Here is a 288358-nt window from a genome sequence, read left to right on the forward strand (position 1 = left end):
ACCCGGGGACAGGAAGTGTGTAATTTTCAGGATTACCAGATAAGATAAACTGAAAAAAAAAAGGAAAAGGAAAAAAAACGAATGCAGCTACCACACCAAGGACTAGTAAGCTGCAATATATTACATTTCTTGGTTTCAGGTTAGATATACTTTAACAAGTCAGGGTAACAGAATTTTTTTGCTAACACAAATTCTGTTTTTACCACAATGAAGAACCTTACAATGATTGTCCATTCTTGTCACAACCATGAATTTTTCAGAATTCAATAACCTAAAGCAGACTGATCAGCTCACAAAATGTCATGATTTTTCTTTTTTCATTCACATGGTTTCCACTAGCACAAAGGCTCACGTACAAAAAAATACAGATGTAACAGGCACCTACCATTATAAGAGTCAAAAAAAATTATTAAAAGTGAATACTGAGATAATGACAGATGGTTTACATATACTTCAAACAAGAAATATTTCAAATACAAAAGCATTGCCATATATCTACAAATAGATATAAAAAAAGTAACTGTACAAACATAGTGGTTCATATACAAATGGTTACACAATTAAGTTTTGATGCTGAGTAAAAGCATTCATGTCACCATACACATTCCTTATTAAAAACGCACCTAAAAGAAACAATGTTCCCCTTTATTAGAGGGCTCTGTGTTTCAAGTCTGTCCAGCAGAAAGGAGGTATCCAGATGTCAACACCACATCTGTGTCCGTAATAATACTTGTAGAAGGATAACGTGGCAAGGACTGGGAATCCCATAGCTTGGCAGCTTCTTGGTAGTGTTTGTACTTCCCATACAAAAAAAAGAATACAAAGTTTTCATAAATTATATTTCACTAAAAACGCATTCATTCAAAATCCACAGGCTTTCTCCACAAAGCTAGTGTTCACACTTCATAGTACCCAGATGTCAGTATATTCCAAAAGTCAGAGGATAGCTGGTCTGAGCAGCATCTAGACTGCATTCATTCCAATACATTCCATAAGTGCAGTTGTTTGGTGAAAGTGGTGGTTGTAAATACACACTGAGTTCAGCTTGTTTTGGGCCTTAAAATCCATTCTGCATGAGGGTTTACATGATATACATCCAGCATATAGGTATCTGGGTCCAAGCAATGTTCTCCTGCAGTCACAAATAACAAGTGATATAATCAGCAAAAGACAAAATCTAATTTACTTAATGTTTTTTATACCAATCTTGATGCATAACATTCTAAAGTCTAATAAATATAAACAAATCTTAATATGAAATTTGGATAGAACAGGAATTGGTTAGATAGTCAGATGTTATAGATGAATTCAGGGCAGACTTAAAAGACACAAATAAATGTAGCTCTGTAATCATTAAAGTGGTTCTAAAGCCTGAATATTTTTTATGGTAATGCATTCACTACAATAAGTTAAAAAAATGTATCAGTGTTGGTATGGCCCTCTCACCCCCTTTTATACTTACCTGAGTCCTGTCTCAAACCAGCACTGTGGCCATTTACAGAGGCTCTCTCCTCTCTCTCTGCTCACAGAGGCAGTAGCCATTGGCTCCTGCTGCTGTCAATCAAGTCCTGTAAGCAGAGAACAGGGGGCAGGGCTGAGCAGCAATGTATGTGACAATAGAAGCATACAGCCCAGGTCAGGATCGAGCCTGATTGTCTGCCCCCATAGCAAGTGGTTTGTATGGGGGCAAACAAAAAAAGAGGAGGGGCCAAGAGTTTCCGGCGGGGGACCCAGTAGAGAAGGTTCTGCGCTGCTCTGTGTAAAACTACTGAAGAAAATCCACTGAAGAGTTATTATTACTGTCACCAATGCCTAGTTGATTGTTTAAAACTTTAAAGGAATATAGGATGAATGCACTTTAGAGTGTGGAAACAGGAACCTAAGCCTGTAGAAATGCCCTTGGAGTTACCAGGACAGGAAATTAGGGTAAATCTCTCTAATAGATGCCACAAGGTCCTAGCTCACAACTTAAACTAGAGCACTCTCAGTGAAAAATGTGATAACTGAGTTCAGTCCTCGAGATGCTAATTGTTATTATGGTTATGTCAAATCTTTATTCTATAGTTATAGAGCAAATAGAAGCACTAATTGCAAATATGAACCAAGAAAAAGTGATGGGAAATCCTTGCCTCATTGACTTCAATGTCTAATGGTGGAACAGTACATGTTGGCAATATATGTGCAGATACTTGTTGACATCAAAGCGTCAAAGTGTACTAACATTATTTAATAAAACATTTTCCATCCTAACAAGTATGCTACATATGCCCCATTATCAATCTGTTCTGAATAATAACTATTTGTGTTGCACCACAACAACCAATCATTCATCTTTCAGGGTTCAACTAACATTTTCCTTTGCAGGTTAGGTTTTAGTTTTTTTTTTTTAGATGTGGTGCGGTGACATAAACAGATCCTCACACTATTAAGTAGCCATAATGGCAGGAAATCTAATGCTATGTTAGTTCTTGCTAAATAACTGTAATGTTAAGAGATGAGGTCTGTATATACACATTACTGTTTCGTAAGTCAAATTAACTTTAAGGCCCCTTTCAGACTGGGGCGGGAGCTGCGGTGGCGGTATAACGCCGCTAAAAATAGCGGCGCTATACCGCCGGGATTGCCGTGGAAATCAGCCGCTAGCGGTGCGGTATTAACCCCCGCTAGCGGCCGATAAAGGGTTAATACCGCCCGCAATGCGCCTATATAGAGGCGCATTGCGGGCGGTATTGCCGCGGTTCCCATTGTTTTCAATGGGAAGGAGCGGTGAAGGAGCGGTATACACGCCGCTCCTCTCACCGCTCCAAAGATGCTGCTGACAGGAGATTTTTTTGTCTCCCGCCAGCGCATCGCCTCAGTGTGAAAGCCCTTCGGCTTTCACATTGAGGTAGCTGGGCAGGAGTTTTTCAGGCGGGATAGCAGCGCTATTTTTAGCGCTTTACCGCCTGAAAAACTCCTCAATGTGAAAGGGGCCTTAGCCACAAATATACCTAAATAAGACAGCTATTTGATATAAAACAACAACTAATAAATCGAAAAATTAGTATGCAGATCATCTGTGCCTGGACACAAATAAAATGTATGATATGTCCCAGGGAAAACTAACTATAAAAATACTTATGCATACTTTTCTGTCAAACTTGAACATTTAGGATAAAAATAACACGCAGCAGCTTAGAGACACAACTGCACTGCCTGGGGCATTTGTGTTTTATTCTGGCATTGCTTCAGTAATCCAAGTCACTTCAATGTGTAATATTCTCAGGGAGATTTCTGCCAACACCTAATGCCAACCTTGTGTCTGTAGCCCAGGGATTCCTAATGCCATCTATCAAAGTGTATTTTGTATATATATATATATATATATATATATATATATACAAATATTCTATGCAGAATAAATATGTATTCGGGGAGTACGAGGTAAAAGTATACAGTACCTTCCAGAGGCCTAGTGAGGGCCTACAGGGGGGGTCAGTGGAATATTTAATTTAATTTCCAATTAAAATTAGTTGGGTGGCAATGTGTCTGGATAACATTAGTAGCTTGCTTAATTATGTTTACTGCCTGTAGTATTTAATAAAGTGAGGTAACAATGGGGGTTACTAATCCTGATTTTTTACAGACTCATACGTTTTAATACTTCCTGAGCTGCTGACTAGAACTATGCAGGTGATGCTGGTAACAGTCTTGGTGACCTGGTTGCTTTGTGTCTACTATGGACTCTGATATACTTTTATCACTTATTGTTTGGTGAGTATACTTCCTTTTGTCTACTATTAAAGATATCACTTGGGTAATGCGCACGGCTGGTCTCTCTCTTCTTTGTTTATCACTTGATATATGCTTGTTTTCTGTCTGTTACTTATAAAGTATGGAGGCCAGAATGAGCCATGCAAGCAGTGTTTTCAGGTGATTAGCAATGACAGCTTTTGTGTTTTTCTCCTTACAGGCACAGGAGGTACAAAAACTGCAGAACACATAGCAATAAGCTGTAATATCAACTAGTCATTTAAAGAATAATTCATCATCTGAGTGCTGCAGATGTGCTGGCTCCTGGAAAATCACAGCTCAATTTGCTTTGCTTGAAAAAGGTCCAATATTCTGGACACTGCTATTATTAAACAGAAACAGGAAAGGGGCATCAGTAGGAAAAATATTTCAAAAGAATGGGACATGAGGATACTTGACGTTGATTGCTATATAATATTTATAGTGTTAAACCCTTAAATAACAACTTAAGGTGACATTTTATTTTTAGTTAGGTATTTATAAGATTTTCACTCATGTGTGTGCCTATTTGTCTTGTTTACTGTTATCATTGTAAGTAAAAGTAAAATAAAATTCCAAATTTTGGGTTGTCCCCAGAAAAGTAATAGAGGGGACATTTTCCAATTGGGACACTAGTTCTGGTGACCTGAGGGTCCCCAAGGAATTTCCCTAATTTGCAGGGATTTTCTCTCACTTTCTGTTTATCCTGTGGGACAGGAAATGAAGATAAACTTCCCCAATGGGACACAGATGGCAAAAAGAATAAAATCAAAAAAAAATAAAATACTGACAGGGGTTATAACCTTTTCTTACTCAATCAAAAAAGAAAAAAAAATCATTTTTTGCCTATAATTCTACTTTAAACCACATGTTTCTTTTTTTATGTGTAAAATGTTTTAAATAAAATCTATTGCTGGAAAATACACAATTAAAATGATATTTTCTTGAGCCTGGCTTAGAGTCTTAAACAGACCCATATATCTGAAGGTTACAGACTCCACCTCTAAAGGTAGGTGCTTGTTCTGTTCATCTAATTCAGAAATAGTTCAGCCAATCAAAAACACTTGCACTGGTTTCATATTTGTTAGGTGGCATTTAATTTATATTCGTTGGTCAAATATATATAGCAAATATCAATTTCTAAATATAAAATATTATTTAATGGGTTATCATTATCACTCAATCTTAGCTTCATATTAAAAATCTTTCCCTAGTGTGAATAAGGTTTAGGAGGGCCGTATTTTCAATACGAAGCCAAGATAAAGAACACAGGTACACAACCTCAAACTAGCAGAAGGAAAGTTCAAAATTGATCTTAGAAAAGTATTATTTTACCAAAAGACTAGTTGATGTTTGTAATGGACTTCATAAAAAAGCACTGTTGATGTGGTAAATGTACACATACTATGGTTACTCTACTGAAGAAGTTAGGACCTAGGCACTGCTAGGTGGGAAGGGAGTCATTCTCAGTGCAATGCTAAATTTGAGTGTCTTTCCTTACCTGATGCATCCTCAGTGTCTGGTCTTCACCAGTCACTGCATAAGTGGTAGTACTTTATTTTTAACAGATACGGACACCTTAGCATAGCATTTTAACCAGGCACGTAGATATACATTAAAAACATTTTTACAGAGAGACCCTTATTTCGAACTAACAACTTATTGATCAGTCTAGATGGTACAATGATACAAGGTATTAAACAACACAAATACTTTCGCTGCAGTACTGTTAAAAGGAAATATTGGACTTACAGATACACCATTGTTCTTTTAAGCAGGGTTTGTACTTACATCGCTAATAAAAAAAAATCATATATTTAATCTTACAATTTTAGAAAAGCATAGAAGCTTACCTATGTTTCCCCCAATTTCATATAAACTTTGGATTTGCGATTTTTCGGATGTTCCATGACTGGAAATGCAAGAAGATAAAAATACATAAATAAATGTATCACCCTGATGGAGAGAAGTCTTTGTTGCTTTCTTGCACACTAAATAAGTAAAAGCAGCTTATTGTCTAAAATGTCTTGTACCCAGCTGCTGCTCTGTCTTCTTTAAGCTGTATTCTCCAGTGGGCACTACTAATTAGTTCCAGCGTTCTAACCACATGTTCTGCTGCAAAATTGTTTGGTTACTTCTTATTACTATCAAGAATTTGCCCTTCAACAAAGAGCCTTTCGTAATTTAACAAAATGGGAAATGCAGATGTTAATGACAATATTGTGGTAGGAAATGAAGGCAAATAAGCGAAAAATACTTCAATGTGGCAGCAGCGGCTATATTTTTGTGTGATTCAGATCACAGAAGCATGTTGTGTGATTGATAGGCTTTCATACAGTCAGCCAGAGAAGAGGTTTGACCTTTGATACAGCAGCACAGCAGAAAGGCAGAATATCATTCAGTAAGAAATGATACTCATCTAGCTTCTGTCAACATTTTTGTTTTAGTAGACTAAAATACTATTATTCCTGTGCACTACACAGTTTTAATAGAACAATTACAATACATTCATACTGTTTAAATTAATTTGGATATAACATTAAAAATTAAAGATGTTGACAACAGATCTAGCTTTTGTTGCAGATGAAAATGCACACAGACTATCTGGCATGATGAGCAATAAAGAAAGGTACAGTAACCCATAACAGCTATTCCTTATTAACATGGCTGCTTTAAACCAATGCAAGGTGACATCTGAGTGGTTTCTAAGGCAAGGTGCACTGTAGAATCATCATGAATCTTTGGCGTTCTCATCAGGATTCACATCAGCAAGTAAAGAGTTATATCTATTACCTGGGTCACAGAAAAATTCAATCCACAAGTGATATTCCAGTTCTGGGAAGAATACATAAGATTGTTTTATCCACCCACTACTTATATTTAAAACACTTTTATAGGAAGATCTTTTTACCTGAGATACTATTTTGACATCTGAAATGGCCACTATGGAAGAAAAAAACTCACGCTCTCTCCTAAATCTGGATCAGGAGAAATTAGACTCCTTAAAGTGGTTGTATTGCCCACTTGGTCATTTTTACCTACAGGTAAGCCTATAATAAGGCTTATCTGTAGGTAAAATTAATATCTCCTAAACCTGCACGATTTAGGAGATATTCACCCCTCATGCAGCTGCTAACGTCATTCACGCTGAAGGAACGGCGGCTCGTGGTGCAACTTTCCAGAACAAAGTACTCACATGCGCATGCACAGGAGTGATATCATTGCGGCTCCCGCCACTCACAGCGCCGCAGCCCACGAACCCGGAAGAAATGATGAGTGAACATGTCAGCCCCCTCAGTTGTGATCAGGCGAGCTGTGGGAGTTTTGTTCTAAGGTAAGTATATCATATTGGGCTAGTGTGCGGAGGTTTAAGGGAGCAAGGTATATTAAGTAACTTAAGAAAGAACCAAAGTCTTTACCAAGTAACTACAGTCCTGTAGTTTTAAAGTATAACTACATTGGCGAAAATAATTATTTGATCCCCTGCAGATTGTGTAAGGTTGCCCACTTACAAAGAAATTAAGGGTCTATAATTGTTATCATAGATGTAATTTAAATGATAGAGACAGAATATCATCCAAAAAGCCAGAAAAAACTCATGATACAAATGTTATAAATTAAGTTGCAGTTCAGTGAATAAAATAATTATTTGATCCCCTAACAACCAACAATAATTCTGGATCCCACAGACCGGCTACAGTGTGTACTCATGTGGTACACAGGTTAGTCCTGTCAATTTAAGAAGGTGCTCCTAACGACAACTCGTTATGTGTATATAAGACACCTGTCCTCTGAATCTCTTTCTTCCATTTAAACCTCACCATCATGGGGAAGACCACAGAGCTGTTAAAGGGCATCAGGAACAAGATTGTAGACCTGCACAAGGCTGGAATGGGCTACAAGACCATGAGCAAGAAGTTTGGTGAGAAGAAGACAAGTTTTGGAGTGCTTTTTCGCAAATGGAAGGAATGCAAAATAAGGTAAGGTTAAGGATGATCATGAGAAAAGTGAGGGATTGGCCCAGAACTACAGGAGAGGAGCTTGTAAATGATCATAAGGCAGTTGGGACCACAGTTACCAAACAAACCATTGGTAACACAATACTTTGCCATGGATTGAAATCCTGCAGTGATCGCAAGGTCCCCCTCCTCAAGAAGGCACAAGTAAAAGCCCATCTGATGTTTGCCAGTGAACATCTAAATAATTCACATAAGGATCAGGAGAAAGTGCTGTGGTCAGATGAGACTCGCTGTGTTTGGAGGAAGAAAAATGCTGACTATGAGTCTAATGCCGCGTACACACCATCACTTTATGTGATGAAAAAAAATGAAGTTTTTAAAAATGTCACTTTAAATGACTGTGTGTGGGGGAAAACGTTGTTTTATGTCTTGTGAAAAACGACAAAAAAAAATTGAAGCATGCTTCAATTTTATGTGTCGTTTTTCAAAACGTCGTTTTTTACTTCACAGAAATTGACCGTGTGTAGCAAAAAACGATGTTTAAAACAACGTTTTTACACCCGCGCATGCCCAGAAGCTAGTTATGAAGCGAGCTTCAATGGAAAAATGTGGTGAACGTAACCTCGCTTTGCTAGAGCATTGTGAGAAAAACGATGGTGTGTAGGCAACTTCGTCTTTGAAAATTGAAGTTTCAAAAATGTTGTTTTTTACTTTACAGAAAATTTCGTTTTTTTTCATCACATAAAGTGATGGTGTGTACGCGGCATAAGAAAACATTCCTACAGTCAAGCACGGAGGTAAACATTATTTGGGGCTGTTTTACTAAAGGTGAAGGCCGACATTGCCACATTGAGGGGCCAATCTAAAATGAAAAAAAAAAAACCAATATGTATACTTATATACTTAGAAAGTGTGATAATTTTAAAAAGACCACATAGAAGGATTTTTTTTATAAAACAATATTATAAATGATAGCCAGCATGGATTCGTAAAAGCCGAAGTTGTCAAAAACATTTTTTAATGGGGCTGCAAGAAAAACTTAGACAAAGGTATATCTGTGGATCTAGTGGCTCTAGTGTACTTGGACTTTACTGGAGCATTTGACGTAGTTCCCCACATACAGCTAAGGTAAGGGTTAAAATTGTCTACCGGCTTAGGAAATTCAGTGAATTGATAGAAAATTGGCATAAAGACTATATTCAGACATTAGTAATACATTTGCATACCCTGAATGGTGTAGGGTTATTAGTGGTGTACCCTAATGTTCAGACCCTCACATTATTTATAAATTATATAGAGTTTGGAATAAAAAGTAGCATTTTTGTGTTTGCAGCTATGTAGTGGAATAAAGTCCCTACAAGATGCATTTAACAAGCAGACCTGAATGCATTGTTTGACTGGGCAACTATGTGGCAAATTATTGTAAGTGTTGATAAATGAAAAAGTATGCCTTTGGGGGATAAAATATTCATGCAACATTAAGACCTCATATGCAGGTCAGTTTTGGGTACCAGTTCAAATAAAGGATGTTAGGGAACTGGATAGAGAACAGAGAACAGCAACTAAACTGATAAAGGGCACAGAGGACCTCAGCTATGAAGAAAGATTAATTAAAATTAGTTTATTCTCATTCAAAGGTTGATCCCCATGTTTAAATACATAAATAACCCATATGTTGTTCAATTTAAGGTCATTTAAAAGTAGTGGGCCCTCCTTGCGTCTGAAGATAAAGGGGGTTAACCTCTGCATATGGTAAGGCTTCTTCTCGGGTCGAACTGTGAAAATATGGAATAGGCTAACCCTGCCTGAATTCATATTTTTTTTTTATGGGTAGAACTTGATGGACTTGTGTATTTTTTCAACCTGAATAACAGTGAAACTATGTAACTATATAACTTCAGCGGGCTAAACCACGATATACAGTATAAGAAGTTGGAGCTTGCATAGCTGGCCAATGTATGCTTTTTGCTGATATAGAATTGTTGGATAGGCTTATAATTTGAAAGCAAAACGGTAAAACTATCGCTTGGTATTGTGTCACTCGTCACTTGTAAGTGATAGTATAGATATAAAAAACATTGTATAAACCACATACTACAGTATATAAAATTGCTTCAACAAAACTTCTACATTTCAAATAGTTCTCTAATAAATGGAATGGAAAACAAGAAATGATCATCTCTTTACACCTGTTTTCACACTGAAAGCGTGCCAGGATGTCTTTGGCTTTTGTCCGACTGTTCAGCTGAATTGCCATGGAAACCTTTGAGTGCAGTGGAGCGTAAACTCTTATCACTCCTTCAGGTACATCACAGTGCTGAAATATAAAAGCAAACTAGAGCTATAATAACCATGACACAGACAGCCTTTGTTTTCATGGGCTTATCGATGATGATAGACAAAACACAAATTGACCTCAACTGGAGAGCTTTCTAAAAGCCTAAAAATAGTCACCTTCACTTAAAAGTATACCAGGATTCACAACATCTCCTAAAAGTGTTGATGTATATTTAGTTTTGGCTACAAGGATCCTACATTTGAAACTACTGTTCCTTTAACCATGGCAGGAAATAGACCCTGGTAAGCAGCATATTTATAAATAAATCAGTGTCTGCTTTACAAATGTGCATTGTGTTGGGAGGTAAAAAAACAATCCTCTCCTCCAATCATGGAGTCCTCTTTGCAGTGTGCAGCAAAGAGAACTCTGCAAGACACTGCAGGCTTCACATTACAGTCTGAATTGTATGAACAGGATGTAAAAAACATGCCAGGGTGTGGAACAAAAATGCAGTATCGGCTCTTCAGATGCACAGTATGGGCACTATTAATATGGGCACTATTAATACTATTCCATGTATTAAAAATTAACACCAGCCAAAAATTGTACTTTTGTACTTACCATAAAATCATTTGTGAGACCAGTGTGAGACACAGCTTGATTATAATTAAGCATTATAGGCTTATACTAACAGCTACAGGAGAAAAGGACAAAAGACATATAGAAATTGAAGGCCAACCCCGAAAAATTACAATACTAGCTTTAGATCCCACACTTGGAGTGACTGCTATAAAGGCAGAGCAACAGGTGCAATCCCTTAAAGTGCATATTAGTGAATTAGCAAGAGACTGTCGAGAAAGTACAGAAAGGGCAGATTCCTGACACTGATCCTTCCACTTCTACCTGCTCGCTGTGAACCTCCTGTTCATGCCTTCTTTACCTGCCCCCCCAATGTCTTGTTTCTTTTTTGTTTAAAAATAACAAACATGTTATACTTACCTGCTCTGTGCAGTGGTCTTGCCCCGTTTTTGAGTCTGTTCTCCTCTGTGTAGCTCCATGTATCTGATCACTCTTGCTCTGCAGGATACCAGCACATGGTATCCTAAGACGTGCATAACAGAAGAAAATCATCCTTCATAAGGAGAGGGATGAGTGCTCAAGGAATAAGTATAAAATACTTTTCCTGTGCCAATTTTTGCCTTACATGCATTGCAAAAATGTCAGGAGCAGAGGATTCATTTGTTGTTGCAGGGTGATTGCCCTTCTGTTTGGAGATTGTCCTTTTGTTTGGAGACAAACATGTTACTTAGATGCTAAAGGAGTAATTAAGCTCCTTTTAAGAAGGGGCTACCTAACCCCTAGAAATACTCATGGACCCAGAGCCGTGATTCTCATGCTTTCTCTAATGCAGCATACACAACATGGAACTCACTGCCTTCCATTGTCTGAAAAGCTTCCTCTGGATGTACTTATAAACAGACTCAAGAAACATATATTCACTAGGGCTTATAGCAGCACCTTCTCAGCAAACACCCCGGCACCAATTTCATATGCACTTTAGTCCCTAGAGAAAAAAGGGCCATAGAAAAATTATTATTATTATTATTATTATTATTATTATTAATAATAATAATAATAATAATAATAATAATAATAAAAAAAGGAAAACATTGACTTGTTGGCTACCTGGAGAGATGTCCAGTATTTTCCATATCTAACATAAATTGAACAATACCTGTTGAAAATTGTCTAATTCAAGTGAAAAATCCAGCAGAGAGGAAGGAGACATCCATTCCCCTGAGGGCATTAAGTGTAACTGGGTGGGTTAGAGGGGGGTTATAGCTTCTAGATAGCTGGCCTTCAGTTTCTATGGCCTAGTGTCCATTTCTCCTATAGTCAGCAGTACAGCCCTATGCTGCTTAATTATCTTCAAGCTGTATCCCTCAATTGATGATATAGAAATTGATAGAGACATTCTTTTTTTTTTTGTGATGGGAAAATTTTAGCTCCTTTATCAGAATTTAATTACTGTACTATCTGTGTAAGATTACCCACACTGCCTTAGAGACAGCATGAGAAATTAATGAAAAACTCCTTAAGACGGGGACATCCAACAGATGAGAATAGTTGTCCCCATTTAGATACTTCCAATCGCCTTCTCTTCTGATATCAGTAATTACCCCTTTACTTTCAGGACTTGCCTCTGAGACAGGAAATAAGGGTGAATTCCTCAAGAGGGACATAGACAACATTATAATGATTTAATCCTTTTCCATTCTATTTAAACCTATAGAAAATGTTTGGCTGAATTGCCACTTCAAATGGATTCATTGGAAATACATAAACACATACTGTATCAAAACATAATGTTGCAGTATAAATCATATAATATAACATATCTCCCTGCCCACCTAGGACCATGAAAAGTTTTTTAAGGGTCTCAGGACTTATTGATGGGCTTGCATATGCACATATTTCAGGGACAGAAGCTCTATAACTCATAAAACATAGTCAAGAAGGATCAGAAAAAATACCTCTCTCCTTTCAGGTCTTTCACGCTCCATGGTCTTCCTCCTTAGAAGCTTCCTTACACTCTTATCAAAAATAAGCTGCTTTTTGTTATTGTTCAGAGCCGCTTCATTCATTTTACGCACTTGTGAAATCAGAAAGGATGGTACCTGCATTGAAACAGCTTATTCTGTTATAATGGGTATTTTCCAACATTATTCTACAGATTTTTGATTTTTACCAACATTGCCTTTAGCCTTGTTTTATCTGAAAATGGTAGTTGACAGTCTTGGCCTATGACCACTAGCGGCACCTCACTTTTATAATGTGATTGCAAAGCTAAACCTGTTTTGCATTACCAATGTTTTGAACTTCATGAGCCCAAGTTTCAGCAGGCTTTGTTCTGCTCTTCATGTTTAATTGTTGCCAGAATACTCAAAGATGTGTGATGAATGTTAACTACCATTATTCGAAGTCTATACATTTTTTTGAAAGGGGTCTTTTTGTACTGACTGAAACTGTATATTCAGTGATAGACACCTTACTGATATAGAGGACATAACACATACATTCAAGAATATGATAGAAAACCACAGCTTCAAGATTGCTACTATGTTTTTAAGATATTTTTCTTTAGAGGTATTACCATTTGCTGACCTAGAACTTTTTGTTTAAAAGTTGAATCAGTATTTTTGCTAGAAAATTACTTATAACCCCAAACATTGTGTGTGTGTGTGTATATATATATATATATTATATATATATATATATATATATATATATATATATATATATATATGTATATAGAGTACAGACCAAAAGTTTGGACACACCTTCTCATTTAAAGAGTTTTCTTTATTTTCATGACTATGAAAATTGTACATTCACACTGAAGGCATCAAAACTATGAATTAACACATGTGGAATTATACATAACAAAAAAGTGTGAAACAACTGAAAATATATTTCATATTCTAGGTTCTTCAAAGTAGCCACCTTTTGCAGCATCTCTAGAACTGTTAAGAGGAGACTGTGTGAATCAGGCCTTCATGGTAGAATATCTGCTAGGAAACCACTGCTAATGAAAGGCAACAAGCAGAAGAGACTTGTTTGGGCTAAAGAACACAAGGAATGGACATTAGACCAGTGGAAATCTGTGCTTTGGTCTGATGAGTCCAAACTTGAGATCTTTGGTTCCAACCCCTGTGTCTTTGTGCGACGCAGAAAAGGTGAACGGATAGACTCTACATGCCTGGTTCCCACCGTGAAGCATGGAGAAGGAGGTGTGATGGTGTGGGGGTGCTTTGCTGGTGACACTGTTGTGGATTTATTCAAAATTGAAGGCATACTGAACCAGCATGGCTACAACAGCATCTTGCAGTGGCATGCTATTCCATCCGGTTTGCGTTTAGTTGGACCATCATTTATTTTTCAACAGGACAATGACCCCAAACACACCTCCAGGCTAAGTAAGGGCTATTTGACCAAGAAGAAGAGTGATGGTGTGCTACCTCTTGAAGCTCATCAAGAGAATGCCAAGAGTGTGCAAAGCAGTAATCAAAGCAAAAGGTGGCTACTTTAAAGAACCTAGAATATGAAATATATTTTCAGTTGTTTCACACTTTTTTGTTATGTGTTAATTCATAGTTTTGAAGCCTTCAGTGTGAATCTACAAATCTACAATTTTCATAGTCATTAAAATAAAGAAAACTCTTTGAATGAGAAGGTGTGTCCAAACTTTTGGTCTGTACTGTATATTAGCAGAGACCCTAGAGCATGGGTCTTCAAACTACGGCCCTCCAGTTGTTCAGGAACTACAATTCCCATCATGCTTAGTCATGTCTGTGAATTTCAGTGTGTTACAATGCCTCATGGGATGTGTAGTTCTACAACAGCTGGAGGGCTGTAGTTTGAGGATCCCTGCCCTAGAGAATAAAATGGCGATCATTGCAGAATTTTATGTCACACAGTATTTGCGCAGCAGTGACACAAATGCAATATTTTTGGAAAAAATACACTTCAATTCATTAAAAAGCAACAAAACACATTATTTATCCCAATCTTTTTATATAATGTAAAAGATGATGTTATGCCGAGTAAATAGATACCTAACATGTCATGCTTTAATATTGCGCAGGCTCGTGGCAACAAACTACGGTACTTAAAAATCTTCATAGGCGACTAACGTTTATGGCAATACTTCACATGTGGTTTGAACACCGTTTACATATGCTTGCACGATTTACGTATGCGCTCACTTCTGTGCAAATGCACTGAGGGATGGGGTGCTTTACATTTTTTTTCTTATTTTTTTTTTACTTTTTATTTTTTATTTCTACACTGTCCCTTTATTTATTTATTTATTTATTGATCACTTGTATTCCTATTACAAGGAATGTAAGAATCCCTTGTAATAGAAATAAGGGTGACATGTCCTCTTTATTGGGAGAACTAGGGTAAAAAAGACCTCAAATTTCTCATTTACCTTTAAAAGCAAAAGATAAAAATAAAAGTTTTTGAACTTTTGCTTTGAAAATATATATATATTTACTATGGCCCAGGAACCAGAGTGATGTCAGATGTCACTCCAGTCCTCCAAGGGCATAGAGACGAGTGATGGCAATCTTGGCCTCACTCCTCTCCATACCCAGCTACTGCCAGAACTGGATCATTCCCAGGCTTCATCAATGGGTCAGATAAGCCCGGGAACGACCGGGTGCCCCCTCCTCCTGCTTATAACATTTTTCTTGTGGCAAATCCCTCCAAGGGACCACTTTTATCCAAAAGAAAATCGGCCATAGTAACAAAAAAAAAAACAATTACCGGAGTTATGTCAACTAGTTGCTGCCATAACCCCAGTATGTAATGTTAAACAAATTATGTATTGTTACTATGTGCCGGTCGCAAGTGGTTTGCATTAGAAAACACTATGGAAAAGTAGAGATCTCGCGCCAACTGAATGTATAAACTTAATTGGCCGTGTAAGGCAACCAAATAAATAAATAAAATGGTGAATAATATTACATAAATAACTATGTATTAAGCTGCTCCCCAAAAATCAGTAAACTGAAATTAGTGAATGGTGAGTGGAGGGGGCGCTCAGATTAACTAGTGGTGATGATAAATCGTAATAGATTAAACAATTAATTGAATAAACTATAAAAGTGAATAAATAACAAAACCAACAATAAATATATACAATCTCCAGAAGTACCACTCAATCAGGTGGATTTATACAAAGTGAAGATGCAAAAAGTCTGTAAATAAATAGTGGGTGACTGAATGAATAAATAATAAATAAAGTGCTTGTGCTTCTAATGTCTTCAAACTTCACTGTAAAAGAAAGTTTCCACCTTCACCAGCTTCATAAACACCCGAATTGTGCTCAAAGGTTGGCACCTTACCAGATGGTGTTGACTTGTTTAGTTAAAAAGAGGTCAATGATAGCTTTGTGTCACAATGGACTATACATGCAGCTTGGTTCCTCTGGTTCAGCAGACACACTGTGGAACATGTTCTTCCTCCTTCCAGTCATGTGATAGAGAAGAGAGAATGGGCAGAAGCACTTTATTTATTCTTTATTCATTCAGTCACCCACTATTTATTTACAGACTTTTTGCATCTTCACTTTGTATAAATCCACCTGATTGGGTGGTACTTCTGGAGATTGTATATATTTATTGTTGGTTTTGTTATTTATTTGCTTTTATAGTTTATTAAATTAATTGTTTAATCTATTACGATTTATCATCACCACTAGTTAATCTGAGCGCCCCCTCCACTCACCATTAGAAAACACTAGCCATATAGGAAAACTAATATTTGTAAAGTATGTTATTATTCTGCATTTTTCCTTCACATATTACGAAACATAATGTTGGAGCAAATCTAATGTAAGCTACCACCTATTCTTAAAGCCTAAGTTTACCTAAAAAGAAATCCATAATAAGCACAAGGGGCATTACTTACCATCACTGTGATGTGTTCCTTATGCTTGTGTCTTTCAGTTCAGTAGTAATCTTTCTCCTCCAATGGCACCCCCACCCCTGCCGCTGTAATCTTCCACTTTGGTGGGGGTTAATAGCTGTCAGGCCCCGTACACACGACCGAGGAACTCGACGTGCCAAACACTTCGAGTTCCTCCTCGAGTTCAGTGTGGAAGCCGCCGAGGAACTCGGCGGGCCGACTTTTGCCATTGAACAACGAGGAAATAGAGAACATGTTCTCTATTTCCTCGCCGAGGTCCTCGTCGGCTTCCTCGGCCGAAAGTGTACACACGGCCGGGTTTCTCGGCAGAATTCAGCTCTGAACCGAGTTTCTGTCTGAATTCTGCCGAGAAACTCGGTCGTGTGTACGGGGCCTCAGAGTCTTTTATCAAGAGTGCCCGACTATGCTTGCCCTTTCCACCCCACTCCTCCATTCATAGAAGCTGTGCAACAGCTTCTATATATGAAACAGGAACTATGAATAGAGGGGGTGGACTGTCCAATTACATGCCAGTATCACAACACCAATGCTACATCTTGTCACATATTTCTTTCACCTGACAAAAAAAAAAGTAAAAATGTTTTCTCACCGTCCATAAAATATCCTGGTACCTAATTAAAAGACGAACAATGTGTGCAGTAGAGGCAGCTGACTTCATTTCTTCCTTGTTGGCGCCTTTCCCTTTGTAAACAAATAGGTTTGGAGCAAGAATCATAGATACATTCCATAGGCTCATTTTATTCTTTTCTTCATTTGATACAACCTTTTTCAAGAAATGCAGCAGAGCCTACCAAAACAAAGACAAAATACACTAAAAACATGCAAGACAGTATTTCAGGGATGGTAACTGAGGTGCTGATAGGGTCATAAATTGTATACTCTTAAGATTGTGAATAAAACAAAACATATTTTGCCACTATGCTCCAGAAGATGTCGCTATCAGTGTGTTTAAAGGAAATCTGGCCATACAGTGTTACAATTTTGTTTAGAATTTTCAGAAAATTCATTTGATGCTCTAAACAAGGGGTCTCCAAACTGCGCCCCTGTGGCCCTTTGATAGCCTTTATCTGGCCCTTGGGGCACTATTCTTCCCACTGACACTAACAAGGGGGCACTATTTCTTCCACTGACACTAACAAGGGGGCACTATTTCTTCCACTGACACCAACAAGAGGGCACTATTCTTCCCACTGACACCAACAAGAGGGCACTATTCTTCCCACTGACACCAACAAGAGGGCACTATTTCTTCCACTGACACCAACAAGAGGGCACTATTTCTTCCACTGATACCAATGATGGGATACTATTCCTCCTACTAATAGGGGCACTACTCCTCCTTCTACTGACCACAAACCTTTAAGGCCATATTTATTCTCGCTGATGCTGGGCCCAGGACATTTTCTGCCCCCACTGGCCACAATCCGGCCCTCCTAAAGTCTATAGGACAATAAACTGGCCCTTGGTTTGAAAAGTTTGGGGACCCCTGCTCTAAACATTAGTGAGGTCAAATCTACAACAGTGACAAGAAAAATCGAAGTAACAAGATGGAATTTTTTTTTTTAATGCACACATTTTAAACTGTGAATGTCGTTTTTATTTAGGAAAATCCAATTGTTTCAAAATCGAATGTTAAAAGTAAAAGAAGTTTTGAAGTACTTTCGAACGGCACTCATCAAGTCAATGAATGCACTTTGTAATGTTTGTATGAACTCTAGTTTGAAAATCTACTAGTGTATGTCCAGCTTAAGATAAAAGGGATTATTGCTCCTTACATTTGAGCTAAAAAAAAATATATGGGAATACAGAACTATGATGGTCTTGTAACAGACTGTGCATCACACAGACAGGAAAAGTGCCTGCTGCAAGTTCCTTCACAAAATTTCAGAAGCACGCACTGGGGAGTGACAAAGTCAGTCTAGATGCTTGATGATCTTGGCTTTGGTAATATCTCAGATATCAACCAATGCTATTTAAAGTGATTGTAAACCCTCACCTTGTAAAACAAACAATTCGGTTTTTAAATAGAAATGAAAGGCAAAACATTTTTGTATAGATATAAAAAAACACTATAAATACCTCCCCCCCCCTTTTTTTTATAAGTGATACCCCTATTTTCAGCTGCATAAGAGCTAGGAGAGGAAAAACAGCATGCTGAGCTTCGCAGTAAAAGGCTATACGAGGTGTAGGGGTGTCAGGACAAGTCTGATCATTGGAGGAGAGCCGGCTGAGTTCCCAGCATAGCTAGAGAACTGGCCACAGTGTGTTCTCCTGCCTAATGTGGTCAGTTTTTAATAGGAAAGCAGAGGGACTAGAAGGAATACAAGGGATTGCACACAAAAAAAGAAGTACAAAGGAAACCGGATGCTTCTTAATACAAGTACATGGTACAACAGGCACTTATCAAGAATATGAAATGCTGGGTAACAAACAGTTTTCTATACCAATATTTATTTGCTGGATATATACTGGTGCTTTGTACAATGCAAATCTGCCAGTACTCACTGCATACAGATCAAGTGAATGATGGTGGTGTAAAAGATAAAGAAGAGTCAATGTTACCTTGCCAGTATCTGAAGTTGTAAAGATAAAGCAGTAGGTTTTTGAGATATAACACACACACTTTTGTATTAAAACAAGCTTTCCAAACTAACCGCCATCAGCAACGGAGAAGGAATAAAATACAATGCGTAATAGGTTAGGATCAATTACTCACTCTTACATTCAAGAACTTCTGAAAATGCCAACAAACATACCCTGAAGAAATAATGGGAACTACTTTCTCTTCTATACATAATATTCGTCACATTACCATCATCACCCTAATTAAGCCAATAACTATGAAAGGGAATAATATTTCATATGAAAGCCTTTATTAGGCTAAAAGGCATCTGTATGCAGTGCCTGCTCTGTTTGCAGAACGTCCCTGATTTTGTTTGAAAGCTGCCAAGTAAAAATGTTGGTTTTTCTTTATGTCAGGAAAACAATACATATATTTAAAATAAGCTTGTCAAATAATTGCAAGGGAAGTCACATTTTACTCTTGAAAGAAAATGCATCCAAATATCTAGTGATTCTGTCTCTAATTTCATTTACCTTGGCAGTATCTCTGTTGGCATCTGGCAGGAGCATGATTAATAGATGAAGAGCTTGTAGCTGCAATTTGATCTTGGAGATTTCTAAAGAAATGAAAATAACTCAAATAAGAATTCTTATATGAAAGCTGGCAATATGATTAGTTGCAGAGAGAAGGCTTGCTTTGTTCTCACGAGAATTTGTTTTTATAAAATATTGCAAGTTGAAAGATTACCCAGCCATAACTCTGTCTTGTGCATCACTCAATATTATAAATTACCCATTATCCCTAAAATGGTATAGGCAGGATACACAAAATTATTATTTCATCGATCTATAAAGGTTTTTACTGTATCCCTGGTGTAACAGAATCGGAGATCACAGTATCGGAGAAAACATCAAAACTATTTTCGCAAAATGCAGCTGTCCTTATATTTAAGTCAACCTAAGAAGTGGTTCCGTTTGCTACATCTCTAGGTACCCAAAAGGAATTTGGTCTCTAAATAATGCATAGATGGTGTTCTTGTAAAAACTGGTTCATAAGCTCTTAAACATATCTTTGGATCTCAACAACGTGGCACATTTTGTAGGTGACCTTTTAGGCCCCGTACACACGACCAGTTTCCTCGGCAGAATTCAGCTTCCGACCGAGTTTCTGGCAGAATTCTGCCGAGAAACCCGGCCGTGTGTACACTTTCGGCCGAGGAAGCCGACGAGGAGCTCGGCGAGGAAATAGAGAACATGTTCTCTATTTCCTCGTTGTTCTATGGGAGCTCTCGGCCCGCCGAGCTCCTCGGCGGCTTCAGTGCTGAACTGGCCGAGGAACTCGATGTGTTTGGCACGTCGAGTTCCTCGGCCGTGTGTACGAGGCCTTAGAGAGACCTCTGCCTTAGGCCCCGTACACACGGTCGGACAAAACCGATGAGAATGGTCCGACGGACCGTTTTCATCGGTTCACCTCTGAAGTGGCCGTACGGCCTGATGTGTGTACACACCATCAGTTCAAAGTCCGATCGGGTGAGAACGCGGTGACGTAAAACACACGGCGTGCTGAATAAAACGAAGTTCAATGCTTCAAAGCATGCGTCGACTTGATTCTGAGCATGCGCGGGTTTTGAACCGATGCTTTTCTGTACTAACCATCGGTTTGGTCCGATGGGGCAGCGGTCCATCGGTTCGGTTTTGAAGCATGTTTAGAAATTTTGGACCGAAGGAAACCAGACCGATAGCCTATACATACGGTCGGTTTGGTCCGATGAAGATGAACTTCGGTTCATTCTCATCGGACCAAACCGACCGTGTGTACGGGGCCTTAGGTACCACCAAGAACTCATAGAAATCTTATACCTGACCATAGATTTAAAAACATCTGATCTAGGTTACACATTAATACTTAAAGAGACACTAAAGGTTCCTGTTTAAAAAAAAAAAAATAACTAACATGTTATACTTGCCTCCACTTGCACACAGTGATCCCGATCCTGGTCTTCTGGGGTCCCTCGGCGGCTGTCTCTGGTCCTCCCTGCAAGAACTAACCCCCTTCATGGGAGCTTCATTGGATGTGATTGACTGCAGCGCGAGCCAATGGCTGGGCTGCTATCAATCCATCCAATCTAGCTAATCAACGGCCAGACTAAGTGGAGGAAGAGGACATCGGGGGCAAGCGCAGCAGGTGAACGGGCTCAGGTAAGTAAAACGGGGGGGGCTGGGGGGCCGTCATTGCCAGGTTTGCATGTTCCTGTTCAGACCTGGCCAACTATAACAAAATGGGTTGATTTACTAAAATGGGAGTGCGCAAAATTTGGTGCAGCTTTGCATAGAAACCAATGAGCTTTTTTTTTTGTCAAAGCTTAATCGAACAAGCTGAAGTTAAAAGATAATTAGCTACCATGCCCAGCTATACCAGATTTTGCACTTGCCAGTTTTAGTAAATCAACCCTTATGATAAATAAAAGTAAAAACATACAGGTTCTGTTTTTTTCCCCCCAAAGTGTTTGTTAGATAAATGAAGCTAAACAATTTGTGGAGTCAATAGAATCATGTGCAGTGGAATTAAACAATAGCAACTTCTTCTGCCTAGGATCAAATGATTGAAGCAAACTTCACTTCGCTGAATTCAGTTGAGCTACGGACTGATGATTTTTAAAATTTACATTTTAGTTATGACACATGACAAGTTTAGAGTATAAAAAAGCGTTTTATGAATCTCCTCAATAAAGGGGCCCTTGGTTATAAATAATTGCCCACGGTAAAGTATATCTAAGGTCAATAAAATTGCATATAAACTTTCCCATATTAACATAATCCCAAAGGTATTTTTTTTATATTTTTAAATCTGCTTTCAATAAAACCACACCTGGTGATCCTACCATAACGGTCCTTGTTTCAGCTACTTTCTCTTATGGGGTGACAACTGTCATCCAATTTTTGCTCCTGTTTTTCTGCCCTGCCACGTGTGTTCCTGAAGCTGTTCATGCCAATCATATGCTAACTTCAACTTGCTTAATTAAGTTTTGATAAAAACAAAAAAAAAAACAGAAGGTTTCTATACAAGATTTTGCAGTCTCCCATTTTAGAAAATCCACCCCTTACAATCGGAAAGCTGCTGATGCTGGAGAATGTAGACAGTACGTGACTGAAAGAGGCTGGAAGGGATCAGCATTGACATGCAAAAAAAGATAGAAAAAAGTAAAAACTGCATTTTAAGGGGGAAAAAAAGGGAAATTTTTGTTATAGGCAGGTTTTAGATCTACTTTAGGGTAAGGTAATGCTAGAACAACCATGTTGTTTTCCAGAAATTACAGAAAAAAAAAACTTCAAAAAATCTTTCAATTTGAATTACCATTTATTTTACAAACACAAGAATCCAAGTTGCAATGATGTTGAGTTGACTGCATATAACTATTTTTTTATGGTTTACTATAACGTGCTACATGACTGAAAAGCAAGGGCTGTTGATAAAATAACTACACAGATTGTTAACACTGTAGATATACAATATGCTCTGCTCGCTCTTTTTGTTTAATTACATTCATTAATTTGAGATGGGGCTGTTTATTTTTAAAAGGAAATAATGTGTTTGAGCTAAAAGTCTTTTATCAAATGCAGTTGATCAAAACATTGTATATGTAACCTACATATTTTGTAAAACATATTTTAATGCTTTCTAGTAGCCCCCTGGCAGTGTTCTGCAAAGAATGGTATTTATTCTCGACTCCATACTGTCAGGAAAACACAGTGCATTACTGCCTGTAATGAATTTACAAAGGTCACAATAGCTGACAAATTGCAAGTCTTTTGTTTAAATCTAGCAGGAGACTTACTCAGACTTACTATAAAAGATGTGTTTGAAATGTGTTTTTCTTTTGCATGTTATTATTTTGTACCCCTAATACATTGCTTTAACCTCAATCATGCACTTACTTTCTACTAAGGCAATGAAAGCAGGGATATATTCCATTGTAAACAAAGGAGTCGGCAAATCTCTTATAAACATCTTAAGCAGACCAGCTGCATCATTGCTTCGAACCTTTTTCCAGTCAAAATTGTTATCATAAAACTTTGTCTCAAGCTCTTGACGCAGGCTCTGCACAGAAGAGAACACAATTTATGATCCAAAGTCAAAATGTAAATGAATACATGTTAATTAAAAATTTTCTTTTCACAAAAAGGGTTTCCTCAAACCCACTACCTACTAATTTCAGGTTGATATTTAAAATTGAGCTCCAGGCAAACAACTAAATCGCTAAATACACATTGGGAGAGATTTACTAAAACTAGAGAGTGCACTAGAGGGTGAAGCTCTACATAGAAACCAGCTTCCAGGTTTTATTGTCAAAGCTTAAACAAGCTGAAGTTAGAAGCAGATTGGCTACCATACAGAGCTTTACCAGATTTTGCACACTCCAGTTTTAGTAAATCAACCTTATTGTATGCCTATAGATAGCTGTATTTACCAACGGACCTGTTTGCATGTTAAGGTTACTCCTCCATGCCCGACTTGTATGCATTTGTCACTGGAGTGGCTCCAGCTGTTATTGAAACCATTTACTGCATCACTTAATGGGGGTTATTGTTTCCTTCTAGGTCATGATTGGTCCCTTTACTTTTATTCCAGCAATCTCCACACTAGAAACCATATTGGAATGTCCATATTTCTGGCTTTTTTTGATGGCTGCCTACACTCACGAGTTGTGTATATGGGGATACCTATACCCCACTGCAGCCTCCAAGTGGGTGGTCCTTGCCCCTTCCCCCCCCCCACACTACATACAATAATCCCTGGCCGAACAGGTAAGTCACATGGATCATATGTAATTTTATTAAATAATAGGTGCTATATGGACATATACCGTATTTCTCACACCATAATACGCACTTCACCCCCTGCCCCAAAAAAATAAGGAAAAATGTCCCTGCGTCTTATGGAGTGTATACTGAGCAGGCTCCACCCCCCTTCGCCGCTGCTGTGTCAGAATGCCGACACTCGGCTTCTCTGTGGAGGAGAGAGAACAGGATGTGAGGCAGATCCTTGCAGGGGCATACCAAGGGGGAGCAGGGGAGGCGGTCAGCCCCAGGTGCCAAAACATGGAGGTGTCAGTGGCGTTGCTATAGTGGTGCGCTCCACACCCAGGTCCGTTGACACCCGCTAGATGTGACACCATCCCGCAAGCGACAAGAGCCCTGGCTGGCTTTTTTTTCCAGCCGGAAGCACCCCCGGCGCCGTGGTCTGGTCCAGTATCACTTACTGCCTCTTTCCACTGGCTGCTGTTGTTGCAAACTATGTCTTCAGTCCTCCTTTCTAGCTGCTGGCCAGGTGTATCTGATGCTAAGAGCCAGCCAGAGGGGGTTGTGCATTGTAATGTCAGTGTCCTCCACTGCCTGAGGTGAGCTGGTGATAAGGGGGTGGGAGGTGTGGGCTGGCATGGTATCCACTGCCCATCACCTGAGCTGTTGTGATATGAGAGGCTGAAGGGGTGTTTGTGTTTGCCCTGCCACCCTGAGCTGATCTTGGCTCAGTGTAGCTGAGCTGATTTGGTAGGGGGGGCTGGTATTGCTGTGTGTCCACCACCCACCTATAGTAGTAATATAATATTTGGTTCAGAATATTTTTTTTCTTGTTTTCCTCCTCTAAAATCTGGGTGCTTCTTAGGGCAAGGTGTGTCTTATGGAGTGAAAAATACGGTATGGACTAACACAAATTGCTATACAACAAAACCCTTTTCCTTTGTAGTGACTAATTAGCCCTAACATATCCACCGCCTATTCAGTCCCCCATGTCTGCCACAGCGAAAGTTTGGTGACACTGCTAATTAGCTATGATCTCCTATGGGTCTCCACTGGTAAGCGATAGTACGTATTTCGCTTCCCCAATTAATTTCCTTTTTTTCCGTTTATATACATGCATTAATAATTGGTGCTTAACATGTAAACGTTATCATCTTATCTGTAGACCTTATTTTTGTGTTTCTCCTGAGGAAGCGGTGTATAGCCACGAAACATGTAGAGGATGCACTGAGGAAATTTGAAACTCCTACATTCCACCATGAAGTGTATTTGAGTATCAGTAAAATACCCAATATGTAAAAAAAATTATAGTTGCAATTTTTTGTATCTGAAAACTTTATTGTATTTTAACAATATGTTCCAATAAAACTCTTCATGTTTTACCTTATGTTCAATCTGTTCAGGTTACTGAGATTTTTCCCCCATTCCCCTTTCCCACTTTTGAGACCCCTCTGGGGAAATTTCTCCATGCATTTAATTATTAATCATTGTCACTCGGATGATGTTACCCTTTATCTCCAGTTTATGTTTACTTACTGAATTTTAGGCCTTCTAGATATATATCTATATACAGATAGATACATATTATAGTTTATATATAAACTGTTTTACTTGTCAAAGGATCATTTTTTTTTTAAGATATTGACACCTTAAAAACATAAGTCATAGGCAGACTACACTGTAGTTAAAGCAAAACTCCAGCCTCCAAAAAACATGAAGGTTGGATGATAAGATGAAAATGAAAAGAACATTAAAATTATGCCCTCTGTTTAGTAAACAAGAAGCCAATCAGTAAGCGGTAATGCCAAACTAAGAATTAGCGAAGTGATCATTCTTCCTAAAAATGTTCATTATTTTACAAAGAATGTATTAAGGCTTTTTCAAAAATGTCAATACAAAGCATAGTGCAGAAACACAAGAATATTTGACTGAAATTGGAAATAACATACTGCAATCATCAAAAGCAGCAACCAACAAGGCTTGAAAGTAGTAGATCATAGGTCAGTGTGCAGCAGGTAGGACAATATGCAGTAACTACACTCATTGTGAATGGACGGGGACAGGACCCCAACCGACAGGAAGAAGGGAAAGAATAAAGAAATGTGAGGGGGGTTCAGCAGTGTCCAGGCTTAGGCAAAAGAGTAGAGACATTGAGAGTCCCATTAAACACAGAGTGGAGTGTGGTTCAAATTCAGGTCCGCATTAAAAGCTATCCATGGGTCCCATACTCTCAAGAACAAGTGAGTGTCATTAAAGGGTCACTAAAGGAAAAACATTTTTTTGCTGAAATGACTGTTTACAGGGTATAGAGACATACAAGTTAACTGATTCCTTTTAAAAATGATTACAAATAGATAAAAATCAATCCTATAATGTGCCTGCAGGTTAGTTTCACTTTTTAAACTGGTTTCATGTTCCTGTGAACTAGAGAGACACACAGAACAAAAACAAACAAATCCAGTGTTTTGTTTTTAAAATGAATCTGATTGGTTCTGTTAAGTTTTAGACACACAGTAATGACAGCTTAGACCACCGTGAAAAGCTCCCAGTACTGTGGTTATAAGGAGCCAGACAACCAGGAAGTGTGGAGATCACAGCAGAATTACAGCAACTTTAAAGCAAAAACGAACAATAAGGACATGAAACCAGTACTGCAGTAAGGTAAAGGAAGCTATTTAGCTAAAAAACAAATTCCTTTAGTGATCCTTTAAGTATGGAAGCTGAAATGTATTTTAAAGGTGTATGTAGCTGTTTGCATAGGGTTCTGCTCTAAAAAATACATAGATATGCATTAGTATACCTATCTATTTAAACAAATATGTGACTTATAATAAGTGAAAATATTGCCGAAGATAAAGATTTACTAAAACTGGAGCAAACAGAATCTGGTGCAGCTGTGCATAGTAACCAATCAGTGTCTAACTTCAGCTTGTTCAATTAAGCTTTGACAATAAAACCTGGAAGCTGATTGGTTACTATGCAGAACTACACCAGATTTTGCACCCTCCAGGTTTAGTAAATTCTCCCCAAAATGTAGTTTGGTCGCAGTTATGGAGGACAGCACTGTGGTTTATATCTTATACCAAGAGCTTACATTACATACTCAGAACAGGGCCTCTTTAATTGTAACCATATGTTTCAAAGAGCCAAGTTTTTTGGAATCGTTGTTACTTCCAACTGAGCCAAACATATTTTTCTTTTAAATCTGGATGTGTTTAAAATGTATGCAGTTTCAGTCTAATTTATCCTTGTGACAGATTTCATCATCATTCATGAATGTCGCAATGTGAATGCAAGCCAGAAAGATTTTAAACAATCCCACACGTGCAGCACATCAATCCAACATCTGAATGTTTTAGAAAAAATAGTCATATCATATGTATTAAACCAATTCTGTGAATGAAAGAACCATGAATGTGAAGAGACTTTTGCCTTCTGAAGATAAAATTGTAAATTAGGTTACAAAAAGTAAAAGTGTGACATCAACTTTTGACTTCTAACCTCTATACACAGCAAAACTGTAAAATTAGAATCTTTAGCAAATAAGCTGCACAAATAATATTATGAAAATAAAGTCAATGTTTCTGTACATTCAAGTTAAAAGAGAAGTAATAGATTTTCTCCCTCCTTGCTCATTGGATAGCTTGACCTGTGGGGGGGCACCTAGCGGCCATCTCAAGCTCTCAGCGGCTCGTTGAGAGGCTGAGCTGGGTGTCAGTCCAGGCACATGGCAGATTCAGACACCGTGGTCGGGATGAGGCAGGCAGTGCCTGGACTGACATTGGTGATCTCAGCAGAGAGCGAAACAAAATTGCACTCCTGTTCACCTTTAACAACGTTATGTAGACATCTAAGTTATGTACACCTCAAAGTTATGTACACATCTGGGCTGATTTTAAAGAAAGGGAACAAAAGTGGAGCTGTTGCTACTAATAACATCCACATTCCTTGTTAAACTTTAAGAATTAAGCATGACTGGTTGGTCCACTTTTGCTACAGTTTCCATACATATACCTTATGTGAGAAATAGAAAGATTATACTCACTCCTTTAAATCTTATGGGGTTGATTTACTAAAACTGGGAGAGTGCAAAATCTGGTGCAGCATTGTAGCCAATCAGCTTCTAACGTCAGCTTGTTCAACTAAGCTATGATACAAAAAAAATGGAAACCAGATTTTGCACTCTCCCGTTAAATCAACCCCTCTGTTCAGTGGTGAATCATCCATGGGTGCAGGGTGTTCACTGCACATGGGTCTGAGGGGGGTATATATATATATATACATACACTGTATACACTAAAGTAATATGACCAAGCCTAGCCCAGTGCAATTTGTAATCCTCCAACCTGGTATGAGTGTATTAAATATTTTCTTGTAAAATTAATATTTTATATATAAGGTTATAATAATAAAACATAATTTTAACAACATGTAAATGTAAAAAAAAAAAAGTTTTAACCCAAACCATTAAAGATTCCCTTTTGTACTTTTATTTCCATATTTTAAGAGAAGAACTACCTTAACTCGAGAGACTGAACCTGGCACCCGCAATATTCCTTCTGTGTCTAATCCAGTTTCCTCCAGTCTCTGCAATAACTACCGAAAACAAATGTGTATATAAATATATACAGTAACACAACCAAAAAGATAACTTTATTGCAAAACAAAAAGAATGCCGCACATGTTAAAATATGCATTTTTTTTTGCTGGAAATAACCTTAAACTCCTAAAGAATTATATATTTTCAGAAAGTAGAGGCCCCGTAGAATAAAATGGTTACAGTTGTAATTTTATTATGTTGCATGTTATTTGAGCAATTGTTTATAAAAACACATATTATCAGAAAAAAATTGAATGTATTTTAGTGCAAACACAATAGGTAAAATATAAAAGATGAGGCTGCATTGAGTAGATATCAAACATGTTAAAGCGGAGGTTCACTCTATATATCAACATGACCTTATTTAGACGTGCTCCATATTTACTAATTCCTTCCGCTATCCGCAATTTTTTAAATTAGTTCTGTACCTTGATTCTGATGTTAATAGCAGCCACTTCCTGCTATCCCTCCCACGGGAGTGGGCATGTCTCCCTTCTCCACAGCGTCCCAGTGTTTCATGGGACAGCATCGCAGTGTCTCCTGGGAGCAGTGTGCCGCTTCCCTCGACACGATTCCTAACACAGCCTGAAGTGGCTACCATCACAAGGGGGCGTGTACTTTTCAGTACACCGGCTGTTGTGATAGCAACCGTGTAGTGTTGACGGCACTGCTCACTGTCAACACTGCCCATGCGTGGGATAGAGCGGTGAATGATGGGACTACAGCATTCACCGTATCCCGGAAGTATTTGTTTGTGGGCTTCACAGTGCCCACAAGCAAGATGGAACCACACAGGACACATTTTTATAAATTATTATTTTTGGCCGAATGTCCATGCGGATGGCTAGAAAAATCAGACACGTGAGTACAATCTTAACTTTATTAACAGCGGTAGATGCACATAAAAAAAAAGCTATTTCCCACGGAACCCCCACTTTAAAGGGGTTGTAAAGGTTCATTTTTTTATTTTCTAAATAGGTTCCTTTAAGCTCGTGCATTGTTGGTTCACTTATCTTTTCCTTTGATTTCCCTTCTAAATGTTTTTGTTCTTTGTTTTCTTTGTCTGAATTTCTCACATCCTGTTCCTCCTCAGTGAGCTGTTCTGGCTGACTACCCCAGCCAGAACAGCTCGTATGATGGGGGCAAGCTTACTGAGGAGAAACAGGAAGTGAGAAATTCAGACAAAGAAAAAAACATTTAGAAGGGAAATTGAAGGAAAAGGTAAGTGAACCAACAATGCACTAGCTTAAAGGAACCTATTTAGAAAATAAAAAACTAACCTCTACAACCCCTTTAAGCCTTACAATTGCATGCGCTTTATAAAATTATGAAAAACGATGGTACCCAAAATTTTCATTAGGCAATGTTTTAAAAGTCTTTACAGGTTATCAGTTTAGAGTTAACCATGATTGTGATATGACTTCCTGTTAGAGGGTGGCAACATTCATTTTACATAGTCCCACTGTATGTAGGAACATAGCTACCTTCTCTTACTTGCTCCCGAGATGAACTAGGCACTATAGACTATGGTGGCATATAAGGATGGCATAGAGCAGTTCACATTACTGCAACTAACGTCACAGCTTGTTCCAAACAAAAGGCTGTGAGAAGGAAAGAAGAGGTTTGGGAGGTAGAATAACACAGTAAGAAATTATTTAATGAGAAACAGATTACAGGGCCATTAAATTATGAATGTATCTTTCTGGAGAATAAGGATATTGTTTAGTGTTATTCGGCTCAATACTATACCCAAGCTCGGAGTATAAAAGCAATCAATTGGAGTAAAAAGTAGATTTTCCACTATAGCTTCGTTTAAAATTTGAAAGTATGCTGTAAGATATTTTTTATCTTTTAAGTATTAAACATGGGTTTTTGAATTACGATGTGCATGCAAAATACTAAAAAAATGTTTTTGGAATTGGCTCTAAAAATACTAAAATTAGGTATTTTTGTATACTTACTTTTTGAACAAACAGGGGGACTTTAGTACCAGGCATTTTCTTTTGATCATTTTCCAATAAAGTAGTTAAAGGAACCCCAAAAAGACCATTTTCTATGGGAACAAGCAGAGCTCAATCAGTATAATGCAACCTCTACCTTAGTACAACAAACATCTCATCTAAAGTAAATATCATACCTCTTCCTTTGACTCTCATAACTCGATTTCTTTTTAATTCAATCCCCAAAGCATCAAAAAAAGCTGTTAATTCAATAAGTGAGAGATACCGAATTTTCTTCATGTCTTCAAGAGACAAATCTTCTATTTCAGTTAGTCCAAACCTGCTTTTCCAAACAATGAATTTCTGAAGCACAATAAAAAAGTAATTATTATAACTTAAAAGTGATTCACACACACATGCACATGGACACACACACACAGATGTATTTTGTCTAATATACAAATCTACATTACATACTTATGTGCAGAGATTCAATTATTTCAGCAATCTATTGTATGAGATGTGTGAGATTATGTGAGATGTCTCCAGATAGTAGCTTTGTAATGAACACAATACAGTACTAAAAAACACTGGGGAAAATTTACTAAGATTGGAGAGTGCAATATCTGGTGCAGCTGTGCATGGTAGACAATCAACTTCTAACTTCAGCTTGTTTAATTAAAAGACATGGAAAGCTGATTGATTTGTATGCAAAGCTGCACCAGATTTTGTGGTCTCCAGTTTTAGTAAATCAACCCCACTCTTTCTAGTTAGCGTCAGGGAAGGCTAGAACCAAAGTCTTCTTTTTATTGCAATCTGTGCTCTCAGCTGAGTGATACTCAAAATTTACAACAAAAGTAATGAGGTAGCAGTAGGGTCTTAACACTATGCTCTCTCTTTTCTTTTTACTGCTCAGTGGAGAGCTAAAAACAAACTGAGCTGCTGAAATGAAACTTAAAATAGTTTCTAGTATAAACTTTGAGGATCAATTACTCCATGGTGCCCACAGCTACAGAGGACAGTGAGGCTTTTTTTTTTTTTAAATATCTTTATTCTGAGTTTGTAGATGACATAAACGCCAGAAACATAGAGATATGGTGTATGCTCATCAAATAATGACAGATACAGTGTTAATCTAGTTGGCCAAAATCTTAGCGCATGACAGGAACAACAAACAGAGGTATTGATTTAAAGCTTAATAGCAAAAGTGTGCCTGCTGGCTAAACAGGCTGAATACAAGACTTATCATTGCAGTAGTGGTGAGCACATTGGCTGGTATCGATGCAGTGGCAAGGACTGCAGAGGTGGGTATTTGTGGCAAGTGAAATGGGGGAATAAACAAGTTAGTGTGAAGGTGTGATGCAGGGGGAAGGGGTGGGGGGAGTCAGCTGCAGTGGTGAGAAGAGCAGGGGTGGTGTTGTTGTGAGGGCATAGGAAGGTGAGAAGGGAGGTTGGTGGTATGAGCTGCCAGGCTTTAGATTCCAGTGCCAGAGCTTCAGCAGAACCTGGGTGGTAAGAGGATAGAGTGTGCTCTTGGGATGAGAATGTAACACAAACTCTTCTGCCAAATGGACTGCTCAGGATGTGCTTCCTGCTGAGTATGGCTCTTGTGAATTGTGCTGGTCTAAATTAAAATGTTGATGCTACTACACATTTGTGGTAGTGTCTTTGAGATGAGCAAAAATTATGTTGATCCTGATGCTTGCGTAGTAGCAACAAAATGTTAAAAGACCTACACAACCTCTAAAGCAGACCAGGTATTTAGTAACCATGCCCCTGATTCCCTGTAATCTGCAACGGTCTCTAAAGACACTGGCTATCATTTACCAGCACGGGGAGTCTCTAGTCACAAATAACTTATTTGTGGCTTATACATGTCACATGATCACCTGAAGGCCATTGGAGGACAGCAGCACTGTCACTGAACCAGGTTCAGGTCCCTCTGTCCATTGCCACATACTGTTCTTGTGCATTGGGGTACCTTTCTAAATGAATGGCCGCACACCTCACAGAGTTGCCATGTGTTACCATACATTGAGGTAATGTGGACTAAAACACATTACCACAGCACATAGGTCTGAAAGGATAGTACAGGCTATACTTTCAAATAAGTTAATTCTAATGATTCTCCTCCTCCATACCAACTAAACCCACTTAAAGGGGTTGTAAAGGTAAAAAATGTTTCCCTAAATAGCTTCCTTTACCTTAGTGCAGTCCTCCTTCACTTATCTCATCCTTCGATTTTGCTTTTAAATGTCCTTATTTCTTCTGAAAAATCCTCACTTCCTGTTCCTCTGTCTGTAACTAAACACAGAAATGCAACACTTTCTCCCTGGTGTGGAGAAAGCCTCTTGAGGGGGAGAGGGCGAGCAGGAGTGTCAGGACGCCCACTAACACACAGCTCCTTTCTCTATCTGCAAAGTAGATAGCATCCTGACCCTCCTGCTCGACCCCTCCCCCCTCAAGAGGCTTTCTCCACACCAGGGAGAAAGCCTTGCATTACTGTGTGGAGTTACAGACAGAAGAACAGGAAGTGAGGATTTCTCAGAAGAAATCAGGACATTTAAAAGCAAAATCGAAGGATGAGGTAAGTGAAGGAGGACTGCACTAAGGTAAAGGAAGCTATTTAGGAAAAAAAATTGTACCTTTACAACCCCTTTAACAACTGTTTAAGAGGAGATTTCACTCACTTCCATTTGAGATGACAGGACCAGAATTAAATGTATACTTAAAGACAATCTTTTTATTTTGGTTTTATATAGAGCAGTGAGGGATTAGAACACCTGTTGGATTTTTGTAGCTGTCTGTGCCCCTATTAGGGAGATTTACCCTCTCAAATTGTTCTGTTTCACCAAGGGTGAAAAGTAAAAGAAAATCCCAACTTTTGGGTCCAGACCAAGAAGAGAGGGTACATTTTCCAATTAGGACCCTAGTTCTGGTAACCCTGGTGACAGCCAGCGATTCCCTCAATTTGGAGGGATTTACTCTCACTTCCTATTTTGGATATGGCACAGGAAGTAAAGGGAAATCTCTCCAATGAAACATAGATGGTTAAAAGAGTGGTTTAAACTCTCCCCTATTCAAAATGTAAAAAAAAAATTCTAATCACTTGTAACAAACACTTAAAACCCATCTACAGTAGGTGTTTGTGATATTGTGCTTTTAGCACGACAGCGTCGCGCTGATTCTCGGCGACAGGGTGCCGAGATCTCGCCGGCATCTCACACTCACTGGAATAGTGACAGCACATCCCAGCAAGCGCGTCATAGAAGCGACGGGAGATCCGACTTGGATTCCCGCCAATTCTACACGTGTGCGGCGTGTTATGAATCCTGAGGGGGAAGTCCCCGCCGGATTTTAAATAAAAATCCGGCATGGGTCCCCCCCTCAGGAGCATACCGGACCCTTAGGTCTGTTATGGGTTGTAAGGAGAGCCCCCCTACGCCGAAAAAAACGGCGTAGGGGGTCCCCCTACAATCCATACCAGACCCGTATCCAAAGCACGCTACCCGGCCAGCCAGGAAGGGAGTGGGGACGAGCGAGCGCCCCCCCCCCTCCTGAGCCGTACCAGGCTGCATGCCCTCAACATGGGGGGGTTGGGTGCTCTGGGGCAGGGGGGCGCACTGCGGCCCCCCCACCTCAGAGCACCCTGTCCCCATGTTGATGAGGACAGGGCCCCTTCCCGACAACCCTGGCCGTTGGTTGTCGGGGTATGCGGGCGGGAGGCTTATCGGAATCTGGGAGCCCCCTTTAATAAGGGGGCCCCCAGATACCGGCCTCCCCACCCTAAGTGAATGAGTATGGGGTACATCGTACCCCTACCCATTCACCTGCAAGAAAAGTGGTAAAAACACAAATAAACCACACAGTGTATTAAAATATTTTATTTTTCTGCTCCGGAGGCCGCCCCCTGTCTTCTTTATTAGCTCTTTTACCAGGGGGGGCTTCTTCTTTGACGTCTTCGGGTGGGTGGGGGCCGCCGTCTGGTTCTCTTCCACCGCCGGGGGGGGTGGCTTTTAAAAAAGCCCCCACCCCCCCGGCGGGTTAACTCCGGCGTCTTCGGCGGGGCTCTTCTTCTTCCGCTATCCCGACGGGTCTTCTCCGCTATCCTGGGGGTCTCGCCGCTCTCCGTTGTTGACTCGTCGCACCCCGGTTCTTCGTCTCGCAGTCCGGTCCCTTCTTCCGTGCTGTACGTCTTCTTCTGTGCTGTGAGTTCTTCTTCCGCGCTGTGACGTCATGTTCTTCACTTCTCTTCTTCTCCCCATGTTGACTCGCCGGTCCTCCTCGCTGAAATGACGGATGCGCGCCTTGCATCGGACCTATATAGGCCTCACAATCCCATCATGCTCTGGTACCTACCCATGTGATACCTACCCACGTGGGTAGGTATCACATGGGTAGGTACAGAGCATGATGGGACTGCGAGGCCTATATAGGTCCGATGCAAGGCGCGCATCCGTCATTTCAGCGAGGAGGACCGGCGAGTCAACATGGGGAGAAGAAGAGAAGTGAAGAACATGACGTCACAGCGCGGAAGAAGAACTCACAGCACAGAAGAAGACGTACAGCACGGAAGAAGGGACCGGACTGCGAGACGAAGAACCGGGGTGCGACGAGTCAACAACGGAGAGCGGCGAAGACAGAAGGAGAACCCCGGAGAGTTGAGAAGACCCGTCGGGATAGCGGAAGAAGAAGAGCCCCGCCGAAGACGCCGGAGGAAACCCGCCGGGGGGGTGGGGGCTTTTTTAAAAGCCATCCCCCCCCGGCGGTGGAAGAGAACCAGACGGCGGCCCCCACCCACCCGAAGACGTCAAAGAAGAAGCCCCCCCTGGTAAAAGAGCTAATAAAGAAGACAGGGGGCGGCCTCCGGAGCAGAAAAATAAAATATTTTAATACACTGTGTGGTTTATTTGTGTTTTTACCACTTTTCTTGCAGGTGAATGGGTAGGGGTACGATGTACCCCATACTCATTCACTTAGGGTGGGGGGCCGGTATCTGGGGGCCCCCTTATTAAAGGGGGCTCCCAGATTCCGATAAGCCTCCCGCCCGCATACCCCGACAACCAACGGCCAGGGTTGTCGGGAAGGGGCCCTGTCCTCATCAACATGGGGACAGGGTGCTCTGAGGTGGGGGGGCCGCAGTGCGCCCCCCTGCCCCAGAGCACCCAACCCCCCCATGTTGAGGGCATGCAGCCTGGTACGGCTCAGGAGGGGGGGGGGCGCTCGCTCGTCCCCACTCCCTTCCTGGCTGGCCGGGTAGCGTGCTTTGGATACGGGTCTGGTATGGATTGTAGGGGGACCCCCTACGCCGTTTTTTTCGGCGTAGGGGGGGGCTCTCCTTACAACCCATAACAGACCTAAGGGCCCGGTATGCTCCTGAGGGGGGGGACCCATGCCGGATTTTTATTTAAAATCCGGCGGGGACTTCCCCCTCAGGATTCATAACAAACGCCGCACACGTGTAGAATTGGCGGGAATCCAAGTCGGATCTCCCGTCGCTTCTATGACGGCTCTGTCTCCATCGCGGCAAGCCAGCTCGGCGCTGGCTCCCGCGATGGGGCTCGTAGGTGCTCAATCTCGCTGAGAAAGAGAGCGAGATTGACACAAAATCGGCTTCACCTACTGTAATTATCACAATACTCACAAAACTGGGAAACTGCTAATTGCAGTAGATTCTCTGACATCATACAAATTACTGGTTCTGTGCAGTCATGTCTGTCACAGTGAAGCTGAATAAGAATATTATATTTGTAGAAAGATTGGGGTTGATTTACTAAAACTGGAGAGTGAAAAATCTGGTGCAGCTCTACATAGAAACCAATCAGATTCCAGTTTTTTTGTCAACATTTAATTGAACAAGCTGAAGTTAAAAGCTGATTAGCTACCGCAGAGCTGCATGAGATTTTGCATTCTCTAGTTTTAGTAGATTACACCAATATGTGGCTGGGGACAGGGGCCTCTTCCATCAGAGGCTTTTCATTCAGGAAGTATTGTGATGACTGGATCCCTTTAACCAGTACACTATTTGTAAATCACACACTATTTAGTCATTCTAGTATTAGAACTTACAGGTAAAATACAATCATCCTTTTTTATTCTTTGTTTCTTCTGCTTTTCCTTTTCTTTATCATCAATAACAATGGTCTCAGAAAAGGATACTTCAAAAGACAGCTCTTCTGCTACCGACGGACTGACTTTCTCTAATGCACAGTTGTTAGCTGAAACAAGATAAAGTACACTGCTTTTTTTCATATAAGAACAAAAGTCCATCTCAATTATTTGTGAAACATAAAGTTGTGCTAGTGGTGGTTATCAAAAAAAGCAAGAAAAAAAAAGACAAAATCAGAAAGAAGGCCTACAAACATTTGTTTTTTTATTTAAGAATACTTTAATATGATACCTCATACCTCAACGTGTCTAAGGGCCCGTGTTGATGTTTTTTTGGTTGTATCAAGCAGGCTTGCATTTCCATACATGAATATGGTCTAAGTGAAAAACCTGCTTCAAACAAGTGTAATGCAGGCCAGAAGGATGTCGACTGCTGGTCAAATGCACCAGCCAGTAAAGCGTCACAAACTGATTTTAAGCTGATGCCAACAAGACAGCCAACCAAGGGAGGACTGGGGACCTTTGGCCTGCTCAGTAATGGAGAGAGTTTTCTGTGGACCATAGAAGGTGTACCATGTAAAGTGTGGGACGTGTTTCTAAAGGACAAGGTATATTGTGACACACCCTTTTACATCTCCCAGCATTAGTTTCCTTTGTAGCTCTCTGCATTCGGTCTATAGGCATATCAGAGTTGGAAAGTTGGCTCTGAAAGACTGCCCTCTGCTGGACATAGCAATCGCAGGTCTGAGGAAGTGCAGGTAGCTATACACTGTCCACCATGTGTCACTGACTGTACTCCCCACTCTGATGTCTGAATAGTGAAATATCTCCACTCAGTAAGACCATACCAAGAGTACTGGATCAGGGGGCAACCCCCCCCCCCCAAGTCCAGCCCTCCCTCTGAAGCGTATGGTTCTCCAGGGTAAAAAAAGTAGGTTGCCTGTATATGCTGTTAAGTTCATAGTGTACAGTATTCAGTTTCAGCTATTCAGAAACTGCAATCACACTGGAGGAATATAAAGAGATCTGCAAATACATCCATCCATACATCCATAAAAAATAAAAACAAGGCTACAGAAAAATAGAAGTTTTTACATCATGAATATAATTTCCTGATCGAGTGCATCCATAGGTAGGAATCAGTAATGCTAGACTACTCTTATAAAAATTGTAATTATTACATTTTTAACAAACCATCAAAGTTAGTATTTTAAGAAAGAATAATGAGTTTGTCTTCAGACATGTTTATGCTGAGCTAGGTTCATAATCATGATTGTGGTTAAATATTACATTATGTAATAAAGGAAGAATACTGCTTATGTGTAAAAACATAGAAATAAATAATGTCAATCACCACCATTACAGTGAATATTGTTCAGTGGCATCACAAAATTGAGATATAATCACAATAAACAACATGTACAAAAAAAATGATGCACTAAATAAAAATCTCATATTGGGTTAATAAATCCAACCGTAGAAAACACAAATCCGTGAAAAGTAGTTGAATAAAAAAAAAAAAAAACTCCACCTCATGCGTGCACCATCACCACAGGCAATCTTACCAGAGAGCCTGGACCCTTTATTATGAAGGGTCAAACCGACTTGATGTATCAATCTTTGCAGGGGTCATCAGCTGGAGATGTGTCCTCAGATCAAACAGGGCATAAGCTGGATATTCAAACCAAGATCCATCCACCCCACGATCAGATTGATCATAAAATGAAAGAGACGCTAGATAGTGTAAAATCCCAAAAGGTTTGTTTAATATAAAGTATTACACTTATATTAGTACAGCTAAAACCAGCGTTGTATACAATATAGATGGCAACCTTAAGATATCCAGGCACTGTGCAAACAAACGCAAATGCAGGAAACAGCTCCTACCCTGATCGGTTTCATCATTCCGGAAGAGGTCCTTTTGTGATGAAACCGGTCCGGTTGGGAGCTGTTTCCTGCTATCGTGTTTGTTTGCACAGTGCCTGGATATCTTAAGGTTGCTTATATTGCACACAACGCTGGTTTTACCTGTACTAATGTAAGTGCAATTCTTTATATTAAACAAACCTTTTGGGATTTTACACTATCTGGTGTCTTTTATTTTATAATTAATCTGATCGTGGGGTGGATGGAGCTTGGTTTGAATATCGTGCTTGTGCCCTGTTTGATCTGAGGACACATCTCCAGCTGATGACCCCTGCAAATATTGTCACATCAAGCCTGCTTGACCCTTCATAATAAAGGGTCCAAGCTCTCTGGTAAGAGTCTATATTGCCTGTGGTGACGGTGCACACACAAGGTGGAGCTTCTTTTGGGTTCAACTACTTATCACAGATTTGTGTTTCCTGCAGCTGGATTTAATAACCCAATATACGATTTTTGTTTAGTGCATAATTTTTTTTCTACATTACACAGTTTATGTTTTTAAAATATTTGGTCAAGCACTGTGAAGGTATTGATCATACAAACATAAAGTCAATATTCCCCTGTTATAACAGGGGACACTTTGGCATCCTAGGCTATCAGTAAACCTAAATGTCTATTTTACAACTTTACAAGCTAACACATATTTGCAAGTTTGTTTTGGCCATAGTTTTGCTAACCTTTTGTTCCCCTTTAATAAAAGGACCCTGTGACCGGGTATTTAAATGGGACACTGCCAACAAGGCTGAGATTTCTCCTTCAGTAAATCATCCCATAAGCCTTTCTTCGCTAACAAAGTGCAATAAATAATGATGCACATTAATCTATAGGAACTGGTCAAATAATGACTTTGATCTGCTCAGTGCAGTCAGCCTATAACCGTGACTGGCTGTCACATCTCACTGGCTGCCCACTTGCATTGCAATTTGTCTCATTACATAAAGGTCATAGTTTGGAAATAATAGTGTAATTAAATAAAATCCATAATTTAAGAATATTCGTGTGAGCTGATATTAAATACAACATTTAAAACAGGCTTGTCATCAATCTCTAGTAATTCATTACACATTTTTGATTAGTGTCCTTCAGGAGGAACTTACAGGATAAGAACTGTTTTGTGTATTGATTTATTGTGACTGCTGCCTTACAACTCTTTAATATGCAGACAAATGTCAAAACTATCGTTATTAAAAGACTGAGCACTGCAGAAATCCTTGTAAATGGAATATCACTCTTTCAAACGGTAAAATCCAGATCTTGATCATAATATTTAATATTATAATTATCTGAATAGTAAAGTGTACTATAATTTAATAATATGTGCATAATAAACTTTCTAACAAATGTTCCTGCATTTGCCTTAGTCTTGATCCAACTTTGTATTAAAGGAACTTTTTTGTAAGGTAGCTTTACATTTTACTATCCATTAGAAAAGTGTAATATTTACATGATACAGTTTACTAGGATTTAAAATCTGACTTACATGTAACTGGTTTCCAAATAGGTTTCTTTACAGGTATTTGGACCCCGTTTGATGGAAGAGGAGATACTGGTAAAGGTTCAAATGTTGGCTAAAAGAAAGAAAAAGAGGACAATTAAATATGGGTGATTTGAGGACACCAGCTAAGGAATAAATTAATAAATAAATAATATGTCAATGTACTGTGTAAACCAACAATAACATTACACACTAATTTGTACCAAGGCAATTTTATCCAACCACTATAAAATGCACCCGATTGTAAAACCTCTCAAGTCAATATGGTGAATCTCTGTGTGCTGGCAACATGTCAAATGGCAGACAGAGGTCTGCTCCACATCTATTGTCAGCCTAAGAGATGCATTCAGAATGTATTGAACTGAATGATCTTTTCTCTGGTTGGGAACTCATAGCTAGATTTTGACACAGTGTATCAAGGAATTCTTGATAGCCAGCTTGCTCAAAAACATGCGTAGGGGCATATCATTGCTTGCAGCTATGTGGGTAGAGTTGTGGCTAGATCAGGAATGCATATCTTCATGCAAAGGCTTCAGCGTGAAGAGATTGTAAAGTCAGAAGGCTTTTTTTATCTTAAGATAAAAAGCCTTCTGTGTGCAGCAGCCCCCCTCGGCCCCCTAATACTTACCTGAGCCCCCTCTCGATCCAACGATGTTGCATGAGACATTCAGCTGGCCAGCACTCCCCTTCTCGTTGGCTGAGACAGCAGAGCCATTGGCCCCTGCTGCTGTCATTTAAAATTAGTCAGCCAATGAGGAGAGAAAGGGGATGGGGTGAGGTGCGGCTCCATGTCTGAATTGACACAGGGAGCTGTGGCTCGGCTTGGGTGCCCCCATAAGAAGCTTCTTGATGTGGGGGCACTCAACAGGAGGGAGGGTGAGGAGCACCGAAGAGCGACCCAAGAAGGATCTGGGCTGCTCTGTGCAAATCCACTGCACAGAGTAGGTAAGTATAACATGTTTGTTATTTTTACCAAAAAAAAAAGAGATTTTACAATCATTAAAAAAAAAACGCTGCTCCTAGAGACTATTTGATTTTTTTTATGCCTCCAGAAGCACTTAATGTTATCCTATGTGTCCATGCACACTCTATAGTCTAGGGGTGTTTTTTAAGCTCAGCGTTTAGGAGCAGAAAAAAAACCCTTCTAGTTTGCATTTTTTAAAGCGAAAATGCTGAACGCCCCTAAACACTGCTAACACTGGTACCCAGCCTTTTTTTTCCTCAAGAAAAAAAGGAACTGCCCCAAAAAAAATGGTGAGTCACATTACAAAAATTCCTGAATGTACAGGAAGTGCCTAGAGACCCTGTTCATTCATTTGTGTGTGTGTGAGGTAAAGACACATGGTGCAGTGATATCAAAGAAGGAGGCGAGTTAGTTTCAGCTAGTTACATTTCGAAAAATAGATTGTTAAATAAGGGTGTTCTGTGTGTGTGTTCACTATAGGTTACTTGGAGAAAAGTCCTTTGAATCTCTTGAACAGTTAACCAGAAAGTGAACCCTATGAAGGTGCTCCCTCACTAATTAATTTTGTTTGAACTGCCATCAACATGGCAAAGAATCTAGTACTCGCTGCCCTCCTGACATAGGAAAAGCAACCAGTGCACTACTTTCTTTATCGTACATCACGGGACACAGAGAAGCATAGTAATTACTATGTGGGTTATAGAGAGTACCTTCAGGTGTGGACACTGGCACGCCCTTAAGGCAAGAAGTTCCCTCCCCTATATAACCCCTCCCATACCGGGAGTACCTCAGTTTTTTGCCAGTGTCTAAGGTGTTGGTCACGAGTGAACATGTGCTCCAAGGAGCTCCACTGGAGGGATCCATATTGGATGTAAAAAGCCTCCATAAAATCCGGATCCGTCCAAAGTGCTTCTGAGCCAAAGTGGACGGTACCCGGGCCCCGGTTAAGAAGAACGGGGTTTGGCCTGTAATGCTTCTCTTTGAGAGCTGGATCCTGGTTATTCAGTACTTTGGTCAATTTCCTAATACCAAAAGTCTACTGACAGGGTGCGATATGGGTCCAGGGGTGTGGTGTTCCTGTCCATGGACCCCGGTCCCTGAAGGTCTATAGACGCTGCTCTCCGTGATGGGTGAAGATTGGACTGTCTGTTTATGCAGAGTCCTGCAGCGTTGGATCAGGTAAGTGAAGGTGCTTCAGGACTTGGTCCTAGGAGTAACCTTCCTTTATTTGAGCCATTATGTTTGCCTAAAGCTATCTGTCTGTGCTTCTCCTATATGGTCCTGTGTGTTGTGGGGAGGAGGGGTATCTCTAGTCAGGTAGTTAGCCCCTCCTGTGCAGGTTAAAAGCAGAAAAAGTTGTCCAAAATGTTTGGCTTCACTTGGCTTACCTGGTCCTCACATGGAGCTGCGGTGTTCCATCCTCATGCATGAGCGCGTAGCGTCATGCGCGCGCGACATTGTTGTGTCTTAGGCGCACACGCGCGCGCAAATGAACTTTTTTGTACGCTGCTTCGGTGCGCACGAATGTGCTCGGCGTGATACGTGAGATGCGTGTGACGACATGTGCGCGCGTGCGGCTACGTGTGCGCGCGTAGCCTCGTGGTACACGCCTAACAGCGCAGGGGGTCTATCTCAGCTGTTCTCTATGAGACTTGAGATTACAGGACAGAGCAGGTCAGGTGATTACACCTAGTCCTTATATGCTCCAGTCCACCTAACTGGTTCTGGCTGACGGTGGACACAGAGATCTTGTGCACATACTTTCAGTATTTGGTACTGGTGGTGGACAGTGACATCTGCTTAAGGCGCATAGTGGGCTCTGCACCTTGCCAACCATCAAATAGCAGCGTCAGTGCTGGTCTATAGGTTCGCAAGTAGTTGCAACTATTGTGAGTACCTCAGCTTTATCATGGCTAAAGGCTCAGGGACTAGAAGCAAAAAAAGCAAAGGGATCGCCATCTGGCTCAGAGGATCTCGGGAATGCTCCTGCGGCTGCTCCTGATAAATTGGAGGAGGCCCAGGGTGAACCATCAGGGCTGTCAGATGCCTGTTCTGCCCTTGTCCCACCTGCTCCAGTTTTTGTGACACAGGAGGCTCTGGCCTCAGCTATGGGGGGTCTGGAGCAGAGATTAGCGACCTTGATTGCATCCTCTCTCTCAAGGGAAAAACGCACAAGGTCCCCCTCTCCCTCTGAGGAGTCCCTCGATTTAGGGCATGCATCCTCAGAAGAGGTTGATTTACCCTCTGGAGATCTGGCAGAAGGTCAGTTGGAAGTAGTGGACTCTGAGGATTCCACTTTGGGAGAACCCTTTTCGGCGTCACAATCCGAAAAATTGTTGGTCCAGTCCCTCACTGAGATGGTCCGTTCGGCCTTCAAGTTGCCACTTTCAGAGCCAGCTTCAAGTGCAGTCTCATCTTTAGGCTCCTTAAAAGCCCCTTAAGCTAATTATTCCTTCCCGGTTCACCCCCTGCTGGAAGGACTTATCTACAAGGATTGGAACATCCAGATAGATATTTTCTTCCTCCTAAGAAGTTTTCGGTTTTATACCCCATGGAGGAACAATTCACTAAAAAATGGGGCATCCCCAAGGTTGACGCAGCTGTGTCCTGCGTAAACAAATCTTTGACCTGTCCAGTAGACAACGTTCTGGTATTCAAAGATCCGACAGACAAGAGATTAGAGACATTATTAAAAACCTCTTTTGCTTCGGCTAGAGGAATAACCCAGCCTGCAATTGCGGCTATTGGGATTTGCCAGGCCTTGAAGGACCAGTTTAAGGGGGTCTTAAAGGAATTGCCGGCACAACAGGCCCAGAATTTGGCTGAGTTTCCCAGAGCATTATGTTTTGCCATAGATGCTATCAAGGACTCCATTCAGCAGTCCTCACGTCTCACTCTCTCGCTAGTTCATATGCGCAGATTACTCTGGCTGAAGAACTGGTCTGCTAAAGCCCCGTGTAAAAAATTACTGGCGGGGTTTCCCTTTCATGGAGAGCGTTTGTTTGGGGAAGATCTGGATGCTTATATTCAGAAAATTTCCAGTGGCAAAAATACACTGTTGCCAGTTAAGAAAGGGTTTAGGGGTCCCCCCTCCTTTAAGAGATCCTCCTCTCCTATCCCTAGTACTTCCGGTACCAGGCAGTTCCGACGGCCTCCTGGACGATTCAATGCAGGTGGGAAGCCACAGGGCCAGCCTCAGGCTTCCAAAAAGCCTTGGAACCGTAAGCCACAGGCCAAGCCAGCATCTAAGTCAGCATTATGAAGGTTCTCCCCCACTCAGCCGGGTGGGGGGAAGGCTTCAGCTGTTTGCGAAGGCTTGGCTAGACAGGATCCAAGACAGGTGGGTCCTCTCTATGGTCTCCGGGGGCTACAAGCTGGAGTTGAGCGAATTTCCTCCACCGCGCTTCTTAACCTCGAACGTCCCAAAGGACCTCGGCAAAAGAAGGTCCTTAGCATTGGCCTTAGATCATCTGTTATCCCAAGGGGTAATCAGAGAACTGCCAGTGGAAGAACAAGGTTTGGGGTTTTATTCCAATCTCTTCACCGTCCCCAAACCAAACGGGGATGTAAGACCCATCCTGGACCTCAAGGCCTTAAACAAGTTCCTAAAGGTCCAATCATTCCGGATGGAATCGATCAGGTCAGTGGTCGCCTCCCTGCAAGGAGGGGAACTACTAGCGTCCATCGATATAAAGGACGCATACTTGCACGTTCCTATCTTTCTCGACCATCAGAAGCTGCTTCGCTTCGCGGTAAATCAGCGCCACTTCCAATTCGTGGCCTTACCTTTTGGTCTGGCCACCGCTCCTCGTGTTTTCACGAAAGTATTGGCTCCACTGTTAGCCTATCTAAGGTCTCAAGGCATATCCATAGTAGCCTATCTAGATGACCTATTGGTGGTAGACCGGTCAGTGGCCGATCTAAACTCAGCGGTACACAGAACCGTAAAATTTCTGGAATCCATGGGTTGGGTTCTCAACCTGGAAAAGTCAGCCTTAATGCCTGTGCAAAGGCTCGAATATTTGGGTCTACTCATAGACACAAAGCTAAAAAGGGTCTTCCTGCCCCAAAGGAAGTTTGAGGCTTTAAGAGAACTAGTTCAACTAGTCAAAGCAAAGCGTCAGCCTCCCATTCGCCTCTGTATGAGGTTACTGGGAAAGATGGTAGTCTCGTTCGAGGCCGTTCCATTTGCGCAGTTCCACTCAAGGGAGCTTTAACATGCCATTCTGTCCGCTTGGAACAAAAAGGTTCAAGCCTTGGATCTCCCTATGTCTCTCTCCCGGTCAGTCCGGCAGAGCCTTTGTTGGTGGCTGGTTCCCCGGAACCTGCTAAAGGGGAAGTCCTTTGTTCCCGTGACATGGCAGGTTGTGACCACGGACGCCAGTCTGCTAGGCTGGGGTGCAGTCCTGGGAGGTTTGTCTCTCCAGGGGAAATGGTCAGCCTCCGTGAGGTCTCTACCCATAAATCTGCTGGAAATTCGAGCAGTCTATCTAGCCCTGTCACCTTGGTCAGACAGGTTGAAGGGTCTTCCGGTCAGGGTTCAATCAGACAATGTCACTGCCGTGGCATACATAAATCACCAAGGGGGCACAAGAAGTCGTGCAGCCCAAAGAGAGGTGAATCGAATCCTGACCTGGGCAGAGAAATATGTCCCATGCATATCTGCAGTGTTCATTCCAGGAATAGACAATTGGCGAGCAGACTACCTAAGCTGCCAACAGGTGCTTCCGGGGGAATGGACTCTTCACCCCGACATCTTACAGAGCATTTGTAGGAGGTGGGGAACACCAGATGTCGATCTCTTTGCATCGAGGTTCAATGCAAGGGTGGGCAACTTTCTGTCCCGGACAAGGGATCCACTTGCTTACGGCACGGATGCACTGGTATTCCCATGGGACCAGTTCTCCCTAATGTATGCGTTTCCTCCGCTGCAATTATTACCCCGCCTTCTTCGCAGGGTAAAGTCGGAAGGAAGACCAGTGATTCTGGTGGCTCCAGCGTGGCCCAGAAGGGCCTGGTTCGCGGACATTGTAAGGATGTCCGTGGGGCAACCGTGGTCCCTTCCGCTTCGGCCGGACCTATTGTCCCAGGGGCCAATATTCCATCCTTCCTTACCGTCTCTCAATTTGACGGTTTGGCTATTGAGTCCCATATCTTAAAGAAAAGGGGTCTCTCTAATGCGGTGGCATCTACTTTGATTAATGCCAGAAAACCGGCATCCAGACTTATCTATTACCGAGTTTGGAAATCTTATGTGGCCTGGTGCGAGACCAGGGGTTGGCATCCCCGGAGGTATCTCATTGGCAGAATTCTGGAGTTTCTGCAGTTAGGGGCAGACATGAAGTTGGCCCTAAGCACTGTTAAGGGCCAGATCTCGGCCTTATCGATTTTTTTCCAAAGGCCACTAGCTACACATTCCCTGATCAAAACCTTTTTGCAAGGTGTGATCCGGCTTAGTCCACCAGTCAAGATTCCCTTGTGTCCATGGGATCTGAATCTGGTCCTTTCTGTCTTACAGAAACAACCATTTGAGCCCTTTGCTCATATTCCTTCGGTCCTTCTTACCGTGAAGGTGATATTTTTGGTATCCATAACCTCCGCTAGGAGGGTTTCGGAGTTGGCGGCCTTGTCTTGTAAGGAAGGCCCCACCCGGCTTTCCTACCTAAAGTTGTTTCAAAATTTCATTTGAATCAGGATCTTGTTCTCCCGTCTTTTTTCTCAGAACCTAGTTCTGCAAGGGAGAAGTCTTTGCATACGCTAGACGTATTAAGAGCAGTTAAGATCTATCTTAAGGCTACTGCTCAGGTCCGGAAAACTGATACATTGTTTATCCTGCCAGAAGGTCCCAGATGTGGGCAGGCAGCGTCAAAGTCCACTATCTCCAAATGGATTCGGCAGGTCATTACTCAAGCCTATGGCTTGAGGGGAAAGGTTCCCCCGTTTAAGGTTAAAGCACATTCCACTAGAGCGGTGGGTACTTCCTGGGCAGTGCATCATCAAGCCTCCATGGCTCAAGTCTGCAAGGCCGCGACATGGTCGTCTGTCCATACTTTCACTAAATTTTATCAATTGGACATAAGAAAGAATGAGGAGAGCGCCTTTGGGCGCAGTGTGCTGCAGGCTGCAGTCTGATTCCTCATGTCTGATGGCGCCCGGCTTATTTCTTGGGATCTCCCTCCCCTCATAGCATTGCTTTAGGACGTCCCACGTAGTAATTACTATGCTTCTCTGTGTCCTGTGATGTACGATAAAGAAAATAGGATTTTTATAACAGCTTACCTGTAAAATCCTTTTCTTGAAGTACATCACGGGACACAGAGCACCCGCCCCTCTTTTTTGGGGTATTTGGGACACTTATTGCTTGCTACAAAACTGAGGTACTCCCGGTATGGGAGGGGTTATATAGGGGAGGGAACTTCTTGCCTTAAGGGCGTGCCAGTGTCCACACCTGAAGGTACTCTCTATAACCCACATAGTAATTACTATGCTTCTCTGTGTCCCGTGATGTACTTCAAGAAAAGGATTTTACAGGTAAGCTGTTATAAAAATCCTATTATTTTTTTAAACAATGGATTATTAAAAACACGGACCCTCCCTACTCTGTTTCTGTAAAAATACTAGATCAGCACTATGGACAGTACTACAGTTATCTATTTTTACTAACATAAAGGCACAATTTGCTTACAATAAAATATGTTTGCATAAAGGTTACTTGTTTTTACATATATGTGCATGTAAAAAAAAATCTTTAAAAAATAACAAATTATGCACAACCTTGTTAAGCTTAGGATTTATGTGTAAGCTTTATGCAAGAATGATACACATTGTCAATTGTAAATTTCCTAGAATGTGTGACCTTGCTATAGAATATTAATATCTGTCTTTTTATCAATATTAAAGTGTATGAGTTGCTAAAATCTTTTAGGTAATGAATAAAAACCCTACCAGTTAATTTTTTATTGAGATTTCCCTACACTTCCTCTCGTGGAGACCCAACAGGAAAAGAAAGGGAATCTCTGCAAAGTAAGACAAATTCCCCCTGTAGACAGTTTTCACCAGAACAGAGGTCCTCATCCTGATATTTCTGGCGACAGCTGTAAATTGTATAATTTTCTGTTACTTTCTATTTTGGTGAAAATGGTCATCAGGGCAAATACCCTGGGGACAATACCCAATGGGGGACAAAGACAACAAAAGAAACTGACAGTTTCTAGCCCTTCCCCGATCCAAAAGTAGAAGAAAATGGTTTTGGTTGTAAAATTACTTTAACTCTATTGGTTGATTCTAGGCACTGGAAGTTAGAGGTCATCTGAGGTCAGACATTTGTTGCTCTGCCAACTGCCTGACCTCATGTTGTCCTCAGTTTGCATAACAGTATCATGTAACTGAGCCCTGTGATTAAGAGGGTTCTGTGTCTAAGGCTTGTATAGTTACTAAGAAACTGAAGGACCTCTTTTCTTACCACTGACTCCAAACTTCATGAGTCATGAAAAGGCATACTGCCTAATAGGGAGTAATTAAAATATTTAATAGGTGAAAATGTTTTGATTCCTTTATAAGCCCAAACATGATAGGCTCTCTCAGTATACTGTAATGCTTTCCTGTCATTTTACCACATAGGTGAACACATTTTGGTGTTATTGGGGTAAGATCCACCTCAATGCTTAGCGAAGAAGATAAGAATATCTTCTGATGCAATGTTGGTGCAACGTCAATTAGCTCTCACCAAAGGCATCTTGAGTGTGGCCTTTCCTACATCAAACATTAAATAGAAAACTGCAGGCCATTTTTAAAATACCAACCAGTCCCTAACAGTCAAGTGTTTCTATGGGCTAAAGTAGCCTTTGAGCAGAAGCCAAAATTCTGACAGTATGTTGATCTATCTTGAATACTGGCACATAGGCCAGCTTAGGATAAAAATGTAGTGATCTTAAAACAGTAATCTCTGGGGAAAATGAGTGAAAGAATTCCTGCACTAAACCATGTTTTTTAGTGAGTAGCAGCAAAAGGTACATCTAATGCCCCATACACACAATCAGAATTTCCGGCGGGAAAAAGCCAGATGGACTTTTGCCATCGGATTTTCCGATCGTGTGTAGCCCCATCAAAGTTTTTTCATCGAAAATTCCGATGGAATTCCGTAGGAATTCCGATGTGATTTGGCCGGGCAAAAGCCTGATCGTGTGTATGCGCCATAAGGTTATATTTAAGTACTGTACTGCAGGATTGTGGACATGACGTTAGTACCTGTGCTGTTTAAAATGTGTTACATTCAGGTATTATAAACCTAAAGGATAGGTTTACATTTTTATGTTTGCAAAAGTGAAAGGTCATTGGTCAGTGTGCCCATGCTGACCAATAAGAATCTCTTCTTTCTTCTGAGCAGGCTCATAACAAAATCTCACTGGTCAGAGTGGTCGTGTGACCATGTTGACCAATGACCATGTGGCACTGTGAGCATTATGATGCTCAAAGGATTCAGGGCTGCTAATGCAGGATACAATGTGTAGATTTTCTTCTCTAAAAGTAAACTTACAGGACATGGGATACCAGAAGGGTACAGCTGTTTTGGGTTGGTGTACATGAATTGTAGCCATTCAAAATTTTAAATCACCATTTAGGTCTGTACTGTTCAATTATAAATGACAATTATATTTAAGTGTATGTGTAGTGAAAACTTTTTTTGCTTTAGATAGATTAGGGAAGGGTTAACACCCATGTCAGATTTTTAATACTGTCCCCACTGGAGCCATTCACTTTTGTCCTGGTGACTGTTTCCACTGGGACATAAAGGGAGGAATAATCCAAAATTCAAAAATAAATTAATTTTGTCCAGTGGGACTTGGATGACAAAAAAAAAAAGTGTTTCAGCCATCCCTTCCTCTATTCAGTAAAATATCCCAAAATGTTCCACAAATGTTATCAGGAAATGCTAAGTGGTATTATGATTTGCATGTGTAGGATGTTATTGACTTTCTTTCAGCTGTGAAAATAAATTCAAACATTGGCCCTCCTCACATTTCTAAAAAAGCTTGCTTTTCTTTCAAGCACACTGCTGGAGGAAGAAACATTTTACGCTTGTGCCTCATTCATTGAACTTCCTCTGCTTTATCAAGGTTTCCTGTTACATTCACAAATATTTTTTCTTATCGAATTCCTAACCTTTGCTAATGAGGCTGAGTGCCCTTTCTTACAAACTATCACTCCATACACTTGGCATAAAGGAGACTTTTCCTGCCTATAGTGTTTCCATATTCTAGATGTATATATTACAGTATGTTTTAATAGGAGGAAGCTTCAATATTTACCCTTAAAATTTCCACACTGTTTCCTGTTATAAAAAACAATTTTTAAAATGTGTCGCCTTGCTTCTGATATGAGAATAAAATTTGGGATTGTAGGAAACATCCACAGGAGATTCCAGCCATAAATTGCATTCTGGAATCACTGTTATTTGACACAGTGGATGGGATGAAGATGAAGAGGGAGCAATGAGTTTCTTTTACCTAAAGCTGGAAGAATTATTTTGTCAAATTAGTTTTTATGCCCTCATTCAGACAGATACAGTTATAGTGCCTTGAATAAGTATTCCTACCCCTTGAAATTGTCCACATTTTGTCATGGTTCAACAAAATTTTTTAATTTATTTTATTGCCATTTTATGTGAGAGACCAACACAAAGTAACACATAATTGTGAAGTGGAAGGAAAATGATAAATGCTGTTCGAATTGTTTTACAAATAAATATGTGAAAAGTGTGGCGTGCATTTGTATTCACCCCCCCCCCCCAAGCCAATACTTTGTAGAACCACCTTTCACTGCAATTACAGCTGCAAGTCTTTTTGGGGATATCTCTACCAGCTTTGCACATCTAGAGGGTGACATGTTTGCCCATTCTTCTTTGCAAAATAGCTCAAGCTCTGTCAAATTGAATGATGATCGTCTATGAATAGCAATTTTTAAGTCTTGCCACAGATTCTCAATTGGATTTAGGTCTGGACACTGACTGGGCCATTTTAACACATGAATATGCTTTGATCTAAACCATTCCATTGTAGCTCTGGCTGTATGTTTAGGGTAATTTTCCTGCTGGAAATTGAACCTCTGACCCAGTCTCAAGTTTTTTGAAGACTCTAACAGGTTTCTTCTAAGATTGCCCTGTATTTGGCTCCATCCATCTTCCCATCAACTCTGACTACTTTCCCTGTCCCTGCTGAAGAAAAGCATCCCCACAACATGATGCTGCCACCACCATGTTTCACAGTGAGGATGGTGTGTTCAGGGTGAAGTGCAGTGTTAGGCCTCGTACACACGATAGGTTAACCAGAGGACAATGGTCTGAAGGACCGTTGTCATAGGTTAACCTATGAAGCTGACTGATGGTCCGTCGTGCCTACACACCATCAGTTAAAAAAACGATCGTGTCAGAACGTGGTGACATAAAACACAACGACGTGCTGAAAAAAACGAAGTTCAATGCTTCCAAGCATGCGTCGACTTGATTCTGAGCATGCGTGGATTTTTAACCGATGGTTGTGCGTACTAACGATCGGTTTTGACCTATCGGTTACCAATCCATCGGTTAAATTTTAAAGCAAGTTGTCTTTTTTTAACCAAAGGTTAAATAACCTATGGGGCCCACACACGATCGGTTTTGACCGATGAAAAAGGTCCTTCAGACCGTTGTCCTCTGGTTAACCTATCGTGTGTATGAGGCCTTAGTTTTCAGTCACACATAGCGCTTTGCTTTTAGGCCAAAAAGTTCAATTTTGGTCTCATCTGACCAGAGCACCTTCTTCCACATGTTTGCTGTGTCCCCCACATGGCTTCTAGCAAACTGCAAACTGCACTTTTTTTTGTCTTTCTATCAACAAAGGCTTTTTTCTTTCCACTCTTCCATAAAGGCCAGATTGGTGAAGTGCATGACTAGTAGTTTTCCTGTGGACAGATTCTCCCACCTGAGCTGTGGATCTCTGCAGCTCCTCCAGAGTTGCCATGGGCCTCTTGGCTGCCTCTCTGATTAATGCTCTCCTTGCCTGGCCTGTCAGTTTAGGTGGACGGCCATCTCTTGGTAGGTTTACAGTTATGCCATACTCTTTCCATTTCTGGATAATGGGTTAAACAGTGCTCTGTGAGATGTTTGGGATATTTTTTTATAACCTAACCCTGCTTTAAACTTCTGCACAACTTTATCCCTAAGCTGTCTGGTGTGTTCCTTGGCCATCATGATGCTGTTTGTTCACTAAGGTTCTCTAACAAACCTCTGAGGGCTTTACAGAACAGCTGTATTTATTTAACTAAGATTTCACACAGGTGGACTCTATTTAATAATTAGGTGACTTCTGAAAGCAATTGGTTCCACTAGATTTTAGTTATGGGTATCAGAGTAAAGGGGGCTAAATGTAAATGCATGCCACGCTTTTCACATATTTATTTGTAAAAAAAATTGAAAACCATTTATTATTTTCTTTCCACTTCACAATTATGTGCCACTTTGTGTTGGTCTATCACATAAAATCCCAATAAAATACACTTGTTTTTGGTTGTAACATGACAAAATTTGGAAAATGTCAAGGGGTATGAATACTTTTTCAAGGCACTGTAGGTCCATATATCCCACCTAACCTCCTGCCCCCTACTACGATCACCATCTGACTCTATCCTACACTCTTTAACTCATATCTTCAAGCTCTTACTCTCTACTGGCATCTTCCCCAACCCTCTAAAACATGCGCTAGTCACTCCCATACCAAAAAAGGCCTCACTAGACCCCACAAATCTTAACAACCTAAGATTAGGGATGGGCTATCTGTTTAAGTTGAACATGAGTTCGACTCGAACATTGCCTGTTTGCCGAACAGCAAACAATTTGGGGTGTTCATGGCAAATTCGAAAAGCAGCAGAACACCCTTCAAAAGTCTATGGGAGAAATCAGTGCTTAGTGCTAAGTGCTAATTTTAAAGGATAATATGCAAGTTATTGTCATAAAAAGCATTTGGGGACCTGGGTCCTGCCCCAGGGGACATGTATAAAGGCAAAAAAAGGGTTTAAAAACTGCAGTTTTTTCGGGAGCATGGATTTTAATAATGCTTAAAGTAAAACAACTAAAGTTAATGGACTGGAAATATATCCAGTGAAATATTCCTTTAAATTTTGTACCTGAAGGGTGTCTATAGTATGCCTGTAATATAGCGCATGTTTCCCGGACTTAGAAAAGTCCCTGCACAAAATACATTTCTAAAGGAAAAAAAGTCATTTAAAACTACTGGCGTCTATAATGAATTATTGGGTCCCGGGAATACAGATAAAAGTCGTTGAAAAAAACAGCATGGGTTCCCCCTTAGTCCATTACCAGGCCCTTTGGGTCTGGTATGAATATTAAGGGGAACCCCAAACCAAAAAAAAAAAAAAAACATGTGGGACCCCCCCAAATTCCATATCAGGCCCTTCAGGTCTGGAATGGATATTAACCACTTCCATACAGAGCATTTTCACCCCCTTCCTGCCTAGACCAATTTTTAGTTTTTAGCGCTGTCGCACTTTGAATGACAATTGCGCGGTCGTGCGACGTGGATTCCCAAACAAAATTTACGCCCTTTTTTTCCCACAAATAGAGCTTTCTTTTGGTGGCATTTGATCACCTCTGCGGTTTTTATTTTTTGCACTATAAACAAAAGAAGAGCGACAATTTTGAAAAAAAACACAATATCTTTTACTTTTTGATTTAATAAATATCATAATTAAAAAAAAAATAAAAAAAAATTCCTCAGTTTAGACCGATACGTATTCTTCTACATATTTTTGGTAAAAAAAAAAATCGCAATAAGCGTGTTTGATCGGTTTGTGCAAAACTTCTAGCCTCTACAAAATAGGAAATAGAATTATGGTATTTTTATTTATTTACATTTTTTTACTAGTATTTTTATGGTGACTGTGACATTGCGGCGGACATATCGGACACTTTTGACACATTTTTGGGACCATTCACATTTATACAGCAATTAGTGCTATAAAACTGCACTGATTACTGTGTAAATGTGACTGGCAGGGAAGGGGTTAACACTAAGGGGCAAGGAAGGGGTTAATATGTTCCCTAAAGTGTGTTCTAACTGTAGGGGGAGGGGGACTCACAAGGGGAGGAGAACGATGTGTGTTCCTCTGTACTGGGAACACACATCGGTCTCCTCACCGCTGACAGGACATGGATCTGTGTGTCCCGAGCAATGCGCACAGGGTCCCGAGCAATGCGGCGGGGCGCGCGCACCCTCTACCCACCCGTGAATACAAGGACGTCATATGACATCCACTCTGAAGGAGGGAGGGTTCCCGCCGGCGTCATTTTACAATGACTTGGTAGGTAAAGTGTAAAGGGGAACCCTGCACCAAAATAAAAAAAATGGCGCGGGGCTCCCCCCAAAAATCCATACCAGACCCTTATCCGAGCACGCAACCTGGCAGGCCGCAGGAAAAGAGGGGGGACACCAGGCCACATGCCCTCAACATGGGGAGGATGTCCCCATGTTGATAGGGACAAGGGCCCCATCCCCAAAACCCTTGCCCGATGGTTGTGGGGGTCTGCGGGTGGGGGACTTATCGGAATCTGAAAGTCCCCTTTAACAAAGGGGACCCCCAGATGCTGCCCCCCTATGTGAATTGGTAATGGAGTACATTGTACCCCTACCATTTCACAAAAAAGTGACAAAATGTAAAAAACACAGGAGACAGTTTGGGATAAGTCCTTTATTAAAAAATAAAAATATAAAAAATAAAAAAAAAGGTTCCAACGATGTAATCCACTCTCAAGCGATACGGAGAAGAACAAAAAAAACAATGTTACGAACGTTACAGCCTCATAGGAGGCGCCCGGCCGAATTGGCTCGCTTGGTGTGACAGCTGTTTTATAGCTGAGGGCGGGGCCCCCCATCACATGCGAGGGTGACCCCATCCCCTCTCTGATGCAAGGAGAAAGCCTGGTGTTACCCACTGATGTGTACGATTGACCCCACCCCCTCCGACGCGTCACGGGAAAGCCGTATTTTATTGCTTTGCCCATTTTTATTTTATCCAGCTGTGCAACTTATAATATCCAAGTGAATGATATAACGCCAACATGTCAGAAAAAATAAAAACAAATTCAAAAACAGAATCACTGAGCTGGAAAAAGAATCACCCAGTATTTTGTTGAATCCCGTTTTGCTTTAATTACAGCCTTTAGTCTGTTGAGATATGTCTCTACTAACTTTGTACATCTAGGCCCGGATTCACGTAGCTCTTACGCCGACGTATGTGTAGATACGCCGCGTAAGTGCACAGATGCGCCGTCGTATCTATGCGCCGGATTTTTAATACAAGATACGCCTGAATGTTGGCTTCATCCAACCGACGTAAGTTTCCTACGCCGTCTGAGCCTGGGCGCATATTTACGCTGGCCGCAAGGGGCGCTTCCATTGATTTACGCGTTGAATATGCAAATAACCGAGATACGCCGATTCACGAACATACTTGCGCGTGTCGCAGTAGTATACGCTGTTTACGTAAGGCGTACGTTCGGCGTAAAGTTATTCCACCTATAGGAGGCGCATCCCATGCAAAGGTATGGACGACGGAACAGTCATCGGATTTTACATCGTTTACATTAGTCGTACATTAATGGGGCTGGGCGTAGGTTACGTTCACATCGTAGGCACTGAGCCGTCGTATCTTAGGGAGTAAATTTGACGTGATTCTGAGCATGCGCGCGCATGCGCCATTCGTTCGGCCCATCATTTGCAGGGGGTCAAGCTTCATTTAAATGGATCACGCCCACTTCCTTCCTGCTTTACTGTAGGAATGGTGTTATTTGAATGGTGAGCTGTATTGGATTTCCGCCAGACATATCATTTGGTGTTGAGGCCAAATAATACAATTTTAGTATCATCAGACCATAACACCTGTTTCCATGTGGCCTCAGAGTCTTCAAGGTGCGTTTTGGTAAAGCTCAGTCTGGCGACTGCATGTGGCCTTTCTTGAGAAGTGGATTTTTTTCTTGCAGCCTTCCCATACAAGCCACAATTGTGGAGAATTTGTGATATTGTTGTCACACATACACAATGGCAATGTCAAAAATTCCTACAACTGCTCCAAAGCTGCTGTAGGTCTCTTGGTAGCCTCTCTGACCAGTTTCCTCCTGGCTCTTTCATCCAGTTTGGAGCGACATCCTGATCCAGAGAGAGTCTATGGTGTACAAAATACCTTCAACTTCTTAATAACAGACTTCACTGTGCCTCTAAACATTGATAAATCCTTTGAATTTTTTTTTATTTTGTTTTTAATATGTCTTTATTGAAACAATGACAGTTCAGTATCACGTATCAACATTTGGTAGAAGTGTTATAGATAAACTGTGAAAGGGATAGAAGGCCCAGAAGAGCCTGAAAAGAGGTAGGGGGAGGGGGTAAGAGTAAGGAAGTAAGAGAGGGTTAATGGAATTGGTACGGCTATTTGTTTGTTTGGGTGATTATGATTACAAGAAGTATGCGTGAATAGTATTACAGATGATAGAGGCAGTAGACGTAGTGTAACCTATAAGTGGAAAGAGGGTACAATTTGGGAGGGTCATAGCTGAACTCTTAGGCCTAGACATGAGTACTGGCAAACATTATGGGCTTGGTTATTTGGTATAATGTGAACAAATTGGGAATAAGTGGATTACAGTTTTATGGAACAGTTGGGATTTTGGAGCCAAAGGTTCCATTGTCGAGTAAATTTTGTTTGCAGGAGGTGAGTTCTAGAAAAGGCATATTCATAAGAAGCTGCATAATTGGGGGGTGTTGGAAGCCTCCATTTACGGGCAATGGTTAAGCGTGCTGCAATGAAAATGTTTTAAATTGTTTATTTTGGGTCAAGTGGTAGATGAAGTCCTGTGATGTTGATAATTAGTGAGACTATGAGAATATCTTGGACCAAAAGTTCTGAAAGGTGGGACAGTGGCACCAAATGTGAAATGTGAGGCATAGTACCTAACTCGCCATCTTGTCTCCAACATAGCGGAGAGTGGTTTGGATCGATCTTTGCCAGTTTGGAGGGAGTTGTGTAAAAGTTTCAGGGAGGATTTCCAGTGAGAGATGCAGCGTGAATATTTCAAGGTAGTAGAGGATGCAGCTTGCCAATGTGCTGATGTAGTCGAGAAGGAGAATATATGTTCCCAAGTACATAGTGTTGAACTTTTGACATTTTTTGGATCGAACCCCTGACTATCCACAACTTGATCTTTTGACAGTGCCTTGACACCCATAGTTGATTGTTTGCTTCAGTTGTACTTTCAGGGACTGAAAAACTCCAGGAAAGCAATTTTTAGGCTCAGCTAATCAAAATGATCACAGCTGACTACAGAAAGTCAAATGGCTTTTTTTCCATTGGTGTGCTCCATAATATAAATTATATAAAAAATACAATATTGAGAGTGGAAGCCCTCTAGACTGCCACAGCAGGTGTGCAGATTGGCAGAATCAAGGGCAGATACATCACAAATACAGTTCCAATAAAAAATTTAAAAAAATGTCAGGTGCTTTAATTCTTCAGCATCTATCAAAAACTGATATATCAATTGAAAAAAATGATCTTTTTATAAAATGCATAAAAAAAGACAGCAATTACCAATGTTATTCTCTGCAAGAACTGCAGAAGCTAACTTATAATACTAGAGGGTTTGAAAGCTGCCATACTCCAATGAAATATTAGTGCATGCAGCTTACTGGAGGAGATGGTGAGAACAGGCAGCCACACTATATCTAACTGAAAGAGAGAATGTTGAGAATTATGAGAAAGTCAAACCTAATTTATCTGCCCTTTTCATAACGTAAAGTTAACATACAAGATACATTTATTTGTTACTGAACCATTATTTATACTCACTGTTGATTCGTTAATTCCAAAGATATCCCGCACATCCCTCACTGAATGCTTGTTCTTTATTCTCATAGTCTGAGTGTAAGTGTTGTATCTTTTTCGTACAGCAGCTGCTTGAGTCCGGGTCAGTGTGGACAACAAAGCCTGCCCATCATGTTCCTGAGTGCCAGAGATAAGAGTAGAAAGGCCAGCTTCTTGTAACCATTCTGCTTCTAACTCTCCTTCTGCAAAACACCATTATATTATAATTTACCGGAAAGCATGTACAGAAATGGTTTGTGTCTGGGAGACAAGAACTACAGTAATATATATGAAAAAAAAAGATGGCTAAAAAATGTCAGTTTACTCAATATGCATGTGAACACAACCACATAATTGTTATAGCTAACTGCGTATGCAAAGAGAGAGTAGTATTCTAAGGGCAAAATGTCAATCTTCTAGTCACTTACCATTCACAGGCTTCACATCCATTACCAGGCTGTCATCAAGCACATCTTCACTGTTCTCTTTGATATTTTTAAGTTCACACCAGAAATCTTCCATTGATGAGTTATCCATGGACGTCTCAGAGATGGAACGGTTGAATACCGGACTATGCAAAGATTCATTCGAAAGCATCCTGTTGATTCTCTTAGAATTACTTTTTCTAAAAGATAAAAGAACATGAAAACATTGTCATTTGTATTAATTGACTGATTTGTTTTAAAAATCACAAAAAGGTACAACATAAGGTTCTGTGACTAAATCCTCCCCCAACCGAATCTTAGGCAAAACAAAGCCAGAATTGTTATACATTTATTACTGATGGCAAAAAAAATAAAAAAAATAATGTACAGTTTTCCAGGCCAAGAAACAATTCATAAAGCAGATACAAAAGTATCTTAAATGTGTAGCGGGGTCATCGTGTCAGAGACTGTTGATAGGCCTGAATCCCCACCGGAGCGCTAGCCACACCTTAAATATGTTAAGATGTCTTTGGGAGTTATGCATTGTGGGACCAGAAGTACCGGGAGATATGGACTCCATTGACTTCCAGTAGAAACAGACTACACTTCCCACAATGCCCTGCCTTATTGGAACATGTGATTCCTCTGCACAGACTTATGGGGGAGGTTACTTAAGGACAGGGAGGGGCTGATCTTGCTCTCTCTTGGGACCTTCATCTTCTCCTCTGCGGAGCTGGGTAGAGGGACACAGCCAAGCTGCTGGGCCTGAACCCACCAGGAGACCAACCATCCGGAGGGAAGCAAGACAAAGAGTGCTTGGCCTGTGTTCCAAGGGATCGGAGAAGATCGCCAGTTGACGATTGGAGAACCGAGTGCTACAGAATATTGACTGAACGACGTGCCAGTTTTAATTTCCGTTGGAGAAGGAATCAGGTGGTTCGGGGCCTATTCGGGTGAGAGAGCACATGCTCAACTTTCAATCCTCCCTAATATAATATACCTTATTGTCGCCCCGCAAGCCAGAGACACGTGTTTGATCTCTGACTGAACTATAGAGGCCATCCAAGTTGAGAGCTGTTCCGTAGGATTTGACTGATGCTGACGAGCAATCAGTCCATCAACATTGTTATTCATCGTACCCTGTTGACTGAGTTTATTTAATCTTTTACCCCCTTTGGATTACAATCTAAACGTGCACCAACGGCCGCAACGTAGACTTTGTTTTAAAGATTCTTGATAAATGTTTAACCCAGGCCTGGCATGAAGTTCCTTGCTTTAAGCTGTTTTGCAGGATTGCCCGTTAGAGGGAGCTCGCGAGCATAGACTGCCTTATTAACTTAAGTTGGATAGCAATACACCTTTAGTTTTAAATTCCTTTATTTACTTGCTGACTTTCGTAAGGGCCCTTCCAGAGTCATTGTGTGTTAATGCATATTTGTCATTAAGCTGTTATTCAAACCCATTTTTCTTTTCTTAACATAAACAAAGTCAAGTCATTCGTTGGTTTGAATATACTAATTGTGTGATGTGTTTTTCATATAGCAATCACCCACAGGAGCAGGTAACATTATTATTGTATTGCCATTATATGTTATATGCCCTGTTATTGTGACCTCAACCAAGTAGGGGTCACAATACATTTGCAAGACATCCGGTGTGCCAAGGGAGGGTTCGAGCTAGTTAAAAAGGGGGGCTAATCAATTAAAGAGAGTAGATCCCAAATCTAATCAGCGGCTCCTTCGGGGGTAGCGCTACATATAAAATGTAGATGTTAATATATATACTGCCTACGTGGCTTTAGAGCAGTGGTTCTCAACCTTCTAGTGCCGTGACCCCTTGATAAAGTTTTCCAAGTTGTGGGGACCCCTAACAGTAAAATTATTTTCATAGCGTGGGTTGTCAGCACCCACTCAAGGCAAGACAAGTAATTTGCACTCCTAACCCACGGACATTTAGCGCTCCCTGGGTCCTTTTAATGGCAACTATAATCGCAGGTAGTATCACTCACTGTGTCTCCGGCTTCACTGTGTTTACAACTTTGTGGTGTCTCGTAGCAGTGACACCTATGCCAAAATCAGGAGATAGGGTCTCCTCTATCCCCTCCCACTTAACATTTCTCACCAGTCAGCTGACCTCTAGCCTTTGTCCCCCAGCCATACCGTGAACTGAAAGGGCACCTGCGAAGAGGCTGAGTGGGTGGCCACGTGCTCCAGGGATAGCCCTGCTGGGTGGCTACAAAAAGGCTGGGAGAGTGATGCAGGCTTCAGAAACAGCCCAGGATTCGGTGACCCCTGGAAAATCATAATTTGACCCCGAGGGGGTCCCGACCCCCAGGTTGCGAACCACTGCTTTAGAGATACCCTGTGTGTTGGTGCTGGTGAGTATCAGTGCCCATAGGATGTTTTCCCCCTGGTGATCACAGCAGTTGGGTATCAACGAATGTATTTATCATTTTGTGGTGATTTTTGATTGTGGTTGTGAGGCCTTCCGCCATTGTGGCAGTTGCCTGGTAGTCCGCCTCTAATTCTGCAGCTCTATTGTATTACCTTGTTTTTTAATATGAAGATGTTTGATATGTATATTTTCTTTTAGAAAAAATATTTCTCGGAATTTCACTCTTTAGGAAGCGGTTCATGTAGTGTCTACAACTGGATGAAGAGGAATACTCAATTCCCCATAGCGAGTTGATACATCTATGCCTTTTCCAGTACATATCAGAGAAATTTGATTGTTTCAAGAGTGTCACATGTTATGGGATACACTGTACCCTTTGTATGTTATATGTCTGCACTCGTGGGTAATCATTTGATATAGAATTTCTGTTTTTTAATAAGGTATAGTTTCAGCATTGTAAGTCTATACCGTACAACGAAAGTACAGTTGCCTCCATTTTTCTAGTTGTTCCTATATGTATAGATCAACTTAAAATCATGTAGGACTAGCTGTAATTAAAATTGATTGATGAATCGTGTGCATGAATCATTCCTAGATTTTTTTCACCTCTTGCATGTACATCCCTCAAATTCAAACTGCACTATACACATTCAATTTACTCTGCTCAGATTGAATCTTGAAAATGTAGAGTGAAGTGAAGCTATTGGTTAACTGCTTGTGACGTGACAACATAATTCAATTCAATTCACATTTTTAAAAGCAACTAGTGTAAATGTGTTGATACGGAATATGCTAATAGGAAGATTGAGCTGAATGAGCAGAGGGATGACCTAAATATATAATAATGATAATTATTACTTATATACATACACCTCCAGCTGTCTTTTATTCCCATCCCTAATGAATTTTAACACTAACTGGCTGCCGCAGATAATAATGTTTAGCTGGCCTGGTAAACCTTTAGAAGATTACCTCATTAGTACAACATATCCCAGTTTATATTTGTTAATATTGTTAAATATTTACCTTTTAGTTTAGACTGCAGACCAAGTAAGAAACAATACATCAGTTATAATAAAACTGTTTATCATTTCGTATATACAAATCCCCAGTGAATGCCTTTAGTGCAATTCAATTAAATTGGAACACTTATAATAGGATGATGCATTGCCCTGCTTTTTATTTTTCTGCACACAGCAATGGGATGTTAATGCCACATCTATTAATATTATTTATCACTATAGCTGTTCTTTGTTTTATGTGTTTCTAAAATGCAGAGGATGCAGAAAGAAAAACACAAGACAAAGCGTCTATTATTTCTAAAATATAATATGCACAAAAAGTAGACGACGAAGGTAACTTTTGCTTGAAAATAAAATTAGGCAAATTATGTTTGTATTTTTGCTGAACATATATTTTAAATCATTGTTGCTGTAGTTTTATGTGACTTTGAAATTTTATATGCAGGCTCTTATGTTTTATTTTTTATTTTTTATGGGAAACACAGAGATTTGCAAATTCGCTACTAAAAAAAGCTCAGTATTTTCACATGGGCTTTCCGATCAGGTCCACCTGTCAGTTTTTCAGGATGTTTCATCCACTCTATGGAGCGACGGATGTCAGCGGTGACATGATCTGATCCGATCCTGACTGTGAAATCCAGACGGATGGAGATCGTATTTTCTATTCATCTGGCGGATCGGATGAAAACTGACAGGCAGTCCCTTTTGATGTGATCTCCCCATAGAGGAGAGCGAGGCTCTGACACGTCCATCTCAACACAGTGAGCAGAGACAGACCTGTCATCCGCCTACTCAGCAGGGATCAGCAGATCAATCCCCCACTAAACAAAACGGAGTCCATCAGGCGGACTGCCCGTGTGTAAGAGCACTTCCTTCTTACCGTATTTATCGGCGTATAACACGCACAGGCGTATAACACGCACCCTAACTTTAAGAGGGAAGTTTCAGGGAAAACACTTTTCAAAGCCCCCTGCGTATAACACGCAGGCACAGTTTACCCTCTATTTTCAGGGTAAAAAAGTGAGCGTTATACGCCAATAAATACAGTAATTACTGATGAGATAGAGTATCAGCTGCATAGAGAGAGTACATGGCCTTCAGGTGGTCAGCAAACCTACAGATCTATATTTTCAGAAGAAGCTATAAAGAACAAATACTCAGTGTGTAGGAAGCAGGAAGCAGAATTACACACACAGAGGGACACAGGATTAGGATAGTATAAAAATGTAGATGTTATTCCAGCAGCAGGAGGGGAGGGGGTGGGCACTGTCACTAGCTGACATGCAGGGATTGGAGGGGAAGGAGAACAGAGGAGGACAGCAGAGCAGAGAGCAGGACTGCAGATGACAGAGGCATGTAAACTGACCACAGTTTACATGCCATGCTATACTGTGGTCAATTTAAGGGGGGGTTTACGTTTGTCACTTCCTATTTCCTGTTTCTTTCACACGCAGCAGTTTCACTTAATTCAAGTTGACATTATTAATGGATACTGGGAGATCTTTCATCTTTGGTGACACACACCCCCATCCCGGCCATGTCTGCCCCCCGTTTGTGCTCTGTTGGGTTGTTATTTTCCTCTGCCTCCTCAGCTCCCGAGCCGGACGCTCAATATTGCCACCTCTGGGTATTCAGCATTTGGTAGCCTGATCCAGCCTCTGATGTACTACACATGCATTTACCCCTGATGAAGCAGGCATGGTCTTGCAAAATGTGTTGGCATGCTTTTCATGCCTGTGTACTTTGCAATTTACATTTTATACCATGATACGTGTAATGGCATTATTTACTGTATGTATCATTTCCATGGCTTGGCTATAATTCATGCTGTTTATGTTTGCATGACAATTTTAATACATTGCGAGACTGCATTTACTCTGTCAATTGTTGGCTAACCGCATTCACCCCATTTAAAGTCCTGGGGCGATTTCCTGTATTTAGTTTATGGGGTGGGCATAGCCAGGCAGGATCAGCCAAGTATTTCAGGTGATAGAAAGGGCCAAATTACACAGCACAAGCACTGTGCTGTATAACATGCTTTAAAGGAACAGGATCCTTTTTTTTAGGGTAACAAATGCATTAAATATTATAGTCAGAATCTAACATTTTGATACATTAGCACACATTAATAGATAGATTTACAGTATTTATATCATGCTGTTCACATTCACATGTATTCTCTAAAAATCTTATAATAACATTTCATTTCTTTTGGGGGCTTGTGTAAACTGAAAATGATTTGCAAAATAAACTTCAGTCACACATAAACAATGGCATATTAGAACATGTTCAGAAAAAAAACATGTATTATAAAGTATACCGCAATGGGGGAGATTTACTTAGACTGGAGAACACAGAATCTGGTGCACAATTTAAGCTCGATTCACATTGGTGCGATGCAGGAAACCCTGCAAATCCACTGCAGGTTCCTGCATCGCACCTGACTTGCAAGCAGTTCATACTGCCTTACGCAAACTGCTGAGATTGTCAATACAAAATTAAAGTGGAGTTCCACCCATAAATATAACATTACATCAGTAGTTTAAAAAAAATGTCATTAGTCCTTTACAAATTTTTTTTTTTTTTTTAGATGCCTTCAAAGTGTTGTTGCTAGGCAGAATAGTTAATCTTCCCACTTCCTGCACCTAGGTGCTTAATGCTTCCTAACCTACACCGCACAGACTCCTGGGAATGTAGTGGGTGTAACTTTCCAGGAGTCTGTGCACTCCCCAGTCTCAAAGAATCATGTGACTTGGACAGCACAGGTGCTGAAACCTGATCTGACACTGCTTGTGCAGCACTGAGCATGTGCGAGATTTGCAAGGCTGAAATCCAGGAAGTCATACAGTCTGGCTTCATGATGCCCACACTTAAGATGGCCCCAGTCAATTTCTATTTTATAAAGTGTCTAAATGCTGTAACAACCTAACAAAATGGACCTTAGTTTACAGACTAACTTTACTAGAATACATTAAGCTTGTGTATTACAGGGGTATTTATATTTAAAAAGTGAAATTGTGGCCGGAACTCCGCTTTAATGACACCCCCTGATCAATTTGCATATAGCAGCAGGAACTGTCAATTCGGACAGCAATCAGATGGCATGGGTGTGAATACCCCTGCAAGAGTAATTTCTTACTCACTAGTCAGCAATTCTAAAGAAAAGTCAACCAGCATTCTTAGAAGAAGTGGTCAGTAATGGCAGATTCCAAATCTGTTGAGTAAAGGTTATAGATGGAGAAGCTAGGGCAAAAAAACAGATCAGTGAAGGATGCTCATTGCAATAGATTTTCACACTGGTATTATAATAGTGGGCAAGATTGTTAAAGAAAAACAGTAATGAAAAAAACATGATGGCCACCATTTTTTAACTCTTCTGAAAATGCTAGTTGTTTGCCTGGCTGTCATGTTAACCCTCTTGCTTCATTGCATTGGGTCACTGACCTTTCAGGTTTTCTCTGTATACTGTAAAAAAATTGGTCAGCATGACAACCTGTAATTGTCATGACAGATTTCCTTTAAATATACCATACCCCAATCTTCCTCTACTAAGACTCCATTCACACAGGGGCAACACGACTTCCAGCACGACTTTGGGAGGCAACTTGGACATGACTTGAGTATTAATCACAGCGCGACATGAGGCAACTTACAAGGCAACTTCAAGTTGCCTCCAGGACAGTACAAGGCAACATCAAGTTGCCTCCAGGACAGGAGGCTTTCCAGTGGCCAATCAAACAACAATCAGCTCTGTGGGAGGGAGGGGTTTGCCTGAGAAATGTACGTTCTCTTCCTGTATTGTTGCTTCTGTTAAGACAGTGATCTGAGGCATGGGTGTAGGAACCCTTACAAATCTGGGGGGGACAGCTTTTTTACTCGCCAGGTATATTCTTATTCAGTAAACTGGGAGTTGTTTGCGAATTTGCCTTTCATAAATAACCCCGAATGTGTTTTGTAGAGCATAGAGGGTTCTAAACGGCCATCGGGAGGAGATCGCTGTCACTTGTAAATACAGCAGCGCATCTGTATTTACAAGTGACAGTAGAGAGGATTTTTCACCCCCCCTGTTACCTCCGCGCTTAGGGTGACCACATTTCCAAACTGCCATTCAGGGACACCACTCCCCCCCCCCCCTTCTTGAGGGACCTGTTTCGTGGAACAAACTTTTTTCAATGACCGAGGGGGTGGAGGCAACTGGCGGTTGGGTGGTTGCGTGCGAGGTGGAATGTAGTCTCTGGAGTTGATGGGGAATTTGGCAGCGGGTGATTTGTTGGGTTAATGGCTGGTGTAAGCACTTTATTCATCCTGACACCATGCTTGATATGGTGTCAGGATGATCAAATCACATTATTTCTGTTACTACATTGTAATATATAATGAAATAGTTGAACTCACCATAATGCAGAATCAGTGGGAACCCTGAGCTTGTCACCAGATGCAGAGTGTCCAATTTGTCCACTGCAACATCGCAGTCCCGCTATACGTCGCTATTTGCCACCATTATGAGTAGAAGAAAAATAAATAAAAATTCCATAAAATGTTTCATGTAGACGCTATAACCATATAGGCGCAAACCAATCAATATACGCTTATTGGGATTTTTTTTACCAAGAATATGTAGCAGAATACGTATTGGCGATTTTTTTATTGGATGTTTTATAGCAGGAAAAAAATATATATATATATATATATATATATATATATATATATATATATATATATATATATATATATATATATATATATATATATATATACACACACACACACACACACACACACACACACACATTTTTAAAATTGTTGGTCTTTTTTTGTTTATAGCGCAAAAAATTAAAACCGCAGAGATGATCAAATACCACCAAAAGAAAGCTCTATTTGTGGGGGGGGGGAAAAGACACCAATTTTGTTTGGTTACAGTGTCGCATGACTGTGCAATTGTCAGTTAAAATAACGCAGTGACGTTTTGCAAAAAATGGCCTAGTCATTAAGGAGGGGTAAATCTTTCGGAGAGCAAGTGGATAATAAGGACTGTTTCTTTAATGGACTGTCTATAACATGGAACCCATCCATACATTAGGGACTATGCTTATCGATCAGGGATTAGAACTATGATAGTTACTTGGTAGAGGGACAGAAGACAATAAAAGAACAGAGGGGTAGGTTTCTAAAACAAGGACTGTCCCTATTAATCAGGGATAATGCCATACACAGTAGTGGGTGAAGGAGGGGGACTGGTCTCTAGGTCAGGGGCTGCCTCTCTGTGTACAGTGACATGCTGTGATTGGGTGAGCAGTCTCTTTGCACACAGCCAGTTTTGTGTCTCAGTGTAGCACACATAGGCAGTAGACATGTACAAACACACTGACAGCTGTACATTCCCCCCCCCCCTCCCTCCTGAGCACTCGTTCATGCTCCCCTCACAGTGATTTATGATTCTTCTAGCACGGCCACCGCGGAGCATTCCAAGCTGGCAGGTTAGGGAGGGGGGAGATAAAGAAAGTAACTGACAAGGAGGCACAGGCTCATCCATCAAACAGACAGGTCCACACCAAGAACTCCTAAAACTCCTTGGTGTGGGCAGAGGCTGGCAGGTCCCCCCCCCCCCCACTACAATAACACTCACTGTGCAGTGTGATCAGGAACATCGCTGGTGTCTGCTGCTCGTGCTGTGAAGGGTCAGTCAGACTCAGGTGCCCAGTGGAGACGGAAGTGAAGCAGCATAGACTCCTGTGTGGGATGCCGTGAGTGGGGCCCCCACTGACAGCCCAGATGCACTTGCCAGACGATGGATGAGGACATGCAGCATGGTGGAGAGCACTTGGCGCGGAGGAGGAGGAAGTTAACTCCTCCTCCGCTTTGAGTGCTGAGCAGGGAGTCGCATCATGACGTCACTGGTTGCTACACGCCGGGCGGCTGTAGCAACCAATATCCAGTAGAATATCAGGTAGAGGCGGAGGTGGGGTGAGTTTCACTGTATTGTCCCGGGATTAATATGGAAGTCGGAATCCGGCCCTGAACCTGGGGGGGATTTTACCATACCTGTCCCCGCCGCATTATTTCCTGGGGGGGATGTGTCCCCCCCATCCCCCCCGGTTCCTACGCCCATGATCTGAGGTGACTTCCATTGAAATCAATGGGTACAAGTTACCTACAAGTCACCTAGAAACTGGATTGAAGTAGTACAGGAACCTTTTTTGAAGTCGGAGCGACTGCAGTAGTGTGCATTAAGATGGCTCCATTCACTTACATTGATTTTCTCATGCAGCGTGACTTGAGGCGACTAGGGGCGAATTGGGGCGACTCAAAGATCAAAAGTCCCCGTGTAAATGGGCTCTAAAACATTTTGGTGAAAGTTTTTCCGTAAACAAATCACAGCAATTAATTTATAGAACGTATACAGATGACATTTTTCTAACATGATTTATTTTGTAAGCCACACAAGTAATTATAAAACAAGAACATTACTGCATTAACTTAAACATGCTCTAGGCCATTGTATCAGGCATAACCCATGCCTAGATAATGAAATCTGCATAGAGAAACAAGCTCTGCCTCTCATTTCCTTATCCACTTACTTATTTCCCTGCATAATCAAGCAGGAATGCAACCTCCAGAGCTTTTAAATACTAGGTAGAGCTGTTTAAAACATCTGCTTCCCATTAGACTTGTGTCAGCATAGTGCAGAGTGCTAGTGGAACGCAAAAAAATTTGAAAACGTTGCTGTTTTGTAAAAATGTATGCAGGCACAGGGGCATCTCAGTGATGGATAAAGCAACATAGGTGTCCAATTTTGGAATTCCTTTCACGTGATCATTTAATAAAGAAATATAAAGACACAAAGCAGTCGCTTGCTGCCTAAACTGAAACATGATGTGCTGATGCTTGCCATTTTATTGAATGTGCCATCAGCTCTGTTTATTATACAGAACATTTAAAAAGCTTACACGGCTCCTTAAAAGTTTATAATACTTTCTAACGTAAATGGTTTAGATAATTTCTAAGCCGGAATGAAAAATTATTTACCAAGCTGTTTGCATTATCAAGGTCTAAAATGAAGGTCACAAACAATAAATTACAATCTGGTTTATGAAAAGCGCTTTTTACAATATTAATGGATAACACTACTTGGAAAAGTTTCAGAGAATTAACAGAAAAGAAGGCAATTTAAATAGAATGAAATATATTGGGGAGCGATATCTTCAAACACATGGCTGACTAATTGTCCAAAAACTATAAACAATGGGCTGTTAACTTTATGACCATAATCTTTTTTTAAAACCTTTGCCAAGAATAGAAACATCTGCGGAGAAATGTACTAAGCAGCCATGTTACATCAATGGCATATATCTAATTTACTCATTATTTAACACAAATATGTAGACAGGTTAAGAAAAGCTCCATTACAAAGTTTAACATCCCTTTAAAGCCAACATTTTATACCTTTCAAGCTAATTTGATTTGAATTTGTTTCAGGCCAACGCCACAATCTTATGAATACTAGAGTATCACTATATTATCACATGGAATATTCTTTCTTTAATTGCTATGGTCAGGACTAAGAAAAGAAACACCTTTATATTTTTTAGTCAGGTAAATAGGAAATATTGCATATGAATACGCTGTAGACCTCTGTCCAGCCAGCAGGTGGAGCTCTGGGTTAATTTTCTCATGTTGTTTGCCTCGACTGCCTCAAGCTGAGATGTAGTCGGACAAGTGAACAAGTCACAGGAATGATTGATCTCTTGTATGATAACTGTTAGGCCTCTTTCACATGGCAGGTTACATGCAGCTGACTACGTCCAGGCTTGGACATCCATTCATTACCGCAGCTTACCGCTTGGCTACATGCAAACAGCAGTGGCTGCTATCAGACTGCCAAATAAGCTGAGTTATTTGCATGCCCTGGTCGTTTCAATGACTAGAATCCGGTGGCTGTATGTAACTGGCTGTGTGAATGTGGCCTCATGCCGCGTACACACCATCACTTTATGTGATGAAAAAAAACGACGTTTTAAATCATGAAATAAAACAACGTTTTTGAAACTTCATTTTAAAAAACGACATTGCCTACACACGATCGTTTTTTCAAAATGCTCTAGCAAAGCGCGGTTACGTTCAGCACTCTTTTCCATTGAAGCTAGCTTCATAACTTGCTTCTGAGCATGCGCGGGTTTAAAAACGTTGTTTTAAACATCGTTTTGCCCACACACTATCATTTTATTTGACACAAAAAACGACACTTTGAAAAACGACACAAAAAATTGAAGACAAAAAACAACGTTTTCCTCCACACACGGTCATTTTATTTGACGTTTTTCAAAACGTCATTTTTTTTCATCACATAAAGTGATGGTGTGTACGCGGCAGTAGAGTTTTCAGCAAAGAAAGGGTAACAAGAAACATTAACTGCTGTAATCTCCCTTGGAATTAATTGATTTTCTGCAGTAATTTGCCATAAAATGTAATCTGATCCTCATGTAAATCACAGCAATAGACAAACATAATGTGATTTCTTCAAGTCTTTAGCTGTTACTCATGGGTTCTTCTTCACATCATTGAGGATTCTGTGTTGTGTCTTGTGAGCCATCTTGGTTAGAAGCCCACTTTAAGGAAGAGTAGCCACTAAACTGTCTCCATTTATAGACTATGGGGCAGATTCAGATAGATCAGCGGATCTTTAGATCCGCGTAATCTATCTTATTTACGATCCGCCAGCGCAAGTTTTTGAGGAAAGTGCTGTATTCATAAAGCACTTGCCTCGAAAGTTGCGCCGGCGGATCGTAAATCCCCCGGCGGAATTCAAATTCCGCGGCTAGGGGGAGTGTAGTATTTAAATCAGGCGCGTGTAAGTCACTTACACCTGGCGGATCTTAGGGAGATCTATGCGTAACTGATGCTATGAATCAGTCGCATAGATCCGACTGTCGGATCTCAGAGATACGACGGCGTATCAGGAGATACGCCGTCGTATCTCTATCTGAATCTGCCCCAATGTGTCTGTTAACTAATGGTTGCCTAAACACTTTGATATTGCCTTGTATGTCTTTCCAGCCGTGTGAAAATCAATTACTCTTAATCAAATGTCTTCAGAGAGCTCCTGTTTGCGAGACATGATTCACATCAGCTGATGCTTTTTATGAGCAGCTACCTTAAAATATTTGAGTGTCTTTTCTCTGTCAAAGTAGCTCTAAACTACACCTCCAAACTAATTTCAATAAATGGACTCCAAGCGCATACTACTGCCTCCAATTAGCTTTCATTGAAGTAATTAATCTATAGGTGCACTTACTTTTTCCTCCATCACTGTGAATGTTTAAAGTGTTTGCAAAGGCTGAAGGTTTTTTAACTTCATGCATTCTATGTAGCAGCTCCCCTAATACTTACCTGAGCCTGATTGTCCTCCAGCAATTTGCATGACAGCATCAGCTCTCTTGGGGACTCCCCCTCCTCGTTGGCTAAGACAGCAGCAGGAGACATTGCCTCCTGCTGCTGTCAATCACAGCCAGTGAGCCAATGAAAAGATAGAGGGGATGGAGCTGAACCACGGCTCTGTGAATGACTAAACACACAGAGCCATAGCTCGGGAGCAAGCCTGCTTGGGTGCCCCCAATGCAAGCTGCTTGATCTGGGGGCACTCGGCAAGAGAGAGAGGCCAGGAGTGCCAGCGGGGGACCCAAGAAGAGAAGGATTAGTCCTGCTCTGTGGAAAACCTATGCACAGAGTAGGCAAGTACCGTATTTGCCGGTGTATAAGACGACTGGGCGTATAAGACCACCCCCTAATTTTCCAGGAAAAAATTTGGTTTTGGGATATACTCGCCGTATAAGACGACCCCCTTCCTTCTAGTCTTTCTGGAAGCTGAGGGGTAGCCGGAACAACCGCTGACAGAAACAACCACTGAAATAAACAGGCTTTTTTCAAATCTCACTGTGCCATTACATTACATGCCTCACTGTGCCATTACATTACATGCCCCACTGTGCCATTACATTACATGCCCCCACTGTGCCATTACATTACATGCCCCCACTGTGCCATCACATTACATGCCCCCTACTGTGCCATCACTTGCCCTTACAGTGCCATCACTTGCCCCCACAGAGCCATCACTTTCCCCCACAGTGCCATCACTTGCCCCCACTGTGCCATCACTTGCCCCCACTTCCCCCCCCCCCCCCCACTGTGCCATCACTCACGTTTTGCAGCTTCTGGCTTCCAGGCCGGCGACAGCCTCTCGTCCGAGGATGAGAAGGCATCTGTGATAGGCGAAACACAGAACAGAGGCACTGCTGGGAAGATTTGTGTTCTGCCTATCACAGGACAGTCTGAGAAGAAGGCGCGGCTTTCAAATCATGGACGCCCGCAGCAGCACGGAGACTGTCACCGGCGTATAAGACGACCCCCGACTTTGGATGCATTTTTTTGCATCCAAAAAGTCGTCTTATACGCCGGAAAATACGGTATGATATGTTTGTTTTTTTTTTTTTATATTTTGACTTTATTATCACTTTAATGGGTGTGTTTAATAAAGTCACACAACATTTGAATTGTTTGTGTGTTATCAGCTTAAGCACATTGTGTTTGTCCATTGATGTGACTCAGATAAGGATCAGATAACATTTTATGGCAAATTACTGCAGAAAACCAGGTAATTCCAAGGGGTTCCCATACTTTTTCTTGCCTACAGTATATAGTATAGTATTTGAGTAAAATTTTAGTTTAAAATATATGTATATACTATATACATATATTTTAAACTAAAATTTTACTCAAATAGCACTAAAGAGATAATGAATGCCATGTACACATTTTAATTATACATTATCATAACCCAATAATGCAATATGAACAGTATAATGTATATATGCTTAAAATTCCTTTATTTTATTTTATAGATCCTCCCCTCTTATGGATCCAGTTAGAATCCCAAAACTGTCAGGCCTTGTACACACAGTCGAGTTTCTCGGAAAAAAACAACAAGAAGCTTGCTGTTTTTTTTTTTTTTGCCGAGAAAACCAGTCGTGTGTACACTTTTCGCCGAAAAACCCGTCGAGGAACTCGTCGAGAAAATAGAGAGCATGTTCTCTATTTCCTCGTTGGGCAATGGGAAATTGGCTTGCCGAGATCCTCGGCGGCTTCACAAGGAACTCGACGAGCAAAACGATGTGTTTTGCCCGTCGGGTTTCTCGGACGTGTGTACGAGGCCTCAGAAATCATCTTTCCGTGAGTGAATTCAAACTGCTTGGTTGCTGCGCGTCATTCCATTTTTCAAATCACTGTCATTTACAAAGTCTTGCTGAATCAGCAAGATTACTGAGCGAGAGAAGTCACAATTCTAATTTTAAGCTGTCTCACTATAACGTGTCATCCCCAAGAGGGACAACAGTGGGTGGTCTTGGGCTCAAAGTGTCTGTAGATTGATATTTCATTCATGACACCGGGACCTCTTTATGCATTCTATTTCCCTTGTCGGTGCTCAAGACAAATAAAGAACATACAGAAAGCGTTGTTCAATATCCCCCTTATGGAAAAATTGAAAAAGACTGAAAACTCTCAGATCCTTCAAAACCACGAAACGCTTAGAAAGCAGAAACAGTTCTAAAAATATTTTGTCTGACCAACTCAGGATCACCAAATTTGAAAGAAATATATTTGATGTTGTCTTATTTAGCTGCTGTAATTTGGAAATACTTGTGTACATGACTTCAAGGTAAATTCCATCCACATTTTTCTTTACTTTTAGGTGGAGGAAATCAAGGTTTGATCTACTTTGTGTCCCTGCTGCTACCCATGACCCCTCTTCCTTTTCTGAGACAATCGGGGTCTTGCTGTAAATTGTTCTTACTGGTTCCTCTCTCTCTGCTGTACATTCTCCATATATTGTCATAGAACAACCATTGACTGACCAGAGACAACATTGTGCAGCTGTCAACCTTCTTCAAAGCTATCAGTTACATTTTCAAAATCGACATGCCCTGACTTGCAGCCTTTCCTGGACGTAAACTGCTTGTGTCTCATCTCCCTTCAGACACTGCTGGTTGTGGCCCCAAAACTATTGTCCCATGCTCCCCAACCCCCTTATATGACACTACTGTCCACCACTACTCACCTCTTTATCCAATGCTGCAGTCCCCTACTCATCAACCCTTTATCCAATGCTGTGGTTTCCCACTTTCTTTTCATTCTCTCATCCAACGATTCTGTATCCTGCTTCTCACCCCCTGTCCCACCCTGTGGTCACCTGCTCATAATATTCTATCCCATATTGCAGTCCCCTACTTCCACTTCACATCCCCCAGGCATTGTACCTCACCCTCCTGGTAACAGGGCCTCCCTTCTATAGCACCCCACCATCTATAACTCACCCCACATTGCTGTCCCTCATTCTTCACTTTCCATATAATGCTGCTGTCCTGTCCATTTTGGAACAGGCCCTTCTTTTCAAGTCGTTATCAATTATGTTCAGGACTTCATGAAAGGTGACAGTTGTTTACAAAGCTCAATGACTCATCAAGTGACACCTGTCAAATTTGGAATTTAATCATTTGAAACGTTAGTCAGACAAATTGTGCCTCAAAGCAAGCACATCTGTTGTGTTGTCTCTTTAGGAAAACCATAGTTCTCTAGGAATCCATGGCCAAGTATTTAAAGCTGAACTGCGGTGTAAAATAAAAAAGTAATTGCCTAGCAGTTAGTAAAACAAAATAGGAACCCTCTGGCAAAATAACCACAGTCCTACCCCCCACAACCACCACCACCACCACCACCAATACCACTGAACTGGCAGACTCAACAATCTAACACAAATTCAACAATGTTCCTCTTCCAGGGCTGAATGATGCCCAACATCATTCAGCCAAATTCCTGTGAGCTCAGGGTATCAAGGACCACTACTGAGGGCGTGCCATCATGACACCCTAGCTAGGCTCACAGGAGAATGCAGCAGAGAACTGGACTCTGCTGAAGAAAAAAAGGAGGAGGTGGACACATGATCAATGGGAAATAGAAGATATTACATATGTACATTTTACACTATACATCACATTTACCTTACCGACATTTTTTAAATTGTATTTTGAAGCCAAATAGAGCCTCAAGCTCTAATCATGTTCTTATAAAAAAGAAAAAACTCTTAGAAATCAATGCGTCTAGCACCCCGCGAGATAAGGGGCCCGGGCGCATAAAGATTAGGGGGGGGTGGCGCCCCTGCGCCTCTTATGGAGCAGCTGCCACTGCTCATAAAAATTAGTATCTGCAATTACACAATCTGTCTACAGAAGGCTAAAATCTTATTGGCTAAAAAAATATAGTAAGCATATTTTACATGTTCTAATTGCTCCAATTAAATTACAATAAGAGGCCAGGCAACACTGCCTAAATGTCATACATTTTTCATTGAGGAATTATTGTACTGTACCAAGCCACTGTGCCACTAAAATGCTATCATATAATAACCTTGTTGTCTAGAAACACACAATTGTGTTTTGAAATGTGGGCAATATATTCTTTCCTAAGATAATTGTAGGCTGAATGTGTGTTCCACCACTGGGCATAATGATGTCACTTTCACTGGACCAGAGCCTTGCAATGACACCTCAGTCACATTCCTAACTGCTTCCTGAGTCCAACTACCAGGGCTGCCAATAAGGCACTGTCATCCACTATTTGCCTGAATAAGAGATGCCTCTCTTCTTAGACATAGGATATCGAGTATATAGAGAATGATGATCTCGCCCCCAGATCTTGTCTTTTGATGAGTTGGGAACATGATCTTAACCTACCCCTTTCAGAAGCTTTAAAAAGCAAGGTTATAGAATATGTGCACTCCATCTCAATGGATATGAGGATAAAAATGAATTATAAATTGTTAACCAAACAGTATTATGTTCCATCAATATTACATAAGATCAACCCAGATGTATCACCCTTCTGTTGGAGGGAATGTGGGAGTGAAGGAACGCATGCTGCCCATATATTGTGGCATTGCTCTTTCGATTCAGTCATATTGGAAAAAGTATTGCACTTAATTAAGAAGATTAGTAATTTTAAAGTGAGGCCGGACCCCTGGTAATATTTGTTCCATTCTATAGGTCAGGGGTGTCCAAACTTTTTTCAAAGAGGGCCAGATTTGATGAAGTGAACATGCTCGAGGGCCGACCATTTTGCCCGACATTCTTTGAACCATTAAAATTCGGTCTAAGTGTGTTCGTTCGAGCACTAATACACGGCCCAACAAGAATTCTCATGCTTTCATGGCTGTGTGTGGTGAAGAGATGAGCTCAGGCGTATTATTTGGATATACCATATTTATTGGCGTATAACACGCCCCTTCACTTTAAGAGGGAAGTTTCAGGAAAAAAAACTTAACATTTTTAATAAAGAACTGTGAAGCAAAATAAGGGTCGTGCCCATCTGCAGACCCCCAATTGCCAGAAATGCAGCACCCACGATTGCCAGGAATACAGCACCCACCATTGCCAGGAATACAGCACCCACCATTGCCAGGAATACAGCACCCACCATTGCCAGTAATACAGCACCCACCATTGCCGGGAATACAGCACCCACCAATGCCAGGAATACAGCACCCACCATTGCCGGGAACACAGCACCCACCATTGCCATCAGTGTCCATCTGCAGCCAGCCATGCCCAGGTGTCCATCTGCAGCCAGCCATGCCCAAGTGTCCATCTGCAGCCATGCCCAAGTGTCCATCTGCAGCCTGTCCCAAGTGTCCATCTTCAGCCTGTCCCAAGTGTCCCGCCCCTTGGCCCGGCTTCTATGATGGACACAACACACGTCCAATGGCGGGACAGGGCGGGACTACGAGCGGAGCCGAGTACACAGTACACTCGGCTCGGGCTATTACGGCGGCGCTCGTTCACCTGACAGGCAGCGGGGATCGGCCGATAAATACGGTATATATATATTTCAAAACTGGGAGATATATATGTGTAGATAACCAGGTGGGCCATTCAAAACCGGGCCGCGATTGGCCCGCGGGCCGGACTTTGGACATGCCTGCTATAGGTGATGTTATGTACTGGAACGTACCTTGTAGCCAGAGCCTAGTGTGCAGGAGGAGGCCTCTCTTACAGCCCCGGCTCTGGAGCTGCTGGAGTGGGGACAGCAAGCTCGGGAGCGCGGCGAGGTAGGAGTGCCTGGTGATGACAGCAGTCTGGCACTGTTGGTGGTCCTTCAGGACGGTAGGTGCAGGAGACAGCGCCTCTGGAGCCGGCACAGGTACTGGATAGAGACAGCAGGAACTGGTGAAGCAAGCCGGGTTAGGTGCGGAACAATAGCTGATATCAGGGTCAACGAGCCAGGTCAAGCAGGTAATCAGGTGGTTAATCGTGTAAGAGTAAGCGTGGTCAGATTTCGGGTGCAGGGTCTGGTAACGGTGGGCAGGAGAGCAGAGCAGAGTCAGAGCAAGCCAGGGGTCAGATTGGAGAGGTTCGGATGGCCAGACAGAGCCGGGTCGGTTTAGGTAACAGGTTCAACAGGTCACAGGTTTTCAGGTACAACGATGCAGATCAGACAGCAAAGTGTCACTGCAGCTGCTGGCTTTTTAAAGGCAGAGTGGCGCCAATCGTGCGTTAATGAGCACGTGCGCGTTTCCGCCACGCGTGCAATCGCCGTGCACGTGCGCGTGTATTTGGCACATATGCGCGCGCATTTGGTGTGCGCCTGCACACATTTGGTGCACAGATGCAAGCATTTGCCACGCGCCTGCGCACAGGCATAGATGATTGCTGCTGGTTCTGGCCATTAATATGTGTGAGCATGCGTGCACGCCGGAGCCTTTTGGCAGGTCCCTGACAGGTGATATATATTTTTTTCATACCTGTTGAATGCAGCAAAAATATTAATCTCAAGTTACTGGAAATAAAAAATAAGAAAAAACACTGACAATAAAAGAGTGGTTTAGGGAAGTGGATAATACTAGACTAATGAAAGAATTAATACATCTCCAAAATGACTCATGGATTTCACAAAATATGGAGAAGTTGGCTTGAATTTAAACAATCCTCAGTTTATGTAAGTTGTATGGGTAATATGAATGCTCTCCAGAAGGTGGGAGTGGAACAAACAGAGGAAATCTCATAAATATGGCATAGGGAAGATGAAAAATCGGTAGGGCGAGCCTTGCCCGAAAGAGAGATGCCTATACACTCATGATCCATCCAACTTAGTCTAGTCTAGTTAAAAGTTTTACAGCACAGCCTTAAAGTCAGCTTATTGGATGTTTGGACACCTGGACATTTCCGAGATAGCTTTAGCAATCCACTGATGATTGACACCTAAAACCAAGGCCTGAAACCGGCTTCACATTACAAGTGTGGGCTCAGAATGAAGACAAAGCTATTCAGCCTGAGAATCATTCAGTATCAGACAGCAATTTCTGTTCAAACGTGACATACGTGTTTGTTTACTTAGAGTAATTAAGAGCAATTTACAGAAAACAAGTAAACATTTGAGGAATGTTAATTATTTTTTCAAGATTATCAAGATTAGTAACTGTACAACATAAAAGGATGTAATTGGACAGAGGTATTTAATATAAGCAAGTATATTGCTGGAATAGCCTATTTATACCTAGCATTCCCACACTGCAAACTTGTGAAAGTCTTTAAGGCTACGTTCACGTCTATGCGGGGTGTGGGATTGCGTGTAAATTGCGCACTGTCTTGCACCCACCGCAAAAACACAACACTGTTAGCCACTTGCCGACTGTATAACTTACATAACTGGGTAGGCACCCTTTGAAAACCCCTTCCCAGCCACTGTAATTAGTATAGTGACAGTGTATATTTTTAGTACTGATCACTGTATTGGTGTCACTGGTCACTCGCTGATCACCGCCATTACTATTAAAATAAAATTATATATATATATATATATATATATATATATATATCGCATTGTTTGTAGATGTTATAACGTTTGCGCAAACCAATCAATATACACTTATGGGGATTTTTTTTTTACCAAAAATATGTAGCAGAATACATATTGGCCTAAATTTATGAAGAGTTTTTTTTTTTACGTCACGTCAAATGACGTCACGAGCATGCGCAGTACGGCCGGCGCGGGAGCGCGCCTAATTTAAATGGGAATCGCCCCCAGTTGAAGAGGAATGCCTTGCGCCGGCCGGATTTAAGTTACACCGCTCAAAATTTCTAGGTAAGTGCTTTGTGGATCGGGCACTTAGTTAGAGATTTTGCGGCGGTGTAACTTAAATGGCAAAAGTTACGTTGCGCCGGGTTTTTGAGTATTAGGCCCAAAGTTCTTTTTAGAGCATTCAGAGATTCAGCTTAATGGTTTTTAAATCTATTTTTAATGAAAGAAAATAAAATATTTACGGAAAAAAATATTACAAAATACACAAAAAGCAACAGTACAGGGGGCTCTAAATAAAAGGAACCTAGCACCTGATTACACTTCTTCTCTGTCATCACACACTATTCCGGGACAGAGCCACCTAGCAGCAGACTAGCTAAATACACCTGCTTACAAGCCAGGAGGGCCCCACTACTATTTTTTATATTTATTTTCTACATCTCCTCACATACCTCTAGGCTGTGTTTGGGATACAAGAAGATGAAATACACATCTTCACTGTAAACTAGGGTCAAGTGAGAAAAAAGACAGACAAAGTAAAAATGGCAGTGGAATCCTACTTGCTGTTCTGTTTGTTTTTCGTGTGTGCTGAAAAAAGAAAGGTCACATACAGGGGAAAGAAAACAGTTAAATGTAAACTATTTTCTTTTTTAAGTTAGCTTGGTAAAACTTTTATAGTTATAAATGCATTTTCGCTATATCAGAAATAAAATAAAAAAATCACTAACTATACAAACGTACCCAAAAGAAGTGATTTGCACCTTTTCAGAGCATGTAAACTATAAACCAGGTAACCAGTTTAGTAGGAGGTGGACGCAAACACCCAAGGGTACCTGCTATATAGGTATCAGTGTTAGTTTGTGTGATATAATATTATGATAGGTTTACTTTAAGAGTGAAAAGTGATCTGTATATAATAGTCTGACCTTGAAGTGGAAAGGTACATCGACTAACCAGATCTACTGCTCTTTTTTTTTTCTTCAAAGTAATATGAATACTAACCATCAAGGTTTGTTTATTGCAAACACAACCACACCTCTCATCTTCCGTGAATGTGGATTTAACACAGACACCACCATAATTCTAATTACAGTATTTAATTATGTATCACAAGGTTTTGCAACCCGCCAGCCTCGCCACATATAATAATTTAAAGCATTCACGGAAGAACAGTGAAAGCATTGAAATTACTGGTGTAGTTATACAATTTCCACAGGCTACAGGATAGAAATCTGGAGTGAGTACAGGTGTAATAGATATCATGTAAAATTCCGAATGTATCTGAATTTTCAGCTTTAATCATTGTTCACTTATATTTGATGAATGCAGGAAATGAAGATTTAAAACTACAATGAGATATTTATTTTAATAAGAAGTTTGGTGGTGAGTGATTAGGTAACTCAGGTATGTGCAAATATAGTGTGATTATATGCGGTTGCAGTCTTTGAAGTCAGTTTAACATTGGCTGCAAAATGACACATACATAGACCAGCTACAGGATAAATGTTTAGATTTGAATAGAATTGAGATGGGTTAGTATTTTTTTTTTACATTTCTCTCTCTGGCTAGACACTTTATTTGTGTTACTTTCCTTGTCCACAATGTAATAGCATGGGCAATGACAGGTTCTCTTTATTAAGAGATCTGTGGTCTATTATACCCAAGATCTCTCCTCTGCCCTGAAAGCATCTGATCAAACTGTGATTGGTTTGATCAGATGCTTTACAAGCAGGTGTTCTGCCGAGCTGGTTCCTCCTATCGATATGGTTCCCTCAGGAGTGCGAGGGCGCAATCCGAGCCGACGAAAAATTCAGAGCGGGAACAGCTGTTCGTCAGCTGTAGACACGCTCGCTCCCGATGCCTGATTATACACTCTATAGTACACGCCGCTCTACACAGCAAGGGCCAGAAAGGGGCGGATGTGATATTGACTAGTGCTTTTTTGATTGGTGGTTATCCACGCCGCTCTTTACAGCAAGGGGCGGATGTGATATTGAGCAGTCCTTTTTTGGGGGATGGTTTTCTCAATAAAAGAGATGTCTCATATCTGCCCCTTGCTGTATAGAGCGGCGTGGATAACCAATCAAAAAAGCACTGCTCAATATCACATCCGCCCCTTGCTGTGTTGAGCGGCGTGTACTATAGTGCGCTGTGTATAAGCAGGCATCAGGCATCGGGAACAAGCTCGTCTAAGCTGACAATCAGCTGTTGAGGCTTCGAGATTTTCCATGGCCTCCTACTGCGCATGCCCCATTCCTGGCCGCGCCTGCGCAGTCAAAGCAGGTACCTATCCGATGGAGGATTCAGCTCGACAAGACACCGGTAACGGCTTCTAAACATCAAACTGAAAGCGGAAATGACAAAATCCTTGTCGCTTTGGTTTTCTTACATCACAGTGGAAAATGGGTATGGATGTGCCTTTATCCTCTCTTAGTGCACCAGGAATTTAAGTGGCAGCAATACCAGGCTCCCACAATCATACTATAAAGCCTGAAAAAGGCAGTGTCGGTAAGGGTGGTGGCCCATTCTGCACCCTGTAGAAATGATCAAGTAGCTGTATAACTACTCAGATCACTTCTACATGAAAGCCTGTCGCTGGCTGAAAATGTTGATGCCGGGATGATGTCTGCAGTGCAGGCATCAGCCTGGTATAACCATTTCAACCAGAGGACGTAAGGGGTTGAAGTGGTTAATGAGGGTCCACTGATGTTGTTGGGGACTCTGATGTAAAGAGGGGACCTCTAAAATGGTAGTGGGCCTCTGATGTGATGAAGGTCCTTTGAGGAAATTGGGGGGCTTCTGATGTAAAGTTAAAGCGGAGTTCCAGGTAAAATGAGAACTCAGTCTCAAACAATTGAACACCCCACCCCCTTCCCTTGTTTTTGGATATATTTTTTTTCTTTTTGGTACCTTTTGGCATGTCGTCATGATTTCATGGTCATGGCATGATTTTCGTCCCATGTCGCAGCGGCGTCACTTCCACGGCCCTCCTCCTTCCCCTCGTTGTCTTCTGGGACCTGTGTGTGTCCCAAAAGATGACGGGATCATTCAGAAAGTGCAACACGACTCACGCATGAACAGTAGGAAACCAGCAGTGAAGCCTGAAGGCTTCACTACCAGTTTTCCTTACTTGTATTGCTAGTGCCTGCACCCGAATGGACCGATCAATTTGGGGTGTCGACATGACGGGATCCCTGGACAGGTTAATGTCCTAATATTAAAAGTCAGCAGCTACAGTATTTGTAGCTGCTGAATTGTAATTTATTTTTTCCCCAGGCTGGAATGCTGCTTCAATTTCACCAAGGCAGTTGTGTGCATCATTCCAGGCTTAGCTTTCCCATTCATAAGTAGTATTTCATTTTTTAGGCTGGAGTGCCTTGAGATTTTGCATACTTTTAGAGGGCACACAACTGAAAAAAGGGTTGAGAAACACTGAGGTAGACTAGTTTCATCAATATGAAAGAGTACATCTGTGACTAGGACTGAGATTGGTATCATCCTAATGTACCTCTGAAGAGCTGGATGTTATCCAGGAAATAAATCAGGAATTTGGGATTTGATACCTTCTATACATTCTGTTCTGATATATTGTAGTGATAAGGATTTGATATGGATTGCATTACCCACATAAATATGTATTATAGAAGATATGGTATCTTCATTACAAAACAAAATAACATTTAAATTGTTACTTTTTTTTAAATAAAACATACATTTTAACTTGCATTTATGTTGTACCCTAAGACACTGTAGAAGTCCAAATTATAAAATTATTTAAAATATAGAAAAAGTATTAGGCTTCTGATACTAGAAAACTTCACACATTAGTTTGATAACAGCAATTATTGCCTGATACTGCTGAAAATCATTGGAATAATGCAATAACCACCTCATGACAACATGAAACGCAGGCTTGTTGACAGATATTATATACGGCACTACCTGCCTGGAGCTTGCATGTTCTCCCTGTGCCTCTGTGGGTTTCCTCCGGGGACTCCGCTTTCCTCCCACACTCCAAAGACGTGTTGGTAGGCTAATTGGCTCCTGTCTAAATTGACACTAGTATGTGTATGTATGAATGTGAGTTAGGGGCCTTAGATTGTAAGCTCCTTGAGGGCAGGGACTAATGTCAATGTACAATATATCTGTAAATTGACAGCTCTAAATAAGTACTGTACCTGTAATAAATAAATAACTATTGTATTGTTATTAGTGAACTTTCAGGAATGCATAGAAACTGCAGTAAACTATTTCTCATTGACTACTGGGTTGCTGAAATGTATAGGCCAAAATGATAAGCACTGTATGGGTTAAAAAAAAAAATCTAAGTGTGCCAAGCTTCAGTTTGACTGTAGTCTCATATATGTAAGCGTTCCAAAGCATGAAAAACACATGTGAATGATTGTTGATGCATATTTTTATTTGTGTTGTCTATACTGAAGTAACCTTGGAAACAATGCATGCAAGCAGTTGTCACCTGTCACCGATCTAGGAAATGTATCTTCTGCTGACAAAATTAAGAGATTATCTTGGCACCGACAGCATGCAAATATGTGGCCCTTCGGCGGCAGGGCCTTGGCGCAGAGCCGATGCATATTTGTATGCAATATTGCAAAAACAGCTTGCACCGTGAGAGCGCGCCCTGCACGCTCCCAGCACAGTTACCAGTGGCTAACTGAAAGCTCCTAATTGCGGCTTGCGAACGGGAGCTTTCATGTGATCACCGTCACAACCAATCATGGTGGCCACATGACCATAAACCCCACACCGCCTCCCAGCATCGAAATTTCGACACACTGCATATTTCTGCACCGTAGCTCTTCTGAAGTCTCCATCTGTTTGTGTTGTGGTGTAAAGAGGTGAAGCAAAAGTCACTTGACATTTCAATAAAGTTTAAAAAAAAAGAGGTAAACAGTTCCATGCATTGTAAAAATGTAAAGCACTGCCAAAGGCAAATAAATACCAGCCCACAGGGGATAACAGCTAGTTTTTCTGTGCAGACTAAATGTGATTGAGCCCTAAAGTGAAAACTTAAAATTTAAATAATCCAGAGACATAGGCAGCTACGTTTAAAAGAAAGTCTCAGTTTTTCCTTTAAAGGTTAGCCCCACCCCTTCCCGCCCCCTGAGCCTCTCTTCTGGTCAAGAGACTGCCCATCTCATCAAAAGACCAACAGGGAAAATCTAGAGCAGCCTTTCTCAACCTTTTTAACACAGAGGAACATTTGAAATAAAACGTTCTGGTCTCTGGTCACCCCTGCTAGCATTGCCTATATCTACAACTCATGATACATTAGTGGGAAGAATGTTCCTTACACTTGTGGTCATTGGGAAGAATTACCCCCTTATGGATAGATAAAAACATCAATGGTGTCAATGGGAGCTTATCTGAGAGTGAGAACTTGCTCATTACTCAAGAAACCCCTAGCAGCCTCTGGAGGAATAAGGAAAGAAATTGGCTGCACACCCACGTTCTTGAAGTCCATTTATTGAATGTTCCGTACAAACAATTACACACACCATGGTTGCGGTAGCCGGAACAGAGGTGGACTTGTTTCACACATCTACACTGTGAGTAAGCACAGTGTAGCTGTGCAAAACTAGTCTACCTCTGTTCCAGCTACTGCAACCATGGTGTGTGTCGTTGTTTGTATGGAACATTCAATAAATGGACTTCAAGAACAGTGGTGTGCAGCCAATTTCTTTCCTTATTCAGTCTTCTACGGCAGGTGAGCCAGGGCTTGCACCCATGTGAGGAGTTTCACACTATTCATTGTGCCTAGAGTTTCTCACCTGGAGCAGCAATTTTACTTTGCTGTGAACCTCTGGAGGAACCCTGGTTGAAAAACCCTGCTCTAGAGCAGTGGTCTCCAAACTGTGGTCCATGTTACGGATGTAGCCTTTTGCTTGCCTTTAACTGGCCCTTTGGGTACTATGCCATTCACTGACCCTTATGATGGGGCACATTCCTCCCACAGAAACACACCAATGATGGGGCAGCATTCTTCCCATAGATACCAACGATAGGGCACCATTCTTACCTTCAATACCAACAATGGGGCCCCATTTCTTCCACTGATAACAACAATAGGGCACTATTCCTTCTACTTAAAGGGGTTGTAAAGGTTTCCTTTTTTTTAAATAACAAACATATCATACTTACCTCCACAGTGCATTTTGTTTTGCACAGAGTGGCCTGATCCTCGTCTTCTGGGGTCCCTCGGCGGCTGTCTCAGCTCCTCCCCGCATCAGCTAACCCCCCTGGATCCTGTATTCTGCGTCCATAGCCGCCAACTACAGGACTCGGCCCCGTCCAACCACCCTCTCGTCATTGGAGTTGATTGACAGCAGCACGAGCCAATGGCTGCGCTGCTATCAATCTATCCAATGAAGAGCTGAGAACAGCCAAGAAGCCCGGCCGAGAAGCCAGCGCATTCACGACGCGGGAGTTTTGAGGGCTTGGGTAAGTAAACAGGGGGCTGGGGGGCTTATAAGCATTGGATGTTTTTTCACCTTGATGCATAGGATGCATTAAGGTGAAAAAACGTGAAGCTTTACAACCCCTTTAAAGCAATGATGGGGCACCGTTTACTCTCAGGCCCCGTACACACGACCGAGTTTCTCGGCAGAGAAACCCGGCCGTGTGTACACTTTCGGCCGAGGAAGCCGACGAGTTCCTCGTCAAGCCAAATAGAGAACATGTTCTCTATTTCCTCATTGTTCAATGAGAAAAGTTGGCTCGCGGAGATCCTTGGCCGCTTTTACACAGAACTCGACGAGCAAAACGATGAGTTTTGCCCGTCGAGTTCCTCGGACGTGTGTACGGGGCCTCACTGACACCAGGGTGTTTTCTAATCCCACTGGCCCATCTAGAGCCTCAAGGTAAGCAAACTGGCCCTTTGTTCAGGAAGTTTGGAGACTCCTGCTATAGAGAATAGTGAGGGTAAGGTCAAGTTATACTTTCCACTGGTAAGGTCCTAAAAAGAATCTAAAAAATGGTGTAGCTTTTCTTGAAGCCATGTTGTTTTAGGTTTTGATTGCAACAGAGCTCATCCGATTTGGCAGTATATGCCTTTTATAAAGCTAACAACCTAAAAAAACACTGTACAACACCAGATTAAGCTATACATAAAATGCACACTCTAGAAAGAAAAAGAGGAATCTTTGAAATGCAAGTTTTATAAATGAGAAGTTTTCAAACCTGACAGGTATTGATGAGTGAATGGTAAAAATGCCAACAATCAGGAAGAGCAGTATAAATAAACACACAAGTGACACTTGGGTCATGTGCTAAGAATAGACTTGTCAGACAACAAGCTGCTTATGAATACATATATATTGCTAACAATGAAAACAAAAGAGTTCTTTATCACGCAACAAAGTATGTATTGAGAAGTTGCAGATAGCATGGGAGCGCTGCACACGGGACAAAAAAAACTTTTTTTTTTTTCACTGTTGTTTTAGTTATCTAAACAAATACACACAACATTGGCTTGTTGCTGTTTTCTGCAGATAGATTGACAGACCCCAGATGTTTGCTAATAGGTATCCCTCGTTCCCATCTCAAAAAGTTGGGAGGTATGTGTTTACATTGTTGCAACCAAGTTAGGGATATGTTGTTTTATTTGACAGGACAGTTCAAACCCCAACACATTTAAGTTTAGGTTTCCGTTCACACCATGTGAAGAGACAGTTATTTACTAAAATGGCAGAGTGCAACAGCTCTGCATAGAAACAAATCAGCTTTCAGGTTTTATTGTCAAAGTTTAATTGAACAAGTTGAAGCTAGAATCTGATTGGCTACTATGCACAGCTGCACCAGATTCTAAATGCACCAGTTTTAGTAAATCTCCCCCATAGCTTTCTGCACCTGTCTCTGGAAGGACACAAAGAAAACCATTGTTCTCTATGTTTACACCACAACTCTGGTATAATGTGCATATTTTTCTCCATAGAAATATGCAACATGTATACAGTTTCCTGCAAAGAAAAAAAAACCTCACAACATCAACATTGTGGTGTGAACAGCGCACATAGAAAACAATGCTTTTCTTTACGCCCTCACAGAACCTTTATATAGCATATTCCTGGCAAAAAAACAACAACTCATATGACACCAGCATTATGGTCTGAACAGGACACCAAGAAAACGGTTGTTTTTTTTTGTGACCTTGTCGAGAGCTATGTTAGAAAAACGAACATCTACACACGTAGTGTGAACAAGCCCAAAATATTTTATGAAAGTCAAATCATTTTTTTCCATTCATTTTTATGCACATATGGTGTGAACGAGGCCTTAGACACAGATGTTGGGTGTTGGCACATGAGTGTTAGCTTTTTTTTTGCATGATTTATTCAGGAGATCTCTCGCAGGGTCTAATAGAGCTATAGGGGATGATTTGCTTAGCTTAGTGAATGTGGAGAAAAAAATCACCTTTTCAAAGAACTACAAGGGAAATAATCTCATCCGTTACCGATACATATTTATATATTGTGATATTTTTATCAGTACCAATTGACCCAATGAAGGTGTAATTTGTCTAGATATCAACTAGAAATCGCAACCATCCTCTGTTTGATAAACATAAACACTGGACATTTACCAGACCAAACTAGCTCAGTGTAAGTTAAGCTGGCCATAGATGGTTTGACTATCGGCCGGTTCAGCAGGGACCAGCCAAGATTTGAACCATGTATGGGCAGGCTGATCAAACAGCCTATCTGATTGTACATGCGATTATTGCTATTATAGCCCCTAGCAGTAGTGGGGTAGATTCAGCTAGGGGCGTGCACTGATACGGCGGCGCAGCATACCGTTTTTACGATATGCCTCCGTAAATTACTGGAGCTATGCTTCATTCACGAAGCATTTGCTCCGTAATTTGCGGCGGCGTTTCGTAAAAGGGGCCGGCGTAAGCGCGCGTAATTTAAATGATCCCGTAGGGGGCGTGGATCATTTAAATTAGGCGCGTTCCCGCGCCGAACGCACTGCGCATGCTCCGTCGGGAAAATTTCCCGACGTGCATTGCGGTAAATGACGTCGCAAGGACGCCATTGGCTTCGACGTGAACGTAAATGGCATCCAGCGCCATTCACGAACGAGTTACGCAAACGACGCAAATTTTGAAAATCGCGACGCGGGAACGACGTCCATACTTACCATTGGCTGCACCTCCTAATAGCAGGAGCAGCCTTACGGCGAAAACGACGTACGCAAACGACGTAAAAAACGAGCACCGGCCATGCGTACGTTTGTGAATTGGCATTAGTATGCAATTTGCATACTCTACGCTGACAACTACGGGTGTGCCACCTAGCGGCCAGCGTCAGAATGCACCCTAAGATACGACGGCATAAGAGCCTTATGCCAGTGGTATCTTAGGCTACAGTCGGCGTATCGAGCTTTCTGAATACAAAAAGTAGATACGCCGGCGCTACTATGGATAAGCAGGCGTAATTGCTTGCTGAATCTACCCCAGTGTTCTCCCGGTGGTGACAGCTGTCCACACCCCCCACTCACAGAGGGAGAACAATATACATGGTTCATAACTCGGCTGGTGCAGCAGGTACCGGCCAAGATTCAAACTGTTAATGGACAGGCTGAAGATACCAAGTTGATCAATCGAGCAACTTGGGTACAACCAGCCTGACGGATTTTCTTGTGATTATCGCTAGCAGCTACTATAACCACTAGTGATAATCACTGTCTCCTCCCGACGGGAGGCGGCTCCCCCTGTGGCGGGAAGAGACAATTGCTCAGCAGGAGGGATTCCCCTGTCAGCTCTATCTGTGTTGATGGGGGAACATGTGATTACAGAAAATAAATTTGCACCGTGTATGGTCTGCTTAAAGCGGAGGTTCACCCTCAGAGAGGACATTTTCCCCTTAGATTAATGCTCGTTTTGTCTAGGGGAATCGGCTAATTGTTTTAAAATATGATCCGTACTTACCGTTTACGAGATGCATCCTCTCCGTCGCTTCCGGGTATGGGCTGCGGGAATGGGCGTTCCTTCTTGATTGACAGTCTTCCGAGAGGCTTCCAACGGTCGCATCCATCGCGTCACAATTTTCTGAAAGAAGCCGAACGTCGGTGCGCAGGCGCAGTATAGAGCCGCACCGACGTTCGGCTTCTTTCGGCTACGAGTGACGCGATGGATGCGACCGTCGGAAGCCTCTCGGAAGACTGTCAATCAAGAAGGAACGCCCGCTCCCGAAGACTCATACCCGGAAGCGACGGAAGAAGATGCATCTCGAAAACGGGTAAGTACAGCTCATATTTTTAAACAAATAGCCGATTCCCCTAGACAAAACGAGCAGGAATCTAAGGGGAAAAGGGCAAACATTAAATAAATGGGTGAACTCCCGCTTTAACTGTGTTAATAGGGGAATCAAGGGATTTTCTTTCCTGCCACCGTCTTTAGGCTGGATTCACACCTATGCATTTTTAGTGCTTTTTGCATTTTGCAGATCTGCACTACAGAACGTGTTCCATAGGAAACCATGGTAAATGGACTGTAGTGCAAATCTGCAAAATGCAAAAAGCACTAAAAATGCATAGGTGTGAGTCCAGCCTCATGCCCTGTACACACGATTGGTTCATCTGATGAAAACGGACCGATAGACCGTTTTCATCGGACGAACCGATCGTGTGTACAGGGCATTAGTCAGTTTTTTTCAATATGATTGATCAATACACTCTTTGAGTGTTTTTTTCAGAAAAAAAATTTGATCTTATCAGCTGGTTTGCTGACACAATAGATTGATATCAACAGTAAATTGATAAAGGATCTACGAATATATATGTAATACTAGGAGAATAGGGATAAGCAAGGTTGTGAAAATTTAAATAAAACATTACTTTCAGGCTAAGAATACAATATTTATACAGAGATGTTTACTTTTTGACAATGCAAAGTAGCTTCTCTTTTTTTTCTTTTATTTATTGTCTCTGCACCATGACTTTTATTTGTACATCTCCTTATGGCCTAGTTCAAACAGGCATACTACACTGTATACCCGTGAGAAGGCCGTGCTTGCCCACATATGGTCACACCACCCCTGAGCAGGGCCCTCTTGTATTGTGTTGTAAGTGTTCTTTCTTCCTTTATTTTGTAAACAGCTGTGCTAACTGTTGGTGCTACATAAATCCTGTATTATAATAATAATAATTTTAACAATTAAAAAAAACACATCCTTAACACATTAAAGGTACATATAATATTTAGATATTTGTTAAAACACATGGGGCCAGATTCACGTAGAATCGTGGCGGCGTAACGTATCGTAGATACGTTATACCGCCGCAAGTTTTCATCGCAAGTGCCTGATTCACAAAGCACTTGCGATGAAAACTACGCCCGCGGCCTCCGGCGCAAGGCGGGCCAATTCAAATGGGCGTGTGCCATTTAAATTAGGCGCGCTCCTGCGCCGGACCAACTATTGCGCATGCTCCGTTTCCTAACTCCCGCCGTGCTTTGCGCGCTGTGACGTCATTTTTTCGAACGGCGACGCGCGTAGCGTACTTCCGTATTCCCGGACGTGTTACGCAAACGACTTTAAATTTTAAATTTCGACGCGGAAACGACGGCCATACTTTAGACAGCAATACGTTTGCTGACTAAAGTTAGGGCACCCAAAACGACGACTAACTTTGCAACGGGAAACTAGACTAGCGGCGACGTAGCGAACGCGAAAATCCGTCGGGGATCCGCCGTAACTCCTAATTTGCATACCCGACGCTGGTTTACGACGCAAACTCCCCCCAGCGGCGGCCGCGGTACTGCATCCTAAGATCCGACAGTGTAAAACTATTACACCTGTCGGATCTTAGGGATATCTATGCGTAACTGATTCTATGAATCAGTCGCATAGATATAAACAGGGATACGACGATGTATCAGGAGAAACGCCGTCGTATCCCTTTTGTGAATCTGGCCCATGGTTTGGGGACAGGGTCTCTTTAAGTAATCACATGTACAAACTGAAATAGGAGTTCTATTGTTATGAACACTGTTTCCTAGTCCCATTACTACTGCTGTTTTCATCTCACTAAAAAATAAAACAGAAAATCCACCAAAGATTCCACTGAAATCATCAATACCCAGTGAAAGAGGAAGAAATGTTAGGTAGCATGCTTCAAAATTAAGGAAGTGCGAACTATGTACAATACTAAACATAGCATTTTCTTTATAAAAGAAAGGAATTTTCCATAGCTAATTATAAAATGACTTTTAATTAAAATTCTGCCCCAAAAACAATGAGAGCATGCATCTGTTCACCAGTCAGGAGACATACAGTAGTATTAAAGCAGGGCTAAACCCATCAATTTACCTGTTTACCAAAACATACATAGGCATGCTGTGAATGATAACTGTCACAGTTGCTTGAGCTCTCAACTGTCAAGCCAACAAATGGCTGGTGTCATAACTGATCACATGTGCGGCACCATGTCAACTGCAGATAAAACAAAACCTAAGACGACAGCTTCCTTGGCTGTAAAGGATCAATTTTGAGTTAACCACTTGTCTACCGTGCTATAGCCGAATGACGGGTACAGTGCGGCCAGCCAGTTATGGGAGGCCGTAATATGACGTCCTCCCGTGATCGTTCGCACCCATCGCATGCCCGCTCTGTGATTGCTGCATCACTAGGACACAGTTGATCACCGGGTAAATGGCCAATCATAGCGGCCTTTACAACGTGATCAGCTGTGTCCAATCACAGCTGATCACAATGTAAACACAAGCTGATTTCTGTTTATCCTCTCCTCATGCTGACACGAGGAGAGGAGAGTGCAAAAGGGACATCTGCACTGAAAATCAGGACACGGATTATCAGTGTCCTGATTATCAGTGCAGTCCCACTAGTGACCACCTGTTCTTCCAATCAGTACCCACCAGTGCTGCCAATCAGTGCCCACCAGTGCTGCCAATCTGTGCTCACCAGTGCTGCCAATCTGTGCTCACCAGTGCTGCCAATCTGTGCTCACCAGTGCTGCCAATCTGTGCTCACCAGTGCTGCCAATCAGTGCCCAGCAGTGTTTACTCAGTGTGACATACCTATCAAGCCTGCCTATCAGTGCTGCCTACCAGTGCCCATCAGTGCCATCTATCAGCTCCCATGAGTGCCAACTATCAGTGCTGCCCATTAGTGCTCTTCAGCACCGCCCATTAGTGCCACCTATCAGTGAAGCCACATCAGTGCCTTCTCATCAGTTACTCCTCATAAGTGCCCATCAGTGCAGCCTCATCAGTGCACATCAGTAAAGGAGAAACATTATCTGTACAACAAACTATGAAAAACGTTTGTTTTTAATTGGCCACGCAATTGTCATTCCAAGTGTGACAGTGCTAAAAGGTGAAGATTGGCTTGGGTAGCAAAGAGGTAAACGTGCCCAGTAGGCAAGTGGTTAAAGAAAACTGATACAAAGAGATTATGATCTCTTCTTTTGAAAATGTAAGTAGCCTGGCCATTATTCACTTTTACCGGCTTTATCTATTTCTGAGTTGCTGATTTGGAACAAGTATGTAGATTAGATTATAACTTCTATCCGACCCTGCATGTAATATGTATTATAGGTCAGTGACTCAGATTGTATTTAAAGCCAAACACTGTGCCCCCCCCCCCATAGGATCCTATCTCCCACTTGAGCCCTCACCAGCAGTAGGCTATATATATATATATATATATATATATATATATATATATATATATATATATATATATTATGTGATGACATGTGCACTGCACCAACACACTACAGGACATCATTAAACCCAGGCAAGCTGAGGACATCTTGTGACAAAGAAGACATTCTGCATGGGGGGCAGTTCTGCATTACATAGTTAGGCTGGGTTCACACTACGGTTTTCCCGTCCATCAGCCGCATACGATTTATATGAAAAACCATATGCGGCTGAAACGGACGGGAACGTATGGAACCGCACATATGTACGTTTTCCATTGACATTAATGTTAAAGGAAAACGTATGCGGTTGCCATACTGTTTTAAAAACGACCGCAAAACCGTGGTTGAACACGGTTTTGCGTACGTTTAAAAAACGTTTTGCCAGCAAATCGTACGCACCCGGATGCATCTGAGTGCATACGATTTGCAATGCATTGTCTATCTATACGTTTTCCCGTCTGTGCCCGTACGTTTTCAATACTGAAATCGTATGCGGCTGACGGACGGGAAAACCGTAGTGTGAACCCAGCCTTAATCTGGTTAAAAAAAGTCCATCCAGTTCAACCAACATAGAAAAAAAAACACACACACACACACACACAAATAGAAAACCTCTTTATATATAATCCTATACTCACAGTTGATCCAGAGGAAGGCAAAAAAGAAAAAACAATAAGAGCCAGTTCACACCAGACGCAGTTCCGATCAGTTCCGTGTGCTTTTTTTCTGCACAAAATGCATGCACAGTGTTTTCCATGTATTCCAATGGCTCTAGTTGGCTTTAGTTCACACCATGCAGTCAGTTTCCGGTCAGTTTCTGCATCGGAAACTGACTGCATGGTGTGAACTAGAGCCAATAAGAGCCATTGGAATACATGGAAAACACTGTGCATGCATTTTTAATGCAGAAAAAATGCACACAAAAAACTGTACGGAACTACATCTGGTGTGAACTGGCCCTTAAAAATGACCCCTTTTTCTCCAGTTGGTGGAATTTTTTTTTCCAGTTGCTAGAATTTTAGCTTAGGCTATGTGGACATTTAAAAAATAAGTCAAACATAGCACGGAGTTGGGTCTTAGGCCAGAAACACAAAAGCAACTGGCAATTCTCATAAGAAGGTCAGTAATAACTGCCACCACCAGTTAATCAGTAACTGTGCAAATGCATTACATAATGTCATTCTAAATTCAAAGTTTGCTGTTCTGTATAATTATCTACATTATCCAGACAAAGCACATTGTCAGAAGCTCCAGTGTTCTGCTATGAATCTTGAAAATCTAAACAGAAGTTTCCAAAACTGCCAATTTTCCACTGTTGCTTGTCTCACATACCTAACTTTAATGTAAATATTAGGTGGGCATTCATTTAGATTGTGCTGTGTTGCAGTGCGTGACCACACTCCTCGATGTATGGTATCTTGCATGTGCACTGCATTAGAACATTTCTTTTGAATACGCTGCCAACCCACCACGACACAGGTTTGTGCAGACCTGTAGTATTTTTTCATGAAGTGTGCTACAACACAAAGATGGTACACAAATCTGTATGGTAGTATAATGCTGAAATTTACATTCACCTTCAAAATTAATGGCACTATAGTCAGTTTCTTGCCTTACTGTATGTCGTGTTGACACTTGGTAAGATGTGAACTTCTGCAATCCATAGGTCTAACTACAGACTTAGCCCCCATTCACATCTAGGCGTTTTAACGCCTGTAGTGCTACGCCGCTGCCGCCAGAGGGATGAAAACACATGTCCCTCTATGGAGATGGTTCACATCTCCACGCCGAATGCCGGACGCCTGAAAAAAGGTCCCGGACCTTTTTTTCAGGCGGCTTTCGGCATTCGGCTAGGAGATGGGAACCATCTCCATAGAGGGGGTCAATCTGGGGCACATCTAGGCGAACAATACCGGCGTTTTGTCGCCGCAAATCGCGGTACAAAACGCCGCTATTTGTACCGCGATTTGCGGCGACAAAACGCAGCGAATTTGTCTGCCTAGGTGTGAATGGAGCCTTAAATAGTAACTCCACTTTTGTTGAGAATAAAAAAACATTACCCTCTGAGTAATCTATGTACACTAATGAGGCAAGCTGCAGGGTCTGTATTCCTTTAAATGTGATTTCCCTTTGAGAGTATCTCACCAAAAATGACATTTGTATTGTAGGGGATGCCCAAAATATGATTTGTATCTTAGCGCAGACTTCTGGGAAAATCAGTAAGCCAATCACAAAAGCAGAAAATGACAAATCTGGGGGGGAGGGGTGGTTGTTCTGAACACGTTCAGCGTACAGAACTCCTCCAGGTTGCCATAGTGCATTGCATTTTACAGAAGATTACAGCACTGCAGATTTAAAAGGAAAGGCCATTTTTAATAACATCCAATTACCATATGACTTGTGTCGCGATTGTATACGCTATATAGTTTTTTTTTTTATCTGATAATTTTTTAATAAGTACCACCAAAAGAAAGCTCTATTTGTGTGAAAAAAAGACAAAAATTTTTTTTTGGTACAGTGTTGTATGACCGCGCAATTATCATTCATAGTGCAACAGCGCTCAAAGCTGAAAATTGGCCTGGGCAGAAAGGGGTTAAAAGTGCCCAGTAGGCAAGTGGTTAAACAAGCTTCTTTACATCATAGTACTTAAAGCGGAGGTTCACACAAAAAGTGAACCTCCGCTTTTTGGATCCCCCCCTCCGGTGTCACATTTTGCACCTTTTAGGGGGAAGGGGGGTGTAGATACCTGTCTGAGACAGTTATTTGCACCACTTCCAGGTTCCTGACTCCCGTGGGAGTCCAGGCTCGTTACATCACCCGCCCCCCCCCCCTGTTCCCAGGAGAGAGCGGAGACCAGTGACAGCGCGCCCTGATCCTCGCGCATGCGCAGTAGGGAATCGGCAGTGAAGCTGCGAGGCTTCACTGCCTGATTCCCTCATCGAAGATGGCGACGGAAGCAGCCGAGGACTGAGAGATTGCTCAGCCTTGTCTGCTGAAGTCGCGGGCGTGCTGGACAGGTAAGTGTCCATTTTTTTAAAGTCAGCAGCTGCAGTATTTGTAGCTGCTGGCTTTAAAAAAAAAAAAAAAATGGGTGGACCTCCGCTTTAATAAGCTTACAATATTTTTGAAGATTCCATGAAATACTGCATAAAATTAGTACTGTATGGGGCAAAAAAAAATAATCTATATGTCAAATTACTAATCCATGAAAAAATATGATCAAATGACTGTAAATTAAAATGTATGACTATTTAAAAACAATTTAAACGAAAGTTAAAAAGTAAAAAATTGTAAGCTGGCAAGCACTTTATTGTAGAAGAGATATGCTGTGTCTCTTCTGCAATAAAACAAATGTACCTGCTTGTTTGCAAACTTCTTTAGAATGTACACTGACCTGTGAATAAGGAGATGAAGGAACTCCAAAGCACATGTACAGGAGTTACATCACCCAATCAAGGCAGCCGAATACCCCACACCCAGAGGAAGCTGGAGAGAAGATGTTGGTGTCAGCATGGGAGTTAAGACTATGGAAACTTTCCCTCTATATTTTCTTTTACATTGCACACCCCTAAATAGATCTAGGCCAACCTCTCCCCCCAAACCACTATACTTATGGCCCGATCCAAAAATCGTACAAAAAATACCGGATTCAAAGCGATCGTACGATAATCAGATCGTTAGTACAGAGCTTTTGAGAGCCGATCACGACAGTTCATCCAATATTTTCCAATCGGACAAGCACGGAAATTTGGTTCGTACAATGCCAGATCGTACAATTTTTGTTTAATCAGTACAGTTGTCGTCTGAAAATACAATACAAATACACTACAACACACGACAACACTTCAGATTTTTTATTCTGTCCTACGAGAATTTTCGTAACTTTAGGAAGCTCTTCATGTTCGATATATGACTAGCATGCAAAAAAGAACAGAAAATCTGTCCGATTTTCAGAATGTGTGTACAGGGCATTACCTGGCTCCTTCCAACACCCACAACACTGTTTACATCCCTCCCATCTACTTTTTTTTAACTGACATCTGTGCCTGTGCATTTAAGCCCCATAGGCTTACATTGATTGGGCTAGTAGACAGGAGTTGATTTGCCTACCAGCCCTATAGAAGTCGAAAAGGGCCAAGTGGATGGAGTGGTGTAAAAAATTCTGTGGGCCTCGGAGCGAGATCTAGGTAATTATTCTGATTTGGTGGAGAGAGGGTGGGCTAGACCTGCTGTACATAGGGAGGATGGGGCAAAAGCATAAAAAAACCTTGGGGGAAACTTGCCCTACCCCTAAAGGACAATTTAAAGTTTAAAGCATAGCTATCCTTTGATTGTAATGTCAACAGGAATCTCATTTACCTAATGAAAAGCATAACGAAGAAATATGCAAAATAATTGATATTATATAAGGTAACATAATAATAATAATAATAATAATAATAATAATAATAATGTACCTAACAAAGACTGTTCTAAAAACATACAAAGTATTTCTTTTTAATTTTATAATAATTTAACAAAATATATATTATTCGATCCCTAAGCTGTTTGCAGAGTTTTCATTGCTTGTCTGAGGCTACAGATTACAGCAGTCCTTGTGTGATAATGTAAAGGCAGCAAAGGACAAAGTATAACAAATGGAAAATGATTTTCTGAAGTACGTACCTTCACATGTTCAACTGTTCCCAAAACATTCAACTCAATAATGGGAAATAGGGAGCTTGAAGTTTCTATAAATAAGTCCTTTTAATGGTGTCCTTTTAGCTTCCTGATGATAAAATAGTCGAGATAGAATTATCAGCGGAGAAATCCAGAGGAACTGATAGAGGGAGTGGAAGGTCCACAGATGGGGGACTCCCAAGCACACCAAAACAATGAGAAGCTGAACTACACACTACGTAAAACAATACACAACGTGCTCTGTTACTATTTACGGAGTTCAAGGCGCAGAACAAATGTTTGTAGTGTTTTCCTGTTTGTAGCTGAGCTAAGCCTTTCATCTGTTTAGTAACAAGCCGGATTAAAGCCTAATTAAGAGCCCATTTTTTCGGAATCAGAAAGAGACATCCATGTTCGGTCCCAGAAAGTGGAACAAAGGGATTCGATACAAAGTAAGCTGTACCCTAGCCTGAACTTGCTGAGTTTTGGAGAAAACAATCAGCAATGCCGTACTGACAGCACACAGAGAAAGAATGAACTCCGTATAGCAGGTTCTTTTTTTTTTTTTTTTTTTGCTTCAGGGGAGTTTACATGGAAAACATCCAGCACAAAAGTAATTTACAAAATTACTTCGCTCCAAAGTAAACTAACCTATTTAATGTTCTAAATCTCAACCAATACAAATGCCATGTGGGCTGAACCTGAAATGCATCATGATCACATGATTGTGTGCACTAGCTGTGATATAATTACAATGCTCAGAAATAATACATTGGATTAAATATAGCATGGCATTTATAACAGCTAAAACTCATCGATGAAACTGTTACATAACACATTAAAATAACAGCACAAGTGGTGCCTAGTTATAGGCTACCTGTAGTAAAGATTCACAACAATAACCTATGTGTCCTTTGTAGTAAGTAACATCTAGCAGAATTTTTCTGAAACTTTTTTTTAACTTGGAGGAACCTTTGAGAAAGGAATTCAAGTCTCGGAGAATCCCTAAAATAATTTTCTGATATAGAGCTCACGGTATATTAGTATAATGTAACCAGTGAGTTGTAAATTTAATGGGGTTGTAAACCTTCCTGTTTTTTCACCTTTATGCATCCTATGGATAGATTGCGCAACCATTGGCTCCCGCTGCTGTCAATCAAATCCAATGAAGTGGGTGCGGGGGGGCGGGGCTGAGTCGAGCATTCGTGTCTATGGACGCAAATGCTGGACTCGGGAGCATGCCCGCAAGGTAACCCCCTTGGGAAAGTGCTTCCCAGAGGGGGTTATCTGATACGGGGAGGAGTCAAGACAGCCATCGAGCCTTAATGCGTCCTATGCATTAAGGTGAAAAAACATCTGATAATTACAGGTAAGTATGATATGTTTGTTATTTTTTTCAAAAAAATGTCAAACCTTTACAATCACTTTAATACAAATGAAGCAATAAACTACTACAACATACGTCCTTAATGTAAAGCCTGAAATTGCCTGGAATTGCTTCAAGACTCATTTGCTTGTGGTACCAAGTGACAACACAAAATTTGCAGCGGTGCCCAGAAACAACACTAAAGAAACAACACTAACTTTGCAGTGGTGCCCAGTGACAACACTAAATTTGCAGTGGTGCCCAGTAACAACACTAAATTTGCTTGTGGTACCAAGTAACAACACTAAATTTGTAGCAGTGCCCAGAAACAACACTAAATTTAATGTGGTACCCAGTGACAACACTAAATTTGCTTGTAAATTTGCTTTCAAGTAATAACACTAGATTTGCAGTGGTGCCCAGAAATAACACTACATTTGCAGTGGTATACAGTGAAAACACTAAATTTGCTGTGGTACCCAATGACAACCCAACATTTGCAGTATTGTCCATAAACTTTAAATTTGTGGCAGTGCCCAGTGACAACCCACATTTTTCAGGGTATCCCAGAAACAACAGTAAATCTGCAGTGGTGCCACTGCCAACACTGAATTTGTTTTGATGCTTACCAGACAATGTCCCATAGATGCAGCTCAACTGTGAATCATACACTTGGACTAATTTCATCTTATCAATAAAGATTTATGTGCCCCATCCAAGGACTCTTCCCAGAGTCTCATACTGCTATGGGGGGGAAGCACATGGGGGGGGGGGTTTGGGGGGGGGCTATGCTGAGACAGAAAGCACAGGGTCCTTCCATGCCAGGACAGGAAACACAGGCCTGTCCTCCCGATGCTAACCTCTACTGAGGCTCCAAAGCCAAAAGCAGCCCAGGGCTTTCAGCACTGTCGCCTTCTTGTCAGTCACCAGCCAATCTCTGCTCCACAAACTCCCCTACCAGCATTTGACAACATCACCAGACAGAATTGGTATCCCATCCTAAGCTAACATTCACCATTATACATTTTGTCTAGTTCCCTTTTCACACAAGGCAACTGACAGTAACTAATATGGAAGCAGCCAAATACTGCCTATATCTATCAGTGGCCCTGCTTTAGGTGGATATAAATTTGCTGGAAAGGTGGCATGCAGTGGAACACTTGGGGCACATAATGCTAAGCTCTAGGGTTCCATGGAATTCCGATTGAGAAACCCTGTTTTAGCAGTATTTTAATATTTTGACCAGTAGTGACCAGCTGGATGTCAATAAGCTGGATTTACCACTAGAAAGCAAAAAGGTGGCTCTTCCCTAGAAAGTTATGGATTATACAATTTTGTTTTCTTCTATCACCACAAAAATTAAAGCAACATTATTATTTTTTTTAAATGAAAGCAACATTATTATTTTTTTTAAATGAAAGCAACATTATATAAGTTAGTTTGCTCAATGTCACAATATGGTAAGCTGGGTTACAGTGCAGGTATTAAAAAAGGAATGATTTGTGAAAGAAGTAAAAGCTTAAGGTTGTTTATTTTTTTCATTCAACCCAGTGGGCTTGAAGTAGGAGTCGCTGTACTAACAATATACAGTGACCACCCTGCTGAGCTACTGTGTTTCGACAGGGTGACCCCCCACTGGCAAAACACACCAATCAGCACTCTGAGAGCGCTGATTGGATGCCAATCGACAGACCTTTTTCGATCATGCCCCTTTGACAGAAGTTGGATGTTCGGACGGTTTCTGTTGGACCGGCTGCCGTACACACGGGTCGAATGTTGGCCGGTTTCTATTGAATAGGCCTATGCTGCTCTATATTCTCCCTGTGTGTACTTCCCTTTACTTGGTCATGAACAACTGTTTACCTACAGGCTCCTGTAACGGGCATTCAGCCCTGTACCCAATGTTATACAGGTGCTCAACAATATGCAGAAATATGCAGTATTATCCTTTTGCATGTTTTTTTTTTGTGGTGGAAGGTAAGTATGTTTATGATTACTGTATCCCGACATTCATTCAGTGGAAGTACATTGAGAGTGTCTAAGCCAGCTGTGACTCACATGCAGCTGTGTTGGTGCTGACCAATTAGAATTGCTCTGGTCAGTCCCGGAGATGCTGCACAGAGAAGAGGGAAAAAAGAGAGGGGATTTCAAATGGACAGCTGAACCAGCTGTGTGGGCACTGACAGTTCAGCATCCCCAGAGGTAAGTACAGCGTTGAATTTGGGGGGGGGGCTAGAGATTGTGTGTTAACTTACCTCATTATTTTTTCTGAAAAGATGAATTAATGCCCCATACACAGGATCGGAATTTCCGACCGTGTGTATGCCCCATCGGAGTAATTCCATCGGAGTTTACATAGAGAACCTGTTCTCTTGTCCTCCGATGGAATTCCAACGGAATTCCGATGTCAATTTAGTCGGACAAAGGTCCGATCCTGTGTACGGGGCATAACACTTCAAGAATACATACTTAAATAGTATTTTTAACACCAGAGTTTAATGTCATTTTTAATTAATAATTGGCAAAATCTCTGGCTCTAGCTTTCTGCGGCCCTCTCAGCACTGCTTCCCCGAATTTCTGGTCAGGGTGTGCACTTAGTTAACAAGGGACAACACAAGCTACTCACATTCAGATTGAGAATACTTTAGTAATCCTGAGGGATAATTATTAACTGCAGCTGTCCATCAATTAATTTTGAGGAGGCAAGGCAAGAGCATTTGAGTGACTTCCTGTCCTACACTGTGTGTTTATGTTGATGCACACAGCGTAGCATATTTGGTTCAAGTCTGGGCTGAGAGCTTGTAAGCAAGGGTGGCTCCATAGGACTCTGCATGACAAAGTAGCCACCTTGAAATTGAAAAAAACAGTGCTGGCACTGATGGGACCAGCTGAAGCAGGAGTAAAAATAACTTTTATTGATCAAGGAGCAGCTTGTAGTGTAAGTCTTCACCTTAGCAGTGAAATTGATAAAAAGTAAAGCTTTAATACCAGTGTAAAGTTTCCTGTACAGGCATTCAGCAACTTCCAAAACCATCCTGTTAAGACTTATGCCTAGTACACACGATCGGTTTTCCCGTCGTCCTGTGGCCGGAAAAACTGTCCGTGTTTATCCTCCTTAGTAGTTTTCCCATCAGGAAAACTGCGTTTTAAAAAATGAGAACATGTTCTCTTTTTTCTCGCCGCGAATCGCATCGTTTTTTCCCCCCCGCAGTTTTCCTATGGCAAACACTGCAAGGGAGCCTAAACACGGCCGTTTTTCCCGACCAAAGCTCTCCTGGTAGTTTTCCTGTCGGGAAAACCGGCCGTGTGTACAGGGGAAAAGGGACCGAGCCGGTTCTCGGTTTTCCCCTTGGTTTTCCCAGCGGTCTGAGAGGCCAAGCCAGCTGCCGGTCCTAATATCTGTGTGAATCCCAACTGTAAAGTCGGCATTTTTCCCGAGCCAGGACCAGCTGAGTGACGCCAGCCAAGTGGGCTTTAGCCCCCTGTCAACTGAAAACAGGATCAAAGAAGTGCAGAATGAACTACACTCATACTTCTTCTTTAAGTATATTATGGCTTTTTACTTTTTTATTTACACCATAATAAAAAGACCACACTGACTATATTGTTCTATTAAGGTTACACTTACTTATTTTGGATATTTATGAAGACATGTGATTACAGTATACACTGCTACATGGTTTTCATTAAAATAAGATCAAAAAGCTTAGAGAAATAACACTAAACAATGACGGTCTTGTTAAATATATTTTTAGTAAATATAACACTAACAGTTTAACTATCAGTTTGTTGTAAAATACAAATTTGATTGCTTAGCTGCTGTAGCCGGCCCTAAAAACTATTTTATTGTAAAAGATTTTTAGCTCACAGATCATCCAATCTGAAGTTCACCGAGCAAGCTGATTGTTTAGTAGACAAGGTGCTTGCATATATGGAGCCTGCCCTCAATCTCAATGTGTATGGACAGAAAATGTTTTGCGCAGCAGATAGCTCTTCCTGTGTAAATATCGGTAGCGGAGTCAGAAACTAGAATGAGAAAATCTGCCTGCCTCCAAATACCCCAACACACTATTCTCAACGCACATGCTCCTGTAGAAATTGCTCTGTATATAAGTGAGTGCAGTCACCACCAGATAGAGCTGTAAATAGAGCAACAAAATGTCACCAGAACACCATGGATCTCCAGAGTGGGTCCAAAGCTTTATTCAGCGATCACATTGTTACAGCAAATAGCAAAGTTTCCGTGCTTTGCAGCATTCCTTCATCAGGCATGGTCCTGTGAGGCTCCGAAGCTTTGCCTTTTTCTGTAACAATGTAATCGCTGAATAAAGCTTTGAACCCAACTCTAGAGATCCATTGTGTGCTGGTGACATTTTCTTGCTCTGCCTGCAAATACAGTACATACAGTATACATATGTAAGACTGAAATCCAGGTATAGATTTTATTGCGTAGTTATACGGGTGCAGCTTGGACCAATGTAAGTACATACTGTATATGCCATACCCATGGGAGCACTATGGAATCAGAGAATCATTGTAGTAATCAGCACTGCTGTAGTGATCACTGCCCCCTTCCAGGTCCTGTGCCGAGCAGGCTGTTTTGCAATGTAGTGAATATAGGAGGTCGCTCGCTTGGCACGGGCACCATTCACAGAGTGCCTTGCATTTTCCTCGATAAATGCAAGCTGTTATTTGGTTGGAGAGACAGGGTGGTAACCTCATGATGTCCATCTTGTCCAATCAGAGCACGCTTTGCACTAATTGAGAAAAATGAAAAGCGTTCTGTGAATGGCACAAATATTGGGTAAGTGATCTCCCATTGTTACTATGCAGCAGGGCAACCGCTTGGCATGGGACCCAGAAGACCACTACTACAGTGATTCTCTGCTTTCACAGGGGTCCCACAAGTATGGTATATGCATACTTACATGGTCCAAGTTGAATCCATGTAACATGTAACAGATGTATTTATAGTATAAATATGGCTGTTCTGTGAAGCCCTCAGAGGTTTGTTACAGAACCTTAGTGAACAAACAGCATCATGGAGGCCAAGGAACACACCAGACAGTTCAGGATAAAGTGGTGGAGAAGTTTAAAGCAGGGTTGGGTTATAAAAAAAATCCCAAGCTTTGAACATCTCATGGAGTACTGTTCAATTCATCATTCGAAAATGGAAAGAGTATGGCACAACTGCAAACCTACCAAGATATGGCCATCCACCTAAACTGACAGGCCGGGCAAGGAGAGCACTCATCAGAGAAGCAGCCAAGAGGCCCATGGTAACTCTGGAGGAGCTGAAGAGATCCACAGCTCAGGTGGGAAAATCTGTGCACAGGACAACTATTAGTCGCGCACTCCACAAATCTGGTCTTTATGGAAGAGTGGAATAAATACCTTTTTTCATCAGCAGTATATAGCAGTCTTGTGACTTCTATCAGTGTCTGGTCCAGCACTGGTTGAAGCTTGTAGGAGGAGTTTTCAGTCTCCTCTGACTGTCCTATGAGGCTGTATGACTCTTGACCCTCTGTCTGGACAGTGCTGATTGACCATGTGCTGATCACAGGCACCCTCCCAAGAAAATAAAAACTCTCTAGAAATATATACCAAACTGAGCATGTGCAGAGTGCCCCCAAGGCTCTGTTCTATCAGGAGATGGATTGGTGAATGTGGAAGAAAGGGAGGATAAGAGAAGACCACATTAAACAGTCTTTTTACACAATGCACATGATAAACCTCTTAGGTTCTACAGTGAGTATAACAAGCCTGCTTTACTCCATATACAGTCTGATTTTACTGTTAACACTTTAATACCTAAGGGAGGCTTTTTACAGATAAGCAGCAAACTCTGATTAAGGCCCCTTTCACACTATAGCAACTTCAAAGCCTCACGATTTTGCCACGATTTCACGGCCGTGATTTTGAAGCGATGTTAGGGAATGCCTGTGTAACTCGCATCAAAGTCAGACCAAAGTACAGTAATGTAGGGACTACTTTGAAGTCGGGACGACTTGAAGTCGTACTAATATCAATGGTTGTCATTGGAAATCATGGGGAGCAACTTGCCATGCAAATTTGCAGTCCCAAGTTGCAGGGAAAGTCGTACAAGTGTGAATGGGGCCTAAGGCTCCATTCATACTTGTACGACTCAAAAGTGCAACTGTGGAAAGGTGTAACTTGGATACAACTTTGACCAGTGATAATGGACAACTGTTGCACAACTGTTGTATGGTATAACATTCAGGTACGACTTTCATGCAACTTTTGAGGGTTAACATTGAAGTCTATGGCCCTTAAGTTGCATGAAAGCTGGACCAAAGTAGTACATGAACTACTAATCACTGCAAATTTAGTTCGCACATATATGAATGGTTATCATTGGAAAACATGGGGAATGACTTGTCATACAACTTTGATGTTCAAAGTTGTATGACAAGTCACACAAGTATGAATGGAGTAGGAGATTGGCCTGATCAGAACAGCACGACTACCTCTAGGTGAATGCAGGCCAATAGAAAACGTTAGCACAAAAGTTTATATGCATACAGCATAAAATACCGTCAATACACAAGGCCATAGATTTTATTGATCTGAATGCCTTGTTTTCTGATCTTTATAGATCCGTGTGTATAGGTCCATAGAAAACAATATGCATGCACTCAGATCTGTAAAAGCACAATGCTGCAATGTTTGTACCAAGCCTGTATGGAAGAGGTTATGTTGTCTCTTGTAAAAGACTTCAGATACATATAACATGAAAAAGACATCATCAGATAAGAATTTTTTTTTTCCAAGGTGAATGTAAGTGAAATAAGTCCCTAGGGCTCATCCAGAATATACTGGAGGGATAGGAATTTCCAGTTGTTCTGGGAGTGTACAGTACTCATCCAGGAAAAGCCAGAGTCAGTACGAGGGCAGAGAGAAGTCAGGGCTGGCCTGCTCAGCCTAGAAAACCTGTGACCCTTACAAGGACAAGTACACTGAAATAGGGATCAATTACTGGAGAGGTTTCTATTCAGAAAACACACCATCCCGTATTTATAATTGTAAAGAAGCCACATTACATGCTATAAGACACTTTACATTCTTCAGTAGCAGGATATCATATGAACTTACAGCTGGTATTTTTAGCACACAACTTAATACACTGTTCTACATTTCATATTTTTTAACAAGAAATGTTAGTCTATTCTGGAGACACACAACTGACGTAATTTTTATGTAAATGAAAATAATTGCTCCAAAAAAAAAAGAAATTTGAGGCCCGGAGTAAAGGAGAGAAAACATGGACGGAGGGCTGGCATAACAGGGGTTAAAGGAGTTTGAGTCTATGAGGAGTTTCAGCCTAGTATAATAGGAAATACAAGTTTTAGGGTCTTACTTGATTGGTGTCCAGGCCAGGAACGGGTGGAGCTGTGGTCAAGCTAGGGGTCTCAGGAGGTCTTCAGTCGGAGGGAAGCTGCGTTGGGGAAAATTTCTTGCCCTTCCTCCCCTTTATTGTTTCTGGATTTTGGTGCTGCCCCCCCCCCTCTTTTTAAGGACGTTTTCTTGTTTTTGATGTGGTTCTTTGTCATGGCAGTAAGCGGGGTACAAGGTCCTGGTAAGTTAGTATGGGGCAAACATATACTTGGTAAGGACGAGGTACAGCACCCAGTAGTAGGTATGTTGGTATCTGACACTGGTTGTCTCTGAGTCGGTGATGTGGTGGCTGAAGACCTAATTAAGTTGGATGCAGGTACTTTCTTTCTTGATGCCTGGACCTTGAGGCTCCAGTTAAACTGGGTTTAACATGGTATTTCTCTGTTATGTATACAGTTTGTTAATAAAAGGCTGCTATGGCCATTTAGCTTCAGCTTGTGGTCGTATGTGATTATTTAGAAGGGGTAAATGGAGTCATGGTCAGAGCAGAATGAAGACAAATCATCTTTAATAGACTAGTCAAGACAGATCCTATTGTAGAATACTTGGCTTATTGGCATGTTAAAGTAGTAAAATGGGGTCCATTCTAGTGATATTAAAAAATAACAAGCTGGGAAAAATGTATTGATACATTTATACAAGGCAACTAGGTCACTTATTGATCTACTGAGACCTTTCCAGGAGACAGAAAGATGACCAATTTAACTAGCAAGCCTATTATACAGGGGTTATACAGGGGTTGGACAAAAATATGAAAAAAAAAAATGGAAAAAAAAAATGGAAAAAAATATATGGAAACACCAAGTAAAAGAACAAACTTGTTACCAATATGGTATTGGACCGCCTTTGGCATCTAAGATGGCCTGAATTCTCTTAGGAATTGACAAATATTATTCTGGGTCACAATCCTCCGCAATTTCCTGTTGTCTCTTTCGGTCAGTTGACCGTGCTTATACTTATTAGATGATGTTTTTCCAGAAACTCGTCATCTTCGTCATAACATTAGATATACTGTACCGCACGACACCGCAAATAAATTTGCAACTTCAATCACAAAGGCACCAGCTAAGCAGGCACCAACAATTTGCCCTCTTTGAAGCTTAGTAAGCTCTGACATGACTCTGTATTACTATCAGTGCATGCAGTGAATGAAGAAAGTGAGGCTTATCACCTGTAAGCTAGGTGTCTCATCAAATAGAGGAAGCAAAAGAATGTGAGGAAAAGGGGGGAATAGCCTGTTTTAATGTCCCCCCTTTCCCTCATAGGATGGTGGCAGTAGGAGTTTCAAGCCCTCCATTGATTGATTTCAATCGGTGATTTTGTAATAGGTCAAAAAAGGTCAGCTGATTGGGAATGTTCTATGGGGTCCTCTAGAATAGATCATTTAGGTCACCTGACTCCCCCAGGACATTCTAGAAATTCACAGAACCCATATTTAAGCAGGGGGCTGAGGGGGAGTCTTTGTCAGTCGCCAGAGTGATATTTAACCACTAGTCATCCGCTCACCGTCAAAAGACGGCGGGAGGAAGACTCTGTTATCCTGGGTGAACATCATATGACGTTGCGCCTTTAAACACCACTATGGGGCGCGCGCGTGCCCGGCGCGTCACCGAGGACCCGATGCGCGTGCCCGGCCCCCCCGCGATTGCTCAGGAACTGAGCAGGAAAGTGGATCTGTGTGTGTAAACACACAGATCCACGTCCTGTCAGGGAGAGGGGACCGATGGTGTGTCCCTTGTATATAGGGACAGCCATAGGTCACCTCCCCCAGTCACTCCCCTCCCCCCACAGTAAGAATCACTAATTAGGGAATACATTAACCCCTCCTCGCCCCCTAGTGTTAACGCCTTCCCTGACAGTCACATTTATACAGTAATTAATGCATTTTTATAGCAGGGATCGCTGTATAAATGTGACTGGTCCCAAAAATGTGTCAAAAGTGTCCGATGTGCCCGCCCCAATATCGCAGTCACGATTAAAATCTCAGATCGCCGCCATTACTAGTAAAAAAAATAATAATAAAAATGCTATCAATCTATCCCCTATTTTGTAGACGCTATAACTTTTGCGCAAACCAATCAATAAACGCTTATTGCGATTTTTTTTGCCAAAAATATGTAGAAGAATACGTATGGGCCTAAACTGAGGAAAAAATTTGTTTAAAAAAAAAATGGATATTTATTTTTGCTAAAAATAAAAAATATTGTGTTTTATTTCAAACTTGTCCCTCTTCTTTTGTTTATAGCGCAAGAAATAAAAACCGCAGAGGTGATCAAATAACACCAAAAGAAAGCTCTATTCGTGGGGAAAAAATTATAACAATTTAATTTGGGTTCAGTGTTGCATGACCGCAGAATTGTCATTCAAATTGTGACAGCGCTAAAAGCTGAAAATTGGTCTGGGCAGGAAGGGGGTAAAAGTGCCCTGTAGGCAAGTGGTTAAAGAGTGTCCACTGATTTTGTTTACAGTTTTAAAGTCCCCTGTTACATCACTTCTGCTTTCAATGCAAAACATGACGTCACTTTCATACATGCAAATTATGTAGTAGTAGGGGAAATAGTAGTAGTAGGGGAAATCTTCCAATGGGGACACTACTTCTGGTGACCTGGGGGTCCCCATGGTATTCCCATAATTTTCAGGGATTTCCTCTCACTTCCTGTTTGGCTATGGAACAGGAAGTGAAGGGAAATCAAATCTCCCCAATGAGACATGGATGGTGAAAAAGAAATGCCCATAGTTCTACTACTTTAGGGTAAAAAATGCTCGCTTCCCTGTCCTGCGAGTGACCCAGAAGGCACAGCCTGTATATTAGAGGGAGTTATATTTTTATAAAATTGGTGGTGAATGATGTTTTCACTCTCCTACAAATATAGTTGTGATCTCTCAACCTCTCTCAATCTCTCAACCTCCAGAGGAACCCTTTCAGGTCTTGGAGAACCCCTGCTAAAGCCAGTTTAGTTGGTGTCAGAGGGAAACATGGTCCTACAATTTATGGCAGTGGTGGTCAGAATACTGCCCCTACAGACAGCTAAAAAGATCGTTGGTGTCATGCAACTGGCTCTGTCAAGTGGTGTTGGGCCCAAACTACACAGGCACCACCAGATGGGAGGTTAATCAGCCACAGCTCAATGAACCCCTAGCACACTCTGAAGAAAAACCTGGCTGAGAATGGCTAGATTAATATATAAAGGCTTGACATTCACTTAGAATGTATTGATTCTGTATGGCCTAATCCGAAAAGATAACTGAGCAATTTTTTTTTTATATGGAAATTTACAGTAAAATCACTTACAATCCAGTTATGAATGTGATTTAGTGGATACTATTTATTGCATGAACAGCTTACATTTAACATCCTACACTCATCTAGAATTACAGTCTGGCTCCACATTCTATTGGTGATGACTTCACAATGTCTGGGAAATAAATCTGTAAGTGACATTTAAAACTTGTACAATGTTTAAAATCCCCTGAAGTATAGCCCTGTGTATGTAAACATAGACATACTCTAAAACTGGAAAGGATAGTAAGGCAGCAACTAGAAAAAAAAAACAACTGAGCAAATGCAGATACAAAATACATGCAGAATGCCAGTCTTAAAGTGGAGCTTTCAGCCTCCCTCCCAAATATTAAAGGTTGGCACCTCCAGACAACTGTAGCTGCTGACTTTTACTATAAGCTTTACAGCTGCTTACAATTGTGCATGCACAAGCTGAGCTGTGCTTTGTGATTGGTCCCACAGTCTCCTGGGACCTGTGATGTGTCCTAAAAGGCTGCAGGGGAAGGAGGGGAGGCTGGAGTTCCACTCAGATTGCAGGAGTAAAACATGCTCCAGGGTTTGTGGAAAGTGGGAGGTAAAAAATGCCCCAGGTTGGTGGCCAATGGGATTTAAAAAAGGATTTAGCATCTGTGATCAGTGTCAGAAAAAGACACTCTATAATTGGTGTCAGTGGAAAGAACAATGCCTTATTATTGGTGTCAGTGAGAGGAATAGTGCCCCCTTATTAATGTTAGTGGGAGAAAAATTTGCCCTCTCATTGGTATCAGTGAGAGGAATAGTGCCCTCTCATTGGTGTCAATAGGAAGAATGGTACCCCCTCATTGGTGTCAGTGGGTGGAATTGTGCTCCATCATGGTGTCAAAAAGGAGGAATAGTATCCCATTATTGGTACCAGTTAGTGAAATCTGCCCCATTATTGGTGTCAAGTGGGAGGAATGGTGCCATATCATAGGTGTCAATTGGGAGGAATAGTGCCCCAAGGCCCAGTTATATGGGCTGCACAAAGCTTGCAGGCTGCAGTTTGAAGACTACTGCTGTACAAGAACAAGGCATGATTTTGCAGGGCAGTAAAGGAGGAAGCAGCAGCAACTGACTCCTACCCTAGTACACATAGCTATCTTATACCCTTTGCTGAACAAAATATAATTAACTTCTTGAGACCCAGGCCTTTGTAAAAAGACGGCCACAAGGTGGCTCTACAGGTACAGGAGGCCGTCTTCTTGGATCCTCCGGCCACTGGTACCCGCAATCGGGTCTTTTTTTGTTTATAGTGCAAAAAATAAAAAACGCAGAGGTAATCAAATACCACCAAAAGAAAGCTCTATTTGTGGGAAAAAAGGACGTCAATTTTGTTTGGTAGCCACATCGCACAGCAATTTTCATTAAAAGCGTGACAGTGCCGAAAGCTGAAATTTCGCCTGGGCAGGAAGGGGGTATATGTGCCCAGTAAGCAAGTGGTTAAAAAACATAGATGGCTTCTGATGACATCATTTGTTATGACGAAACATGTCAAGCTAGGATGCATGGTGTGTTTGGATCAAGCTTCAGATGGTATACAGCAAGCCTAGCTGATTTCTTGGAGAGTTTGTGAGAACTTTATGCAATGTACCAAGTTTCTGCAGCAAGCTGTTTTTTTATCCACTCGCTGTATTGAAAACTGTATTAGCCTTTTAAAGTTTTAATAAAGAGTCGTACTGGTTTACGCTATGAGGAGCCCTTTATCCATTTCTCTTTGAATATCACGTGGCTGTCCCTTTGGACTACGGATAGCAGCAGGGAGCTGGTGGTCAGAGTTTGTGTGTGGAGCCTGTGATCGTTAAAACCATATCGCGGTCTGGATCTCGTCTACTGTGGGAGAGTGAGAGTCTCCTCTAGGTTGTTCCCCGGGACTGCAGACCACAAGCTAGTGACAAGAGTCAGTTCCTGCAACTTCTGGTCATCAAGATCGCACAGTGCTTTTGACTTCCCTTACTGTAAGGTAACGAGGGTCAACTCCATTCACTGAGTAGGGTCCTTTTCCTTGTTTTATGAATGGGTTGAGAGCACAATCAACAAATACTCACTACTGTGTGACATCTCCACAAAGAACATGTTTTATTTTTGAATGAAGAGGTAATATCACTAATAAGAAATATACCAATAATACCACTGGACACTATTCGCACTTCATTTTCCACACATTTACTTATTTATTTTTAAGGTCACTGTCAGACTATTATAAAAGAAATGCTGTGGACTATTATTTCTTTTTATTGCTAGTGCTGCTTGTCTAAGGATTATTTACCTGTTATACCACCCTTTTATAAAAGAACCTTCTCCTAACATTTAGCATTATCTGCCTCCCTGATCTGCCAATGGAACCCTTATGAAACTCCCATCCAAATACTGTCTTTCTGAACGTCAACATTTACATTACCAGCACTTGTACCTAGAAACTGGTTGCTTGGGCACTGAACTCTGCTCTTTGGGAAGCAGGGTGGATTATACTCCTGTGCCCCATGCCTAGATGTACTGGACTAGATGGGGATCTGGTGGCAAATAGGTCTGGCATAGGTGCATGATCAAAGTTTGATGTCTACAATGTATGTGCTACATTAGTACATAATTGTTCTCAGGCCCCGTACACACGACCGGTTTTCTCGGCAGAATTCTCACCAGAAACTCGATGGGAGACGTATTCTGCCGAGAAAACCGGTCGTGTGTACACTTTTCGCCGAGTAAACCAACGAGCATATCGTCGGGCCAAAAAGAGAACATGTTTCCTCGTTAGTCAATGGGAAAAGTTGGCTCGCCGAGATCCTCGGCGGCTTCACAAGGAACTCGACGAGCAAAACGATGTGTTTTGCCCGTCGAGTTTCTCGGACGTGTGTACGAGGCCTAAAGGTAGAATACATTTTATCCAAGACTATAATAGCATAGGAAAGGGTCAACTACAGCTATAAGTGTCTAAGACTAGAAATGAGTTAGAGGGACTCACAACAATGGCTTTCAGCCAAATAAAACATCATCCTAGAAAGCAGGAAAATAGGTACTGGAAAAGTCCAACAACTCAGCACTGCAGTGTAACATGAGAAAACCAGGGGGAATCAATGTCCAGCACAGCAAACATTGAAGAATTACTTCACATTCCATATTTATTTTGTTAATGTGAATTTCACATAAACATCATGGAGTAATTTAGAGAGGGATTAAAACTGAAGCCCTTAGGAGGTGCATTCACCACCTGATACTCATTGGAAATGTGATGAAACTGATAATTACAAGCAATAATTAGGTTGATTAGGGCAGGGCTGAAAGAAAATCATGGCACCCTGAATGATGACATCCTAGTATAGAAGCTCCCTCCTTAGTCACCATCCATAAATGTTATTGCAAATGGAAGAATCTGAATATTCTACAGGCTGATCTCTGCTTAAAGTGGTAGTAAGACGCAACAAAAAAGTAAAAGAAAAAGCCCCCCCCCAGGTAGTTTTAGTCATAATCTGCTAGTATGCTTTACACACTAGCACATTTTGAGAAAACAAAACCCTCCATTGTCTTACTTCTAGACTTGCGGGTTTTGGCCCTATGAATGGCTGAGCTACGATGACGTCACTCACAAGCATGCGCGGGGCACGGAGCTCTGAAGGAATAGCACGGGTATACCGTTCCTTCATAGCGCATGCACCGGTGACGTAACCAGCTGCTACTAAAGTAAATATCTCCTAAATGGTGATTTCATGTACCTATAGGCAAACCTTTATAGGCATACCTATAGGTGAAAAAAAAAACATAGTGGCCTTACTACCACTTTAACCTCCCTGGCAGTATGATTCTTTCTGGTTTTAGGTGCTGAAAGTGGTACAATTATTTTGCATGGAAATTTGGCGTTTTACATTGTAGGCCTGTAATTCTTAACTCACTTAAATCTGACCAAACAAGAGTCTAGTAGACATCCCGGGTATGATAAAGTTTGAAGCACAAAATCATAAATTATAATATTATAAATAATTATAACAAATAATAATTTAATTATAATAAAAAATTATTCAATAATGTAATCAAATCAAAAACAATGAAATTTGCTCAGTAGAATTGTCGCTGTCATTACTTTTATTGTTTGATGACGAATTTCCCCACAAATCACTATCACTCAATTCTGCAAGTGATTCTAATTTATTATCGCTGTTTTCTAGCTGGTCTAAAACCACTTTTGACATACAGGGACACTTTTGGTTGCTATGGACAATCTCCAGTTTCCAGGCAGAAAGAACAGTTTTTATTATATAAAAGTGCATGCAGGACACTGGGCAGACCACCAGGGACAAGGGGGGTGTGTATTTATTTTATACAGTACTGTAATCTGTAAGATTACAGTATACTGTATATGTACTCTGTACTTACTTTTTTGAATTTGGCGCCGATCTCCGCCCCCCGTGCGTCGTAACATCGCAGTGAACGGAACATCGGCGGCACACAGGCACTGTGTGAATCGAGCAAGGCGGTAGCTCGGTCACACACCTGGGAGACATCACAGGATCCAGGGACAAGGTAAGTAACTCTGCCTGCCTGGATACTGTGGGGCGATCCTGAGTCTGGCTCGGGGATACCGCTAATGGTACAGGATTTCCACCCCGAGCCAAACTAGGGAATACCGCCAGGGGGGTTAACCCCTTAACTACGCCTCCCATCCCTTTAAAGGGTTTCAGATGACGGGAGGCAGGGTGGGGTTTATGATCATGTGATGTCACAGTGGTCACATGATTGGAAAGCTCCTGATAGTAAGTAGCGTTTGGGAGCTTTCTGTTAGCTGCTTGTAACTGTTTCAGGAGCACACAGGGCGAACACTCTGGGCACAGCTGTTTTTGCAATATTACATGAAAATCTGTGGCCGCTCTGCGCCAAGGGCCATCTGCAGAGAGGCCACATAGTTGCATGCTGTCTGCGCCAAGAGGTTAAAGCCTAACTTCATGTTTTATTGAAGTTTAAATAGTTTGTTGGCCAAGCTAGTTCAAAGAAACTATTTACTTCACTAACAGATGCAGCAGCTCACTGTGACATCATCCGCCCACCTCTCCGCCTCACCCTTATTCATAGAATACAAAGTTCCCTGTTAATGGCTGAGCAGTGCTCATTCCGACTAGATTTTTTTCCGGGATGGGGACGGAAAGTCTCCATGCCACTGCTGGAACACAGTGCTGTATACTACATGTAGCTGAGGCTACAAACTATTATACAGTGCGCAAAGCTGCTGCATCTGTTAGAGAAGTAAATAGTTTGTTTGGACTAGTTAAATTAACTATTTAAACTTCACTAAAACCTGGAGTTAGGTTATAATATGCAGAATTATAAAATGTTGTGCTCTCCACCAATTAAAGGTACGATAAGACTTGGTATATACAGTATAGCTACTTCTTAGATGTGGTGGCTGCATTTGTTTTCTTTTTTTCAAGCAAGCACAATTGATTCTAACAGAAATCCAGTGTCCTTTGTCACTTTGGGGGAGATTTACTAAAACTGGTGCACACAGAATTTGATGCAACTGTGCATAGTAACAAATCAGCTTCCAGGTTTTATTGTCAAAGCTTAATTGAACAAGCTGAAGTTAGAAGCTGATTGGTTACTATGTACAGCTGCATCAGATTCTGTACGCACCAGTTTTAGTAAATCTCCCCCTCTTGTGTGAGTTGAACTAAAAGCCGTATTAAACAAAAACCAAAACATATAATATATAGCAGCTTATCAACCATTAGATGTAGTGGCTGTACTAGTTTTTTTAGGCTTTCCGCCTGTGTTTACCATACAATTTCAAGAGGTTGTCAGATGAAAGTGTGAACTATGTAAAAAGCAAGATGTAAATACTGTTAATTGGTGCTGCCCACTTTGCACTAGACACAGCCCCAAAGGAACCGTATGGTGTTTATAATGCAATGGAAGTGGTATTAAATTTTAATCTTATTTTCAATTTTAATTTTAATCTGTCAGCAGTTCTTGAATAAACTGCTGACAGGCAGGGTTTTTATAAGAGTAGAGACCCTAGTGGTCTCTTTACGTCACCCACTCCTTACAGAATTTTTTCCACTTACTGTGTTGAGATGACGTGACTCCTGTGTGTATGCACGGGAGTCACGTCATTGCAGCCGAGCCCTTGAAGTGGCTGAAGAGAGGGAAGTCTAAGGAAGACTGGGGTGAAGATGGAAGGACCCAGAACCAGTGGGAGTGGGGTCAACACAGATCCTTTTAACAGGTATAGTAAGTCTGCCATGAAGTGCTAGCATGCGGTGCATACTAGCACATTATGTTATAACACTGCAAGGGGCCCTAGTGGTCTCTTCTGTCATAAATGCCTCCCCATGCCTGCCAAAAGTATCATGATCTGAGCCCAGCTCAAACCACATTTACGACACCCACTGTGTGAATGCGTGGGAGTGACATCATCGTGACCCAGCCATTCAAGTGGATGAAGAGAGGGAACTTTGAAGGAAGACCAGGGCAAAGATAGAAGCACCCAGAACCAGTGGAAGAAGTGACAAGTGACAAGTCGCTGGAGGGATATTTTTGACAGGTATGTCTGCCATTATATTATAACACTGCAAGGGGCCCATTTTTGAAAAATTGGCAGACTACCACTACTTTAGGGGAAAATACATTATAAAGACAATTACATTCTCCATCATCCTTTCTAGAGTGGTACAGAGTCATGTCTTAATTTTTTTTATATATGGTGTTTTTTGTTAGCTATTAAGTTACAAAATATTTTACTTTTGCTTTATGGCTTCATTTCCATGGACGTTTTTACAGCCACTTTTTTTAGCCTTTTTTTACAGCTTAAAAACGCCTGTCCATGTTTATTTTTTTTTTTATTTTTTTGAGCTGGAGCTCAAAAACGCTGCGGTAGCGTTTTTCTGCATTTTTGAGCGTTTAACGTCTGGCGTTTTTACAGCTCTAATGCTGGAGCTTCAGAACGCACTGGTCCTGGGTTTTTTTTGCAGCTTAAAAACGGCTCAGCCATCTACAGCTCAAAAACGTCATGGTGGGCATGAGGCCATAGACTAACATGGAGAGCCGTTTTTAAGCTGCAGAAAACACTCAGAAAAGTGGCTGTAAAAACGTCCAAAAACGTCCATGGAAATGAAGCCTTAGTTTTGAATAGAATGAAGAAGAGTTGGAACTTTTCAGTTTTTACCTATCTCAGTAAGGGAGATTTCTCCTCACTCAGACCAGACCAGCAAATAAGGGAACATCGGCCAACTTCCTGTATATTTGATCGGTGTTGCAGAAAATATGAATTTAGGAAAGTCACCCCAGTGGGAACAAATTCATAAAAATATGTTTTATAGTGTAGTAGAGAAGACTCAGAACTAGTAATTTATTGCTGCCCCCGTCATTTCCTGTAGGATGTCAGACACAGTAGGAGGTTAGAAGAAATGTCCTCAAAAAGGACACAGACAACATGGCAGTGAATCTAACCCATCATTACTCTAACGTTTTGATGGGATTGTGCTTTACCTGGAGGTCTTTATTAATTCAACCATCATATATCAAATATCATACCTCTGCAAGCATTGAATATCCGAGCTTCCTTTTTCCTTTGTTCGTAATTTATAGTTATTTATACTGCAGCAAAGGCTCCATCAATATGTAACACCTCGAACCAAAGTGTTCCAAGATTTCTCTTATAACTATTATTTCTACTATACATCCACTGCACTAAATCTTCCTTGCCCATTTCTTTTAGACTGCACTGAGAACACATTATTAACTCCAGGAAAACTTTATTTCAAGGTCATATTGGGACAAGACACGATAGGTAATTCTTTCAACGGGAACAGAGAAAGCAACTGAAGAGAAAGAGAAAAGTTAAACCTCTTTGAGGTTTCTATTGCTGCCTACGTCTTCCTGTCCCATTGACACCAGTTGCCCTCATGCGTCTTGGTGTCACAAGAACACAAAGTGAGATGAATCCCCCCCAATGGAGACACAGACACTGAAAATCTTCTTAAAGAAGTTCTTCTACATATCCTGTCCTCTATCCCTTTCCAGTGAAATTTGGTCAGTTAAAAAGAAAACTCATGTGAGTGGCCCCTCTTTCCCCATATTAACAGTAAAATCCTTGTTTAGTGCCTTACTGAAGAGGCTTCAGGGGACCGGTCGCACAGCATGCAGGAAGCCTGGCAGAGCAAGTAATATTACATTGTATCAGTGGCGTATCGTGGGTTGTCAGCACTCGGGGCAAGGCAAGTAATTTGCGCCCCTCCCCCCCCCCCCAACCTGCAAACTTTTAGCACTCCCCAAGTCCCTTCAAATACAATAGTACTGACGTACATGATTCCACTACACTAACCTACTTGATTTCAGCACTGACTAACCTGATTTCTTTACTGACCATTACACACTACACTGACCACTATACTGTCCACTACACTGAGAACTACACTGACCACTATACTGTCCACTATACTACACTGACCACTATATTGTCCACTACACTACACTGACCACTATACTGTCCACTACACTGAGAACTACACTGTCCACTACACTACACTGACCACTATATTGTCCACTACACTACACTGACCACTATACTGTCCACTACACTACACTGACCACTATACTATCCACTACACTATACTGACCACTATACTGACCACTACACTGACCACTACACTACACTAACCACTATACTGACCACTACACTGCGAACTACACTGACCACTATACTATCCACTACACTAACTACTACACTGACCACTATACTACACTGTCCACTACACTACACTGACCACTATACTATCCACTACACTAACCACTAGACTGATCACTATACTACACTAACCACTACACTACACTGACCACTACACGACACTGACCACTACAATACACTAACCACTACAATACACTAACCACTACACTGACCACTATACTACACTACAGTACACTGACCACTACACTAACCACTACACTACACTGACCACCACACTACACTAACCACTACACTACACTGACCACTACACTACACTGACCACTATACTATACTGACTACTAAACTACACTAACCTCTAGACTACACTGACCACTACACTGTCCTGCCTACAGTCTTCCTATACTGACAGGGACATGACACTACATATACGGTGCCTCCCCCCAGTCCATGTCCACCCATTCCTCACCTTCTTGTCCTGCTGCATCGGTCCGGACGGAGGAGGAGAAGACAGCGGCCCCGGCGGCTCACACTTTGCAGAGCTCCGGCCGCCATGTTCGGGGTTGCTGGGGAGGAGGAGTGCGGAGACAGCGGTCCTGGGCAGGCGGCTCACACTGTGCAGTCCGGCCGCCATGTTCTGTGCTGGGGAGGAGGAGGAGTGTGGAGACAGCGGTCCCGGCGCCTCACACTGTGCAGAGCTCTGGTGGCCAGCCACCATGTTCGGTGCTGGGGACTGGGAGGAGAAAGAGAAGACAGCGGCCCCGGCAGCTCTCAGTTTGCAACACTCCGGCCGCCATGTTCATTGTTTCCCGCTGCACTGTGATTAGGCGTAATGGGGGTCACGCAATCACGGACAGGCCAGCCCCACGCCACACATGACCCCCATACGCCCAATCACAGGGCGCTGGATACTGAAAATGGCGACCGGAGCTCTGGGGACACAGGAGATTAAAATTAAAGAGGTGGCAGCCAGTAGTGTCACTACTGGCACAAAAATTTGAATATTACATAAGAACAAAAAATAATAATAATACAGAAATGTTGGCTTACTGAAAAGTATGCCCATGTACACTGTAGTATGCACTCAGTACTTGATTGGCCAGTAAACCCGCCTGACCTAAACCCCATAGAGAGTGCAGACGAGATGAAGGCCACTATCAAAGAAACCTGGTCTTCCATAACATGTCAGCATGCCACAGGCTGATCGCCTCCATGTCACACGGCATTAATGCAGTAATTCATGCAAAAGGACCAAGTATTGACTCCATACTATACTGTACATGGACATACTTTTCAATAAGCCAACATTTCTGTATTAAAAATATTTTTTTTCACTGGTTTTATGTAATATTCTAATATTCTGAGATATTGAATTCTGGGTTTTCACCAGCTGTAAGTTATAATCATTACAATTAAAAGAAAGAAAAGCTTGAAATATATCACTCTGTGTGCAACACATCGATATAACATATATGAGTTTCACTTTTTGAATTGAATTACTGAAATAAATTAACTTTTTGATGATACTCAAATTTTATGAGATGCACCTGTATTTCCACAGTGGCTGCTATACAAGTGTGGAACTACCCACTAAACGAAGAACATCACACACATTTAAAAATGCCTTTGAGTGCTCCTGGACTTCCCTACATGCATTTGCTGCAGCAGGGCGGCCTCACTGCGCATATCACGTACCTGTACGTGATTTTCGCTCTTCCTGGTCTGGTGCGCGTACATTCGCAACCAGTGACCAGCTCCCGATGTGATTGGACATAGCGGGAGTGAATCAGCAGGCCAAATGTCTGCCGGGACCCACCGATCTTGTGATTCTGCTAAGTAGGATCTCTGTTTTCTTTACCGTACATGCACCCCCCCCGCCACGCCACGCCACACACACAGTTAGAAAGCTGTCCCAGGGAACATATTTAACCCATTGATTGCTCCCTTGATGTTAACACCTTGCTTTCCAGTGTCATTAGTACAGTTACAGTACATATTATTTAGCACTGATCACTGTATTGGTGTAACTGGTCCCCAAAAAAGTGTCAAATGTGTCACTTAGCCTCCGATTTGTCCGCCGCAATGTCACAGTCCTGCTATAAGTTACTGATCGCCAACATTACTAGTAAAATAAATAAAAATGACATAAAATATCCCCTAGTTTGTAGATGCTATAAGTTTTGCCCAAACCAATCAATGAACCCTTATTGGGATTTTGTTTACCAAAAACGTGTAGCAGAATACATATTGTCCTAAATTAAAGAAGAAATTCAATTTTTTTTTTATTGGATATGTTTTATAGCAGAAAGTAATAAATATGGGTTTTATTTAAGGGACTGTGTATCCTATAACTACTTATTTTTGTTAATAGGTGTCCCTCGTTCCCATCTCAAAAAGTTGGGAGGTATGTGATGGTGTAAACAGGGGCGGACTGACCATTGGGGCTCTCGGGCACTGCCCGAGGGCCCCATGCCACTAGGGGGCCCCCATCAGGGTTGCCAGGCTCAATAAAACCAGGGACAGTATGTTCAAATCTGTGTTTTTTTTACACCTGTCCCTGATATGTCTGAAACCGACATGCTTTTGATGTGAAAATCCTGAAATTTTAGCTGCCCTGCCTCTGCACTGCCTCCTGGCGTGGTGGCCATCTGTAAGCCCGGGGGCCCCATAATCTTCTATTGCCCGGGGGCCCCATGATTGTCAGTCCGCCCCTGGGTGTGAATGGGCCCTGTTGGAGCACTGAAAAGGGGGTGAGAAACCAATCTGAGGCAATCATAGCCCTTTTGCTTTGCACAGTTCTGGTTAACATAACACTGAACATGATTACAGGAGGGCAGAGCACAGGGATGACATCATACTTATTTTTCTTCATTGTCAAAGCACAGACTGAGGGAGGAGAGATGACTGAGAAAGCAGGACTGCAAGTCTGTTTTAAATTACAAGAGATTATTTAATTTTCAAATTCTCTAGAAGTAAACCCTTCTCTGGAAGTAGACCCTTTTTTGATCTTGTACCTACAGATCAGCTTATAATAAGTCTTACCTATAGGTACAGTGAAAATCTCCTAAACCTGCACGGCTTAGGAGATTTTCATACTGCATACAGTGACGTCACTGGTGCATGCACTCTAAAGGCATGTCTTACTTGTGCTGCCTCTTTAGAGCTCCGTGGGCCCAATTTGGAAATTTTCACTTAGGGGTGTACTCACTTTTGTTATTAGCGGTTTAGAAATTAATGGCTGTGTGTTGAGTTATTTTGAGGGGACAGCAAATTTACACTGTTATACAAGCGGTACACTCACTACTTTACATTGTAGCAACATGTAATTTCTTCAGTGTTGTCACATGAAAAGACATAATAAAATATTTACAAAAATGTGAGGAGTGTACTTACTTTTGTGAGATACTGTATGTTGTTTAGCTTTTAGGTCACATGGGGGTTGTTGTTTGTCTGTATGGCCCCGTACACACGACCAGTTTCCTCGGCAGAATTCAGCTTCCGACCGAGTTTCTGGCTGAATTCTGCCGAGAAACCCGGCCGTGTGTACACTTTCGGCCGAGGAAGCCGACGAGGAGCTCGGCGAGGAAATAGAGAACATGTTCTCTATTTCCTCGTTGTTCTATGGGAGCTCTCGCCCCGCCGAGCTCCTCGGCGGCTTCAGTGCTGAACTGGCCGAGGAACTCGATGTGTTTGGCACGTCGAGTTCCTCGGCCGTGTGTACGAGGCCTAAGAGCTAGCAGCATGACACCAATGATATTTTAGCCAGCATTCTGATCACCAATGTAAGGAGGGCACTCTTCCTACCAACTACCAATGCAATTGGCACATTTTTCCTACTGAACTCCAATGTAAGGAGAGCATTCTTCCCACTGCCCACCAATGTAAGGGAGCATTCTTCCTACTGCCCACCAATGTAAGGGGGGGGGGCATTCTTCCTACTGACCACCAAGGTAATTCTTCCTACTGTCCACTAATGTAAGTGGGGGAGTCTTCCTATTGACCAATGACCACTCTTCCTACTGATCCTACTGATCCTACGTATCTTGGGTGCATATTTACGCTGGCCGCAAGGGGCGCTTTCGTAGATTTACGCGTCGAATATGCAAATGACCTAGATACGCCGATTCACAAACGTACTTGCGCCCGTCGTATTAAGCTACGCCGTTTACGTAAGGCTTATGTCCGGCGTAAGTTTACCCCTCATAAAGCAGGGGTAAGTCATGTTAAGGTATGGACGTCGGAACAGCTGTCGATTATACGTTGTTTACGTAAGTCGTACGTGAATGGGGCTGGGGTTAGGTTACGTTCACGTTACAGGCATTGAGCCGGCGTATGTTAGGGAGTAAATTCGACGTGATACTGAGCATGCGTGCGCATGCGCCGTTCGTTCGGCGCTTCATTTACATGGGGTCACGATTCATTTAAATACATCACGCCCACCTTCCACCTACTTTGAATTAGGCGGGTTTACGCTGGCCTATTTACGTTACACCGGCGCAACGTTGTCGGCGAGTGCTTTGTGAATAGTGATCTTCCCTCTCTATGTTACGTCGGCGTAGCGCATATCAGATGCGCTACGCCGCACTAAAGATACGCCAATGTATCTGAATCTGGCCCTGTGTGTCTACTGAATTTATAGTTCCATCTCTTCCTACACAGAAAGTGGGCTGCAAATAATGTTACGTGCAGGAATGTTATGATGGCTATTACTTGTAAGTGCCAGTGTGCCACCATCTCGGTTCAAGGTAGGGTCCTGAAACATTAGCAGCACCGGTATAGGAAGGTACATTTGCATTCTCATACTTGCCACACTTCAATTGCTTGCAAAGACATTTTTGAATCCTTGCAAACCTAATGCCGCGTACACACGATCATTTTTTGGCATTAAAAAAACATCATTTAAAATGATCGTGTGAGGGCTTCTCATAAGTTCTGAAAAACGACAGTTTATTTTTTTCGAACATGCTGCATTTTTTAACGACATTTCAAACAATGTCGTTTTTCGGGTTGTAAAAAATGATCGTGTGTGGGCTAAGACAACGTTAAAAACCCGCGCATGCTCAGAAGCAAGTTATGAGACGGGAGCGCTCGTTCTGGTAAAACTACCGTTCATAATGGAGTAAGCACATTCATCACGCTGTAACAGACAGAAAAGCGCAAATCGTCATTTACTAACACGGAATCAGCTAAAGCAGCCCCAAGGGTGGCTTCCCCTTTATAGTGCCGTCATACGCGTTGTACGTTACCGCGCTTTGCTAGAGCATTTTTAAAAAAAAGCTGGTGTGTGGGCAATGTCGTTTTAATGATGAAGTTGGAAAAACTTTTTCATGCCGAAAAATGATCGCGTGTAAGCGGCATTACACTTCCTACTCAGGTTTGTAATTTTTTATCTGACATATGTATTCCTCATTTGGCTTTTTTTTTTAAACGTGGAAACCTGAGTTGTAAGGTTTAAGTTTCTATTGTTTTACTTGAATGAATCATTCCCTTGTCATTACATTGTTTTACACAATTTACACAATTCTGTCCAATCCTTGCTTGTTGAAGGCTCAGGTCATGCAGGATATTGGATTGTCCTTTAGGGCCACAACATATAGACAATCCCATTAATGCTGTTAAGTATATGCCTCTATGGAGCAGTAATCAGCATTGTAACATTTACCGTTCATGGTGAGAGAACAAAAGTATAAAGCACACATTACCCTGAGGATAGTAAATGCTTCCTCAATCAATATTGTCTAACTGGATGTAAATAATTTAGTATTTTGTATAATAAACTGTACTGTATTGGTACATTGCAACAGGAAGAGGAACGAGGAAAGCAGTGCCCAGAACTCCTCCTTAGGTTATTTGTAAAGCAGCATGCAGATGCTTCCTTATCAAAGGCTTCCTTGTTTTTCTCCAGCCTTAGAATTAAACTATTGTGCTGGAAACAAGCTTGTGTATTTACCGCAACAGTTTAATGTACCTGACTTTCCAAAGTCTAATATCCAAAATATCACATGGTCCCTGGTTAAAGCGTACTGAGCAGAATAGAAATAATTATCCAATAAAACAGAAAACTATTAGGCTGCATTCACACCTGAGCGTAGCGTTTTGCGGCGTTTTTTACCGTGATTTGCGGCGACAAAACGCAGCGTTTTTTACCACGATAAAACGCTGCGTTTTTTACCGCGATTTTTTACAGGTCTAGGGTCACCAATGTAAAACGCCCAAATTCGAGCGACAAAAAAGGGTCCAGAACTTGTTTGGGCTTCAGGCTTTCGGCGTTTTGTAGTGGAGATGTGAACCATCTCCATAGAGAATAATGTATTTTTTCCCCTCTAGCGTTTTGGGGCGTCGCGCTTCAGGCGACAAAACGCTCAGGTGTGAATGCAGCCTTAGGTCCTGACAGCTAACTGTTGCAGCTGAAATCATAGATGGTTGTGAATAGTTGTGGCTGGAGAGCTGATTGACAGGAGTTGTAGCTGTCTGTGACTGTTTATATGTATCCACACATCCAACTGTTACCTGCAGCTAGGGACAGATGGCCAGCCCTGGACACAATCTGGCCGCGTACTGTCATATGGTACAGGTCTCCTGGTTGCAGCTGTCCACCCATAATATCAACCCCCATATAATGAAGGTTGTAAATTTGATGGACCTCTTTTGCATGTTGTATATCTGTTATTCATAGTTAAATGATATGTAAAGCCAATATTTATGTTTATTAGAACGTGTAATGTTTCCTCAATAGGGTGACCACATTTCCAAACTACCATTCAGGGACACCCTCCCTTCCCAAAAATCAGTTTGTGCTGTAACGAATCACAGCACAGTGATTGGACACAAGAGGCGGGATTTATGATTTCACAAGCAGGGGGCAGGATTGTGCTCCTCCAGGCAAATCAGTGATGTGGCGGCCTTTTTTGGGGGCATCAGATTGGCATAGGGGTGGCTGTGTCAGTTTCATTCCAGGACACTGTATTGTCCTGGAATGAATGTGCCCGGGACACACCTGCAAAATTTGGCACTGTCCCGGGCAATCCGGGACACGTGGTCACCCTATTCCTCATTGGAGAGCTTCACCTTTCCTATGTGTCATGGTGACTATAGTCTCTGGTACAGAAAGTGATGGGGAATCCAGCATTTTTGAGTTGTCATGTGGACAGAAGGGACATTGTCTAATGTGAAACCTGTTCTCATGACAGCTGTCTAAGAAAGGATATCACGTCACTGGAGAGATCTGCATCTCTGGGACAGAAAGTGAAGGGAAATCTCCCCAATGGGACATGTATTGTAATTAGGGTTGTCCCGATACCGAAACTAGTATCGGTATCGGGACCGATACAGAGCATTTGCGCGAGTACTTGTACTCGCGCAAATGCTCCCGATGCCTTATCTGATACCTGGGAGAGAGAGGCAGCGTGTAATGCCTGTGTCCCTGTATAATGCTCAGACGGCAGCCATCCAGTGTATAAAAGCCGTCCTCTTCGTCCTCGTCTGTGATAGGGGAACACTCCCAGCAAGTGAGTCAGTGTTCTGCCTATCACGGACACCCTCTCAACCTCATCCCATGGACGAGGATGAGAGGATGTCCATGATAGGTGGAGCACTAACTCATTGCTTGGAAACTGAGTTCCCCTATCACAGACGAGGACGAGGAGGAGGAGGCGCGGCTTTTGTACACTGGATGGCCGCCGTCTGAGCATTATACAGGGACACAGGCATTAAACGCTGCCTCTCTCTCCCAGGTATCAGATCAGGCAATTGCCTTATTCATGTAGTGAATCTGTAACTCACAGTCCATGTTCTCTCACACACCAAGTATAATTCTGTTTTTTGAATAATTACATATTAGTAGAGCACAACTGCTTGTATTAAGTATGCTAACAACAAGTGCACTTCAGAACAGTACTGCAAAGTGCCATTTTCACATCCTTTATTGTAATTTAAACCACATTCTACAGTTATGGAAGATGATGTCTGTCAGTGCCATTTGTCAGTGTCAGCCATCATGCGTCACTGTCACATGACATTAAAAAAAGTATTGGTATTCGGTATCGGCGAGTACTTGAAAAAAAGTATCGGTACTTGTACTCGGTCTTAAAAAAGTGGTATCAGGACATCCCTAATTGTAATAGTACCCTACTATCTCCAAAACAGGTTTTCAGCTTTATATCCACTTTAAACTTGTGTGTGAAATTCTGTTTCAGAATATACATTATCCCATTCGACACGTATTTGACTTTGATTACAATCGAAATTCCATTTGTTCTGATTTTAAAGCGGTGATATCACATGAGCCGGTCTAGGGGGGCGGGACCATGTTACAGTGTCACCGCCAAACACAGACCCAGGCAGTCAGCTCCGTAATGATACACAGACAGGAGCAGGAGAGAAAAGACGGGGAGCACTGCAGCGCAGCCCCGCAGCTGAAACTGGCCACAGGACAGGCGCCTACCGGGAAATCTCCCGATATCCCGGTAGGCCAGTCCGGCCCTGAGTGCAAGAAAAATGCTTGTAGGACTCTCACAGAAACAGAACCTGCAGGCTTTTAAATATTCCCTTCATAATGGTGATTTTCTACTGAAGGACAATCTAACAGGTTACAAAGGGCATATAATGTTCACTATTCCGCTCAGCTCATATAAACACTTCAGGTCTATTAAAATATCTCCTCAAGCAACATGCAGCACAAACAGCCAGAAAAAAAAGTCTGAAGCACAAGCATGGCGTTTGATGTCATAGCTTTGAGCAGGTGTACTGTAGAGCTCACTTGACCAACCATGTCCATAAAGACCTATGTTCTGGCAATATGTGGAAAATATTCATACGGCTAGGATAGAAAGTATTTGTTTTGCCAGGATCAAATGAGGTGAACCCATCCCAAATGAGCAAACAGCCTGCAGTCAAATATCATTATTAAGAGTATAACTGAGCAAATAAAACAACCTGCGAGTTTGGGTACTATGTTTAAGAAAAAGCTGAAAAATAATCCTGTATGTAAATTAGTGGGACCTCTCATTGTATTTACAGGAAAAAAAAAAAAAACAGGACTAGATATTGCAGTAGAAATTCTACATAATATAAAGTCCAAAACATTTTTTTACATTAGAGTGACACTAAACAATATCCTTATTCTGCAAAAAAAAAAAAATCCACGTTTCTTAACCACTTTTCAGCTTCCGGTGCTGTTGCACTTTGAATGATATTTGCCCAGTCATGCAACACTGTACCCAAACAACATTTTTATCATTTTCTTGAGACACATAAAGATTTCTTTTGGTGGTATTTAATCACCACTGGGTTCTTTTTTGCTAAACAAAGAAAAATATACCAACATTTTTGAAAAAAAAAGTTTTCCTTAGTTTCTGTTATAACATTTTATAAATGCCATATTTATCGGCATATAACACGCACAGGCATATAACACGCACCTTCATTTTAAGAGGGAAATTTCAGGATTTTTTTTTTTTTAAATAAAGAACTTTGAAGAAAATTAAGGGTCAGTGCCCATCAGTGGAGCCTTATCAATGCCCATCTGCAGCCTCAAAATTGCCCATCAATGCAGCTTGATCAATGCCCATTGGCAGCCTCACAATTTCCCATCAATGTAGCTTGATCAATGCCCATCTGCAGCTTCAAAATTGCCTATCAATGCAGCTTGATCAATGCCCATTGGCAGCTTCACAATTTCCCATCAATGCAGCTTGATCAATGCCCATCTGCAGATTGACAATTTCCCATCATTGCAGCTTGATCAATGCCCATCTGCAGCTTCACATCAATGCAGCTTAATTATTGTCCATCTGCAACCTCCCCATTGACATGAATGCAGCCTGATCAATGGCCTTCTCAGAGAGGGGAAGCGGGATGAGCGTTGTCAGATTATATACAGTGAGAATCTCCTGTTTACTCGGCGGCCTCTTTAATACAAGACCGGATTATATGATAGACAGAACACTGGACCAATGCCGGCGCAGGATACAGGACCGCTGGGTAAACAGGAGATTCTCGCTGTATGTAATCTGATGGCGCTTGTCCCGCTCCCCCCTTCCCATTCTCTCCGAGGCAGCCCAAATTGCAGTATCGGCGTTTAACACGCACACGCAATTTGCAACCGATTTGCAGAGTGAAAAAGTGAGTGTTATACGCCAATAAATACAGTAATTGTTATCCTTACTTCTTAGCCATAAACATCAGACCTTCACTGAAATCTTCATAATGACCGGTGGTTATGTAGCTGAGTTCTTCTGCTGAGGAACTTCCAATCCTGCTACAGAGCTGTAAAACTACAATGAATACATAGGAAATCCTGGTGATGTAATAAGTAATAACTAATCTAGAAAGTGTATGGGGGGGGGGGGGAATGAATGACACAGAGAAAGTGCTCAATTCAACACTTGGAGCCAAAGCAAATGCCAGGTACTTCTGAGTACGGAGACGCAGTTACAGTATATAGGCTGAAAGAAGACACAAGTCTTTGAAAGTTTAAACAAAAGAGACTCCCTCCATATAACAGTTCTGTGAGTGCATGAGTTGGTGAGTCCATAGCCCATTGTAAGCCACAACCCCTCTCAATAGGATCTGGCTTGGCAACTTTTACAACATACAACTCCAGCAACTTGTAACTCACATTGAATTTTTCCTTTCCCACTTCCTTTTCGGATTACCGTATTTATCTGCCTATAGCGCGCACCGGCGTATAGCGCGCACCCCTAATCTAGACGTGAAATTCCTGGATTTTTTTTTATTATTACTTACAGTTTTGGTGTCTTGCCCGGCGTCCATTGGCGGCCTTGTCCGGTCCGGCGTCCGTCTGCGGCCTTCGTGGTGTCCTCCCCGTTTCTCCTGCGCTGTCTCTGAGCCGATCCCAGCTTCCTGCGCTGTGTTTGAACGCCGCCGACGACATATACCAAGCGCAGTACACTCGGGCACGCTCAGGCCTTGCTCAGCTCCTGTCGTCTCTTCTCGCATAACCGCGAGGGGAGCCGAGCCTGGCCGAGTGTACCCGAGTGTACTGCGCTTGGTATATGTTGGCGGCGGATTCAAACACAGCGTGGGAAGCGAGTATCGGCGTACCCACGATTTTGCCCTGATTTTGCGGGCAAAAAAGTGTGCGGTATACGCCGATAAATACGCTATGTTGCAGCTGGTGTTCTACCAGCGAAACTGGACAGGCACTTTCTTCACCCTACAAACTCTGATGGCTTCCCCCCTTCCACCTACGAAGATATGGAGTGGTAAGTATTTGCATACCACCATTCCTTCCTAGCAATAGACTTTGATTTGTGCCCAACACATTTCGTAAGTATACCTTTTTCTATTAGCTCTGCCCAACATGTCATGTCGGTGCGCCCTCCCTTTTTTTCTTTTTTTTCTTTTTCTCTAGCTTTATGAACACCCTTTGTTCTGAGGAGGGCTGCAAGATTATATACTTTGCCGTGAGACTACACTACATCACCCGGGTTTAGAGATACACCAGAGTGCAGGAGAATTTTGTTTCATTGATCAACATGTCATGACGTCATACTGATGAAACATGTTGGGTGGAGCCGCAGTGATGCAGGAAAGTGTGACTATAAGGGCTGTCTGTATCTGATCCATCCCTGAGCGTATTTTTGTGGGAAAGCCATCCTGGGCTTGGAGCAGTGTATCATGCTTTCATCTATTTAATGCAAATTCATATTTTATCTGCTTTTCAATAAGTAAACACTATGAAATATTATTTTCTTCGAGCCTCTCTTACACAGAGTGCAGCAGAGGTGATATGTTTATTTTCAGGATGATTAACCCATGTGGCACTGGGTGTTATTTGGAAGTGGTGAGAGAGAACCTTCATTATCTTTGGGAGAAGAAGGAGTTTGCCTGGATATCTATCTGTTCATACTTGTTTTGATTTTTCATAATGGAGGTCAAAGGTGAGAGCACACCCTGAGCATATTGCCCGTGGAGGTGTCACCTAAACTGAGTTGTTTCACTAATAGTACAGCATATTTTCCGATTTTCAAATCTTGTGAACTTTATCACAGATACACTATTTTTATTGTTTTATTTGGACTTTATCACTGACATCATCAATTGTATATGCTTACATAGTTAATATTGCACTTGTTAATCACAGGCTATTCACCTCTTTTGTGTGGATTTTATCACAGATTGTTTTTTGGATACTATTTATGATACATTGTAATATTGTTGTTATCGCACTTGTTACCCACAGATTTTGGTTTAATTTTCAGTTACTGTACACTGCATATACAGTATATGTGCTTTTCATGTTTATGTAAAAAATGTTATACAGTGGCGGCTGCATTCGTTTTCTTTTATTTTCACCTGGTGAACTTACTGGTCACGTTTGGTTTTTTTTCAACTTCCTTTAACTCACCAAACTGTCCAGCTAAAGTGCCAATTAGGTGGTTGGGACAAAATATTTACCACTGACAGGGGTTCTTACATTGGTCATTTTTTATATATTTATGTAAAACCTTTACTCCAAAAGGAACAAAAATTGTTCACTGTAACTGCCTAAACCGTGTTAGCTGGAGTTTGACTTTAATTTGTTAGTCGAGTCCATCTAAATCTGATAGCGGATCTAAAACTATCCTCTCCCCAAATTGATAATGCTGCTGTCCAAGGGTGTCTCTATTGCTCCTCCAACCAGAAAGGAGACACCTTAAAGTGGTTGTAAACCCACTCTTGCAACTTGCACCTACAGGTAAGCCTAGATTAAAGGGGTTGTAAGGGTAAAAAAAAAAAATCCCCGGGGCGCATGCGCGGCGCGAACGGAGATGGACGCCTGTTAGACCAGCTCCTGGCGCGTCGGAACTAATCCTTCCATTCGGGGGCTATAATCTTTCTGCTGATCCTCCAAACTACTACCCTCCGACCCCGGTGACCACGGTGCATGTCGGCGGCGAAGAAAAAGAACAAGGGAGCGGCCCAATCCTCTCTTACCCATTACCTTCTTCGTACGCGGGAGCAGTGCAACATGTCTCAAAATGGCGCTGCGGCCCCGGCCCTACCTCCTGAGCTGAGTTCCTCTTCACATCCCACCAACTGTGAGTACCCGACAACACTCTCCAAGGCTGATCTGGACGCAAGCCTTGAGGCCATGTACACCCGACTGGCCTCGAAGTTCCAGTCGGAACTGAACAAGACCTCTCACACCCTTTCTCAGGAGATCTCCTCCCTGGGCTCCCGTACGGACCTGCTTGAGACGAAGCATGACGAGCTTGCCTTAGCATACAGCGACCTAAGCAGGGAACATGAAAGCCTAGCCGCGGCATTTAATCAACTACAATCACAAGTCGAGGACCTCGACAATCGGAACCGCCGCCATAATTTGCGTCTGAGGGGGATCCCTGAGACGGTTGTGGAATTGATCCCGGCGGTCATCAGACTCTTTAAATCCCTACTCCCTGACAGGGAAGCCGCGGCCTTTACTTGCGACAGGATCCATAGGGCCCTAAGACCTAAACCCCCTGATGACAAGCCTCCCAGGGACATAATCCTATGCCTTAAAGACTTTCTTGTGAAAGAAGAAATTCTTAGAGCTGCCAGAAATACTCAGAGGATCACCCTGGATGAATTCACAGTGCATATCTTCCCTGATCTGTCCCCCGCCACTCTGGACAGACGACGGGGGATGAAAGAAGTCACGGCGATCCTGCAAGATGCCCGGATTCGCTACCGTTGGGGGTTCCCATTTAAATTGTCAATCCCCCACAATGGTACTACGTATGTTGCCACCACGGTATTTGAGGGGAAAGAGATCCTTGTCAAGCTGGGCCTGCTGGATGCTGAAGAAATTCGCCGTCCTCCCTTAACACCTCGCCCTTCTCAGATCTGGCAGACGCCACCTTCAGGACGAGACAGGCGGAGGATTCGGTACGGTCAAGGCTCTCCTAGGAACTGATTACCCATTGCTCCGGGCTGCGACTCTGACCCTCCCGGCTTTGCTTTTGGAACCCCTCTCGGTCCCTGAACTCTATGCCCTTCGCTTTACATTTGCTAATATGGGCTCCCCGGTAATAGTGTTTTACTGTGTTCTGTTATTCTTCTCAACGCATGATACCCTGAATCGGGAATTATTTTCTTCATATTGTTCCGCTTCATAGCGCCAAAGCATGTTTCCCCCCCCCCCTCCGGCGATCCCAGTGATTGCATACAGATCTGTGGTTGCAGCTTCCTGTTTTTTGGACTGCTAGCTACGATTACCTGGAGGTGAGACGTGTATGTCTCAGGATTTCGTTTTTCTTTTGTCAGGAGTTATTCTTGTCCTGATCCATTTTTTGATGACTCTGCTCTCTTTTTTCCAATTTTTCCTTTCTTTATATTCTTTTTGTGCATTTTTGTCTCCACAGCAGAATAGCCTCTGGTTGCCATTCATTTTATATTATTATGCTTTTTTTATTTTTTATTTATGTCAATGTCATTGTCAGTGGAATTTGCTTTTAAGCCAACATCTTGGTGATCCTACATTGATCACCACGATCCTTGGCTTTATCTTTGAACCCCTAATGCAACATACTGTGCTTAGCCTTGAAATCTTGATGCGAGTAGATTGGATTGAATGGGATGGGGTGCCTGCTTGGAGGGGCTCTAGTTTGCAGCTTCCGGGTCTGGTTGTCCCCCAGACCTTTCTGGGTGCCTTCTCTTTTTATTTATTTTATTTGTTATATTTTTTAAACATTAATTCCTATGGCGATTAAATGTGTATCGCATAATGTTAAGGGATTTAATTCCCCTCTGAAACGCAAGAAAGCGTTCTCCCAATACAAACAACTTGGAGCGAAAATTCTTTTATTGCAGGAGACCCACTTCTCGCAGGCATCTCATCCAAAGTTTTTTAATAGGTATTTCTCCCAGGCTTATTATACTCTTCACACTACCAAATGCAGGGGTGCGGCTATATTTTTACACTCCTCTCTCCATTTTGATGTGCAACATGCGTATAGAGATAAGGACAGTAGATTTGTTATTATTAAAGGCCTTCTCCACAATAGGGAATGTACAATTGCTAGTGTTTATGCCCCTAATGAGGCCCATGCCTCCTTTTTTTCTTTATTTTTTGCAGTCCTGGAAAAATTCTTGTCCCCCCATATGATTGTTGGTGGGGACTTTAACTTAGTCTCTACTCCCTCCCTGGATAGGAGCCATGTCTCCCCACTTTCTAAGGCCTTTCCCAAAACTCTTTCCCGCAAACTGACCGATTTGCAACTTATTGACACCTGGCGTGCCCTTAACATAGGGGCTAGGGAATATACATTCTTTTCTCATCCACACCGTAGTTATGCCAGGCTAGACTACATCTTTTCTACCCCAGTTATTCTTGCCAATTCTAGCTCTGCCAGTATACATAATTGTGTATGGTCAGACCATCACATCACTTCCTTCTCGACGGAATTTATTAGGCTCCCTCCCTCGACGTTTACGTGGCGGTTGAACAAAGCCCTTCTCTTCGATCCGATGGTCGAATGCGAGGTCACCAAGGCCATTGAGTCCTACTTTTCCATAAATGACATTCCCGAGACTCCGATTCCTACTCTCTGGGTCGCGCATAAGGCGGTGCTCAGGGGTGTCCTAATCAAATTGGCCACGGCTCGTAACAATGCAAATAAGCTCCAGATAGTAAAACTTTCCTCAGAACTGGATACATTATATAAAAACCCCACCTCCTTACTTTCAGAACCCACAAGGGCCCTAATTGAACAGAAGAGGTTGGAGTTGGATGCTCTTCTTTCAGCCAAAACTGAAAAGTCCTTACGGTGGTCTAAGGCCAAGTTCTTGCTCCACAGTAATGTGGCATCCACGATGTTTGCAAGAAAATTGAACCAATCTTACAGGCCCCCTCATAGTTATAAATTATCTTCCCCCTCCGGTGGGACGGTTTCACATCCTCAAGAGGTCTTAGCGATTTTTCAAGAATTTTATTCCTCACTGCTGGGCCCTCAACACTCTCCCCCTTCTGAACCCTCCCTCTCTTGGTTTAGAGATCTCCAGTTGCCATCTCTTTCCCCTGCACAACTACAAAAGCTTAATGACCCAATTTCGATCACTGAGGTCCTCACCGTAATTAGTTCCCTCAAAAATTCTTCCTCCCCAGGCCCCGACGGATTTTCTGCCCCATATTATAAAAAATTTTCAGCCCTCCTCTCCCCCAGACTAGCACGTCTCTTTAATTCAATCTTAAAGGGCGGCTCCTTTCCCGACGAAATGCTATTAGCAAACATGTCCCTGATTCCTAAGCCCAATAGAGACCATACTTTGCCCCAAAACTACAGACCTATCTCGGTTATGAATAACGACGTGAAAATTTTCAGCAGAATTATGGCAGATAGATTAGGTTCTATTATTTCTTCTTTGATCTCCCCCTATCAGGCAGGTTTTATTCCCCATAGATTTATCACTGATAACATTCGTTTAACCACAAATATTTTACAAGACGCCAACCTCAATTCTAGAAAGTTATTCATGTTAAGTTTAGATATTAATAAGGCCTTTGACTGTGTTTCTTGGAATTATGTCTCCCTTTTACTACAACGTTTCGGCTTCAAAGGGGAATTTCTTAATGTGTTTAGAGCCCTTTATTCCAACCCCTGCACTAGAATTAGGATTCCCGGATGCAATTCCGATTTCTTCCAGCTCGGTAGAGGTACAAGACAGGGGTGCCCTCTTTCCCCTTTAATCTTTGCCCTGGCAATTGAGCCATTAGCGGTTGCAATACTGAGTCACCCTTTAATTTCTGGTTACACTAAAGCAGGTTCGGAATATAAACTCTGTATGTATGCAGACGATGTGTTGCTTTTCTTGACCAACCCTGAAGTAACACTGCCAAACCTTCTGGAGACCCTCTCTATCTTTGCGGGCATCTCAGGTCTTACAGTCAACGTTTCCAAGTCACTGGCCCTTCCGGTGGGTTTCTCCCAGGCGGAATTGACCCCTATTAAACAATCGTTCCCTTTCTCTTGGGCCGGTCTAGCCCTCCCTTACCTCGGAATAAAGCTTTCGGGAAATTATAACGAATTGTTCAACCTGAACTATCCCCCTATGATTACCTCCCTTAAAAAAATGCTGAAATCCTGGTCCCTTTATAATATCTCCTTTATGGGTAAAATTACGGCTGTTAAGATGACCATCCTCCCCAAGCTATTATTCCTATTCCGTGCCCTTCCCTCTCCGGTCCCTAAACCATTTATCCTTAGGTTTCATTCCTGTATCAACAGATTTATCTGGGGGGACAAACCGGCTAGGTTCTCACGAGAGGTTCTTTACAGATCTGGTAGACTCGGGGGTTTGGGAGTCCCACAGCTGTGGCTTTACTATTTGGCAGGTAGGTTCTCCCAGCAAGCACAATGGTCTATCAAAAGACCCAGAGTCCCTTGGGTCAGATTCGAACTTGACTCTATCCATCCCCTATACTTACCAGGCCTTTTGTGGTTTTCGGGTTCACGACCTCCGGAGTTGGCGGATCGCAATCTTTTGGTGGCTCAGGGTTTGAATCTTTGGAGACGATATTGCTCCTCTCTTTCTTTGGCCTCAGCTGCCCCCCCGGGCTCTTCCTTCCTGGGGGACCCCAGACTGCCTTCTGCTTATTTAAACCCTGAGTCATTTGATTGGTGGATTTCCTCCGGCCTGACAACTCTGGAGGATTTCCAACATAATGATGCATTTATCTCTTTTACTCAACTTCAAGCTACTAAGGGGGCCCCAGCTGGGGAGTTCTACAGGTTTATGCAGATTAGACACTTTTTTTTGACTCATTATTCGCTGACCCTCTCTCCCTCTTGCTCATCCTTTGAGTCGATTTGCAGGTCTGGCCCCAGACAGAGGGGTCTAATCTCCCTAATGTATAATGTTCTATCCGGTGACCGTAACCGGAACAAATTGAAGTATATGACTAAATGGGAATCTGATTTGGGCTTGGAATATGAGCTGGAGGATTGGGAGAGGAACTGGCTAAATCTTCGTCAATGTACAGTTTCACTATCATTTAGGGAGACTGCGCTTAAATTCTACACCCGCTGGTATTATACACCCCAACGCCTACACCAGATTTTCCCCCAGACATCACCAAATTGTTTCAGGGGTTGCCCTACCATTGGCTCTTTTTTTCATATTTTTTGGGATTGTGGGCAGGTTTCCCAGGTCTGGAAGGGGGTTTTTGATCTCATAGACGAATTGGGGGGCACTCCGATAGTCTTGTCCTATAAACATTGCCTGCTCTTTGAAAAGATCCCTGACACTACTAGACCTTTTAGACGCCTGATATACACCTTCTGCACGGCAGTCCTTTGGGTGGTGGCCCTTAACTGGAAGTCCCCGGTGGTCCCCTTTTCTCAGGTTCTGTCCAGGATGGATCAGATTATGCTGTCTGAACGGATATTTCATAAATTACATGACTCAATGCCTATTTTTGATGCTAAGTGGAACCCATGGTGGTTGTATCGTATCCAATCACAAGTTGCAAATGTCCTGCTTTGATTTATAATAACATGGCTTGACAAATTTATTTTTATTTTTTTCTTTCTTTTCTCTTTTTTTTTCGTTATGATTATAATTTATCCTTTCTGCTGCCACGGCTTATGAGGCTGTGTCTCCTTTACTCTCCCTTCTCTGCTCCTTTTCCTCTTTTCTATACTCTGTAACCTTGTATATCCTGCTCTTAGGGTTCGCATTGCAGTTCTCCTCCCAAATTGTTTGCTTACATGGATATGGATAGTCTTACGAGCTTATCCCACTGCATGGTACTAGATCGGTTGTATTTTATTTTATTTTTTTATTTTTTTTGTTGTCCATTTTCTTGTGGATGGTTCTATATGTCTTAGGCCCTGTTTGGTCAACTGATGTTAATGGAATCTGTATGCCATGCTCAATCTTATGTACAAGTTTTGGCGATGCCTTGTTCTAGACGCAATGTAACCCTCTGTATTTCTCACTATTTGCAAATAAAACATTTTGAAAGTAAAAAAAAAAAAAAAAAAAAAATCCTAAATGGCTTCCTTTACCTTAGTGCAGTCCTCCTTCACTTACCTCATCCTTAGATTTTGCTTTTAAATGTCTTTATTTCTTCTGAGAAATACTCACTTCCTGTTCTTCTGTCTGTAACTCCACACAGTAATGCAAGGTTTTCTCCCTGGTGTGGAGCGTCGTGCTCGCCCCCTCCCTTGAGGGGGCAAACAGGAGAGTCAGGACGCTCTCTACGTTGCAGATAGAGAAAGGCGCTGTGTGTTAGTGGGCATCCTGACTATCCTGCTCGCCCCCTCATGGGAGGGGGGGCGAGCACGACACTCCACACCAGGGAGAAAGCCTTGCATTACTGACAGACAGAAGAACAGGAAGTGAGGATTTCTCAGAAGAAATAAAAACATTTAAAAGCAAAATCGAATGCACCCTCCCAAAAAAATAAAACTCTAGCAATACACACCACACTGAGCATGTGCAGAGTGACTCCAAAGGCTGTCTCATCAGGAGATTGATTGAAGGGGAGGATCAGAGAAGACAGAATCAAACAGCATTTTTACACAATGTGCAGGGTTAACCCCTTAAGTTCCACTGTGAGTATATTAAGCATGCTTTACTACGTATACAAACTGATTTTACTTTAGTCCATCTAAATTTGCTAGGGCATCTAACACTATCCTCTCCCCAGGTTGACAATGCTGCTGTCAAAGGGTGTGTTCACCAGATGAGAATAAATGAAAAAAAAAAAAAGCCTATGGGTCCTTTTACACAGGCATTCCGCCCTGCTCTGCAGGGATCAATCTGCTGATCCCCGCTGAGCAGGCGGATGACAGGTTCGTCTCTGCTCACTGTGCTGAGAAGGACCTGTCAGAACCCTGCTCTCCCCTATGGGGAGATTGAATGATCATCCGATCCAAGAGATAGATGGAAAATAGTGTAACCATCCATCTGGATTTCATGGACAGGATCGGACAGCAATGAATTTTTAGCGGACTAGGGTTGCCACCTTTTCTTCAAGCCAAACCAAACACTTTAGCAGTTTGGGAGACCTTTGGGTGCCCCAAGGAGAGTAGTAATGCTGTGTGCATAGCGTGCAAACAGTGGGTGTGGCCAAATTGCTCTTGCTGACATCATTGCCCTGCCTCCCAGTGATGCCAAACCTGCCCCCAGACAGCCGACCCAAGCAGCTCCTGAACAGCAACAGATTTGTGTGTGACTATCTTGGTAACTTGGGGAGCCACAGTTCAGTCTGAATAATGTGTCTGGGTTTCAACCTGCCTGAAACCCCGACACATGATTCAAAATCTGGACTGTCCGGGTGAATCCTGGACAGGTGGCAAACCTACAGCGGACATGTCACCACTGACATCCGCTGCTCTATAAAAGGTGAATCGAGCACCTGATCAGGTCTGCCTGAAAAAAACTGGCAGGCAGACCGCATCGGAAAGCCTGTGTGAAAGGAGCCTAAAAAAGAAAACGAATGCAGCCACTACATCTATTGATTGGTAAGCTACAGTATATTATATTTTATTTATTGGGGTTTAATACAGTTTTAACCACCCTAGTGCGGGCACACCCCTATTTCAAGTGAAGACTTTTACTTTTCCCTGAGTTCAGCTTTAACCACTTGAGATCCGCGCTATAGACGAAATACGTCCGCAGCGCGGCTCTCAAGTGCCAAGTGGCCGTTTAAACACGGCCTCTTATGTGCATTACCCGCGCGCGCCACTGGGTGGCGCGCGGCGGGTAAAAACTGTCCCGGCGCATCGCCGAAGACCCGATGCGTGTACCTGGCGGCCGCGATGTCCGCCGGGTATACGCGATCGTCGGTGACACGGCAGGTGACAGCAGGGACGTGGAGCTCTGTGTGTAAACACAGAGCTCCACGTCCTGTCAGGGAGAGAGGAGACCGATCTGTGTCTCTTGTACATAGAGACACAGCATCGGTCACCTCCCCCAGTCACCCCCCTCCCCCCACACAGTTATAACACACCCAGGCTACACAGTTAACCCCTTCCTCACCCCCTAGTGTTAACCCCTTCACTGCCAGTCACATTTATACAGTAATTTGTGCATTTTTATAGCACTGATCGCTGTATAAATGTGAATGGCGCCAAATTTGTGTCAAAAGTGTCCGATACGTCCGCCGCAATATCCCAGTCCCAATAAAAATCGCAGATCGCCGCCATTACTAGTAAAAAAAAAATAATAAAAAAAATCATTCTGTTCCCCATTTTGTAGGCGCTATAACTTTTGCGCAAACCAGTCGCTTATTGCGATTTTTTTTTTTTTTTACAAAAATACGTCGAAAAATACGTATCGGCCTTAACTGAGAAAAAAAATAGTTTTTTAAAAAAAAAATTGGGATATTTATTATAGCAACAAGTAAAAAAAATATATATTTTTTTTAAATTGTTGCTCTTTTTTTGTTTATAGCGCAAAAAATAAAAACCGCAGAGGTGATCAAATACCACCAAAAGAAAGCTCTATTTGTGGGGAAAAAAGGACGCCAATTTTGTTTGGGAGCCACGTCGCACGACCGCGCAATTGTCAGTTAAAGCGACGCAGTGCCGGACGCTGAGATTTCGCCTGGGAACGAAGGGGGTTTATGTGCCCAGTAAGCAAGTGGTTAATGTAATACTGCAATGCTAAAATAAAAACAAGCTCATCAAGAACTAGCGGTATAACCCACAAGTTAATACATATACATATCTCTGTAATGGAATGCAAACAGCAAATCGCATTTATGCATATACCACATGGCAAGTCCTAAATATTTTCTGTTTTCCGGTGGCTGCACTTCTCTGAATGTCTAATTAAATGAGAAAATGTTAAGATAAAATGATATCACACAAAGCAGATGTGTGATCAGATTGTTTGCCTTGTAATAATCATCCCTGCTGGCAACACAAGGCATTAATGTGATGCATACTGAAAACATGGAGCTAGAGCTTCTCCCCGGCCCTTGCCGCTGTCATCTGTAACAGATAAGGAACATGAAACTGGAAGATAGCCAGTTATGTTGTCAGTGTTAAAGCTGTCAGCGCTCCTGCTTTTATTACAGTTGTGCTATTATCAGCAAAGAAAAGCCTTCTATACACAAGAGAGGAAGACATCTGATAGTGACACAGGTTACATACTGTACATCTGTACATACTGCCTTACAATGACTCACACATTCTTTACCCTAATACTCATGAATGTGTCACTGTGTCACTGTGCTGGCATTTACAGTCTTATCTTCATGAGAAAGGTTAATATACAGAACATCCATCTTCTCAAAAACCTAATATAGGCATGAAAAATGTCGAAGGTATGATCACACTGGTCATGTGTGGAAAGTATATATTTCATGTATCAGTTACATGATATTTTTCTCCTCCTTTTACACTACTTTCCCAAGTGAACTAAGATAGACCAAAAAAACAAAGAAACAAGTTAGTTCAGTATATCTAGAGCCACAGCTGTGATGGCCCATGATTTTAGAACAGTGGTTCTCAACCTGGGGGTCGGGACCCCCTCGGGGGTCGAATGATGATTTGACAGGGGTCACCGAATCCTGGGCTGGTCCTGAAGCCTGTATCGCTTTCCCAGTCTTTTTGCGGCCACCCAGCAAGGCCTATCCCTGGAGCCTGTGGCCGCCCAGCTGGGCTGTTCCTGGAGCCCGCAGTTGCCCACTCAGCCTTTTCGCAGGCTCCCATTCAGTTCACAACATGGCTGGGAAGCAGAGACTAGAGGTCAGCTGACTGGTAAGGAATGGGAAGTGGGAGGGACTGGAGGAGACCCTATCTCCTAATTTCGGCATAGGTGTCACTGCTACGAAACACCACAAAGTCGGAGACTCAGTGAAGCCAGAGACACAGCGAGCAACAATACCTGTGATTATAGTTGCCATTAAAAGGACTCCGGTAGCGCTAAATGTCCGTGGGTTGGGGGCGCAAATTACTTGTCTTGCCTTGGGTGCTGACAACCAATGCTACGAAAATAATTTTAATGTTAGGGGTCCCCACAACTTGGGAAATTTTATCAAGGGGTCATGGCACTAGAAGGTTGAGAACCACAGTTTTAGAAGGTATGAAACCAAACCAAATTATTTAGAGTAGGGGTAGGGTTGCCACCTGTCCAGGATTCCCCCGGACAGTCCAGGTTTTAGATCCTGTGTCCGGGTTTCGGTCCACATCAGTGGCAGCCCTGCAGCACCAGTCCTCCTATCGGCTTCCAGTGTTTTTAATTATATTGGTGGTGGAGTGCTTTAAAGGATCATTAAAGATAAAAAAAACAAAAAAAAAACAAATATGTTATACTTACCTCCACTGTGCAGCTCGTTTTGCACAGAGTGTCCCCAAACCTGATCTTCTGGTGTCCCTCGGCAGCTGTCTCGGCTCCTCCCCCGCAAGAGCTTTCCACCTTCATGCGAGTGAGCTCGCATGTGGAAAGCCCTTGCGGGCACGCTCCTGTGATACAGTGGCGGCCATAGCCGCCGACTGTATCACTCGGCCACTCCCCCCAGCGTGCCACGCCATTGGATGTGATTGACAGCAGCGCCAGCCAATGGCTGCGCTGCTATCAATCCGTCCAACCTAGCCATCCAACGGCCAGACTAGGAAACCGAGGAGGATGACGGGGGCGAGCGCTGGACTTTCGAGGGGCAGGGTAAGTAAAACCGGGACTCGGGGTGGTACTGTCGGATGTTTTTTCACCTTAATGCATAGGATGCATTATAGGTGAAAAAACTTTTACCTTTACAACCCCATTAACTGGGGTATAGACTGGCCTTGGGGGATTATACTGGGGGACAGATGTGAAACAGACCGACTTTGGGGGGGATGTACTGGGGTATACACTGACCTGGGGGGGACTGTACTGGAAGACAGACTGACCTTGTTTGATTTAACCACGTTCCTTATACTTTTCTCATTATTAAAACAATTTGGCCTCACCCACTGTTCCTCGTGGGAAGCTACATGGGCTGCAATACTACTCTTCTTGGGGCACCCAAAGGTGCTCCAGGTCTTTTTACAATCCTATAGTTTTTAAAGGCAAAAACAACAAAAAAGCATTCAGGTTAGGCTTGATGAAAAGGTGGCAACCCTAAGTAGGGGTCCCCAAACTTTAGGCGCTACAAGATTTTATTCGGCCCTCTGATGTAATATGAACATGGAGACTCTGATGTAAGGGAGCTCTGATGAAGACTTTGATGGTGGCTCTGGAGTAAGGAAGGGAACTCTGATGTCAGGGTGGACTCTGATGGGCTTAAATGTATCTGAAATTCCTTTGCTTTGTTTTACTGAAGCTTCTTTTCTGTTCCAAATCAAACTTTGCTGGTTTGCCACCAGAAATAAGGAACAACCTTTAAAGCACAACTAAACCCACCTGTCGGTTTCTGCCAAGGAAGCTGCCATTTTGGCCTCTGTTTGATCTTCAACTGCCATGATGCTGCACATGTGATCAGTTATGACACCAGCCAGTTGATGATTTGATGGCGCGTACACACGATCATTGTTTGGGTTCTAAAAAATTAAGTTTTTCAGGCTCTAGAAAAAACAAAGTTTTTTTCAACTTGATCATTAAAACGGCCTTGCCTACACACGATCGGGGGAAAAAAATGCTCTAGCAAAGCGCGGTGACGTACAACACGTACAACGGCACTATAAAGGGGAAGTTCCATGCGGATGGCGCCACCCTTGGGGCTGCTTTAGCTGATTTTGTGTTAGAAAAAGACGATTCGCGCTTTTCTGTCTGTTACAGCTGGATGAATGTGCTTACTCCATTACGAACAGTAGTTTTATCAGAACGAGCGCTCCCATCTCATAACTTGCTTCTGGGCATGCGCAAATTTTTCACAACAACGTTAAAAACTTAGTTAAAAAATAGAGCATGTTCGAATTTTGTTTTGCTAATTTTTTAGAACCCGAAAAATGCTCTGAAGCCCACACACAATCGTTTTTAATGACATAAAAAAAACCATAATTTTTTAGAACCCGAAAAATGATCGTGTGTACGTGGCATGACAGTTTGGTTGAGTGAACTATTTTTGAAACGATTAAATTGATGGGTTTAGTTCCGCTTTAAAGGGATTGTAAACCTCAGTCACGAAATATGAACAAAGCATATCCCTAGTGCACTTGTCTCAATTAAAGCAGTGTTCCAGGCTGGGGAAAACATTTTTTAAAGTCAGCAGCTATAAATACTGTAGCTACTGACTTGTAATGTTTGGAAACTTACCTGTCCAGGGAGCCTGCAATGTCGGTACACCAGCTTTAGTCTTCCATGTTTTTTTGGCCCAGCCCTTCCCCTGTGAGCATGCGCAGGGTAGTTTCCCATACATGGGCAAGCACCCCTGAGATTCTGCCCCTCATATCTTTGTTATCATCACATGTATGCGGGAAAAGCCCTGCACATGTGTAGAGACATAACGTAGGTCTCTGGTGGTTCGCAAAGCCCTGCAACACATGGGCACGTGTTTGGGATCGGCTGACGCATCAGTGCCCAGATAGTGCAACATCATACCTGCCCAGTGAAGAATGACGGATGGGGGAGTCCCTCCTTCTGAGCTATTGAGTTCTCCGGGTGAGGCAAAGCTGTCCTGGCGGCGAAAAAACAGTGATTATAGCTAATGGCTATAACAGCTGCTAGCAATAATTGTATGTAAAACCCAACAGGCTGGTTGTACCCAAATTGATTGATCGATCAACTTGGGTACATTTAGCTTGCCCATACATGGCTCAAATCGTGGTATGAACCAGCCAAGATTTGAACAGTCTATGGTCGGCTTAAGGCTGTAGATCCCAATCCCGTTCATGTATAAACAGACACCAATTTCTGAGACAAAGAAAAAAAAAATATTGTCATCACATATAATGGGTTTTTAATATATTAGGCAAACTGTCTGGCCAGAAAGACCTGTAGTCATAAGAGGTGACGCAATGAAATAAAGTGCCAAATTGAAATCTGGCCTTAGATCAACACCAGCCGCAGGAAACCTCTACTAAAAACGGGAAAACCACTTTAAAGAATATCTTTCATTTCTGACATAAAAATGGCTGAAATCTGATTGTTTCATATTTACGACGCTGTATAGGAAGTAAAACTGTGTGCTTTATCATGTCCTACTGCAGCCTGCAGATTTTTATTTATCTTTTAAATGACTGGGATTCCTTCAACAAGGGCAGAGATTTCTTTTTTAGGACGTGTGCATTTTTGTGGGTAACTCCAACCTCTGTGCGATCAGTGGTAGCTGACTCAGTTTAAATAGACAAAGCAGCTGGCCAAATAGTCAACACGCAATGATCAAAAAATCTCATGGCAGGCTGCTTCAACCAAGCACGTCAATGCATCACAACAGAATAAAAATAAAATAATATTAAGAGGTACTTACAGTTTAACTAGTTCAACTCTTTGGGCATACTACGTACGTCCAAGAAGTGAACCGTTATTCACACGCTATTAGACCCCTAGGGCCAGATTCACAGAAAAAGTACGCCGGAGTATCTGCTGATACTCCGGCGTACTTTCAAATTTGCCGCGCCGTATCTTTATTTGTAATTCACAAACAAAGATACGACGGCTTTTGGCTAAGATCCGACAGGCGTACGGCTTCGTACGCCTTCGGATCTTAGGATGCAATACTTCGGCGACCGCTGGGTGGAGTTCGCGTCGTTTTCCGTGTTGGGTATGCTAATTAGCTGTTTACGGCGATCCAGGAAGGTACGCGCGTTCGTCACATTCTCTTACGTCGTCGCTAGTCGGTTTTTCCCGTCGCAAACTTACGCCTGCTATTTCATGGCTTCGATTTAGACCAGCCATGTTAAAGTATGGGCGTCGTTTCCGCGTCAAATTTAAAAAATTTTTTTTTTGTGTAAAATGTCCGGGAATACGAAAGGACGTAACGCACGTCGCCGTTCAAAAAACACATTGGGGCGCCGTAATTTCGTGCAAAGCACGGCGGGAAATTTCCTAACCGAGCATGCGCAGAACGTTCGGCACGGGAACGCGCCTAATTTAAATGGTACACGCCCCATTTGAATTAGGTGGGCTTGCGCCGAACGCATTTACGTTACACCGCCGCAAGTTTACAGGCAAGTGCTTTGTGAATCAAGCACTTGCGCTGAAAACTTGCGGCGGTGTAACGTAAACGAGATACGTTACGCCGCAGCGCAGGTACCTGAATCTGGCCCCTAATGTCTCCAAAAACAGTACCTGTCACCTGCCCAATGCTATTGCATGGGGGTTTAATAGCCTCTTGTGATAACAATCAAGTACATAAACAAACAAATGTAAGTTTTAAAAAAGAAAATTATAATTAATTGAAACATTTTGTAACCCCCAGTTGCCCCACACACATGGTTAAAGCGGGGTTACGGGCATATTTTTTTTTTTTTTGCAAGCTAAAATTAAACACATTAAATAGTCCCTAAAACATATTGATAGCTTCCCAATCGTTCCAGAAATCATTGGAAACACTTGCCTTATATCCTCCAGCTCATGTTGTGGCCGTATCCATCATATGTGTGGGCATGTGAAGCCCAGTTCCCTTTCCTTCCTGGTTTTCAGGGAGAGGTGCATGCTGGGTGATTTTTAGGCACAGTAATGCCCAGAGACTCCTGGCAAATGAGTGTCATAATTTCCCAGGAGGCAATGGGGTCTTAGGACAGGAAGTTGAACCACCTAGGACCAGGAACTAGGCAGATTACGAAATCTGCCTAGTGACAGCCAGATAGAAGCGAGTAAAAAAAGTTTTTTTTTTTTTTTTTTTACATTAAAGGCAAGCTGTTAATAGAAAGTTCATTTTTAGGGTGGAACGTTGCTTTAAATGCAAGCTCAGGGTGCGCACACGTATGTTAACCCTGGTCACACCAAACATGTGACATATCGCTGCCAATGTCAGAGTGAGAGCAATAATTCTAGCACAAGAGTGCTTAGTTAACTCTAAAATGATGAGCTGCAAAGCCTTTTATAAACGTAATTTATGGAGATTTTTTGGTACCGTCGTTTTTTTTCAATTTTATTTTACAGGAACATGCCATTTTAAGACTTGGCCTGTTGGGTAGCTATTCAGTTGATGAAACCTTATCGTTTATATCTTACAAAAAAATGGTTATTATATTGTGTATGTTTGCACTAAAATTAATTTGTATTATAATTTTTTATAATTGTTTAGAACACAAAATAAAAAAAATGTTCTTTGTTTCTACAGTAAAAAAAAAAGCTCTGTATGTCTCAAAAAATGTATATACAATGTATCTGGGTACAATGGTGCATGACGGAACAATTTACCAGTCACAGCACTAAAAACTGAAATGGCCTAGTAATGAAGGGATATTGCAGACTCACACTGAAGTGGATAAATAGAAATAATATATGTATATTGTATTCAGTTTATTTTATACTGTACATTTCTTAGTTGCTATTTTGCAGAAGCCACAGAGAAAAGGACAAGTTCTCCTTTACAATGAAGTACAACAGGTCAGTGGGACATTCCTCAGATCACATTCCTTGTACCAACCTTGAAAGCACTTATCCATGTACAGTATAGCTTTAATCTCAGTTATCAAATTTGCTTATTTTTATAAGATAAATAATTTTTTTCATGCTTTTGAAGCAGTATGTACAGTACATGACATTCAAATAGATCAACATTTTTTTCAGATCAAAAAACTTGTGCAGTGAACCAGAACCATGTTTAACCTTGTATTAGCCCTGTGAGATTTGTCATGCGATTTGACATTACATATTGCATGACTTGCTGGCAATGAAACCATTCAAATCACCGTGAGTAATATCACAGCGACTTTGAAAAAGGTTCCTGCACTACTTTCATTGTGACTTGCATAGACTTCTGTTAAATGAATCAGAGGTGCTCAGCCAACCAGCTGCCGTTATTCAGGTAACCGGCGCCCTATGTCCGGTTATTTGAATAGACCAGCGGCAGCTGGCAACCAACAATAACATACATTCGTGCAATACAATGCATGAATGTATGTTATTTGCGAGAGGGGGTGGCACTGCAGCACCCTCTATAAACGGCCGCCATCACTGCAGTTAAAATGTAAAAATTTAATTTTAAGCCTAATAAAAATACTTATAAAGGGCCCGTTTTTTTTTATTTGTGACTACAGGAGGGGGCGCCCGGGCGTCCCTATGGACGGGCCGCCACTGACTTACATTACTAAATAAGTGTACTAAATAGGTGCCTAAAGTGGGGAAAATAAGTATTTGATCCCCTGCAGATTTTGTAAGTTTGCCCACTTACAGGGTCTATAATTTTTTATCATAGGTGTATTTGAAATGATAGAGGCAGAATATCAACCAAAACCCCCCCAAAAAAAGACATGATACAAATGTTACAAATTGAGTTGCAGTTCAGTGAGTAAAATAAGTATTTGATCACCAAGCAAAACATGACTTAGTACTTGGTGGAGGAAACCTTGTTGGCAAGCACAGAGGTAAAAGGTTTCTTGTAGTTGGTTACCAGGTTTGCACATCTCAGGAGGGATTTTGGTGCACTCTTCTTTACAGATCTTCTCTAAATACTTAAGGTTTCTTGGCTGTGGCTTGGCAACTTAAAGTTTCAGCTCCCTCCATTAATTTTCCATAGGATACAGATCTGGTGACTGGCTAGGCCACTCCATGGCCTTAATGTGCTTCTTCTTGAGCCACTGCTTTGTTTCCTTGGCGTTATGTTTTTGTCGTGCTGGAAGACCCCTCCATGATCCATCTTCAGTGTTCTGACTGAGGGAACTTACAATAAATGGCCCCGTCCATTGGCCTCTCAATGCCGGAAAGCCTTTACCTTTTGCAGAGAAACAGCCTCAAAGCATAATGTTTCCACCTCTGTGCTTGACTATAGTTATGGTGTTCTTAGGGTCAAAGTCAGCATTTTTATTCCTCCAAACACGATGTACACGTGCCTTCTTCAGAAGGGGGACCTTGCAGTTGCTGCAGGATTTTAATCCATGGCGGCATATTGTGTTACCAATGTTTTTTTTGGTGACGTGGTCCCAACTGCTTTGAGATAATTTACAAGCTCCTCCCATGTAGTTCTGAGATGATCCCTCACTTTTCTCACGACTATCCTTACCCCATGAGGTGAAATCTTGCATGGAGCTTCAGATGTTTTTTTGTATTTTTTCCATTTGAGAATAATCGCTCCAAAAGTTGTCTCCTTCCCAATGAGCTTCTTGCTGATGGTCTTGTAGCCCATTCCAGCCTTGTGCAGGTCTACAATCTTGTCTCTGACGTCCTTTAACAGCTCTTTGGTCTTGCCCAAAATGGTGGGTTTGAATGAAAGAAAGAGATTCTGTGGACAGGTGTCTTTTATATAACAAGTTGTCGTTAGGAGCACCTTCCTAAATTTACAAGACTAATCTGTGTACCACATGAGCACATACTGTAGCCAATCTGTGGGAGCCAGAATTATTGTTGGATAGCAGGGGATTAAATACTTATTTACTGACTAAACTTCAACTGAATTTTTAACATTTGTATCATGTGTTTTTTCAGTTTATATTATGTCTCTATCATTTTAAATACACCTATGATAAAAATAATAGACCTTTAATTTCTTTGTAAGTGGGCAAATGTGCAAAATCTGCAGGGGATCAAATAATTATTTCCCCCACTGTATATCTTTAACGATGAAAACAATAATAATATTGCTAAGGCCTCATGTATATGGGTGCTGAGAATTGTACAGAGTGAATGAGGTGTTTGTTTATGCGTCTAAAAGAAAGAGTCCCTGCCGGCTTGCGCTACACTGTTAGTGTAGCGCCAGTTTTTTTTTTTGTTTTTTTTTTTTTTTATTAAATTTTCAAAATTACAAGCATATATTGTCAATAAACATAGACATTATAAATAGTAGCAGTTAAGGAGAACACAAGTTAGATATTTACATTAAGCTCCAGTGTTTTTTAGAAGGCAACAACAAAAGAAAAAAAACAGTAATTTGAGTTTAACATATGTTGGCCATTATCTGGAGACTTGCTAAAATATATGCTTAGTGTTGAATTTAGTAATTAAAAACCAGATATAGTAATATATTAACAGTGTAAGGTAATATGAGAATACATAAAGAAAAAAATTAAGGGTCATAATTTCTAGACCTTGTATAATGTTGGGGTAATATATAATGAAGATAAACAGGGATTTATTGTATAGACATTAGGTACTGTTGTACTGTTTCAATGGAGCTCTAAAGCTGAAATATACTGATAAATAAAAACATAAAAAAAAAAAAGTAATGCTGCTACCATTTTGTGTAGCAAAAGTGTAGCACCAGTTTTATGGGGCGGACTGGGCTGAGAGGCAAATTAGTCTAGCGCCCCCATAAAGCGGCTGCAACTGTGTGTGTGTGTGGGGGGGGGGGGTGCTGCTTCTAATTTGGACTGTCCTATCATCCTGGACCACAATCCTTCCTAACTGTTCTATATGTTTTCTGCTGCACCATTGGCATGGTTATATCTCCTTAGTCCTCTCCATAAAATTATCAGAAATGTATGCTTAGTAGAACTATAGGCAACATCTTTTTTTTTCATTTTGGATAGAGTAAGGGAGGGTTGTAGCCCCTGTAAGTTTATTTTTTACCATCCATGTGCCATTGCAGAGATTTCCCTTCACTTCCTGCCCCATAGCCAGACAGGAAGTGAGAGGTAATCTATGCAAATTAAGGGAATCCATTGCCCCCCCAGACCCTCAGAACTAGTGTCCCCACTTGAAAATTTCAGGGCAGGTCTTAAACAGAAAGGGGTGTGGCCTTGACAAAAAGGGGTGGGTCATAAATTAGGGGGTGCAGGAGTTTAGTCAGGCCTAGGGCAGCACAAAGCCTAAACACACTACTGCATGTATGCCTGTTAAATTAGGATGTGCAGCTGTGTCTGTACTGCCACTGCATTCACTTAGACCCCTTTCACACTGAGGAGTTTTTCAGGCGGTACAGCGCTAAAAATAGCGCTGCTATACCGCCTGAAAAACTCCTGCACTGCATACTCAATGTAAAAGCCAGAGGGCTTTCACACTGAGGCGATGCGCTGGCGGGAGAGAAAAAAAATCTCCTGCCAGCAGCATCTTTGGAGCAGTGAGAGGAGCGGCGTGTATACTGCTCCTTCCCATTTAAAACAATGGGAAACCGTGGCAATACCGCCCGCAATGCGCCTCTGCAGAGGCGCATTGTGGGTGGTATTAACCCTTTATCGGCCGCTAGCGGGGGTTAATACCGCACCGCTAGAGACCGAATCCCGCTGCAAATCCGACGGTATAGCGCCGCTATTTTTAGCGGCGCTATACCGCCACCGCGCCTCCCGCCCCAGTGTGAAAGGGGCGTTACATTGGCTGCTTGCATGCATCTCCAGGCGGTGCATAAAACAAACACCTCATTCACAGTGTACGTGTCTCAGCACCCATGTGAATGAGGCTTAATACGTTTACTAATAATAATGTCAGCAATCATTATCATAATAATATACGGTTTAGGGGGGAGTTTAGATACAAGTCTAGTTAAATTGTTCTTTATGGTGACTATTTGAATTTTACATTTCAAAGGTAAGAAACCAAACTGATAAACATGATTTCTACAAAATGATAGAAATAAATAAATATTTGCCATTGCAACATACCTTTAAACACAAGGACACCGAGTCCTCAAGCTATTTATTAAGCTCAAAGGACTGTTTTCTTAAAGGTCAAAATGAACAGCTTGTAATTGGGGAGTTCAATTCCTTTACTTAATAACAGGAAACTGAACCTAGAATTATCAAGTGTGACACAGAGACTGTGCCCTTGTGCTTCTAAACATAAATGTCCAGTATACAGATTTGTTGCAAACATTGCTTTGGATCTTCTGTAAACCTTCTAAAATAGACATTCCCTCTTGAGAAAATTGTATTCTTGGCATAGTTTTTTAAAGACAACTTATATAACAGAATACATTTTAAAGGTAAACTCACTAAAACTTTAATTTAAAAAACATTCCTCGATAGTCACAAAATATATAAATCCACCTAGTGTGCACCAAATGCCTTTGTAACCCCAAATATAACCTTGTAAATGTAGCAGTGAGATCATCACTATGCTGTACATAGCCTTTGCTGAGAGCAGTTCCAGATTTATACCTTGGGGGGCCTGGGACACATCAAGTTCGAGGGCCCCTCAACATAGAAACTAAGGGCCAGATTCACATAGAATTGCGGCGGCGTAACGTATCACATTTACGTTATACCGCCGCAAGTTTTACGGGCAAGTGCTTAATTCACAAAGCACTTGCCTGTAAACTTGCGGCGGCGTAGCGTAAATCCGTCCGGCGCAAGCCCGCCTAATTCAAATGGGGGGTGTATCATTTAAATTAGGCGCGTTCCCGCGCCGAACGTACTGCGCATGCTCCGTTTTGAAATTTCACGCCGTGCTTTGCTCGAAATGACGTCGCACCGACGTAATCTTTTGAACGGCGACGTGCGTTACGTCCTTTCCTATTCACGGACGACTTACGTAAAAAAAATAATAATTAAAATTTGACGCGGGAACGACGGCCATACTTTAACATGGCTAGTCTAAATATAAGCCACGAAATAGCAGCCGTAACTTTACGCCGGGAAAAGCCGACTAGCGACGACATAAGAGAATGCGACGACCGCGCGTACCTTCGTGGGTCGCCGTAAACAGCTAATTAGCATACCCGACGTGGAAAACGACGCGAACTCCACCCAGCGGGCGCCAAAGTATTACACCTACGATCCGAAGGCGTACGAAGCCGTACGCCTGTCAGATCAAAGCCAGAAGCCATCGTATCTTGGTTTGAGAAATCGAACTAAAGATACGACGCAGCAAATTTGAAAGTACGCCGGAGTATCAGCAGATACTCCGGGGTACTTTTTCTGTGAATCTGGCCCTAAATTACCATATATACTCGAGTATAAGCCGACCCGAATATAAGCCGAGGCACCTAATTTTACCACAAAAAAATGGGAAAACGTATTGACTCGAGTATAAGCCTAGGGTGTCCATCTGCATGCCTTAGGCCCCGTACACATGACCAAACATGTCTGCTGAAACTGGTCCGCAGGCCAGTTTCAGCAGACATGTTCGGTCGTCTGTAGGCCCGAGCGTGCAGGATTCCAGTAAACATTTGCCCGCCAGGCCTTTTCCCAGCGGGCAAATATTCCTGGACTTGTTTTTAAACAGTCCGCTGGAATCCTGCCCGCTCGGACATGTTCGGTCGTCTGTACAGACCTACCGTACATGTCCGAGCGCCCGCCATCCCTCGCATGCGTCGAATGACTTTGACGCATGCGTGGAAGCATTTAACTGGCAGGCCTGCCCCGCGTATTGTTTACGCGCGGCTTTCTGTACGATGGTTAGTACAGCCATCGTACAGAAAGCCCCGGGCAGACATGTACGGTGAAAACGGTCCGGCGGACCGGTTTCATCGTACATGTTTGCCCGTGTGTACACGGCCTAACTGTGCCTCACTGTGTCCATGTCCATGCCTCACTGTGCCCATGCCTAAACTGATGTTTAACATGGGAGTCTATAGAAGAGGTGCCAGGTTTGAAAAATCGGTGCTCCCCAGCCGTAGGTCCCTTAGACAACAAACTTTGCACATTTGTAGAGGAGAAATGGGGCTACATGTGTGGCAAGTTCCGGGTTCAGAGGACCTACGTCCGGCCGGATTCAGTAGTCCCATGGGCATCAAGCTGCTTTGAGATCTCATAGCTTTTACCTCTGACATGCTTGTCTATTACCGTATTTTATTTCTGATCTTTTTTTTGTCCATGCTCAGTGTGATACACATGATGATGCCAAACAGCAGTGACAGCTTTGTACTAATTACAGATTTAGTTCTTTATAATCGTTTCATGAGGTACCAACACATGTGCCTAGGATATTTTAGAATATCTTTGTAGAATAAGCAATAATTTATCTCTTCAGACTTTATTTGCTTTACTCTATGACATACCAAAGGCATGCAGGTTTATATGGGTGAGTGAGTGAGTGAGAAACTTATATAGCGCAACACATGCGAACTGAATCGCCTCTGAGCGCTTGGTATCCATTCCCTGGGCCCTCAGAAGAGATGGGTCTTGATCTTTCTCCTGAAGGCCAGGTGGTTTACCGTCATGGGACGATTGATTTTAATTTCATTCGTTTTTGGGAGGAATGAAGCATTGTTTCAATGAGCTGTAAGCATACCAACAAATGTGTCTATGTCTGTACTCATTACTTAATAATTACTAAACCAGAAATATGACTGAACCACTGTGTGACTGGGAGCCTAACCTACATCATCAAGGATTTTCTGCAGGGTTTTCAGCAGGAACAACCCTGCTGTGACCTCTACAGGTAGACACTATTTCTGTCATCCCTGCTTCTTCAAATTAGGTCACTTGTTTGACTCATTTAAATTTGCTCTACAAACGTATATATATATAAAAAATAAATTGTGCTTCAAGATGCACTACAGCACAAATTACAAATACAACGGGTTGCTGAATTAACACCCAAAATCACAAAATATTGGATGCCTACTGCACTCAATAACACTACCGTAGTCGAAATATAATTAACCACTTCATTACTGGGCACTTAAACCCCCTTCCTGCCCAGACCAATTTTCAGCTTTCAGCGCTGACGCATTTTGAATAACAATTGCGCGGTCTTACAATGCTGTACCCAAATTATATTTTTATCATTTTGTTCCCACAAATAGAGATTTATTTTGGTGGTATTTGATCATCTCTGCGGTTTTTATTTTTTGCGCTATATACAAAAAAATACAGAAAATTTTGAAAAAAAAAAAACACAATGTTTTACCTTTTGTTATAATAATATCCCAATTTTTTTTTACAAAAATAGGGGATAGATTTATGGGGTTTTTTTTGTACTAGTAATGGCGGCGATCTGCGTTTTTTTTTTTTGTCAGGCCTGCTATATTGCGGCGGACATATCGGACACTTTTGACACTATTTTGGGACTATTCACATTTAGGCCCCGTACACACGAGAGGATCGATCCGCTGGAATTGATCCGCGGACCGGCTCCAGCGGATAGATCCGCTAGTGTGTACGATCCAGCGGATCTGTTTCCGCGGATTTTTGTCCCCGGGGATGGATTTCCAGCGGATCAAAATTTCTTGACATGCTAAGAAATCGATCCGCTGGAATCCATTCCAACGGATTGATCTGCTGGTCTGTACAGACTCACCGGATCAATCCGTCCGAATCCATCCCCCGCATGCGTCGTAATGATGGAATTCCTTATATGACAGCGTCGCGCATGTCGCCGCGTCATCATCGCGGCGACGGCGCAACACGTTACCGCGGATGGAATTCCGCAGGGATTTTGATCTCATGGTTAGTACAACCATGAGATCAAAATCCGCCAGAGGATTTATCCGCGGAAACGGTCCCACGGACCGTTTCCGCAGATAAATCCTCTCGTGTGTACCCGGCCTTACACAGCGAACAGTACTAAAAAATGCCTTGATTACTGTATACATGTGACTGACAGTGAAGGGGTTAACACTATGGACGTCTTTCGTCTATAGCGTGGGTCTCAAGTGGTTAAAGCAGCTTAATATATTATCATCGGCGATGCACCAAAGAAAAGAAGGCACAAGGTTCTGGAAGTATATACAAATTTGGAATCTAATGCCGATGGTATTTATGTTCCAGGGTTGCTTTTTATACCCAGTCAGCTCACCAACACTGAATAACGCAATGTTCCTCTACCCAAAATCACTTATAGGAAGCCGTCACGATACTGAACTATGTAAACTCAACATATGATAAAATAGACAAGTGGTGCATTCATCCAAGTGATCAGTATATACACACCTATAAACTTCTGGGGCTTCTCCTAAACTGTTCCATCAATGGGAGGTCCTTGGAGATGCAAATAGTCATTGGTGTGATAACAGAGTGAATGTAGGGTGCCATGGTGATGCTCCTCAAGGGCGAGCCCATGAATCCCTACAAGGACAGTAATGTCCTCAGCCATGTCGGGTGTCAATTAACCCAAAAGACTGAGGACATCTTGTGAAGTACTACGATGGACAGCTCAGGAATGATAGTGAATATTGCAATCTAAAGCCCTGTACACACGACCGGATATCTGATGGAATCTAATCCGATGGATTTTTCATCGGATATCCGATGAAGCTGACTTTCATCAGTCTTGCCTACACACCATCGGTTAAAAATCCGATCGTGTCCAACGCGGCGGTGACATAAAACACTATGACGTGCTGAGAAAAATGAAGTTTAATGCTTCCGAGCATGCGTTGACTTGATTCTGAGTATGCATGGATTTTTGTCCGATGGACTTCCCCACAGGGGATCGTTTTTTTCTATTGTTTTTTTAACCATAGGAAAAATTTAAAATGAGGGGAATTTTTTTTTTTTTTAATATATTTTTGGGGGATATTTATTATAGCAAAAAGAAAAAAATATAGATTTTTTTTCAAAATTGTTGCTCTATTTTTGTGTATAGCGCAAAAAATAAAAACCGCAGAGGTGATCACATACCACCAAAAGAAATCGCTATTTGTGGAAAAAAAAGACGTCAATTTTGTTTGGGAGCCACTTCGCACGACCGCGCAATTGTCAGTTAAACCAACGCAGTGCTGAATCGCAAAAAGTGGCCCGGTCTTTAACCTCTTGACCACTGGGCACTTAAACCCCCTTCCTAACCAGACCAATTTTCAGCTTTCGGTGCTCTCACAATTTGAATGACAATAACTCAGTCATACAACATTGTGCCCATCTGAAATTTTTGTCCTTTTTTTCCCCACAAATAGAGCTTTCTTTTGGTGGTATTTGATCACCTCTGGGTTTTTTATTTTTTGCGCTATAAAAGAAAAAACACTGACAATTCTGTAAAAAAAAAAAAAAAAAAAAAAATCTTGTTTCTGTCATATTAGCGGGTATTGCGGAGTATTGGGGGTATTGCGGAGTATTGGGGGTATTGCAGAGTATGGGGGGGTTATTGCAGAGTATGGGGGGGTGCGAGTGCGAGTATGGGGCGCGCGAGTGCAGGATTCTGGGAGGACGTCCCAGGGACGTCCTCCCAGAATAACTCCACCGCACTGTAGACGTCTTTTGTCTATAGCGCGGTGGTAAAGAGGTTAAAGTGGAGTTCCACCCATAAATATAACATTACATCAGTAGTTTTAAAAAAATTACATTAGTCTTTTAAGAATTTTTTTTTTTTTTTTTTTTTGCCTTCAAAGTGTTGTTGCTAGGCAGAATAGTTAATCTTCCCACTTCCTGCACCTAGGTGCTTAAGCTTCCTAACCTTCACCGCACAGACTCCTGGGAATGCAGTGGGTGTAACTTTCCAGGAGTCTGTGCACTCCCCAGTCTCAAAGAATCATGTGACTTGGACAGTACAGGTGCTGAAACCTGATCTGAAACCTATTACACTGCTTGTGCAGCTCTGAGCATGTGCGAGATCTGCAAGGCTGAAATCCAGGAAGTCATACAGTCTGGCTTCATGATGCCCACACTTAAGATGGCCCCAGTCAATTTCTATTTTATAAAGTGTCTAAATGCTGTAACAACCTAACAAAACGGACCTTAGTTTACAGACTAACTTTACTAAAATACATTAAGCTTGTGTATTACAGGGGTATTTATATATAAAAAGTGAAATTGTGGCCGGAACTCCGCTTTAACCAGACAAATGGTCCCGGGCTTAAGTGGTTAAAGATACATCAATGACTATCTATGATTATAGATGCTTTGTGTAGACTGAGCACTCAGCTGAAACATAATATTCCCAATTCCCTTGCAAGGGTCAACTTGTTAAGCCAATATGTCTTATACTGTATACCATAAACATACAAACCACTCGCACTGCCGAATTTGATATATACAGTATGTGTTACCCTAACAATGTAACATTTAAGTATACAGTGAGAAAAGCTATATGATCATGGACTCATTTAGATCAATGAATTTTTTTGACACTTGAAGTGTATCATAATAATTATTGCAAAGCAAATTGCTGATGTCAAGACATAAAAGTGTACTCTTCAAACCCAGTGACTTGTGTGAAGATGTGTATTGATCTTTGGGAAGTAAAAGCTTCTCTAGTAAATGCTGATTATTTTCTATCATCAGCTTTGTGATTCATCAAGGCCGCTTCTCAACAACTGCTTTAATACATACATTTCTTGTAGCACACATCCCTCATGAGAAGAATAACGTGGTTGTTTTCATGTATACTGTCTGCTACAATGTGAAATGAATTTTCTTTACAATTTAAGGATTCACGGACACTGCAATATCTCTCTATTACCGATTTCCAGATCTGGTCATACATATAAACCCTCACTTCCCACTTTATTAGATGCGCCTGTTCAATTGCATGGTAACACAAATTGCTAATCAGCCAAATCACATGGCAGCCACTCAATGCATTTAGACATCTAGACGTGGTGAAGATGACTTGCTGAACTGAGCATCAAAAAGGGGAAGGGGATTTAACCACTTAAGACCCGGACCTATTTGCAGGTAAAGGACCTGGCCAGTTTTTGCGATTCGGCACTGCGTCGCTTTAACTGACAATTGCGCGGTCGTGCGATGTGGCTCCCAAACAAAATTGGCGTCCTTTTTTTCCCACAAATAGAGCTTTCTTTTGGTGGTATTTGATCACCTCTGCGGTTTTTATTTTTTGTGCTATAAACAAAAATAGAGCGACAATTTTGAAATAAATGCAATATTTTTTACTTTTTGCTATAATAAATATCCCCCAAAAAGATATAAAAAAACTTTATTTTTCCTCAGTTTAGGCCAATACGTATTCTTTCACCTATTTTTGGTAAAAAAAAAAAAAAAGCAATAAGCGTTTATCGATTGGTTTGCGCAAAATTTATAGCGTTTACAAAATAGGAGATAGTTTTATTGCATTTTTATTATTTTTTTTTTTACTACTAATGGCGGCGATCAGCGATTTTTTTTCATGACTGCGACATTATGGCGGACACATCAGACAATTTTTACACATTTTTGGGACCATTGTCATTTTCACAGCAAAAAATGCTATACAAATGCATTGTTTACTGTGAAAATGACAATGGCAGTTTAGGAGTTAACCACTAGGGGGCGCTGTAGGGGTTATGTGTGACCTCATATGTTTTTCTAACTGTAGGGGGGCGGGGCTGGAAGTGTGACATCACTGATCGTGTTTCCCTATATTCCCAATATTAGATCAATGAAGCTGCCACTGTGAAGAACGGGGAAGGTGTGTTTACACACAGCTCTCCCTGTTCTTAAGCTCTGGGGACCAATCGCGGGCTTACGGCGGAGATCAGGTCCACGGGTCCTGCGGCCGCGGTCACGGAGCTTCAGACCGGGTCACGGGCGCGCGCCCGTGACCCACGGCTGGGCACTTAAAGAGGACGTACAGGTACGTGCTTGTGCCCAGCCGTGCCATTCTGCCGACGTATATCTGCAGGAGGCGGTCCTTAAGTGGTTAAGTGGCTTTGAACATGGCATGGTTGGTGGTGCCAAATCGGCTGGTCTGAGTATTTAAAAAACTGCCGATCTACTGGGATTTTCATGCACAACCATCTCCAGTGAGCAGCATTCGTGTGCAGGCCCTGGATTTACTCCCTTTGCCACCCCAAGGCCAGGTCCTTCAATGCCGCCCCCGCAGTACAGGGGGGACATTATCCGCCGGGGGACTTTATTGGCAGGACACTGAGAAGCGGGGGGGGGGGGGGGGCTGACATTGAGAGGCGGGGGGGAGTGCTGCTGCTGAAAATTGCATTGAGAAGCGGGGGGGGGGGTGCTCACCTCCTCTTCCCTAAGTTTTTCTCTCATCTCACCATCCGTGACATGACGGGGGAGTAAAAGTGGTGAAAGTGTACTCTCCTCTCAGCCACAGTGCCGCCCCTGCACCCACTGCCGCCCCGAGGCCTGGCCTTCTTGGCCTTGTCTGGAATCCGGCCCTGTTCGTGTGCATGGAAATGCCTTGTTGATGTCAGAAGTCTGAGGAGAATGGGCAGACTGGATCAAGGTGATAGAAAGGCAACAGTAACCACCTGTTACAACCAAGGTATGCAGATTAATATCTTTGAACCCACAACACATCAAACCTTGAAGCAAATGGGCTACAGAAGCAGAAAACCACACCAGGTGCCACTCCTGTCAGCTAAGAACTGAGGCTACAACTCACACAGGCTGGACAATAGAAGATTGGAAAAACGTTGCCTGGTTTGATGGGTCTCGATTTCAGCTGCGGCATTCAAATAATAGGGTCAGAATTTGGCATAAAAAACATGAAAGCATGGATCCCTCCTACCTTGTATCAACGGCTGGTGGTGGTAAAATGGTGTGGGGATATTTTCTTGGCCCACTTTGGGCTCCTTAGTACTAATTGAGCATTGTTTAAACACCACAGCCTACTTGAGTTGTTGCCCACCATGTCCAACATTTATGACTACAGGGCCAGATCCTCAAAAGAGATACTCCGACTTAAGTGCTGTTCAGTCTGTGTGTAACTTTGGAAACGATCCTCAAAAGGCTTTTTCCAAAGTTACACAGAAGATCCGGCATGTGTAACTGAATTACACTGCCTAATTTTAGGATGCAGTACCGCATCCGCCGCTGGGGGCATTTCGAGTCGAAATGCCGTTGCTAGTATGCAAATTAGCACTTAAGGCGATCCACAAAGCTTTCTAGCTTCTTTTTTGCGCCGTAAGTGTTATTTTGCAAGTGTAAAATTAGGGCTCGTTTTACAAAGTGTAAAGTTAGTCACACCTTGTAAAGGCCCATTGCAGCGACGGCATTTGGTATGCTTTCCCGAGGGAGAACTCCACGTCAATTTGTAAAAAACAAAACCGGCATGGGTTCCCCCCCAGGAGCATACCAGGCCCTTAGGTCTGGTATGGGTTGTAAGGAGACCCCCCTACGCCGAAAAATCGACGTAGGGGGTCCCCCTACAATCCATACCAGACCCGTATCCAAAGCACGGTACCCGGCCGGCCAGGAAGGGAGTGGGGACGAGCGAGCGTCCCCCCCCCTCCTGAGCCGTGCCAGGCCGCGTGCCCTCAACATGGGGGGGTTGGGTGCTCTGGGGCAGGGGGGCGCACTGCGGGCCCCCCCACCCCAGAGCACCCTGTCCCCATGTTGATGAGGACAGGACCTCTTCCCGACAACCCTTGCCATTGGTTGTCGGGGTCTGCGGGCGGAGGCTTATCGGAATCTGGGAGTCCCCTTTAATAAGGGGGCCCCCAGATACCGGCCCCCCACCCTAAGTGAATGGATATGGGGTACATCGTACCCCTATCCATTCACCTGGAGGCAAAAAGTAAAAGTTAATAAACACACAACACAAGGCTTTTTAAAATAGTTTATTATTCTGCTCCGGACGCCCCCCCTGTCTTCGTTATTAGCTCAATTACCAGGGGGGGCTTCTTCTTCCGCTCTCCGGGGGTCTTCTTCCACTCTCCGGGGGTCTTCCGCTCTCCGGGGGGCTTCTCCGGACTCCGGGGGGCTTCTCCGGACTCCGGGGGGCTTCTTCCATCTTCTCCCCTCTTCCGCTCTTGACTCGGCGAACCCCGGTTCTTCTGCAGCTCTCCGGTGCCTTCTTCTTCAGCGCTGGCTGCCTGCTATGTTTGTGTGTTAGCTCGATTTCAAACAGGCAGCCGGCGCGGTCTTCTGTGGCGTCATCTTCTCTTCTGGTCTTCTGTTCTTCCGATGTTGCCTCGTCGCCGGTTGTCGCTGTAATGATGGAAGCGCGCCTTGCATCACATTTATATAGGCATCACCGTCCCATCATGCTCCGGTAGGTACCCACGTGGTGGGTGCACGTGGGTAGGCACCCACCACGTGGGTACCTACCGGAGCATGATGGGACGGCGATGCCTATATAAATGGGATGCAAGGCGCGCTTCCATCATTACAGCGACAACAGGCGACGAGGCAACATCGGAAGAACAGAAGACCAGAAGACCCTGACGCCACAGAAGACCGCGCCGGCTGCCTGTTTGAAATCGAGCTAACACACAAACATAGCAGGCAGCCAGCGCTGAAGAAGAAGGCACCGGAGAGCTGAAGAAGAACCGGGGTTCGCCGAGTCAAGAGCGGAAGAGGGGAGAAGATGGAAGAAGCCCCCCGGAGTCCGGAGAAGCCCCCCCGGAGTCCGGAGAAGCCCCCCGGAGAGCGGAAGACCCCCGGAGAGTGGAAGAAGACCCCCGGAGAGCGGAAGAAGAAGCCCCCCCTGGTAATTGAGCTAATAACGAAGACAGGGGGGGCGTCCGGAGCAGAATAATAAACTATTTTAAAAAGCCTTGTGTTGTGTGTTTATTAACTTTTACTTTTTGCCTCCAGGTGAATGGATAGGGGTACGATGTACCCCATATCCATTCACTTAGGGTGGGGGGCCGGTATCTGGGGGCCCCCTTATTAAAGGGGACTCCCAGATTCCGATAAGCCTCCGCCCGCAGACCCCGACAACCAATGGCAAGGGTTGTCGGGAAGAGGTCCTGTCCTCATCAACATGGGGACAGGGTGCTCTGGGTGGGGGGGCCCGCAGTGCGCCCCCCTGCCCCAGAGCACCCAACCCCCCCATGTTGAGGGCACGCGGCCTGGCACGGCTCAGGAGGGGGGGGACGCTCGCTCGTCCCCACTCCCTTCCTGGCCGGCCGGGTACCGTGCTTTGGATACGGGTCTGGTATGGATTGTAGGGGGACCCCCTACGTCAATTTTTCGGCGTGGGGGGGTCTCCTTACAACCCATACCAGACCTAAGGACCTGGTATGCTCCTGGGGGGGGAACCCATGCCGATTTTTTCTTTGAAAATTGGCATGGAGTTCTCCCTCAGGAATGCATGCCGCTGTCATTTTTTTTTTCCCCGACGCAACTTTAAGCCGTCGCGATCCTCAAAACTCGGCGTAACGTAACTTCGCGCATGCGCAGTACGGCCGACGCGCATGCGCAGTACGGCCGGCGCGGGAGCGCGCCTCATTTAAATGGGACTCGCCCCATTTGAATAGGAACGCCTTGCGCCGGCGGAATTTTAGTTACACAGCCTGAATTTTCTAGATAAGTGCTTTGTGGATCAGGCACTTAGGTAGAAACTTTAAGCCAGTGTAACTTAAATTGGATTTTTTAAGTTACGTCAGGTTTTTGTGGATCTGGCCCACAGTGTACCCATCTTCTGATGGCTCCTTCCAGCAGGATAATGCACCATGTCACAAAGCTCAAATCATCTCACCACTGGTTTCTTGAACATGACAATGAGGTCACTGTACTCCAATGGCCTCCACAGTCACCAGATCTCATTCCAATAGAGCACCTTTGGGATGTGGTGGAATCATGGATGTGCAGCTGACAAATCTGCAGTAACTGTGTGATGCTCATGCTTTCATGTCAATATGGACCAAACTCTCTTAGGATTTGTTTCCAACACCTTGTTGAATATATGCCATGAAGAATTAAAGCGGTAGTTCACCCCCCCCCCCGACACATTTTACCATCGAGACAGGCATTGTAGCGCGAGCTACAGTATGCCTGTCCCGATTTTTTTAACCCCGTACTCACCTTGTAGTCGTCCATCGTAGATTTCGGCTCCCGCGGGGAATGGGCATGCCTATGGAGAGGGAGGATGATTGACGGCCGGCCCTGGCACGTCACTCTCCCCGAAGACAGCCGGAGTAGGTCTCGGCTCTTCACGGCGCCTGCGCACAGGCTATGCGCACGCGTCGTGAAGACCAAGCCTATTTCGGCTATTTCCGGAGAAGCGTGACGCGCCAGAGCCGGCCGTCAATCATCCTCCGTCTCCATAGGCACGCCCATTCCCCGGTATCTTCGATGGACGACTACAAGGTGAGTACGGGGGTAAAAAATTCGGGACAGGCATACTGTAGCTCGCGCTACAATGCCTGATTTTAGGGTAAAAGAAATTTTTTTTTTTTTCCCGTCGATAGGGTGAACCCCCGCTTTAAGCAGTTTCGAAGGCAAAAGGGGGTCCAACCTGGTACTAGAAAGGTATACCTAATAAAGTGGCCCGCGGGTGTATGTCTAAACTTAAAGGGGTTGTAAAGGCTTGTTTTTTATTTTCTAAATAGGTTCCTTGAAGCTAGTGCATTGTTGGTTCACTTACCTTACATTTTCTTTCGATTTCCCTTCTAATGCCGCGTACACACCATCACTTTATGTGATGAAAAAAAACGTCACTTTAAATGACCGTGTGTGGGGGAAAACGTTGTTTTGTGTCTTGTGAAAAACGACAAAAAAAAAAAATTGAAGCATGCTTCAATTTTATGTGTCGTTTTTTAAAACGTTGTTTTTCACTTCACAGAAATTGACCGTGTGTAGCAAAAAACGACGTTTAAAAATACGTTTTTACACCCATGCATGCCCAGAAGCTAGTTATGAAGCGAGCTTCAATGGAAAAACTTGGTGAACGTAACCTCGCTTTGCTAGAGCATTGTGAGAAAAACGATGGTGTGTAGGCAACTTCGTCTTTGAAAATTTAAGTTTCAAAAACGTTGTTTTTTACTTCACAGAAAATGTCGTTTTTTTTCATCACATAAAGTGATGGTGTGTATGCGGCATAAGTGTTTTTTTTCTTTGTCTGAATTTCTCACTTCCTGTTTCTCCTCAGTAAACGTTCCCCCATCATCTGGCTGGGGGTTAGTCAGCCAGAACAGCTTAGTGAGGAGCAACAGGAAGTGAGAAATTCAGATAAAGAAAACAAAGAAAAAAAAAAAAAACATTTAGACGGGAAATCGAAGGAAAAGGTTAGTGAACCAACAATGCACTAGCTTAAAGTGGATGCCCGTTGAAAAATAAATAAATAAAAGTCAGCAGCTACAAATACTGCAGCTGCTGACTTTTAATATTGACACACTTACCTGTCCTGGAGTCCAGCGCCGTCCGCAGCAGAGGACAAGTGATCACTCGTCACTCTGCTGCCCCCCCCGCCATCCTTGGTGAGGGAACCAGGAAGTGAAGCGCTCCGCCGTGCTGACTGGCTCCCGCTGTGTTCTGGGAGACGAGTATTTCCCAGAACACAACGGGGGGGGGCTCTTTAGACAAGTATCTGCACCCCCTCCCCCTGAAAGGTGTCAAATGTGACAACGGAGGGGGGGAGGGTTCCGATTCGCAGGAGTGGAGGTGGAGGGTGGGGCTCCGCTTTAAAGGAACCTATTTAAAAAACAAACCTTTACAACCCCTTTAAACTTGTCTCAGACATATCTGTCATTTAATACATTAAGGACAACAGTGTTTTCAGATCAGAATTCTAGATTTCACAGGGAATTGAAGTGCGTCTGTCACACAAAATGCTTCTAATCCAAGCATGTTCAATAATAGAAAGTACACGTACTTCGCCACTTATATCCTTTAGAACATATTGCTAACAGTTGCCCAATATAGCCAATAGAACTCCAGATTTTTGAGACAAATGCTCCTCAGTAAAAGCTAAATGTAGCCATTAATATTCCTCCAAGTCGAAAGGTCAATTTATTTTTGCTCAACATTTTTTAGAATATTCGGAATAGGTTCCCAGACAAATGCTTCAATATAAAGATACATTTGTAAATGTGATAACTACAAACAAGTTATTCACACAACTTCCTGGCTCTGTCTGTGCCAGTGTCATAGCGGATGACACTTGCCACATGTCACACACAATGTATCATTTACATTAAGCTACAGCTGCTAATGACCTTCAACCTCAATTGGTCAATAAATGTACAGCCGCATTATATGCATTCACCGAGTGCCTCCATCATGAATCAGCTTTCACCGGAAATGACAGATGAATGGTCAGTACTTAAGGGATTGCTTATGCTCATAGAATCTCAAAAGAAGTTCTTAAAATGCATGGTATTCACATAGCCACACAGCGTTACTGTAAGATGCTATAGCACCATTAAATATATTGCAAATTACCAAGTCTTAAAGTGTTACTAAATCCACAACACTAAAATCAGTATAATATCACGTAAAGCCTCGCACGCACGGCCGGGTGTCCCAACGGGAAAACTGCGAGGAGAGATTTTGGTCGGGGATCGGGGCCGTGTGTATGCTCCTCGCAGTTTTTGCGAAGGGAAAACTGCTCAAAAAACGCTGGACAAAAAAGGGAACATGCTCTCTTTTTTCCCGCCGGGATTGCTGGCCGTGTGTACGAGGCTTTACGCGATATTAGACCCCAAAACAAAAATGTAATATATTGCAGCTTACAAATTCCAGGACTTTTTCCCGGAAGTTTTCCTATGGGAAAAACTGCGATGGAGCATACACACGGCCAGGATTCCCGACCAAAGCTCTCATTGGAGTTTTCCTGATGGGAAAACCTCTTGTGTGTACGGGGGAAAAGTTACCGAGCAGGTTCTCGGTTTTCCCCCGGGATTTCCGACAGATCTTTTCCCGTCTGGAATTCCAGTCGTGTGTACAAGGCATTAAGCTTTTTCTTTATACTCATCATAACTTGTTTAACCTCTTCCTTACCGGGCCATTATAAAATGACGCCGGCAGGAACCCTCCCTCAATCCGGGTGGATGTCATATGATGTCCTTTCTTTCCGGCAATCTAGGGCGCGGAGAGCGATGAGGAGGAGACCGATGCTGTGTTCCCAGTACAGAGCAGGGCGCGGAGACCGATGAGGAGGAGACCGATGCTGTGTTCCCAGTACAGAGCGGGGCGCGGAGACCGATGAGGAGGAGACCGATGCTGTGTTCCCAGTACAGAGCGGGGCGCGGAGACCGATGAGGAGGAGACCGATGCTGTGTTCCCAGTACAGAGCGGGGCGCGGAGACCGATGAGGAGGAGACCGATGCTGTGTTCCCAGTACAGAGGAACACACATCGGTCTCCTCCCCTTGTGAGTCCCCTCCCCCCTACAGTTAGAACACACTTTAGGGAACATATTAACCCCTTCAGCACCCCCTAGTGTTAACCCCTTCCCGGCCAGTCACATTTACACAGTAATTAGTGCAGTTTTATAGCACTAATCGCTGTATAAATGTGAATGGTCCCAAAAACGTGTCAAAAGTGTGCGATGTGTCCGCCGCAATGTCACGGTCACAATAAAAATCGCAGATCGCCGCCATTACTAGTAAAAAAAAAAAAAAAAAAGAAATCTGTCCCCTATTTTGTGGACGCTATAACGTTTGCGCAAACCAATCAATATACGCTTATTGCAATTTTTTTTACCAAAAATATGTAGAAGAATACGCATCGGTCTAAACTGAGGAAACTATTTTTTTTTATTATTTTAGTATTTATTAAATCAAAAATAAAAAAATATATATATTTTTTTTTTTTAAAGTGTCGCTCTTCTTTTGTTTATAAAAGATAAAAACTGCAGAGATGATCAAATACCACCAAACGAAAGCTCTATTTGTGGGGGAAAAACATATAAAGATTTCATTTGGGTACAGTGTTGCATGACCGCGCAATTGTCATTCAAAGTGCAACAGCGCTGAAAACTAAAAATTGGTCTGGGCAGGAAGGGGTTGAAAATGCCCTGTATAGAAGGTCTTAAAGTGGAACACTGCAACTGAGCACCAGAAACCAATAGCTAGATTCAGGTAGAGTTAGGTCGGTGTATCAGTAGATACGCCGACCTAACTCAGAATCTGCGCTGACCTATGTTTAAGTGTATTCTCAAACAGAGATACACTTAAACATATCTAAGATACGACGGCTTGCGCCGTCCTATCTTAGGTTGCAATATTTAGGCTGGCCGCTAGGTGGAGCCTCCATTGCGGTCGCGGTCGAATATGTAAATCAGTAGATACGCCTAGATACCCCTATTCACGAACGTACGCCCGGCCGACGCAGTACATTTTACATCGTTTCCCTAAGAGATAGGCCGCCTAAAGATAAAGCTGCCCCTAGGAGGCATAGTCAATGTTAAGTATGGCCATCGTTCCCGCTTCGAAATTCGAAATTTTTACGTCGTTTGCGATTCAGTTCGCATGTGTCGAGGCGATTCAGTTCGCATGTGCCGCGCTATATAAGTTTTTCATTCATTCATTCATTCAAGTCGTCCACGAATAGGGATTTACGTTGTTTACGTCCACGTCAAAATCAATAGGCCCGTGCGGCGGACTTAGCCGCAATGCACACTGGGAAATGTAGGCGCCCAGCGCATGCGCAGATAAAAGAAACGTCAATCACGTCGGGTCAAGCCTCATTATCATAAAACACGCCCCCTCAGACAAATTTGAATTAGGCGCCCTTACGCCCGCCCGCTTTAGGCTACGCCGCCGTAACTTAGCAGGCAAGTACTTTGAGAATCAAGTACTTGCCTCGCTAACTTACGGCGGCGTAGCCTAAACACGCTAAACTACGCCGCCTTAAAGTTAAGGCAATCTTGCTGAATCTAGCTACAAAAGCTCACCCATCCATCCATGTCCTCATACTTTATTTTGTTGAGCAATCACAATGAAAAACACTCCCTAGCATTTCTGGTTGTGGCCATCATGAGCATGACCAGACGATTCATGTAGCACATGCCTCCTGGAATCCATCTGCCCTTAGCTCAGGCATGTGGAAAGGAGGGTGTACTAAGCTAAGAAACCCCCTCCTTCCCTGCTAAAGACTCCTGAGATGTATGACATCATTTGCCTAGGCCCGATACCAGAAAGTAACTGAAAAAATGTAAATATGATATACTTTCCTATTTATTAATGCTAGCACCATAAGGATTAAAAATAGTCGATGCTGATTGAGCGAGTGACGTTCCACTTTAAGCTTCAAGCAAGCAACTAAATAAAACCTTGAAATAAATAAAATATATATGAACTGTTTTACTTGCCAAAGGATTATTAATTATGTACAGACAGTTTTGTGATCTGTTCCCCCCCAAGTAATGAATAATATATGTATCAGTTATATATTGGTGGCATAATACAAAAGTAACCAAAAAGCCCCATACTATGATGTACAGTCATTTCAAAAGACTAAAAAAAGGATTTTGTTTTACTTTCATATGCTGAATTTACTGTATATTTTACATTTACAAGGGCTTTAAAAGATTAATGATTCATTCTTTTCACACATCCGACAAAGTTGATACAAAAATCCCTTAACTGGGAAAAGCTGAATTGCTGTTTTGACAGAGGTCAGTGCTGCCTTGGAGAGAAAACAATCATCTTCCATTACTCGGGGATGTTGTGGAAATTTGAGTCAAGCCTTTTTACCCTCTGATATACTTTCAACATCCATACACTGCTAGTTTTTTTTTTTTTTTGGTGGGGGGAGGGGGGGTGTTCTGAACGAAAAAAAAAAAGGAAAAACTTATGCCGCGTACACACGTCCGTTATTCATGTCATGGAAAAAAACGAAGGGGCAGATCCACGTACCTCGGCGCTTCTCTCCGACGGGCGCAGCGTATCTAAGATACACTACGCCGCCGCAACTTTTTTTTTTTCCGAATCCTCAAAGAATTTGCGCCGTAAGTTACGGCGGCGTAGTGTATCTTTGGCGGCGTAAGGGCGTGGAATTCAAATGGCTGTGATGGGGGCGTGTTTTATGTAAATATGTTGTTACCCGACGCAAACTAAAAACGTTTTTTTTTTTTAACGGCGCATGCACCGTCCGTGGGGGTATCCCAGTGCGCATGCTCGAAATTAAACCGGAACAAGCCAATGCTTCCGGCGGTGACTTCATTCTACGCAAATCCCTATTCGCGAACAACTTACGCAAACAACGTAAAAAATTCAAATTTCGACGCGGGAACGACGGCCATACTTAACATTGAGTACGCCACCATATAGCAGGTTTAAAGTGGAGGTTCACCCGGAAATATGAATTTTTAACCTTAGATTGATGCTCATTTTGTCAAGGGGAATTGGCAAGTTTTTTTTTTTTAAATCGAAGCTGTACTTACTGTTTTAGAGAGCGATCTTCTCCACCGCTTCCGGGTATGGGCTGCGGGACTGGGTGTTCCTATTTTGATTGACAGTCTTCCGACGGTCGCATCTATCGCGTCACGATTTTCCAAAAGTAGCCGAACGTCGTTGCGCAGGCGCCGTATAGAGCCGCACCGACGTTCGGCTTCTTTCGGCTACTCGTGACGCGATGGATGCGACCATCGGAAGCCTGTTGGAAGACTGTCAATCAAAATAGGAATGCCCAGTCCCGAAGACCATACACGGAAGCGGCAAAGATTGCTCTCTGAAACGGTAAGTACAGCTTTGATTTTAAAAAAACTAGCCGATTCCCCTAGACAAAATGAGCATCAATCTAAGGTTAAAAATAATTTTTAGGGTGAACTCCCTCTTTAACTATACGCCGGAAAAAGCCGAACGCAAACAACGCAAAAAAATGCGCCGGCCAGACGTGCGTTCGTGGATCGCCGTAACTAGCTAATTTGCATACTCGACACGTAATTCGACTGAAACGCTACCTAGCGGCCGGCGGAAAAAATGCACCTAAGATCCGACGGCGTACTAAGGCATACGCCTGTCGGATCGACCCGAGATGCAGTCGTATCTTGTTTTGCAGATACAAAACAAAGATACGACGTGGGAAATTTAAAATTACGCCGGCGTATCAATACGCCGGCGTAATTCTTTTGTGGATCTGCCCCTAAGTTTTTCTCAACGTGATTCCTCTCAAGCCGGCCTTGCATACACACGATCCTGAAAAAAAAAGCACTGAGCGATGTCTTTTGGATCTCAAATTTATACTAAACACACGCTGTTTAATTTACATTGTCCCTTCTCTTTTTGTATATATGGCACTGCAATTATAAAAAAAAAAACGAAAAACAAAAAAATATCAAAAGTACCTTTTTCCTAATCGCTATAAAGCTGTCACATGACCCAGCTCTTTCTCAGCCTGTCACAGTGGCAGCAGGAGTTTCTAGTTCTCTGCTGTTGGTCACATGTTCAAATGCCAACACCGCTCTGCAAAATCCCCAACTGCAGCAGGGACATGGACAGGAGGGGGAGATAGAGAACAGCAGGATCAACCAGTTTTTTTTTTTTTTTCAGAATACAGAAAAGAATCTAATAGTGAATGAGTGAGTATGAACATCATGTAATACAGCATTTATTGATAGCTTTTGATGATGTGGGTTTAATTACTTTTTAAGGTTCGAGCATAAGACCTTAGAGAGAGAAACTTGTACGCTGGAAGGAAATCCTTTGCCTTGGTCATCTCTAGGATGAGGTTAAGATATTCCAACCGAAGGGAAAGCTGGAGAGAAAACTTTTGGAAGTTGACTACCCAACCAAAATCCTGAAGAATCTGGATCGTCCTTTGGACATTTTCAGACAGTTGTGAGGTCAATGAATCCTTTAGAAGAAGGTTGTCTAGGTACCTGGTACCTAAATTCTTAAAGGGGTTGTAAAGGTAAAAAAAAATCCCTAAATAGCTTCCTTTACCTTAGTGCAGTCCTCCTTCACTTACCTCATCCTTCCATTTTGCTTTTAAATGTCCTTATTTCTTCAGAGAAATCCTCACTTCCTGTTCTTCTGTCTGTAACTCCACACAGTAATGCAAAGCTTTCTCCCTGGTGTGGAGGAAGACTCTTGAGGGGGCGAGCAGGAGTGTCAGGACGCCCACTAACACACAGCTCCTTTCTCTATCTGCAAAATAGAGAGTGTCCTGACTTGCCTGCTCGACCCCTCCCCCCTCAAGAGGCTTTCTCCACACCAGGGAGAAAGCCTTGCATTACGGTGTGTAGTTACAGACAGAAGAACAGGAAGTGAGGATTTCTCAGAAGAAATAAGGACATTCAAAAGCAAAATGGAAGGATGAGGTAAGTGAAGGAGGACTGCACTAGGGTAAAGGAAGCTATTTAGGGAATTCTTTTTTTACCCTTACAACCCCTTTAAGATTGTGAGTAGGGGGTGCAAACACCTTTGTGAATACTCTGGGTACAGATATAGGCCAGACAGCAGTGAGGCAAACTGCAGAAAGTAAATACATGGGTGGGTAATGGGAATATGGAGGTAGGCCTCCATGTCTACTGATGCCTAATGCCCTGTACACACGATCAGTTTTTCCGATAGGAAAACCGTGTTTTTTTTTTCAGCAGGAAAACGGCTCAAAATTGTGTTACATACACACGGTCACTCAAATCTTGTGTGAAATTCCGAACGCCAAGAACGCGGTGACGTACAACGAGTCGAGATCAATGAAGTTCAACAGGTAGTTCGGCTCTTCTGCTTGATTCTGAGCATGCAGGGTTTTTTTTCACGTGGTAATTGCATACAGACAACCCGTAACCCTGTCTTCTGGGGTCCCTCGGCGGGGTCCCTCGGCGGCTGTCTCGGCTCCTCCTCGCAAAAGCTTTCCACCATGCTTTTGCGAGCGCGCTCCCGTGATACAGCAGCGGGCATAGCCGCCGCCTGTATCCCTCGGCCCCGCCCCCGGTGCGCCGCGTCATCCGCTGTGATTGACAGCAGCACCAGCCAATGGCTGCGCTGCTATCAATCCGTCCAGCCTAGCCATTCAATGGCCAGGCTGGGAACCGAAGAGGATCACGTGGTCGCGCGCAGGACTTTCGAGGGGTCAGGTAAGTATAACGGGGGTTCGGGGGGGGGGTCGGTACCGTTGGATGTTTTTTTCACCTTAATGCATAGGATGCATTAAGGTGAAAAAACTTTTACCTTTACAACCCCTTTAATGATCTTGTGAAACTTGTGGACACAATTTTAAGCATAAAAACATCTAGGTAAAAGAGGTCCATCATCTACAGGCCACTGGTGAAAAACTGAGGACTCATGGAATGGGGTGGGTACGTTGAAGGGGGGGTGTTCAAAAGTTTTACCACGTCCAATCATCTGAAGGTAGCAGCATATAACCCGGGGTCTCCTCTCTAATACATATATGGTAGGTTAATTGGTTCCTGGCTAAATTGGCCCTGGTATGTGTATGAATGAAGGTGAGTTAGGGACCTTAGATTGTAAGCTCCTTGAGGGTAGGGGCTGATGTGAACGTACAGTAAATGTGTAAAGCGCTGCGTAAATTGATGGTGCTGTATAAGTACCTGTAATAAATGAATAAAATAAATATATGTGTTTTCCTAGTCATGGGTTTTGAATTTCTGTTCCACCAGTCTTGGAATTCACACATGATTGCTACACTTCTTGGCCAGGCATGTGACACCATGATTCCCTAGCTCTGCTTTATAGATTCCAGTGTCACCTGTCTGCTCATTGGACAATGAATTACCATTGTTATTGCACTGATTTCTAGACCAACAACTCCTTGCATTTTTTTACTAGACAACATAAAACTATACGCCAATGTAAATCCTAAACTCATAGCTTCCTTGCCGTCCCCCCATCTCGCTCCCCTGATCCTATTTACTCCACTCATATTTGACTTCATCTTCCAGTATAAATAAAGAATCCCCCCCGCCACTGAGCCTAGGGGCAGCGAAGGAAACTTAGAGACGTGGCTTAGTCTATTTCCAAAAGAGTTTGATGAAATATCGTGTAATTCCCTACGTATGTTTCACATTCCAGAAGGCCACATGCTGAGCTAATAAACTCTTCGTGGAGCATGGACGTTGACTGCTAGCGGCACATATGGCGAGTTCCAGCCATTACTTCGGGACAGCTGCTACGTGTTAACATTAGAAACTGGAGACAGTCCTGTGGTCACCATTCAATGGCTTGATTTTTTTATTTTTTTTTGCCTCATTCCAAAAGTATCCTAAAATATGTTATTCATAAAAGTGTTAACATTCAATATTTGTGAGTCACAACTATTTCCAGGCCAAACACCATCTGAGCTGGATAAGCACAAACAGGCAAAACATAAACAGTGACTTGGTCAGACAACAACAAAGTAATGACTCCCATCCTGCAGACACAAAGCAGAAGTGGAGGGCATTGTGTGTCTCTGCTAATCACTGCTACATTTCCTGTTAACTCCGGTCTGGAACAAGATCTGCTTTAGTGCAGGAAAGATACGTCTAGTGCTCTGCAAACCTTTAGTACTATACCCATTTCACAGGCCTGGGAAGGCAGGGCAATGATTTCTACCAAGTAGAGGGGGAGGGGCAACATACACCCCTAAAGATGACCATACACTATACCAGGGATATGCAATTAGCGGACCTCCAGCTGTTACAGAACTACAAGTGCCATGAGGCATAGCAAGACTGACAGCCACAAGCATGACATCCAGAAGCAAAGGCATGATGGGACTTGTAGTTTTGCAACAGCTGGAAGGTCCGCTAATTGCATATCTCTGCACTATGCAATCTGATAATACAATCTTCTTTAGACCTGCTAACAGCCTTTCCCATTTGATAATGATTGAATGGCCATAGGCATGTTCTTTTTCTACATAGTTTTGGTAAATCTAAAGCTAGCCATGCACTATACAATCTCCCGTAGAGCTACCATCAAATACGTAGTGCAATGGCCTCCATGCCTGATTTGGTAGAAATTGAATGAGTTGTTTAGATTTATCTTCCAATTAGCCAGTTTCCGACTGCCCTATAGCAGTTTTACTGCTACAGGGTGGCCACGCTGTGCAGGATCACTAAGGCCCCTTTCACACTGGGGCGGGATGTGCGGTGGTGGTATAGCGCCGCTATTTTTAGTGTCTGAATTTACCGTCTGAATTCCGCGGCTGTATTCGGCCGCTAGCGGTGTGGTATTAACCCCTGCTAACGGCCGGAAAAGGGTTAATACTGCTGCAGAGGCGCATTGCGGGCGGTATTACCGCGGTGTCCCAATGGGAAGGAGCGGTGAAGGAGGGGTAAACAAACCGCTCTTCTCACCGCTCCAAAGATGCTGCTGGCAGGACTTTTGGAGCGGTCCCGCCAGCACATCGCCTCAGTGTGAAAGAACTCAGGCTTTCACATTGAGACCTCAAGGCAGGAGTTTTTAAGGCAGTATTTAGGCGCTATTTTTTTTGCGCTAAACCGCCTGAAAAACTCCTCAGTGTGAAAGGGGCCTTAAGTATAGGTGAGTTGCCCCTTTGGGTAGCGGGAGCGAGTGTGCAGCTGGCAGTAGCTCGCTCCCACTGTGATTCTACACAGCGGAAACCGATCAGCGGGTGCCGTGGACTTGATGTCCACTGGCACCCACTGATCGTTCGGTACACAGGCAGATTGCCGTTCTGTCAGTAAGGCTTAATGTACACGGGAGGTTTTTTCAACCTCTCCTGAACTATTCAACTTGACAGATATTAACTGATGTTTAAAAACTTCCATTTTCCCGTGTTTACATGCCACGTTTAGCTGCGTTTAGCCACGTTTGCGTTTAGAATATATTTTTTTTCAAATAGTCAAAAATGTAAAACGCCTGTAAACAAAACGTGTCTAAACACGAGTTTCCATGTTTACACGCGTTTACAAGCTGTTACAGGCATTTTGAGTTTCAAATGCCACTGAACATCCATCCTGAATGCATTTTTTTTGCTTTCCAAAAAATGCTTCTAAACTCAACTGTCTAGAAATGACTATAAACAACCCTGTGTACATGTACTGATAAGATAACATAGAGGAGAGTTCAGGGGCAGCTGAAAAAAAATGCCCAACTGCTCCTAAACATCTGTTTACCAGCAGCAGTGTTAGGCCCCATGCACACGAGACGCTGGTAAACTCGAGTTCAAAGGCATTTGGGCATTTTTTTCAACTGCCCCTGAACACATTTAATGTTATCCTATGTGTCCAAGCACACATTCACATTTTTTGCGTTTTAAAGCAGTTGGGTTTAGGCTCGTTTTTTCAGACGCAAAATTTTGGGTTCAGACGCAAACGTTTTTGCGTTTCAAAGCTTTGGGAGGGTCTACAATGTCTTTGTTATGAACGCTGATAGCCGCAAACGCGGTAAAACGCCGCTAAACGCCAGCGAAATTCACGGCAAAAACGGGCGTTTTAAACGCCGGTTTTTGCCTTTGAAAACTTGAGTTTACATGTGCTTGCATTTGCTTCTCGTGTGCATGGGGCCTTAATGAGGCCTGAGAAAGGCATGGATCCTGTGTCTCTGCAAAGTAAGAACACTGATTCATGCATTCCCCTTGTTTTAAACTATGTCGTTTTCCGGGTTGTAAAAAATGATCGTGTGTGGGCTTTAACGACGTGAAAAACCTGCGCATGCTCAGAAGCAAGTTATGAGACGGGAGCGATCGTTCTGGTAAAACTACTGTTCATAATGGAGTAAGCACATTCATCACGCTGTAACAGACAGAAAAGCGCGAATCGTCTTTTACTAACACAAAATCAGCTAAAGCAGCCCCAAGGGTGGCGTCATCCGAATAGAACTTCCCCTTTATAGTGCCGTCGTACGTGTAATGATCGTGTGTAGGCAAGGCCGTTTTAATGATGACGTTTTTTCTAGAGCCTGAAAAACGTTGTTTTTTACAACCCGAAAAATGATCGTGTGTACGCAGCTTTAGGGTCACCATACACACAGGGCCGATCCGCGCTATAGGCTCACTATGCAAGCCGCTTACGGCCCCGCAAAGCTGCGAAGGGCCCCCCAAATTACTAGAGGCCCCGCCTGGTGAGAAGTCATTTTCGCCCCCTCACCCCGCTTCTCAACTCGCTGGCTGCATGGGAGAAGAGGTAAGAAGTCAACACCCCCTGCTTCTCAATTTAATGTAAGATGTAATTTCCGACAGCAGAACACCCCCTCCCCCCGCTTCTCAACTTTCTTTAATGTCACTGTCGTCAGCGACCCCCGCTTCTCATTTTTAATGTGCCATGTCATTTTGCTTAGGGCCCCAGGGAGGTCAGGATCGGCACTGCATACACATTACAGCTGACCATACAATCTTTGGAGAGTCGACTCAAATTGTGCATAATGAGGACCTACATAAACCATCCAATTTGTATCCAAACAGGCATATGGTGGCCATACAGTTCTGCCCGTGATTCCAAATCGCATGCCAATCGCAGCACAATGCGTGGTGTGCTTGTGAGTACCATTATCCTTCAATGCCATCCCAAACACGATACGATTCTTCCGCAATTGTAGAGCACCAGGATCGTACAGCAATCACAGCAAGCCACATCTTTAAAAATCGCGTGAAGTTTGTCGCCTGAAAAGGGGCAGATAATTTTCGGGCGACAAACGTGCAGAAGGCAGCACATTCAAGTAAATGATCTGTCTTATATGACACGTAGAATCGCGTGAAAGTCATTCTGTCAAAATCGGATTGCAGGAACGAGGGCCTATCTGTCAATCCAAACCCATTTCCCCATCTGTGGCATATCGATAGAATGGGATGTCTACTATAGATTGGTTATTCCTATTGGAAGAGATCGATTGGAAAATAAATCAATCATTTATCTAAGTATGTATGACCACCATTACATACATACATATGGCTAGATTCAGAGAGATGGCCGCAACTTTGCGGCGGCGTATCTTAGCGTGTTCAGGCTACGCTGCCGTAAGTTAGCGAGGCAAGTACTTGATTCTCAAAGTACTTGCCTGCTAAGTTACGGCAGCGTAGCCTAAAGCGGGCGGGCGTAAGGGCACCTAATTCAAATTTGTCTGAGGGGGCGTGTTTTATGATAATGAGGCTTGACCCGACGTGATTGACGTTTTTGTCGAACTGCGCATGCGCCGGGCGCCTACATTTCCCAGTGAGCATTGCGGCTAAGTCCGCCGCACGAGCCTATTGATTTCGACGTGGACGTAAACTACGTAAATCCCTTTTAGCGGACGGCTTACGCAAACGACGTAAAAATTTCGAATTTCGAAGCGGGAACAGCGGCCATACTTTAACATTACTATTCCAACTATTTGATGGAATAACTTTAAGCCTGCTAATGCGTTACGTAAACGGCGTAAATGTACTGCGGCGGCCGGGCGTACGTTCGTGAATAGGCGTATCTACTGATTTACATATTCTACGCCGACCGCAAAGGAAGCGCCACCTAGCGGCCATCCGAAATATTGCAACCTAAGATAGGATGGCGCAAGCCGTCGTATCTTAGATATGTTTAAGCGTATCTCTGTTTGAGAATACACTTAAACATAGGTCGGCGCAGATTCTAAGTTAGGTCGGCGTATCTACTGATAAGTTGACCTAACTCTACCTGAATCTAGCTAATAGTTGTTGGTAGATCTAAAGGAGATTGTACAATCAGATTGTAATGTGTGTGGTGAGCCTAAAGCAGATTATAGAAAGAGTGTACAATCAGATTGTAGTGTGTGTGGTGAGCCTAAAGCAGATTATAGAAACAGTGTACAATCAGATTGTTTAGTGTATTGCCTGCTTTAACCTGATTGGGTCATTGAGTGCAGCTTGCATTAGTTAGCAGGGAAAAACTTGAAGTAGAAATAAAACAAAATAATAATAATAAAAAAAATAAAAAAACAGACTAAAGCCACATTCTTTATATATTGAAAAGTGTAGGGGAGGATTATAATCCCTTTCCATTTTTTTCCCCATTGGGGAGATTTCCCTTCACTTCCTGTCCCATAGCCAAAACAGGAAGTGAGAGGAAGTCCCTGGTTGTCACCAGGGACACCAGAACTGGTGCCCTACTGACAGCTTTCTAATTAGGGATATCTGAGATTTGCAGTGCAGCATATTGTTCTAAATTACATCTTTTCAAGACTAAATGAAGCTAAAAGTTAAGAGTTGGCAGCTTTCCTCTATGGGATTAGTGGCACAGTCAGCACGGTACTGGAAAATATGACTCTCTGCCATACCATCATTATTTTAAATGTTTTCAGCTCTGAGCGCTCCTAAAACCTCAACATACTTACTATCATCATTCTACAGAATTTCTATCGCCACAAGAGTTTGGGCAACTGCTTTACTTATCCACGTTGGTACCGAGATAGTACTTCGAAATGATCTCCCAGCTCTTTTTTCTCCAGCAAGCCACAATTAAAATCGCACTGAACAGTCGGCTTTGGAGTAGAGCTGCACGATTCTGGCCAAAATGAGAATTTTTTTTTTCCTTAGAATAAAGATCACGATTCGTAAAATTTTTCACATTATACAAAAAAAAAAAAAATGTGGGCTAATTTTACTGGTTATTATTATTATTTTTTATTATTAAAGTATTTTTTTTTCCAAAAAATTGCATTTGAAAGACTGTTGCGCAAATACAGTGTGACATAAAATATTGGAACAACCACCATTTTATTCTCTAGGGTCTCGACTAAAAAAAAATATATATATATATATATATATATATATATACATACACACAATGGGCCAGATCCACAAAGAGCCGCCGTAACTTAAATATTCTGATTTAAGTTACACTGCCGCAAAATTTCTACACTGGCGCAAAATTTCTACCTAAGTGCCCGATCCACAAAGCACTTACCTAGAAATTTTCGGCTGTGTAACTTAAATCCGTCCGGCGCAAGGCGTTCCTATTCAAATGGTGGCGAGTCCCATTTAAATTAGGCGCGCTCCCGCGCCGGACGTACTGCGCATGCTCGTGACGTCATTTTCCCGACGTGCATAGCGCGAAATGACGTTACGCCGAGCTTCGTGAATTGCGCCAGGTCAAAAAAGTTGCGTCGGGAAAAAAAAAAGATACGGCGGGAAAAAAAATAAAAAAAAAAAAAAAAATAACAGCGTCGCGGGTAAGAAGGGTCTACTTTTACAAGGTGTAAACAGTTTACACTTTGTAAAAGCAGCCCTAATTTTACACATGCAACTTAATACTTACGGAGGTAAAAAACGAAGCGTAAAAGCTTTGTGGATCTCCGTAAGTGCTAATTTGCATACCCGAAGCGCCATTTCGACGCGAAATGCCAACAGCGGCGGATGCGGTACTGCATCCTAAGATCCGGCAGTGTAAGTCCCTTACACATGTCGGATCTTCTGTCTATCTTTTGGAAACTGATTCTGTGGATCAGTTCCAAAGATAGAAACAGGGATACGACGGCGTATCAGTAGATACGCCGGTGTATCCCTTTTGAGGATCTGGCCCAATGTTTGGGGGTTCTAAGTAATTTTGTAGCAAAAAAAAAAAAAGATTTTATTTGAAAACATCAAATGTCAAAAAAAGGTTTCTGGTTAGATTCTGGTACATCCGCGTATCTTTGCGGCGGCGTAACGTATCCGATTTACGTTACGCCTCCGCAACTTAGACGGGCAAGTGCTGTATTCTCAAAGCACTTGCTCCGTAAGTTGCGGCGGCGTAGCGTAAATCGGCCGGCGTAAGCCCGCCTAATTCAAATTTGGAACAGGGGGGCGTGTTTTATGTAAATGTTGTGTGACCCGACGTGATTGGCGTTTTTCACGAACGGCGCATGCGCTGTCCGTGGAAATCTCCCAGTGTGCATTGCTCCTAATACGCCGCAAGGACGTATTGGTTTTGACGTGAACGTAAATTACGTCCAGCACTATTCACGGACGAGTTACGCAAACGACGTAACATTTTCAAATTTCATTGCGGGAACGACGGCTATACTTAACATTGGTACGCCGCACTTACACCACCATATAGCAGGGGTAACTATACGCCGGGAAAAGCCTAACGTAAACGGCGTAAATGTACTGCGTCGGCTGGGCGTACGTTCGTGAATTTGCGTATCTAGCTAATTTGCATACTCGACGTGGAATTTGACGGAAGCGCCACCTAGCGGCCAGCGTAAATATGCATTTACGATACGACGGTGTAAGACAGTTAAGCCTGTCGGATCTAAGGGAAATCTATGCGTAACTGATTCTAAGAATCAGGCGCATAGATATGACGGCGCAACTCAGAGACACGGCGGCCTATCTGGAGATACGCCATCGTATCTCGGTTGTGAATCTGGCCCTTAGTGTTTAAGTGGTTAAACTTTCCTAATTTACATACAGAAGTCAATTCCTTTGATGTAAAAGACAAATTGTTACAATGTTTAGACTTAATGTTCCACTGATAAAGAATGTTGTGATACTTAGCAGAATGCCCAGAATTTTTCTTCCTTTCTTTTGACAGCTGAGAGCAGAGAGAATTCTCTGCATACGAAAGATCGGGAAATACTTTGTCAAGATCGCAACGGGAAAAAATTGCGATAATTATTCTTGACGATTAATCGTGCAGCTCTACTTTGGAGTAGCATGACTTCAAAGCTGCACTGGCGTGAACCAGGGCTTATGAATGCAACACACCAGCGCCCTTATGTTGCATTTGCCCAGCGCTGAAAAAAAAAAAAAAGTACAGCATGCACTACTTTTTTCAGGAACTAACTTTCCATTGGCTAAAAACGAAATGCTCAAGCTCAAGAAAGAGAGTTAAAAAAAAAATGCTTCAAGCAGCCAAAGTGTGAACCTAGCCAAAGGGCTCATTCTCGCTTTGTGCGGTGCCCTCTCTGTATGGGACACACGCAGGTCATCATCGGGGGACCTAGAAAACAATTGTAATCTATGTGTGTGCACAGGGTGTGCTGGATGTGCCTGGGCACACCCTAATCGTGACGCAGATTCCCCTGCTGCTACAGAGAAGGGGATTGAGGAATCTCTGTCCTCAGTCCCTAGCTCTGCTTTTTTCCCCAAAGTCCCTCAATGGGGCTCCTAACAAATTGTAAAAAAATAAAATATATATATTATAAAAAATAAGAAAAATAAATAAAATTGTAATAAATAATAACAAAAAAAAAAACAACTGCTGCAATATCATCCTAACTGACACCATCCGCTGCTCTACTGCGCATGTGCATGTGTCTGGGGTGCACACCCTAATGCAATAGGCTGCGCACACCTACAGTGTCCTGTTCAAATGCACACAAACTCTCAAAAACGCACATAAACGCAACGTACTGCAAGGCAAGAATAAAAAACGCCTTACAACACATTAGAATAAATGCAATGTAACACGCGTGCGTTAACGGATGAGTTGTGGTGTGAAGGTGCCTTAAAGACTGCTGATCCATTCAAACAATCATGAGTACTTTGTTATCTATACAAGGTCAGCAAACACAAATATTTTCTTTCCGACTAGAATCAGTATAACGTTTGTGCAGGATTTAAAACACAGTTCCTGGAATGCATAATGTCACAGACACCCATAGAAATCTGTCTCTCACCCCGTGCGACAAATCCCCCCAAAATTCTCATATGACAGAATAAAAATTGGGAAGTGATGTCATGTGTTATAATGTATTGTATTTTCGATGGACATCTGTACTGATTAAAACAAAAATTGTACAACCTGGTTATGTTCGAGAAACATTTTTGTACTTGTTCCGTTGGATAATTTTGCATACATTTTCATGATCGACTCTCGAAAGATGTGTACTAAGGATCAAGATTATCATATATCGATCAGAACGTGGTTTTCTGATCGTTGTGCACGGGCCATTAGGCTTCAATTGGGTGCCTGAGTACGCAGTAAAAAAGATGCATGCACAGTAAAATGCTGAGTACGCACTAAAACGCTTCATGCGCAGTAAAACGCTGAGAATGCAGTAAAAAAGATGCATGCGCATTAAAATGCTGAGTATGCAGTAAAACGCTTCATGCGCAGTAAAACGCTGAGTACGCAGTAAAACGCGGCATGCACAATAAAATGCTAAGTACCCAGTAAAACGCTGCATGCTCAGTAAAATGTTGAGTATGCAGTAAAACGCGGCATGCTCAGTAAAACGCTGAGAACCCAGTAAAACACTGCATGCGCAGTAGAACGCTGAGAACCCAGTAAAACGCTGAGTACCCCCAGTAAAACGCTGAGTACCCAGTAAAACGCTGAGTATGCAGTAAAACACTGAGTACCCAGTAAAACGCTGCATGCGCAGTAAAACGTTACGTAACCAGTAAAATGCTGCATGCGCAGTAAAACGCTGAGTATGCAGTAAAACGCTAAGTACGCATTAAAACGCTGAGTACCCAGTAAAACACTGCATGCGCAGTAAAACGCTGAGAACCCAGTAAAACGCTGAGTACCCCCAGTAAAATGCTGAGTACCCCCAGTAAAACGCTGAGTATCCAGTAAAACGCTGAAAGCGCAGTAAAACGCTGAGAACCCAGTAAAACGCTGAGTACCCCCAGTAAAACGCTGAGTATCCAGTAAAACGCTGAATGCGCAGTAAAACGCTGAGTATGCAGTAAAACGCTGCATGCGCAGTAAAACGTTACTAACCCAGTAAAATGCTGCGTGCGCAGTAAAACGCTGAGTATGCAGTAAAACGCTAAGTACGCAGTAAAACACTGCATGCGCAGTAAAACGCTGAGAACCCAGTAAAACGCTGAGTACCCAGTAAAATGCTGAATGCGCAGTAAAACGCTGAGTATGCAGTAAAACGCTGAGTACCCAGTAAAATGCTGAATGCGCAGTAAAACGCTGAGTATGCAGTAAAACGCTGAGTACCCAGTAAAATGCTGAATGCGCAGTAAAACGCTGAATGCACAGAAAAAATGCTGAGCACCCAGTAAAATGCTGAATGCGCAGTAAAACGCTGAATGCGCAGTAAAATTCTAAGCACCCAGTAAAATGCTGAATGCGCAGTAAAATGCTGAATGCGCAGTAAAATGCTGAGCACCCAGTAAAATGCTGAATGCGCAGTAAAACGCTGAGTATGCAGTAAAATGCTGAATGCGCAGTAAAACGCTGACTATGCAGTAAAAGGCTGAATGCGCAGTAAAACGCTGAGTATGCAGTAAAACGCTGAATGCGCAGTAAAACGCTGAGTATGCAGTAAAACGCTGAATGCGCAGTAAAACGCTGAGTATGTAGTAAAACGCTGAATGCGCAGTAAAACGCTGAGTATGCAGTAAAACACTGAATGCACAGTAAAATGCTGAGCACCCAGTAAATGCTGAATGCGCAGTAAAACGCTGAGTATGCAGTAAAACGCTGAATGCGCAGTAAAACGCTGAACACCCAGTAAAAGCTGAATGCGCAGTAAAACGCTGAGTATGCAGTAAAACGCTGAATGCGCAGTAAAACGCTGAGTATGCAGTAAAACGCTGAGTATGCAGTAAAACGCTGAATGCGCAGTAAAACGCTGAATGCGCAGTAAAACGCTGAATGCGCAGTAAAACGCTGAGTGCGCAGTAAAACGCAGATTTTTCCATGCAGACCAGTGTGAATGTAGCTGTATAGAAGCAATTGAAAGGCTGCCAGAGAGAAGTAAAACTTTAGAAAAGTCTACTTTGTATGAAGATCGCTGAAATGCAGAACATCCCCAAGGCCCCCCTGGACTCCGAGGCCCCAGACAGATGACCGTCTGATCCTTACTGACCTCCATGTGTCTGTGAAGACAGCACAAGAGCTGACAATCTATGTGTCCAGGATGGATAAAGTGTTCCCAATGAGCGCAGATCTCCGCAAGGATCCCATAGTGAGCGGTGCTCTCTCTCTCTTCTAGAAGGACTTACCTGATAGAGGTGAGTAGGTTCTCCTCCGCCATGGTCCGGGGTGGGGTGTATGAATGGTACCCTGTAAGGACCACACTGGTGGAATCATTGATCTCCATTGTAGCCGGAGTCCCGGAGCATGGCTTCCTCCCTCCCGGCCGCAGCCCTTTGTGATGAGACTGGGGTGAGAGCAGGACAGGAGGAAACACCGCCCACCCCACAGCCAGCCAGTGTCTGCACTCCTCCGACTGCATGGAGGGTGTCCTGGCTGTCACTTGGAGGACAGTGACAGCTCCCCATACACACACAGGATGTCCCCGGAACTTTCATCCTTCTTTTCTCACTCTTCATTCATGTCTGCTGTGTGGATCGCTTTTCATCCGCAATCACCAGTTCTCTTAAAGAGGAATTGAACCTAAAAATCAAACAACGCTGGCAGGTTGGATTTGGAAGATAGAAGATTGGCCTCTCCTGTTATAAGGGATTCTCCCTGCCTGTCAGTGGTGAGGTATACTGAGCCACGCATGCACAGCTTAGCGTCAATTCACAGCGTCACTTTGCGCAGGAGTGATGTCATCATTGTGAGGACATTCAAGCAACCAAACAGACTGAACCCAGAATGAAGGGGGGGGGGGAAGCAGTGATGTCACTAGGGTTGGTGTCACCGGGTGCGGTAAAACATGGTGTAACCCCCCCCCCCCACCATCCAATAATCTTTGCAACCTGCGTTTGGGGTGTTGTTAATTTTGCATTGACGTCTGCGGCAGATCGCAAAAGGGCAAGGTGGTGTGGGTGGTACACTGTGCCCCAAGCCCACCCTTTTTTGGGTGTCAAAGTCCTGTCAAAGTCCCGCCTCCTGGATCTGATCCAGTGGGGGGCGCAAACGGAAAAAAAAAAACAATTGCAGCCTCCCTGTGCCCATCAAATGCAGCAACTGTGCCCATCAAATGCAGCCACTGTGCCCATCAAATGCAGCCACTGTGCCCATCAATTGTCACCACTGTGCCATGCCATCAAACGCAGCCACTGTGCCATCAATTGTCACCACTGTGCCATGCCATCAAAGGCAGTCGCTGTGCCATGCCATCAAAGGCAGCCACTGTGCCATGCCATCAAACGCAGCCACTGTGCCATCAATTGTCACCACTGTGCCATGCCATCACACGCAGCCACTGTGCCATGCCATCAAACGCAGCCACTGTGCTATCAATTGTCACCACCGTGCCATGCCATCAAACGCAGCCACTGTGCCATCAATTGTCACCACTGTGCCATGCCATCAAACGCAGTCACTGTGCCATGCCATCAAAGGCAGCCACTGTGCCATGCCATCAAACGCAGCCACTGTGCCATCAATTGTCACCACTGTGCCATGCCATCACACGCAGCCACTGTGCCATGCCATCAAATGCAGCCACTGTGCCATCAATTGTCACCACTGTGCCATGCCATCAAACACAGCCACTGTGCCATGCATTAAAACGCAGCCACTGTGCCATCAATTGTCACCACTGTGCCATGCCATTAAACGCAGTCACTGTGCCATGCCATCAAACACAGCCACTGTGCCATCAATTGTCACCACTGTGCCATGCCATCAAACTCAGCCACTGTGCCATCAATTGTCACCACTGTGCCATGCCATCAAACGCAGTCGCTGTGCCATGCCATCAAAGGCAGCCTCCTGGATCTGATCCAGTGGGGGGCGCAAACGGAAAAAAAAAACAATTGCAGCCTCCCTGTGCCCATCAAATGCAGCAACTGTGCCCATCAAATGCAGCCACTGTGCCCATCAAATGCAGCCACTGTGCCCATCAATTGTCACCACTGTGCCATGCCATCAAACGCAGCCACTGTGCCATCAATTGTCACCACTGTGCCATGCCATCAAACGCAGTCGCTGTGCCATGCCATCAAAGGCAGCCACTGTGCCATGCCATCAAACGCAGCCACTGTGCCATCAATTGTCACCACTGTGCCATGCCATCACACGCAGCCACTGTGCCATGCCATCAAACGCAGCCACTGTGCTATCAATTGTCACCACCGTGCCATGCCATCAAACGCAGCCACTGTGCCATCAATTGTCACCACTGTGCCATGCCATCAAACGCAGTCACTGTGCCATGCCATCAAAGGCAGCCACTGTGCCATGCCATCAAACGCAGCCACTGTGCCATCAATTGTCACCACTGTGCCATGCCATCACACGCAGCCACTGTGCCATGCCATCAAATGCAGCCACTGTGCCATCAATTGTCACCACTGTGCCATGCCATCAAACACAGCCACTGTGCCATGCATTAAAACGCAGCCACTGTGCCATCAATTGTCACCACTGTGCCATGCCATTAAACGCAGTCACTGTGCCATGCCATCAAACACAGCCACTGTGCCATCAATTGTCACCACTGTGCCATGCCATCAAACTCAGCCACTGTGCCATCAATTGTCACCACTGTGCCATGCCATCAAACGCAGCAAACTGTGCCATGCCATCAAATGCAGCCACTGTGTCATCAATTGTCGCCACTGTGCCAATTGTCGCCACTGTGCCCTTTCATTGTCGCCACTGTGCCCTTTAATTGTCGCCACTGTGCCAATTGATGCCAGTGTGCCCTTTAATTGTCGCCACTGTGCCCATTGATGTCACTGCCACTGTGCCTATTGTCGCCACTGTGCCCATTGTCGCCACTGCCACTGTGCCAATTGTCGCCGCTGTGCCCTGTAAAATGCCCCCCCCCCGCCCGGCACTTACCTTTCTGGGGGTCAGCCATCCTCCTTCCACGTCCCTCGATGTCTTCTCCCACTGGCTCTGATAGGCACTTCCACACAGCCAACCAGCTGCTGTTATTCAGGTGGCCAGCGCTCACCATCCGGCCGGCCATCTGAATAGTCGGCGGCAACAATACATAGATTCATGCAATGCATGAATCTATGTATTGTAATCAGTGGCGGTGGTGCGAGAGCCAGAGGGGGCGGCGCTCCGGCGCCCTCTATGGACGCACCGCCACTGATCGGATCCTATACTAGACGTCACACTGGTCCAATTTCCCAGCATGGGCCCAGTGTGGTGTCTATCATAGGAGCAGGGGCGGACTGACAACTCATGGGGCCCCCGGGCAATAGAAGATTATGGGGCCCCTCTGGCTTACAGATGGCCACCACGCCAGGAGGCAGTGCAGAGGCGGGCAGCTAAAATCTTGGGATATTCACATTAAAAGCATGTCATTTTCGGACATATCAGGGACAGATCTAAAAAAAACACAGATTTTTACATACTGTCCCTGGTTTTACTGAGCCTGGCAACCCGGATGGGGCCCCCTAGTGGCATGGGGCCCTCGGGCAGTGCCCGAGTGACTCAATGGTCAGTCCGCCCCTGCATAGGAGCCGATCCAGGAGGCGGGACTTTGTTTGACAGTGGGCGGCATCTCAGCTCTAAGTGGTGATAGTTCCCTTCTCGGTCTGCCCTGGCCGGCTTTCCTCTCCATTCAGGCTGTGATTGGATGCAGTGTGTTACCAACTGATTGCTTCTCCACTGCTTTCGCCAGCCCTGCATATATGCAGCCTTTCAAGGGGCATCAGAGCAGCCGGGCAGTCCACTCCTGTCCGAAGTGCTGCAGCTTCTGATACACACTGAGAGAAGTTCACAATGTACATCAGCGGAGGCCCGTCCATTAGGGGCACCTGGGCGCCGCCATTCTATCCATGCCACCCCATATATGAATAATGGATAGATTAATGCTTCGCATGATTATAGCCACGCCCGCCACTGCCACCCCCTATTCAGGCATCCGGTCCCTTTCAGAATGCTGGGTGCCTGAATTACAGCTGCGGGGGTGTTTTTTGAAGCACCTGATTAGAGCCATAGGTTCTAATAGGCTTCAAAATATGTGGGATCATGGCGCAGAGCATTGCACCATGAGCCGACCCAGGTGTTACAAGAGGGAATGCTGCCCCCCCAAAGAAAATTACCGCCAGCCGCCAGTAAGTAAGTAATTTCAGTACAGGAGAGGAGTCTGTACAATTGTGCAAGGAAGATGGTAAGGCCTAGACAGCTTCAGGCATGAATTGAGAAACGGGGGGGCCCTTTACAAAAAAATAAGAAATAAAGAAAAATATATATAAAAAAAGGGGGGTAGCCCTCTGGGCCCTTTAATAAAAAGGGGGGTTGCCATCTGGGGCCCTTTAATAAATATATATATATACACACAAATTATTTTATTTTTTTATAAAAAGAAATTACAAAAAAGGGGGGGTTGCCATCCGGGACCTCTGGGCCCTTTAATAAATAATAAAAAAAAAGAAACCTCTGGTCCCTTTAATAAAAAAAATATATATAAAAAAAAAAAAAAATAAACATTTATATATATAAAAGAAAGAGGGTTGCCATCCAGGGCCCTTTAATAATAATAAAAAAATATATATATATAAACAAAAATAAACATTTATAAAGAATAATAAAAAAGGGGGGTTTGCCACATGGTGCCCTGTGGACCCCTGAGCCCTTTAATTAAAAAATAAAATATATATATATATATAAAAAAAAAAAAAACAATAAAAAAAAAATGTTTTTATAAAAAAAAGGGGGGTTGCCATCCGGGGCCCTGGGGACCTCTGGGCCCTTTAATAATAATAATATTATTAATAATAATAATAATAATAATAATAATAATAATAATAATAATATTTTATATATATATATATATATATATATATATATATATATAGAGAGAGAGAGAGAGAGAGAGAGAGAGAGAGAGAGAGAGAGAAAATAAAAGAAATAAAAAAAATATAAATAAATATATAAAAAATAAATAAAAAAAGGGGGGTTGCCATCCGGGCCCCTGGGGACCTCCGGGCCCCTGGGGACCTCCGGGCCCCTTACAGGATTACTGCCTGTACCCCCCTGATGGCGGCCCTGCAGAGGAGTATTTGTCAGCAGTAGGGATGAGCCGAACACCCCCCGGTTTGCACTAGATTCTAGAAAATGCGAACAGATAAAAAATTTGTGCCAACATGTGAACCCTATTAAAGTCTTTGTGACACGAACATGAAAAATCATCAGTGCTCATTTTAAAGGCTTATATGCAAGTTATTGCCATAAAAAGTATACAGGAACCTGAGTACTGCCCCAGGGGACATGTATTAATACAAACGTTTTTAAAACAACAGTTTTTTCTGGAGCAGTGATTTTAAGAATGCTTAAAGTGAAACAATAAAAATGTAATATTCCTTTAAATATCGTGCCTGGGGGGTTCCCTTAGTCTGCCTGTAAAGTGGTGCATCTGTGTGATGTGTATTACTGTGCCGCAGTAAAAATGTCATTTAAACTTGCTCGCAGCTGTAATATATTGCTGGCTCCCGGTAAAATAGATAAAAATTAAGGAAACAATGGCGTGGGCCCCCCCCCCAGTCCATACCAGGCCCTGTGGGTCTGGAGGACAGGCCACATGCCCTCAACATGGGGAGGGTGCTTTGGGCTCATCCCCACAACCCTTGCCCCGTGATTGTGGGGGTCTGTGGGTGGGGGACTTATCGGAATCTAGAAGACCCCTTTGACAAGGGGCCCCCACATTGTACCCCTACCTATATACCAAATATAGTGTAAAAAAGTAAAAAACACAAAAGACAGTTTTTGACTATTCTTTTATTACGAAAAAAAAAAAAAAATCTGCGATGTCTATCCATCTTCAATCACGCCGCCCCGATGGACTGGGAAAAAAAATACTCCGCTTCCATGGGAGACCTCCCAGCGACGGCTGTCTCTTGGCTGTGACAGTTGTAAAGGCAAGGGGGGGGGGGGCACCTGCTGACGTAATCGGGTGACCCAACCCCCCTATGGCATATGATAAAGGACATCGCAGGACACATTTTAATTTTTTTTTAATAAAGGAATTGTTGAAAACTGTCTTTTGTGGTTTTTAATTTTTGACACTTAGTTTGGTGAATGGTTATGGGTACAATGTACCCCATACCCATTCACATAGGGGGGTTGGAATCTGGGGCCCTCCAGATTCTGATAAGACCCCGACCCGCAGACCACCTCAACCACCGGGCAAGGGTTGTGGAGATGTGGCCCTTTACTCCTCCCCATGTTGAGGTCATGTGGCCTGTCCTCCAGGCAAGCGGCCTGGTATGGTTCAAGGCCAGGATGCTTGCTTGGATAAGGGTCTGGTATGGATTTGGGGGGGGGGGATCTCACACCCAAAGGGCCTGGTATGGACTGGGGGGAGGAGGAACCCATGCTGTTTTTTTTTCATAATTCTGTCATAGGGTTCCCCTTAACCACTTCAATATGCTGTATTATATACTGTACACTGACTGTACTGTGTATATATATATATATATATATATATATATATATATATATATATATATATATATATAAATACACACACTACACTGCATGCACTGTATAGTCTACACTGACTGTGATATACTACACTGTCTACACTGTGATATATATATATATATTACACTGACTGCACTGTATATATAGGGGCAGATCCACAAAGACCTGCCCCGGCGCAGCGTATCTGAGATACGCTACGCCGCCGTAACTTACTTCTCTTGGCTTTGAATCCAGAAAGAATTTGCGCCGTAAGTTACGGCGGCGTAGTGTATCTCTCGCAGAGTAAGGGCACGGAATTCAAATTGGGCGGGTAGGGGGAGTGTTTCATTTAAATGAAGCGCGTCCCCGTGCCGAACGAACTGCGCATGCGCCGTCCCTAAATTTCCCGCCGTGCATTGCGCGAAATGACGTCGCAAGGACGTCATTGTTTTGACTTGGACGTAAATTATGTCCATCCTGCGATTCACGGACAACTTATGCAAACGAAAAAAAAAATTCAAATTAAACGCAGGAACGACGGCCATACTTAACATAGCAGGTTTAACTATACGCCAAGAAACAGCAGCTTTAACTATACGCCGGAAAAAGCCGACTAGAGACGACGTAAAATAATGCGACTGCCGCTCGTACGTTCGTGGATCGTCGGAAATAGCTAATTTGCATACTCGACGCGGAAAACGACGTGAACGTCACCCAGCGGACGCCGAAAAATTGCATCTTAGATCTGAAGGCGTACAAAGAGGTACGCCTGTCGGATCTAACCCAGATGCCGTCGTATCTTGTTTGGAGGATTCAAAACAAAGATACGACGCGGAAATTTGAAAGTACGCCGGCGTATCAGTAGATACGCTGGCGTACTCGCTTTGTGGATCTGCCCCTTAGTCTTCACTAAACTGTTTATATATATATATATATATATATATATATATATATATATATATATATATATATATAAATATATATATACTAAAAAGCGCCACTTTACTGTCGTTTTAGCAGCGCTTTTTGTCTGCTAGCGGGGTGCTTTTAACCCCCGCTAGCGGGCAAAGAAAGGGTTAGAAGCACACATGTTGTGGCGCTTCCAAAGCGCTGCCCATTCATTTCATTTCAATGGGCAGGGGCGATATAGGAGCGGTGTATACAGTGCTCCTACACCGCCCCAAAGATGCTGCTTGCAGAACTTTTTTTCCCATCCCGCAAGCACATCGCCCCAGTGTGAAAGCATTCAGGAGTTCACACTGGGGAGGCATGAGAGGCGCTTTTCAGGCACTTCAGGTCCTATTTTTTGCGCTAAAACGCCTGAAAAGCACCTCAGTGTAAAAGGGGTCTTAATGAGTTTTATGGTCACAGGATACAGTTTCTTTTTATAACATTAACATTGTGATAACACAAACAATAGTTACATTTGACCATCCAATATAATCACCTCCGAAAGATTTTACTCCCTTCATGACCAGGGCAGTTTTTGCTATTTGGCACTGTGTGAATTTAACTGCCAATTGCTCGGTCATGCAACACTGTACTCAAATGAAATCTATATTAAAAAGAAATCGCACAAATTGAGCTTTCATTTGGTGGTATTTGATCACCACTGTGTTTTTTATTTTTTTTGTGATATAAATGAAAAAAGACAGAACACTTTGAAAAAATTATATATTACTTTTACTTTCTGCTATAAAACATATCCAATTAAAAAAATAAAATTTCTTCATGAATTTATGCCAAAATGTATTTTGCACAAACCAAAGAATATACACTTTTTTTTTTACCAAAAACATGTAGCAAAAGTTATAGGCCTCGATTCACGTAACACTTACGCGGCGTATCTCGAGATATGCCGCGTAAGTGTAACGATGCGCCGTCGTATCTGTGCACTGTGCCCATAAAACTAGATACGCCTGAAAATAGGCTTCTTACGACCGACGTAACTTGCCTACGCCGGCGTATCTTGGGCTCATATTTACGCTGGAGGCATATGGGAAATTCGAATCCCATATGCAAATGACTGAGATACACTGATTCATGAACGTACTTGCGGCAGGCGCATTAATATACGCTGTTTACGTAAGTCGTACGTCCGGCGTAAAGTTAAGCCTCATAAAGCAGGGGTAAGTCATGTTAAGGTATGGACCAGGGAACAGCCATCGTATTTTACGTTGTTTACGTAGTAGTACGTGAATAGGGCTGGGAGTAGGTTACGTCACGTCGTAGGCAGTGATTCAACCTATCTTATGGAGTATTAATGACGTGATTCTGACGCATGCGTACTGGGATGCGTCCACGGGACGGCGAATGCGCCGTTCGTTCGGCCCATCATTTGCATGGGGTCACGGTTCATTTAAATGGATCACGCCCACCTTCCACCTACTTTGAATTAGGCGGGCTTATGCCGACGATTTTACATTACGCCGGCGCAACACATATGAGATGCGCTACGCCCGCCTAAAAATGCGCGGATCTACCTGAATCCAGCCCATAGTGTCTGGTATAGATACTGGATACTGGCAGCGATCAGCGACTTATAGTGGGACTGTGATAGTGTAGCCGGAAATCTGACACTAACTGACGCTGGCTGGGGGGTATACTAATTGACACTGACATCAATAGTGTCACTACAACAGTGATCAGTGCTAGTAATATCCACTCTATTCATCACCCATTTCTGTTGTGAAGGACAAGGGGAGTTGAGTGTTTGGATTGGCACTGCTTTTTCCATTTGCCTCCTGACGCCCCCCCCCCCCCCCCCCACTGTGATCTTTTCCTTGTTGCTTCCTGCCCCTCCCCAATCCATAACCTCCTGGACATTCGTCCTTACCTCCCCCCTCTCTTCTTTGCTACCTGCCCCTACCCTATCTATGATGTTCTCCTCTTTGTTCCTTGCTCCTCCCTTCTCAATGACCGCTGCCCTTCTACCCTTACACCATTCTCATTATTCCTTCTCTTTTGCTACCTGTCGCTCCCCTCTCCATTGCTTTTTCATCCTTACTTCTTCTCTCTATAACCTCATTCTTAATCCTCACTGCCCCTCCCCTCCTTTTACATACATTTATCCTATTAAAATATATATATATATATATATATATATATATATATATATATATATATATATATATATATATATATATATATATATATATATATATATATATATATATATATATCTGTAGATGGGGACTAGGAATGATGGGACATTATTATTATTAAGTAATGTTTTCTTAGTGGATCTGCATAAATTATTGAAAAACAAGAGGGGTTAATACTACTTTAAGTAAAGCTGCTAAATGTGCCCTTTTTTAGCTTATAAGGTGACTAAATGTGAGTGGCTTATAGAGCTTTGTAAGGCAGGGATACCTAATGCATCCCACAATCTCTCCAACAATATGCAAAATCATTTGCATAATTTACCATTATTTTAATTCACTGTCACTGTCTTCAGGTAATATTTGCTATTTCTCCTTTTTTTCGTTGGAGAACTAACATTCAAAAAGATTAATGTCCTTGCCTTATCTCTGTTAAAGCTGGAATTACAAATCAATCTTAGCATATCTGACTATATCGCTTGCAATGCCAGGAAGCTAATGCTATGCAATACTGAAGGTTATTATATGATGAGCAAAAGAGGTGTGAAAAGGCCATGGAAATCAGCTACTCTTTTTGTTCCTTTATCAGAGGTATACAATGGCACAGAATAATAGCAGCAGAAGTCTGCAATATATTATGCTTTTAAAATTCATATTCTTTGCTAGTTATTTTAATGTTTTTCTTTAAATTCTGTAAATTGTAAAATGTACCTACTAAGGTAGCCTGTTAAACTAAGCACCTTGGCAGAAATAGCTTTATAAAAATGGGCTTTATCTGTATCGCATAAGTTTGGTTCTTTATTAGTTATTTAAATAGGTACTTTGCTGTCCTTATGAGCACATCTTTTGATACCTTAAATTCCTTTAAAAACGATGGGCCAGATTCACATACATTTGCGGCGGCGTAACGTATGTCATTTACGTTACACCGCCGCAAGTTTTCAGCGCAAGTGCTTGATTCACAAAGCACTTTCCTGTAAACTTGCGGCGGCGTAGCGTAAAGCCGTCCAGCGCAAGCCCGCCTAATTCAAATGGGGCGTGTATCATTTAAATTAGGCGCGTTCCCGCGCCGAACGTACTGCGCATGCTCCGTTTTGAAATTTCCCGCCGTGCTTTGACGTCGCACCAACATAATTTTTTGAACGGCGACGTGCGTTACGTCCTTTCCTATTCCCGGACGTCTTACGCAAAAGAAAAAAAAAATTAAAATTCGACCCGGGAACGACGGCCATACTTTAACATGGGCTGTCTATTTTTACACCACCTAAATAGCAATCGCAACTTTACGACGGGAAAAGCCGACTAGCGTCGACGTAAGAGAATGCGACGAACGCGCGTACCTTCGTGGATCGCCGTAAACAGCTAATTAGCATACCCGACGCGGAAAATGACGCAAACTCCACCCAGCGGGCGCCGAAGTATTGCATCCTAGGATCCGAAGGCGTACGAAGCCGTACGCCTGTCGGATCTTAGCCAAATGCCGTTGTATCTTTGTTTGAGAATTCAAAATAAAGATACGACGCGGCAAATTTGAAAGTACGCCTGAGTATCAGCAGATACTCTGGCGTACTTTTTCTGTGAATCTGGCCCTATATTCTTCCCTATGCCGTTAAAGAGCTACATATTATGGGCCAGATTCACGTACGATCGCGTATCTTTGTGCGGGCGTAACGTATCTGATTTACTTCACGCCTCCGCAACTTCAAAGCACTTGCTCCGTAAGTTGCGGCGGCGTAGCGTAAATCGGCCGGCGTAAGCCCGCCTAATTCAAATTTGGAACAGGGGGGCGTGTTTTATGTAAATGTTGTGTGACCCGACGTGATTGACGTTTTTCACGAATGGCGAATGCGCCGTCCGTGGAAATCTCCTAGTGTGCATTGCTCCTAATATGCCGCAAGGACGTATTGGTTTTGACGTGAACGTAAATTACGTCCAGCCCCATTCACGGACGAATTACGCAAACTACGTAAAATTTTCAAATTTTGTCGCGGGAACGACGGCCATATTTAACATTGGTACGCCGCGCTTACGCCACCATATAGCAGGGGTAACTATACGCCGGGAAAAGCCTAACGTAAACGGCGTAAATGTACTGCGTCGGCCGGGCGTACGTTCGTGAATTTGCGTATCTAGCTAACTTGCATACTCGACACGGAATTCGACGGAAGCGCCACCTAGCGGCCAGCGTAAATATGCAGTTACGATACGACGGTGTAACACAGTTACGCCAGTCGGATCTACGGGAAATCTATGCGTAACTGATTCTAAGAATCAGGCGCATAGATACGACCGCGCAACTCAGAGATAAGACGGCGTATCTGGAGATACGCCGTCGTATCTCGTTTGAGAATCTGGCCCTATGTTCTTATATATATATTTTCTTTATTTCTTATTCTTTATATATATTATATTATTGATAATGTAAAAACAACATTGCCTCTATAATATTTACCTCTTGGTTAAATAAAAAAAATGGTATAAAAATATTTCTTATCTACTAGTTAGAACCAGCAGGTGTTGCACCCCTCACTGAGCTGCCCTACTTCTGTGCTTTTAAAAGCATTTAATATATGTAAACAGACCTGGATAGCAGGAGATACAGTAAAATCACACACATGATTCAGTGCGTCAAACACGGGGCACTCTCCCCTCTTTTCTAGCAGATACAGTATAGACCTGTATTAATAAGAACTGAGCATAGCTCAGCATGATCTGCAAAATGCTGTGACATTATCGTACAGTGAGGAAAATAAGTATTTGAACACCCTGCTATTTTGCAAGTTCTCCCACTTGGAAATCATGGAGGGGTCTGAAATTGTCACCGTAGGTGCATGTCCACTGTGAGAGACATAATCAAAAAAAAAAATTCCAGAAATCACAATTTATGATTTTTTAACTATTTATTTGTATGATACAGCTGCAAATAAGTATTTGAACACCTGTCTATCAGCTAGAATTCTGACCCTCAAAGACCTGTTAGTCTGCCTTTAAAATGTCCACCTCCACTCCATTTATTATCCTAAATTAGATGCACCTGTTTGAGGTCATTAGCTGCATAAAGACACCTGTCCACCCCATACAATCAGTAAGAATCCAACTACTAACATGGCCAAGACCAAAGAGCTGTCCAAAGACACTAGAGACAAAATTGTACACCTCCACAAGGCTGGAAAGGGCTACGGGGAAATTGCCAAGCAGCTTGGTGAAAAAAGGTCCACTGTTGGAGCAATCATTAGAAAATGGAAGAAGCTAAACATGACTGTCAATCTCCCTCGGACTGGGGCTCCATGCAAAATCTCACCTCGTGGGGTCTCAATGATCCTAAGAAAGGTGAGAAATCAGCCCAGGACTACACGGGAGGAGCTGGTCAATGACCTGAAAAGAGCTGGGACCACCGTTTCCAAGGTTACTGTTGGTAATACACTAAGACGTCATGGTTTGAAATCATGCATGGCACGGAAGGTTCCCCTGCTTAAACCAGCACATGTCAAGGCCCGTCTTAAGTATGCCAATGACCATTTGGATGATCCAGAGGAGTCATGGGAGAAAGTCATGTGGTCAGATGAGACCAAAATATAACTTTTTGGTCATCATTCCACTAACCGTGTTTGGAGGAAGAAGAATGATGAGTACCATCCCAAGAACACCATCCCTACTGTGAAGCATGGGGGTGGTAGTATCATGCTTTGGGGGTGTTTTTCTGCACATGGGACAGGGAGACTGCACTGTATTAAGGAGAGGATGACCGGGGCCGTGTATTGCGAGATTTTGGGCAACAACCTCCTTCCCTCAGTTAGAGCTTTGAAGATGGGTCGAGGCTGGGTCTTCCAACATGACAATGACCCGAAGCACACAGCCAGGATAACCAAGGAGTGGCTCTGTAAGAAGCATATCAAGGTTCTGGCATGGCCTAGCCAGTCTCCAGACCTAAACCCAATAGAGAATCTTTGGAGGGAGCTCAAACTCTGTGTTTCTCAGCGACAGCCCAGAAACCTGACTGACCTAGAGAAGATCTGTGTGGAGGAGTGGGCCAAAATCCCTCCTCCAGTGTGTGCAAACCTGGTGAAAAACTACAAGAAACGTTTGACCTCTGTAATTGCAAACAAAGGCTACTGTACCAAATATTAACATTGATTTTCTCAGGTGTTCAAATACTTATTTGCAGCTGTATCATACAAATAAATAGTTAAAAAAATCATACATTGTGATTTCTGGATTTTTTTTTTTTGATTATGTCTCTCACAGTGGACATGCACCTACGATGACAATTTCAGACCCCTCCATGATTTCCAAGTGGGAGAACTTGCAAAATAGCAGGGTGTTCAAATACTTATTTTCCTCACTGTATATGTATTAATTAATTAGAATATAATGTAAAAACATCAGTTAGTGAACTTATATATGTTTCAAGAAGAATTTAATTATTGCTGCGCAGCCAGTAAGTACTGTCTGTAAAGTATGCATCTTAAATGGATCAATTTATGTTCAAAATGTTTTATTAACATTTTACAAAATTATAAAATTAGAGGATATAACATCTAGAGAGCCTTAAGCAATGGCAATAGCTTCCCAAGAGACCTCAGCAAAAAAAAAATCACGAGGTATTCGAATTTGAGGGATGGAGGATTAGTATAGAGCAGGGGTCAGCAACCTGTAGATCGCAATCTACCAGTAGATCACGGACAGGTGACTGGTAGATCGCAGTCTGGGCTGACCCACCATTCCAAAGCATCAAACACAGTGCAATACAGAGGGACTACTTGTAAAGTTGGAGCTGTAGTAGGGAGCAAAAGCTGCATAAGCCAATTCCTCTGTAGTGCTGGCTTCTGTCCCATGTGGAGTGATACCAACTGCACTCCACGGTCTCCACCTCTTATCCCAGCTGGCAGTCTTCAGAGTGGTGCCAGCAGCAGGAAAAAAAGAGATCTTCAGGTTAGTGTAAACTAATACACTGGGCATAATAGCAGTATTGTGTTGCTTTCTTGTCACCTACTTTAACGCCTTAGAACATGTAGTTGTGGGGCACTTGCAGAGTGGCCCCATTTATTTGAATTAGTCGCAATTGGCAGGTGGTAGCACCCACCTAAAGCAACAGGGGGCTTGATTCCTGCTGCGTTATGTGTATACCAAAGAAGGTAAGGATTGGAGGCAGTAAAATCACCACCCCCCCCCAACTTTACATGTGAACGAGCCCTAAGGGTGCAACTGCTTAATGCAACTAAGGGCTCAGGCACTGCTGCTCCTCTAGAAAGTGATCCGAGTGTGTTTGACAGGTGGTGAGGAGGCAATATGTTGCTTCCTCACTACGTGATTTAAACCCATGATTGCTGTGAAAGGCATGTGATTGCAACATGGTAGTACAGCAATTAGAGCTTTAAATCAGGTGTGAGGAGGTGACTCTGGGTGACAATGTGGCCGGTGATCTTTGACTTCTCCCATGTTGTTCAGGTAGATCTCTACCTCTTTATGGTTGCCTACCCCTGGTATGGAGGAAGGGGAGTAAGGAAGAGAGACACTGGTGATGCTGCTTATTTTAACAACAATTATCAAAACAAGTTATTCAACCTATCTGATTAATGTAATCTATAATAGAAATCAGTTGTGGACATCTGCTTCGTCCAAAGACAAGGAATTTTTCCCAATCTGACTAAAAACAGATATAAGGAAAGTTGACTGGAACTCTGGGAGCTGACCCCCCATCCCCCCAAAAACGGAAAGTACAGGGCATAAAACTAGTGACCAGTATTACTATTTCCCCATTAGGCCCCGTACACACGACCGGATCTATCCGCTGAAAACGGTCCTGCGGACCGTTTCCAGCGGACAGATCAGCTGCGTCCGGCTGCCGGATTTCTATCTGATGGTTGTACACACCATCAGACAGAAATCCGCGCGTAAACAATATGCGGGGCGTGGACGCGCGGTCGCCGCGACGATGACGCGGCGACGTGGGCGGCCTTGTAGTTTAAAGCTTCCACGCATGCGACGATTCAGTACGACGCATGCGGGGATGGTGGTCGGTCGGACGTGTCCGGTGAGTCTGTACAGACGACCGAACACGTCCGACGGATAGATTTCCAGCGGACAGATTGGTTAGCATGCTAACCAATTCTGGTCCGCTGGAAACTGTCCGATCCGCTGGACAATTGTCCGCTCGGGCCTACACACGACCGGATCGGTCTGCTGGAACTGGTCCGTCGGACCAGTTCCAGCGGATAGATCCGGTCGTGTGTACGGGGCCTTAGAGGAACAGGGTTTTTCTAATATGTGCCCCTTTTGTTACTGGTGAGGTAATGGTGTCAATTTGAAGCTGTAGGAGAGTTGGAGAATGTGTAGACCCACAGAATAAATCAAACAGGAGCAGAGAAATCCTTGCACTGCAGGTCATCTGGTACAGCTTCCTCTCCAGAAACAGTCAGCAGTAAAGCAGTAACAATACCAAATCCCACTCCAAATCTCATATCACTAGCAGTCAGCAGTGCCTTAGATTATCTGACTTCAGATACACAGTACTGCTATGAGGCTACAGAACCAGAATGCCTAGGCACAGAAAGTGCACTTCTCTTGTTAGGAGGAATCCAAAACCAATTGAACATTTCATATGTTTCCTATAACTTATGTAGCACAGACCTGGAAATGGTCGGGCTGTTTGGTCCCAGGATACTCCAAGAAAACTTCTAACAAACTGTCGTTAAAGACACAAAAGCTGATTTACTCCTTCAGGGTGAGAGCACCCTCTCTTAGGTGAAGGATAAACTGATTCCAAAAAGGGACTCCTCAGCAGCAGTAAAGTCCTCTATGAAATGTGAAAAGCTCTCCCAAGTCAAGCAAAGGAAAGACCAAAAGGCTGGTATTCACTGTGCCCTGAATACTGTGTTGCCCCCTGCAGTATCAGTCAGCTTCTGTACTTAACTGCCTGTGGCCTGGATCCTCAGATAAGCTTTCTGCATGTGTTCAGGAGGCTAGGCCAGAGGTCCCTGAGCCCAAGCAGGAGCTGGAACCCCAAAAATTATTCTTGCATGCTGCTGCTGATATCCCAGGAATGCCTCCATCCTCAGGTTGGGTCTTACTCCCCAAAGAACAAGAGGAAGCTGTTCTAGGCTCCAGCCCATGTATACCCCTCTCAGCCCCCTGCTGGACACTTAGGCCTCGTACACACGGTCGTTTGGTCCGCTGAGAATGAACCGAAGTTCAGTTTCATCGGAACAAACCGACCGTGTGTATAGGCTAGCGGTCTGGTTTCCTTCGGTCCAAAATTTCTAAACATGCTTCAAAACCGAACCGCTGGACCGCTGGGCGATCGGACCAAACCGATGGTTAGTACAGAAAAGCATTGGTTCAAAACCCGTGCATGCTCAGAATCAAGTCGACGCATGCTTGGAAGCATTGAACTTCTTTTTATTCAGCATGTCGTGTGTTTTACGTCACCGCGTTCTGACCCGCTCGGATTTTGGACTGATGGTGTGTACACATATCAGGCCGTCAGGCCACTTCAGAGGTGAACCGCTGAAAACGAACCGACGGACCAGTCTCATCAGTTTGGTCCGACCGTGTGTACAAGGCCTTACTCTCCTGACAAGAGATTGTCTGAAGAGGCATGAAAAATGCAGGCCAGGGTATAAGCTCTTCTGCCTATTATATCCCAGGGCTTATTGGGATGCAGGGGAAAGTAGCTGAGCCTGCACAAGCAGAACGTAGAACAGACATTACTAAATAAGTGCTCATTTTGGTTACAAGGAGGCTAAAAAATAAATTTACTTAACACTAGCAGCATAGTGCTAGTAGCCATAGCAAACTTCAATTGTAATCAACTTTAATGTCAACACAGACTTTTGTTCAGGTTAGAACTGCTTCATTCCCAAAGTTAATAAAAAGGCAAAAGCAGATTGAAACTGGTTAATTTAACTTAAATGCAGATCGGCTGCAGGTCTAAAGGGCGTCGCATGCACCCATAAATGAAATGTAAATAATGTCAGAAGCATCTCAAACTGCACCTAAAATTTTATTTCAGATAATTGCAGTACATTTACTGATTTTTAGCCTCTGTGTGTGGACACCCTTCTTCAGCATGTCACAACCATGCAAGGAAAAAAGCAAAATTCATATAATAAAATTATAATATGAGTTTTACATAACTTTTTATGTAAAATGATGCTTCATTCTTAATGGTGTATTGAAAGGTGTGGATAAAGACACAGTAATTAACCTACATCCACAAAATAGATTTAAAATTCCAGGAGAAAAAAAATCAGGGAATTTCCAATGCTTATTGGTGGCTGAGAAGTAACCCCATTTCTTAGCAAGAACGGGTTGATAAATAAAGCACAAAAAATTCAAGCGTTTTAGGTGCTAAAATACATTTAGTTCCTCTCCCATTTGAAAGAGTATAGATCAAAAAGACTATTTTGTGAAAGACTAAAACAAAATGTTGCAGGTGTAAGGTATGGGTACAGAGGGAAACCTGTGTATACCTGCAGTAGCCTTGAAAAACATCTTGGTATCTTGTTATATAGTGTTATATAGTGGCTTGCTCTCCTCCTTGCCTTCTGCACAGGCCTAATGTCCAGTAAGCCAGGCCATCATAGCAATAAGCCAATAAAGATGTGTAGGATGTGGGTTTCTTAATGGGTTTAGCATTATCCCAAAGTGTATGAGCTTTTCTTGCTATATTATATTCATCAATGATATTTGGGTTTAAGGGACTGATAAAGATTACAGTGGGCCAGATTCTCAGCAGAGTTACGACGGTGTATCTCAGGAAACACCGTTGTATCTCTGTTTTTTGGCCCGGGTATCTATGCGAGTGATTCCTAGAATCATTTTCGCATAGATACGGCCAAGATCCGACAGGTGTAAGTGACTTACACTGTCGGATCTTAAATGTAATTCGCCGCCGGCCGCTAGGTGGCGTTTACGTTCAGGTCTCATTTGTTTATGCAAATGAGCCTGATACGCCGATTCCAGAACGAATTCGCGTCGCGTAGCCGTCGCTTACATCGTTTGCGTAAGCGTAAGGTTACCCCTGCTATATGAGGGGTAACCTTACGCCAGTCCGCCGTATGCCATGTTAAGTATGGCGTTGGGTCCGCGTCGTCTTTTCCCGTCGGGTACGTCGTTTTCCTAAGTCGTTCTTGAATACGACTTTACGTCAATGACGCACACGTCGGCGTCATTGACGTTTTCCGTCGAGAACTGGAGCATGCGCACTGGGCTATTTTAAGCCCGGCGCATGCGCAGTTCGATCGGCACGGGGGCGCGCTTAATTTAAATACAAGCCACCCCCTTTGAATTACGCGGGGATACTCCGGGCCAATTACACTACACCGCCGCAAATTACGGAGGAAGTGTTTGAGGAATACGGCACTTGCTCCTGTAAGCTGTGGCGGCGTAGTGTAAATGGCTTACGCGACGCCGCCGCAGGATCTACAAGAATCTGGCCCAGTATGTTCAGGCACTAACTTTCTTTTTTGTTTTTTATTGATAGAGTCTAAGTTCCAATTGGCTATATTTGGGCAATTTCAACTTTATTCAGGCCCACTGTAGTTCTTAAAAAAACAATTACATACAAGTGGAATTTCTGAGCCTTATAATATTATTCCCTCTTTTATACAAACAATATGTTTCCCATCTATGGCCTATGTATAATCTAAAATATTCCTGGTTTATTTATCTGAATGTTTCAGGCATTTTTGAATGTATTAGATTACTATTTCACAGGTTTAGAATGCTTTGCAGTTTTGTTTACACTGAGTATGGTGCCCTTATGTTCTGAAAATGTTAGCTATCTTTGCTTTTATCTGTGATTTCTAGTAACATTCTTTCTCCTAGAAATGTCTCTTTTTCTGAGAAAAAAAATACCGTACTTTCTTGATATATTATAAATCAGAAAGCCCATTTGTATGAGCCTTGAAGAAAGAGTAACTTCACACATAAGGAAACACTTTCTAGTTTATGTGAAAAAATATCTAATCACAGTATCAAATATATACATAATAACAAATCAGAAAAATGAGGTAAAGTATTAGGCTTTGTGCAACTTTATTCTATGAAATTATTTTAATTAATAGGACAGAGATAAATTCTATAAAGAGTCACTTTCACAAGCTATATTGACTGTACAAGTTATTCCAAAGAAAGGAATGTGAGAGAACACAGTAATTAATAATTAATATATAAAAACTTATATACCCTAACCTGATTATGGAGTAAAAAACTCAACAAACCCACTCCATGATTCTATACTGTTCCTTCCCAGTCCCTGGTTTTACTGGTTTGCTGGGGCTCCCAGTGCTGTCAAATTAAAGCCAGTGATGAGGGAGCAGGAGCGCGTCCCACTGTCTGTGTCAATGGACCCCGCAGTGGGGTTTGGGAGTGAGCATGCACAAGTGCCCCCATGGGAAACTGCTTCCTATGGGGGCACTAGACAGAGAGGAGGGGCTAGGAGTGCCGGTGTGGGACCCAGGAAGAGGAGGTTCATCGTTGCACTGTGCAATTCCATAGACATGTTTTTTTTTTATTTAAGTTTTCAATCACTTTAGGTAGTAAGTTGCCCATGGCAGCCCAATTCCTGCTTGTAGTGCAGATAAACGTAAAACAATGGAAACCAACACAAAGAACAGATTGAACATGTATTTTAAAAGTGATTCTCGTGATCTATTTGTAATCTGGAATAATATGAGTCCATAAGGGGAGCAGGGGCACCGTCCCCCTTATCCATGTGCCCGGCCCCTAATCTACATGCAGGACGCTGGACGCATGAATTTCAATGGATTTTTTTTGAAGCACATGATTGGAGCCTAAGGCTCTAATTAGCTTAAAAAAGGATGGGCTTGGGGCACAGAGCACTGCGCCTGAGCCCACCCAGTTGTCTAAAAATAGCGAATTAATTTTTGCTATTGTCTTCCCGATTCTCCTCCCAGCCAATCAGGAAGCGAGTCCTAAGACCCGATTGGCCGAGAGGAGAAGTGACTGTATTGACAGCCGAGAAGAAAGCTGCCGAAGAGGAGGAGACACTGGGGAAGCCGTCTAAGAGGAAGAGACGCAGGAAGGATCCGAAAGCTGCCCGTGACCTAAAGCGCGGGGCTGGTGGGCAGACAAGCAAGCGACGGAGGGCTGTGACAGATGGTTTGTTTGCAGACCCCCCAAAAAATAATGGAGCACCAGCCGCCACTGAACATGAGTATAGTTACATAGCAGAGATAGCATTTTATTATTTTCTATAAAAAGAAGCGTAAATTCTGTTTTTCAGAAATGTTCTAATAAAACTATCAAATGATCTCTTCAGTATTAGTGAAAAGTGTTCAAAAATAAGCATAAACCATGATCCATTTTGTATCCCCACTAAAGACTAGACATACATGGAGATTCTATAGTTGTCTGCCAGATGGCAAGGAACTAAATGATAATTGTATTAAACCAAAGAGAGCAATGTAAACAGATGATTTGTTTACTGGATTTAATGGAATAGCATAGAGAACAAAGCCAAAAGCAATACTTTTCTGTCATTATTTTGCCAAATTAAACATGATAGTTTTCTATTTGGACCGCAATCAATGTAATCAAACCATAAACTATCTGTTCAAAGTGTTATCTAGTGATTTTACAATGTGGCAAACACTGCCTTTTCTTTATACACATGGATGGCCTTTATACAGTTAGTGAAATCAAACAATGAGGATACATTATGTACCATAAACCATTTGGTCAGAAAATAATGAATGCCTACCTTCAGGCATTTTTCTCTGTTTGGGATACTAATATATAAAACACCTTAAGCTATGTTGAGCAGAAACAATGTGTGTCAAACACCACACATACAATCTGGTTATAGGCTCCCTTACAATTCAGCTGCTGAATGCAGCCAAGGCATGCATGCCCCTTTGTTGGAGATTCGAGAACCCTCCATCAAAATCTCTGTGGTTCTCTAAAGTGAACAAATTGAGAGACATGGAGGACCTCACTGCTATCTTGCAGGAGACCTTTCCGAGAGACTTGGCGTTCTTCGAATCACTTTGTGTACACTGACGCCTCTCTTCAAGAGATGGCACAACCGCACTGACCCCTTGCATTACACTTCACTCACTGTGAGGGAGGCTCTCTCTGCATTCCCTCTTTATCTGCCCTCTTTTTTACCTTTCCTACCTGTTTTGGGCATACTCAATCCCATAATCCCTTCCCCCTCTGGCTGCCTTCCATCCTCCATCTTCCTGACTCAGTAAAAAGATTCTAACGCAAGTTACCCCACTCTATTGTATCTGTAGCATTCAAATATATAGGTTTTGGGTCTGTCATACAATTGTTTGTTGGGCTTCCCAGTGCAATGCACTGACCACTGTCGATACTACCGTAATAGCTTTCTATGACCATCCATAATGTGCTACATTGGGCACAATGTTACATTTTTCTGCTGATGTGATCCTATTTGTGTTTTTTCATAATTGTGTATGATGTATTTGGCAGCAATGACAGAAATGACAATAAGCTGTCCCTGCTGCTCTGACTTCTGGGACGCAGCTCAGGACATGGCCATGGCGAGGCAGCTTACTATAAAGCGTGACTGTCCTGGCAAATTCGGGACATTTGGCAAGTATGTAGTCACCGTATGTCTAGTTAAGTAGCTTGGAATAGCTAGTCAGACCGGTTTATATATACTATATCTGTAAATATTATTGTTGACTTTGAAACAGCTATTGGACTGTTCCTCTGGTGTGCTAGCTTAATATTTGTTATTAATCAAGAGATCCTGAGCCCCTATACAATAACTATGGTAACACATTCTGCATACATTTGATTGAATTTAAAATAGTACTGCATAAAGATGTTAGACTTCTGTATTATTGTGGATTTAGCTTTTCAAGGACTAATCCCAATGGGTCAAGGCCCTGTGTGGAGTGCTGCATAATAAATCAGTTATTCAATATATTCCAACAGTATGAGCAGGCAGAAGGTTACAAGACCAGTGATAACATCAATGTTGATGATTTCACTGCCCTTAATGTCAAGCTTGCCTTTGTAGAATTAATGCAACCTGAAACTGCTAGATAGGAGATATTGGGCCAAATGTATGACCAACCTTCCATGTCTCTAAGGGAATCTATCAGGGAGATCTCGCCACTGGAGATCATGTCTCAAACAGTGTGTTGGCAATCCCGTAAAACAAATGCAAAACAAATACTGAATCCAACAAGGCAAGTTAAATCCCAGAACTCAAACGCAAAGATCCCATGGTAGGTGACCCCACAGGATATAAAAAGCATGCCGTGATTTAGTTTACCAGCCTCCACCTAAACAAAAAAGTCAGTACTGGGTAGACTGATCCCTCAACCATAATAATTTTCAAAAGCCACTGAACTCTTTCATTCTATAGCTATACAAATGTATATACTGTAAGAAACATAAACTTACCAATGAAGAATATATCTGTGTAAAGATGGTCAGAACATCATTTCCAATATTTGTGCTGCTTTTAGTTCTTGTTTTCTTTGAAATTGCATGTGTGCTGCCAAATAAGTATTATCCAGATTTAAACAACCAGCAAAAAGTAATAAGATGAAGGACAGTAATTCCTGGAAACTATTTTCTTGACTGGCGTAATGTTAAATCCCTGTAGATAGCAATTCCACCACTTGATTTATGGCATATTTCCAGTTATGTGGTAATGTCACTGTTTAATATATCCAAGCACTTCTGTTGGCTTTGCCTTCGATGGAAGATCAAAAAATCTTTGTTTTTCAATCTGTTACCAATGCCTAGATGTTGCAAGTGCTTAGATGTAATAAGCATTTTTACACTATGGGTTATTCATTATCAAGGATTCCAGACCTGGTTAATGTTTGCTTACTTTAACAGCCAAGAAACACAGTGTTTACAGTGATTGGATATGCATTGTGCTGCTGAATTCCAGTATAATGTACATAATAGGGGAATAAACTCAAACAGTAAAAAGTGATGTGTGGTTTTACAACAACTACCACCTTATAAAACAGAAAGCTGCCTACTGTATAATATTTTGTATGTAGATATGAACCCAAGCTGTGTTTCTCAAGACAAGTATAAAAGGTGCAGTACATCTCTACAATACATCACGTACCTTACTGTATATTGCTCAAACAACCGTGCCACAGGTAGGCGCTTGGTTAGCCAAACTTGTGTATTGTTCAACAGTAAAATAAATAATAAACTGCTGGCGCTGTCAGCAGGACAGGGGAACGCTTATCCATATCTACTGGAGCTGCCCATTGATAGTCCCCTTCTGGACCTCGGTACAGCAATTACTGGACCGACTTCTAGACAGGACGCTCCCCCTGACCCCGAAAGTTTACTTATTAGGTTTGCCCCCACCGAAAATCCCTGCACCCTACAAGAAACTGACCAGACATGTCCTCACAGCAGCGAGATGTCTGGTGGCTTTACACTGGAAGCGCTCCGCCCCACCCCCCCCTGAGGCCCTGTACGCCAGGATAAAAGATGTGGAACTAATGGAGAGGATGACGGCCAGAATGCTAGACAGGCTGGAAGCCCATGATGAGGTTTGGGAGCTTTGGCACCGCCGGGAGAAGGAGCCCAGATCAGGTAGCTGAACCGCACAGGTAATTTCCCACCCCATTCCCCCCCCGTCCCCTCTTTTTCCATTTCCCCTCTTCTGTTTCTTATCTTCTCTTCTTCTTCTCTATTCCCGTGAACCCACGGATGATTCAAGATTGTTCACTAGTACAATGTTGCACTGAAATAATTATCTCGCACCTTGCACTTAACCGGTTTATGTAGCTAAGGCTCAGTACGAACTATTCGTTACTTTGTGAAGAGGACACATAACTGATCAGATAGAGCTATGCAGAATGTCATATATGTAACTGACCACCTCGCTAGATGTTGCTTTCGTGTATGGTCCTGCATGTATACGTGTATTGAAAACTTCTGAATAAAACTGTTATTGATAAAAAAAAAAAAAAATAATAAAAAAATATTAAATATAATATAAATCTTAAATTTAAAATATTACATACAGTGCCTTAAAAAAGTATTCAAACTCCTTGAAATGTTCCACATTTTGTCATGTTACAACCAAAAAACGTAAATGTATTTATTAAAAAGGATTCTTTCCCTAGGGAAAAAACACTGCGCTAACACGTGAATAAATATATATTAACCTAATTAAAGAAGCCGCCAGTACCTATTACTCAAGATACCCAAAGTAAAGAAGACATAAAATACAAAAAAAGGTACAGCGCTAGAAATATTGAGTGATAATAACCAAATAAGTGAAAAATGGTGACAAATTAAAAAAAATGTGAATAAGATGATATAAAATAAACGTGAAACCAATATTATATCAATGTAAAAGTCCCAAGTAGTGAAGTGGTTAATAATTTGCACCTCCCTTCTTTTTTCAAATTATTAACCACTTCACTACTTGGGACTTTTACATTGATATAATATTGGTTTCAAACGTTTATTTTATATCATCTTATTCACATTTTTTTGTAAATGTATTTATTATTGGGATTATAGGAGATAAACCAACACAAAGTGGCACATAATTGTGAAGGGAAAGGAAAATGATGCCGTATTTGCCGGCGTATAAGACAACCTATTATACTTAAAAATTTGGCTCAAAAATCGGAAGTCGTCTTATACGCCGGATGCAGACTGCGGGCATCCATTTTTTAAAAGCTGCGCCTCCTCCTCATGCTGTTCCGTGATAGGCTCAGTGATCCGCCTATCACGGACTTCGTCTCGTCCTCAGCCTCGGACAAGAGGATGTTCGTGATAGGCGGAACACTGAACACAGGCTCTGCTGGGAAACTGAGTGTTCCGCCTATCACGGAACAGCATGAGGAAGAGACGCGGCTTTTAAAAAATGGAACGCACGCAGTCTGACTCAGTAAAGTAATGAAGATCAGTGATGTGAGGTGAGGCAATGGCACGGTGAGGAAATGGCACAGTGAGGTGAGGCAATGGCACAGTGTGGTGAGGCAATGGCACAGTGAGGTGAGGCAAAGACACAGTGAGGTGAGGCAATGGCACAGTGAGGGGTCATCTTATACGGCGAGTATATCCCAAAACCAACATTTTAGCTGGAAAATTAGGGGGTCGTCTTATACGCCCAGTTGCCTTATATGCCGGGAAAAATACGGTAAATGGTTTTGAATGTTTTTTTACAAATAAATACCGTATTTATCGGGGTATTGCGTGCAACCGCGTATAGTGCGCACCCCCAACCTGGAAGGGAAATTTCAGAAAAAAATAAAAATACTTACAGTTTGAATGCCCCTCGTCGGTGTCTTGCCCGGCGTCCATCGGCGGCCTTGTCTGGTCCGGCATCCGTCTGCGGCCTCGGTGGCGTCCTCCTGCGCTGTCTCTGAGTCTTATTCCTGCGCTGTGTTTGAACGCTGCTGCCAACGACATATACCGAGCGCAGTACACTTGGGCACGCTCAGCCACGCTCGGCTTCTAGGAGGCGTCACAGAGCGTGACCGCGAGCGAAGCCGAGCCTGGCCGAATGTACCCGAGTGTACTGCGCTCGGTATATGTCTGCGGCGCAGTTCAAACTCAGCACGGGAAGCGGGTATCGGCATATATCGCGCACCCACGATTTTGCCCTGATTTTAAGGGCAAAAAAGTGCGCAGTATACGCCGATAAATACGGTATGTGAAAAGTCTGGCGTGCATTTGTATTCAGCCCCCCCTGAGTCAATACTTTGTAGAACCACCTTTTGCTGCAATTACAGCTGCAAGTCTTTTTGGGGATGTCTCTACCAGCTTTGCACATCTAGAGAGTGACATTTTTGCCCATTCTTTTTTGCAAAATATCTCAAGCTCTGTCAGATTGGATGGAGAGCATCAGTGAACAGAAATTTTCAAATCTTGCCACAGATTCTCAATTGGATTTAAGTCTGGACTTTGACTGGGCCATTCTAACAATGAATGCTTTGATCTAAACCATTCCATTGTAGCTCTGGCTGCATGTTTAGGTTTGTTGACCTACTGGAAGGGGAACCTCTGCCCCAATCTCAAGTTTTTTTGCAGACTAACAGGTTTTCTTCTGAGATTACCCTGTATTTAGCTCCATCCATCTTCCCATCAACTCTGACCAGCTTCCCTGTTCCTGCTGAAGAAAAGCATATCCACAACATGATACTGCTACCACCATGTTTCACGTTGGGGGTGGTGTGTTCAGGGTGATGTGCACTGTTAGTTTTCCATCACACATAGCGTTTTGCTTTTAGACCAAAAAGTTCAATTTTGACCAGAGCACCTTCTTCCACATGTTTGCTGTGTCCCCCACATGGCTTTTCGCAAACTGCAAACAGGACTTCTTATGGCTTTCTTTCAAAAATTACTTTCTTCTGGCCACTCTTCCATAAAGGCCAGATTTGTGCAGTGCACGACTAATAGTTGTCCTGTGGACAGATTCTCCCACCTGAGCTGTGGATTTCTGCAGCTCCTTGTGAGTTACCATTGGCCTCTTGGCTGCTTTTCTGATTAATGCTCTCCTTGCCCAGCCTGTCATTTTAGGTAGACGACCATGTCTTGGTAAGTTTGCAGTTGTGCCATAATCTTTCCATTTTTAGATGATAGATTGAACAGTGCTCCATGAGATGTTCAAAGCTTGGGATGTTTTTTTATAACCTAACCATGCTTTAAACTTCTCCACAACTTTATCCCGGATGTGGTGTGTTGCTTGGCCTTCATGATGCTGTTTGTTCACTTCTAAAGACTTCACAGAACAGCTGTATTTATACTGAGATTAAATTACATACAGGTGGACTCTATTTATTAATTAGGTGACTTCTAATGGCAATTGGTTCCACTAGATTTTAGTTGGGGTATCAGAGTAAAGGGGGCTGAATACAAATGCACCCAACACTTTTTAGATATTTATTTCTAAAAAAAAATTAAAACCATTTATCATTTTCTTTCCACGTCACAATTATGTGGCACTTTGTGTTGGTCTATCACATAAAATCCCAATAAAATGCATTTACGGCCTTTTCGTCTGTTTCTGAGACTCTCCAGTGCCCCCACCTCTGGCCGCATGTGGTATTGCATGCCATTGAAGTCAAAGCGGAACAATTTTTTTTAGTTTCCATTGACTTCAATGGGGAAACTTGCTTTGATATGCGAGTACTTTGGATTACGAGCATTCTCCTGGAACGGATTATGCTCGTAATCTGAGGTTCCACTGTATAGATAGCATAGTCATTTCATCAAACAGATTATAAAACAAATACTCAAGGGGACACGGGAGAAAGAAGAAAGGGGGGGTAACAAATAGTAGACGTCCTATATTGAAACTTTACTTATCACATAGTCCTTACTTTATTTCCCTAGGAGCTTTCCCTGTACACCCTCCAGGGGGACAATATTTGGCGTCATTTTTCAAATATGTCCAAATCATGTGCTAAGAGAATCCCTATCCTCTCTATACAATAATTTGAGGCATATTGGAGACTAACTCCCCTGTAACTGTAGTATATAGTATCATAATCCTTTCCCAAAAGTGAAAAATTTGAGGGCATTCCCACCAGATATGTAACAGCGAGCCTTGGCAGCATGACACCGCCAGCATACATCAGATATATCTAGGTATATATACGCTGGAGCGACAATGGACTCCAGTACTAATGGGAGAGGAGCTTATAGCTCGTCTCTTGTGCTTTAATTGTTGGTGACAGACAATGGGGGTTATTTACTAAAGGAAAATGCACTTTGCACTACAAGTGCACTTGAAAATGCACTGAAAGTGCAGTTTCTGTAGATCTGAGGGGGGCATGCAAAGAAAAAAAACAGAATTTTAGCCTGCACATGATTGGATGATAAAATCAGCAGAGCTTCCCCTCATTTCAGATCTACCCCTCAGATTTACAGCGATTGCACTTCCATGTGCACTTTCAGTGAAATTTCAAGTGCACTTACAGTGCAAAGTGGATTTGCCTTTCATAAATAACCCCCAATGTGTTAGGTTAAATTACTTCTTCCACTCTCCAGCTTCAATTTGAGCATTAAGCTGATTTACCCATTTGTTTATGTATTCCGGAGGCTCGAGATGATTTTTCATAGTAAGTATCTTATATATTGTTGATAGAATATGTTTTGGATTAGAGTCTTGCAACAAAAGAAGTTCAAACTGGGTTAAATCTCTATAGAAGGATTTATTTGAGAGGATAGAGGACAAAAATGACAATAATTGCCAATATTCCAACCATTGCATAAATGAGGGCTGCTGCGTAGGGGATAGATTTAGTAGAGTAGTTAGAAGAGTCAGCAAAACTGTAGTCCTTGAAGTGTCGTTTATTGGTACATCAAAGTGACAATAAAACAATAATTCTGACGTGTTTTGGCAATAGCCTTAGTCGTATAGATTTAGTAGAGACAGAAGTGTTCCCTGGCAGAGAATCTGGCTCAAGCCTCATACACACGACCGGTTTTCTTGTCGGGAAAACTGCCATGAGAATTTTTGGCCGTGTGTATGCTTAATCGCAGTTTTCTCAACAGAAAAACTGCCGGAAAAAAAGAGAACCAGCTCTCTTTTTTCCCGCCGGGATTCCCGGCGGTTTTTAACCCGGCAGTTTTCCTATGGGAAACACTGTGATGGAGCATACACACGGCCAGGATTCCCAACCAAAGCTCTCATGGCAGTTATCCTGTCGGGAAATCCGGTCGTGTGCAGGGGGAAAAAGTTACCAAGCAGGTTCTCGGTTTTCCCGGTGGTAAAAAGTCATCAGGGAACCCGTACGTGTGTACGAGGCTTGAATCTTCGCTGAGACTCTTTATTCCATGCAAGGAAACATATCCGGTTTAATGCCGGCGGGAATTGGGGATTACCAAATAGGGGTGTCATAGGTCCTACTTGTGAGGAAATCTCTAGCTGTGAAGCTGTTTTAAACCAGATATTCAATAGATGGGATGTGAGAGGGGGCAGAGTAAAGGATAGGTCTCGGTGATATCACTGGTAGATAAACCTAACCAAGGAAGTGCCTTAAGATCAAATTGGTTCAACCATTGCTCTATTAATACCCATTGTTTGGTATCAGAATAATAAAACCAGTTCACTAGCCTAAATAATCCCACATTTTTAAAAGGTCACCAGAACCAGAATAAAGGAGACACTAGTTCCCGTGACTCTAGTGACTACCAGAAATTTCCCTAATTTTGGAGGGATTTCCCCTTACTTTCTGGTGTGGCTATGTGAAAGGAAGTGAAGGGAAATTTTCCCAATAGGACACACAAAGCAAAACAACCTGACACAGGGTATATGTAACCATCCTTTAAACAGGCCATACATTACAGTATACAATTTCCTTGTTTAATTTCATTTAGCTTTACCTTCAACTATGTAGTACAATGGCCTACCTGACTGCACACAAATCAAAAGTGTTTAGGTTTGACCTCCTATTACCATATATACTCAAGTATAAGCCGAGTTTTTCAGCACGTTTTTTATTTGAAAATGCCCCCCTCGGCTTATAGTAAAATCACCTTTTTGCGCCTGATCTCCTGGATTTTGGGGACCCAGTACTGGCCGGCTGTAGATCCCCTGGACCCCAACCTTGGCACACATGTGGCCCCTCTCTTTCTCTACAAGTGTGCAAAGTTTGTTGTCCGGGGGACCTACGGCCGGGGAGAACCGATCTTTCAAAGCCGGACACCCCTTCCATAGACTCCCATGTTAAACTGTAATTTCTCCTGTGAATTTGGGGACCTGGTACTGGCTGATTGTAGGTCCCCTGGACCTGGATCTTGGCACACATATATCCCCACTTCTCCAATACATGTGTGCAAAGTTTGTTGTCTGGGGGACCTACGGCTGGGGAGCACCTAATTTTTCAAAGCCGGGCACCCCTTCCATAGACTCTAATGTTAAACGCCAGTCTAGTCATGGACACAGTGAGGCATGGGCACAGTGAGGCATGAACACAGTGAGGCATGGACACAGTGAGGCATGGACACAGTGAGGCAAAGTGAGGCACAGTGAGGCATGCAGATGGACACCCTAGGCTTATGCCGCGTACACACCATCACTTTATGTGATGAAAAAAAATGACGTTTTTAAAAACGTCACTTTAATTGACCGTGTGTGGGGGAAAACGTCGTTTTATGTCTTGTAAAAAACGACAGAAAAAAATTGAAGCATGCTTCAATTTTATGTGTCGTTTTTCAAAAGTGCACTTTTTACTTCACAGAAATTGACCGTGTGTAGCAAAAAACGTCGTTTTCTAAGACGTTTTTTCATCCACGCATGCCCAGAAGCTACTTATGAAGCAAGCTTCAATGGAAAAACGTGGTGGAACGTAACCTCACTTTGCAAGAACATTGTGAGAAAATGATGGTGTGTAGGCAACTTCGTCTTTGAAAATTGAAGTTTCAAAAACGTCATTTTTTACTTCACAGAAAGTGTCGTTTTTTTTCATCACATAAAGTGATGGTGTGTACGGGGCATTATACTCGAGTCAATACGTTTTCCCATTTTTTTGTGGTTAATTTAGGTGCCTCGGCTTATATTCGGGTCGGCTTATACTCGAGTATATACGGTATATGGTGTTGGTATATCTAAAGCAAAATTGTATAATGTATTGCCAGCCTTACGCCATGCAAAAAAGGGTTTATATTCAATTTAACTTTAATGGGTGTTTCCTGTGACTTGCATAATAATAACAACGCAATGAGTATTACTTTGACATTTTGCTTTGGAAAGCAGTCATCCAAATGTAGAGGAATACTAGCATACCAGGACTGCAAATGGGCATTAGTGGCTTCCTGCAACAACGCAAACAGAGCAGACCTGTAGGAGCAGTTATATTGCATAACATGATTATCAAAGAGCACATGAGCACAATCCTATATCACTGCAGATAGCAATGTTTCAGCATGTCTCATAATTTACTTTGACGTTCATCTGACTGTGACATCCAATGCTGAACTGAACAATGGACTCTTTACTCATTTACAGAGTGTATTTTGAATATGTTATTAAGACAGATATTCTGACATATGTATACGAGTGCATTCTAAAATATAGTTAACAGAAAAGTGTGAGCTATTTAATATGACATCTCTCATTCTTATAGCCAACTAAAAATAACTGTCCTCATTAGGAAATGCCTTTTAAACACAGTATATACTCCATCAATGTAAAACTACCTAGAGCTGCAATTAAAATAATATTATTAGCATGATTATTTTAAGGCGAGGTAAAATCTCACCACCAAATGCATGCTTGTTAATTAACATAAACGTTTATAGTTTTTATATTTTCAGATAAAAAAAACTAAAAAAATCGAACCCAATTAATAATCATTATCATCAAGAAGAATCATGACTGGCCACGTCTGCCAGCCTACTATAAAAGTACTGCAATTCAGCCCAGAATCTACCTCTATGGTTACATTTAAAAAAAAATTGTATATATGGTATGTTATGCCTGTATCATTCATGTTGATGTGCACTCACTGGCCACTTTATTAGGTACACCTTGCTTGTACCACTTTGGACCTCATTTTGCCTTCATGCAATAGAAAGGTGTTATAACATTCCTCTGAGATATTGGTCCATATTAACATAATAACATTACACAGTTGCTGCAGATTTGTCAGCTGCAAATCTATGATGCAAATTTCCCACCACACCCCAAAGGTGCTTGGATTGAGATGTGGTGACTTATGGGGCCATTGGATTGCAGTGAACTCATTGTCATGTTCAAGAAACCAGTGGTGAGATGATCTGAGCTCTGTGACATGCTCAATTGGTACTAAGGAGCCCAAAGTATCCCCCCACACCATGGCAGAATGTATCCATGATTTCATGTTATTTATGCCAAATTCTGACCCTACCATCTGAGAAGGCAATGTTTTTCCAATTTTCTGCTGTCCAATTTTGTTGAACCTGTGTGAATTGTAGCTTCAGTTTCCCATTTTTAGTTGACAGGAGTGGCACCTATGTGGTCTTCTGCTGCTGTATCTGCTTGACCTGTTTGATGTGTTGTATGTTGAGATGGTATTCTGCATACCTTGGCTGTAACAAGTGGTTATATGAGTTACTGATGCCTTTCTATCATCTCAAACCAGTCTGCCCATTCTCCTTTTAACTCTGACATCAACAAGGCATTTTCATCCACACACCTGCCGCTCACTGGATATTTCTCTTTTTCAGATCATTCTCTGTAAACCCTAGAGATAGTTGTGCATGAAAATCCCAGTTGATCAGCATATTTTGAAATGCGCAGACCAGACCAGCCCACCTGCAATAAAATGCACTTTTTATCTTTTTAAAAAGTGTTTCTCAGTGCTAAACCTTTCATCCAATTTTTAAATTGCTACATTTGTACATTTTAATGGAATAGTAGTGGTAAGAAAAAGCCCTTGTGGATTTAATAAACTTTTTTTGGTTAATTCTCCTTTAAGGGGGTGTGGCAGGAGGGGCGTGTCCTATGCCTACATACATTTGCTAGTAGGTGCCCCTCATTCCCATCTCAAAATGTTGGGAGGCATGTCTAACCCCTTAAATTCTAACCTTAAAAAAAATGAAGTACTTAAATATAAATTTAACCACCAATATCTTTAGCGCTACCAATAGTATAACTAAGAATGGGCGAACGGTTCGACCCGAGCACGAGTTTGGGCCGAACATTTGCCTGTTTGGCCATTTGCCAGACACCCTAATTTGCAGGGTGTTCATACAGACGAGCGCTGCATAGTGCATTCTGCACCCTAATTGGGCAAAGCGTCGCCCAATCAGGGCGCAGTGTAAGCTGGTATTTAAGAAACGGGACTGGCAAGCTGGCCACAGCATTATTAACAACCACTGTCAATAGGTTTCCTCGCTGACAGCTGAATAAAAAAAGTATAAAAAATAAAGAAAAAAAATGGCATGGGGTCCCCCCCTAGCTCATATCAAACTCTTCTGATTTTAGGGGACCCCATCACAGAGCAGGCCTACGGTGGTAGGCCTCCCAGGAGATGGAGTATTTTTTCTTCTTCTATTTTTCCGGTCCGGCGGGTGCCTTGATTGACGATGGATGTACATCGAGGGACATTTATTTTTTAATAAAGGACTTGTCAAAAACTTTCTTGTGGTTATAACTTTTTGACACTTTTTTGGTGAATGGGTAGGGGTATGGTGTACCCGATACCCAATCACATGAGGGGGCCAGGATCTTTTTTTTTTTTCTTAATGTTTTCAATAGCTGAGTGCCAGCAATTGTAACCGTCATTTTAGTCATTTTAAATGGGATTTGACATTTTTTTAAGAAATATAATTTTTGCTGTAGCATGTTTTATGCATGCTACAGATGCGCCACTTTATAGGCACATTAAGGGGACCCCCCAGGCACTATATTTAAAGGATTTTTTTTTTCATTTTTATTGTTGCACTTTAAGCATAAATAAAATCACTGCTCCTAAAAAAGCGACTGTTTAAAAAAAAAAGATTGATACATGTCCCCCAGGGCAGTGTCCAGACCCCCATACCTCTTTTATTTATTATTTTCACAAAAGTAATGGTTCAGGCCTTGAGATGAAACTAGGTGTTCTTTATGTAGTATATAAAATGCGACCACAGACCTTGTTGGGACATAACATCATCGTTGTGGCACACAAGGTTATGTGGTTTTGAGTTGAAAAGTTAAACATAAGCCCAGGTTACAGTGTACGCAAGAATTCCAGGGTGAAATGGAAATATTCAATTTCAAACATTAACAAGGTATTTGCTGGAGTGCATATTTCCACACCGTTCTATCACTTTCCAACTTTCCAACTTTCAGAGATGTTAAAGAGGGACACCTTCAGAGCAAACTATCCAGGCCTTAATGACACTCTGTCACACAGCTGACCAGACCATGTAAATTTTCATTGCAAAGAAATAACCATATTTTTACTGCTGCCTTTCCATTATTGTATACCACTGTAATAGATGTACGTTTGTAGGGTTTGGCCCCTGTAAATGAGGGACAGTTGGGAGCTATGTATTTTTTACAAAGACAAATATCTAATTTTATGGCCATTTGGTTAATCAAAATCACTTTTGCACGCTCTGTTCAGCAACAAACTGAATATAAACAGACATAGCTCTGGACATTAGAAGACAGATGAACATCAGGTATTACATTGTCCAACATTGATAATTTTAATATATTTATAAATGATATAGGGTCTGGGATTAAAAGTAACATTTCAGTGTTTTCAGATAACACCAAGCTATGCAGTGGAATAACATCCATACAGGATGTCTCCAATTTAGAAGCTGACTCCACCAGCTGAATGCACCATTTAATTGGTCAATTGTGCGGCAAATGAGGTTTAATGTCAACAAATGTAAAGTTATGCACTTGGGGGCTAAAAATATGCATGCATCTTACATACTAGGAGGAAAACAGCTGGGGGAATCAATGGTGGAGAAGGATCTGGGTGTTCTGATATATCATCAGCTTAAAGTGGTTCTAAAGGCTGACGTTTTTTTACCTTTTTGCATTCTTTGCATGAAGGTAAAAAAACCTTCTGTGTGTTGCTCCTCTCTCAGCCCCCCAATACTTATCTGAGCCCTGCTTGATCTAGCAATGTGCATGAGAGACTTGGCTGTTCCAGGACTTCCTCTCCTCCTTGGCCGAGACAGCAGAGGGCGCCTTTGGCTCCCACTGCTGTCAGTCACAGCCAGAGAGCCAATGAGGAGTGATCGGGTGGGGTTGAGTCACAGCTCTATGTGTCTTATGGATGCATAGAGCCAGGCTCAGGAGCAAGCATGCAGCAGTACCCCCATAGCAAGTGGCTTGCTAATGATGACATTAGTCAAGGGGGGGGAGGAGCTAGGAATTCTGGCGGGGGAACCGAAAAGAGGAGGATCGGGGCTTCTCTGTGCAAAACCACTGCACAGAGCAGGTAAGTATGACTTTTTTGTTTGTTTGTTTGTTTTTTATTTGAACCTTTATTGTCACTTTAATAACAGCATGCAATGCCAAGCAGCAGTTTCCAAAATGAGCAAAATCCTTTCTTGTATCAAGAGAGGTATAGACTTGAGAGAGAGAGAGATATAATTTTGCCTCCATGGCTTTGCCAATCATTGCTTCATGATTAAGATCTGATGGCTGACATGCGTTGGTTTTTTGGACTGTTGTTCACATGCAATAATAAAACGCTGATTGAGCCCTGGTTCACACTGGGTACGATTTGGAACGATTTGAGATGCGATTTGACATGTCAAATCGCATCTCAAATCAGCGGCAATTGTCGGCAATGGCACTGTCCTAATCAGTGTGACGCCGCATCTGCGATTTCAAAAAGTAGTTCCTGTACTACTTTTTGCGATTTCGGGCCGCGATTTACATTAAATTGCACATTTTACCGCGATTTTGAATTCGCAGCAGTGTGAACCTAGGCTTAGCCGACTTCCATGGCACCAACCTTTTTCCCTTTTTTGTATGGATTATAAATGGAGGTTTGCGGAGACTTCCCAGGCTGAGTACTGTGTTCTTGAGGCTCACCAAGCATTACACAGGAGGGAGTAGCTCGGATGCACCTGTTCCAAATGTATCAACATAATGTCATGTTTTAAAAAATTCTTTCTACTGATATTGTTAATTACATGGATACATGGGAGTGGTTATATCTTCTCTTTATCTATGGCCGGGTACACACGGACAAACATGTATGGTGAAAGCGGTCCGTCGGACCGTTTTCACCATACATGTCTGCCAGAGGGCTTCTGTACGATGGTTGTACACACCATCGTACAGAAGTCCGCGCGTAAACAATACGCGGGGCGTGTCCGCGGTGTCGCCGCGTCGATGACGCGGTGTCGCCGCGACAATGACGCGGCGACGTGGGCGGCCCGCCTTTAAAATGCTTCCACGCATGCGTCGAAGTCATTCGACGCATGCGAGGCACGGCGGGCGGCTGGACATGTACGGTAGGTCTGTACTGACGACCGTACATGTCCGAGCGGGCTGAATTCCAGCGGGCTGTTTTAAAACAAGTCCAGGAATATTTGTCTGCTGGGAAAAGGCCCGGCGGGCAAATGTTTGCTGGAATTCGGCCCGCTCGCGCCCACACACGACCAAACATGTCTGCTGAAACTGGCCTGCGGGCCAGTTTCAGCAGACATGTTTGCTCGTGAGTATGGGGCCTAAGCAGTATTGTGAATGCCGTGTTTCTCAAAGATACTGATTGCATTGTTTGATAGATAGACAGAACCCACAAATTCCTACATAAATGTTATCATTAGAAAAGTTATCAGGACAAAGAAAAAAATGACAAAATCATATTAAAAAACCCACTTTCATTTTATCTGTACAATAAAAACAGTGTACTGTGACAAAACGTGTTCCTTTAAACAGTAGCAATGTTATTGGCAGAGCTATGTTATTGATGTCATTCTACCAGCCAGTTTTGCTCAGATGAGTAGCACTAACCCTTCTGTGATGTAAGCACATGTAATCCCATCACCGAAGACAGACGATTCTCTGGCTACTGAACCGTAATCCAATTATTCCTAACAGTGTTCTCTAAGATGGTTTCCAGCTTTGTCCATTTCTTTAAGTCTACACTAAGCCAGTTGTAATACTGACAGCTTTAATAATTTGGCTTCTTAAAACCATTCTCCTGGCTGTCCCGACTCCCTAGTATTCAGTATTGCACTAGTACAATTTCTGTCAATTGGCACATTAAGCCAATTTGGGCCTAATTTTCTGATAATCGGCTCAAGTAAAGTTAAAAAATTAAGGCTGACAGATACCTGTTTGGAGATTGAATGGGTAAATCCTTCCGTATAATGACATTTACTGCTATTACTCAGTTTATGTTTGATTACTTCTATGTTCTACAAGTGCTGCACACAATACATAGGCCAGGAACTGTTCCGCATATCAAAATGGTGTAAAGCTTGTGTTTATCTACTGTACCTTTTTAGATTTGGATAGAACAGGAAAATAATTATGTTCTACAGTAAGGCATTTATAGCAATGTTTTTTCCCGATGAAGTATTCCTTTCAATCAAGGCCAATCACTCCAAATCAGCAATAAAACCATCTTTTAATAGAGTGTGGATAGGTTAGATCTTGTCAGGTCTTTGTTGTTTGTTTGTTGTTGCCCTTGTCCCTAAAGCCCTGTACACACGATCGGTCCATCCCATGAAAACAGTCTGATGGACCGTTTTCATCGGTTAACCGATGAAGCTGACTGATGGTCAGTCGTGCCTACACACCATTGGTTAAAAAAACGACGTAAAACACAACGATGTGCTGAAAAAAACGAAGTTCAATGCTTCCAAGCATGCATGGACTTGATTCTGAGCATGCATGGATTTTTAACTGATGGACGTGCCTACAAACGATCGTTTTTTTTCTATCGGTTAGGTATCCATCGGTTAAATTTAAAACAAGATTGCTTTTTTTTTAACCTATGGATTAAAAACCGATGGGGCCCACACACAATCGGTTTGGACCGATGAAAACGGTCCATCAGGCCGTTCTCATCGGTTTAACCGATCGTGTGTACGCGGCCTAATGGGAATATATCCCTTTCTTCCTGTACCCTTATAGTCCAATACCAGGACAAAAATTGAGGGCAAATCTTCCTAATGGGATCCTCCTAGATAATAATAAAAACATAGTGCTTCTAAGCATTCTGCCCCTCTAACCAAATCAAAACAAAACAATTTTCCTGGAGTTGCAAAAATTCACATTAGCAATCATTGGCATTTTTCTGTTGCACCTGTAGCACCCTCCTAGGTAGGTGCTAGGATAAGTGTATACTAGTTTTTGGTTTCTCTGCTTAAAGCGGGGGTTCACCCTAAAAAAATAAAATAAAATTTGTCTACCATGCCATGCAGCATACTAGCTTTAAAAATAAAGGCATACTGTAGCTGACGCTAGTATGCTGCATGGCATGGTAGAAAGTAGTTTTATAGGGTGAACCTCCGCTTTAAAGTGGATGTAACAACTGCCATAGTGCTAATCTATAAGGATATAGATGTCGCATGTATCCTTGTATCCTTATCTGTCAAATGTCTCCCCTCTGTCTGTTATAAGAACTGAAAAACTGCAGATTCTGTGGGTGGATCTGTTGTCTGAAGCTCGGTGGGTGGAGTCGTGATGTCAGTAGACTCCCCGCCCACCTCTACACTCCCCTTGTCAACATGCATTTTGTCCTGTGTATTACTTACACCAGCCCTCAAAATTTACACTCGCCTGCTTGCATTTTGCGAGTAAATTTTGAGGGCTGGCGAGTGTGGGCTGCCTGGGAGCAGGGGGGCGAGCAAGGAGAGGAGCCGCCACCGCCGACTGGTTGTTCAAAGCACGGGGAACATGACAGCTTTAAATTCAATAGCTGTGTTCCCTGCCGCGAGCCGCCATATACAGCCCCTCCCCCTTGTCCGGGCACTTTTTATAGACAGTTCACCCATCCCAGGATTGGACGGGTGATCTGTCTATCAAAGTTAGCCGGACAAGGGGGAGGGGCTGTATATGGCGGCTCGCGGCGGGGAACACAGCTATTGAATTGAAAGCTGTCATGTTCCCTGCGCTTTGAACAACCAGGCTGTGGTGGCGGCTCCGGCTCTGGCTCCTCTCCTCCTCTCACTCAGCACAGGTAGGCTGCTATGGGGACACTGGCTGCTATGGGGACACTGGCTGCAATGGGGACACTGGCTGCTATGGGGACACTGGCTGCTATGGGGACACTGGCTGCTATGGAGACACTGGCTGCTATGGGGACACTGGCTGCTATGGGGACACTGGCTGCAATGGGGACACTGGCTGCAATGGGGACACTGGCTGCAATGGGGACAAGAGGATTGCTCAGAGCTGGATTAACTCTTTGTGGCAAAACTGGGCACAGATGATAGGAAATCTTTTATTCTACTTTGTGACAGCAAAAAATAAATAACAATTTCGGGTTTACATCCACTTTAACAGAGAGGCAGTTAGATACATTTAAATATCAATGAATATGCATACATCCCTGTCCAATTGTAAGGGGAGGTGCTCCTAGGCATACTGGGTGCTGGTATTTATGTTCAAGGAGCACATGGGCTATTGGCCTTTTCCTAGCAGAGGCTTGCACCAGGCTGGGGAAGAAGCACTGCCTCCCATAGCACTTGCTGCTGGGAAGGAGGGGGGCGTGAACTTCCGCCTTAATTTGCCACAGCAAACTTAGTAACAAGTGAGAGCGGGTACCTGGCAAAACCAGGTACCCGCTCCCCCATCACCCAAAAGGCGCCAAATGTGACAGTGGAGGGGAGGAGGTAGACAAGTGGAGCTTCCCCTTTTGGGTGGAGCTCCGCTTTAAGATTTAAACAATATATAACATAGATATATAAAAGAAAAGGGGAAGCATAACAGAACAGATAAATCAATTCAATTACGGATCCCATAGGGTACACAATGCCAAAAACAGTAATTTCGATCACAAGGTCATAGCTGGCAGTCAACAGAAAATGTGTAAACCAAAAAAGAATAAGAATGGATACAGCAATCCTATGCCAATATAAAAAAGCAAAATGTTTAAGACGGAAAATTTCCATAAATGTCCTATACTGTGGATGTAGCAGAGCAATCAGAGAACAGTCAAAGAAAAAAAAAAACAGTGATCATATAGAGAGCGTGGATAGGAGCATAGCGTGCATAATAAGTAATACTTCAAGATACATAAGGTTTCACACCATAGGAATTATAGGCTTGCAATCCATTGTGTAAAAACATACAGTTAGACGGTTAATAGAGTGCGGGAAGAGAGGGAAATAGACTAGCCGAAGGAGAACTGATACAAAGATATCAAAATTGTAGTCCAATGCACCTCAGTTTTGCTGTGAGGTAATCCATCCTCCTTATGTCTGAAAAAGTGTCAATAGTTTCGAGCTGAGAAGGGATTTTGGTGGTTCTCCAACATATAGTGCATTAAATGAATGGACAACTTTGTGGCATATTTATAAATACCTGGATAAATTAAACCAAGGGAGCAATGTATGAATCTAATAGCAATCTAGTGTCAAATAGTTGATCCAATAGCTACACAACTTTCCACTAAAATGGTTATATACTATATGTGAACATTGCCAAAAGATACAATAGAGGGACTCTTGGTTACATCTATAACACAATGTTGATATTGATGGGTTATATAAGTGTAAATATGAGTTTAAAACCTCTGGAGTTTTGTACCCAAACATCAATATGTGATTTTTTTTTATATTTTATATAAATAACACAAAGAGGGCACTTGGCAAGTGTTTCCCAAATGTTGTCCCACTTAGGCAAAGGAATTTAAAAGTGTAATTCCTTTTCCCATTTTGTCATACACAAATTCTTATCCTTTATCATAGGAGAAACTCTCTGAATGGGTTTATATATCAAGAAAATCAAATGTAATTGAAAGGGGCCCTGAATACAAATATATTTAAACTGTGTAAGGCGGTCTAATGTAAGAAAATACCCTAACATAGAAATGTAATGCTTAAAGGGGTTGTAAAGGTACACGTTTTTTCACCTTAATGCATTATGTGTACACCATACCATTAAAGGGGTTGCATAGGTACAATTTGTTTTTCCTAAATAGCTTTCTTTACCTTAGTGCAGTCCTCCGTCACTTACAGATATATGGAGTATGTCCGCGCTACCAAAGTGTGGGGAGGGGGGGGGGGGGAAGGCGGGATATGGCTGCAGCACTGAAAGTGTATCAAACCAAAAATAGTAAAAAAAGGGGAGTAATGCTGCGCTGTATAGGGTGAGTGGAAAAGGACTAAGGGCCAGATTCTGGTACAATTGCGGTGGCGCAACGTACCCCGTTTACATTACACCGCCGCAAGTTTTCAGTCCAAGTGCCCGATCCACAAAACACTTACCTGGAAACTTGCGGCGGTGTATCGTAAACACGTCCGGCGCAAGGCGGCCCAATTCAAATGGGGCGGGTACCATTTAAATTAGGCGCGCTCCCGCGCCGGACGTACTGCGCATGCTCCGTTCGCTTTTTTCCCGATGTGCTTTGCGCGAAATTACGGCGGCGCGACGTGTTTGTGAATCGCGACGTCCGTAACGTACTTACGCCGAAAAAAAAAATTTCAAAAGCGACGTGGGAACGACGGCCATACTTTAACATGGCTGGTGTAAAGTTAAGCAATGAAAAACATTGCTTAACTTTGTGACGGGAATCTACGACGGGAAAAATCTTCGTGGATCGCCGTAACTGCTAATTTGCATACCCGACGCTGGTTTACGACGCAAACTCCCCCCAGCGGCGGCCGAAGTATTGCATCCTAAGATCCGACAGTGTAATTCAATTACACCTGTCGGATCTTAGGGCTATCTATGCGTCACTGATTCTATGAATCAGTCGCATAGATAGAACAACAGATACGACGGCGTATCAGGAGATGTGAATCTGGCCCTCTGTGAATATAACTAGTATTAAGAAATAGTGATCAGTCAATCAAATGAAAAAAACATGTGAGGCCCCATACACACGAGAGAATTTATCCGCGGATACGGTCCAGCGGACCGTTTCCACGGATAAATCCTCTCAAAGATTTCCGCAGATTTCTATGCGATGGAGTGTACTCACCATCGCATTGAAATCCGCGCGGAAATCCTCTGGCGATGACGTCAAATCATTACGACGCGTGCGGGGAATCCCTTTGGATGGATGGATCCGGTGAGTCTGTACAGACGAGCGGATCCATCCGTTGGGATGGATTCCAGCAGATGGATTTGTTCTGCATGTCAGCGAATATCCATCTGCTGGAAATCCATCCCAGGGGAGATTTATCCGCGGATAAATATCCGCTGGCGTGTACACACCATAGGATCTATCCGCTGAAACCCATTTGCTGGGATTTATCTGCGGATAGATTCTATGGTATGTATGGGGCCTATGACATATGTTTAAACAAATGAAACATATGTAACGCTCAAACAAATATGAAGCCAAAATAAATAAACCTTAAAAAGGTAAAGTGCTGAGTGCAATTGTGCAAAAAACATGCATAATGAAAAAAAGTCCTCAAATAGAATGTTGTATTCAAAAATCTTCAATATTGCAACAATGTATAAACTTCAGTATTCATGTGCAAACAGCAACAACATAAAGTGCCATTTTATTGTAGTCCTGAGAGTGAAAAAAAAAAACGGAAATGGGGCAGCGGCCATCTTACATGCACCAGAAGTGGGGCAGCGGCCATTTTATTGTGGTTCAGGAACCTTCAGAGCTCAGAGTAAAAATATAAACAAATACTCCACTTACCTCATCCTTCGATTTTGCTTTTAAATGTCCTCCTTTGAGAAATCCTCACCTCCTGTTTTTCTGTCTGTAACTCCACACAGTAATGCGAGGCTTTCTCCCTGGTGTGGAGTGTCGTGCTCGCCCCCTTCCTTGGATTACAGGAGAGTCAGGACGCCCACTAACACACAGCTCCTTTCTCTATCTGCAACGTAGAGAGCATCTTGACTCTCCTGTAGTCCAAGGGAGGGGGCGAGCACGACACTCCACACCAGGGAGAAAGCCTTGCATTACTGTGTGGAGTTACAGACAGAAGAACAGGAAGTGAGGATTTCTCAGAAGAAACAAGGACATTTAAAAGCAAAATGGAAAGATGAGGTAAGTGAAGGAGGACTGCACTAAAGGAAGCTATTTAGGAAAAAAAATGATACCGTTACAACCCCTTTAAAAACAAAATCACAGTAATGCATGTCTGGACGCAATGACTATCGGCACAGGCCAATGTATATCCAAAAGGGAGTGTGGAGGAGAGAAGAAAAATGCAACACTAGCACTCACAGTGCGCTTAGGCTTCTTAATTAGTGTTGAGCAGAATACGCCATATTCGATTTCGCGATATATCACGAATATATAGCCGAATATTCGAGAAATATTCGCTAAATTCGAATATTCGCGATATTTTATCGAAATGAAATGTTTGCGAAATTTCGCTATTGCGAATGCGAAAATAATTGCGAAATTTCGACAACTGCGGTAGGAGCACTCTGATTGGCTCAGAATATTCGTGATATTTTATCGAAATTTCGCAAAATGCGAATGCGATATTTATTGCGGAATTTCGACAACTGCGGTAGGAGCACTCTGATTGGCTCAGAATATTCGTGATATTTTATCGAAATTTCGCAAAATACGAATCCGATATTTATTGCGGAATTTCGACAACTGCGGTAGGAGCCCTCTGATTGGCTCAGAATATTCGTGATATTTTATCGAAATTTCGCAAAATGCGAATGCGATATTTATTGCGGAATTTCGACAACTGCGGTAGGAGAACTCTGATTGGCTCTGATGCAAAAGAAGGGCGGAGAAAATAATCGCGCGATATTCCGATTGCCGAATAATCGCATTGCGATTTTTTGGCAAGATAAAGTGATCGCTTCAGCTACTCGGCCCAAGGTCTCTAATCATACCAGCAATGCCTTTAGACGTCGATGGAGATCTCTAGGATGTGATCTGTTCTAAAAATAAAATTGAAAAAATTCGAATATTCGGAAAAGTGAATATTCACCGCAAAATTCGAAATATATCACGAATACTCGAATATGCCATATTCGAGCCGAATATTCGCAATACGAATATTCGTGAGCAACACTATTCCTAATCAGGATCCCTGCTGGAGAAGAATGAAGTGCACAAGAGGACCTAAAGAATAAATGGATGTAGGTGGAGTAGATCAAAAATTGGCCAATATAGGCACATGTCTCTTTTTTAACAATTATTTTTCTAATAAATTCTAGCATTTAACCATCCAACAAGTCTTGCTTCTGCCAAATTCACCCCTTGGCTCTCCAAGGTGAACTATCATAGAAGACAACACATTTTTAATTTTGACAATTGCATTGCAGGGAAACTTTTCCATTATTTTTATTGCCAAAACCTTTTTCTTTGTGTGATTTCCTGTTGGTTTTGGCAGATCTTTGGACACTCATTTGATGAATTGTTTTATTGTTCTGTTCTTTACACACGTGTTGCTAACCATAATATATAGCTATCTCATACAGATTATATTCTTCTGGAGCACCTATTTGAGAGGTTAGTTTTGGTGCTGATCATTTGGTGTACTGTAAATAGGTGACAAAGCTTTTATTGCATGACATTTTTGGCATTTACTTTATTAATATAATTTAAAAATCTAACAGCAAGCACACATATGTACAGAATGCAGCCCTGTGTTATAAAGTGCACACGTGGCATTTTTTATTTAAAGCTTCTTAAAGCTATACTATTTCAACATCTAATGACATATAGCTGGATTCAAATAGACTGCCGCATCTTTGCCGCAGCGTAGCGTATCGTATTTACACTATGCCGCGACGTGGACGTAAATTACGTCCAGCCCTATTCACGGACGACTTACGCAAACGACGTAACATTTTCAAATTTCTACCCTGGAAGGACGACCATACTTAAAGCAGATGTGCGGCCAAAAAAAAATATTAAAAGCCAGCAGCTACAAATACTGCAGCTGCTGACTTTTAATATTAGGACACTTACCTGTCCTGGAGTCCAGCGCCGTCCACAGCAGCGGACGAGCGATCGCTCGTCACTCTGCTGCGCCCCTGCCATCCACTGTGAGGGAACCCTACGGCGCATGCGCGAGTCGCGCTGCGCCCGCCGATTGGCTCCCCCTGTGTGCTGGGAGCTGAGTGTTCCCAGCACACAACGGGGGGGGGCGACGGGATGTGATGCAATGCCCGTCTTTTGGCCGTGAATGCTGGGCCGGAAGTGGGTGCAAATACCTGTCTTTAGACAGGTATCTGCACCCTTCTCCCCCCTGAAAGGTGTCAAATGTGACACCGGAAGGGGGGGAGGGTTCCAATCAGTGCGAGTTCCAGCATTGGCGTAAAATGAAGGATGGATGGCCGCACTCCAAACCAAACAGGTTGTCTTTATTTAAACGAACAGCAAAAACATACCAGATCACAGCAACAGAAACAGGAGGATAACCGACGTTTCGCACTGACTTAGTGCTTATTCATGGCTATTCAGTGCGAGTTCCACTTTAGGGTGGAGCTCCGCTTTAACATTGACTATGCCTCCTAGGGGGCATCTTTATCTTTAGGCGGCGTATCTCTTACGGAAACGGCGTATCTTTACTGCGACGGGCGCATGCGCGTTCGTGAATAGGCGTATCTAGTGATTTACATATTCTACGCCGAACGCAATGGAAGCGCCACCTAGCGGCCAGCCTAAATATTGCACCCTAAGATACGACGGCGCAAGCCGTCGTATCTTTGATAGGTTTAAGTGTATCTCAGTTTGAGAATACACTTAAACTTAGGTCAGCGCAGATTCCGAGTTAGGTCGGCGTATCTACTGATACGCCGGCCTAACTCTTTATGAATCTAGCTAATACAGTATACAATAGTTATTATATATCAAGCAGTATCCATGTGGTATGTGCAACGTTAAACAAATCTTTTCTTTCAAATCCACAGTACTTTATATCTCAAAGTGTGTATTGATTGAAATAGACAGGCATTGCTGGGTATTAATAGAATAGAATAGATGATTTTCTTTACTTAATCCAGTTTGTGTGAACTGCATGCTATCGACAGTATACAATTAAATAAACTCATGGCCCAGTCACAAAAGCCTTACATGTCTCTGATACACAATGTTATGTTATTTCTCTCGTAAACTTATGGCCCATAGCTACCCTGAAAGCTTGGAACATCCACCAGGTGGCATTTGATATAAAAGGGTTAAGCACATTTAAAGCTCAATGTTCAGGCAGTTCTGTTGCAATGCATTAAAGCGGTTGTATACCCCAAAACATAAAAAAAACAAAAAACTTGCAAGGCAAAGACATAATGAGCTTGTATGATTAGGCTCCCTTTCAAGATCCGGCGCGCTCAGTGCGCCTGCGCCGTGCGCGCCGTAGACATCGGTAGGATATGAGGGTATACAACCGCTTTAACCAAGGTGCACCTCTCATGTACATGCTCATCCAAAGTAATTCAATTTTTTTTTTCAAGTCATTCAAGTTTTTTTTTTAAATGAATTATTCCAAATTCCAGAAATACCTTATTTACAATGCTTCTTAATGTATAACAACAGTTTGACTATATAAAACTTTGCATTGATGATATCTACTCCAAACATACAGTAAAAATGCCCTTCAGGCCTTTGCTTTTATGAAATTGTCCCTTTATTAAACACCTTGACAGCAGAATTCGAGATTTTCCTAGCTTGTGACGGAAAATATTGATTATATGAAGACAGGAGGCGAGTATCTTATGCATGATCTTTCTTTTATTCATGCTCACAGCAGAAAACACTTTAGTGAAAAGTTATAGAAAAAAATGTTTCTTTAAACTGACAACAGAAGTAACACCCCCGGCAGCCCTCTAGGTGGGTCTGCCAATCACGAGATAGTCCAGTCAGTATATAAAGGCCTGTCTCTTTAGGAACCTCCTCTTTCTTGAGGCGAACTGCAAGCAAATCCGGATATTGATAACAGGCTGACCTCTATCCTAGGAACTGGACCTCAGGAGCCGTAGATAATCGACAGCCGGACATCTGGATGGAGAGGGGGCCCCCGTCTCCGATCTGTGAGGACAACCGGTCCAAATGTTGAACAGAACATGATGAAAAGGGATCCCAACAGGGGATCAAACAGGACGCGCTGGAACACTCAGCCATAGAGCTGGAATCTGCGTGGCTCAATAACCTGGAATAGATGAGATATAAAACAGTGAAAGGGACGGGTCGGGAGGGAAGATACTCGCCTCCTGTCTTCATATAATCAATATTTTCCGTCACAAGCTAGGAAAATCTCGAATTATACATCAGACAGGAGGCTCATATCTTATGCAAGTTTAAAGCTATAACAAGCATACAGTAAAAACACACATAATTATAACACAGTCATAGATACGTGTTCCTCCGGTCTGAAATAAAATTGACGGAATGTGGTCGCTGAAGACCAGTCTGCTGCTAGTAATAGATCCGATAGGGAGCCTCCCGTAGTGATGACCTTAGTAGCCATAGCCCCTCTGGTAGAGTGAGCGCCAAATAGGGACGTGTCGATCCCTGCCATGTCCATGACAGAGCGTACCCACCTGGCCAAAGTGGCCGAAGAAACTGGAAGGTGAGGTCTGACGTAAGAAATAAGAAGCTGCGAAGAGCGCAGAGACCGTAATGGGGACGTCCTAGACTCATAAGTCTGTAGGCAGCGAACCACACAAAGGCGTGGGTGAGAAGGGAAGAAAGGGTAAAAAACCGACTGAAGTCCGGTCTTAGTACGACGTACGACCGTAAACCTCACCCCCTGAGGTGAGAATTGGCGTCTGGAAATGTCCAGAGCTCTGACGTCCGACACCCGTTTAATGGAGATTAGACATAAGAGGACAGTCAATTTAAAGGATAGTAACTTTAAAGGCATGAATCATTGTCGTCCCAATCTGAGAACATGGAGAGAACTTTGGTTACGTCCCAAGTCTGTTGGTACTTGGGACGAGGGGGTCGTTGAAACCTAACGCCCCGTAGTAGGCGGCACACTAAAGGGTGTCTACCTACTGGTAGCGAGTCAACGGGAGAGTGATAGGCTGAGATCGCTGATCGATGTACATTGAGGGAATTGTAAGACCTCCCTGATCCATAGGATTCCGCTAGGTAATTAACCACAAGGGTCACAGGTGCTTGAATGGGATCAACCTGTCGTTGATCACACCAACGAACCCAGAGTTTCCAGGCTGATTGGTATGCCGACCTAGTTCCGGGGGCCCAGGCCATGGTGAGGAGATTCCTAGCTGCTCCTGAAAGGATGCAGCCTGAATCGGGCACCCCGAGACCAACCAAGCGAGGAGGGGGAGTGAGCCGTCCACGAGTAACGGATGAAGGTCCCCGTTGGGGCCGGTGAGAAGGTGAGGGGAGTGAGGGAGGAGTCTGGGGAGGTCCACCGTCATCCCCAGGAGGAGAGGGAACCAAGGTTGCGTCGGCCACCATGGTGTGATTAGCACGGCCGTCGCTCTCAGGTGTGTAATGTGAAGGAGAAACCTGAGGATCAGGGAGAAGGGGGGAAACGCATAGTGTGTCCCTCGGGGCCAGGTCTGGCGAAGGGCGTCTACCGCCTGAGCCTCCGGATCCGGTCTCCAGCTGTAAAACTGTGGGAGTTGGCGGTTGAGGCGGGACGCGAAGAGGTCTAGGGTAAATGGACCCCACAGGAGATTGAGGGCAAGGAACACTGTCTGATCTAGTCGCCAATCGCTGGAGTCGGATAGGTGACGGGAGTTCCAGTCCGCTACAATGTTGGAGATGCCGGGAATATATTCCGCGATTGGGATGATGTTGCGTTCCAGGCAAAAATGCCAGAACTCCCTCGCGAGATCCGCTAGGATCTTGGACCTGGAGCCCCCCAGTCGATTGACATATTGGACAGCGGAGATGTTGTCCATGCGAAGTAATATACAGCAGTTGAAAACGTGAGGCAATAGACTCTTGACGGCGAAGAAGGCTGCTAAGAGTTCTAACGCATTGATGTGAAGTAGTGATTCCTCCGCGGACCACGTCCCCCCTGTGGAGGATGAGCCGCACCGAGCGCCCCAGCCATGGCGGCTGGCATCCGACTCCAGAATGAAGTCCGGGTTGGAGCTGAATATGGTCTTGCCGTTCCACTCTACGGCGTGGCGTAGCCACCATCGAAGTTCCTCCATGGTTTCCGCGTCCAGGTGGACTTCGTCCGCGTAGCGGAGCCCCTGGCGGAGATGAAGGGCTTTTAGCCTCTGAAGGGCTCGGTAATGGAGGGGAGCAGGAAAGATGGCTTGGATCGACGCTGCTAATAGGCCGACGAGACGTGCCAGTCCGCGTAGGGATACCCTCTGCTTGTTGAGCACGAGACTGATCTCCTTGCGTATGGTCAAAAGTTTGGCCTTGGGTAGGCGCAGGACCGCTAGGTTGGTGTCTACCAGAAATCCTAAAAACTCCATCTCCTGAGATGGGATAAGGACCGACTTTTCGTGATTTACTAGAAAACCCAGGTCTTGAAGTAGGGTAACTGTCCATGATGCATGGGCGTTTGCTAGGTGGGGTGAGCGAGCCATTATGAGTATGTCGTCTAAGTAGACGATCAACCTCACCCCTCTGCTCCGTAGGGATGCTATTACAGGTTTTAGTAACTTGGTAAAACACCAAGGGGCTGAGGAGAGACCGAAGGGAAGACAAGTGAATTGCCACATTCTGTCCCTCCACAGGAAACGGAGTAAATGTTGAGAGGATGGATGGATGGGAACCGTAAGGTAGGCGTCCTTCAAGTCTACCTTGACTAACCAATCCCCTGGGCGTAAGAGGTCTCTTAGGCAGTGAATGCCTTCCATTTTGAAATGTCGGTATACGACATGTTGGTTGAGGTTCCTTAAGTTTATGACCGGTCGGAAACCTCCGCCCTTTTTCCTGACAAGAAAAAGGTTGCTGAGGAAACCGGGAGAGTCTGAGACCACCTCTGTAACAGCTAGTTTGGTCTGGAGATCCTGCAATTCGCTGTCCATAAGACTGGCGTTTGGGATAGAAAATTGGATGGGGTGAGGAGTATGGTCCATCACTGGAAGGGCATATAACTCTATTTGGTAGCCCGCCACTGTACTGAGTATCCACGAGTCTGCCGTAATCGCAGACCAGGCGTGGATAAAATGTTTCAACCTTCCCCCTACAGGCATGTGGGACAAATGCAGAGGTATCGTACTCACCGGGAGATGGTCTGGAACGGGGGTAGCCTCTAGCACCTCGGCCTCTCCATGGACGTCCCCGGGGGGGGAAAAAGGGTGCTGGTTGGGCAACCGGAACGGAGTAGGGCGGTGGAGTCTGGTAGTGTACGGGAGCTCTTTGAAAGGGCCTGGAGGAGGAGAAACGGCCGGTAGAGCGGCCTCTATATCTACCGGCCTTGTGAAAAACTCTAGTGTTAGTCTTCTTCAGAGACGTCTGGGCCTTGTCCAGGCTAGAGTAGAGCCCTACCATTTTGTTTATGTCCTTTATTAAGGAATCTCCGAATAGCATGCCGTCAGCCGACGGCCCCGGTTCAGAGTCGGCCAGATGGGAGAGTTGGGGGTCGAGTCTCATGAGAATTGAGCGACGACGCTCCATGGAGCATGCAGTATTTGCTGAACCCAGGAGACACACAGCCCTCTGGGCCCATCCCCTAAGTTGGGATAAATCGACGGGTTGACCAGAGGCGGAAGCCTGCTCACTGAGATTTAGGATCTTCGTGACGGGGCCAAACAGGTCTAATACCCGGTCTTGGATCATTTTGAAGGACCTCTCTATCCCCTTTTTAGAATATTTCCCACTTTTAGTGAGGTATCTCAAGAGGATGGGGTCCACCTCAGGAGTGCTCACTACCTTCTTAGTAATACACGGGCGGGGACATTCCGCGCGTAGTTTGTTCCTGTTGGTCTTGTCGACCGACCTCCGAGCCCAGTATTCAATGTATTGAGCCACCTCGGGTAGAGGTGTCCAATCACCGGATCTAGGGTGACTAATGGCTTCGGGGTCAAAGAATGGCTCCCCGTGGGAGTCTAATAAAACCTCACCCTGGGGTACAGGGTTGTTGTCGTTCTTACCCGACAGGTGCCCACTGTCCTCATAGTCTTCTCCAGACTCATAGGCGTCAGACGCCTCGGACTCCGCGGACGACTCAGGAGAGGAGTCCACGAAGGAGTCCGGTTTTGTCCGCCTGGCGGATCGTTGCCTCTGTAAATTTATCTCCCCGAGGCCCGGGGGTCGTACCGAGTCTGGGAGAACAGTGGGTCGACAGTCCTGGGATGGTACTGTCTGGAGCATATTTAGTACTTCCCCTGCCGGGGAGTCGTGGGCCACTTCAATGTGGCGGCGTTTCTGAGACGCCTTTCCCTTTTTTATCATAGGTATGCCGGTGTCAGGAGAACCGGATCTATGGGGTATAGGTGGGAAAGGTACCACCGAGGCCATGGCAGCCTGCACAGATTGAGTTATCAGTTGTTGGATCTGTGCTGTAGTCATGACTACAGGTGTGTCCTGTGAAGGATCTAGTAATTCTAAGGGAATGTCCATATTGGTGGGGTCCCTGCCTTCTGCCATGCTGCAGCTATAGGCAATAGTGCTGTTAGAAGTGAAAAGGCAGTTCTAGACTAAAGGTAGGCTAGGGATGCTGAAAATAAGATAGGCTAATAAGAGAACAGTATCTGCTGTAGCGATGTCTAACTAATATATATTTATATATTAAAATATAAGGTATAGGCTAATAGATATATTGTATTATTTTTAGGGTAATAGGGGAATAAATTCCCAGGGATGGTACCGCAAGGTCCGTGCTCCGTCCACCTCTCCGTTCGCTCACACACTGCTGAGCGTGACGGAGGAGCGGAGCACGGGAGAGGAGGGCGAAGTCTCGCGAGAACTCCCGTCCTGATCTGATAGGACGAGAGGTCGCGACACGCCCCCCTGGCTGAAAGAGCGCGCTGATGGAGAGTAGAAGGCGCGAAGGATCCGATGGTGATGGCGCCGACGTCTCGCGATGATAGGCGAGACCGCGCAGGAGAATGTGAGTGAATTGGGACTGGTCAGAGCGGAGGGTGCGCGCTGACCGGGTCCCATAGAAAAAACGCAGGCACTAGTGATCTGATAAGAAGCGGAACAGAGCGGTATAAAGGTTGAAGGAAAAATAAAATAAAATCTACAATTATAGAAAAGGTGGAATAGATAGCGTCCCGAAGGGGGGGCGAATCAAAAGGAAATGCACAGAGGCATTGAGCTAATAATAAATTCCCCCAAGGGGAAAAAGAAGGAAACCAAATGTCAGATTTGTGACAGGTTACAGATATTACAATTGAAATAAGAGTATATCTATATATGTATAAAGTAATCTATAGAGTTCAATGAATTTTACTTATCTGAGTTCTGATCTGTGAGCAGAAAGAAAGAGGAGGTTCCTAAAGAGACAGGCCTTTATATACTGACTGGACTATCTCGTGATTGGCAGACCCACCTAGAGGGCTGCCGGGGGTGTTACTTCTGTTGTCAGTTTAAAGAAACATTTTTTTCTATAACTTTTCACTAAAGTGTTTTCTGCTGTGAGCATGAATAAAAGAAAGATCATGCATAAGATATGAGCCTCCTGTCTGATGTATAATCCTTTATTTACTAGTCTGTTTTACTGGGAACAGAGGCTCATGATCACTGCCTGTGCTCCTACCTTGAGGCTCCATTTACAATGTTGCATTTTAATGCACATATTGTGATTATGTGTCTTGGTTTTCCATAATAAAGACAGTGTCTGTTCCCATCTCAGTGTTGCAGTGGAGTGCATTTAAAAAATAAATACAATATTAAAAGAGAGGTGCAGGTTTATAAAAAAGTAAACATTTATACTCACCTAGGTGCATGCTACATCTGTCCCCTGCCGTCTCTGCACTGAGAACTGAGCAATCAAACACCACTGATCGTTCAGTTCTACCCTCAGTTCTACTGTCAGTTACCGGCTCGCTGCTCTGCCCTTCCAGTGTCACTGGAGAGCTGGGCTGTTCAGGGGTGGAAGGGGCTGACTTGCTCAGAGGCTGAGCCTGCTGCCGGTCCAGGTATCTGGGTGGATGACAACTGTAAAGTCAGGATTGATCCAGAGCCTAGACTGGAGTGATGTCGGCCAACAATAGGCTTTAACCCACTGTTGGCTGAAAACAGGTCCCAGGAGTGCAGATAAAACTTCACTCTGGTGATCTGTAGTAAAAGCTTTGGCCCTACTTAATATTGGCAAGGGGGTCTAGGGGAGGGACAGTACTGTCAGGCACCAAAAGGTGCAATGCCATCAATACCAGGGCAAAATATGAGAAGTTACCAGTGTCTCCCAAATCTTTGGGATGTTTCAGAGTGAACCAGTTCAATGTGTGTCTGCTGGAGCTGCCAATAAAAGGTAAGTAGGGAATCTACCCTTTATTTACTTTTATAAAAAAAAATTGATTAAAGGATCACTAAAGAGAAATAATAAAAAAAATATAACAAACATGTTATACCTAACTCCACTTTGCAGCTTGTTTTGCACACAGTGGCCCCGAACCTGGTCTTCTGGGGTCCCTCGGCGGCTGTCTCGGCTTCTCCCCGCAAGAACTCAACACCTTCATGCGAGCAAGCTTGCATGGTGTGGAGTTCCTGCGGGTGCGCTCCCATCATATAGCCAGCGGCTATTGTCGCTCACTTTATCACTCGGTCCCGCCCCCCAGCGCGCGTTGTCATTGGATGTGATTGACAGCAGCGCAAGCCTATGGCTGCGCTGCTTTCAATCCATCCACTCTAGCCAATCAACGGCCAGGCTCAGCGGCGAAGAGGATGTCGTGGGCGAGCGTGGGCGCAGGTGAGTAGAATGGGGGCTCGGGGGCAGTATTGTCGGAGGTTTTTTCACCTTAATGCATACAGTAGGTGACTGCGATATTGTGTCCATCTCGCTCCTTTTCTCGGCGAGATTGACCACCTACGAGCCCCGTCGTGGGAGCCAGCGCCGAGCCGAGTCGGGGATCCGACTTGGATTGCCACCAATTCTAGATGCAGCATTTGGTATGAATCATGAGGGGGAACTCCACGCCAAATTTTAAATAAAAACACGGCATGGGTTCCCCCCCAGGAGCATACCAGGCCCTTAGGTCTGGTATGGATTGTAAGAAGAACCCCAACGCTGAAAAAACAGCGTGGGGGTTCCCCCACAGTCCATATCAGACCCGTATCCGAGCACGCCGCCCGGCCGGTCAGGAAAGGAGTGGGGACAAGCGAGCGCCCCCTCCCCCCTTCCTGGGCCATACCAGGCCGCAACCCTCAACATGGGGGGGGTGGGTGCTCTGGGGCAGATGGGTGCCCTGCGGCCCCCCCACCCCAAAGCACCCTGTCCCCATGTTGATAAAGACAGGGCCTCTTCCCGAAAAACCCTGGCCTTTGGTTGTCGGGGTCTGCGGGCAGGGGGCTTATCGGAATCTGGAAGCCCCCTTTAATAAGGGGGCCCCCAGATACTGGCCCCCCACCCTAGGTGAATGAGTATGGGGTACATCGTACCCCTACCCATTCACCTGGAGGAAAAGTGTCAATAATTAAACACACAACACAGGTTTTTAAAATAATTTATTAGTCAGCTCCGGGGGTCTTCTCCGCTCTCCAGGGGTCTTCTCCACTCTCCGGGGGTCTTTTTTTCGTCTTCTCTGCTCTCTGGTGTCATCTCGTCGCTCCCCGGTTCTTCTCCCGCTCGCTCTCCGGTTCTTCTCCCGCTCTCTCTCCGGTGCCTTCTCCGGGGCTGGCCGCCACTATCTTCTTCGAAGCCCTTTTACTACCAGCCCGGTCTTCTTTGTCACCTTCTGCCTTCTTTTTTTCTTCCGATGTTGACTTGACGCTCCCTCCCGCTGTAATGCCGGGTGTGCAGCGATTTATATAGGCCTCTTATGACGTCACAGATCCCAGCATGCTCCGTGGGTCCCGGAGCATGCTGGGACTGTGACGTCATAAGAGGCCTATATAAATCGTTGCGCACAGCACACCTGGCATTACAGCGGGAGGGAGCGTCGAGTCAACATCGGAAGAAAAGAAGAAGGCAGAAGGCGACAAAGAAGACTGTGCTGGCCGCCGCTAGTAAAAGAGCTTCAAAGAAGATAGCGGCGGTCAATTCCGAAGAAGGCACCAGAGAGCGAGTGGGAGAAGAACTGGAAAGTGAGCGGATGAAGAAACACAGAGCACCCACCCCCCCATGTTGAGGGCATGCAGCCTGGTACGGCCCAGGAGGGGGGGGGGGGCGCTCGCTCGTCCCTACTCCTTTTCTGACCGGTCGGGCAGCGTGCTCAGATATGGGTCTGGTATGGACTGTGGGGGAACCCCCACGCTGTTTTTTTCGGCGTAGGGGTTCTCCTTACAATCCTACGCCGAAAAAAACAGCGTGGGGGTTCCCCCACAGTCCATACCAGACCTAAGGGCCTGGTATGCTCCTGGGGGGAACCCAATGCCATTTTTTTATTTAAATTTGAGTTCCCCCTCATGATTCATACCAAATACCGCGTCTAGAATTGGTGGGAATCCAAGTCGGATCCCCGTTACTTCTATGTCGTGCTCGCTGGAATGTGTTCGATGTCGGCACCCTGTCGCCGAGAATCAGCGCGATGCCGTCGTGCTGGAAACACATTTTTGCAGACAGGTACTGTAGGATGCATTAAGGTGAAAAAACATGAACCTTTAGTGTCCCTTTAATGTTTACACCAAACAAAGAACCAAAAACATATTATTCGTTGTGTGTACGTTATCTTTTACATGGCATTGTATGATCCTTGCACACTTCTCTCATTTCCTTGTTTTTGATTTAAATGTAAAGATTTGTAGATCAGCCACTAGAGGAAGCGCTCAGAACTATAGAGTAGAATAGGCCAGTAAGCTTTATTTGCAGATGGTGTAAGTTATGCTTTTAAACAGGAATGACTCACATTAAACAAAGTACAGTATTTATTTTCTTCATATACCATTCAGGTTCTTCTGTAATAGATTCATATGACCTTCAGCTCCATCTGGTGGACAAAATTTGGTATCTTTTCTCATTGAGGTATTTAAAGGGGTTGTAAAGTCTCAAGGTTTTTCACCTTAATGCATACGATGCAAAAACCTTCTGTGCTGCAGCTGCCCCCCCCCCCCCGGAGCCCCCCTTTTTCCTACCTGAACCCGTTCTTTTCAGTAACGAGCACAAGCCCAGCAGCTCCAGACGCTGTCTCTGTCCTCATTGGATAGATTGACAGCAGCAGGAGCCATTGGCTCCCACTGCTGTCAATCAAATCCAGTGACACAAGAGTGGGGGGCGGAGCCGAGTCTTACTGCCTGTGTCAATGGACACAGCAACGGGACTCAAGAGCGCGCCCACATGGAAAGCAGCTTTCCGTGGGGGCACCTGATGCAGAGGAGGGGCCAGGAGCGCTGACAGGGCACCCCAAAAGAGGAGAATTGTGGCTGCTCTGTGAAAAACCCTTGTATAACATGTTTGTTATAAAAAAATAAACCTTTACAACCACTTTAAAGCGGTATTAAACCCAAACCCCAAAACCCAAAATATAATATCTTGTAGCTTACTAATCATTAGATGCATTTGTTTTCTTTTATTGACTTTTTCCCCCCTCTGTTTTCACATGGTGATTTGGCCAGTGACAATACCCCTCCTTTATTAGAGTGCCCCCACTCTGGATAAAGGAGCACACAGGCACCTTTAGACAGCAGCATTGTCAGCCCGGGGAGGGGAGTATTAAATGTACTAGCAGATTTAGATATACTAACGAAAAAAACAACATACTTACTGGCTGGATCACCAGAAGAAAAAAAAGAAAGCCCAAAAAAGAAAACAAATGCAGCCAGCACTCTACTTTATGAACAGCACTGATCTGTGATAATCAAACTGTGCTTCATTACATATTAGTGCATATCTATACAATCCCTTAAAGTGAAAGAGTGCCAATACAAAAACACTATACAAAAGAGGTGTAAAAAACTGTCCAAAAGAGGTGCATTCAGCAAACTGCAAAGTCTGTACTATCCAGGACTATACAGTTTTTCAAACAAGGTGCCAATGTGCTGTGCAAATAAAGTGCTATCCAAGACAACGTAAAAAGTGCTTTCAAAAGTGCTTCGTTGCTCCATCACCTTTTCCTTGATAGCAGTGGCAGCTGGTGCTCTTTTTTTTTGGGGGGGGGGGGTGAGAGACGTAAAACAAACCACCCGAACCTCCCCTGTTCGGTCGGTGAATCAAACCCCCCACCCCCTATCTCTTTGTCGATCAGTGAACAAATCCCCTGTCCGCCCACCAACCCGTACTTACCCCATCCAGGTCGCAGACTTTCCCTGCATCTTCTTCACTGCGCCTTCCCCCCTGCTTCTGCTCCCGGCCAATACGGTCGCCTCTCCTCTCAGCCAATCGGGTGGCCAGGAGAAAAGGCAGGAGGATAATAGCGTCCAGCGCCCTGCATGATGATTAGGGGCCAGGCACATGGATTGGGGGAGCGGCTTGATAGAGAACTCACCAGATTGCCATGACCACCCACTACAGGTAAGTCATATAGAGCAGCCCTCAAAATTTCCACTCGCCTACTAGCATTTGGCGAGTGGATTTAAGCTGGGGGCGAGTGATGACAGGGCTGCATGACCAATCTCCCTCCAATCTGTGCCTACACTTAAGAGTCCCGATGAGATTGGCAGCCGAAGAGGAAAGGTGCATGTTCGGGAAAAGTAGTCTGGTGAGCCGCGCACAGGCAGAGCAGTACACAGGTGCTCTCCTTACAATTCTCATTAAGCCATGGGACCTAACAGTATGGCCTCTCTGAGCCTGCCCCCCTCCCCCGGGTCCCGACCAATGTAGCTGGAGAGCAGAAAGTAATGAGTGAGGTGGAGGATTGCAAAAATTACCACTCCGGTGCAGCACTCACTGAAAGTTGCCCTGACATGAGAGCAGCAGCCTTCTAGTTTGTGCTTTCTTCTCCTTGTGCTCTATGCAAGTTTAGCCTGAGCACTGTGAACAGACTGGTCTCAATGTGTGCTGTGCGCTGTCAGTGTGCGCTGTGCTATGGTGTCAATGGCTGTGCAGTTGTGTGGATCTCAGCGCTGGATTGTACTCCCTCCCGCTGTGCTGCAGCTTTTCTCTGCCAGCCTGAATAAAAGGGGGAAGTGGGGACATGCAAGCGTGGAGCCGCACACACAGGCTCCTGATCATGAGATGAATGGGAGAGATAGAGAGAGAGAGAGAGAGAGGATGGATGGAAGTTGCAGAGGAGACAGCAAGAGAATGGGGAAGAGACCCAGTTCTAGTGCCCTGTCCCTCTAGTCTGCCCCCAGTGCCCTGTCCCTCTGGTCTGCCCCCAGTGCCCTGTCCCTCTGGTCTGCCCCCAGTGCCCTGTCCCTCTGGTCTGCCCCCAGTGCCCTGTCCCTCTGGTCTGCTCCTAGGGCCCTGTCCCATTTTGTTAAAGTTGTTGTTGGTAATATTAATTTTGTAACTTGATTCTGCATAAAACATTGTCATTCCATGAGATAATCTACGAGGGCGTGTTTACGGGTGCAATTAGGCGCAGGGCAGTGTATGAATTAGGTGGGGCAACTGGTGGCGAGTAACTCTTGAGGCCTGGCTAGTAGCTCAGGACTTGACATTTTGAGCCCTGATATAGAGCATGATTATATCAGAGGGTTCCCATTAGCTGTGTTGTTTCTCAGCTTCCATTAAGGGATTCTACTCCTTTATGTACTGTTGATCAGTATCCCTTTTACATGGGTTATTCCGGGGGTTACATAGAATGGCAAGGAGAATTGAAATAGCGTAAAACCTTTTAAACTTTTATTAAAATACAAACACTTCCACTCCCCCTACTCACGTTGTTTGGTGCTTTTCTTTGCACCGAGGGGCAGTGTTGCCAACTTACCAGTTTGAAATTTACTGGCACGACAACCAAAATTTACTGGCACAGCCAAGTTTTTACTGGCATTTCACAAAAGTTACAAAATTACATTTATAGGTGCACATTTCAGTATTTAGGCTATAAACAAGTACACTAGGCATTTAGCAATGCGATTTAAGGTAGATATTAAGGTAAAAAAAAATATTTTGGTATTTTCGATATAATAAAGACAAATTATTTAGTCCAATCACCTCCTGCCTCCATCACCTGTCACCATCACCCCTGCCTCCATCACCTGTCACCATCACCCCCTGTCTCCAACACCCCCTGCCTCCAACACCCCCCTGCTGCCACCCCCCCTGCCACCACCCCCCCTGCCACCATCACCCCCTGCCTCCATCCCCCTCTGCCACCAACACCCCCTGCCACCAACACACCCTCTGCCTCCATCCACCTCTGCCATCATAACCCCCTGCCTTCACCCCCCTCAGTGATGCAACCATCACCCCCTGCCACCAACACCCCATGCCTTCATCCCCCTCTGCCACCATCCCCCTCTGCCTCCATTCCCCCTCTGCCAACAACACCCCCTCTGCTTCCATCCCCCCTGCCACCAACACCCCCTGTCACCATCACTCCCTGCCACCATCTCCCTCTGCAGTGCCACCATCGCCACCTGCCTCCATCCCCCTCTGCGGTGCCACAATCACCCCCCTGCCTCCATCCCCCTCTGCCACCAACACCCTCTGCCTCCAACATCCTCTGCCTCCATCCCCCTCTGCCTCCAACACCCCCTGCCTCCATCCCCCTCTGCCACCATCACCCCCTGCCTCCATCCCCCTCTGTGGTGCCACCATCACCCCCTACCTTCATCCCCCTCTGCCACCATCTCCCCCTGCGGCCTGCCACCATCACCTGCTGTCACCATCGGCTAGGCTGTCACTCCGTCCCCAACTCCCCCGTGGACTCTGGAATCTGGATTGCCTGGATGCAGGGCTCCTCCATTCTTCCGCCACGTGCTGCTCGGCCTCCAAATCCTGCTTCAGTGCTCCTGGTCACAGATTTAAAATTCTGGCGCGCCTGATGGAATGTGCTAATACATCACTCACCTCGCCAGTAAAGGCATTGGCACCGCACAGCCTCTGTGAAATCCGCCCCTCCCGCTGGCCGAATACAGGATCTGCTCGGCTCGCCAAGCTCCGGAAGTGCGCATGCGCAGTTCCAAGCCAAACCGGTCACGGCTATTTTTTACTGACACATTTCCACTTCTACGAGCATTTACTGGCGGGGAAAAAGTGCCTGTTTTTATGGGCTGCCCATAAAAATGCGGGCTGTTGGCAACACTGTTGAGGGATGTTTCGCCACAAATTACATAAAACCACTGCAGCGTAAAGTAATATCCTCAATGTGCTGACTGTGCAGTATGCATACCGCTCTCTGTGTCTTGTTTCCCAATCCTCCCAGGGCAGATATTATTTTTATAGTATAAACTATACATATATTTTGCAATGAAAAAACATTTCTAAACATATGAAGTTAATCACAAGAGTCCCCCTTTTACATTGGAGTCCACAGAGTTCCCATTTTACATCTGAATCCGCAGAGTTCCCCTTTTACATCTGAACTCACAGAGTTCCCTTAAACTGTAAGGGGGGACTCTGCCATCTGGGGACTCTAACATAAGGGATGCTCTAGGAACCCTGATTTAAGGGGGAACACTGAGAACTCTGATGTACGGAGAGGACAACAATGTAAGGGGTGCTCTGAGAACCCTGATTTACTTTAGTGTACTCACTCAGAGGCAGGAGAGAGAAGGTGGGAGACTTCAGTCACACACAGGGATGGATGCTGAGCTCACTCACCCCTTGGCAGTCAGCACCTCTCATCCAGATGTATCTGAAGCATCTGGACATCAAATTTCCAGCCCCCACTTTCCTTTTCTGAGGCACAGCGCTGGGGATTGGCGTGTGGGCAGACACAGAGGGGTAGGGGCGGGAGGAAGAGGAGTAGATTGAACCCTCTCTCGTCTGTGTGTGTGGGGGGGGATTGTTAGCTCTGGCTTTGGGCAGTGTGAAAGAGAGTGTAACATACACTCATAGCTCCCAACTGTCCCTGATTTCGAGGGACTGTCCCTGATTTGGAGCAATGTTTCTCTGTCCCTCTTTCCCCCTCATTGGTCCCTCATTTTGGTCTGATCTACATAGTTGTATATAAAATGCACTTTTTATCTTTCAAAAAGTGTTTCCCAGTGCTAAACCTTTTATCCAAATTCTAAATTGCTGCATTTGTACATTTTAAAAGCCAATTAAAATGAATTGTAGTGGTAAAAATAAAGCCCTTGTGGATTTAATTAACCTTTTTTTTATTGGTTAATTCTCCTTTAAGGGGGTGTGGCAGGGGGCATGTCCTATGCCAACGTACGTTTGCTAGTAGGTGTCCCTCACTCCCATCCCATATAAGAGAAAAAAGTCCCAATAATGAAGATATGTTCACAAAAAGTGTGAATATTATGCGATCAGACGTGAAGATAACGTTGAGAAGTAAATCCACCGCCACTAAGATGATAAGGGAAAGCCGCTCCTTGAGGAGTACACCAGAAGAAAAAATATATATGGACACCCTTACCAGACAAGTTGGACCTCCTATATTAGCAAGGTTGTATGGTCCTGCAGAAATAACCCTCTGCAGGGTCTCAATAGGTCACAGATGTATGTGCCGCTCGGCTCCTATCGGCTCCTATCGGTTTCCTTGCTTCCATCCACTGTGTCCCTTAGAAAGGATCTCTCCCTCTGATGGAGTAAAAAAATCCGCTCACGGACTCAAATTCAGCATGCCAGGAAAAAACGAAAGAAGACTCAAAATAGTGTATTAACCTTAACCACTTCCTCAGTTTAATGTAAAAAATACGTTGTATATAAAAAAATCACAAGTTCAATATAGAACAAATTTTAAAATGCTGGCAGTAAAAAGCAACGTTAGCCGGTGCTTCCGGGGTCACGTTGAACGCGGTAAAGTCAGTGCGTGGCTCCGCCCTGACATGTTTCGTCATAAATGACGTTATCAAAGGGCACGCTGACACACTCTTGGCTTATACAACTGCAGAATCCTGGACAGATGGCAACCCTACATTCATCCAATGAATGTTTTATAAATAGACCCCCTAGTGTAGTGATGGAAAACCTTGGCACCCCAGAGGTTTTGGAACTACATTTCCCATGATGCTCATGCACTCTGCAGTGTAGTTGAGCATCATTGGAAATGTAGCTCCAAACATCTGGGGTGCCAAGGTTCACAATCTCTGTCCTAGAGTTAGAAACCATCAGAGAACTTATAGACCAGTTTTTTTTTTGCAAACGGCAAGCTCTGCAGATGACCTCAACACTTATTCCTGTAAAATCCACATACACAAACATTGTAGCCTTGTCAAGGTGGCACTAGTTTCATTAATACGCACTATAGACTAATTGGTTTCAACACCAATTTTTTATTGGATGAAAGATGATTACTCTAAATAAGAGCAGAATCCTCTGTCATGTCCCTGAGGTTATAGAGGAAACTGCAAATGTTGTTGCTACAAACCAGAATGTGTTTTCAATAAAAACAACAGAGCCTGTGAGATAGATGAATCATAGTCTCTGATTACTGAGCACGGAGCATGGGCTGAACACAAACCACAGGAGACAAAGCCACGGCTTTATAGGAGGCTTGCTGGAGGAGACATTGCAAAATAGAGACATACTTCATGTGCATTTATTGTAAACTGCTTAATAAATCTGCAGATCTTTACCAAAACCCAGCATGCAACAAATTAGGATGATACCCAGAAAGATGTTAGAAAAAAAGGCTTTTTGTTTCTGAGTTATAAATAAATATGACATAATAAATTTTACTAAACTGATTTGCACTGTGCTGTATGCAATTAGCCTAAATGTGTCAAGGTCTCCCGCAGGAAATTATGGAAAGAGAGAAACAGAATGTACATAGTAACAAAGGGGTCACAAGGTTAAGCTGGATGTGATCCCAGAGTGCGATGATTTGGAGCAAATGGACTATGGTTCTATGCCCCTTGTAACCATAGAACTGATTAATACAAAGCTTTAGTGGCCTGAGAGCTTTGTGCAGAGGATGCTATTCAAAATGCGTTAGTATGGCAACAACTATTTCATTTATTATTTTTACTGGCTACCAGTAAATTAGAACATTTCAGTGTGTGATAATACCTGCTTAGGGTGGTCAGAAGAAGTGGCACAATAATGGCTTTTCAGTAAATTAACTTTTAACCTTAATTGTCCAGTTAATTATTTTGTCACCAGTAGTTCACCATGCTTTTAGGCAGGTGCAGTCTATTTTCTCCACAGTAGGTGGCGCTCGACCACAGCTGCATTGCAGTTGGCAAAAAAGTCAAGAGAAACATGGTTCCTCTATGGCACGGGTCTCAAACTGGTGACCTTATAGCTGTTGCAGAACTACAATTCCCATAAGGCATTGCAAGGCTGACAGTTACAAGCATGACTCCCATAGGCATAGGAATGATGGGACTTGTAGTTTTGCTACAGCTGGAGGGCCGCCAGTTTGAGACCCCTGCTCTGTGGTTTCATGGGTCATTGAGGAAGCTGTCTGATATATGGATAGATAGATATTGAATGTGGTATTGGTGTTGCGCTGTTAAAAACTATGGCCGGGATTCACATACATCGGCGCATATATATGCCGCCGTAGCGTATCTCTTTTACGCTACGCCGACGCAACGCAGAGAGGCAAGCATGGAATTCACAAAGCAAACGCTCCCAACGTTGCGCCAGCGTAACGTAAATTCGTAGGCATAAGCCAGCCTAATTCAAAGTAGGTGGAAGTGGGCGTGATCCATTTAAATAAGGAGTGACCCCATGCAAATGATGGGCCGAATGAATGGCGCGTGCGCCTTCCCGTGGGTGCAACCCAGTGCGCATGCTCAGAATCACGTCGGAAATACTCCCTAAGATACATCGAATCACTGCCTACGACGTGAACGTAACCTACACCCATCCCTATTCACGTACTACTACGTAAACAACGTAAAATACGACGGCTGTTCCCTGGTCCATACCTTTGCATGAGTTGCGCCTCATAGATGGGGAATAACTATACGCCGGACGTAAGCCTTACGTAAACCGTGTATATTAATGCGCCGGGCGCAAGTACGTTCGTGAATCGGCGTATCTCACTCATTTGCATATTTGAATCGTAAATCAATGGGAGCGCCCCTTGCGGCCAGCGTAAATATGCGCCCACAATACGACGGCGTAGGAAACTTACGTTGGTTGTAGGAAGACTATTTTCAGGCGTATCTAGTTCTGTGGGCACGGCGCACAGATACGACGGCGCACATTTACACTTACGCGGCGTATTTCGAGATACATCGGCGTAAGTGCTACGTGAATCCGGGCCTATGTGATATTTATTTGCGCATTTGCAGAAGTTTTTGTTTACACAAATTCCTGGATTGACACCAGGCTGGAATGTATATGTTTACTGGATGGCACATGAATTATTTTTGTATTCGATTTTTCTTCAATCCTTTCTATTGTTTTTTATTTATTTATATTGAACACATTTATATACTATCCCATCACATAGTTTCTAACAGTGCAACACCAATACCAGATTCAATATAATTTTCTTTGGCCACAGATTAGCTAATCAGCATCTGCGGCACTTAACTATCCCACACACTTTAAGTAATATCGCTGGAACACTTGTTTACAAATAACCGATTGGATACTGCCACCCCATGTGACTCTGGCAGCCATCTTGGGTCAGACAGAGCCTGTTTAAGGCAATAGGGTTGATTTACTAAAACTGGAGTTTTTAAAATGTTGTGCAGCTGTGCATGGTAACCAATCAGCTTCCAGGATTTATTGTCAAATCTTAATTGAACAAACTGAAGTTAGAAACTGATTGGCTTCTATCCACAGCTGCACCAAATTTTGCACTCTCTAGTTTTAGCAAATCTCCCCCATTGTGTCTGCTTGTATAAAGTTTATTGAACAAATATGTTCTTAACCTCCCTGGCGGTATGATTCTTTCAGATTTTAGGTACTGAAAGCGGTACAATTATTTTGCATGGAAATTTGGCGTTTTATATTGTAGGCCTGTAATTCTTAGAAATAACTCACTTAAATCTGTCCAAACAGGAGTCTAGTAGACATCCCGGGTATGATAAAATTATAAATTATAATATAATAAATAACTATAAATAATTATAACAAATAATAATATAATAATACAAATTATTACTTTCAGTGTTTGATGACGAATTTCCCCACAAATCGCTATCGCTCAATTCTGCAAGTGATTCTAATTTAATATCGCTTTGTTCTAGATGGTCTAAAACCACTTTTGATGTAAAGGGACACTTTTTGGTTGCTATGGACAATCTCCAGTTTCCAGGCAGAAAGAACAGTTTTTATTATATAAAAGTGCATGCAGGACACTGGGCAGACCACTAGGGACAAAGGGGGTGTGTATTTATTTTTTACAGTACTGTAATCTATAAGATTGTGTTTTTATTTTTTTTAATTAGTCGCCCATCTCCGCCCCTGTGCATCATAACGTCCCAGGTAACAGAGGTCGGCGGCACTGGGGCACTGTGTGAACCGAGCGAGGAGACAGCTCGCTCACACAGTGGGGAGACATCGCAGGATCCAGGGGACAAGGTAAGTAATCTCCGCCTGGATACTGCGATGCAATCCCGAGTCTGGCTCGGGGATACCGCTTATGGTATTGGATTTCCAGCCCGGGCCAGACTCGGGAATACCACCAGGGAGGTTAATCACACCCCTAATCAAAGTGCACCATATAAATTAGGCCAGTTTGGCTGAAATGTGTTGACATTTGTGGGCTGTCATTTTTTACCTGCCAATAAACAGAAGATTGCAGCGTATACACCAACGTTTTGGCTTTTTTTTGCTTATATGGATAGTTGGATGAGGAGTCAGCTGCCTCTGCCAGAGCATCAGTATTAAAGCTGCATTATAATACTGGGGGGTAGTAGCACCTGCTTTAAAGTGGATGTAAACCCAAAATGTTTTTTTTTTTTTTTTTTTGCTGTCACAATGTAGAGTATAAGATTTCCTATCATCTGTGCCCAGTCTTCCCACAAAGAGTTAATCCAGCTCTGAGCAATCCTCTTTTCTTTTTTCAGTAAGATAAACGAACAAACAGGAGAAAACTTTTGTCCGTTCTTTCCCCTTCCTGTGAATGACAGGTTATTTACATATCTCATGCACTAGCTTGAGACAGGCATTATTTTTTAATTCCCACCCCCCCCCCCCTCTTTTTCTGAAGTCATGTGGTTACTTTTCTGGATTTTGACTGGATGTTAGTGATCATAGCAGAATTCCTCATTGAACAACGAGGAAATAGAGAACAGTGTACACACGGCCGGGTTTCTCGGCAGAATACAGCTCCGATCGAGTTTCTGGCTGAATTCTGCCGAGAAACTCGGTCGTGTGTACCGGGCCTAACCAGCGTGGAACGCAAATGCCGCCGACATCGAAACCGACGTCCGCAGCCTGCGCCACTGGATAGATGCCTGAGCTTCTCTCACAACAGTAGTTTGTATCCATGCGCCACCCAGTTGTTGCTGGCGGTACTGCTTCTGATGTATTAAACCTTCTCACAGTTCTGTACAACTGTGTGTATCCATGCGCCACCCAATGGTTGCTGGCAGTACGGCTTCTGATCTATAAAAAAAGAGACCAGTGATATGTCTATAATGTTAAAGACCATATAACTCCTATGAAAAAATCAGAATAAAAGTTTTATTCTGCTTTTTTCATAGGAGTTATATGATGTTTAACATTATAGACATATCACTGGTCTCTTTTTTTATATATTCATATTTTCAGATAAATCACAGGTTTATTTATACATTTTTTTTTGGGGGGGGGGGTTCTGGCATTACATTTTTGAGAATCGTGATCTTTTGTCTAAGCAAAAGAATCGTGATTCTCATTTTGACCAGAATCGTGCAGCCCTAAGCCGTAGTATTCTGCACCTTCCCACAGTCTTGTTTCAACACCAGTTTATTTATTTTTTAAGCATATGGGCCCTTTCCCTGAAAAACAGACATGCAGACCTGAGCTCAGCTCCATGTGGGTCTATGGGCACACTTGAATCCATTTACACCTGCCTACCTCTGAGTCCATCCAGGTCTGGAAAAAAAAACAGAAAATTACTGCATACTTTTTTATTTTTCTCGCTCTAAACATGATGGATTAGAGTTAGCCTAAAGTCCATAAACATCCTACCGACCAATTTTTTTTTTTTTTGAAGTCCCATGTGAAGCACACTGGATAACTTAACACCCTGTGCAAAAAAAAGTGTGCACCCAAAAATTGAGAACACAAAAAAAGTGCACAGGGTGTACACATAGTCATCCTCCGAAGAGAAATGACCCATGTGAGAAAGTGCAGCTATGCAAGTGACAAAACACACATTAAAAAAAGGGGAGGGAATGTGGATAAGTGCATAGTGCCATAGCGCAATGCCATGGCAGGCCCTTCTGCCCATAGAGCTATCACAGGTCTCCACCCCTGTCCTCTGTGTAAATGTTAAAGTTAAACCTGATTCTCAGGAGCAGGAAACCAGTACAAACTCATGGATCGCACTGCTGCTCATGTGCATGCGAATTGCACGGTTGCTCATATTCCTGGCCAAATGGACAATACCAAACGTGCTGTGATGGCTCAGTTTTTTTTTTAAAGTCAGCAGCTACAAATACTGCAGCTGCTGACTTTTAAAATATGGACACTTACCTGTCCAGGGCGCCCACGATGTCCTCACCTGAAGCCTGAATCTGTCCCTCGGCTCTCGGGTGGAGGCGCCGGCATCTTCGGTAAGGGAATCAGGAAGCCTTGCGGCTTGACAGCCTGGTTCCCTACTGTGCATGCCGAGTCGTGCTGTGCGATCCCCTGCTGTCTTCTGGGACCCATGTGTCTCCCAGAAGAAAGCGGGGGGGTACGGAGGAGGGCCAGACATGGAATAGATCGCCACAGAGCCTGTGGCGATCTATGCTCGAAAGTGGGAGCTGTTTGCTGTGGCGCACTCAACAGGAGGGAGGGGCCGGGAGCTTCAGCCAGGGATCCGAGAAAAGGAGGATCTGGGCTGCTTTGTGCAAAACCAACTGCACAGAGCAGGTAAGTATAACATTTTGTTATTTTAATAGAAAAAAAACAAAAAAAAACAAGACTTTACAATCACTTTAACTTGACATACACATACATTTTGCAATTTGCCTAAACATCCTCCCTACTGGGCCCCCTCCAACCCAGAGGCCCTATCACAGCCACTTGGTCTGCTACGGCTATGACGTACTACTGTACGTCACTGGTAAGAATAGGATGTTATCACAGGCCATTACAGGTGGCATTTGAAGGACAGGAATCTGCCCATGTATGATTGCAATTACTACAACATTGAACTGTCAAAACTGTCAGAATCCATATCATTAAATTCCAAAAATGGGAAGCAAATAAAACAAAATGATGTGTAGATTAGATATGGTATACTTATAGACAGGGAGCTTGTTGCTGACAGGCTTCCCTCTGTCACCAAATGTAAAACATCAAAGAGCGCTGCACTCCTTCATGCAAAACTGTTGTAGATTAATTGCAGAAATAAACAGTACATATGATCATACAATGAACAGTTTCAGGCATCCCTGCCCTTTCTGAATTTAATAAGAATGGACAGAGGCAGAGACACCCAAGTTTATCTCATCCCACATTTTTATACACACAGAGCTCTAGAGCTATCTGTGTATCATTATGGGGTGGTAGCCAATGACATGGCTATGGTGACATCACTGACACTTATTGACTTCTGTGAAACATTGGTCTCTGTTGTCTTTTATTCTGCTATAAACTGTGGCCCATTATGTATGCTTATTTTTTGGTCTTCATGCTTGAAATATTTTTTTAATATAGCTTTAGATATACAGTGCTTTGAAAAAGTATTCATGCCCCTTAAAAGTTTCCACATTTTGTCATATTACAACCAAAAACGTGAAGTGGAAGGAAAATGATAGATGGTTTTCCAATTTCTTTACAAATATCTGAAAAGTGTGGCATGCATTTGTATTCAGCCCCCCCTAATCAATACTTTGTAGTGGATGTAAACCCAATTCATGAAATTTGAGCCGGGCACATATATCTGCAGTGTTTTGTTATCTCTCTTTAAATAGCTATGTCCCGTAGCTCTCTCCTGAACTGTTCCTCTGTTATCAGTCAGATAACAAATTCTCGGACACATCAGATAAACGCAGCCTGACATTTATGTCCGGGGAGGTTGTTATAAATAGATTAGCAGGGAGCTGGCCCTGTTACAAAACACCTCTGAGAGTCTCTGCCTATGATGAGCGGGGGTGTGTGCCTTTCCTCCAATCAGCAATTTGAGCTATCTTGGCTGTATGCCCAGACATCACACTCTGTGTTAAGCAGGAAGAGAACATTTCCTAAAACGATCTGAACGTTCTAAATAGTATATAAATGTAAAGACAGCAGATATAGATGTAAAACCTATGTAGCGCCTGGTTACTTTAAAGTACCGGTGCTATTTAAATTTAGAAGGGGATCAGAGTGTAGTTAAACTCTGATCTGGTTAAAAATTTTAAATTGGGTCTCTGTCTCAGCTTGCCTGTGCTGTGGGCTCATTCTGTTGTGCTGGGGTGTTCTTCCCACCCCAGTGCGGTAGATGGCAGCAGTGGAGTCAGGGTTTGGGTGCTATTCCCCAGCAGCCAATCAGGAGGGTTGGTCCTCGCTGTGCATGCTAGGTGAGGGTATTTATGGGGCAGATGCCATTGGTTCTGGGTCTTCTTCATCCAGTGTGGCACCCACCTTTAGGGTGACCAAATCATGGCGCCCCGGCGTTTTGGCCTACCTGGCCGGGGTGTGCTTGCCACGCAGTGTTCCTGGTTCCGGGACCATGTTGGTCCGGAACATTTGAGCAGCGACAGGGACCCAGTGATCTACTGGGTTCCCACCTCTGAGGATCCCAAGCGGTATAGCTGTTCGGTGGGGAGTCCGTCTGAGGAGCGGCAATGAGAGGCTGGCGATCCAAAAGGATTTCGACAAACCACCGGGGATCAAGGTAGCCGGACACTGAAGGATTGATCACCTGTCAGTCGGTACCTGAGAACCAGGGTCTTTCCCCAGAAAACATGTATCAATGGAAAAAAAAAGTTTTAAAAACTGTAGTTTTTTTTCTGGAGCAGCGATTTTAATGATGCTTAAAGTAAAAAAAAAAAAAAAATTCCTTTAAATATCGTACCTGCTGGGTGTTTATAGTAGTAGCACGTGTTTAGAAATGTCCCTGCACAACATGAGATTACTCTTAGAAAAAAGTAATTTAATACTGCTTGCGGCTTTAATGTAATGTTTGGTCCCTGCAATATGGATAAAAATCATTGAAAAAAATAGCATGAGTTTCTCCGCCACCACTCCCCCCAGGTCATTACAAGACCCAGTGCCGATCCTGACCTCCCTGGGGCCCTAAGCAAAATGACATGGCACATTAAAAATGAGAATCGGGGGGCGCTTATTACAGTGACATGTCACATTAAAGAAAGTTGAGGAGTGGGGGTGTTCTGCTGTTGTAAATGACTCAGCCAGCGAGTTTAGAAGCGGAGTGAGGGTGCGAAAATGACTTCTCACCAGGCGGGGCCTCTAGTAATTTGGGGGGCCCTTTGCAGCTTTGCGGGGCCCTAAGCAGCTTGCATAGTGAGCCTATAGCAAGGATCGGCCCTGACAAGACAAATAAATAGCACACGTGCAGTAACAGCAACTGTGTTTATGTGCAATTAAACAGCACACGTGCAGTAACAGCAACTGCTTTAATGGGCAAATAAACAGCACACAAGCAGTAACAGCAACTGCGTTTATGTGCAATTAAACAGCACACGTGCAGTAACAGCAACTGCATTTATGGGCAAATAAACAGCACACGTGCAGTAACAAAAACTGCGTTTATGTGCAAATAAATAGCACACGTGCAGTAACAGCAACTGCTTTAATGGGCAAATAAACAGCACACGTGCAGTAACAGCAACTGCGTTTATGTGCAATTAAACAGCACACGTGCAGTAACAGCAACTACGTTTATGTGCAAATAAATAGCACACGTGCAGTAACAGCAACTACGTTTATGTGCAATTAAACAGCACACGTGCAGTAACAGCAACTGCGTTTATGTGCAATTAAATAGCACACGTGCAGTAACAGCAACTACGTTTATGGGCAAATAAACAGCACACGTGCAGTAACAGTAACTGCGTTTATGTGCAATTAAACAGCACATGTGCAGTAACAGCAACTACGTTTATGGGCAAATAAACAGCACACGTGCAGTAACACCAAGTACGTTTAGGTGTAAATTAAACAGCACAACACGTTAGAACACTGCAGCTAGCACAATCTACTGCCTGACAAATAGGAATAGCTGATCTAGCTAAGCTATACAGTGTATAAATATATGAACAACTTCTAGGATGTATATATATCCTCTACACACTGTAAATTAAGCTAAACTGACTAGCCTGCCTGCTCTATCTATCTATCTGGTAGAAAAGACACTGGGCCAGATTCATCAAGAGATACGACGGCGGATCTCCTGATCCGACGGTCGGATCTATGCGACTGATTCATAAGAATCAGTTACGCATAGATCTCCCTTAGATCCGACTGGTGTAAGTGACTTACACAGTCGGATCTTAGGCTGCAATCTCCCGGCGGCCGCTAGGTGTCGCCTCGGTTTTTTACGCGTCGGATATGCAAATGAGGAAAACCGCCGATTCAGTCATAGTGCGGGTCATAGTGCATGCTTGGCCAATCATCAGCGCGCAATGCCGCAGTGAATTATGGGCCGTGGCGCGTCACTCGAATTTGGCGCGAACGACACGTTTTGTTCGAATTTCGGCGAACGTCCGAACAGACGATATTCGAGTCGAACATACGTTCGAGTCAAACACAAAGCTCATCCCTATTAAGAAGGAGATCCAGGCGTAATTCACCAAAGGAGGATTGCCTCCGTATCTATAATCGGAGAGGGCCTGTGGCAGAGGTGTCTCCCCGACGTTCATTTCAAGGAGGGTCTGTGGCAGAGACTTTTCCTCAATGGTTTGAGCAATACTCTGGCTGCCAGGTCAGTGAGAGAGGCCTGTCCAGGTACGCTATTCCCACTCAAGCAGGAGTGGCGTAGAGAAGTGTTATACTTGGGAGCAGGACTGTTTCCCTATTTCTACGCCTGAATTTGCTATTCTCCCTTCTTTCTTCAACTCTACTTTCTTCACCACAAGTTTATTTGTTTATCCCCGGCTGGGTAATAAAGAGCACAGAAAAGAAACTTGTTGGGGACATTCCTTTACTATTGCTATATGCACCATTCACCCATAGGAACGAGGTAAATTTGCCACCCAAAACAAACCAGCAGTTACTGCGGGGGTAGTGCTACACCTATGTAGGGAGATTTGAGTCATCTCTGTGTATCATCTGAGGCTGTTCACTAGGGTCTATGGATGGTTTACATTCACTTTAAGAAAACCTATTCATATCTGGGGCAGCCAGAGATCTTTGAGTGGAACAAATATTCAGTCCTGATAGCCTTGACAAAACAAGATGTACCCACATGGAAAAGCTGTTGAAGGGTTGTCTTTTGTAATGTGAGATGTTTGGCTACCAGTGAAGTCAAGTACCTTTCATGAGCTACGAGTGTCCTTACATCCTAATTTCTGAAGTAGATTATAAGCTTGCCTTTTACCAGGGAGCACCAACATCCTGATATTCAAAATCGTACAATTATTTAAAAGCCATTGATCTCAGGCAAGGTTCTATGTGGGTGTGGAACTGTGTGTAAATCGAACGCGTTTCCATACTCGCAACAAAAACACATAGCTGTTGAGTAGAGGCGCAGGGTGCCATTAATTCTTAAAGGCAACCCTGTATATTGGATACCGCAGTGTGCTTTCCTGTGCATGGAAACAAATAGCACCATTTGGTTTCTGTGTGACTGTGATTTTAGAAAAGGTTCAACAACCCTTTACCTACATTTCTGGCACGTACAACAGGCCATTCAAGTTAATATGCTGTGCCCACACAAACGTGGCTGCAGGAAAAGTACATACTGTAGATGTGAACGTAGGCTTAGTAGGCTTACCATCATGTTTCTGCGTTCATTTGCCTCCCTTCTGTTATCTCACGTACGTATTAAGTGTCTTTACTGCTGTATGTGACTGTGAATTTACTCCTGTCAATGTTGGTAAAAAATAAAAAATATACCAGCACCATCTTATTTTCTATATTATATTATATATAGTACTGGGAACAGCCAAGATAAAGTACGGAAATGAGCATTATTACCCTAGGACAGGAAATATGTTACTGGCAGGATCACACATTGATCACAAATTGAAAATAAAGGAAAAAAGTCAGAAAAAATAATAATAATGCAGCCACCACATCCAAGGACTGCTAAACTACAATATATAAAGTACTTTAGGACAGGCATCATTCAGGTTCTGGGAGGACTTTCCTACTCAGTTTATTGGGAATCTGAGGAGGGAGCTGAGAGGAGCTAGACGGAAAGTTCTAGGGGTGCTTAGGAAAGAAGTGTTGGGTTGCTGGTGAGGAAAGAAAAAGCGCAAGGTGACTCTGTTACAAATGAACAACTTTTGCGAAGCTAGTTAGAGATTGATTTGCAGTTTAAACAATAAGATCAACTTTTTTTTTCTTATATAATCAATGCAAATTGTTTTGCTGGTAAAAAAATGTGCATTTATTAATTTTTTCGAAGGAACCCGCAGAACATTGCATCTGCGATCAGCATCGCTGCAATCTTAGGCTCCTGCAGACTCTCAGCATAGCTGCGTGCTTGTACCTCATACGAGCAGACACGTATCTGAGAGCAGGAAGGTCAATAGACTATAAGTATGCTCACCAGCGCCCTCACCGCTCATTGAGAACTATAAGCCGTCAGCCGCAATGGCTGGTTCATGGTTCCCTGTGACTAAGCTCCGTGGGTGGAGTGAAATGGGTTGGGGGCATGGCCTGGTTGGAGCCCAGGCTGAGGCTGTCATACACCTTATTGGGTTTCACAGAAATGTACGACTTCCAGGATGTATTCCTTTTCGATGTGAAGAAATGATGCGGTTGTGTGGGCAGAGCCCCACATGGCCACACTGTTTTCAAATAAGGACAGGGTATGTGGGGAGAGGATCCCCTGCCCTCTATCACAGGAAAGGGGGATCAGGGGGTAGAGGCAGCAGATGCTGGAACATGATATAAACTATATTTCCAAAAGCATTGGGATGCCTGCCTTTATACACACATGAACTTTAATGGCATGCCAGTCTTAGTCCGTAGGGTTCAATATTGAGTTGGCCCACACTTTGCAGCTACAACCGCTTCAACTCTTTTGGGAAGGCTTCCACAAGGTTTAGGAGTGTGTCTATGTGAATGTTTGACCATTCTTCTAGAAGTGCATTTTTGAGATCAGGCACAGATGTTGGACTAAAAGGCTTGGCTCACAGTCTATGCTCTAATTCATCCCAAAGGTGTTATGGACCTTGTTTGTGAACTGGTGCACAGTCATGTTTGAACAGGAAGGGGCTATTCCCAAACTGTTCCCACAAAGTTGGGAGCATGAAATTGTCCAAAATGTCTTGGTATGCTAACGCCTTAAAGGTCCCCTTCATTGTAACTAAAGGGCCAGACCCAACCTCTGAATAACAACCCCACACCACAATCCCCCTTCCACCAAATGCTTTGGACCAGTGCACAAAGCAAGATCCGTAAAGACATGGGTGAGCAAGTGTGGGGTGGAGGAAATTGACTGGCCTGCACAGGGTCCTGACCTCAACCCAAAAGAACATATTTGGGATGAATTAGAGCAGAGACTGCGACCCAGTCCTTCTCGCCCACATCAGTGCCTGACCTGACAAATGTGCTTCTTGAAAAATGGTCAGACAATCCCATAGACACACTCCTAAACCTTGTGGACAGCCTTCTGAGAAGAGTTGAAGCTGTTATAGCTGCAAAGGGTGGACCAACTCAATATTGAACGCTATGTATTAAGACTGGGGTGACATTAAAGTTCATGTGCATGTGCGTGTAAAGGCAGGTGTCCCAATACTTTTGATAATATATTCTATATTCCACTATAAAACGAATGGGACATGTAACCTGTTCCAAAGGTGAACGTATCCTTTAATATTTATTGCTTTGGGGAAGAGTATGCAATTGAGGTAATATTCTATCTGCATTGTGCAGTACGTGTTTAAATCTCTAATGTGTACTTCCTATGGATTATATAAGCACAGCAAAAACTGTATCTCACAAATGACTGATGTGCAGTCCCGCCACTGACCTCTTAATTCCAAACTGGTGGAATTTCCAGTGAATCTACTAACATCGTCTTTCAAAAATATTAAATAACTACAGACAACAATCTTATCTGTTGATAAGTGTGAAGAAGAAAGTCCCTTAAAGTACAGTTAGGCTCACATGATCTTGCATTTGTAAAATTTACACTGGAATTTTTATAAAAGTTGTTCTCTTTTTTTTAAATGAATGCCTGTCCAAAATCTATTCCGCGGAATTCATGTATTTCTCAGTGAGGAATGAAGAGGGAACTTTCAGTTTGCGGTAAAGATGTATGTTTTGGGTTGTTTTTAAGGTCTGGACACCAATGTATTTAAAAAAAAAAGTGGAATAACCATGTACAATGGACTGAGTCTGTAACCATTGGAATTAAGCCAGGTTTAATGCTACTGTAGTCATCACAGTGATATAAAATGTCTTATTGGTTGTTGTTGGTCAATCCACCATAAATAAGGAAACAAATAATATTCTGCACACCTTTGAACTAATTAAAATGGGTCACTAAGAAAAAAGGGCAATTCCAGATTAGGTTATAGACCCCCCTATTGGGTCCAAGGATTCACACATCCTGAGGCTCCTTTGTTATATTAGTTGGTAAATGCTGCAAATGCCAGGACAAGGGCATTGAGTATGCAGGGTGAAGATGGTAAACTGCAGTCTGCCCACACTCCCTAGTGGCAGCATGCTTAGATGAAGGTGTTTTCTTAGCAGCTGCCCGATTTCTTTTGCTCACAATAGCCTGCTATTAGTGTGTAGCGCCCCCCCCGTTTCTTAGTTAGTGGGGCGCTACGATAAAGTTAGTGGAATGGGGGATTTAAGTTGCTCCCACTCACAGATGTTAAGTTTGTGCTGTTGCCAGTTTGGAACTGCCTCCTAGGTCAGTCTGCGTGCCAGGGGTGTGTTGTCACCCCTGGACGACAGTTGGCGCTAGAGGGGTTCTGATGGACCTATCTTTCCCAGCAGCCAATCAGAAGGGTTTTTCACTCTTTTGGGCATGCTGGCGGGGGGGGGGGGTATATCTGTGGCAGCCGCCATGAGTAGATGTGCTATGCGGGGCCCAAGTCCAGGTGCGGCATCCACCTTCAGGGTGCGCGCATCCATGGGCCCCGCCAGACCGAAGCTGCATACCAGGCAGAGTCTCACCTTGATGCTGAGAGGGACCCCAGTGGCTTGCTGGGTTCCAGATCCTAAGCTGGGAGCTGTACGATGAGGAGTCTGCTCGGGAGAACCTAGATACAGAGGTTGTCTGCGAGGTTGGGACATACCACGCCACACGACAGGTACATTGCAACTGTCCATGGGTGACCCTAAATTGTGCTTACTGGGAGGATTCGCCAGTCCTAATCTTTAACCATTGCCAAATACCTATCAGGCCTGTCCAGAGGCCCTGTTTCCTCCCAGTGACTTTATTTGCAAGTGACCCACCGGCTGCCAGGCTAAAGTTAACTACCTGTCCGGGGACACTTTACCCACTCTGGCGGAAGTGGCAACGTTTGAGATATCTGTACTGAGAGCAGGCTTGCTCTCCATGCTTTGATATCCAAGGCCTGTTTCCTCTTGCACATTAACCCTTTCTCTACTGTGTGTTACGTTGATGTTGGCTATGTTAGCCTTGGAATAAAGCATTGGAAAATCCACGCTGTTGTCTGGACATTCGCTCCTTATCCACACTCACAAGTTATACCCCTAGACAAGAGAATTTGGTAACTTAATACACGGATCCCAAACTATTCAGCGGCTCCTTCGGGGGTGAGCACTACAAGTGGGAGCAGAGAGTAGAATCCTCCCTCCAGCAGGAGGCCCCTGCAGTCACTCCAGTCAGTGAGATGCAGGAGAATAGAGTGGTCAAAGCCACCCCATCTACATATTAACACTGCACCCGGGCACTCTCCCTTTCTGCCTCCCCCCTCTTTTCCTGGCCCTGAGTGCTGCATCACTCTCTAGCCATAAAATAGCTGCAGACTGCCAAGCATGGTAATAAACAGCTTGGAGGAGGCTCTAAGGTTCTAAGGCCGCTTTCACACTGCTAAAAATAGCGGCGCTATACAGCCACCGCACCTCCCGCCCCAGTGTGAAAGGGGCCTAACTGTTGTTCACAAAAAGGCTATTAATTTCTAAAATATGAAGGGGGAGATTTACTAAAACTACTGGAAACTAAATCTGGAGCTTGTTTAGTTAAAGGGGTTGTAAAGGTACTATTTTTTTTCCTAAACAGCCTCCTTTACCTTAGTGCTGTCCTCCTTCACTTACCTTATCCTTCAATTTTGCTTTTAAATGTCCTTATTTCTTCTGAGAAATCCTCACTTCCTGTTCTTCTGTCTGTAACTACACACCGTAATGCAAGGCTTTCTCCCTGGTGTGGAGTGTCATGCTCGCCCCCTCCCTTGGACTAAGAATTTTTAGCACATGACACCTGTCACAGATATACCCTTCCCCAGCATGCCCTGCGAGGGAAAAACTCCTCTGATTGGCTGCTGGGGAAGCACAGACTGACCCAGTGGACATTTCTGGAACGACATAAGTCCAATTTAACCAATTGCGAATGGGAGCAAAATAACTCTCCCATTCCCCACTAACTTTAGCGTAGTGCCCATACTGAAAGTAAGGGGGCGCTACACTAAATTCCCATTTTTTGTTTTTAAGGAAATTTGCTTTTATTTCTCAAATCAACTGAATCAAAGCTATACCTGTTAACATTTTTTTGAAAAGATCACAATTTATTCTTGCAGACTCATATATTCAGACTTTTTAGGAAAAGTGATGCTGAGTCGGTACAAAGCTGTGATGTGGGAAAACCAATCAGTCTTTTTTTAACTCATTTGCTGAAATTTTGACAAAGAACGAAAAAAATAAAAATTGAAAGCAGTGAAGATTTTGTTTCAAGCTGAGATTGTCTTCACAGCTTCCCGTTTGCATGATCCACTAAGTCGTCTACTTAATAAAGAGCAGTAACCTTGAACACATTTTATACACAAAGATGACCTTACAGATGAGGCTGCCAATGGTGCAATAAATAAAAGGAATCTGTATAAATGCACATTTCCTTCTACAATAACGAGAACTTCAGAGATGTACTAGCTACAGCTAAACACAACCATTTTGTTTACTTCACAAAGTCATATTCCGATCCTATGTTTTCCATCTTAACTGTATGATGTAATGTCTATTGTTTACAGCCAATAAATTACCCTCTGCACATCTTCTGCTCTACATCTGGGACTGGAATTTACTTTATAGTGAAGTACTTCAAGAAATTACTTTAGGTATATGTTTAACAGGAAACATTTCATATGAAAACAATATTTCAAAAGCTTTCTTATCTAAGTAAGTATTCTTTCTAAACACACACTAAGCCTAAACCCATCTGTATCCTGTATATTGTGTGAATTGTTATTATCGTATAATGGTTTCATAAAAACAAAAAAATATATATACTTGCCTCAGTGGATGCAGCATCAGTCCAATTCTGCATCTGTCCCATGTCAGCGCTAACACTGAGAATGAGCAATCAAACACTGCTAATTGCTCAGCAATCAGTCTTTAGGCTACAGAGAGCCAGTGACTGTCAGTCATCAGCTTCCTGCTTTGCTAAAGCACTCACTGGAGTGCTGGGTTGTGGAGGGATCAGGAGTGGCTGGCTCAGGCTCTCACCGGAATTCTGAGAGGTTGAGCCAGGCTTCTAGGTGGATCCTGACCACATGAGCCTTGACTATCTGTGTGAAGCCAGCTGACATTGGGCTTCAGCCCACTGTTGGCTAAAAATGGGTCATAGGAGTGCAGAATGAACTACACTCCTATGATCCAATATAATAGCTTTGCGTATACTTCTTCTCTAACAACTGAGAATTTGGCACAGGGTGGATTTTTGACGTTTTACTTATCTTTGCTAAAATATTATGTTCAGTGGCCAATTTATGAGGTACAACTGTTAGCTAGCTAGTTCCCATACAGAGGTGAACAATGGTAAAGAACAATAGGCAGATATACTCATACCTCCCAACTTTTCAACTTCAGAATGAGGGACAAATGAGCATACCCCCCCAAACGAAGTTGTTGAGCGGGGGGGGGGTCCGCGGATCAAAGTTGTTAAGCGGGGGGGAGGGTTCGCGGGGGGGGGGGGTGCCGCGAAATCGCGGGACAATAGCACTGATCGCGGGAACGCGGGATTTACCGCAAATCGGTGGTATGTATACTGTAGAATCAAGGTGATTAGTTGGTACTAGGAAGCTTAATGTATGCCATGCCTGTGTAGGCCAAATCCCACCATCTGTATGTCTCAGCAGCAGTCAAGATTTGGCAGTGCAGTCAATGTTTTTTTTTAGACTTCAGCTGTCATTTTTTGGCAATCATATGCCTACTGGGGCCTTAGTCAAACCCTGGTGCTGTATTTTTTAAAGAGGAAAATTTCATCCTCTTCTGTATTCTTTATCTTCTTTTCTCTTATCCTGAAAACAAAAACTCATACATACAGTGAACCCACATGAATGGGTGATGGAGGTCACAGTGCTTCACCCCATTCACTAAGCTCTGAGGCAAATTCCCTTGCAAAGTGTAACTACCCTTGAAAAGTAAATAGCGTGTTGCCTTTAGTAAACCTCAGTCTGTATTATATTGCTCCTGAAGCCTCTTGGGTTGGGTGATGTGCAATTCCCAGGAGGGTTCATGCATCTGATGATGTCATTCTCATATGTGAGAAAGACAGGAGCACAGGATGCCAGAAGTTCATGTGCGTGTAAAGGCAGGCATCCCAATACTTTTGGCAATATAACGTATGTGCTTACTTACAGTACTGAGCATACTTTTCCACCTCAGACTCTATTCAAACTCTGTTGGAGAGCCAGTGAGTACACTGACCTCAAACTCTGTTCTGGAGCCAGTGTTTACACCCATCTCCAACTCTGTTTTATGCTTTGTACACACAAGCGGAATCTCCGATGGAAAAAGTCAGATGGAAGGGAATCTTTTAATCGGATATTCCATCTGTGTGTATGCCCCATCGGACTTTTTCCATCGGAAATTCTGGCGGAATTAGATAGAGAACATGTTACCAATTTTTCAGAAGAAAAAATTTTCTATCGGAATTTATTTTCGTCTGGATGCAATTCCGACAGACTAAAAACAATGCATGCTCAGAATCAAGTCGATGCATGCTCAGAAGCATTGAACTTCATTTTTCTTGGCTCGTGTTGTACAACACCGCATTCTTGATGATTGGAATTTGGTGTGACCGTGTGTATGCAAGACAGCTTGAGCAGAATTCTGTCGGAACTCTGTTAAAAAACCCGCCAGAGTTTATTCCGACTGAAAACCGGTCGTGTGTATAGGACATAAGAGCCTGTGATTACATCCACCTAAAACTCTGTTGGAGAGCCAGTGATTACACTCACCTCAAACTCTGTTCAAGAGCCAGTGAGTATACCCACCTCAAACTCTGTTGGAAAGCCAGTATTTGCACCCACGTCAATCTCTGTCAAAGCTCAAATGATACACCCACAGTGGTAGGATTTATGAAAAATGTAACATTGTTTTTACTGAAATGGCAGTTTTTGGTAGAGGAAGATGTGATATTTAAAATAGTATTTATTAAAATCACATAATAAATGTTTGGGGTTTGATGAAAATCTGAAACTTAATAAAGTATTTTTTTTGCTGAAGAGTTTTGGGATCCTTGCTGTCTGGCCACATGTGCATATGCCATTTAGCTGATTATTAGTGGTTGAAGGATGAATGCCTATCACTAAAAATTACTTATTCATATAAGTTTTTCATTTTTGTTTTAGGAAGTTGGAAAACCCCATTAAAATGCAAAAGAGGAAGTATAGTTGTGGTTAATCTGCTCTATTAAAAACTTCCCAAATGCAGTATTCGCTGCTATTAACACATCTAGTAGCCAGACAATGAGTCCTGGCTATAAGGATACAGGATTGTGATTCAGGGATGTATTTGCCATAATGGAAATTGTGGGCCAATGTCTATAATAGGGATGAGCCCGATGTTCAAGTCAAACACGAGTTTTGCTCGAACATTGCCTGTTCGATAGTTTGATGAAGATCGAACATTATGGGCCGTTCGTGCCAAGTTTGAGCGGTGCGTCACGGCCCATAATGCACTGCGTCATCGCAGTGCATTGCTGGCTGATGATTGGCCAAGAATGCACTATGACCCACATGCTTTGGCCAATTACTGTGCCGCTAGCAAAGAGTACCATAATTGGCCAAAGGCAGGATGCCTTTGGACAATTATGGCTCAGGGTGTTAAGTCCACACCTCACACTATAAAAGGCTGCCAGCACATCGGCCTGTGTAGTGTGTTGCTGGCACTGAGAGAGAGAGTCATTTCATTTAGTTTGAGCAGGCAGGTGATTCAGTTAGCTGCAGTGTATTGTAGTATATATATACATTCAGGCTTTATATATACACACTGTATACAGTTAGCTTGATCTCACTGCAGACCGTTCCTGGTGTACTGTTTCTAAAATACTTCAGGCAGGCAATACAGTTAGCTGCAGTGTATTGTAGTATGTATATATATATATATATATATATATATATATATACAGGCTTGTGTATATATATATATACTGTATATATATATATATATATATATATATATATATATATATATATGTGTATATATGTATATAGTCTAGCTAAGCCTATACCCGACTGCAGACCATTCCTGGAGTATGTGTTCAAAGACACTTTCAGGCAGGCGAATCAGTGAGCTGCAGTGCATAAAATATATATGCAGTCTCCTACATATATATCCACTGCATTCTAGTCCACCCAAGCCTATACCTGACTGTAGGCCATTCCTGGAGTGCGTGTTCAAAGACACTTTCAGGCAGGCGACTTAGTGAGCTGCAGTGCATAAAATATATATACAGGCTTGTATATATAGGCCCGGATTCAGAAAGGACTTACGACGGCGTATCTCCAGATATGCCGTCGTAAGTCCAAATGTGTGCCATCGTATCTTTAAGCGTATTCTGGTAACCAGATACGCCTGAATTTGGCCAAGATACGACCAACGTAAGTCTCCTACGCCGTCGTATCTTGGGTGCATATTTACGCTGGCCGCTAGGGGCGCTTCCGTAGATTTACGCGTCGAATATGCAAATGATCTAGATACGCCGATTCACAAACACACTTGCGCCCGTCGGATTTAGCTACGCCGTTTACGTAAGGCGTATGTCCGGCGTAAGTTTACCCCTCATAAAGCAGGGGTAAGTTATGTTAAGGTATGGATGTCGGAAACGTCGGAACAGCGTCGTATTTTACGTCGTTTGCGTAAGTCGTACGTGAATGGGGCTGGGCGTAGGTTACGTTCACGTCGACAAAGCATTGAGACGACGTATCTTAGGGATTATTTGCGATGTGATTCTGAGCATGCGCGCGCATGCGCCGTTCAATCGGACATGCATTTACATGGGGTCACGCTTCATTACAATACAACACGCCCACTGCCTTGCTACTTTGAATTACGCTGGCTTACGCCGGCCCATTTACGATACGCCAACGTAACTTTGGGAGCAAGTGCTTTGTGAATACAGTACTTGCCTCTCTATGTTACGTCGGCGTAGCGCATATGAGATGCGTTACGCCCGCTCAAAGATACGACAATGTATCTGAATCCCGGCCTATAACTTTTGTTATAGTGCACACAGGGTTTCCAATGATGACCCGTCTTGTTTTCTAAAAAAATGGCGACTCTTGTTTAGAAGGGAACTAGCTTTCTCAGTTACTTTTTCTTATGCAATGTATTTTGTAATTTATAGATAATCTGATATTCCTTGCTTGAAGTTATTGCCAATCTGCTCAAACAGATGAACAGCTGGCTAATCTTACATCAAGTAAAACAGAGAATATTTGTTAGTTCAGAAGTACTTATGTTGCTGTGTTCTAAATTTTTACATTTTTATTTCTTAATGAACTTAGGTCTAATAGATGATGGTCAGTTAATTATGGGAATCGTACAAATGGACTCCTGCTTACTGCATTGGTGACGGCAGACTCCTGGGACAGTCATTCCCATCAACCAGGTACTTCTTTCTCTCCTCCTAACCCGCTACTCCCATGATAATGGGAACATCACATCATTCCACCAGCATAATCTTAAAATAATATTCTGGAATGTAGCAGGTTTAAACACTCCACTTAAGAGAAGGAAAATCTTATATCACTTAAAACGTATGAAACCTGTCATAGTATTTTTGCAAGAAACTCACTAGAAGCTAGGTCATGATAATACACGTAAAGATAATTGGATAGCAGAAACTACTGCCACATCATATACTACAAAAAGAGGGGTACTGATACTACTAAGTAAATCTTTTCCTTCCAAAAATCCTCAAAACTGTTTTTGATCCTGAAAGCAGAGACATACTGATAAGATTGGAAGTGTCGGGGCCCATAGATGTGTATCTCTTTAGTACAAAATTTCGAGAGAGGGGGAGGGGTCTACTCCAGGCCAAAAAACAGGGAGCATACATCAATGTGTAAGGAAATGTATGTAAAACCATGCAAAAGATAATCATACATGATGTAGATTGACCAGGGGCGGACTGACAACTCATGGGGCCCCCGGGCAATAGAAGACTATGGGGCCCCTGGGCTTACAGATGGCCACCACGATAGGAGGCAGTGCAGAGGAGGGGCAGCTAAAATCTCAGAATTTTAATATCAAAAGCATGTCAGTTTTGGACATATCAGGGACAGATGTAAAAAAAACAAAGATTTTTACATACTGTCCCTGGTTTTATTGAGCCTGGCAACCCTGATGGGGCCCCCTAGAGGCATGGGGCCCTCGGGCAGTGCCCGGGAGTCCCAATGGTCAGTCCGCCCCTGAGATTGACTTATTGACAAATCCATGAACACTCATAATGCACAAGGCTATAAAGATCCTACCAGCACATCTACTTTATCAATAACACATTTGTTTGTACTGTTAGAGAAAGAACACACTGGATACCTTTACTGCCATTGTGCTATATGCTGGGTGTTCAGTGCGCCCCTGTGCTATTACAGAAGGGTGGGCTCCCTCCAGGTTCACCTGCCCTCTGACTATTCATTATAATGCATTTACTTCCACTGTGGAGGCTCTCAAAATTTAGAGTTAGGACTGCATTCTCACCTAAAATAAAAAAAAGGAATTTAATAGTATTGTAAATTTATGATGCTCAGGTGCAGTTACGTTTTGCTTTAAATATCATGCTACCCTAGGCATACCTAAATAATGAGCTCTTCTCTGATTGTATGTAAATGAACAATCAGATGCACATTTTCAGAAAATAGTGTTCTCATTACTGCTTTTCATGGCACTAAGCTAAGCTATCTCTGCTTTTGTTTGCTGTAACACCAAGGAAGAACAGAAAATCAGCCAAAAGCTCCCAAACTCCACGGATCCCAGTGTTTTCTATGTATGTATGTGAACCAATCACTAAACTTTTATACTTTGGATATTATGGAACAAAACTACTCAAAACACTTATTGTTCAGAAATCATATTCCTATTCATGACCACAGTCTGTAGATCACCTAATACCAAGTGTATTACAATTATTTAAACATGAATATATTTGCATGAAACATTTCCTCTGTAACCCAGCCACTACTTGTCTTCAATTGCACATTCATATATGTTCTATATATAATTTAGAGTTATACTGCACTTCATGTAGGACACATTGAGAACAAGGGGCATGACAGAGAGACATTTATTTAAATAAGCATATTAATTAAGAAAAATCAACTAACCAGGTTAGAATGTCATTCCCTGCACTGTAATTTTACTGCTTTTAAACAGTATTAGCATATACTTTTAGCTATTAACATAGTTGGAGAAAGCCCATGTTATTGAGGGAGGGACTTGATCTCACTGTCTTACTTGTAACATAAGCGTTACACTTATGGCATTGTAGTAAATGTTGCAAGCACAGTGCCATCTAGTGGCCAGTTTTCAATTGTCAGACGTTTCACAAACACATTAAATCTATGGGCCAGATTCACGTAGCTCAGCGAATCTATAGATCCGCTCGATCTACGTGAATTAAGATCCGCTCCCGCAAGTTTAGGAGGCAAGTGGCTAATTCACAAACCACTTACCTCCAAACTTGCGACGGCGGATCCTAAATCCCCCAGCGGAATTCAAATTCCGCGGCTAGGGGAGTGTCATATTTAAATCAGGCGCGCTCCCGCGCCGATTTAAATACGCATGCGTCGTCCGGGGAATTTCCCGGCGTGCATTGCTCCCACTGACGTCAATAGGACGTCAGTGGTTGCGACGGGAGCGGGACTTGCGACGCGCGTGTTCGTGAATCGGCGTACGCAAACGACGTAGGAAATTTCAAACTCGACGCGGGAACGACGGCCATACTTAACAATACTTACCCCTGCTTTTAGCAGGGGTAAGTATACGACGGGTACCGCGCTACGGAAACGACGTAAGAACACCGCGTCGGGTACGCGTACGGTCGTGAATTTCGCGTATCTCGCTGATTTACATATTATTCAGTGTAAATCAGCGGGAACGCCCCCGGCGCCATTTTTAATTAAAAAAAAAGATCCGACAGTGTAACACAGTGTGACACTGTCGGATCTCAGCCCTATCTATGCGTATCTGATTCTATGAATCAGGCGCATAGATAGGACCAGAAAAAATCCGAGATACGATGGTGTATCTGAGATACACCGTCGTATCTCTTTTGTGAATCTGGCCCTATATATATAAAACTCAACGTGTGTGTATGTATGTTCCAGCATCACGTCCAAACGGCTAAAGATATTAACATGAAACTTGGCACACATGTTACTTATATGTCAGCAACAAACATAGGATAGGTGGTTTAACCCTTACCCACCCCCATTTTCCATGGTCAGGGTTTTTCTTTAAAGTCCCATTCAACTCTATGGGAAATACATGTTACTTCATAACTTCCAAACGGCTGTAGATATTTCGATAACACTTGGTCACATGTTACTTATATGTCCACTTAAACTATAGGATAGTTAATTTATCCCTTAACTACCCCCATTTGTGAGGGTCGGGGTTTTTGTTTAAAGTCCCCTGCAAATCAATGGGAAATGTATGTTCCCACATAACTTCTGTACGCCTGGAGATATTTCAATAATACCTGGTACACATATTACTTATATGCCAAATAAAAATATATGACAGTTAAATTAACCCTTACCTACACCCTTATATAAAAGATGGGTATATTTATATTACTATGATTTTCCTCCCCAAAAGGTTAAGATAGGAAGACCGGGCAACGCCGGGTATTCAGCTAGTCATAAATAAAAGTTATTTTCAAGCCTTTAATGATAGTTGAATGTGTTCTTAAAAAAAAAAAGTATCATAATTAGATTTTCCTGTTTATAGAAGTGTATATGAATGCTTTTTCATGTATCCTGTTCCTAATATATCACATGTGTAAACATTATTTACTGAATCAAATGACAAATAAACTAACAGACTAGACAAGGGGTGTATTTATAAATGTTTTCACTAAAGACTCTGCAGACTGTTACCCAAGATTCACACATAATAGTCGATTCTATTGAAAAAGTATATGAATCATGGGTCAAATTCTGTGAATCTTGGGAGAAAACATTTATAAAAAAAGACCCCTAATTGAAAACACTTCTATCCAAACTTCAACTAATATTTCCGGTTAAATTGATATTTTATGAAAGAATTCTAGGTATGGGTATTTTATACATAGTTACATTGGTCCAGCTTGGACCAATATAACTGAATGTACCATAACTGGCCGATGCCCCTGGAAATCACTGAAGTATGTCTATGTTCTGCTTACTGAGCACAGGAGGTCTACCATTTGGAAAGAGAAATGTATGAATGAATGCACAGCATACACCCTGACCTCGTCCAATCAGAGAATGATGTGTGTTAATTCAGAAAATGTAAAGCATTCTCTGAATGTAACCCAGGCCAAGTGGCCAAACTCCTGTGCTCAGTAAATAAAATACAGCTGCTTGGCGTGGGACCTGGAAAAAAAGGGGGAGATTACTGGAGTAGTAGTATCTTCTTCAGTGATTTCCAGCTTCCAGGGGCACCATCCATGTATGGTATATACACTGTTACATTATTGGTTAATGCAGCTGAACCAATATAACTACTTATAAAATATTACTAAAGTTACTAACATTCCCAGCAGAGAATGCTAACATTTGTATGTATCTATTTAATTTAATGCTTATCTATGCAAGTTCAATTGTCTGGTGGTTTTTATCCGTAAATGCTGCCCAATTTGGGGCAAATAGGCCCGTTAGTGTAAAAAAAAAAAAAAAAAAAGCAAAGAAGCCGAACACTCCATGAGTGATGTAACAATGCCAATTTTGTTGAATACCTGTACTGTACAGTGGTAAGAGGGCCATTTTCATGTGACTTTCAGGGTGACACAAAAAACCCCCACAAATACAGGCTTGGTGGATACCTCAAGCTGTACTTGTTACAGAACAGTACAATTTTCATGGACAGCCTTAGTGATAGTGTACTTTGGCAACGCAAATTTTGCTATAAATGATTATTTTAAGGCCAGTTGCACACTGGCGTAATAATAATTTATAGATGTTTACTCAGGAACTTGTTGAAAGAAAGTCCTTGAGTAAATAAACTGTGTGTAAAGACCTCAGTAATGTTGAGCATAGGCAAGTAATGGTGCGTAAGTGTATAGACGTGTAAAATTTTTCTTCACTGACAGTGTTGTAATATACTCATTTATACCCGCGTAAATATGCTTACAAATAGGTAAACACGCATATGCAAGTAAATTACTGCACTCAAATGTAACATTTTTTTGTTTTCCTGCTTTGTACTCAATGCGGTATTATCCATCATTTACATTGGAGCGACAAGTCACACCCTATTGCTGGCAAGTGTACTGTTCATATCGGTGCAATGCCAACTTTGCAGTGTCATAGTTACCCCCACTGTGCAGTTCATTTTGCACAGAGTGGCCCCGATCTGCCTCTTCTGGGGTCCCCTGGCAGCGCTGGTGGCTTCACCCCGCATCGAGTGCCCATGTTGGAGGGGGCGGGGTCACGTGACCACCAATAAAATAAATGTCACAGCTTCAGCCGCGTCATTCGCCGGGCTGTATCCGGCGGAGAGAGGAGGCCGGCGATGCTGCGCTTTGGATCCCGGAAGATCTTCTCATTGCTGGACAGGACAGGAGATCACCCGTCGCTGGATACAGACAATGTTGGAGCAGGGAGCCGGGACCGAGTGGATTACCACCGCTGGATTTATTTTTTGTTTAATAAATGACTTTTTTCTACGGTGTGTGTGTGTGTTTTTTACAACTATTTACACTTCCTTCTTGAAATGGTAGGGGTACAATGTACCCCATTACCAATTCACATAGGGGGGGCCAGGATCTGAGGGTTCCCTTTGTTAAAGGGGTCTTCCAGATTCTGATAAGCCCCCCCAACCAGACCCCCACAACCACCGGGTAAGGGTTGTGGGGATGAGGCCCTTGTCCCCATCAACATGGGGACATCCTCCCCATGTTGAGGGCATGTGGCCTGGTACGGTTCAGGAGAGGGGGGCCGCACTCTGTCCCCCCCTCTTTTCTGCGGCTGGCCAGGTTAACGTGCTCGGATAAGGGGTCTGGTGTGGATTTTTGGGGGAACTCCACGCCATTTTTTTAAGAAATTTGGGGTAGAGTTCCCCTTAAAATCCACACCAGACCGGAAGGGTCTGGAATAAATATTTGGGGGAAACCCCACATCATTTTTTTTTAATGGACCGGCGGGGTTCCCCTTAATATCCATACCAGACCTGAAGGGTCTGGTAATTGAATTCGGGGGGACCCCCACGCTTTTTTTTTTTTTTTTTATGAATGAATCCTCTCTGAATTGCCGGCAGCCGACAATTCATTATACCTGCAAGTCCGCTTTTAAATGACTTTTTTTCTTTCAGAAATGACACTTTATGCAGTGACAGTTCTAAGTACTGGAAACATGCGCTATTTCACATGCTTACTTTACACCCCCCCTAGGTACGAAATTTTTAGGAATATTTCACTTTTATTGTTTCACTCTAAGCATTATTAAATTCACTGCTCCCGAAAAAAATGCAGTTTTTAAAACTTTTTTTTGCATTGACACATGTCCCCTGGGGCAGGACCCAGGTCCCCAAACACTTTTTAGGACAATAACTTGCATATTAGCCTTTAAAATTAGTACTTTTGATTTCTCCCATATACTTTAACAGGGTGTTCCGCGGCTTTTCAAATTTGCCGCGAACACCTCAAATTGTTCGTTGTTCGCCGAACAGGCAATGTTCGAGTCGAACATGAGTTCGACTCGAACTCAAAGCTCATCCCTAGTAGATTTGAAATCCTACGATTTCAGATGAAGTCATACAATTTCAAAGAAGCAGTCAATGTGAACAAAGGCTTACTGATCTTATGCTCTGTGCATGGTTCTATAGATCAGTGTTTTTCAACTCCAGTCCTCAAGGCACCCCAACAGGTCATGTTTTGAGGCTTTCCATTTTTTTTCACAGGTGATTCAATTAGTTTCACTGCCTTAGTAATTACCACAGCCGTTTCATCTGAGGGAAATCCTGAAAACATGACCTGTTGGGGCGCCTTGAGGACTTGAGTTGAGAAACACTGCTATAGACAACAATGCATCTCGTTTCAAGTCAGTAAAAAATGCACTGTGTGCAAGAGGCCATACAATCAGATTCCTTTCAAGTTAAAAGGGGATTTTTTTAAGGTAGTGTTAACAGCTACAGGTTTTATCACATGGTGCTTGGCCTGTCAGTGGATAGAAATTAGCCAGCAATTTTCTAAGGCTGTCCCTGTTTTTGCTGATGCAAAACTGTCCTGCCACTTCTCTTTAAAGTGGAGTTCCACCCATAAATATAACATTACATCAGTAGTTTTAAAAAAATGTCATTAGTCCTTTACGATTTTTTTTTTTTTTTTAGATGCCTTCAAAGTGTTGTTGCTAGGCAGAATAGTTAATCTTCCCACTTCCTGCACCTAGGTGCTTAATGCTTCCTAACCTACACCGCACAGACTCCTGGGAATGTAGTGGGTGTAACTTTCCAGGAGTCTGTGCACTCCCCAGTCTCAAAGAATCATGTGACTTGGACAGCACAGGTGCTGAAACCTGATCTGACACTGCTTGTGCAGCACTGAGCATGTGCTAGATCTGCAAGGCTGAAATCCAGGAAGTCATACAGTCTGGCTTCATGATGCCCACACTTAAGATGGCCCCAGTCAATTTCTATTTTATAAAGTGTCTAAATGCTGTAACAACCTAACAAAACTGACCTTAGTTTACAGACTAACTTTACTAGAATACATTAAGCTTGTGTATTACAGGGGTATTTATATTTAGAAAGTGAAATTGTGGCCGGAACTCCGCTTTAAGAATGAGGAAACCACAGATGACACAGCAGTGTAAAAATTGGCAAACTGTAAGGCCTCCTACACACGACCGAACACCAGTTTTCCGCGGACATGTCCAACCGTGTGTAGGGCCGACCGGACACACGGCCTAGCGGACAGGTTTCCAGCGGACAAAAGTTTCTTAGCATGCTAAGAAACATGTCCGCTGGAAGCCTGTCCGTCCAACATGTCCGATGGTTAGTACGACTCATCGGACATGTCCGCTGGGCCGAAATCCTGCGCATGCGTCGAAGTTATTCGACGCATGCGTGGAAGCATTGAACTTCCTGGGTCGCGCACGTAGCCGCGTCATCGTCGCCGCCACGTCACCGCGTTTTCTGTCCGCAGGGATTTTGGTCTGATGGTGTGTACACACATCAGACCAAAATCTGCCAGCAGACATGTCCGATGAAAACGGTCCGCGGACCGTTTTCATCGGACATGTCTGATCGTGTGTACAAGGCCTAAGGCAGTTATAATGAGGTAAAATAGGCTGAAATGTAAAGTCATAAAGTACAGGCAGACTTTTACCTTGAAAAATTTAGAGACTATAGATGATAAAGCAGTATAAAAATTGGCCAAAATGTCCTAGAGACACCACGCCAGAAGTAAAACTCAGACTTACCAGAAATTCAGACCTGAAAGCATTCACAGAGGTTAATTCACGCTTTAATAAGTCAGTGCAATGGAGTGATCTTCAGCATCTCCAGTGTGTCAATTTATTTGAAAATTGAACACAAGAAAACAGAAAGGAACAAGCCGCACAATTCCACCTGCTTTAACCCTTTTACTACTGGAACAACATTTTTCAATTTATTTTGAATACAGTGAACATAGAAATGAATCACCCTCTTTAAAATAATCACATTTTGATGCTTTGCAGCCTGAAATGAAGACAGACACAGTTTTTGTTTTATGCAGCTGTATTTACAAGTGCAAGTTATAACATCCAAATGAAATATATAACAACAACATATCAGAAAAAAATGAAAAAAATAAAATAAAAAATAGAATCACGAGTTGGAAACATATGATTGTTGGACCACATTTTGCTTTAATTACAGCCTTTAGTCTGTTGGGATTTGTCTATACTAACCTTGCACACCTAGACTTTGCAATATTTGCCCACTCTTCTTCGCATAATTGCTCAAGTTCAGTTCAATTTGATGGTGACCGTTTGTGGACTGCAGACTTCAAGTCCTTCCACAGATTTTCAATGGGGTTTAAGTCTGGACTCTGACTAAGCCATGCAAAGACAATCACATTTTTCTCCTTCAACCACTGTGTGGTCATTTTTGCTGTGTGCTTTGGGTCATTGTCATGTTGGAAGGTAAATCTTCTTCCCATTGACATCTTTCTGGGAGAGGACAACAGATTTTCCTCAAGAATTTGAGAGTATTTTGCCCCATCCATTTGTCCTCTATCCTGACAAGTGCTCCAGTCCCTGCTGCAGGAAAAAAAAACTAAAACAGGATGTTACCACCTCCACGCTTTACTGTAGGTATGGTGTGATTTGGATTGTGAGCTGTATTGGATTTCTGTCAGATGTATCGTTTGGTGTTGAGACTAAAATTGAATTATTTTACCTCATCTGACCACCTTAAACGCACCTTGAAGATTCTGAGGCCACATGAAAAATTTGTTGTGGTCAAATGGGACTAAAATTTTATTATTTGGCCTCAACACCAAACGATATGTTTGGCAGTAATCCAATACAGCTCACCATTAAAATAATACCATTTCATTTCTAAGCCTCTGTGAACGGTGGATGCAAAACCAGAGCATCCAGGCATGTTCCCAAACTGTGCCTCAGCCACGTTTAGAACATCAAAAACCATGCATGATCAAGTCAATAGCCAGGAATTGTCAGAATGACAGCAGAAAGAAGCAGAATGTCTGATAAACACCGCTAGTAATAGGCAAATTGACTCAGCTAAACTGGTATTCGCATTTTGTATTGTTTGCTTCTTACCATTAGGTGACTTTTCGGAATACATCTTATACGTCAAATACAGTAAATATATACCATTCTTCCAGAATTATTTACATTTGCAAACCATTTTGGATGGCTTCCCACCATTCCTCTGCAAACATAGTGTATCATTTTTGGTAACAGAGAAATATAAAAGCAGAATAATAAAGGAAGGGGAGAGAAATTGAGCAAGCTGTAATTTATTTTATATTATTTAGCTTATCTTTTGAGAGCCATGATTTGAGCAGAAAGCAATGCACATCCCTGTGGAATTTATGATATCAGGTTTTATTCAAAGTGCTGAATCACATCCAAGTTAAATAAAGCACTAAAACATGTGAACAGTAAATTGCTGAGACTTTCTTTTCAAAGTGCATTTATAGTCATTTATCCACAGTGTGTTTAAAATCATGCCGCCCTCAGGATAAACAACATTTATTACACTACAAAAAAATAGTTTAATTCTATTCTATAAATTAATATGCAATGCATGCCCTTGAACATAATAGCAAGAGAAAAAAGCATAAAGGAGTGTTTGAGGTATTTTCAGGTAGGGCATACTGTACAAATTTACTGTACAAGAGCACTGTACCACGTTGGCGAAAGATCTTACGTCAGTCTCAGCTACATCTGGCATCAGTTATGAAGATATTACACTCATAAATCTGTTAAAGGACATATATTTTGACTATACATAGGTCTTTAGACATAAAAAATAAAATAAAAAAATTATTGGTGTAATAATTAAACAATAGACTATTATACATGCTGTACTAAATTGAAACATTGAAGACTAGCGTTTGTTAGGGCAGACATGTTCTACAATTTTTGGGGGGTCTACGAATTTACTCTTGGGTTCAGGCATCTAGAAGGTTCAATTTTCCAGAAACACAATTAGATATTATTATAATGAGATACCATCAATATATGTGTGGTTTCAAATGAGCAAGAGTATAGACTGTGTACAGAAAAACAAAATGAAGCTTCCTGGCTGGCCGTCGGATCGTAACTGCATTTTTACGCTGGCCGCTAGGTGGCGCTTCTGTCGAATTCCGCGTTGAGTATGCAAATTAGCTAGATACGCGAATTCCCGAACATACGCCCGGCCGACGCAGTAAAGTTACGCGGTTTACGTTAGGCTTTTCCCGGCGTATAGTTGCCCCTGCTATATGGTGGCATAAGTGCGGCGTAACAATGTTAAGTATGGCCGTCGTTCCCGCGTCGAAATTTTAAAAAGTTACGCCGTTTGCGTAAGTCGTCCGTGAATGGGGCTGGACGTCGTTTACGTTCACGTCGAAACCAATGACGTCCTTGCGGCGAACTTTGCAGCAATGCACACTGGGAAATTCCAAGGACGGCGCACGCGCCGTTCGGGAAAAACGTCAATCACGTCGGGTCACAGTGCATTTACATAAAACACGCCCCCTGATCCAAATTTGAACGCCGGACGATTTACGCTACGCCGCCGCAACTTACGGAGCAAGTGCTTTGAGAATACAGCACTTGCCCGTCTAATAGTCGTACCTTGTTTAGGCGGTAAAGTCCATTAAAACTCTTTTTTAAAGCAGTAGTCCATTATTGGCAGTAAATCCATAATTGGCAGCAATAATCCACAAAAGTCCATAATCTGATAGCATGTGTAAATAAATAAATATAAATCCTGGTGTGGGAAAACCAGTCCAGCAGTGTTAACTCTTGTTTTCTAGGTTCCACTACCTTAAAGCAGGGTTCACCCTAAAACATCTACATACCGTTAACCGTTACATCCAGCATACTGCTGACATCAACAGTATGCTGGATTTTTCTTATTTTTTTTCGCTGTACTTAAGTTTTTTCGTTGTTTTCACCCGGCTTCCGGGTTCTCGCTCCTAATACGACGCATAGATGATTGACGTGCACGTCATCGCCTTCCCGAAAATATCCGAGGGGGACTCGGCACTTTACGCTCCTGCGCAGTCAGCTCTACACGGCAGGCGCCGGCGCCGTATAGCACCGAGTCCCCGTCGGATATTTTCGGAAGGCGATGATGTGCTTTACCCGCACGTCAATCGTCTCCTGGGAGGATCAACACTCACTCCCAGGAGACATTGCGCAGAGCTCCCCGTCGGGGAAAAGGAGCGACGCGCCCACTCCCTGCAAGGAAGAAGACCCGAAAGTGAGGCTGAAGACAGGTAAGTGTCCACATTTAAAAAAAATGACAACGCTACAAGCCTTTATTAAGGCTGGAGATAGGTTAACTAAAAAGTTTATTTTGAGGGTGAACCTCCGCTTTAAAGTGGTTGTAAACCCACTTTTAAAATAAAAATAAAAATCGAGCACCTGCAAGACAAAGTCAAGACAAAGGCACCTGCAAGACAAGGGCATTATGTAATACTCACCTGTAATCGAAGCCCCCGATGCGGTGCCCGACACAGCACCAGCCGGCGACATGTCATCCTGCAGATACTTCCAGGTATCGCGGCTGTATTTGGCCAAAGCCGCAATGATGTCACCAATCACGGCATGACCTCCTTTAGAAATGGCACGATCGCTGTTTCTAAACTGCGCCTGTGCCGTTGTCAGGGCGCATGTGCCCTAGACATTGGCGAATGGCACTTTTGTAAATATCTCCTAAACTCCGGAGGTTTAGGAGATATTTCCAGCACCAACAGGTAAGCCTTAATGTAGGCTTACCTGTAGGTAAAAGTGGTTGTACAGGGTGTAAAAAAGCCATTACAAATAAGAAAAAAAACTAACGTGTATTGTAATATATCAACAGGAACATATATTTATGGAAATAACAATAAAACACTTAGCATAGAAAATGTCTTTCCCAGAGCCACCTGCATGCAAAATAATTTATGGTACAAAAAACTATAATGCCAAAATTATTATTATTATTATTTATACTAATAGTATTATTATTATTAATAATAATAATAATAATAATAATAATAATAATAATAAAAAAGCAAAAAATAGAAAAAATAAAACAACCTGTAATATAAAACATTGCAATGACGTATTTCCTATATTTATGTGTTATAATGGCAAACCTACATTGATTATTCAAAACATTATGACCACTGAAAAATAAAGAGAAAACATAATTATGTCATAACAATGGCATCTGAAAGTAAGTGTGATATATTAGGCAGCAAGTCAGCATGTCCCTGAAGTTGATGTGTTGAAAACATAAAAAATGTCAAGCATTATGCCGCGTACACACGGACGTTTTTTGGCATGAAATAAAATGACATTTTTAAAAACTTCATTTAAAATGATCGTGTGTGGGCTTCACATCGTTTTCCATCTTCTGAAAAACGACAAAATAGAAATTCGAACATGCTTAAATTTTTTATGTAATTTTTGAAAATGTCGTTTTTTGTGTTGTAAAAAATGATCGTGTGTGGGCAAAAACGACGTTTTAAACCCGCGCATGCCCAAAAGCAAGTTATGAGACGGGAGCGCTCGTTCAGGTAAAACTACCATTCCTAATGGAGTAAGCACATTCATCACGCTGTAACAGACAAAAAAAGCGTGGATCGTCTTTTAATAACAAGTAACCAGCTAAAAGCAATAGAACTAACCCTTTAGAGTGCCGTCGTACGTGTTGTACGTCACCGTCAAAAACGATGGTGTGTGGGCAACGTCGTTTTTTATGATGAAGTTGGAAAAACGTCATTTTTTTTCATGATGAAAAACGTTGTTTTTTTTCATGCCAAAAAGTGATCGTGTGTACGGGGCATAAGGATTTCAGTGACTTTGGCAAGGACCAAATTGTAATAGCAGATGACTAGGCTGGAGGAACTCCAAAACTGCAGTCCGCGTGGGGTGTTTCTGGTCTGCAGTGGTCAGGACCTACTAAAAGTGGTACAATAAAGGAAAACTAGTGAACCGATGACAGGGTCATGTGTGGCAAAGACTCATTGCTGCACTTGGGGAGCAAAGGCTGCCATGTGTAGTCAGATCCAATAGAAGGGCTACTGTAGTGTAAATCTCTGAAAAAGTTATTTTTGGTTTTCATAGAAAGGTGTCAGAACACACAGTGCATTGCCGTTTGTTGTGAGTGAGTGAGCAACTTATATAGCGCAACACATGCAAACTGAATCGCCTCTGGGCGTTGGGTCAGCATGGGCATCCTGACTGGTCTGCAGCTACACAGCCCTATACACATGTCCACAGCCAAAACTGCCTACAATGAGCATCAGAACTGGACCATAGAGCAATGTAAGAAGGTGGTCTCGTCTGATGAATTCAAGAATGGTTTGAGAAACACGATTTTGAGGTGTTGACTTTGTCTACAAAATGTTCGAGATCTCAGTCCAATTGTGCATTTGCATGATGTGCTGGAAAATAAGTCAGATCCATGGGGCCCCTCACCTCACAGCTTACATGACTTAAAGAATAACTGCACTTTTGTTGAGAAAAAACATTCCCCTCTGGGTAATCTAGGTACATTGCAATGATTATAACAAACTTTTTTGCAGATTCCTACCTTTTTTTTATTCTGTAGAAATAACTGTTTGTTTGTGTCCATGTGCATGTGGATATGATTGGGAGTGACATTATAATTATCAATCAGCTGTTGCTATAATGAGGAAAGTGTCAGGGTCTGAATTTCTTTAGATGTGATTAATCCTTTGGAAGTATCTTGCCAAAAACTGAAATGTTTGTTGCAGAGGATGCACGGTTGCCCAAAATCTGATTTGTATCTTATTGCAGACTTCTGGGAAAATCAGTGAGCCAATCACACAAGCTTTTTGTATATCATCTGTACAGAATGTCTCAAGGCTGCCATATTGCATTGCAATTTCAGAAAATAACAGTGCTGCAGATTGAAAAGGAAAGGTAATTTTCAATAATGTTATATTACAATATAGCATGTGTCTCAATTGTGTATGCTCTTTTTTTTTTCTTATTTGCAAAATGTTCCCCCTAAAAGTGGAGTTACCCTTTAAAGCACAGGTGTCAAACTGGAGACCCTCCAACTGTTGAAAAAACACAATTCCCATGAGGCATTGCAAGGTTGACAGTTGCAAGCATGACTCCCACAGGCAGAGGCATGATGGGACTTGTAGTTCTGCAACAGTTGGAGGGCTGGTAGTTTGACACCCCTGCTTTAAAGGATCTGCTACTGATGGCTTGATGCCAGATACCACAACATACCTTCAGGGGTCTAGTGTAGTTCATACCTCTATGCGTTTCGCATTTACGCATGCGTCATCAGGCTTCCTGATGACGCATGCATACATGCGAAATGCGTAGAGGCCTATGGGTAATTACTTCACGGACGGAAATACGTCACACGCCTCCTCCACGGCACTTCCACAGCAAACAACCGAGGCGTGGAAGGCGCGCCGGGGAGATACTGAGCAGTAACGCTGGACAGACTAGTGCCGGTTAGGCACTTTGACATGTGAGTGCACATTTTTTATATGTTTACAAATAAACTGCCCCTTTTTATACACACTACACCATATGAGGTTTTTCTTTTGGAGTAAGGAAAGCAGCTGGAGGCTGGTGTGGATGTAAAAAGCCTTTTTTCCTGCATGTTGGTCTGATACATACCTTGGAGGCTAAGCGGCATCATTGCTAAAGTCAGAGGAGATACATACCTGGATATGATTACAGGCTATAAACCTACCCTGATCTGGTGAGCGCATAGCATATAAGAGGTGGTGGTCACACATAACAAGGGTGAAAAGTCACAAAATTTTGGTCAAGAATAAACGGCATAACATTTTTGAAGTTTTGAAATATTGGACATTTTTTGTGCATGTGTATATTATATTATATCACATTATTCATATTTACCGAGATTGTATATCGCGGGTCACTTTTTGAGCACATTGGTGTTATTATATATATGTGATTTAGGACTAAAAATAGATTGAAAGTGTTATATTCACAGTATTAAAAGTACATTTTGCACAGGATCAACGCAGTAGTATATATTGCCCTAAATGGATGAAGAAATTGTATTTTTTACATTTTTTTATTGGATATGTTTTATAGCAGAAATTTTAAAATATATGTGTTGCCCCTACTAAGCAATCACATCCTTAATTCTGTCCTTCACCCACGGCAACCCTCTGTCCTCTTCCCAGGGCGTCCCTCTGTCCTTCTCCCTGACCCCTGTATTATGACAGGCTTGCCACCTGTCCAGGGTCCACCTGAACAGCTCAGGTTTTGAAACATGTGTCTGGATTTCAGTCTGCCTAAAACCCAGACACATTATTCAGACCGAACTGTGGCTTCCCAAGTAACCGAGACAGTCATATACAAATCGGTTGCCACCTGTTAAAATTGGCCACACCAACTGTTTACCACGGCTTACTAAACATGCCGCATTATTTCTCTCCTCCAGGTCTTTAAAATCTTATAGAGTATAGCACAAAAGAATTTGCCATGCGCCACTAAAGTGTTCGGGTTTGGCTTGAAGAAAAGGTGGCAACCCTAGCCTGTGGGCGCCACAGGATTAGCTTGCACAGGGCACCTGAACACCTAAGGCCGGTCCTGGTTTTCTTTTCAGGCTTTTTCTCTGTTTTTACCTACTGATCTGGCCAGTAATACACTCCCTGCCTTAGGATGAATACAGTTTGGATGAAGATGGAACAAAGACACCTTTGGACAGTAGCATTGTCAATCTGGGGAGAGGGAAGTGTTAGATGCACAATCATATTTAGATACACTTGCAGTGAGTCAGTCAATGGTAAATGTTTTGTCCCAACCCAATAAATGTTACATCTGCAGGACAGCTTGTTCTAATACAGCCATCACATCTAAGATTTGGTAAACTGCAATATAATAAAAAAAAAAATAGAATGATACTTAACTAGGTGGATTCAGCATGGGTCCGATGCTGCATCTATCCCCCAGTGCATCCACACTTAGAACCGAGCGATCGAACACTGCCAATTGCGCGGTTCTCACAGCCCTCCAAGCAGAGAGCTGCTGACTGCCACTGCTCTGCCCCCTCCATACTCATTGGAGCACTGGGCTGTGGAGGAGACAGGGGCAGTCAGTTCAGTCTTTCATCAGCTCGCTGAGAGGCTGAGCTGGGTGTTGGTCCCAGCACCTGGCGGATCCAGACTTCCATTGTCGTGATCACACAGTGCCTGGACTGACTTCTGTGACGTCAGCAGAGAGCGGTGAAAACGGTGAAAACTCTCTGCTGAAAACGGGTTACAGGAGTGCAAAACAAATTCCACAGGAAAAGTACAGCCAAACAAGCTTTGGCTATACTTCTCCTTTAAGTTACTAAAGTGTTACTAAACCCATGACCCTGCAATCACTATACCTGGTCTCCCACAGGACACAGAACAGAAATGCAAATATTTGAGTACATATAAACTGATAAATACCTTTTCTCATCAGCAGTTAGTCGTGTGACTTGTAAGTGTCTGGTTAAAGCTTGTGGGAAGAGTTTTTATTTCCCCACAATTGTCCAATAAGAATGCAGGACCCCTGACCCTCTGCCTGGACAGTGCTGATTGGCCCTGTGCTAATCACATGCACTCTCTCAAGAAAAAACTCTCTAGCAATACCCACCAAACTGAGCATGTGCAGCCTGTCATCTGGCTCTGTAAATATCAGGTTATTTTTTTGGAGACAGTGGAAGAAGGAGATGATCAGATGAGACAGGATCGAACAGCCTTTTTACACAATGCAGAGGACTGACCCATTATATTCCCCAGTGAGTATAACAAGCATGCTTTACTGCATACACACAATAATTTTACTGTTGTGGGTTTAGTAAGACTTTAATGTTTTTTTGGAAAGCATGCCAATTTACAGAGCCCAATAGCTCAATCTTAAATTTACACACAAACTGAAAGGAGCAGAAAAGTAATGCATTGCTCTTACTTTCCTTTGCATGCCTGCTTTGTTTTGATGAGGCCAGATCAATCAAGCATCCATAATGGAAAGACTCATAACATTTTTTTAAATCTGATTGACCCTGAACCATTTCTCTAAGAAAATTAAATATGAAAATGTCTCATGAATTGCAAATCCTAGCAAGGGAATGAAAAACACTGTAATCACTATGGTCTGGATGAGCAATTAAAATACTTTAGGCAATGATCAAGACAACCTGTTACTTAAAAATGGGAGAAAACCTTTGAATCTGCTTGTCAGGGTATAGAAACCCATTCATCTGTAAGGTTCTAGGAATAAGTACAAAATGATAGCACAATTATATATAATAAGTCAAACCTCATCCACTAAACAGCTGTGAACTCCGGAAAAAGGGAAGTCATCGATGAATATTCAGGTATAGGCTGTAATAAAGATATATCAGTACTCTTATTTATGCTGTAAATGGAAGTATGCCACAGTTGCTAATGCTGTCCTTTTGAACAGCTGTATATGAATGATGAGTCCATCAATTGAATTCCAGGAAGATTTGCTGAGAGAAATGACAATTCCTCCATCCCATCTATACAAAAACCCAGCTGGTGTCATTTAGCATTGAGAGACTTTATTTTACATTTTAAATGTAAATCACATCGAAATTACAACCTGCCTTACGTTGTATTAAGCTACATTATGGTAATAATGCAGCTATTAGAAACTACTCTATTATATGCTAGGCAAAATGAAACGAAATTACACACGGCCATTGTCCTTAAATTCAGCTCCTATTAAAATAATGGCGACACTAAAAGGACTGGAGGTGAGACGATTGCATTAATTCTTTATACATGGCTATCAGACCCCAAGCCTTGAAAGCCCACACCATCAACAGTCAATTAAAACGATGGGCATTCATTTGAAATAAAGATTCTTTAATATAACCTTATTTTTAATTATTTTACATGCTGTAATATAACTTACAGGTACAATGTTCTGTTTGGTTTGCCTTTGACTATGAATCTGTACCAGAGGGGTTAATTTACTAAAACCGGAGAGTGCAAAATGTGGTGTCAAAACTTAAAGAGGAAGTAAAATCTTCCCTGCAAAGTAAAGGCATAATGTGCTAGTATGCAACACATACTAGCACATTATGTAACATTTACCTGCAAACGAAGCACGGGCGGATTACATCATCAGCGCAGTATACAGTACATATCTCCTAAAGGGCACACGTTTAGGAGAATTTTACAGTACTTAAAGGCAGTGGTGTATATAGGTTTTGTGCTGCCCTAGGCCTGACTAAACTTGTGCCCCTCTAATTTTAATATGACCTGCCTCTTCCTGTTAAGGTCACACTCTGTGGCGGCCGGTGGTCATTTTTTGGGGGGAGGGGCAGCAAACAGTAACATCCCCCATCGGTCGGTCAGTCTGTGGGCGAGTCTGGTGCACTTACCCCATCTATGCAGCGCTTCTCCACTGGCTTCCCTTGCTCAGTGGTGGCGACAGCTTTCCCTTTCTCTACTAGTGTTGGAAGTGCCCAATTGTGTAAAATGTTTTTGTATTGTATGCTGTAGCGTTTTCAAGGGTCTTTAAGAGAAAGGCAACCCATCAATCTTGATTTATTGGTCCACCACTCTCATCCTAACAGCAGAGTGGAGAGTGAGAGGAACAACAGCACTGGATGGAGGGAGGGAGCAGCTTTAGTTAACCTTTTTAAGGTTAACCAGCAGGAGATTGGTTGCAAGGACCGCTTTGTTAATATGAACAATTAACTTTGGCAGCTCTAGCCCTCCTGCAGTACTGTGCTGCCTTTCACTCTCCACTCTACTGTACAGCTATTGTAAGGTAGCACAGTGCTACCTACATTGCATTGTGTAAGGGGGATTTTGTGAGGGAAGCAGAGGACACTACTTATGGGGGACAGAGAACACTCATATAGGGGGGGGGGCAGAGAAGCAGAGGGCACTACTGTAAGGGGCAGAGGACACTAGCGTGGTGGGTCAAATGACACTTCTTTAGGGGCAGAGAACACTGCTTTGGGGGGCAGAGGGACAGAGGACACTACTGTGTGTGTGTGGGGGCAGATGGGAAAAAGACACTACTGTGGGGGGAAGGGTTAAAAGACACTGCTTTGGGGGCAGAGGGTCAAAGGACACTAATGCGAGGGGCAGAGGGCACTACAGTGGGGGCAGAGGACTTTGTTTTGGGAAAGCAGAGGGGCAGAGGATACTACTGTGGGAGGGGGAGCAGAGGGGGCGAGGACACTACTGTGAGGGGAGCAGAGAACACTGCTTTGGGGAGCAGAGGGGCAGAGGACACTACTATGGGGGGCACTGTTTAGGGGGCTACAGGACACTACTATGGGGAAGGGGCTGAGGGCACTGCTTTGGGGGGCAGAGTACATTACTTGGGGGTGTTTGTGATGGGGTAGAGGACACTACTGTTAGGGGGCAGAGGATACTACTGTGTGGGGGAATGATGTGAAGGGGACAGATGACACTACTGTGAGGGTGCAGAGGATACCACTGTGGGGAGGGGAGTTATATGAAGGGGCAGTGGACACTACTCTAGGAGGGAGTAATGTGAAAGGGGCAGAGGACACCACTGTGACACATTATGTGTTCTTCATGCCGTCTTTTTATTGGGGACTTGATAGTTTTTGTTTTGTTTTTCAAAAGGGCACTGCCCTACCGGGGATATTTGATTTCCTCCATGTTGTCCAGGTAGATATTCTTTATGACAACAAAAACCTGGGGAATGCCCAGGGAAAAACCAAGCCTACTTACCGACCAGCTTGCAGAAAACCAATTAACCTGTCTAAAGTAAGCGTTAAAAACAGGGGTTCAGTCTGCATGCATTTGCAAACGCATGCGTGAGCCACAGAGCCGCGCCAAGGCACCCTGTAATATCTGTGGTCCTAACACTAAACAATGAGCGTCCCCACAGTGGAGGCACATGCATTTCAATGGATAGACAGGGGCAGGTGAACTGAAGGGAAGCCACCCCTCCTTTAAAGGTACAAGAGCACACCAAGCACCCAGCATATAGCACAATGGCTGCAAAGGTGTTGGTGCACTGATGGACCAATATAAACACCACAGGTGAAGCATAAACATGTCCACTGCCCCCGTCTATAGCTGGCCATAACAGTAAGTAGCATTGGAAGGCTAAAGCAGATAACAACAAAAACCTGGGGAATGCCCAGGGAAAAACCAAGCCTACTTACCGACCAGCTTGCAGAAAACCAATTAACCTGTCTAAAGTATGCGTTAAAAACAGGGGTCCAGTCTGCACGCATTTGCAAACGCATGCGTGAGCCACAGAGCCGCGCCAAGGCACCCTGTAATATCTGTGGTCCTAACACTAAACAATGAGCGTCCCCACAGTGGAGGCACATGCATTTTAATGGATAGACAGGGGCAGGTGAACTGAAGGGAAGCCACCCCTCCTTTAAAGGTACAAGAGCACACCAAGCACCCAGCATATAGCACAATGGCTGCAAAGGTGTTGGTGCACTGATGGACCAATATAAACACCACAGGTGAAGCATAAACATGTCCACTGCCCCCGTCTATAGCTGGCCATAACAGTAAGTAGCATTGGAAGGCTAAAGCAGATAACAACAAAAACCTGGGGAATGCCCAGGGAAAAACCAAGCCTACTTACCGACCATTCTTTATGGCAACTACGGTGATTGTGCAGGTCACTGAAGAAGAGATACAGGTGAAACTCGAAAAATTAGAATATCGTGCAAAAGTTAATTTATTTCACTAATGCAACCTAAAAGGTGAAACTAATATATGAGATAGACTCATTACATGCAAAGCAAGATAGTTCAAGCCATGATTTGTTATAATTGTGATGATTATGGCTTACAGCTCATGAAAACCCCAAATCCACAATCTCAGTAAATTTCAATATTGTAAAAAGTATTCTAGGCTCAACGTGTCCCACTCTAATCAGCTAATTAAGCCATAACACCTGCAAAGGGTTCCTGAGCCTTTAAACCGTCTCTTCAGTAGGAATCACAATCATGGGAAAGACTGCTGACCTGACAGCTGTACAGAAAACCATCATTGACGCCCTCCATAAGAAGGGAAAGCCTCAAAAGGTAATTGCAAAATAAGTTAGATGTTCCCAAAATGCTGTATCAAAGCACATTAATAGAAAGTTATGTGGAAGGGAAAAGTGTGGAAGAAAAAAGTTGCACAAGCATCAGGGATGACCGCAGCCTGGAGAGAATTGTCAGGAAAAGGCCATTCAAAAGTGTTGGGGACTTTCACAAGGAGTGGACTGAGGCTGGAGTCAGTGCATCAAGAGCCACCACACACAGACGGATCCTGGACATGGGCTTAAAATGTCGTATTCCTCTTGTCAAGCCACTCCTGAACAGCAAACAATGTCAGAAGCGTCTTACCTGGGCTAAAGAAAAACAGACCTGGTCTGTTGTTCAGTGGTCCAAAGTCCTCTTCTGATGAGAGCAAATTTTGCATTTCATTTGGAAACCAAGGAGCCGGAGTATGGGGGAAGAATGGAGAGGCACACACTGCAAGATGCTTGAAGTCCTGTGTGAAGTTTCCACAGTCTGTGTTGATTTGGGGAGCCATGTCATCTGCTGGTGTCAGTCCACTGTGCTTCATTAAGTCCAGGGTCACCACAGCCGTCTACCAGGAGATTTTGGAGCACTTCATGCTTCATTCCACAGACATGCTCTATGGGGATGCTGACTTCATTTTCCAGTCTTGTAAACGCCAAACCTGAACCCCATAGAAAATGTATGAGGCATTGCCAAGAGAAAGATGAAAGACATGAGATCGAACAATGCAGAAGAGCTGAAGGCCACTATTGAAGCATTCTGGTCTTCCATAACACCCCAGCAGTGCCACAGGCTGATAGCTTCCATGCCACGCCGGATTGAGGCAGTAATTGCTGCAAAAGGGGCCCAAACCAA

General features: G+C 42.9%; 1 protein-coding gene across 2 annotated transcripts; it reads right to left on the minus strand.

Annotated features, from left to right (window-relative positions):
* Positions 1–285: 285 nt before the first annotated feature.
* On the minus strand, positions 286–183219 carry ARHGAP28 (Rho GTPase activating protein 28). 2 transcript variants are annotated; one of them, XM_040353993.1, is made up of 15 exons: positions 183017–183219; positions 58235–58431; positions 57792–58009; positions 39920–40007; positions 36475–36623; positions 30603–30768; positions 30427–30518; positions 28384–28461; positions 23002–23164; positions 19600–19682; positions 17093–17290; positions 12543–12686; positions 9920–10047; positions 5625–5683; positions 286–1132 (listed from the first exon to the last, which is right to left on the minus strand). In XM_040353993.1, the coding sequence occupies exons 1-15, from the start codon at positions 183112–183114 to the stop codon at positions 1041–1043; spliced, it is 1953 nt and encodes a 650-aa protein (XP_040209927.1). In that variant the 5' UTR covers positions 183115–183219; the 3' UTR covers positions 286–1040. The 2 variants fall into 2 exon arrangements, with proteins under 2 accessions (XP_040209927.1, XP_040209928.1); XM_040353994.1 differs by lacking the exon at positions 183017–183219 and adding an exon at positions 97123–97663.
* Positions 183220–288358: the final 105139 nt, after the last annotated feature.

Source organism: Rana temporaria, chromosome 5 (assembly GCF_905171775.1).
Source record: "Rana temporaria chromosome 5, aRanTem1.1, whole genome shotgun sequence".
Classification (NCBI taxonomy): Eukaryota; Metazoa; Chordata; class Amphibia; order Anura; family Ranidae; genus Rana; species Rana temporaria.

Coding starts and splice junctions, on each gene's coding strand:
- ARHGAP28 (XM_040353993.1), bottom strand. CDS start 183,114: ATGGAGATCAATGATTCCACCAGTGTGGTCCTTACAGGGTACCATTCA. Junction 58,010..58,234: donor GGATGTGAAGCCTGTGAATG/GTAAGTGACTAG, acceptor GGTGTTTTGCAG/AAGGAGAGTTAGAAGCAGAA. Junction 19,683..23,001: donor TTTCATTGCCTTAGTAGAAA/GTAAGTGCATGA, acceptor TCATTTCTTTAG/AAATCTCCAAGATCAAATTG.